Source organism: Indicator indicator, chromosome 1, assembly GCF_027791375.1.
Source record: "Indicator indicator isolate 239-I01 chromosome 1, UM_Iind_1.1, whole genome shotgun sequence".
Classification (NCBI taxonomy): Eukaryota; Metazoa; Chordata; class Aves; order Piciformes; family Indicatoridae; genus Indicator; species Indicator indicator.
Window position 1 is genome coordinate 128,991,867 of NC_072010.1, and position 227,893 is coordinate 129,219,759.

At 45.6% G+C, this 227,893-nt stretch overlaps 3 protein-coding genes across 3 annotated transcripts; all 3 read left to right on the forward strand.

Annotated features, from left to right (window-relative positions):
- The first annotated feature begins 4,696 nt into the window (after positions 1–4,696).
- EIF1AX (eukaryotic translation initiation factor 1A X-linked) lies at positions 4,697–14,823 on the forward strand. Its single transcript, XM_054399837.1, has 7 exons — positions 4,697–4,740; positions 6,360–6,443; positions 8,875–8,978; positions 10,524–10,574; positions 11,814–11,895; positions 11,987–12,078; positions 13,495–14,823. The coding sequence occupies exons 1-7, from the start codon at positions 4,725–4,727 to the stop codon at positions 13,498–13,500; spliced, it is 435 nt and encodes a 144-aa protein (XP_054255812.1). The 5' UTR covers positions 4,697–4,724; the 3' UTR covers positions 13,501–14,823.
- A 16,005-nt stretch (positions 14,824–30,828) lies between these two features.
- Positions 30,829–108,082, forward strand: MAP7D2 (MAP7 domain containing 2). Its single transcript, XM_054396425.1, has 16 exons — positions 30,829–30,863; positions 68,165–68,307; positions 69,839–70,002; positions 79,522–79,636; positions 82,821–82,931; positions 84,286–84,408; positions 87,366–87,514; positions 88,575–88,702; positions 98,152–98,384; positions 98,766–98,892; positions 99,838–100,042; positions 101,091–101,195; positions 103,579–103,632; positions 104,277–104,355; positions 105,803–105,989; positions 107,833–108,082. The coding sequence occupies exons 1-16, from the start codon at positions 30,829–30,831 to the stop codon at positions 108,080–108,082; spliced, it is 2,208 nt and encodes a 735-aa protein (XP_054252400.1).
- A 21,812-nt stretch (positions 108,083–129,894) lies between these two features.
- BCLAF3 (BCLAF1 and THRAP3 family member 3) lies at positions 129,895–154,811 on the forward strand. Its single transcript, XM_054389206.1, has 11 exons — positions 129,895–129,935; positions 131,935–132,513; positions 132,860–133,519; positions 136,294–136,472; positions 138,050–138,164; positions 138,968–139,031; positions 141,270–141,388; positions 144,620–144,734; positions 148,361–148,456; positions 151,261–151,416; positions 154,782–154,811. Exons 1-11 carry the CDS (start codon positions 129,895–129,897, stop codon positions 154,809–154,811), a joined length of 2,154 nt encoding a protein of 717 aa, XP_054245181.1.
- Positions 154,812–227,893: the final 73,082 nt, after the last annotated feature.

The window sequence follows — 227,893 nt, forward strand, 5'->3', positions numbered from 1 at the left end:
AATCTCTGGACTCAGGAATCACTGCTAAATACTTTCTGATGGATGACATTTCTGTATTGTTTATTATTATAATCCATTGTTAATATTTTTCCTCTCTGTTCTGTGACTCTTGTTTAAGCTGCAAAGGATTTTGTTCAGTGAATGTTGGCATTATAAAAGAAAGGCACCACTGAAGATAAAGCAAAACATTTTGGCCACTGATAAGCAGAAGCCTGCAAAAGAGTAGGTTCAAACTGCATTCCGTGTGGCTGGAGAACTGATGGATCTAACCTTCTGTCAGGTGTTTATTGATCATTTACATTGACATCCAAAGCAAGATGAGAATCATCCAGACCTGTCAGGAGTTAGGAAAGATTCCTCATTATTTTTCTGGCAAATTCTGTTGTCCCAATCAGGTAAGACAAAGCTTTTCAGAGGGAGTTTCCTCACTTTGTACCCAGATGGAAGCAAGTTTTAATGAGGATGTGTAAGATTCATTTTAAATACAACCTGGTAATTCTCTTGACCTCTCAGCATCTGAAGTAATTAAAGGTGCATTTTGATGGCTAGTCTTGAAAGATTAAACTGCCCACATCAGAAGGTGCACTGGAATGTGTCTGAATTCAGTGAGTGTCCCACTCCACGAAAATGCTATCCTACATCAACTCATTCCACGTATGAAAATGGCTGTTGGGAATTCCAGCTTTAATAAGTATGGATCTGTGTGAGCAGCTCTATGTGAACCATTCAATTCAGGAACTGAAAGGTGCAATTCTGGGTTTTGTGTGGAAGGTATTTTTCTTGATTATTTAGGGCTATTCAGTTCCTTTTATGGTGAGGAATTTTCTCCTCAGAGGTTTGTTTGAAGGGAGAGTCATCTTCACGATGCCACAGATGTGCTCTAAATGACTGGGAGCTTGTTCCTTCTGCCACAAGTTTTTCCAGGTTCCTTAGGAAAGCTTCCTTAGGCTTCCAGAGCATCCCACTGTTAGTGCCCTTAAGAATCTGTTACATATTCAGCCCAGCATATAATTGTTAAGGAATTGGATTTATGAACATATCAGTCTCAGAAATATGAACACACAGCCCTTCCAAGGAGCATCTTTCCCTTCCAGAAAATGCATTTTCAGGTCTGTGAGCAACTGTGGGGCAGGCTGGTCAAGATCTAGAGACCACACCTCATGGACAGGTTCAATGTCTTAATCCACAGATTGCCATCTCTAGTCAAGAAGTAAGATGTGGAGGTGATGCTGTTGAAATAAAGGGAATGCAGGACTTGCTAGGGTGTCAACAAGAACATTGCAGTTCAGGAAGGGATCTCTCCTGTGTTCTCAGTATGTCTGGCAATGAACAGACCAAAAGGAAGCGTGAAGCTGCTTCACTGCTGGCAATGTTCACAGCAAAATGAATACAGAAGTACTTGGAGTAAGTTTTATTTTAGCCATAGATTGTGGCCATCAAGCTCAAGGGTCATTAGCCAAAGAGTGAAGCAAAGTTAACTCCTACCTTTTGTGTGTCTACATTCTGCAGTCAGCTGTTTGGACTTCACAGCTGCTGCTCCATGGCAGCACAGGATGGACCTTTGAAATGCTTCTAAAGCAGAGCAGTTCAGCATTGTTGAAGTCTAGATACCCACTCTGAAGTTCCTTCCCAGCCCAAGGTCTGAGAGGCCTCTCTCTCTGCAAGGAGGTGTATTTCACAGGCTAGACCTTGGGTTTCTGTATCTTACCTCTTCTTCCAGATCCATGTTCACAACTTCCATGTTTATTCTCATGGGGTTTCAGCTGCAGCTGCAGTTAGAAGCTATAAAGAAATCCATGTAAAGCTGCTTTGAATGCCAGCAGCTTGCTAGGAGGATGTGAGCAGATCTGAGACTGTGCATTGGCTGCTGGACTGCTGCCTGGGCTGCAAAGCTTTGCAAGTGACTCTAGGATGCAGAGTCACAGAGGACAGAGAACTGCAGACACAAGTGAAGTTTCTGTATGAAGGCAGTGGTTTAATATTTTGTAGCATGGAACCACCACTTCCTGTGCTTGAGGGCATGAGAGAACAGAGGGAGAGCATGGTTGCAATACTCAAATTTAATGCCATCTCTACCCAGTAAGGCCAAAATTCTTTCCCCCTACTCACTATAACATTGACTTAAACTCATAAGAAGTTTTTCCAAGAGAAATTTAAACTTTTTTTTTTTTTCCCTCCCTAAAGGGTCAAGGCATAAGAAAATAGATTTCCATGTCTGGGATTCTTTGTGTGTGTGTGTGTTTTGCTTTTGTAAATGTGGTGTACCAACTAAAGCTGTGCTTTTCTGTTCTTGGAAGGGAAGGATTCAAAGTATTGCTGGTCCTTAGCAAGCAGCCATGGTTTAACAGCTGAATTTTCACCTATGGAAACGATGTAAATGATTTAGCTTTACCTTGATACTCTTGACTTAATCAAAGGGAAGGTGTACTTAAGAGGGATGTAATTATTTTGCAACATAGTTGGGGGAGGGGTGGGAGGGAGGGGGTGAAGCCTACATAAAAAAGTTTTTAAAAAATGACAGAAAAAAAATCACAGATAAAATATTTTTCTACAGTTCTCTACAATCTTACTTTATACTAGTTTTTTCTCAGCATGGCATGTAAGTGAGTCTGAGGTACTGTTGCAGGCAATCAGTGGCATTGTACCTTGTTGCAGACCATTACAAATAGCATCTGTTAGATGCTGGGCACTGCTGTCATAGAACTGAAAATGCTAGTAATAAAAAATAAATAAATAAAAAATAAATTGTACTGAATACTTTCAAATGATTGTTTTATTCAGAGCCTGAGCTAGGAAACTGTGTTCCAATCATGCTGTTAATGTGTAATGAGAACTGTTCCAGCTGTAACTAGGAACAGGTGTCTGGGAAGATGTCATTGCTTGTACTCCTGTCTAATGGGCAGGTTTTGTAGTCTTCAAAAGAAATTGAGATTTCTACTATGAATAAACTTTCAAACATCTTAAAGCATGGGGGTTTTCTGGTTAATAGTTTGTTCTGGCCAGTTCTGAAAGGGTGGTGTTTGGTCTTCAGGAACGCTCAGCTGCACTTGCAGCTGTACCAAGGAGCATTTCCCACCAGCAGCAAGTGTTTGGCAGTTATAATGGCACCAGAGGAGAGGGTATTTAGGTCACTACTAGTAAGGTAACTGAAGAGCTGAAGGAGAAACACTTGGGTTCAGTAGATGTTCCAGACTCAGTCTATGGCACAGCAAGACCAAACTGTGGGAACATTTTATTTTTAGACCCTGTGAAGACTCCCATTGACTGTGAAGTGCATCTCAGCAGCCTCTCTTACTACCTAACACTTGCAATTACTGCATTTCCCATTCTGAATGTGGCAAACAAGAGGCACTGTGGAGAATAAATGAACCTTTACACAGCTGGAAAATTAGATGCCTAAGTCTTCCATGAACAACATGGACCATGTTTCAGCAGCTCACACAACTTAGAAGCTTAGAAAAGGAATTCTTTTGAGCCTTGAATCCTGGCAGCAAGGGAAGATTTAAAAAGTGCAACGTCTACATAAAGTTACAGCAATGGTGACAGAGAATACACGAAGAATGCACCCAGAGGTATTGCTCAGTGCCTAAAGAAAGCTGCAAGACGACATGAGGGAGGTTTGGTAGCGAACACAACACAGCACAACAGAAAGCAAGGGGGAGGGGAGAGGGCAGCGTCAGCCCCATCTACCCGCACAAGGTTTTATCCTGCCTGGCAGGAAACATTTTAAAAGGAATTGTCGAGTAAAGTCGAGCAACCACATCCAGTGGAAGGTGTCCCTGCGCAGGGCCAGGGGGCTTTGGAACTTGATCTTTAAGGTCCCTTCCAACACAAACCATTCTATGAATCTATGGTGTGTGAGCCCTGATAAGCTCCGGAAAGGCAAAATGGGAGTCGATATAACACGGGCTCTACCTTGCTTTACCTGAGGCAAGGTACATGCATACCCCATGCGTACCCTCCCGCCTGTGTTTACCACCAGCGTTTGAAACGTTTCTCCTCCCCGAGAGGTGCGAGGTTTCCCCCAGGTTCGTTTGTCGCCCGCTTCCCGCTCCGCCGTGCAAAGGTGCGAGACCTTTTCCTTTAAATCCACCACATAAAGTCCTCGCGGTCCCCAGGAACGACCGATACCGGGCCCCATGCCTAGCGCGGGGCATGGCCGGCGGCAGCCGTCGGGGTGCAGCGCGGCTTCGGCCAGCCCCGGTCCTTGGCTGCCACGGACGTCCGCGGTGGGGCTTCCGCGGCTCGCCTGGGTGAGAGCGAACTGCCACACGGGTGCGCTGCTCGGGCCCGACGCGGCCCGCCCGCACCGCGCAGCTCCCGTGTCCACCCGGCCCCGCTTCCCGGAACCTCTGATTGGCCGCCGCTGCCCACCCGACGAGGAGCCCTGTCCAATCGCGCGGAGCCCGCTGATGGCGGCGCCCAACCTCGCTACGCCGCCGCGAGTGGGCGGGCAGTCAGGAGGGGACGAGACGCGTGCGCGGAGTCCGCGCTGCAGGGCGGCCGCGAGCCCGCCCGCACGCCAGGGGGCGCTGTGATCGCATCGGCGCCCCCGGCCGAATCGCACGAGTCCGCCGCAGCCCCGGCCCCAGCCCCGGCCCCGGCCCCTGCCCCGCCGCCGATCCCGCCCGCAGCCGTCGACCGCCTCCGCCTCGCGAGAGCCGCACGAAGCCCCAACCGCCGCCCCTCGCCCGTAGCCTGTCCGCGGCGCAGCGCCCGGCGCCATGCCCAAGAATAAAGGTGAGCCGCCCTGCCCTGGGCCTTTCGGGGCGGCCCCGACCCTTCGCCGTAGCGATGAGGCTGGGCCCGGGCGCGGCCGCGCTGGGGAGGCCCGGCGAGGCCCCCGCCCGCCGCTCCTTCTCACGTGGAAGCCGCCGAGGCCTGGTGGCCGCAGGCGGGGCAGGGAGGGGAGAGGGCGGAGAAGCCCTCCCGGCCACCCTTCCGTGCCGGTGGGGCCGCCCAGACCACCGTGTGCGCCGTGCGGGTTCAGCCTCCCCGGTGTCGGCCTGCCTCGGGTGCGGGTCCTGGCCTGGTCTCGCTCGTACGCGGCCCAGCGCCGTGTCGGAGCGCTCTGGCGCCCGTCCAGCCGTCAGGAGCAGGCCCCGGCGGGGCTAAGGCTGTCAGGAGCGGCCCTGCCGCCCACCCTCCGGCCGGGTCGCCGTGGAAGCGGCCGGTCGTGTGTTTCCTCCGTGCACTCTGGGCCCTGCTGCTTCTCCCCTTGTCCCCAGCCCCACTGCTTAAAGAAAAACAAGAACAAGTGAGAGGAAGGGGAAGGGAACTGCAGCCTTTGAACAGGTGGAGAAGGGGAAGCATGGGCTGCGTTCTGCATGCCCCTGCAGAGCATCTAATCCTTTCGCCACGTGTGTGCCTTTTGAGAAAGGCATTTTCACCTGGAGCGTAAGGTTTAGCACTGCAGTAAGCCCTGGGGTCATTCTGCACTGTGATGGTTACCTGCATCAGGTCATCCCACCACTGTGGGTGAGGTGTTTGGTAGCGTTGGCCCCAGCAGCTGAAAATGGTGATCTTGTGAAATCCTTGTTGAAGGCTACTGTCACTTCCAAGCATCTAAGACACTTAGAGTGGAGACTCAAGTCTCTCAGTTACTGCTTAGTAAAAATTTAGAGCCAAAAATGTTACCGAGATCTGGATCTGGGGTGCATTGAAAGGAATGTGTCCAGCAGATTGAGGGAGGTTTTACTGCCCCTCTATTGTGCCCTGGTGAGACCTCACCTGGAATATTGCATCCAGTTCTGGGCTCCCCAGTTCAAGGGGGACAGGGATCTACTGGAGAGAGTCCAAGGGAGGGCTCCAAGGATGCTGAAGGGACTGGAGACTGCCTGGTGAGGAGAGGCTGAGAGACCTGGGGCTGGTTAGTCTGGAGAAGACTGAGAGGGGATTTAATAAATGTTTATAAATATCTGAGGGCTGGGGGTCAGGAGAGAGGGGACAGGCTCTGCTCACTTGCACCCTGTGATAGGACAAGGGGTAATGGATATAAACTCCAGCACAGGAGGTTCCACCTCAACATGAGGAGGAACTTCTTCTGTGAGGGTCTCAGAGCCCTGGGACAGGCTGCCCAGAGAGGTTGTGGAGTCTCCTTCTCTGGAGACTTTCAAGACCCGTCTGGATGCATTCCTGTGTGACTTGTGATGGATTCTATGGTCCTGCTCGAGCAGGGGGGTTGCACTTGATGATCTTCATAGGTCCCTTCCAACCCCTAACATCCTGTGTGATCCTGTGGATAGGATACTCAAAACTGCCTCGGGAGAACAAGCACAGAAGTGCCCAGAAGTCTGATAATTTCAGTGTGTTTGTAGATAGTAACACATGCTGTTGTTCCCCCTCTCCTCTTAATTTAGGTAAAGGAGGTAAAAACAGACGACGAGGTAAGAACGAGAATGAATCAGAAAAAAGAGAACTGGTGTTCAAGGAAGATGGGCAAGGTGAGTTGTTAACTGTGGTATGGCAGTGCCATCATCTGCAATCAGCTACTGGAACTGATGTTGATACACAAAGTGCCAGGAGAGCTGAGAAATACAAAGCTGCTGTGGAACAGAGAGAGATGTTCTTACTGGGGGTGTTTGTGAATTGTAAGTGACATACTGAGTGTAGGAGGCAGACATTAGGAAAAGGGGAATTTTAAATAGCTTCACCACCTAAGAATGAAGCTTGCCTCTCCTTGACCTTTGTGGTGTTGCTGTGTGTAATACACCATGGATAGAAACACTGCCTTGAGCGGCTGTGTCTGAAGGTCTGCAAGCAGTAGCTTAGTTCATGTAGTTCAGGCTTGCCAGTAGTTGCTTGTCTCACAGGCTTGCTTCCTGTTTTATAGCAACTGGAACATTTCTTGGATCCTCAGGGAGCTCTCTCAAGTCACTAACCTGACAGAATTTTACGTTTCACTGAGCTTCCACTGAAGGTTTGGATGAATTGACTCCTGGGTTGGAAACAGAGAATCACAGAATGTGAGGGGTGGAAGGGACCCTGAAAGATCATCCAGTGCAACCCTCTGCCAGAGCAGCATCACCTGGAGTAGGTCACACAGGAATGATGTCCAATTAGTAAAACAGGAGCAATGGATAAAGGCCTTCCTTGGGTGTTGTCAAGTAAGCCACAAGGGTGTTCAGCTGGAGAGGGATGACTAGGGGTTCCCTCTGCCCTGTCATTTGGTGACAGTGAGGTCACCTTCCTTCATGTGTCACACTCCCATGTGGTTGCTCCCATTTACACAAGTACTTGCCTAGGGAGCAGGTAATTGGTTGGCTTGTCAGAAATACAGGAAAAGTCCTGCCGTAAATCAAGGCAGAGGAAGTGACCACTGAACTCAGAACTCATTTCTTAAGTTCTTTGTGATATTCTTTGATGGTTGTAAGCCAAAAAAGTTGACTTTTTGATGCACTCATAAAATGTAAAATCCTTTTCAACTCCCAAGCAAAATCTACTTAATGAAATGCTATTTTCAGTTAGGAATAGTCTCATGGGACTTGTTGGGCCCTGTGTTAAGGGAGGCACCAAGCTGGTTGAATATTAAAATCACAGCAGTAATGCAGAGCAGCACACAAAGATTTGCTGTGCCTTCATAGAACTTTAGCCATGTCACTCCAGGTAGTCCACAGCCCTACCTCAGACACACAGGACCAGTTCTAGTGCACTGTGGAACTGGTATTTATGCTTCTGTCTCCCTAGGCTCTGAATGAAGCTTCTAGCAGCAGCCCTTTTTTGGACACCTAAACTGCTTGTTGCTAAGGATTGGGGTTGTTTAGCCTGGAAAAGAGAAGGCTCCAGGGAGACCTAAGAGCAACCCTCCTGTACCTGAGGGGGCCTACAAGAAGGCTGCAGAGGGACTGTTTGCAAAGGCCTGCAGGGGCAGGATGTGTGGCAATGGCTTGAAATTAGAGGAGATTTAGACTGGATGTCAGGAACGAGTTCTGCATCATGAAGGTGCTGAAACACTGCAACAGGTTGCCCAGGGAAGTAATTGAGGCCCCATCCCTGGAGATCTTCAAGGTCAGGCTCAACAAGGCCCTAAGCAACCTGCTCTAGTGGAGGCTGTCCCTGCTGACTGCAGGGGGGTTGGACTGGATGACCTTTGGAGGTCCCTTCCAACCCAAACCATTCTGTGATTCTAACTTGAGCTAGGGCAAGACTTTGGAATATTGAAATGCAGCTCTGACTGAGAAATTGGGATTTTTTTTTCAATGGCAAGTGTGGGCAGTCAGATAATGTTGTGATGATAATCCTTTCTTACAAATTTTATGCTTTTGAGTTAAATGGTGGCACATTGGTGCTGCAAACGTTTATGAAGTACTTCAGCAGTGATTCCTGGAGCTTGGTGAGGGAAGGAGATTAAATACAAGGTGAGAGACTGAGGATGGGTGTTGTGAAGCTGCTCTCCAGTTTTCAGCTGAAGCCTGATGCTTGCCTTTCAGGCAGTTTCTGAGAACACCAGAACATGCTCTTTCAAGAACATTATTTTTTCACAGAGCCTCTGCAGAAAGGGTTCTGAGTATCAGGAGGTTATCCAGGATGTGCAATTTTCTCCTTTTCCTTCACTGACAGCATGAGATTTTTGTCAGCACAGGTGCTGTGAAGCCTTCCTAAACTTTCAAACTCTGCATGTGAGTCGATAGCTCTGTATGAAGTGCCTCAGAGGGAACAAAAGCATGGAGAAAGCAGGAGTAAGCACTGTTTGAAAATGTTAACATCAACAAGGATAGGAAAACTGATACATTCAGCAGCCCAGGTGGTGGATCAAAGCTCTTCTCAGCTGTTCCTGCTTGATAAAATGTTACAGCACAGTGGCAAAAGTCGTTGGTTGTTTCAGGAAGCTGTATTTGCTCAGAAGTTTTTGCTGCATGTTCCTGTCTCTTGCAGAATATGCCCAGGTGATCAAGATGTTAGGCAATGGAAGACTGGAGGCATTATGTTTTGATGGTGTGAAGAGATTATGTCATATTAGAGGAAAACTAAGGAAAAAGGTAATTCTGAAGCATCTCAACAGAGGAGATACGTGGTAATAAAAATAGCTGTGTGTAGCTTGTTATAAAAGTTAGTATTTCTACTATACTTTGTATCTTAAGCTTCTTTTTTCCACAGTAAATTAGTTTGTTCTGTTTGTGTTGCCAGCACACAAAAAAATAGGCAATCTTTTGGCTTTTGAGTGAAGTTTGTAGCCTTTGGGGGTGTATATATGTCAGGAAAGAATTTTCTTGTGAAATACAGATTTTGCATATTCTAGAAACTTAAATTATATGAAGGATTAAAAAAGGGAAATGGGAAATTTAATGACTATTTGGAAAATCATTGAGATTTGATCAGTACTTAGCTTAGCAGAACTTCTATTAAGATGAAAATTGGCACCCAGCATAGGAAAACAAAAGCATTAGAGGGTTGTCCAAAGCCATCTTTTTTGTGTGCTGTTTCTCAAACCCAGTAAGAATCAGGATTTCATGCTCTACTTAGTCTGATCTAGGGAGGAACAGAGTAGCTTCCACTTGCTCACTAAGTGACTTACCTGTGAACACTTCAGTTCAGATCCCATCAGGCATTTCAGATGCCATCATTTCCTTGTCCACTTCATCAGTTCCCAAATTGCTTCTGTGCAAACCTGATGTCCAAAGGTTTTTGTACCTTCAGAGAAGCCAGGTGTACACATCTACATTCTTAACTTCACCATCTCTGGATGCTGTCCCCTCTTGCCTTAGTCAGGTGTTACAGCTTTCTGTCCTCTGCTGATGGATGGAGCACAGGAGGTCCTCTCAGATAGTCTGCTCCAATAAAACCAGGCTTTTGCTGTGCTCTTTCTGGATTGTTCCACCTGTGTGTGACTGCAGGTATCCTGCTGTCAGTGTGAGCCCTCCTAGCCTCCTGCAATGCACTGCTATAAACTGCTGCAGGTAGTGGAGAATGTGCACAGATTTATGCAGGGTGGTGCAGCATTCATTTCTTGCTACAGAAAACATCACTTAGCTATTCCTTATGAGTGCAAGAAAGGGAATCCCAACTGAAACACCTTTCATCTCCTAGCTGGTGTGGGGTAGAACTACCTTGGGCAGTTATATGAGCATATCCTGCTTTGCAGGCTTCTGGCTTTAGTTTGGCTTATCAGCAGAGTTACTAGAAACAGCTCTTTATGGTTTTTTGTGCACTACACTCTACTTGGCCATCACCACCTCCATCATGTTTTTCTTCCATGTTTTAGCCATGTGGAGCTCAGTCACAGAGTGGTGGCTAAATGCATTCTTTCTTCAGAAGTTATGACTTTCATAGCCACCTCACTGGCTAGAAGCTCTTCAAAGAAGTTTGATTTGCCTTAGTAGTAGCTTTACAACTCATGAAATAATCTAATTGTGAGGATTTGTGACCTTGGTTTTGTTGTGAAAACAATTTAGCAGTTAAGAAAGTGAAAATGCTGACCCTAGTGAAATGTTTCATGTCGCAGTAAACCTAAATGTGGTGCCTGACACCTGTGTTACACAGCAAAGGTTTAATACCTGCCCTAAGACATCTGTTTTCTCCTCCAGGTTTGGATAAATACATCTGATATTATATTGGTTGGCTTGAGAGACTACCAGGTAAAAATTCAGTGTCATTTGCCAGTGAAGAATCTCTTACAAACAGCTTTATTTAATGTTAAATTGCAGCAGTCACTGTGAGGAAATCCCTATCTAACTTATTTGTATTTAGTTATGCTGCAGCATGAATTTTAGTTTCCTTATATGACAGAAAAATTGTCATGATGACACATCCTGGTGCAGCTTGTTCCTTTAAATTGCACTCTAGGACTTTGTGAGTGAAGGTGCTCATTGGCATCTCACCTGACTTGGTTTTTCCCAGGTGTAGCTGCTTGATGCTTGGCTCCTGTGAGAGAAGAGACATTGAGCTAAACACCAACAATTTTACTGTAAGAATTAGAATTTTGGTAATCACAGTTTTGCAACTTTGGTGTTTAGGCTTTTATCTTAAGAAACCAATTGCTCAGTGATTAGTTTCTACTTAAGTTTAAGGAAAAATAATGGAGTAGCATTATATTACCTCATTTAAAGGTTAGTGGAAAACAGGTTTCAAATTTTCATTAGGTCAATGCTTTTTTCTTCAATGTTCTGCCATCAGTTGTTTGAAGATCCTGCTCTGGCAGGGGGGTTGGACTCGAAGATCTCCAGAAGTCCCTTCCAACCCCTAACATCCTGTAAGCCTGTGATTTATACTCAAAGACAGATTATGCTTCTGAAACACACATTGGATTTGTAAAACATTTCAGATGTTGTCATTTACTGTACATATTAAACTACTTCAAAGTAGGGAGTTTTAACACATTGTGACTGACCACCCAGCACCTCGTGGTGTGTTCTCTGAAGAAAGGTTAATTTCCAAGGCATGAAAGCAAACTTCTCAGATTAATTATGGACAGAGTTATTTCCCAGAAGAAATGAGCATTTTTTTTTACTTCACATTTAAAGGAACTGGAAGAGAAGGAGGAACAAGATACTCTTCTATAAATAGAACCATGGCATGGTCTGGGTTGGAAGAGACCTCCAAAGGTCATCTAGTCCAACCCCCCTGCAGTGAGCAGGTACATCCTCCACTAGATCAGGTTCACAGGATCCCAGGATGTTAGGGCTTGGAAGGGACCTCAGGAGATCGAGTCCAACCCTCCTGCCAGAGCAGGTTGCCCAGAGCCCTGTTGAGCCTGACCTTGAATATCTCCAGGGATGGGGCCTCAACTACCATAATGTAGGTGTTAGAAATTTACCAAGGTTAATAGGGTTTTATATTCATGAATGACTAATAAATTGTAATAAATTCTTATTCAGGATAACAAGGCTGATGTTATTCTAAAGTACAATGCAGATGAAGCCAGAAGTCTGAAAGCATATGGGGAGCTTCCAGAACATGGTAAGCATCTTCTCACTTCAAATCACAGGTTCACATTAGAGAAAAATATTCACTCCAGCTTGACTCTTAACTTCTCTGAATTCCTTTGTAGCTAAAATCAATGAAACTGACACATTTGGACCTGGAGATGATGATGAAATCCAGTTTGATGATATTGGAGATGATGATGAAGATATTGATGATGTAAGTAGTAAACATACAGTTTTGTATCTTTTGCTTGGATCATATTGGCAGTAAGCTGTTTCCTGTTGGTTTAGAGCAAGTAAAATAATCCACTGATGTTCAGAACACTTCACCTTCTCAGGGGCTGCTTCAGAAAGTGGTGTGGACGTGTGCATGCCAGCTTTCACTTCTCTATTCATAGAATCATTAAGGTTGGAAAAGACCTTTAAGACCCAAGTCAGTGACTGCATATGTGGATGTAGCTGATTACGTCCATCCTGAAGGAACTGAATATATCCCCCAGTTCCACTCTGAGGTGTAAGCTCCTTACAACAAGCTTGTGGTGGAAAGCAAAGCAGATGATAAAGGAAGCTTTAGCAGACTTGTAGGATTTCCATGCTTCCAACTGCACAGTAGACCAGAAAGAGCTCTCAGGAAGCAGGCACAAGGACTGGATTGGTGTATCAGCTCCTGTGCCAGGCAGGGCAGGTGTGACCAGCTCAGTTGAGCCAGGAGGAGCCATAAACTGCTGATGCAGACTGCTTTGGACACCAACGGCTGCAGCAGGTCACGGGTTAGGAGGTGTTTTGGCAAGGTGCACGAACACCTTTGACTCCTCTGTAGTTCAACCAATTTCACTATCTAATAATAACTGCAGAAACAACTGAGAGACCTGTACTTTTCAAACCACAAAATCTCCCTTTTTGTTTACATAAAGCCCATTAAAGGATGCACCTAAGCAGTTGCCAAAGTTAACCTTAATCCTCAATTTACGGAGGATTAAGGTTACAATTAGTTGTCACAATTAGTTGTTACTGCTTATCACCAAGCCTAGTAACTGACCCTGCACACTCTTAAGTTATAGTAGTAAAACTGTTGTAATTCAGAACTAGATAGGAAATTGCAGGAGTAGAATCTGCTGTGAAATGTTGTTAAGGTGGTGCACTTTATTTTGCAGTTGTGAGATGAAAGTGTACAGGGTCAGGTGGCTCAGAGGATGAGCAGTGACTTCCTGAGCCAGTGAGTTAGCTTAATTGGATAGACTGTTCTAAGGATATTACTGTATTTTAATTCTTCATCTTTTTACTTCTCTCCCTCTGAGTTGGTAAAAGGCCATTCTCTTTAAATGCTTACCTGATTTTGACTTTTTTTTGAGGTCTCAATGTATGATGGATTGGATCAAATATATGATGCATTAGATCAAATACTTTAGATAGACCAGAGCCTCACCACCCTCCTACTGAAGAACTTCTTCCTAAGATCCAGTCTAACCCAAGTTACCCTCAGCTTCAAACCATTCCCTCTTGTCCTACTGCTAGACACCCTCATGAGAAGTCCCTCTTTAGCCTTCCTGTAAAAACACCTTAAAGACAGCATTGATGAACAACTGCCTGTGAATTAAATGCATGGTGTGTGGGTTTTTTTGTTGTTTTTCAGATCTAATTTGGAGCAGAAGTTTACATTCCAACTTTTTTCCCTCCAAGGATTGTCCTACAGTGATATTTGGATTATTTTTTTGGGTGAAGTCCCTTTCTTTTAAGAAGACTGAAAATTCTGGGTAAAGAGTGTAGTTTGTTACATCGAAAAGGATTTATTTTCAATGTTTGTTTTAAAGTATTTATATTTCTTTAGAAATGGATAATGCTGGATTATCACAAAGGTTCAATGAAATGCCACCAATATTTTGTCCTCTTCAGCAATTAGAGCTTTTTCCCCCCTTCTGGATGTGAGATACAGTGACATGGGCTGTAAAAGACTGCATTTCCCCCTCCTCTGCTTTCATCACTACAATTCCAGTTCCAACTTGTATTTTGAAATAAAAATGGTTTACCCCTGTAACTATCATGAATTTTGATTACATACAAAGAATCCAGTTAGTATTAAATCATACTATGCAGTGTCTGTCCTTTATACCCCTTTTGCCTTGATGTTAACTTGAAACAGATTTTGATAATGTAAAAGGAAGGCAGAAATCTGCATTTAAATCCATGGTGCATGATCAGTCTGCTTTTCACCTCTGGTAGCACACTGCTATTTTTATACTGATTTTGATAATTAAAAACCACTTGTTAGGGCCAAGATGGAAATTTACCACAGTGGAGGGGCTAGGGGAGAGAAGGTCAAAAAAGTAAGCAGCATCTCAACCCTGCAGTTGTTGAAAACTGTCTGGTAGCTCTTCTGCGTCGTAAGCCAAGCATAGCCAAGCTGTAGTTGCAGAAGGTGAACACTGGGTGACCCCCAGCTTCCCAGGGATACAAAACAGTCACCAGTTGGGTTTGTACTGGAAACCACCTCCCAGCTGGTTTTCCCCCAAGTGGATATGGTAAACGTGTGGGCTTATTTTTACACTAGAGAAAATGTTATGTTCAGAGGAGAGTTTTTATTTGAATCCTATATTCCATGCATTGTAAAGGATACAAGGTTTCAAGCTTGTGTGAACTTTGGAATGACAGCAGCAACAAGAAAAGAAATTTGTGGCAAACGTAGGAAAAGAATCTTTACATCCAGAATAAGTCACTGGAAAGATTCTTTCCTACCTTCAGACTGGAGGAGTCAGTTAAGAAGCTCAATAAAGACTTAACATCATCATGCAATGATTGCTTTGTGGTAGCCTTAGTTTCTTTGTCTTCAATTATGTATTTAACAGCTTTGAAAGCAGGTTAATGGAATACTTCCTTTTGTGCCATAAAAATCTAATTCTTGACACATGTATTGGTTATGCAGTCTTTTTGGTATGATGTAAAGTGACTACCCCAATAGATAAAACCAGAATGGCTTTAAAAACAGAGTTGCCTCATTGCTTTATGTGACTTTTAAAGGAGGAGTCCTGGGCTGGATTTGAACTTGCAGTGCTCTTGCAAAGATGTCTTCTCTTTTCCCTTTCATTATAGCATGGATCTGGTATCTTATTCCAGGGATAAAATATTCTTAGTAATTCATTCTGCCAAATGTTTCATGGGTTTTAAATGTTTGCCGTAAAAACTTGCTAAATATTGGGAAGAGATACTACAAATAGAACCTTTTTACTCCACTGATCTTGGAGTATATGAATTTACTGTCTTTGTATGACTACACGGTTCAACTGTGAAGCAATGTGAACATCATGAGGTGTGTAAATGTTTTCCCAGCTCCTTGGTTTCCTCAACAGATTGTGAGCAGCTCTGAAAATGGTTTAATAGCTCTCAAACCTGATCCTGAGGTCCATGTGCAGAAAGGTGTCTCTTGTGTCACTTGTGCTCACAGGAACATCAATGATTCCACGGCAGTGAATGTTTACTGAAGATGCAGAGATGGAAATCGTGGTTGCCAAACCAGCCAGAAATGAAGTGCCCTGGCAGGGGGGAGGAGAAATGCAAATGAATGCAGTGCTCTTGTAAGGAATCTCACTTTACAGGTGTTCTCCAGTATAACAGAGGCTGCAGCTATGGGACAAAGATGAAAAAGATGAAACTTGTTCCTGGAAGAATAGGTTATGGTTTGTCCAGTTGATATCATAGAATAGTTTGGGTTGGAACAGACCTTAAAGATCCAGTTCCAACCCCCTGCCCATCATGGGCAGGGACACCTTCCACTAGACCAGGTTGCTCAAGGCCTCATCCAACCTGGCCTTCAACATCTCCAGGGAGGAGGCATCCACAACCTCACTGGGCAGCATATTCCAGTGTCTCACCACCCTTGTACTGACGAATTTCTTCCTAAGATCCAGTCTAAACCTATTCTCCCTCAGCTTTAAACCAGACCCCCTTGTCCTATTGCTAGACACCCTTGTGAAAAGTCCCTTTCCAGTCTTCCTGTAGGATCTCTTCAGGTATTGGAAGGCAGCTCTAAGATTCCCCTGGGGTCTTCTCCAGGCTGAACACCCCCAGCTCCCTCATCCTGTCCTCATAGCAGAGCTGCTCCAGCCCTTGGATCATCTTTGTGGCCCTCCTCTGGACTCACTCCAACAGCTCTGTGCCCTTATGATGGGACAACAGAACTGGACACAGTATCTGAGGTGGGGTCTCAGCAGAGCAGAGTCAAGGAGCAGAATTCCCTCTCTTGTCCTGCTGGCCACACTTCTCTCAATGCATCCCAGCACACAGCTGCCTGCTGGGCTGCAGGAGGGCACTGCTGGCTCCTGGGGAGCTGCTCAGCACCCAACACCCCCAAGGCTCTTTCTTCAGAGCTACTCTCAACCCAAAGAAGCTGGATAATGCTTTGACAACAGAAGGCCAGAGAAAGGCTAATTACTAGTTTATGTTCTTACTGTTTCAGACACAACAGAAGGAGCAACAGAATCTAGATTCAGTTTAATGTGGCAGAGGACCAAGTCAGATAAGTTGGAAAGGTGAATGGGTGCCAGGGCAAGGGAAAGAAGGATGGGGAGCAGAAGGGTGACTCGAATGCCCTTCCTTAGCTGAAGTCTCTTGCTGTAGTTCTAACTACATAAAGTAGGTTGAAGAGAGGTGTTGGCTTAGTTATGCAACTCACCAAGGTGTTTCCAATCTGCTCTCTTCAAACAGGCTAGGTGACAATCTTCTACCACCACTCATTACACCACACAAGGTAATGGATTATTTTAATAATAGAGCTTTATTAATAAGGTGTTGTGACAACCTGAGACCTGCTGCAAGATGATAAAAATGTTGGTTGGAAAGGGACCTCTGAAGGTTGTCTTTTAACTAGGCCAGCTCAGCACTAGATTATGTCAGCCTCGGGTTTGCCTGGGTTTTGAAAAGTGACACAGATTCCTCCACCTCTGGACAACCTGTTCTAGTGCTCAGCTACCTTCTTGTTGATTTTATTTCCTGACGCCCAGTCTGAACCCCAAGCTGTAAGCTGTGGTAATTGCTGTTAGACAGCTGGCAGTAGAAAGAAGAGTTTGGCTGTGTCACTTTTGTACGAATCCTTCAAAGAGTTGTAGGCTGTTGCATCACTTCTCAGCTTCCTTTTCACCAGACTAAGTGCAGCTCCTTCAGCCTCTCCTCAACAGCCTTCTTATCAGCCCTCCACTGAACTCTCCACTTCTGCCATGTCTCTCTTGACCAGGGGTACCCAGCACTAAAGCCTACTTCAGGTACCAGGTATTTCACCAGTACCAAGCAACTGATCAGTAAATTTTCCCTTGGTGTGGCTGGCCCCACTTCTGATGTAGCTCCTTTCAGAAGAGCCTGCTGCAGGTTCATGTTCAACCCAGTGTGTGCTGCAACCCACAGGACTGTCCCCTAACCAGCCACTCCCCAGCCTGTGCCTGCACATGGGGTTATTCCACCTGTCCCAGGTGCAGAACTTCAGACTTCTTACAAGGATCATGAAGTCTCTGTCCAGTCCTTAAGTTTTTCAGGGTCCTGCTGGTTTGAAAGAGCAGCCACATCCCCTGACTTAGTGTTACCTGCAGATCTCTGCTGAGTGCAAGCTCTGCATTGCAGATTTGAGCAACCTGCTCTAGTGGAAGGTGTCCCTGCCCATGGCAGGGGTGTTGGAACCAGATGATCTTTAAGGTCCCTTCTAACCTAAACCCTTCTATGAATGAAGGTACTGAATATGGGTGCCAATATTGACCCCTGAGTCCTTTGCTGATTACCAGCCAAACACTGAGCTATTGGCTGTTACTTTTACAGCCAGTTTGCAGTTCATCTAAAATTCTGTTGTTTCCAGAAGGGAAGGGGCTGGGGAAGGTGGTGTTAAAACCCCTCTTCAAATCAAGGTCTGTTACAGCCATCACTCGGCCCTTGCCCACAGAGCCACTCACTTTATCATAGCAGGCAATCAGGTAGGTCAAAAGTGGTTTGCCTTCCTGGGTTGACTGCTGATTGTGTGCTCCCTGATCTATCCACTGACTGAGGTGAAACTGACTGGCATACAGTTTTCCAACTCCTCCTTATTACCTTTTTTTAGGATGAAGATTGATAGTGACCTCAGATTCAAGCCCATCAGGTCTTCCACTAGCTTGGAGTGACTCCCATCTAGCTCAATGGATCTGAATCCATCCAGTTTCTCTAATCTGTGAAGACAAAGGCAGAAAACAGGCACTGAGTTCATCAGCTGCTTTATTGGCAGCTGTTGTCTCTGGGGTCCTCCATCAGCAGAAACCCATTTCCCTTCAGCTTGCTTTTCCAATTAACCTTCTTACAGAATCCACCTCATGCCAGTCAGTGCCTCCTAAGCAGTTTCAGCTCCAGCTGTGCTTTGGCCTTCCTGATTTTGACAGTAAGTACCTAACACTGTTTTTTTAACTACACAGGAGACTGCCCTTGTGACTCTTGCACTCTTTTGCTGCAGCAGGTCAAGACTCTTGAGAGAACATGGAAAAGTTGCTGTAAGTGCAGAAGCAATTGTCTGCTAATAGGAAAACATGGAAAAGATGTATGAAATCACAACCCAGTTAAAAGGGATTAATACAAATGCCAATAAAAATGGAATGGAATTATTCTAATCTTTAAAGGAAAGATGCAACTACAGTGAAGATCAACAGAGATCTTCCTAGAGGAAGGTTTAAGGTTGGGCTCCCACTGGGAAAGGTTCTTGGAATAAGAGCATACACTGAATAGTTTCTGGAGTATGATCAAGGCTAATTTGAATTCTAAGAGCTTAAATTTAAAAGTAGGGAACAAAGCTGGGAAAGGCTCCTTTAATCTGCATGATGAAAATGTAGTGAGAAAGAAATATCAGAGAAATAAAGTTGCGAATACTGATAGGAGCACTTGCTGGCTAATAAAGAGTGGGAAAGGCCTGGCTGAAAATTAGCCTCTTTTGGTGGCCAGTATGAAGCTACTCCATTGGTAGAACAAAAGAGAGGATTCAGAAGAACTGAGCCAGAAGGTGTGGTAAAGACACCTGTGGAGAATTAGCAGGTGTGGCTGGAATATCAGGATGGAAGCATCATTTAGGAAAGACAGAAGAGAAAAATGAAGGTGGCATAGCATTATGCATGGATGACTTCAGAGAAAGAATGTAAAACATGAATCGTGTTTGAATTAAAATCATATAAAGAGGAAAAATACTGTACTGGAGTATCAGAGAGCTTGCAGCACCCAAGAGAGCCCAGAGGTAGGATTTAGACTTCTGTAGGTCTCTGTCATGTCATTTGGAAAAGAAGTACTTCCAGTATCTCTATAAACATGGAAAAGTTTAAGTCCCCAGGCTGGAAGACCTACCTACTCCTAAATGTGCTACCAGAGCACCGCACTGCAGTAACAAGGGATGCAAGAAGGCTATGAGATCTTTTGTCAGGTGGCCTGCAAGAAACATACAGAGTATCTAAATGTTTTTTAATCACAAGTAAGTAATTTCCTTTCCATTATTATGCTGCCCTGGTGAGACCCACACCTAGAACACTGTGTCCAGTTTAGGGCTCCACAGTTCAAGAGAGACACGGATCTGATGGGGAGAGTCCAACAGAGAGCCACGAGGATAACTGGGGAACTGGAACATCTCTGCTATGAAGAAAGACTGAGAGCCCCGGGGCTGTTCAGTCTGGAGAACAGAAGGTTGAGAGAAGACCTTATCAACATCTTTAAATGTTTGAGGGGTGGGTGTCAGGATGAAGGCACCAGGCTCTTTTCGGTGGTGCCCAATGATAGGACAAGAGACAATGGGTGCAAGCTGGAACAGAGAAGGTTCCATGTGGACACAAGCAAAAACATTTTCCCTGTGAGGGTGCCAGAGCCCTGGAACAGGCTGTCCAGAGAGGTTGTGGAGTCTCCTTTCTCTGGAGACTTTCCAAACCCACCTGGATGCGTTCCTGTGTGATCTGCCCTGTGTGATCCTGCTCTGGCAGGGAGGTTAGATGCATTCATCACTGGAGGTCCCTTCCAACCCCTAACATTCTGTGATCCTGTGATTTGACATGAAAAGAAATTCTGAAATGGCAGAATTCTCTGGATTTAGCCTTCTTAATTTTTTTCCAACTAGTTGGGTTAGATGCATTGGGTTGTATCCTCAAACTGAGTTTAAAGGCAGAGTAAATAAATTCATAATAATTATCATGTATTAGACACAAACTTTGAGCATTCTGAGAAGCAGTACAAATAAACTAATTTTTTAAAAGGGGATTACAAAATACATACTAGACATAATTACACCTGATTTGCAAGGGCCAAGACTGGATTGTTCATGAGAAAAGACACAAAATTACTGCAACAACAACAACATTATGCATTTGGTACCTTCCTTTACATTATTTCCAGAGTCTGCCATGCCTGTTTTTATTAACCCAGTTGCAATTACCAAATCTTTTGATTTTTATGGTTTGGTCTCTCATGATTTGGCTAAAGAGGTTTGTAAACATTTATAAACTGCATTGGCTGTGTTTGCTTAATGGTAACTTCTACAGAGTTCAGTTCCAGGGGAACCAGAGTGTCCCATGAATCTCTGGATTGGCAGGGACACAGAAAACAGATCCTTGTGACATCACAGTGATCTTTACCCTGGAAATGAAGCCAAGTGAATGTTTGATTACCAGTTGATGTTTACTCAAGCTTTGAAATGTGTGACAACTAATTACATCTCTCTGAGAGGTCTGTAGAGCTGTTATTCTGTCTTTTTAGCATTTATAGTTGTTAAGATTTCTCTGGAATATTGTGTCCAGTTCTGGACCCCTCAGGTCAAGAAGGACCTTAGGGAACTGCCTGAGAGAGTCCACCACAGAGCCACAAAGATGCTGAAGACAGTGGGACATCTCCCTGGGAGACCAGGCTGAGGGAGCTGAGGCTCTAGAGCTTGGAGCAGAGGAGCCTGAGGGGTGGCCTCATTCCTGGTGATAAAGATGTGCAGGGAAGTGTGGGGAGGACAGAGCCAGGCTCTGCTCAGGGATGGCCAAGGACAGCACAAGGGCCAGCTGGAACAGAGGAGGTTCCATGGGAACAGAAGGAAAAACTTTTCCCCTGTGAGGGTGGCAGAGCCCTGGAGCAGGCTGCCCAGAGAGGTTGTGGAGCCTGAGGCAGAGTCCTCTGTGCACATCCAGTACTACTCATGCAATTTCAAGACCACCTGGCTTCTTGGTCCTGTCTGGTCTTTATATTCCAGAGGTTTTGCATCTCCATGGTAATCATGGCTTCCCTTCAAGGTGATTTAATTTCTTATCCACAGGATGCTAGTTTAACCAAAAAAAAATCAAAAACTAATTCTCCACTGACTTCCTGCCATTTGATGCAGTATAATTACTATTCAATTATAACTAAACTTAATAGTTTAATGCTATTTTAGGCATTCAATCAGAGTAGAAATAGCTTAGGATTTGATATTCCATAACCTTGAGACTAGCTCATTATCAATCTGAGGTAGGTATGTTCCTGTCCATGGTTCTATCATATATGATTATAAGATAAACTCCCCTTGTATGAATTGATGTACTGCTGGGCAAGGAATGCTCCTCTTCCCTGCAAAGTACCCTGGTGCAGTTCACCAAAAATAATGCAAATAACTGGAAATCCTTCAGGCAAATACCAATCACTGCAGCAGGTGATGAAGAGAAATGGAGAAACATTTCTATGGCTGCAGGGCAGACATTCTTTCCTTCCTAAGCAAGACTTATCTTCTCCTGCCTCTCCCAGCAGATGCTAAGACTGTGTCATATCCTGTTAAAGCATGAAAAACTAACATAGCTTTTTGCCTTCTCTTTGTCTAATGCTGTAGCAAAGAACCTTTGCTACAGAAAACCCAGAATCAGAAGCAATCCAAAACTCATCGAAATTTAACTTGCCTGTATCCACCTGGCCACAAATCTGCAAAGCAATTAACAACCCAGCTCTTGAGATTCATGGCTCACAAGGTTTGGAATGTGGAAGAGAAAAGCAAGTATTGGGAGGTAAGGAATGCAGGCCCTACATAGAGGACAGCTGGAGAAATAATAGATGTCACCCTTTCAATGAAACACAGATGAAAATATATTGTTTAAATCAGGTGTGAAATAGGTTTGGGCTGCATTCCACTCCTGTTTATCCCATTACCATGCTCAGTACAGGAGGGTGTGTAGGCAGGGCTGTGTTTGTACATGACTTGAAATGCCAGTGCCATCAGTAAATAACAAAGGACAAAGTGATGAGAGAGCTCCTGTCTTTCTCTGGTTTCACTTATGTTTGTGAAGATTGACCCCTTTAGTGTTAAGCTGTTCCAAGTCAAATAGCTCCAGCTGAACTTGAAAAGACAACAAATGTGTGAGGCAGGTGAGAATATGCCTCTGGTTCAAGGCATTCTGGGAGAATAAAAAAAATATATATTGCATAGGATATTGGGGTATCAAATCACAGAATGTTAGAGGTTGGAAGGGACCTTGAAAAATCATCCAATCCAACCCCCCTTCTGGAGCAGGAGCACCTAGAGCAGGTCACCCAGGAACACATCTAGGTGGGTTTGGAATGTCTGCAGAGAAGGAGATTCTACAACCTCTCAGGCCAGCCTGTTCCAGGGCTCTGGCACCCTCACACGGAAAAAGTTTTTCCTTCTGTTCCCATGGCACCTCCTCTGCTCCAGCCTGCACCCATTGCCCCTTGTCCTATCACTGGACACCTCTGAGTAGAGCCTGGCTCTGTCCTCTTGACATGAGAGAGGAACACGATGACACAACCAACTCTGAGTGTGCAGACACTGGCTGTAGTCCCTGGGAACTGGGACAGCTGGGAAAGCCCCTTCAGCTGCTAACAGTCAAGAAAATCATCTTGTTCTGTGATGTATGGGCAAAATGAAATATTTCATAACTTCAGTTTTAAAAGTTGATTAAAAAATTCACTGAATCACAGAATGTTAGAGGCTGGAAGGGACCTCCAGAGATCATCCAGTCCAACCCTCCTGCCAAAGCAGGATCACCCAGGACAGTCTGCATAGGAATGCATCCATTTGGGTTTGGAAAGACTCCAGAGAAGGAGACTCCACAACCTCTCTGGGCAGCCTGTTCCAGGGCTCTGGCACCCTCACTGTAAAGAACTTTCTCCTCATGTTGAGGTGAAACGTTCTATGTTCAAGTTTGAACCTGTTGTTCCTTGTCTTACTACTGTGCACCACCCAAAAGAGCCTGGCCCCCTCCACTTGACACCAACCCCTCAGACATTGATCAGATCCCTCTCAGCCTTCTCTTCTTCAGACTAAACAGCCCCAGGGCTCTCAATCTCCCTTCATAGGGGAGATGCCAAGTCCCCTAAGCATCCTCAGAGTTCCTCTGTCTGTCAGAAAGGATACATGGACAACTCTCAAAGCACCACCTGACTCCCAGGTGTAAGTGCTTCACAGATTGTAAGCGCTACATCTGGTGCTGAAAGATCCACAGAGTATTCAAAGTCCTACCTGAGCAAGCATAGTTATGGTCATGTTTCTGACGTGCTGCTAGCTGCACACTGTATTAAATCCACTGTCCCCTGCTTTAAAACAACCTGCCAACCTCTACAATATAAAAGAATTAACAAACAACTACAGATCTGTTACCTTCTGTTAGCTCTTCTCTGTGTGCAAAATATGATAATAGTACTACTTCAACTTAGAAGGCTGTTCTAAAGTTAAATTTATTAATGCTTGAAGGAGCTATGGGAGTACCACAGGAAAGCCAGCATGGAAATTAATTAACCTGCCTTCAAGGCAGGGTTTGAAGAATGTACAGTGAATATGACATGAAAGATTCCACTTCAGATGATGAAAATGAAGAGAAGCATTGAAGAACTCTCCATTAATTAAACACATCCTTTGCACTGAACGAGGCAGTAGTCTTGTGGAAAAAAAACCCAACACTCTGCAAAGGTAATTTAAAAACTGACTCCTATTACACACTACATAGAATCCTGTATGGGAGGTTATTGTCTTTGGAGCTTTAATGTATCCAATATAGTTTCCTTCAGTTTTCTTTCAAAACTTTTTTTTCACTGCATGATTCCCAGCCTGAGTATTTAGGCTGTGAGCCAGCTATGAGAGGTAATTACAGTCATAGCAGACTACTTATTTCTCTATGTGTCATGCTCTGCTTACAGGCTTCATGACCAGGGGACAGCCAGCCAGCACTAGCAGGGTCACATTTGCTGGGGCAAACCTGCCTGTGGTCTTATCCATCTCTGTGAACCTAATGATGGACTCGTCTGGATGCTAGGAACAAGTTCTTTACCATGAGGATAGTGGAACACTGGAACAGGTTGCCCAGGGAGGTGGTTGGGGCCTCATCCCTCCAAATGAGGCTCCACAGGACTCTGGGCAACCTGATCTTGTTATGGATGTTCCTGCTGACTGCAGAAGGGGTTGGACTGGATGAACTTCAGAAGTCCCTTCAAACTCAGACCATTTTATGATTCTATCCTCCCTGCTGATATTCCCATATCCCATTCTCCAGCTTCTGACTAAGCTCCTCTATCTTTTAATATCCCTTCATGTGCCCTACATCCATTCCCTGCTTTCCTAATTCCCAGTCCTGGAAACTTATCCTTTCTGTTTGCTTTCCCTCAGCACTAAAACCATGTAACTTTCACTGAGACCAGCTGTTTTTTCCCTGGTGTTAGTCAGGCACCAAGAGGCTAAAGATTAATTAAGATTACAGGAGAGTCCTCCTGCTTTTGGTTTTGCTGCCAAAGAAGCCCCTGGAAATCAGGAGGTACAGCTAGAGGAGTACAAGTAGGATTTTTCTTCTGTAACAGGAGCAAAACAATACAAAATCATCTTCATATGGATGGAATAATTTTAACTGCAGCCTTTTGATAGAAGTTTAGCCTGAGAAACAGCTGGCACGAAAATGTTACCTTTTTCAATTTGGCAGAGTCCTGAACGACACAAAGTGTTTCACTGATAAGGCAACATTAGGAACGATTGTCACTAACAAAATTTGTCTGGGTGAACACAAGGACATCACGTGAATGTATAGATGGAAGACAAACTGTTGATCAGCAACCCAACAGAACAATTTGTACTTAATAAGAAATAGCAAATTCTTATTAAGAAGACACATCAGGAATACCAGAGGAGATGCTTTCCAAAAACAAACAAAACAAACAAACAAAATCAATGGGAAATACTTTCATTCTCTCCATCCTTATATTGACTACGGGCTTGTACTTTCAGATAAAGAATGTAACAGGAATGTAACTGTTAGTCAGAAAAGGACAAAACAAACAGACCAAGAATGAACACGGGGATTAAAGATGTCCTAAATTTCAATTGCTATAAACTGGCATTGAATATGAGGTATATAAGGTGTTTGGCACCAGTTCTGGTGACATTTTGAGCAGGGGAGCAGGAGATGTGCCAAGGCCACATGCCCAGAGGCCATACGCATTCCCCTAAGGGCTGCGGTGGCTCCACAGGGGAAGGAACAGCGAAAATGGGAAGGCAGGAGCAAAGCAAATATGCAAGCTGTCAAATTTACAGAAGTGTTTCAACTGCTAGCATATAAATAGGAGAATAAAAGATTGCATGTCTTTGTTTTTCCTCTTCTGAGGGCAAAGCGTTACTGCACAGCAAGGCCAGGCTGGCCTAAAGGGCCAAGGGCAGGCCCGCACCTCAGACAGGCCTTGGACAACCACCTGCAGTAGCCCCAAGAGGCGGGCAAGGCCTGTGCCTTTCTTCAGTGCCATCAACTCAGCCGAGGCCAAATGTGGCTGCCGACAGCACACACAGCCTCCTACATGGAAAAATCTGGAAACACCTGGAGAATACGGCAGGACCTCCTGACACCTGGAGGCCACGTTGTTTGGTTCTCCCGGGTTAATCCAATTAAACACTCCCGGTCGTCAAAGGCACAGGCTCGGCGACGGCCCCACTACCTCACCTGAGGGATGGCAGAGTACCACAGCACAAGACGACAGGCGGCCGATGAGGCGGATCGGGCGGGCCGCACCCAGTGGTGGCCCAGGCCTCCCCCGCCAGAGGCACCCCGCTGCCCTACGGCCGGGCCCAGCCCTCCCAAGCCCGCCTGGCACAGCGGCTGTCAGCCTGGGGCGAAGCTCTACTCGGTGACTACCAGCGGGACCACCCCGCCCTCAGCGCTGCCAGGCGGGGCAGCCGCAGCACCTGGCGGCGCGGGAGCCGCCCCGCCCTGCGCAGGCGGCACCGGCTGAGGAGCTACCGCCGAGAGGCATCGGACAGCCGTCGGCCGCCGTGCCCGGCCCTGTTCCCGCTCCTCCCCGCCTGCTGCGCTGTGTCAGGTGCCGCGGGGCGGGCAGTGCGCCTGTGCGGTGGCCGCTGGGCGCCGCGGAACGGAGTGGAGCCCCGGCGGCGGCAGGAGAAGGAGGACACGGCTGTGACCACCGTCCCAGGAAGATGGCGGAGCCGGGGGCTGCGCGCAGCTACCCGCGGGCGACAGGTATGTGGCCCCGCAAGGTGTCGGACAGCGGCTTGACCGCCTGCTCCCCTCAGCTGCCCCCAGCGCCGTCTCGTCCTCTCCCTGCCCTCAGGTCGGGTCTACCGCAGCCCCAGGGGGTGGCAGACGACGGTCGCTCCCCCGTCTGCCGGGCAGGTGTTGAGAGGGCGGCACCGGGAGGGTCCAGCCGCCATCTCGGGCCGGGCCGGGCCGGGGGCCGCCGCGGAGCGGGAGCGGCCCTGGTCCGCAGGGGGATGAGGCGCGGGGGCGGCCCTGGTCCGCAGGGGGATGAGGCTCCTTGTCCTCCGCGGGAGCCTCAGGGGTGCCGGCGCCTGGGGGAGCCGGAGGTTCGCAGCGCCTGGGGACACGCAGAACGAGCGGGTCTCGCCCGAGGTCCCCGGAGCGCCCTTGTCCCCGCCGTCTGGTGCCGCCTTTGTAGTGCGGGAGGTGTTTGCCATGAGCGGCTGTTGTGCGGCAGGTCGGGCTCGCCGGGCAGAAGCTGCGTGTGCCGCCGTGATTTCCCTGACCGCCGGCTGCGCTGCCGGGGAGGCTGGCTGCTTGGTTTTACCCCGCAGTGGAGAGCGGGGAGGGAACGATTTATAAACCTTATTTTCAGTGGTGCCTGGGCCTGCCTGTGCTGGTTGGCCAACCCGGGCAGCAAACTGGTTGAGCTGGTATCGAGTGTGAACGCCTCACTCCGAGCCCTTATATAGGCATGGTACCTATTAAGGTCCCTCCTCGTTGCTTGGTGAATACAACTTCTAATTTCCGAGAGCGAAGGGGTGTGTGAGATGTGGTAGCTGTTGCAGTGGATGTAGGTCTGTGTGGTGTGGTATTGGGTCCCCCAGCACCATGAGATGTTAGGTACAAGACTGGTTGGTGGTCATGCCCTTAGCTCTTGTAAAGGTGTTAGGCATGACCTCTGACTGGTTGGATGTATGACATGACTGGTGATTAAGGTGTTAGGCAGCTGCTCCTTACACTTTTCCCTTAATTATCTCACATGAACCTTTGCTTTGTGGATGGCAAACCATTTATACCTAGGGCATAAGAGGGAATTAATTTCCCTCTTGTCCTAAGCCACTGTAGTTTCTAAAAGCAGGTTTACAACTGCTTTGGGAGATAAGGAAGTATTATTATCCAAAATCTATGGGAGTAGGAAGATGAATCCAAATCTTTGACTTCTCTGAGGTAACACTGTGTGGGAAGCCAAGTAGGGAGCTGGGAACACCTGCGTTTGCTTTGCCTTGCCCAGCTCTCATGCTCAGCAGTCACAGCTCCTCCTGTAAGCTGTTTGCAGTTGAGCAGTCAGGCACTTCTGGGTCTTGGATCTCCATTTTTTTCATGCTTCATATGGAAGAGATGGGAGAGAAACGATGTTCAGGATTTATATTTGTAATTTTTTTGGTCTCCTCTCTCAAGCATAAGGAAATCTGCCCAATATTCTCTTGCACTCTTCCCAGATGTTTTCCTTCATGTGTTTTTCTAGCATACGCTTTCTAACTTGGGAGGCAAATGTTGGGGGGGGGGGGGAAGCTTTGCTCATTCTGTAGACCAGGACACCATCTATTTTTCACCCCTTGCAGGATTTGGAATCCGTAGAAAAGGCAGCATGTGGTATTATTAGAGATGGTATCAGATGGGTCATGTGTTGTCAAGCATGGACAGTCACAGACTGGTGTAATCACTTGTGGTCAAGTATCGACATTTGAACACTGATGACCAAGTTAGATTGGTTCCAGCCTAATCTGTTATTGCATTTGAATTGGCTGCTAGAAGGTAATGTGGTGTAAAAGATTGTCCTTGTGTCTGGTGTGTTTAACAGACAGTGATGTGGGTGGGGTTTGGATCAGTTGCAGCAGAGAATGAGACACTTTTTTTGTCTGGGAGCCAATTTAAACCAATTTTGTAGCAAGCACAACAGCTACTAATGCAGATTGTTAGCATGGATGTGGGCACGACACCCTCTTAAATTCACATGTGGGTCTTGGAGCCCTCATCTTGTTCATAGGGACAGGAACAATCTTAACTTCCATGTTCCAAAGTAAAATGCTCTTTCCTAACAGTGTTGCCCCCCAAGAGGGGCTGATGGCTGTAGCCATTATTCCCCCTTTGCAAACATTGTAGTTGTCTGGCAGCATCTGAGTCTTGATCTCTAGGGTTCTCCACTGCTAGGATGGCAGTGAAAGTGAAGCATCAGATTTAGTGTGTCCATCACTTCAGACTGCCTGCCCAGATCAAGCTGTAACAAGCAAGCCTGTGGTAAGGACAGTTATTTGCATCTCTTAACAGCTAGGGAAGAGGCAAAAAGGAGCAAAATCCTGTGGCACAGGAGATATTTGAGGAGCTCAAGTGCCAAAAATCTCAAGACACCAAAAATCCAAGGCATGGGAATAGGGATGCTGCAACCTGCTACAACCAAAATGTAGATGTTATTTACCACTACCGTCTGTAGGAAAAGTAACAACTAAATTACATTTGAAGGACAAGCTGCTCAGTATTGAATCTCCCTTCTTCCCTTTTGCTGCCCACTGACATTTGTTCAGCTGTTTTGAGAGACTGAAATACTGACAGGCTTTTAGAGCAAAAGGGATTATTTTTTTTTCTTCTTATAGTAAAAGTTTGTCAACCTTAAAAAGATTTAAGAAAAAAGTGTTGTAGCCAACTTAGACTGTATATCCCAAAGATGATAAAAGCCTCAAAGATGATTAAAGGAGTGGAAGATCTGCCTTATGAGGAGAGACTGAGGGAGCTGGGGCTCTAGCTTGGAGAGGAGGAGCCTGAGGAGTGACCTCATGCATGTTTATGAAGGTGTTCAGGGCAGTGTGGGGAGGATGGAGCCAGGCTCTGCTAAGGGATGTCCAATGACAGGACAAGGGGCAATGGGTGGAAGCTGAGGCATAGGAAGCTCCATGTGAACACAAGGAAGAATTTTTTCACTGTGAGGGTGATAGAACACTGGAACAGGCTGCCCAGTGGGGGTTGTGGAGTCTCCTTCTCTGGAGATATTCAAGACCCACCCGGATGTGTTCCTGTGTGACCTACTCCAGGTGCTCCTGCTCTAGCAGGGGGGTTGGACTGGATGAACTTTGAGGTCCCTTCTGGCCCCTAACATTCTGTGATTCTGTGAAAACCAGTTTCTGTGAAAGGAATTCATGGGTGCATTGCTTTAAAATACTGTGTGAGTTTTTCTCCATAGCAGTGCTTTTCCAACTGATTTCTTGTTTACTCAAATGATTTTAAGTATGCTTACATTCTTTTTTTATGGGTTTGGTACTATTTATTTTCTTTCATACCTCGTTGTTCAAGGTTATTTATCCCCAAGGTTAACTTACGTGCTGGTGGACAGCAGGTTCTCCATGGAAGAACAATGTGTCCTTGGGTCCAAGAGAGCCAATGGGATCCTGGGATGCATCAAGAAAGGTGAGTCCAGCAGGGCTAGGGAAGTTCTTCTGCCTCTCTACTCTGCCCTGCTGAGACCACACCTGCAATACTGCATCCAGTTTTGGGCTCCCCAGTTCAAGAAAGACAGAGATCTGCTGGAGAGAATCCAACAGAGAGCCAAAAGGATGCTTAGGGGACTTGAGCATCTCCCCTGGGAAGAGAGACTGAGAGCCCTGGGGCTGTTTAGTGTGGAGAAGAGAAGGCTGAGAGGGGATCTGATCAATGTCTATCAATAGCTGAGGGGTGGGGGTCAAGTGGAAGGGGCCAGGCTCTTTTGGGTGGTGTGCAGTAATAAGACAAGGAAAAACAGGTTCAAACTTGAACAGAGAAGATTTCAGCTCAACATGAGGAGAAACGTCTTTACAGTGAGGTTGACAGAGCCCTGGAACAGGCTGCCCAGGGGGGTTGTGGAGTCTCCTTCTCTGGAGCCTTTCCAAACCCACCTGGATGCATTCCTGTGCAGACTCCCCTGGGTGCTCCTGCTCTGGCAGAGGGTTGGACCTGATGATCTCTGGAGGTCCCTTCCAGCCTCTGATACACTGTGATACTGGGCTGCTTCTCATGTGATGATACCATTTGCAAATATTTCTTTTAGTTCAGAGCAATTGAATATGCTACATCCTCTCCAGGTTATTTTAAATGCTGTAACGATTACAGACTTTGCCTCTGTCCTTTCACCAAAAAAAAATAGTCAGAACGCTTTCCAATTAATTGTCATTAAGTTGCAGTGAAGAAAAAGTCTCTTGCCTTTGAATTCCAAGATTGCAGAAATAGAAGGTGTATCACTTGAAATACATGCTAGGAAAGTAAAACCTGATCTAGTTGAGGATGTCCCTGCTCACTGCAGGGGGGTTGGACTAGATGACCTTTAGAGGTCCCTTCCAACCTGGGTGATTCTATGATACTGCCTGTGTAGGTTCTCTGATGGGAATCAGTGCATATAAGAACATGGTTTCCCCAATATACTTGTGGGAAAAAAAAAAAAGTGACTTGAAATCTTGGCTAATCACAGAGATATTTTACAGCACAGCATTAGCCTAGACTGGGTTGAGATACCCTTCACTGTATTTGTCTGCGCAGTGATGGATGATGATGCACAGGGTTTTAAAGATAAGAGGTAAGTTTCACAAAGTGGAAATTTATCTAACAATTAAAATGGAAAAAAAACCCAAACCCTTCTATGATTTATTATTTAAAATAACATAACATTTGCCAGACTTCATGGCTGTCATTGAGCTCATTCAAACTTAGCTTTCTGTTCTTCATTTGTACCATGAAACTGTCAAAGCCCTAAAACCCTATTACTCTTTGGGGGTCTGAATGTTGTAAGGATCTTAAAGTACTTCTCCTTGCGGTCAAGTGGTAATCAAAACATTTCTCCTTTGGAGTGGTCTTGTGTGTTCTGTCTATGTACAGCTGTAATGCTTACACATTTCAAGCTTTCTGCAGATGTAATGAATTTAATATATTAAAATTCCTCTTGGTCACATCTGCAGTAGTTGCATTTTGTCCTAACTATTTAATACCTGTGTTGTCTGCCATACGAAGCCTTGTGAAGGATGTGCTTGTTTCTGTTCATTATTTGCATATCTCACTTTTCCTTACTGAATGCCAACTCAAACTGGAAATATTTTGCCCTAAATTCTGGGACATCAGTTTCTCTTTCATGCTTGAATATCTGGAGGGTTTTGCTACTGCTTCTATGTGTGTCAGTTTTCCTTTGATCAAGAAGAAGCTGATTGATTTTGTGGTGTGAAGGTGCTGCTGACAAATATCTTCCTCACTGAGATTGATAAAACATTTCTGTGATCTTTGCACAGGCTTAACTTTAGCAGGTAGGTTTCTCTTTGCTTTGCAGCTTCTGTTCAGGGAGAATGTCCAAAGTAATGATCACTAGAGGTAGTATCACACAGAATCACAGAATGTTAGGCGTTGGAAAGGACCTTAGATTGTTTAGTCCAACCTCCCTGTTGGAGCAGGAGCACCTAGAGCAGCTCACACAGGAACGCAGCCAGCTGGGTTTGGAATGTCTCCAGAGAAGGAGACTCCACAACCTTTCTGGGCATCCTGCTCCAGTGCTCTGCCACCCTCACAGGGAAAAGATTTCTCTTCCGTTCCCATGGTATCTCCTCTGCTCCAGCTGGCACCCAGTGCTCCTTGTGCTGTCCTTGGCCATCCCTGAGCAGAGCCTGGCTCTGTCCTCCTGACACTGCCCTGCACATCTTTATCAACCGCAGTGAGGGTACCCCTCAGGCTCCTCTGCTGCAAGTTCAAGAGCCTCAGCTCCAAAGTAGTGATGACTAGAAGAAGTATCCCCCATGATGTTCAGGCTTTGCACAGTTATGGTAGCTGTTTGCTTCCAAGTTATTTTGCTTTACGTTATTCTCAGTGTGCCAACAACTGTTTCTTCACTGTGGTTTCATGTTATTTTTCTTGGTATAAATAAAGGTACCAGTAGTAAACCAACCTCTTACTAGTATTTTGCTTATGTTAATTTAAATTCCTTTGCAATGTGCAGTTTTGTCTGTGCCAGTGTTACATGTATGTGCTTTCCTAGTTGTGATTTTTAATAAACAAAACAAACTGTAGAGTTTATCCTGAGGTATTTAGAAATTATACCTGAGGTTTCAATAGGATAAGAAAATAATGTCTTGGATAAAAATGGATGATAGTATGTTTCAGTTTGTGGATGCCACTGTAAATGCATCTCAAAAATAGTGAAAGAAAATAGTAGGATATCAGTAGTAGATCTGATTGGTTTGTCTGTTTTAGTGCCAGATGATGGAGGATGTATTGTGGTTTTATTTCAATGGAAATATGCCTTGCTTGTTTCAGTCCCTCTGAATTACCAAATTACTTGGCTCATGACAAGCAGCAAAGTGTTTATTCAAATAATTCTAGTTTGCAATTAACTTTGGTTGGAGGTGTGGTAGAATACTGAGATTCTTAATGTAGCTTTGATTAAAAAAAAAAAAAGGAAGGGCAAGATACACATTTGACTAAGGTGCAGCATGCCTGGATTTGTTGTCTGCTGCAGGAGTGCTGAAGGGGCTCTTCTCCTTCCCCTGCTGCTTTTTCACTTCAGCAGTAAATCAAGTGATAAGTGAAAGAGTACTCCAGAACGAGTAAACTTGGTTATGGAGTTGGAATACAATTCCAATACACAATTATATTTTAAGAAAAAATAAATCTAATTCTGAAAAAACTCCAGATTTATGAAATAAAATGGGTTTGTAATGGGTTTTTGTTTCGTTGGTTGGTTTTGGTTGGTTGGGTTTTTTTCTATGCTCCGAAGTAGGCTGAATGGCAGTTTGCACCAAAAGGGCTTTTCCTTTTCACTCCAGAGAACCACAGAATGTTAGGGCTTGGAAGGTACCTTTGAAAGATCATCAGGTCCAACCCTGCCAGAGCCCAAGCACCCAGGGCAGGTCACACAGGAACACATCCAGGTGGGTTTGGAATGTCTCCAGAGAAAGATTCCACAGCCTCTCTGGGCAGCCTGTTCCAGGCCTCTGCCACCCTCACAGGGAAAAAGTTTTTTCCTTATATTCCCATGGAACCTCCTCTATTCCAAACTGCACCCAGTGCCTCTTGTGCTGTCCTTGGACATCCCAGAGCAGAGCCTGGCTCTGTCTTCCCCACACTGCCCTGCACATCTTTATCCCCAGCAGTGAGGGCACTCCTCAGGCTCCTCTGCTGGAAGCTCAAGAGCCCCAACTCCTTCAGCCTTTCCTCAGCAGGGAGATGTTCCACTCCCTCCAGCCTCTTTGTGGCTCTGCACTGGATTCTCACAAGCAGTTCCCTGAGGTCTTTCTGGACCTGAGGGGCCAGAACTGGACACAGTATTCCAAATGTGGCCTCATCAGGGCAGAGTAGAGGGGCAGGAGAATCTCTCCCAATATAGTAACCACAGCCCTTCTAATCTGCTCCAGGATGCTCTTGGCCTTCTTGGCCACAAGGGCACATTGCTGCCTCCTGGTCATCCTTCTGTCCACCAGGAGCACCAAGGTCCAAAACAGGACAATACTGCAATGGTTATCCATACGTCATTCCTGTGAGTTTTACATATTTTAAGTGAAGTGTTTTAATTTCCCTTCCCTCAGGAGGGTGGTGTCATCTAATGGGAAGTGCTTTTCTTCTCTTGCTGGTCATTTTCACTCTCTCCATAGTTCTGAATGGGGCACCTGTGTGTGTGTAGAGACCCACCTTGTGTCAAGGGAGGGAGACCTCAGAGAGAGGACTGGAAAACTGCAGTTGTGGCTGTTAACATATTGGTGAAGAGTAAGCCAATTATAGCTTCCAAAATAAATGATCTTTTCCCCAATATGCTTAATGGTCTGTTAATAGATGTTAGTATTTCCATTGTATTTCTTGGGTTTAATAGCATGAAGTGCTGTGGTTGTAAGTAAACATGGGCATTATCAACACTCAGAGGAAGTGATTTAATAGTGCAGTGAAATAAATCCTTTGGCATAAATAGGGTTTGGATGAGGTTCTGGACAAGGATGCTGGATTGCAGGGTCATGATCCACAATGTGTTTCACGGCTCTGTGAGGCCAAGTTATGGCACTGAATGAAAATGTTTCAGTGGTGCACAGGGAAGAGGTTGTTTGGAGAAAGTATGCAGAAAGGTTGGATTTTTGTAGCCTTATCAAGTTGTGGAACTGAAAGAAAATCCAAAGAAGAAAATAACTGCACAGATGGAAGCATTTTGGATTTAAATTGAAGGAGAATAGATTTAGATTGAATCTTAGGAAGAAATTCCTCACTACGAGGGTGGCAAGGCTCTGGAATGGATTGTCCAGAAAAGTTGTGGATGCCTCCTCCCTGGAGATATTCAAGGCCAGGTTGGATGGGACCTTGAGCAACCTGGTCTAGTGTAGAGGTGTCCCTGCCCATGGTAGGGAGGTTGGAGTAGATGATCTCTAGGGTCTCTTCCAGCATAGGCCATTCTGTGATTCTATGATTTGCATGCATGGGAAGGGTGGCCTAACTTTCATAATACTTGCTATTTTCTAAGGGCATTTTTGCAGTGTTTTCCTTTTTTGGATTTAGCTTTTTTCCCTTTTTTTTTTTTTTTTTTAATCTCTGATCTTACACCATAATCACTCTCTTTATCCACTCTGCCTTTAAATCTCTTACTACCAAAGGGTGTCTTAAAAAGAACAGGAGGGCAGCCATTCTTGGATTCTTAATGTGCATTTTATGTGATAAAGTTGTTCAAAATGATGTGACAGTGGAACTGGAAGTCATATTACACAGTACAAGCACATCCACTTTCAAATCCAATTCTTGTCATGATTGGTTCGTTTGTAATGCTGAAGACAAACGGAAGACTGTGAAAGAAGCCTTCATGATACCAAGGTTCCTTGTAATGAATGCTCCCTAAAGCATAGTGACAAGCTTGCAGGCCCTGTAGCAACTCAAAAGGTGTTTAAAATAGCACAGTAATGCTCTTGGAAGACTGCTGAATTCTCTGTTGATGTAAAAACTCTGCAAGCCATAGATCTGCCGATAACGGTAGCCCCGTGCTGTTGATAAACTGACATCCTGCTAGGTTAACTCTTGAATGTTTATGTTGGCATTTTATTTTTCTCTCCAATGGTGTTTTCCCTTTTTTTCATCCACTCACCCTCACCTAAAAGATCCTAAGAATGTCCACTTAAGTCAAGAGCAACAGGATCTCCTTCAGTGCTGTGTCTTCCCTGGTGACTAGAGGTGGCATTGAGGGTAGAGTGTAAAATGACAGCAGACGTGCACTATGCTTCCTAGTGTCCCACAAAGTACAGCTCCAGGAGCTAGAGATGTATCCAGAAGACCTGGTTGTATTTTTCCATGTATCCATATTCCCATACTCTAGCCTGCTTCTTGCTCCAACTTCAGGATTGCTCTCAATGTAGTAATTCATTCTGCTCTGTCTGGCTTTGGGAGCAGAGGGAGAGAAAAACATGATGCTAAGGAGGAGGGGAGGTCCATCAGATGGGCTCTGGTAGAAATTGACCTCTCACCAGCTTACCTGCCTCTTGCAGTGGGAGCCCAAAGGGCTGAAGTAGCTCTTATTTTTTTATTGTGGTAGCTGCAGGGGAGGCAAGCAAACCTGGAACAGGAAAAAGGTGCAAGGAAGAGAAAATGCATTCCATGATATTTAGCTTCTGCTTCAGGCATTACTATTTAGAAACAGAATCATCATATCAAAGAGCTCTTTGAAAATCAAAGGTAACAAAACCCCAAACAGGCTAAGGAATGTTTTCCTGTTCTTCACAGCAGCTCTCAGTTAACACCTGTTGCAGTATGATACACTTCCTTAACTTACAGACCCAGAGAAGTAGAGGGGCAGAAGTCCTCAAGGTTTTCTGATGGCTGTTTTGCACTGGAATCAATCCAGATGTCCCCTGGTGATGTACATACTGAGAAACTTGGCTCAAAACTCTTATGGTATCAGGTAGTGCTTGAAAGATGTAATTTTCTTATTCTGATCTTCAGTCTCAATGGCTGAGGATTGCTGGAGCTGATTCTGGGAAGCAGCATTTCAGTCTAGTCATATTGTACATTCCTTCATAAAACTGGACAGCTGAAAACTTCCAAGATAGTTATTTCATATTCCTGTGATAGTTTTCTGTTCAGCAGCTAAAAGCTAGCTTGAATTCCAACTAGATTTGAATGCAGTCAGCCTTCCCTTTTTGTTTCCAGCCACATAATCCAGACCACTACTTCATACCTTGCCAGAATCAACCTAATCTGTTCTTCTTCATCTCATTCAGTTCAAAGGTGGTTTCAGCATTGTCTGGCAGATGCTAACTACTCTCTAGAGGGAACAGCGAAATATTTATTTGTAGGTAGAGCTTTGAGTAACAACCATTCAGTATACAGGTCTGGGGTCTTTGGGAATTTAGTTTGATGTGGTTTACACACACTTGTAAGGGCTGATGGTGGCAGGTTTGTAGAGAGAAAACAGCTAACACTGCTTTGATAAGGTGGTCTAGGATTTTGCTCCTGATTCTGAATTTACCCAAGCATGTAACATTGAGGTACTCTACCTCTAAGTCTTCAGCTGTTCCATCTGGCACAAAAATGTCTTCGTCTTCTGGTGTAGTTGACTTTATCCTTTTTGGTCAGAACTGTTCAGTGAATCAGTAAAAAGACACCAAAAGCAAAGACAAAATGCTAGTGTCTTACAGTTAGCTGATATTCTTGCCTGTACACAGAAGCAACACCAAAATCTTGTTTGGGTGCAAATGCCATTTGTGTTCTCATGTAAGAAGTGTGGATGCTGAATCTTCTCTTTCTTTGTTGGTGTTGGTAGCATTAATCCTTCTCAGTGAGGGAGGGCATGTGGGTATAATTGGCTTGGATGGTATACCTGTAATTTGCTTCAGCCTGTTGTCTGCTATCCCTGGAAAATCCATTCTTCTTGCTGCTGTCAAGTTAAGGATAGTGGGAGCCCCTCTTTGTGAGTGCAAAGACCTGCTCTTCCTTTTTGCTGACTTTCTTCTTACAGACACAGGAAGGGGTTTGGCTTTTGCTGCAGCTGACTCCTCTTCCCTCCCAAAATACTGACTGGCTTCTTAAGACATCTCAATCTACTTATCCCTCTCCTCTTCACTTGCTGTGGGTAGGCAGGTTTGTCAAGTCCTGACTCTGTTTTGATTTGTATCCACGTGTGAAACAAAATTCAGGCAGAGTGCAGCATCTCTTTGCCAGTGCTGACTTTCAGCAGAGCTACTTTCTGTTGCCACTGTCAAACAAAAGCCTTTTCTTGTACAGGTGTGTCCTGACCTTTGATCTGACCACAGTTAGTCTGTATCTAATCAGTCCTGTTTAAGGAGCCTTCTGCTAAGAGTGCTTCATCTGATGAATGCACCTTTCCAGTGAGGCAAGGCTTGGGCCCAGATAAACTTTTATTAGCCCAACCAGTTAAGGTCCAAACAAGCAAACTTTCTTGCCCATTGATCTGGAAAAAAAGAGAAACTGACTATTGGTTCATGGCATGTGGAAGTGGGGAGAGGAGAAAAGTGGATGGAGAAGCCTTGAGGATCACTTGGCTGGCAGCAGTGAGCCCTTTGCTTTTGCAGAGGCACAGACTGCTGTGACCCAGCCTTTTATATTGGGCTGTGATCTTTTGCTTTGCTATGGGTGTGCTACAGTGTGGCAGCTGCACCTTAGAGTGCTTCTGTTCAACTCAAGGAAGGTTCTAGATAAGCACCAGTCAGGAAGGAGAGAACAGGAGTTCAACTGTCTGAATACTTTGTAAGGTATTGCAGTATGATTCCTGGGTTTACAGAGGGGATGCTGCTCTTACATTTCAAGAAATAATTGACTAGATGAATTGAAGACAAACCTCCTGGGGTACAGAACAAAGTGTGGAATAAGCAACTGTGGTGTTCTAGTATTACCATTGATGGGTTTGGGATTTTTGTGCTCATGTCAGAAACTGCCACAGTTCTTCACTTCCTCTAATGTAGCAACTGTGATTAGTAAATAAACGTGTAAAGGTGAAATTCCAGATTGGCAAAGAAAATGAAAGCTGGTATTAAAAAACCAAAAATTCTTCAGAAAAATCAGCCTTTTGGGTATTTCTTTCCTATCAGCATGTTTGATCCAGGGTGCACACACTTAGATCTGATTTAAAAGCAAGTAAGCCAAGAGAATATCACTGATTTGGAGCATTGCTGCATCCAGTTTGCAGATAAATTGGAGATAAATGACACTACTGGTTAGCTTCCATGAAAAACACAGCACAGTCTCCTCTTTCCTTCCTTTGAGTGCATCTTTTGTCAAGGAAGTGAAAATGTCATCCCTAACGCTGTTAGCAGGTGTTGGCTTTTCTGTTCTGAGCCTGGTGGGATTTATGGCACTGCACTGCAATAACATCAGGAGCTAGACAGCAGGCAAGCATCTTACTGTGGGGCTTTCTGCAAGGGCTCTGCACATGGGGACTTTGCTGGTGTGGAGAGCACCTGGAGGAAGTGTAGAGGAACAGGACCTGGGAGACAGAAGGATGACCAGGAGCTAGCAATGTGCCTTTGTGGCCAACACTAGAGGCATTCTGGGATGGGTTAGGAGTGTGGTTAAGAGAGGTTCTCTTCCCTCTCTACTCTGCCCTGGTGAGGCCACATCTAGGATATTGTGTCCAGTTCTGAATCCACCAGTTCAAGAACCACCTCAGGGAACTGCTTGAGAGAGTCCAGTCCAGTACAGCACAGAGCCACACAGATGCTGCAGGCAGTGGAACATCTCACTGTGAGGCCAGGCTGAGGGAGCTGGGGCTTGGAGCCTGGGGCAGAGGAGCCTGAGGGCTGCCCTCATTCCTATTGATAAAGATGTGCAGGGCAGTGTGGGGAGGACAGAGCCAGGCTCTGCTCAGGGCTGGCCAAGGACAGCACAGGGAGCACTGGGTGCCAGCTGGAGCAGAGGAGGTGCCATGGAAACAGAAGGGAAAACTCTTTCCATGTGAGGGTGTCAGAGCCCTGGAAGAGGCTGACCAGAGAGGTTGTGGAGTCTCCTTCTCTGGAGACATTCCAAACCCACCTTTGTTCTCTAGGTGCTCCTGTTCTGGCAGGGGGATTGGACTGGATGATCTTTTGAGGTTCCTTCCAACTTCTAACATTCTGTAACTCTGTGACAGGCTTCTAAGGTTTCTGTAGTAGAAGGGCATTTAACAATGTCAAGTCTATTGTGTCAGTAAAGCACTAGCAGCTTGGCTGTGGTTTTTTTATAAGATTTTAATGGAGTATTTTAGGGTTAACAGGGAGTAGAAGAGATCTTGCTGCCACCTACAGCATCACCAAATGTCAGATCTATTCCTAGCACAGATGTGTGCTGTCCTTCAGTGTTGCAGGATTTAAGATAGTTATGGATATGCAGTAGTTATCTGGAAACTCCTCACCTTTCTCTCGCTTAGCTGAGCTGCACTCCTCATCAGGAGCCAAAACTGGAACCCACTCTGAGACTTACATGCACAAGGGTAAATTTGTTTCTGCAGCTTTGAAGGCAAAGGGAATATCTAAGGCCATGCAGAACTGCTTGGGTTCACATTTAAGAGTTTTCAATCTCATTATAAAACTGTTGTTGCTATTTAGGCTTGGTTTATTTCACTGGATGAAAATTACAAGGCAGCATAAATAAAGGAAGGAAAGTTAATGTCCTCTTTGGAGTGTTGTGTAAAATATTCTTTGAATATAGTCTGTATTGTCATCTCCTACACAGTGTGCCTGCTAAGTGTAAAGAAGTAGCAGCTCCTTTAACACTTTGCTTGTAGCACAAGGGTATGTGCTTTTAAAAATGGTTGGCAGAGCAGCAAACTGCAGAGAGGAGGAGGTTTGTTTTTGTGCACAGCACACAGACATGTAGGAGGTGGATAATTTAATCCAGGGTGAGATACTGAGAAAGGTAGAGATTTCCTTGCTACTTTCACATCTCATGATTTAAAATACAGCTAGTTGAAAAGTCTGTAGTAGTGCTGTTTGGTTGAGAGTGGTAGACAAATGTGTGAGGAGGGAAAGTGTGCCAAAACATTTAGAATGCTGTCCTCATACAGCTGTGGAGGCAGAGGGTATGCTACAGAGAGGTGCAAGTGGAAACAGAACACTGCAGGAAGAGTTGAAAGTAGCAATCATGGAACTACTGTTTGTTCTAAGAGTGGAAGTCTTAAATGATATGGGGACAGGCTGAGAGAGTTGGGGCTGTTCAGCCTGGAGAAGGGAGGGAGGGGTTCCAGGGAGCCCTTAGAGCAGCCTTCCAGTACCTGAAGGAGGCCTACAAGAAAGCTGGGAAGGGACTTTTTATAAGGGCTTGTAGTGATGGGATGAGAGGGAATGGAGTGAATCTGGAGATCAGGAAGAAATTCTTTAGAGGGCGGTGAGACACTGCAACAGGTTGCCCAGGGAGGTCATGGATGCCCCTCCTTGGAGGTGTTGAAGCCAGGTTGGAAGACGCCTTGAGCAACCTGGGCTAGTGGAAGGTGTCCCTGTCCATGGCAGGGGTGTTGGAACCAGGGGATCTTTAAGATTCCTTCCAACCCAAAGTATTTGATGTATCTGTGACCAATGCAAGCCACAGCTGAAGTAGCATGCACAGTGTGGACAACTTTGGTATCAATAATAAGGAAGTAATCAATCCACTCTTCATTTTTCTGTAGAAGCTTATAGGTTTTCCTGAAAACAAACAAAATGTCTGCTTCAGATATACAGGGGCCGGTTCTGACACATTGTTCAGTGTTTTTTTTTGTGCAGCTGCCTGTTATCTGAAGAAGAGTATCAGTGAAGGGAAGAGGTAGGAAGCTCATACTGATGTTTTATTGTGGAGAACAACCAAGACAAGACTGCAGTTATTTATGTAACCCCTAACAATCGATTGGTATTGTTTTCCTTAAGCCTTCTCATGATGCATTGATTTAGTTTTTCCTTCCAGCTTGAGTACCCTACTGTAAAAAATCATTAGTTGAAGCCACTAACTCATGACATTTGCTCTGTTGTTTCCCTTTCTGCTTAGCTGACTAAATGAGGTTTGAGTTTTGCAAAGAAGATATCATTTGCTAATCAGTGCCCGTGACTTGATTCCCTAGAAGGATGTAGGGCTTTGCAAATTCCTTGAATTGAAAATTCAAACAAAAAGTAGGTGGATGTGCTGGTTTGGTTCATAGAGGTATTGACTAACAGAGAATGGAGCTTAGCATTTTAGTGGCAAAGCTCTGAAAAGTTGTGGAGGAATAAACAAGAAGTGAATCTGTTCAGCATGCTTCTCGCGACAGGATTAAGAATTTATCATAGAATGGTTTGGGTTGGAAGGGACCTCTAAAGGTCATCCAGTCCAACCTCCCTGCAGTCAGTAGCGATGTCCTCTACTAGATCAGGCTGCTCATAGCCTTGTCCAGCCTGACCTTGAAGATCTCCAGGGATGAGGTCTCAACTACCTCCCTGGGCAACCTGTTGCAGTGTTCCACCACCCTCATGGTGCAGAACTATCATCCAATCTAAGTGTTCCTAGCATCCAATCTAAGTCTCCTCTTCTGTAATTTCAAACCAGAGGATGGTGGAACATTGCAACAGGTTGTCCAGGGAGGTAGTTGAGACCCCATCCCTGGAGATAATCAGGGTGAGGCTTGACAGGGCTCTGGGCAAACTAATCTAGTGGAGGATGTCCCTGTTGACTGCAGAGGGGGTTGGAGATCCCTTCCAACCCAAACCATTCTGTGATTCTATGATTTTCTCCAGCTATTTCTGCCATTCATAGTAAGTTACTCATCAAAACATCTCATTGCTAAGGTTTTGTTTACAGAAGGATTTTGAATTCCAGACACCTGGGTAAAATTTTAACCCATGCTTAACAAAGAATGGCATGCATTAAAGAATAAACAGGATCCACATATTCTTCTTCTGTGAAGAAACAGAGAGCAATTCATCGATTTTTTTTTAGTTTATTTTCCCCCCCTCATAGTCCTATTATTTATTTATTTATCAATGTGGAAACAGAAGGGTTTTGCATATTGATTTTTATCTTTACTCAGATCTCTACTTTCATAAAAGAGTTTTTTTAGAGGAGCATCCTGCTGCTGATAGATGATTGTGGAGAAAATCGATGTATGAGGCTGTGTACCGGAACAGCTGTTAGATGTGTTGGCTTAAAAATCCTTCCTGCATGTAAGCAAGAAGGAAAATGCAGTTTGGTAGGCTTATTCATAGATAGGTTTTGGTTGGGAGGGACCTTAAAGGTCATATACATCAATCCTCCCTACCATGGGCAGGGACACCTTCCACCAGTCCAGGTTGTTTAAGGCCTCATCCAGTCTGGCCTTGAACACCTCCAGGGAGAGGCATTCACAACGCCCATGGGAAACCTTTTCCTATGTCTCACCACCCTCACTCTAAAGAATTTCTTCCTGATCTCCAGTCCAAATCTGCCCTTCTCAACCTTCAATCCATTCCCTCTCATTTTATCCCTCCCAGCCGAAAAAGTCCCTTCCTGGCTTTCTTGTAGACCCCTCCAGCTACTGGAAGGCTGCTCTAAGGTCTCCCTGGAGCTTTGTCTTCTCCATGCTGAACAGCCCCAACTCTCTCAGCCTGTCCCCATAGGGCAATTTCTCCAGCTCTCTGATCATCTTCATGGCCTCCTCTGGAACTGCTCCAGGAGCTCCATGTCCCTCTTCTGCTGGGGGCACCAGAACTGGACAGAGTACTCCAGGTGGAGTCTCATGAAAAGCAGAGTAGAGGGGCAGAATCACCTCCCTTGTTTTGCAGGTCACTTCTTTTCATGCACATTCATTCTTAGTTGTTATTATTTTTCACCCCCTAGTAACAGATTTCAGTTTTGCAGGTTTTGTGCATCTACATATATTTTAAAAAAAAGTCTTTGGAGGTGTCCTGTATTTACTTGTACATTGCATAGAATCCTTTTACATGTGGTCACAGGAAGCAAACAGCATAACATCCCTTTAGGGATTTAATGTTGTGGTGGGGAAGAAGGATGATGAGATTATACTAACCATGGAGTATTTTATGTTAGCATTACTACACTGCTGCTGTTTCCTAGTGACCTTTTCCAAGCATTGTTCTGGCTCTGCTTCCATTAAACTATGAGAACACTGAGCTCTCCTCAGATTTATTATATTTTTCATCTCTGGGGTTAACAGTGCCTGAGTACAGTCTAGTTCACACTGCTCTGAGCATTCAGCTTGAGCAAGTGATGATCCTGAAAGGATATAGTAGAAAGCTGATACAATTTGCCTGATTTTGTTGAAAGTAGGCTCTTTTCCTGGGAACCAGTACCTGCTAATGAGCATTTACACAGGATGCACCTGCAGATTTGTGTTATGTCAAGAACTGGCTTCTCTTCATCTATTTTAGGCATTCTGCTTCAGGAATGTTTCAGTTTTGATGAAATAGGTTTTGAGGCTGTTTCATCTCTTGAGCAGCCCAAGGAGATAATTAGAATATTAAGCACCTTATATTTTAGTTCCTTTGCTAGGATACTGTAGCTGGTGTTTCTCTTGTTCTTATCAGAGCATTGCTATTTTGTCCTTTCATTTCCTCAAGGTCTGTTCCCTTGACAGTGACTGAGTGCTGCCTTCGTTCAGGAACCAAAGGCTGATGATGCAGGATATAGCCATATATAATGGAACTGAAAAATATGAGCTTTAGATAGTCTAATCTGTTAGAAACCCTGAGTTTAGTGTGTTCTTTTAAAAGCCTTTGATCCGTGGCTGGGAATTCATCATTAAATATCTCTTCTCTGAAGGTTTCAGTCTTCTGCTGCCTGATGTTCTGTTGTAATCAATAAAAATGTAGAGTTTTGGGATTTGTTTCTTTTCTCTTTTGTTTTCCTGTCACGTATTTAACTCAAAGCTGCCTGCATTGCTGTTGCATCTGCAGTGTCATTTTTCATCTGTTAGTAAACAGGCAAATGAAGACAGATTATATTTCTGAAAGTGTCTGGAGAAACCATGCCCTGTATGCACCTTACTGCCTCTTTGGCAGGAGAGTACAAAAATTGCTTTGCTGTGCACTGTGAGGTGCTCTGCAGGAATTTGTCTGACATCTGTCTGTACTGATTTTTGTGGGCTCCCTTTAACTAAAGTGGAATAGGGACTTCTAAGTTCCTCCCTTGGGAGGAGGTGACAAGTCTGAGGCACCATGGAATCAGTTGAGATCATGACTTGAGATTCATATAATAGTTTAGATCCAAAGGGATCTTAAAGATCACTTAGTTCTAACCCCTCTGCCATGGGCAGGGACACTTTCTACCAGCCCAGGCTGCTCAAAGCCTCATCCAACCTGGCCTTGAACACCTCCAGGGAGGGGACATCCACAACCCTCCTGGGCAACCTGTTCCAATGTCTCACCACCTTCACTCTAAAGAATTTCTTCCTAATCTCCAGTCTCAATCTGCCCTCCTCAAGCTTCAGTCCATTCCCTCTCATCCTGTCACCACAAGCCCTTGTCAGAAGTCCCTTCCTGGCTTTTTGTAGCCTTCTTCAGGTACTGGAAGGCTGCTCTAAGGTCTCCCTGGAGCCCATGCTGAATAGCCCCAACTCTCTCAGCCTGTCCCCACAGAGGAGGTTCTCCAGCCTTCTGATCATCTTTGGGGCCCTCCTCTGGACCCACTCCAGCAGCTTCATGTCTCTCTTATGCTGGGAGCACCAGACCTGGAGGCGGTACTGCAGGTGGGGTCTCATGAGAGCAGAGGGGCAGAATCCCCTCCCTCATCCTGCCTAATGTAGGCAAGGGAAAGCAGCCTGAGCTGTTTGGTTTGTATGATCTGGTGATGCCCAAGTGGGAGCAGAGAGCTTCCATAGGAACGGAAGGAAAAAGCTTTTCCCTGTGAGGCTGCCAGAGCCTTGGAAAGGCTGCCCAGAGAGGTTGTGGAGTCTCCTTCTCTGCAGACATTCCAAACCTGCCTGGATGTGTTCCTGTGTGACCTGCTCTAGGTGCTCCTGCTCTGGCAGAGGGGTTGGACTGGGTGATGTTTCAAGGTGCCTTCCAAACCCCTAGCATATTCTGTGACATCTCAGCTTCAGGAAGCCTTTGCATAAGCAGAGCAGTGCAGGTAATGCTTTACATCTCATTGCATCCCTTCTCTTGCACCCTACTTCTATGAGAAGCTGTGGAGTTTGCCTTACTAATGCTCCAAAATCCTGCCTGGATAATATCTACCTCTTTTCTTTCTGCCTAATTTCCCAAGTAGATGTAGTATTTAATCTTTGGACAGTTTTTTTGCCATGACTGCATCATTTAATTGTTAATGCCTTATTACTATTATAACTATAATCCCCGTGGGACAGGGACTGCCTTTTGTTTCATGCTTCTGATTCTCTCTGCAACAATGTGAGAGATTTTGTGCATTTTTTTTTTCTGGAATAGAAAATAATATGCTTAAAACCCTTAAAGCATGGTGAAACAGCAGAGTAAAGGAGGATATTAGAAATAAAAGGACAAGAGTATAAAATCTCCAAAGGAGAATGTGGAAGAGGCATAATTCTGTAAAGTTAAATAGTAATTATTACAAGACAAATATAATTGAGATGCAAACTGGTCAAAGCATAAAAAGCACAGTGAACATCCCCCTCCTTTTCTCATAAACCCTGCTAGACTTTATGGTAGGCTGCTAAGTGGTCCATGTGTTAAAGAAACAGTCAAGAAAACAGAAGGCTGCATCACTGAAGCTTAATTATTTACATCAGTGTTCTGATGGAGGACCTTCAGGGGTCTTTCTTGTCCAAGTCTCTCTTATGCCTTCATGCAGCCCAGAAGGCAAATTGTGTTCTGGGCTGCATCAAGAGTAGTGAGGCCAGTAGGGCAAGAGAAGGGGATTCTGCCCCTTTACTCTGCTCTGGGGAGACCTCACCATAAATACTGTGTCCAGTTCTGGTGTCCCCAGCATAAGAAGGACACAGAGCTGTTGGAGTGAGTCCAGAGAAGGGCCACAAAGATGATCCAAGGGCTGGAGCAGCTCTGCTATGAGGATAGGCTGAGGGAGCTGGGGGTGTTTAACTTGGAGAAGACTATGGAGAGATGACTCTTGCAGCTGATGATTCTTGTGAAAATTATTTGCTATTGTGTCCAGTCAGAATCTCCCCAGGAGTAACTTGTACCCATTTGCCCTCAACTTTTCCATGGGAATCTGCAGAAAGGGAGCTTCCAATCTTCTCTGTAGCCACCCTTTAAATACTGGAACATGGTGATAAGGTCTCCCTTAAGCCTTCTTTTCTCAAGGCTGTACCAACTCATAAATATTATGTATAATTTTATTTTTAGAGAACAACTTTATTGGCTGTATTAGAATTATTGATGATAATTTCAGATGTAAAAATCTCAACTCCCTTTGGAATTTGGCATTATGTGGGAAGATTTCCCGTTTAGAAATGCCTTCAGCCATTATTTGCACTGTGAAGTCCCAAACCTGTTTGAAATGTAGCTTTCTGCAGCAAGGAAAATTATGTCAAGCCTACTGTCTGCTCTAAAATCTACAGGTCTGCTGTGTAGTTTGTGCTTATCTCCTAGTACACGTTATTCATAAATACATAACCATTGTGTAGACATGCAGAGATTTGAAATTCTCTCTTTAAAACTAGGAGTCATTTGGAGAATTAAAATTTAATCATACAGAGGCTGTTTTCTTTATTCAATGTTTTCTGGTTTCATCAGATAGAAATGCAATCCTCCATAGCAAAATAATTTCTTCTGCTGGTTTGTGTTCAAAGGGACTTCTTAAGTTGTCCTTTTTAAAATCAGAGAGGGGTTTAATCAAGAGAAGAATTTTAATTGCTTCCTTCCAGAAGTTGTTTGATTTTTTTGAAGATGATGATGTTGTTCTTATTAATAGTCTATCTCAAAGCATCTCCAGTAATGCTGTTTCTAGAAGAGACATTGTCTCATCCTTCTGAGCAGGCAAATATGGAACTTGGGCTCTAGATGTGACCTTGTTACATGCAGCAGTGTGAACACAAAAATCTCTGCTCCCGAAGCCAAGTCCTCTGACACCTCTCCTTGCTGTGGAAGGCTGTTCTGGCTGTGGTGGTCAAATAAGGCAAACAGTGTTTCAGATGGGATTCATATATCACAGAATCACAGTGTTAGGGGTTGGAAGGGGTGATCATCCAGTCCAACCCACCTGCCAGAGCAGGAGCACCTAGAGCAGGTCACACAGGAACACAGCCAGGTGGGTTTGGAAAGGCTCCAGAGAAGGAGACTCCACAACCTCTCTGGGCAGCCTGCTCCAGGGCTCTGGCACCCTCACAGGGAAAAGTTTTCTGTCCTATTCCCATGGAACCTCCTCTGCTCCAACTAGCACCCAGTGCCCCTTGTTCTGTCCTTGGACATCCCTGAGCAGAGCCTGGCTCTGTCATGCCAACACTGCCCTGTTCATCTTTATCAATAGGAATGAGGTCACCCCTCAGGCTCCTCTGCTCCAAGCCCCAGCTCCTTCAGCCCAGCCTCACAGGGAGATGTTCCACTGCCTGCAGCAGCTTTGTAGCTCTATGCTGGACACTCTCAAGCAGTTCTTTGAGGCCCTTCTTGACCTGAGGGGCCCAGAACTGGACACAGTATTCCAGATGTGGCCTCACCAGGGCAAGATGTATGGAAATTAGCTTCTAATTCTTCTGTCAGTTAGATGGATTGGAAGACAGTCTAAAAAGCTGACATCCCTGACTACAGTTCTTGATGGCTTTGTGAATACATGTTCAGACAAGACGAGTGGGAGATCCCTTCCCTGCCTTGCCACATCCCAGACAATAGCACTTGGCACCCTCCTTGTGGTCTATCCTGTTTGTCTCCCTATGCAGCCCTGAGAAAGCCTTCTGCCTGGCCCTGCTTTCCTGAGCATGACTATTTTATGCCTGTTTTGACTAACCTTAAGCTAGAGCTATACAGTCTGCTCTGTCTGTTCTAGGTCTGTCTTATCTCATGATGTTGCAGATTTTGTGGTTGGTCTGTGTGATTGTGTTTGGGTTTTGTTTTGTTGGAGTTTGTTGTTGTTGGGGGTTTTGTTTGTTTGTTTTGTTTTTAAACCTACCAAAGAATTGCTGTTAACAACACAGTTAAAGGTACAGCAATATCCAAGACCTGAAGATTTGACCCTTAAGAAGGGGCACAACACTCTGAAGCCCTCCAGGGCTCTGGGATGTGTAGAGTAAAGGAGTTTTCGCTGTATTGCTCTAAAAGATTGACTGGCTTGGTAAAGTATTTTGAACTAAAGCTCGAGTGATTGCAGAGGACAAAAGCTAGAATTTAAGAGCATGGAGTTAAACCTTCATAATACCTTATCTTGGTCTTCTCACATACACTGTTTGCTGATGTTTTTCTTACTAATAGCTTTTTTTGCCTCTGGAGATGATCAGAGTGATGCTCTTTCCTCTCTAGGTTCCACATGCCAGAATATTTTTTGTGTGTGCAGATAATGGAGAATGCTGCTGTATGCTTGATTATCATCACAGAAGGCCTTAGGTTGGAAGGGACTTTAGAGATTATCTACTCCAACCTCCTCACCATGGGCAGGGACACCTCTCAACTGGACTTAGCTTCTCAAGGCCTCATCCAACCTGCCATTAAACACCTCTAAGGAGGGGGCCCACAACCTCCCTGGGCAACCTGTTCCAGTGTCTCACCACCCTAAGTCCAAAGAATTTCTTCCTAAGATCCAGTCTAACCCTGTTCTCTCTCAGCTTCAAACCATTCCCCCTTGTCCTGTCTTTAGACACCCTCAGGGAAAGTCCCTCTGCAGCCTTCTTGTAGGATCCCTTCAGGTATTGCAAGGGCAGCTCTAAGGTCCCCACAGAGTCTTCTCCAGGCTGCACACCGCCAGCTCCCTCAGCCTGTCCTCACAGCAGAGGTGCTCCAACCCTTGGATCATCTTTGTGTTCCTCCTTTGGACTTGCTCCAAAAGCTCTGTATTCTTCTTCTGATGGGGACACCAGAACTGGAGGCAATATTGGAGGTGGGGTCTCCCAAGAACAGAGTAAAGAGGCAGAATCCCCTCTCCTGCCCTGCTGCCCACACTCCTCTGGCTGCAGCCCGGCACACAGCTGCCTGCTGGGCTGCAGGAGGGCACTGCTGGCTCTTCAGCAGCTTCTCGTAAATCAACACCCCCAAGGCTCTTTCTTCAGGGCTGTGCTCAACCCACTCTGCACCCAGTCTGGATTTGTGCCTGGGGTTGGCCTGACCCAGATGCAGGACCTTGCACCCAATGTTCTCAGCCATCACTGGCGTTATCTTTGCAAATAAGATAAACATGTAAAAGAACATGAATCTCAGTTGCCCTGTGTAAAAAAAACCCTTCCCTCTTTTCTTGTGGAGTCATCTGGGCCTTTGATTTTGGTTTACCCAGTAGTGCTCTTAACCAAGAGTGTACACTGAGATGAGTAAAGCTGCTCCAGATAGTTTGAAAGGAGCTAATTGTATGCTCAGGTGTAGTGTTGGATTTACAATGAATTCAAGCATTAAACAACATCTTAAATCAAGCCTGTTGGGTTGTGTGGCTTAAGTGTGAAATTTCCTAATTTAGGCAGGTCCACACCTTCCTCTCAGCTTTCCAGAGCTGTGCTGTCACCTTCCTCCCATGTGTCAGACATAGCTGCCTGCTTCATCTGTAATCTGCCCAACCCCTGTATGAGATTTGCTGGTTAGGGCCTGGGCGAGGCAATGGTGCGGAAGTGCTGCAGGGCTGAGTGTGCTGCTTGCTCAGGGTGTCCTCCTTCCAAACGCTCCTTCACCTCCTTCACTTTCCTCCCACTGCCCCTCTGCTCTGCCTTGCCAAGCCAGTGTACAGCTTTTGCAGGTTAGGCAGTGGAGGTGAGTGATTTGCTGTGCCTGTGTGAAATAGAAGCCCCAGAAGAGACTTTTGGGCTGAGGTTTGAGCTGTTGTGGTTAGCTGTGCTCTGTGATTCCTGGGTTATGTCTGCCCATGTGTGCATACAATTTAGTAACTCTTTTCCCAAGACCAAATATTTCTACTTAAGGCTGTTTTGGTACAGTGAGTAGGTTGAAAATTTTCCTTATGAGCCTTAAAGTAATCGGAATAAACCTTAGTATTTTCAAATACTATGCTTGAGTGTGTGACAGACTTGCTGGGGGAGTAATCTACTTTAGATATCCACAGAACGCTCTTCACCTTTGGTATCATAGAGGGTTTAGATTGATAGACCTTGTCCTTAGTGACTGGGATGTCTTTCTGTTCTGTACTTCTGGGGTGCTAAGCAGACTTGCAGTGTGCATGTGTACTGATAATATGCTATATTGAATAGGAGAATTCATAGAATCTCAGAATGTTAACGGTTGGAAGGGACCTTGAAACATCATCCAGTCCAACCCCCCTGCCAGAGCAGGAGCATCTAGGGCAGGTCACACAGGAACACAGCCAGGAGGGTTTGGAATGTCTCCAGAGAAGGAGACTCCACAACCTTTCTCAGCAGCCTGCTCCAGGGATGTGTCACCCTCACAGGGAAAAAGTTTTTCCTTCTGTTCCTGTGGCACCTCCTCTGCTCCAGCTTGCACCCAGTGCCCCTTGTCCTATCATTGGACATTCCTGAGCAGAGCCTGGCTCCATCCTCCTGACAGTTCCCTGCACATCTTTATCACCAGGAATGAGGGCACCCCTCAGGCTCCTCTGCTCCCAGCTGAAGAGTCCCAGCTCTGTCAGCCTGGCCTCGTAAGTACAATTCACAGGGTCGTTCTTAATGTGAGCATTGCTGCAGCCATGTAGAGCTGTCACAGGCAGCAAGCCAGTCCTCTGTGACTTCCTTCCAGGTGGCCATTAGTGGATTTCTCCACCTGCACAGAGCCTTCCTGAGTGTGGGAGGTGTCTTGGTATGATACTGTCTTAATTTCTTTTAAACAAATTGACTCCCCAGGAAAAGCTGTTCTGAGAAGGAGCTTCATTTGTCATTTACAAACGAATTTTACAACAGCTTGAATGCCTTGTGTCGAGCTGCTTGTTCCTGAATTAGTAATTGAAGAATTAGAGGACATTTTGTAGTGGTTTTGGTCTTATTTTTAAGTTGCATAATTCGATCGACCTCGTAATAAACGTTAATTATCAAATGTAAGGTAAGTCCCTCTTGCCCAAATCAGTATCTTAACACCTTGAGAAACAAATAGGTGTGACCCACACTTCCTCAAGCCTGTTGACTGAAGCATGTGTAGAAAACTCTGGAAGTCTCTTCCATTTGCAACAAATTGGGTATTTTTGCACAGAAATTGGATTCTGAGCACCAGAAGGCAGTTATCAGAAATATCATCTTGCTCAGCTGTTGTAAACTGGCTCAGTTCCTCCCCTTGACTTGGATCCTCTTGAAATAAAAGCCAGAGAGTTTCTTTGCACCTCACTGTGGTTCTACCCAGATATCTAGCTGTGCTGATTAGCACTGCTTCAGTGTGCATGGTTTTGATTGCCTTACCCCCTAGGAATTCAGTGCTCCAAGGATGTTGGATGGTTATTTTTGTTACTGATTTTTGGAGCTGCTGTAGTGTAGGAGCAGTAGCATCCAAGTGATTCCTCTGCTACAATTATGTATAATAGATGAGAGCCTGGCACTGCTCAGTGCAAAAGGGAATTTTCTCAGGAACTGGCTACTTGGTGCTGTCAAAATATTCCTTAGCAAAGAGGGGGGTTTCTTTTTAAAAGACTGTGTACAGGCTCCTGGCAAATTAACTACACTAAGGTAATCACACAGAATCACAGAATGTTAAGGGTTGGAAGGCAGCTCAAAAGCTCATCCAATCCAACCCCCTCCTGCCAGAGCAGGAGCACCTAGAGCAGGGCACACAGGAACACAGCCAGGTGGGTTTGGAATGTCTGCAGAGAAGGAGACTCCACAACCTCTCTGGGCAGCCTGCTCCAGGGCTCTGGCATGCAACAAAAGTTTTCCCTTCTGTTCCTATGGCACCTCCTCTGCTCCAGCTTGCACCCAGTGCCCCTTGGCCTATTATCGGATATCCCTGAGCAGAGCCTGGCTCCATCCTCTTGGCACTCACCCTTTACATCTTTATAAACATGAATGAGGTCACCCCTCAGGCTCCTCTGCTCCAAGATAAGGAGCCTCAGCTCCCTCAGCCTGTCCTCAGATGTTTCACTGCCTTCAGCATCTTTGTGACTCTGTGCTGCACTCTCTCAGGCAGTTCCCTGAGATCCTTCTTGACCTGAGGGGCCCAGAACTGGACACAATATTCCAGATGTGGCCTCACCAGAGCAGAGTAGAGGGAGAGGAGAACCTCTCTTGACCTATTAACCACAGCCTTTGTAATCCAGCCTAGGATGCCCTTGGCCTTCTTGGTCCCAAGGGCACATTGTTGGCTCATGGGCATCCTGTTGTCCGCCAGCACTCCCAGTTCCTTTTTCCTTACGCTGCTCTCCAACAGGTCAGCCCCCAACCTATCCTGGTCCATGGGGTTGTTCTTTCTCAGGTGCAAGAGTACACTTGGCCTTGTTGGATTTCATTCAGTTTCTCCCCACCCAGCTCTCCAGGTGTGAGTTTTACATAGAGATAATCAGGGGTGTTCTTTTGTGTCAAAACAATGCCTGTGGGACTACTAAGTTTATGAAGCCTTCTGTGGGTTTTTTGTTTATTGTTCTTAGTTTTGGTTTGGTCTCTTTTATAAAGAGGGAGCAGATGTACAAAGTTGTCTGTGTTCCTTCTTATTGCTTTCAGTGGTGTGGTGCTTTTAATTGTGAAGCTTTTAATTGGCTTGTAACTTGGGCTCTGCCATGTGTGTGTAGCTGCTTTTGATCACTGAACCAGTAATAAGCTTCCTAAATTGTTCTGCTTGCTCGATTCTCACAGCTGACAAGAAGAGCTTGCAATGCCTGCAGCCTGCCCACAAGGACTCCGAAGCCATTCCCCTCTCCTGCTCCCACTTATTTAGCAGTGAAAAGTTTTTTGGTTTTCTTTTTTTACTTGACTTTTTTTTTTTTTTTACATCTTTACAAAGCTTTTTTACTCAAGCCTGTTGCCCTCACTTTCTGGGCATTGCATTGAAGTGGCTGTGCTACCAAAGTCTTGCTGGTCATATCAAAAAGAATTTGGGGTTATGTCTGTGTAGGGTGACAAGATGTCATTTAAAAGGTGGCAAATAAGTCTTTAAAGCAGAGAGATTTTTCTAAGGACTCAAAAATGGGAGCTTTATAGAATTAAATGTCTTTGCAGACAAGGTTAATGAAAGGAAAAGGAAGAAATGTTTCTTAAAGGAGGTTCAGAGAAGGTCAAGCCAAAACAGCTCTAGCCAAGGATGAGAAAGTGAGTTGATTTTGCAGTATTTTGTAGTTGTAAGCCTACTGATTTGTTATTGTTCAAGTATTTCTGAGTTTGGGTCATTTATACTAGAAATTGTTAGCAGTCGTTTTTCTGGTGAAAGAAATACGCTGGGGAAACACCTCAGGAAAACATACAGATTGGAATTGCTGACTGTGTAAGTAGAAACAAAGCTGGGAATTGCTCTGTCAGTGGAGGTGATGAGCAAAACTGGGAGGATCCAACTGAGGATGAGGTCATAGTCCTTATGCAGCCCCGAAGGCAAATCCTGTCCTGGGCTGCATCAAGGGTATGGCCAGCCGGGCAGGAGAGGGGATTATGCCCATTTACTCTGCTCTGCTGAGACCTCACCTAGAATACTGCACCCAGTTCTGGTGTCCCCATCATAAGAAGGACCTAGAACTGTTGGAGCAAGTCCACGTGCAGTATTGCACCACCCTCATGCTAAAGACCTTCTTCCTAACACCCAATGTACATCTTCTTTTCTCTCATTTCAACCCATTGTCCCCCGTCCTGTCAGTGCAGGCCTTTGTAAACAGTCCCTCTGCAGCCTTCTGGTAGCTCCCTTCAGGTACTGGAAGGCTGCTATTAGGTAGCCTCAGAGCCTTCTCTTCTCCAATTTCTCTCAGCCTGTCCTCGTAGCAGAGGTGTTCCAGCCCCTTGATCGTTTTCCTGACCCTCCTCTGGACCCATTCCATCAGGTCCATGTCCTTGCTGTGTTGAGGGCCCAAGAGGTGGACCCAGTGCTCCAGGTGAGGTCTCACCAGAGCATACATGCATACATAAAATCCTTTTCTAATCTTACTGTCTACTCTTAATCCCATAAATCAATCTGTAATGTCTGACACAAAATAAATGGAAGAGCTAATCCTGTCTTTGACTTTTCATATAATGGACACCACTTACAACTGAACTCTGCCATCGGGGTCCAATTAGATATTTTTGCCTAGAAGGACAATATTTACAGAGCACCAATTCACTGACTGGTAGAAGTCAGCTTTGTATAAATCTCAGTAATGAACCTATTAATTTTTTTTCATAGGGTTAAAAGATGGAAGGTGCTTAGGAAAAGGTTGCATCCACTTCCAGTGAGAGGAAGGAAGTTCACTAGCTGGAGAAAGAAAATGAATGGCCTATATACATCAACTTTATATTTCGGAGAGGAGGGAAACAGCTATGATCTCTTCAAAGAGTGGTTAGAAATGTTGTCTTTGAGATGATGACTACTTAATTAGTTGTCAAAAACATCCTTGAGAGCTCCCTCTTCAACACAGAGAAAAGAATCACTGTGGCTTCAGTCTGCTGCAGTAACTGTTGGAAGCCAAATTCTTAGAAAGCTCTACTTTTTTTTTTTAACCCCCCCTCCCCTTGTAGAATGTTTTCTGCAAATAGCTTTTAGCACTAGCTGTGGTGTTCCAGCTGAAAAGAATCATCAGTTTATTTCCCTGTTGTTTTTCTCAGCTGTGCTATACAGAATATTGTTTCCCATCTGGCTGGATCTCCATGGTATTAATGATTAGAGTTCTTTGCAAAACAAACCTGTTTCATCTTCATTTTGAGTATTTCCTATTTTCAAACTGAAACATTTGAACTTTCCTCCTGGGTGTGCCTTTATCAGCTTCAGAATTGGCTGTAGTTGTGTTGCATGGATGTATGGCATCTTGGTTTTGGTTTTGTTTTTCAATAGGTGAACCTTCTTTAACTGAGCTCTGGTAGTCATCACCTTGGATTTTCTGAGCTTCAGGCTTTGATAGGCAGGGAGCCCTGTATTTTATTTGGTCTGCCTTGATGGATTACGTAGGGTGGAAGTGATCAAAAATGATCAGGGGGTTGGAGCACCTCTGCTACAAGGACAGGCTGAGGGAGCTGGGGGTGTTCAGCCTGGACAGGAGAATGCTCCAAGGATACCTAAGAGCAGCCTTCCAGTACCTGAAAGGGACTACAGGAAGGCTGCAGAGGGACTGTTTGCAAAGGCCTGCAGTGATAGGATGAGAAGCAGTGGTTTGAAATGAGAGCAGAGCAGATTTGGTTTGGATGTTAGGAACAAGTTCTGCACCATGAGGGTGGTGAACACTGCACCAGGTTGCCCAGGGGGGTAGTTGAGGTCCCACCCCTGGAGATTTTCAAAGTCAGGCTGGCCAAGGCTCTGAGCAACCTGATCTAGTGGGGGATTTTCTTGCTGACTGCAGGGGGTTTGGACTAGATGTCCTCTAGAGGTCACTTTTAACCCAACCCATCCTGTGATTTTAGGAAGTCTGCCCTTCAAGTATATGTTTGAGATGCCCTTCCTGTTAAGACTTACTTTATAAGGTGGCAAAATAAAAATGCTTCCATTTCAGCCCTCAAAACCTTGTGAGTCTCAATGGCACCCCAGCCTGTAGTCTGGGAAACTATTAATGAACATTGCATCCTGGAACTTCAGAAGAGCAAGAGGGGTTAATACAGGTCAGGGATCTCTGGGGTGTGGAAACCAAAATGCTGCTGTGTAGGTATCTGATGTTTTCTTTCTTCTGATCACTTCTCACTCCTTCTGGAGGAGTGGCTGCTGGTTTGGGATGTGCATTGCAGAGCACAACAGCTATCCCTTCTCTTAGGTTAAGTTTTCTGCAAATAAATTTTTATCAAACTCACAACTGTGGGACACCAGAAAAGGAGGAGAGGGAAGAACAATGACCAAGAGCAAACTGAAGAGTAAATTTTGAACAGAAAATATCTCCTGACCCATCTACAGGCTGATTGTAGACTTAAGAAGTCTAAGCACATAATAGGAGAAATTCAAGCTAACTGGCCTTCATCTTCCAAACTGTACAATTACATTGTATTGTAAGTAGATAATTTAATTGCAAAATCATCATTCAAGTGTTTCCAAAATCAATTAGAACAAAGTATTGCCTGCCAAGCATATGTGACCTTCAATTTCTAGCCTTCCACCATGCCTTTATTTCTCTACCGAAGAGCTTTCTTTTTATTCAAGTGCACACATCCATACCATGTGTCCCTGGGTTATGTCATACAACTAAAAAAAGGGGAAAAAATAAAAAGACTGGCTGTGTGATTAGATTGGGTGCATTCCATGTGGCATCTCCCACGAGGGAAGATTGTGAGTGTGAATTCAGCAATCATTGACAACCTCAGGACAATTCTGCTACTGTTCACTCGTGCCAAAAATTATCTTTGTTTCCTTTAGAGCTTCTTGTGTTCCATGCAAACATCTCTGTGCTCCTTTCTTATCCTTTTTTTTTTTTTAGCTGAACAGCGCTGTTTTGTTCAGCTGCAAGTACTCAGAGTTTCTCACCCTGCTTTTTACACATAACCACTGCAAATTATCCTCCCATTAAGGTTAATCAGTTTGTCCTGGCAGTTTGATGTCACGAGACTGGACGAAGCTGCTTTTAAAGTCCTCATTTTATATGTGGTCCCTGCTTTTCTTGAAGCCTCTCAGTTTAAATGTTGGGTAATTAATTAGGTTCAGTACAGCATAACATCACATCACAGAATTGTCAGAGTTAGAAGGGACCTCAAGGATCATCCAGTTCCAACCCCCCCTTCATGGGCAGGGACACCTCACACTAGATCAGGTTGCTCACAGCCACATCCAGCCTGGCCTTAGAAACCTCAAGGGATGAGGCTTCCACCACCTCCCTGGGCAACCTCTTCCAGTGTCTCACCACCCTCATGAGGAAGAATTTCTTCCTAACATCCAATCAGAATCTACTAATTTCTAGTTTTGCTCCATTCCCCCCAGTCCTATCACTCCCTGACACCCTAAAAAGTCCCTCCCCAGCTTTCTTGTAGCCCCCTTCAGATACTGGAAGGCCACAATAAATTCTCCTTGGCACCTTCTCTTCTCCAGACTGCACAACCCCAACTCTCTCAGTCTGTCTCCATAGCAGAGCAGCTCCAGCGCTCTGCTCATCCTCGTGGCCCTTCTCTGGACACCTTCCAGCACCTCCAGAACCTTCTTGTAATAGAGGCTGCAGAACTGGACACAGTGCTCCAAGTGGGGTCTCACCAGAGTGGAGCAGAGGGGGAGAATCATCTCCCTCGACCTGCTTGGCTACGCTTATATGGTTGTTTCCTAAAACATTTCCAGTATTTTTTTGGATAATTTATGTCTTCTCTGAGTTGCCTTTATATGAAATACTCAGAAAATAATGTGCAGAAGAGGTATTGATTTTCTTTTCTTTCCCTCTGAACTATTAGGTTATTAAAAAACATACAAATTTCTGTATTTTTAGCAACTTCTATAATTTTGATATTTTTTTTTCTTAAGATGTTGTGTTTTGGGTTTTTTTTTCCATCCTGTTGTGAGTAGCTGAGGCCTTGAAGAAAAAACCCTTAATGATGTAGGAACTATCTTACATTCAGTATGCTGCATGCAAGTGAGTAAGGACTTTGATATGGATTTTAAGTGTCTGGCTCCAGTTTCTTAAAGAAGTGAAGCATAAAGGGTCACACTCTTCTGTCCATCCTTTCTTCTGTCCATCCTTTCTTCTGTCCATCCTTTCTTCTGTCCATCCTTTCTTCTGTCCATCCTTTCTTCTGTCCATCCTTTCTTCTGTCCATCCTTTCTTCTGTCCATCCTTTCTTCTGTCCATCCTTTCTTCTGTCCATCCTTTCTTCTGTCCATCCTTTCTTCTGTCCATCCTTTCTTCTGTCCATCCTTTCTTCTGTCCATCCTTTCTTCTGTCCATCCTTTCTTCTGTCCATCCTTTCTTCTGTCCATCCTTTCTTCTGTCCATCCTTTCTTCTGTCCATCCTTTCTTCTGTCCATCCTTTCTTCTGTCCATCACTCAGCTTCAATTAAATTTCACAGAAGTTACAGGCTAAAGGATGCTGTATTGCTGCAAGGATGGTAAAAACAGGTGATGTCCCAGTCTTGAGGAGAAGGACTTGGGGGGTTGAGTTGACGAAAAGCTCAATATGAGCCAGCAATGGTCCCTGGCAGCCCAGCAGGCAGCTGTGTGCTGAGCTGCATCCAGAGCAGGGAGAGCAGCAGCACAGGGAGGGGATTCTGCCCCTCTGCTCTGCTCAGACCCCACCTGGAGCACTGTCTCCAGTTCTGGGGCCCCTAGCATAAGAGGGCCATGGAGCTGCCCAGAAGAGGCCATGAAGATGATGAGAGGGCTGGAGAACCTTCCCGAGAGGCTGAGAGAGTTGGGGATGTTCAGTCTGGAGAAGTGGCTCCAGGGAGCCCTGGCAGCTGCCTTTCAATACCTGAAGGGATCTCCAGGAAGGTTGCAGAGGGACTTTTCATAAGGGTGTCTAGCAATAGGACAAGAGGGAATGGTTTGAAGCTGAGGGAAAAGATCAGGGTAAGACTGGAGGCTGCCCAGGGAGGTTGTGGATGCCTTTTCCCTGGAGGTGTTCAAGGCCAGGTTGGATGAGGCCTTGAGCAGCTGAGTCTAGTTGAGAGGTGTCCCTGCTCGTGGGGGGCTGGAGCTAGATCATCTCTAAGGTCCCTTCCAACCTAAACCATCCTATGAATCCTTGACTCTCTGTTACCACTTTTAGTCAGGGCTCCAGAAGAATGCTATCTGGCTGTAACTGCTTTAGAAGCAAGCTGTGGTTCTGGCATCTCACCCTTTTTTATATGGATACTTTGACATGGAAATTAATTAAGAATTTGATTACAGGACTTCTTTTTCTCTGCCAGTTGGCCCATTTGCAGTTGCTGTATTGTGGAGGCTCATGGCCATCTGCTTTGCCTTCCAGCCCTGCAGGCAGAGACCAGAGAAGATAGGTTGTACAGAGACTGCCAGGGCTCCTTCCAAAATTCTGTCTTGTGACCCCACATTACCTGAAACTGGAGATTGGCAGCTACTGTGTCTCAGTGCTGTGAAAGTTCCCTTTTGGACTGAAGGAGCTCTGGCAGCAAAATAAAGGCCTTGAGCAGTATACTTTGGTGCCTTCAGCTGGGCAGCTCAACACACGCTCCAGGCTACTGCCTCGCTGGCAAAATCAGCCCAACTTTCCTTTTTGCTGAGAAGCAGAACTGTAATGAGGGGTCCTGGCTGCAGGCATGATGGGCTGTAGGGATGTCTGGCTTGCACAGGGAGGCAGCATGACTGCCTGCTGCCCAAGAGTGTTACTTGGGTCATAAGGCCAATGACACTGAAGCATAAAGACAGGAGCTCTGCCTCATACACCACCGTTTCTGAGTGCTCACATAGAATCATACAACTGTCAGGGTTGGAAGGGACCTCAAGGATCATCCAGTTCCAACCCCCCTGCCATGGGCAAGGACATCTCACACTAGATGAGGTTGCTCAGAGCCACATCCAGCCTGGCCTTAAAAACTTCCAGGCATGAGGCTTTTACCACCTCCCTGGGTGACCTGTTTCAGTGTCTCACCACCCTCATGAGGAAGAATTTCTTCCTATCATCCAATCTGAATCTACCCATTTCTAGTTTTGTTCCATTCCCCCCAATCCTATCACTACCTGACATCCTAAAACATCTCTGAGGTAGGATTTCTGTTTTCTATAGATAATCATCTTTGCAAATACTGGCTCCTGCACCCCTTGGTTTTAAGTTGCAGCGTAGGATGTTGCTGTGAAGGTTTGAGGAAGTGTTCCTCACTGTCAGCAGAGAAAGAAAAATCACAGTGAAAGGAGAGGAGCTGTGCTCATCAGCTGCAGGTCTTCTCCTTGTCCACCTGAGGGCTGTGCAAGACTGCAGTGGTTGTAAAGGCTTTCACTAAAGCTTTTCCTGCTTGAATTCACAGATTGCATTGGAGTGGAAGGGACCCTCAAAGGTCATCTTGTCCAAGCCCTGTGCAGTCAGCAGGGACACCTCCAACTAGAGCAGGCTGCCCAAGGACACAGCCAGCCTGATCTTGAATGCCTCCAAGGACAGGGCCTCAACCACCTCCCTGGGCAGCCTGTTCCAGTATTTCACCACTCTCATTGTAAAGAACTTCTTCCTTATGTCCAGCCTCAATCTGCCCTGCTCCAGTTTCAAACCATTGCCCCTTGTCCTGTCACTCTAAGCCCTTCTAAACAGTCCCTCCCCAGCCTTCCTGTAGGTCCCCCACAGATACAGAAATATAGCTCTAAGGTCTCTGTGGAGCCTTCTCTTCTCCAGGCTGAACAACCTCAATTCTTTCATTGTCTCTTCATAGCAGAGGTACTCCAGCCCCCTGATCATCTCTGTGGCCCCTCTCTGGACCCGCTCTATCAGGTCTGTCTTGTGTTGGTGGCCCCAGAGCTGGACACAGTACTGGTACCTGGAAAAGCAATTCTGTGCTCTCCTTTAACTTCTGGTTTCTTCATGCACTTCAGCTACCATTCCAAAGTGCAACACAGCAGTGAAATCTGTAAAACCATCAAAGCAAAGGATCATTCTTCAGTGCCATACACCAGCAAAGCCAATTACCTTCAGTAAGGAAGTGGGGTTTGATGTGCTGTTGAGGATTACTGGCTAGCTGAAGGTGGGAGAAGGAGATACTTGTAGTTTCCATCTCATTTCCTGACGCTAAGAGCCCTTGGATCATCTTTGTGGCCTCCTCTGGACTCACTCCAGCAGTTCTATGTCCTTCTTATGATGGGGGCACCAGAGGGAGAGTGCCTTTTCCTACAGGAAGTGTCATCCAGGTACAGTCACAGTTTTATACCTTCTCCCCTGTGCCACCCCAGAGTGTAGTCAACAACTGGAAACTTGAACATTTCTTCATTCAGTAGGACCTGGAGGGAAGCAGTGGCAGGTGGAGAAGTCTGTACTCTGTTGTCTCAAGGGAGGAAAAGCAGATTTTAGGGAGCAAAACCTTGGGTTTCTAGATTGAGATTATATTATTTGAAATAACAGTATTTGCTGGCAGAAGAAAGAGCTTAAGTGCAGTGATATCCCAGGCAGGGCTGGGTTGCTGCTACATAGGCCAGTTCACCACGTCCTTGGCAAGGCCACCCACTGACCAAACTGCCTCCAAACTGGGAAATTCCTCAACCCAGCAATGTCAGTGTAGCTGACTTACTGTGGCAAAGGTCTGATAATGTTGGCTGGCGTCATGTGGAATGGGCCAAGGTCTGAATGTGTAGAACGTGGTCATGCAGGATGGCCAAAGGTGTAGGTATGTAGAGCTGGTCTTGCATCTCCAGGAGGCTTGCCTTCTGTGTTGAGATGCCTACTACCAAGGGCTTTGATATCTCTTACACACAAACACATTCAAGAGGTACAGGGATCTGCTGGAGAGAGTCCAATGGAGAGCCACAACGATGCTTAGGGGATTAGCATCTCCCCTGTGAAGAGAGACTGAGAGCCCTGGGGCTGTTTAGTGTGGAGAAGAGAAGGCTGAGAAGGGATCTCCTCAATGTCTATCAATAGCTGAGGGGTGGGGGTCAAGAGGAGGGGGCCAGGCTCTTTTGGGTGGTGCACAGTGATAGGATAAGGAACAATGGAGACAAACTTGAACAGAGAAGGTTTCAGCTCAACATGAGGAGAAACTTCTTTACAGTGAGGATGACAGAGCCCTGGGACAGGCTGCCCAGAGGGGTTGTGGAGTCTCCTTCTCTGGAGCCTTTCCAAACCCACCTGGATGCATTCCTGTGCAGCCTGCCCCAGGTGGTCCTACTTTGGCAGGGGGCTGGGATGGGACCTGATGATCTCTGGAGCTACCTTTCAACCTCTAATGTTCTGTGATTCTATGACTGCAAAACCAAATGCCATGAGATGTTAAAGAGGACAGAAAAAAACCCAGAGGCCCTAGCTGCTGAGAGTTACTCAGGTGCAAATTTCAGGAGAGGAGATGCCCAAGCAGCCTGTTTGTTCTTCTGAAGTTTACTCTCAGCTTACAGTAACCTGGTCGTGCTAGAATAATTGTTTTCTCAACCAGAAAGAGGATATGGATTTCAAAAGCCAAACCTTGCCTTGTGTCTCATCAGGACAGGACATCATTCTTCTCTGTCCTGAGCAACCACAGAGGCTTATGCAAGTGGTATGTGGAACAGAGTGTATGTAGACATGTTCTGGCACTGTTTCATCACTCTGAATGGGTTTACCTTGCCCTTCAAAAAGGGTTGGGGCACTGATTATCACATCAACTTTTGCTCCTTTGAATATTTATTTCCAAGTAAACTTAAAGTCTTGAAGGAGTCCTTTAGCATTAGCTGGTAAATTACTGCTGCAGGACTGCTGCTGGCATTTGAACTTGTTTTAAGTTCTAGCATTTTTCTTTAGAGATGCTTGTCGTAACAAAGTCCTTGAGGAGCAGCTGACTTTCTTCAGTTGAAAGATTAGGCACAATCTCAAGGAATCCTGGGGTAGATTAGGAGGGCTGTGGTTAGGAGGTTGAGAGAGGTTTTCCCTCTCTAATCTGCCCTGGTGAGGCCACATCTGGAATATTGTGTCCAGTTCTGGGCCCCTCAGTCAAGAAGGACCTCAGGGAACTGCTTGAGGGAGTCCAGTACAGAGCCACAAAGCTGCTGAAGGCAGTGGAACATCTCCCTGTGAGGCCAAGCTGAGGCTTGGAGCTTGGAGCAGAGGAGCCTGAGGGCTGCCCTCATTGCTGGGGAGAAAGATGTGTAGGGTGAGTGCCCAGAGGCTGGAGCCAGGCTCTGCTCAGTGATGCCCAATGCCAGCACAAGGGGCAGTGGTGGAAGTTGAGGCATAGGAAGTTCCATGGAAACACAAGGAGGGGTTGTTTGTTTTTTTTTTCCCTGTGAGGGTGTCAGAGTTCTGGAACAGGCTGCCCAGAGAGGTTGTGAAGTCTCCCTCTCTAGAGATATTCCAAACCCACCTGGATGTGTTCCTGTGTGACCTGGTATAGGTGCTCCTGCTCTGGCAGGAGGGTTGGACTGGATGATGTTTCAAGGTCCCTTCCAACCCCTAACATTCTGTGATTCTTTGAGCCCAATGATTAGATGAAAGCCTTTGACAGTGGGGATGTTCTGGAAGAGGGTTTTTGGGGTGGACGGGGAGATGGAGCAGAAGGAGCAGTCATGTGTGTGCATGTGTCATTACAGGGAAATCTTTGAGGCTGTTGGTAGTTGGAGACTTTCCTGATTTTCCTTGCTCTTCTGCAAGTCTGGAAATAAAGGGTTATTAGGGAATTTTCTAGCAGTGTCTCTGCAGTCATTACTCTGGCAGAAAGCACAACCAGCCTGTGTTTACATCCTGACTCTTAACCGTGTGCTGTGCTTCTCAGAGGGATCAGAGGCTGTAAATATGCAGAAGGCTGAGGATCAAGCTGAGTGTGCAGGCCGTTAACCTGAACTCACTTAGCACAGTGAAAGGTTTTTGCTGAGGGCTTTTCTTTTTCATTCAAACCTTGCTCTGCCCTCTGCTGGCAGCTGGAGATGTGAAATCACAGAATCGTTCAGTTTGGAAAAGAGGCTTGGAATCATCAAGTCCATCCATTAACCCTACTCTAACAGGTTCACCACTAAACCATATCCCCAAGCACCACATCTAAACAACCTTTAAACACATCCAGGGATGTGCAGCCTGTTCCAATCCCTGACCACTCTTGCAGGGAAAACTTTTTCCTAGTGTTCAGCCTAAACCTCTCCTGCTGCAGCTTGAGATTGTTCCCTCTTGTTCTGTCACTAATTCCCTGTCAGAAGAGACCAGCAGCAGCCTCTCCACAACCTCCTTTCAGGTAGCTGTAGACAGCAATGAGGTCTGCCCTCAGCCTCCTCTTTTCCAAACTAACCATCCCCAGCTCCTTCAGTCTCTCTCCATCAGATTTCTTCTCCAGGCCCTTCCCAGCTTCCTTGCCCTCCTCTGCACTGCCTCCAGCACCTCCACATCTCTCTTGGATTGAGGTGCCCCAAACTGGACACAATACTTGAGGTGTGGCCTCCCCAGAGCTGAGTGCCAGGGCACAATCCCCTCCCTGCTCCTGCTGGACACAGCATTGCTGATCCCAGCCAGGATGCCTTTGGCTTTCTTGGCCACCTGGGCACACTGCTGGATCACTGCTGGTAGAGCTGCTTGTGCCAGCTTGCTGTTTGCTGTTTGCAGTTTGCTTTACCAAACAGAGTTTGAAATCCTGTCATTAATCAAATTTCTCACCACAGGTAACTGCTGTGCCCATTATGATTACAAGGCATATTATATGAACATGTGTAGTAAATAAGCTGCTTTGGCCTTAAAAAAATAATCCTTTGCTACAGTATTTGAAGCAGGCAATAGTTATTTTGTCCTTCAATGCTATATTTACTTTCTGAAGGCAAGCAAATTTCTGACTTCTGGCAGGTGTGCTGATTCATGAAGTCAAGCACTTGAGTTAAGAACTGGTAGTGGTGAGGATGCCTGTGCTGCTTTTATGCTACCCTAGCTGCATATGCACTTGATACCTGTACATGTCAGACTGTATACCAGTTTCCTCCACACAGCTTTTATCCTAGTGATGTGCTGTATTTTTGCTTTCTGGTGTGATGGCATACAGAAGGACCTGGACAAGCTGGACAGGTGGGTGCAGGTGAACCCCGTGAGGTTCAAGACCAAGTGTGCAGGGTCCTGCACCTGGGAAGGAACAATCCTCACTATTGATACAGGCTGGGAGATGAGATGATAGAGAGCAGCCCTGTGGAGAAGGACTTCTCTGGTGAGAAGCTGGACATGAGCCAACACTGTGCACTTGCAGCACAGAAGGCCAATGACAGTCTGGGCTGCATCAAAGGCAGTGTGGCCAGCAGGTCAAGAGAGGTGATTCTGCCACTTTAGTCTGGTGAGATCTCATCTGGAGTACTGCATCCAACTCTGGAGCCCTCAACACAGGCAGGACTTGGACCTGATGGAGCTGGTCCCGAGAAGGGCCATAAAGATGATCAGAGGGCTGGCACAACTCTGCTACGAGGACAGGCTGAGGGAGCTGGGGGTGTTCAGCCTGGAGAAGAGAAGGCTCCAGGGAGACCTAAGAGCAGCCTGCCAGTACCTGAAGGGGGCTACAAGAAGGCTGTAGAGGGACTGTTTGCAATGGGCCTGCAGGGGCAGGATGAGGGACAATAGTTTGAAATGAGAGGAGATTTAGATTGGATGTTAGGAACAAGTTCTTTATCACGAGGGTGGTGGAACACTGCAACAGGTTGCCTAGGGAGGTAGCTGAGCCCTCATCCCTGCAGATCTTCAATGTCAGGCTGGCCAAGGCTCTGAGCAACCTGCTCTAGTGGACAATGTCCCTGCTGACTGCAGGGGGTTGGACTAGATGACCTTTGGAGGTTCTTTCCAACCCAAACCATTTTATGATTTCCCATGATTTTAAATTGTTTTAGAGTTTCTTACACAAATTATTTTAAGTCATAATACTTGTAAAATGAAGGTTTTTCCTTTTTTTTTTTTTTTCTTTTTTTTCATATCTGTGGTGGACTAGATAACCTTTATAGGTCCCTTCCAACCTAACCCATTCAGTGATTTTATGATATAACCCAGTTTCAGGGTTTTTTTTCCAAGAAAGACCTCAGATTGTACTTTGTTCTGCTTTCCAGTTTCAGAAAGAAATGAAGCAAGAAGCACTAATCAACTTTAAACTTGGTTCACCTCTTGATAAGGTTCCTCCTGTGTGCTGATAACAAAAGAATTATACAAACTGCTTCAATTCTGATACATCCTCATTTAAGTATCTGGCATTACAGCCTTGATCTTCTTTTAATGTTACCCACGTGGAGTTGAGGCATCCAAACTCTTGAGCAAGCCAACCTGAAACTGCATGTCAAGTTTGGATAGCTGTGGCAGTTGTGAGCATGGCTGGAGCTTTTGGAGCTGCTTCTGCCACTTGCATTTGTGAAGCAAGGCAGAGATAAGTCTGCTGCAATTTTATTGACAAGCATGATTTTGGCAGTGGGTTTCATAGCTGCTGAATGTGGGAGTGTGATGAGAAACATTGCAGGATTTTGTGGTGACAAACCCATGGATGTGGACTGTCTTGCTGTTCCTCTTCCCATCCTTCCAGCTTATGCTTATCCCGATTTCCGTACACCAAGTTCCACCTCATCCCATGCTGCAGAAGACCTTAACTCCTGCATCAACTTGCTTCTTTCTCTTTCTCCTGCCTCTGCTTGCTGCCAAGCTCAGTCTTCTCTCTTGGGGCTCTTGATTTAACTTCCTCTGCTGCTTTTAGCCTGTTCCGTGCTGTTTTGACTTCCAGATCACTGAAAAACTTTCCAGTGGAGCTGCGATTTAACCATGCTGACTACAGGATTTCCCTTCAAGGAAGTTGCAAATCTTTGTCCTGGTTGCTTTACTGTCCTCTTCTGTCCTCACTGCTTGTCAAATCTGACCAAAAAATGGCAGTAAAGTGAACAGTGAAGAGGGACTAGTATGGAAGTAGAGTGAGTCTTGGGTAATAGGTATTCTGTGAATTTCTGTATTTGACCCACAAATTCTACTTGTAATTAGCCCACTGGAAGCTATAATCACAGTTTTCCAAGAGGCCTGGCTGCCACTGGGAAGTTGCTGTCTCTGTGCAGAGGAGGATTAGAGATGGTGTTTGAAGGTGCTGCTTGGGGAAAAAGCAAGGTGTTATTTTAATGGGGGACAGCTGAGACCTGCCTTTGTCACCAGTCACAAGGTGAGAGTGGTTCTCAGCCTTCCTACAGAGCTCTGCATATTGCAGAATGCAAAAATCTTTGCTCCCACAGACAGGCTGCTCTCGGAGAGGAGCCTGCAAGTGTGACTTTGCAGGAAAAGAGTGGAGGTTACAGTCAAAGTTTGCCTGATAAAATGAACAGCTGCAGTTCTTAGAGCAAGAGGGAAGGAGGGTCAGTTGCAATTCAGTAACTCAGCAGGGAGCAAAGGATGTGAAGTGTGCTGTGCGACAGGTATCTGTTTGCACTGCAGACCCCAGGAGATCCTGAAAACAAAGAGAGAAAGCAGGGCACTGGAGGCCCTCTCAGCTGCTGTGAAAGACACCATTCTCTAACCTCTAACTGGTCTGTCCAGTCACTAGCCGGTGAGCTTACCCTGAATATTGCAGAAGGTCCATCTAAGGTCCACCTAGCTGCCTGTTCCAGGGCAAGCAGACAGGAGACCCTGAGGCACCTCATGTGTCATGCTCTTCCTGCTTGCATGCCTTCTTAAACTGAGCTTTTTGGTGGTTCCTGCTGTGCAAAGAACTGGAGTGTCTGGATTCAGGTACAAAACATCCTCAGGCAACCTCTCCTCCCAGACAAATAACCTCCTTTCAGATGCCAGCTTGAGGAGGAAACAAAGTGTTTCCTACCTGGAAAAGAGGGTAGGAGGGCTGCTGCCTCCTTAGCCTTGCCTAGTGCTAATTGCTGGGTGTTGAAAGGAGCTGGTGCAGGAGATTTTCCTGTAGGCAAGGGAGCTGTGGGGCTGTCTTAAGCCATAAATACAAAGGCTGGAACTCCACAGAGCATTAGACTGAGAGCTGCATACTGCTTTTACTCCTGAACTACCTTTATTTTCTACTTTTTAGCTAAAAAAGTTAAAATGAGGTTATTAACCAAGACGAATACTTGTTAATTGCATCTTTATGGGTGTTCTCCCAAGAAGGTTTGAAGTTTTAAACCAAGCGCTAAGAGGATGCTTGCTTGCTCTGAGAAGAAGAGTCGGGCACTTAGGCTGAGGAACTGTGCTTGGAGTTCAGCAATAGGTAGGAGGCTGTGCTGAAGATGTATCCAAATTCCAGCTTGTTAAGCTGCCCAAACAGAAGTGCAAAATGGATTTTGTTGCTGGAGTTGTCAAAGTCAGCAGATGTGATTTATTTTTGAGATTTTTTTCAGATGCTACTTTAGTTTTCCTAACACTGTTGTTTTGTTTTTTTTTCTTCTTCTCCCTCTGACTTCAGCCATTGATGGATTTCTGAAAACTGATGAAAGGCAAAGACTGGCAAAGGAGAGAAGAGAAGAAAGGGAGAAATATCTTGGTAAGATAGCAGAAAATGTATGTATTTTATGTATGTATACATTTTAATAGGCTTAAGCTACTAATATGATTTTTTTCTGCTCTGAATTTTAAATGCGGTTCTGTCCCTAATCTTTATTGCTTGGATTATGACTTAATAATTATTAAAAAAAAGTCAATTAATGTTTTCTTTGAATTCCATTTAAGTGTTTAATACCATATAGTTAAAAGTTGACTTTCTCCTTTGATTTATGACTTTGTTTCACTTTCTTCTTTCATTTTGAATACAGGTTTATATCCAAGATACTGACTGATGAGGATTTTGGGTTGTTAAGGGTGGTATAGAGCAGAGGTTTCTCCATGGGGTCCCCAGTTCAAGAGGGACAGGGATCTACCTGAGAGAGCCCAATGGAGGGCTACAAGGATGATGAAGGGACTGGAGCACTGCCTTGTAAGGAAAGGCTGAGAGTCCTGGGGCTGTTTGGAGAAGAGAAGACTGAGAGAGAATTTAATAAATGTTTATAAGTATCTGAGGGCTGGGAGTCAGGAAGGAAGGGACAGGGACAGGGGACAGCCTCTGCTCACTTGTGCCCTGTGATAGGACTAGGGGCAATGGATGTAAACTACAGCACTCCAGGAAGTTCCACCTTAACACAAAGAAGAACTTCTTTACTGTAAGGATGCCAGAACCCTGGAACAGGCTCCCCAGAGAGATTGTGGAATCTTCTCTGGAGACTTTCAGGCCCTGCCTGGATGTGTTCCTGTGTGACCTGCTCTAGTTGCTCCTGCTCTGGCAGGGGGGTTGGGCTGGATGATCTTTCAAGGTCCATTCTAACCCCTAACATTCTGTGATCCTGTGATTAATTAATTTCCTGAATAGCATAAGCATTGATTTCAGAGATTTTAAACTAGTTGGTTTTAATCTTATAATACCTTCAGGGAAACATTGAGGATATTCAATGTATGTATAAATACATGTCTAAAAAAAATATACATACATGTGTATATATGTATACAAATATATACACACACATATATATAAGGGAGATCTATACACACTGAATTTCATATATATGTGAAATTATTCAACATGCTTTTGGATTTCATGGTTGGCCTTCTGGGCTGCCAGTGACCATTGCTGGCTGATGTTGAGTTTTTCATCAGCTGACATGCCCAAGTCTTCCTCTTCCACACTGCTCTCCAGCCACTCCTCACCCAGCCTCTATGTGTGCTTGGGATTGCCCTGACCCAGGTGTGGGACCTTGCACTTGGCCTTGTTGAACTTCATGAGGTTGGCTTGGGCTCACCTCTCCAGCCTGCCCAAGTTCCTCTGGATGGATCTCTCCTGTCCAGCATGTCAATCAGACCACACAGCTTGGGTCATCTGCAGACTTGCTGAGGGTGCCTCAATCCTACTGTCCATGTTGCTGACAAAGATGTTAAATAGCACTTGTCCCAATACTGACTCTATTGTGTCACGTTATCAAATAACTTTAAAACAGGTGAAAAATTGCCTGAGGTGAAATGTACTTTTTTTTTTTTCTCTGCCCAAGCTGCAAGGGAACAGCAGATACTGGAGAAGGAGAGAAGAGCAAAGCTTCAATATGAAAAGCAAATGGAGGAGCGATGGAGAAGGCTGGAGGAACAGAGGCAGAGAGAGGAGCAGAAGAGAGCAGCTGTTGAAGAAAAACGGAGACAAAAGCTTAAAGAGGAGGAGGTAAGGTCCACTCTGAGATGCATGGGAGAGGAAGTCTGCATGGTAGCATCAAACATAGCTGAATATGGACATGCAATAGATGCTGATTTCTCTTTTTTGGCTCAGAGACATGTGGCTGTTACTATTGGGGCTGCAACCACAGCTATACAGACTCTACTACTACTTGTACATGGAAAACATTGTCCAGAGGGTTTTTTTTGTCTCTTGGTTTTTTTTTTGTCTGTTCTCTCAGAATAGTCATCTTCTTGTGCTCACATACCTGGGACTCTCTGAGATGATAAAGCATCAGCTTTACAGAAAGCAGCTCTTAAAGATGAGTTTTCCCATAAATTGGCAAGAGTTTTGTTATTGTTTTGTTTACTGTCATAAAACCACAGAAAGGTGGATGGAAGGCACCTCGAAAGATCATCCAGTCCAACCCCCCTGCCAGAGCAGGAGCACCTAGAGCAGGTCACACAGAAATGCATGCAGGCAGGTTTGGAATGTCTCCAGAGAAGGAGACTCCACAACCTCTCTGGGCAGCCTACTCCAGGGCTCCGGCACCCTCACAGGGAAAAAGTTTTCCCTTCTGTTCCCATGGCACCTCCTCTGCTCCAGCTTGCACCCAGTGCCCCTTGTGCTGTCCTTGGACATCCCTGAGCAAAGCCTGGCTCTGTCCTCCCCACACTGCCCTGCACATCTTTATCCCCAGCAATGAGTTCACTCCTCAGGCTCCTCTGCTCCCAGCTGCCTCAGCCTGGCCTCACAGGGAGATGTTCCATTGTGTTCAGCATCTTAGTGGCTCTGTGCTGGACTCTCTCAGGCAGTTCCCTGAGGTTTTTCTTGACCTGAGAGGGGCCCAGAACTGGACACATTATTCCAGATGTGGCCTCAGCAGGGCAGAGGGGCAGAAGAATCTCTTTTGACCTACTGTCCACAGCCCTTCTAATCCACCCCAGGATGCCCTTGGCTGCCTTGGGCACAAGAGCCCATTGCTGGCTCAGGGGCATCCTTCTGCCCACCAAGACCCCTAACTCCCTTTTCCCCTGTGCTGCTCTCCGACAGGTCAGTCCCCAACCTGTCCTGGTCTGTGTGGTTGTTCTTTCCCAGATGCCAGACTTTACCTTTGTCCTTGTTGGATTTCATTTCATTTTTCCCCACCCAGCTCTCCAGCCTGTCCAGGTCTGGCTGAATGGCAGCACAGCCTTCAGGTGTGTCAGCCACCCCTCCCAGTTTGGTGTCATCAGCAAACTTGCTGGCAGTGTCCCCATCTAAGTCAATATGAATGTATTGAATAATCCATGGAAACTGAACTAATGCTTATGAATTTGATTTTCCTCAGTGACATAAAATCAGAAGTGAAGAATCTAAGCTGGTTTAAAACTCTAGGACAGAAGAGGTTCTTTTTTTGATCTTGTGAGTCTGATTTCTGATGCAGATTTCTGAGTGCTCTGTGTGTGTCTTTCTCTGCATGACATTCTGTAGAAGACAGTACCACTGCTACTGCAACTGATAAAGAATTAATGATGTTGGAAAAATGGGGCAGTGGTTTAAAAAAGAAAAATAATAAAAGTAGTTTCCCTACTTCCTAGATAAAAAGGCTCTGGAAATCTGCAGTTCTGCTTTTCAACTGTAACATTCTGATTGTGGCTTCTGCAGGACAGCTGATAATTAATTTTACAATCTTTCATCATGTGTTCTGTTTCAAATTTTGCTAAGAAAGATGACAAAAACAGACACAAAGGGTAGGAGATCTTCCTCCATCATTGACCTGACCTCCTTCTTCCCCAGTATTTCCTGCTGTGATCATCTTTTGTAGCTAAGGAAAGTTGACTCCCTTTATGTGGATTGTAATGGAAAGCAGCAAGTACAAAAACTTTCTAAATCCTACACTCAAAATTTGTACCAAAGAAGGGGGCAGTGAGCAGGAGAGGTGTGGGCAGAGTGAGCAACTCCCTGCTTTTGCTGCCTGCATGGTTTTGCAGCACTGGAGAAATAAGAGCAGGGTGGTCAGACATAAGAGAGGCTGTGCTAGGTCAGAGCCGAAGGTCTATCCAGTGGGGATCCCATCTCTTGAAAGAGCCTCCTGCACTTGCCCAGAGATGGGTTAAGGAGAGACTGAGCACAGAGTCATGTTTCTCCTAAGTATCAGCAAGGCTGTTAGAGCTCCCCAGTACCCTGTACATGTGATGGGAAGCTTCTCCAGTGATGAGAGAAAGGTTTGCTGCCTCCCAAGTGTTTGGTCATAATATAAATACAACTCCTAGCTCTGCTCACTGAGCTGGGCCTTCAGGCTTAAACTGTCCCAAGACCTTTTGGGTGCTAAGGCAGGCCTAGGCCTGGTTCTTTTCCCTTTCCTATTTCCCTCCAGGCTGAGGATCCTGGCGGAAGGGTAAGTGGGTAGGAGGGCAGGAGTACAGGAGAAAGATGCTTGTTTGAGGGTGTTTAGAGCTGGTGGGAAGAAAAATTCAGGATCCAGGGAAGGAAGGGGGGAGTACATAACGGGATAATTTGTAGAACAGAGGAGGATGAGGGAAGAAGGAAATTGGGAAAAGGAGATGCTACCATCTCCTGCCTTCCCTTCAATTATTTTTCGTTCCCTCATTTCCCAAATTCCACTTGAACTCTACTAAAGGATCTGCCAACTCCCTCCCCCCAGCTTTTTGGTGAGCTCCTCAAACCTTGTGTGTGTAGCAGCAGCAGAGGTCTGAGTAAGGATGGTGGTGAAGTTGCAGCTCCCTGGGCATTGCAAGTTACTCACTGCTGGTGAGTCATGCTGGACATTTGAGACCTTCTTTACTGGAAGAGCTTTGAACCTGCATTTCCCACACTTGTGTTTGAAGCCAGGGCATGCCCTGTCCAGTATACTGCAGCAGGTCCTCAGTGGTTCTCTTTTGAATGGTGGCTTACACTGGGCAGGGACTAGAGCACCCATTATTTGGCACTTCAGATACATGAGCAGGTCAGGAGATTTTCTTCCTTGCTCTCTGCCTTAGGGGTTGTCCTTAAGTCTTTTTTTCCTTGCTTTTTAACACAGCAGAAGGCAGTGCGTATCTGTGATAGGAGCAGGTTGGATAGAGCTTTCTAGAACACATTGTTCTTGCATCTGTAAGAGTTTGAGAGAGAAGCGTGGCTCTTAAACTGAGGCTTGTTGGCTTCCCACAGCAGAGCAGCCTCTGCTTGGCTGTTTTGTATGCAAAGGACTTCTCAAAGAGGAGGTGGCTAAAGCTTAGTTTTGCTTGCTTCTTCTCCTGTACACTGCCAGGTGGTCAATGGTAGTTTTAAAGTCTGTGTTGACGGGAATGGAGGTGTTCTGGGTGAGTTTTCCTCAGAGAAGCTCCTTGCTGAGCACAGTGGAAATCTGTCCAGTTCCTCAGGAATCAAATAAACATGCCTGAGAATCATCCTGTCTTCATTCACTGAGTCTTTCTTATCTGTAGAGGTCTTCAGCAGCACTGCCTTTCCCTCCATGTTACTTTTAAAGCTGTCTTTTTCTCGCAGTAGAAGTCCCTGAGCCTTGAGGAAAGGAAGTGTGGTGGTGTACAACAGAATCATAGAATGGTTTGGGTAGGAAGGGACCTCCAAAGGTCATCCAGTCCAACCCCCCTGCAGTCACCAGGGACTCCTCCACTAGATTGCCTTGCTCAGAGCCCTGTTGAGCCTGACCTTGAATATCAACAGGGCCATATGGGGCCTCAGCTACCTCCCTGTGTAACCTGATGCGCAGGGTTCTACCACCCTCATGTTCTTCACATCCAGTCTAAATCTGCTCTGCTCTCATTTCAAACCATTGCCCCTTGTCTTATCACTGCAGGCCTTTGCAAACAGTCCCTCTGCAGCCTTCTTGTAGTCATCCTCAGATACTGGGAGGCTGCTCTTAGGTCTCTGGAGCCTTTTCTTCTCCAGGCTGAACAACCCCAGCTCCTTCAGCCTGTCCTTGTGGGAGGAGTGTTCCAAACCCTTGATCATCTTTGTGGCCCTTCTCTGGGCTCTGTCAGGTCATAGAATCATAGGTCCATGTCCTTCCTGTGTTGAGGGCTCCAGAGCTGGATGCAGTACTCCAGGTGAGGACTCAACCAGAGCAGAGGAAAGTGGCAGAATCACCTCTCTCAGCCTCTTGGCCACACTGCTTTTGATGCAGCCCAGGATGCCACTGGCCTTGTGGGCTGCAAGCTCCCACATTGCTTCTTAATGTGTTCTTCAAGCAAAAAATAACACAGCTCTTTTCTTGCTGTGTGGAAGAGCCAATCAAAGGATGAAGCCAGATGGTAATACCAGGAAGCAGTGAGCTTCTTACAGGGCTGGTGGATGTATAAAGTGAAGAGGAAGAGGATTTGTGGATTTGTTAAGCTGTTTATATTGTACCTGAGGGGGGCTACAGGAAGGCTGCAGAGGGACTGTTTGCCCAGGTCTGCAATGACAGGATGAGGGGCAATGGTTTGAAATTTGAGCAGAGCAGACTTAGATTGGATGTTAGGAACAAGTTCTGCACCATGCAGGTGCTAGAACACTGCAACAGGTTGCCCAGGGAGGCAGCTGAGCCTCCATGCCTGGAGATATTCAGGGCTGGACAAGGTTCTGAGCAACCTGCTCTAGTGGAGGATGTCCCTGCTGATTGCTGGTTTTGGGCTGGATGCCCTTTGGAGTTCCCTTCCAACCCAAACCATTTTATGATTTTCTATCATTTTAAATTGTTTTGAGAATTGCTTACACAAATTATTTTAAGCCATAATACTTGTAAAATGAAGGTTTCCTTTTTTTTTTTTTCATATGTGTGCCATTTTTTCCCACAGAAAAAAAACCAGAGTACTTCAGTCAAATTGTTTGTACTCTCACCACTGGATTTTGGGTTTGTTTTGATTATTTTTTGTTTGTTTGTTTGTCTGTTTGTTTAAAAAAATATTTATTTTCAGTCCAAGCAGTGCAAATCTTTGGTCTGTTGTTTAGTCTGAGGAAAACCTGGATGAGTAACTGGAAGGTAACATGTACATCTGGGATACAAGCAGTAGATGGCTCTGTTCTTATGGTTTTACTCAAGCTTGTACATCAGGGCTTTCTGTGGAAGCTCCCTGTGCAGGGTGTATTTATTTACAGCTGTTAAGAGTTCCCACATGAGGGTCACATGAATTGTTTCATGTGGTTTTAAGGAGGTGCTTTGTCTGTAACATAGACAGGAAGGTTCTGCACATTGTTGGAAGGGACCATCAAAGGTCATCTTCTCCAACTCCTCTGCAGTCAGCAGGAACATCTCCAACTAGATCAGGCTGCCCAGGGTCAGAACCAGTCTGATGTTGAATGTTTCCAGGGACAGGACCTCAGCCACCTCCCTGGGCAGCCTCTTCCAGTATTTCACCACTCTCATTGTGCAGAACTTCCTCCTGATGTCCAACCTCAATCTGCCCTGCTCCAGTTTCAAACCATTGCCCCTTGTCCTGTCACTCTAAGCCCTTCTAAACAGTCCCTCCCCAGCCTTCCTGTAGGGCCCCTTCAGATACAGAAATATAGCTCTAAGGTCTCTGTGGAGCCTTCCCTTCTCCAGACTGAACAGCCACAATTCCTTCAGCCTGTCTTCACAGCAGATGTTCTCCCACTCTCTGATCATCTTTGTGGCCTCCTCTGGACCTGCTCCATCAGGTCCATGTCTCTCTTGTGCTGGTGGCCCCAGATCTAGACACAGCACTGCAGGTGAGGTCTCACCAGAGCAGAGTGGCAGAATCCCCTCTCAACCTGCTGGCCATGCTGCTTTTGGTGCAGCCCAGGCTGCAACTGGCTTTCTGGGCTGCAAGTGCACACAGTCTGCTCATGTCTAGCTTCTCACCCACCAGCACCCCTAAGTCCTTTTCTGCAGGGCTGCTCTTAATTTCATCTTCCCCCAGCCTGTATTGATATCAAGGGTTGCCCTGACCTAGACACAGGACCTTGCACTTTGCCTTTATTGAACCTCCCAAGATTCTCCTCAGCCAACCTCTCCAGCCTGTCCAGGTCCCTCTGGATGGCACCCATCCTGTCCCTCAGTCTTGTCAACTGCACCACTCAGCCTGGTGCCATCAGCAAACTTGCTGTGGGTGCCCTCAGTCTTTCTGTCTATATCATTGATGAAGGTACTGAACAACAGTGGTCCCAGTACAGGACTTTGAGGGACACCACTTGTCATCCATTTCCATTTACACATCAAGCTATTGTCCACTACCCTTTGGATGTGATCATCCAACCAATTCCTTGTCTCCTGGATAGTCCACCCATCAAATCCGTATCTCTCCAGCTCAGAGAGAAAAGATAAAGGATTGCTTTGTCTTTGGTTTTCATCACAGTCCAAATTCTAAGTATGTGAGTTGCTCATGCTTCCATGTGTGCTACTCTTTTCTTTGACTTTTCAGTTTTGTTCTAACTTGAAAATGCTAAGTAACATTTTTCTTTGTGGGGGAAAAAAAAAACCTGCATATTGTTCTTTATCTAAGTTATATCTGCAGGGTTTCAGGAGGTTTCATAATTATTCTCTTTAGTGCTTTAATGAAAGGCTCTTTGCAAATGAAAATGAATGATCCTCTCCACATCATGTAATTGAAGATTTCAACCTCAGATTGTAGTTAGAATGAGCTTTCAAATATGGATGAAAATTAATTTAATGTCTTTAATCTTGCATTTTATCCTTAAACCAGTGCACTCATAGTAGGTGGTAGAAGTGTACTCTGTGGTTTGCAGACTAGAAAATATTGCTGCTCCTTGCTCCAAGCAGCATTAAAACAAAAAAATGCAGCAAACAAACATAAATCACCTGGATAATTGAGACCTAACTACTTTCATCTTAGCTTTTTCGATTGAAGTGTAACAATATTTCATTAGATCTGGAAAGAAAGATTCTGTCCAAGTGTGTGTTTTAACGAGAAAGAAATGGGAGGGTGATTTCCTCTTAGATAAAGTCCTAGAAAGGTGTATTGGATCAAATGCATAGTAGGAGGAAAGAATGAAAATAAATAAGCATGCTGCAGAGAACTGGTGGCAGAATAGAAGGTGAGGTTTGGAAAGACTTAAGTACGAGCAAAGGATTCCAAGAGAATTAAATTCATGTTGAGAGGTGGAAAGTTACAAGGAAGAAGTGTGAAGTTTGGATGCCAAGGCAGCACACACAAGTTTTAAATGTGAAAATTACATTTTCAAGTATTGAGGAAAAAGAATCCTGTAGCAAACTAAACCTGAGAGGAGTGACTTTGGATTCTAGAGACTGGAATATTGCTTTCTTTTCACACCCAAAGTACAGACAAGAAGTGAGAGAGGGTATTGAAAGCTGTGGGGCTTTTACATGCTGTTGCAGAAGAGGCTGTGCTTGAGCTTTGTGATGCTTCTTGCCTTTGCTCTAGCAGGGAGGAGGAGGAAAGAGGCAGGGCACACATTTGCTGCCTGGACACTGATGGCACTGACTAGACAGAAGGGAGACCAAAAGGGGGAGGGAGGGCTGGGAAGCAGCTGCCTGCTTTCAGTGGGCTTTGCATGACAGACCCTGAGCTAAAGACATAGAAGGGGAGACAAACCTGAAGTGAGAGCTAAACCACATGACCACAGGAAAGATCATCTTCCTGGGCATGGCAGTAGAAATTGTAACAGCAGGGTGGGTCCCCTGGCCAAAAGTAACAGGGACAGGAGAGCTGAGAATGGCAGAAAGGGTGTGTGAGAAGTAGCTTTTATCACTGTAGAGGGTAATAGAATGGAATTCTTTTTGCTATCAGTGATGGGTAACAAAATTAAGAGAACTTAAAGACACAAGGTAGTGGCTTGCTGCTGAAATTGGTGGATAATTGGTAGCAGGCTTGGATGAGGTGGGAAAACTGAGGTCAGAAATAAATTAATGGAAACCAAGGTAATAGGAGAGATTCTTCAAAGACATGGAAGGGACACAAGTACATTGCAGATGAGCAGGTGATGGTGAGAGTGCATTTGGCACTGTAGAAAGCCAGTGACCACAGACAGAGGTCCAGGAAGGTAACATGAAGGGTACAGATGTGTGCATTAAAGTTGCACCTGGAGGTGCCTGGTATTGGGGTCTGGTCTGCTAGAGGAGCCCCATCAGAAACAGCAGACTCAGTATCAGTGAAGGAGAGCACCTTGAGCAGAATCTGAATGTTGATGGTAAATATCTTAGGGAAGGGGATAGGAAACCTCAGCCAAATTCATGAGTCAGTGGCAGAAAGTCATGTGGCCAAGAGATGCAGGAGAGGTTTTTGCACAGTTGATCTGAGCTACCAGAAGATACTGGAGAACAGTAGGGGATTAATAGAAATAAAAGGGACTATGATGTAATCACAGAAGCCTTACAGGATCAAGAGTTTGGAGTGGATGGAGTAGGAGTTTCATACCAGACCAGAAGGACATAGCAAAGGTAGTACTTAATAGGATCAAAATGACAACTAGGATCAGAAGGCTAAAATCTGTTGTGGCAGGAGTTGGAAGCAGCCAAGAGAGGGTTCACCTTTCACAGGAGGATTTGGGCTGCAGAAATGTAAGGATGAAGAGGTTGCCAGATGTGAATGTCAGGAGGAAAGGAAGAGGATGGTAGGTGATGGGCTGGTGGCTGGAGAAGCTCCATGTTTTATCTGCTTGAAAGGAGGAAGAGGAAAAATTGCAGAGATCGTTGCCCGAATAAACCACTGAGAAACTAACAGAGGATGGAGGTGGAAAGAAAATTGAGTTGGAGGTCTCTGAATACGAAGAGGTGGTGGAGGAGAGGGTAATAAAGTGACCATACATAGCTGTAAATTGACGCAGGATTTGGGGAGGGAAAGAAATCTCCTCCTTGTTCTTCCCCATCTGAAAATCCTGACTCATCAAGCCATAGAGGAAGGTGGGTGTGGAGGGGGGAAAAAAAATCTCAGAACAGCATGATCTGGGCATGCACTAAAAAAAATACACAGGAGGGAAGGGAAAAAAAGAAATCCTAAGCTCTTAAATGCTTAGCCTGTAAAGAGCATAGTGGGAGAAAGGAGGGAGGGTTAGTGAAAATAAATAAATAAGTGGAGCATCCTGCAAAGTAACCTACTTTGGGGCTGAAGTGCTCATTTATCTGTGTGGCTAGGAGGAGCCACTGGCATTGCAGCAATTTAGCTGTGCTCAGAAAGGGATGGGGAGGGGAAAAAAAATCCTGAGGGCTGCCTAGACAAGAAAGAGTTAATGCTTGCCGAGCATTATTCTTACACAAATTAAGTCCAGAGCACAGCAGCAGCCTCACCAGCAGGAGCAGATGCTAGGCAGTGATGCAACCTGTGTTATTTACTTAGGCCTCTGTGGTGACCTCAGTGGCTTGCAGACAAAGGACACAGCTATCTGGGGGTAGGTAGCATGCAGATGCCTTCTTTACTCACTCTTTTTTCTCTTTTATTGCAAACAAGCTCTTGTAATCATCTTGCATGGAGCAACAGGGGAGTGGTGATTTGATTTATTTATTTAATTTTGAACATGGTTTCAGAAGAAAGGGGGGAAAAAAACCCAGAAAAACAACCAAAACAACTAATTCAGAGTTGGTTTCTGGTTTTGTCTCAATATCACCAGGAACGTTTAGAAGCCATGATGCGTCGGTCCCTTGAACGCAGCCAGCAGCTGGAGCAGAAGCAGAAGCGATGGTCGTGGGGAGGAGCACTGGCTGCAGGCTCAGGAGGGAGAGATGGTGAGTGAAACTGGCTGCCTGCATTGCAGATCTCCTGAGTGCAAAATGCATGAGGTTGTGGAGAGAGTGAGGATGATCCATTTTCTACTTAGGGTGGTACTGATGGGGCTACTGCTTAGGGTGTGAATCAGTGCTTTGTGATTGCTTGCCAGGCTTCCTCTCTTTAGTACTTTCTAAGCAGGAAGGTCACTCCTAACTTGAGGAACACAGATGGTGTTAATAGAGTAACCAGAATCTGTTTGGAGGATGCTAAAAGCTGAAACTAAAACTGATGCTATCTGTCTCTCTCTCCGTATTCTTTTTTCTCTGCCTTTTCATCCCACTCACACGGTTAGCAAACTGAATATTCACCAAGGGGCTGAGTGTTGTCTAAACCTCTCTAAAGATGATCTGCTTGTGTTTGGTACTTCTGAAAACCCGAGGGGAATTTCTAGATTGCTATGCAACATGTGCAGTTTAAAAGAGCTTGGTGGGTTTGGTTTTTGGGGTGGGTTTTTTTTTGCTTTTTTTGTTTGTTTGTTTGTTTTTTCCCCTCACATACTTTTTATTGCTGCTCTTTTTGATTCGGCTTCAGAAGAAATCCTTTGAATTATGTAATGAGTCATGTACTGCTTCTGTATTTCCAATAGCTGCATGTTTTCTGCTTTGAAATCAGCATTTAGTTAAATTTGTCAGGTTTCTCTAAACTGGTGTTATGGGGGAAAAAAGATTCGTGTTTGGGTGGTGATGAAAATGTGACAGTTGCTGTCTTTTAAATACGCTTCGTCTAAAAAGGAAAACTCTGTTTCACATCATGATTTTCATAGTATGCCATCAAAAAAAAAAAGCCAGGAAATTAAATAAATCTGATAATAAAAGAAGTATTTTATGCTTTTGAGAAGGAAGCCAGTTTGTCTTTGAGGCAGTTGATGCTTGATTCCAGCTCCCTCAATTTACTCAATAATTCCTTTCACCTCTTTTTTGCTCTGATTTCTCTGCCATGTAGGTGAATCAGAAAATACCCCACCCCCTGTTCTAGGTTTAGCTGCCAACACCCTTCCTCCAGACCCCGTGACCTCTACTGCTCCTGCTGATTCCTTCAATGGTATTTCAGAGAATCCACAGTCCCATCTTGTCTCATTTCTAACTGTTCTAATCACTGTAACCCATCCACTGAGCTCGTCCTTCCTAACCACTGTTGTGTTTTTTTTCCCCTTATTATTTCAGTCTAGTTCTCTACAGCATTACCCTTAGAGATGTGGACCAAATGTCTTTTTAATTTCCCTTTTAATTTTGCCATGCTGGAGCAGTGCATGCCTCTCATTCCAGCACACTTAGAGGCATTTCATGGTGTTTTTTTTTTCCTCACTAACTGTAGACTTTTCCCACTCAGATTTTCATCTCTGTTAATTCTGCTTGTGCTCTGTGTTTGTGTGTGTGTAAATATAATTGCACACATATTTGACAGATGTGTAAGGGATGTGCACAGGTGCAGGTGCTGTTGAAAAGAAGTTTCAGTGAGAGAAAATGTGTTATGGAGACCATGTTTCATCAAAACAGTCCTTTTTTTTTTTTTTCCCTATCACAATGCAGTATCTAAGTACAAGCAAATTCAGTATAAGCAGCCATGCTGTGTTTTCAGCCTCCTGAAGTGGCTTTTGGCCCAGCTGGTAACAAACTGGATTACCTGACTTTGTTTAGGCAACTCTGTTTTGTTTTCTTTTATATTGTTTATATTTAAAAATTTTATTTCTTTTTCTTTATATTGTTTATACTTTTGTTTGGGTTTTCTTGTTGCTTGTTTGTTTGTTTCTGGGTTTTTTTTGTTTTAAGTTATTCTTCCCACAAAAGGACTGTGAAATAAAATAAAATTCCATACAGTATTTCTGATTTTGATTGGAAAATATACTTGGCATTTTGAAAACTCTACCTGTGCTCTTAAGAACTAAGTTCTTTCTCTTTCCCCAAAGGAGGAGCTAGGCTTGGATATTGCTCCTGCAGAATACACATTAGATGTTGCCCTGCCCATGGTCTCACAGAATTGTTATTGGATTTTTTTTGTACTGATTGCTGCTCATCTACGAAGAGATTTGGGTGTGCAGCTGATGTTCTGCAGGATCCCAGCATTATACTTGCTTGTATTTAAAAAGCAAATACAGAGAATCCTGCTGTAGCAGATGGAGGGAGATCTTGAAGACCCCACTGAGGCAGCATTTCAATGGATGTTATAGGGAATGTAGTAACTTAAGGGCTGCAGAATTAAGGGCAACTGTATTTGCCTAGCTGAAAATACTTTGGTTTTGAATGAAATAAAATGTAAAGGTGCAAAGCATCTATGATTTTAGCTTCAGCAGGCCATGCAGTGATCATTATATACTGGTACACTGTAGTGATATTTGTCATTTAATCCTTGAATAACATTTTTCTGTCATTTAATCCTTGAACAATGTTTTCCTATCATTTAATACTTGAAAAACATTTTTCTGCCATTTAATACTTGAACATTTTTTTTCTGCTATTTAATACTTGAAGAATATTTTTTCTGTCATAGAATAAATGGCAAGTCAGGTGTTGTGCTCAAACAGATTTTGTCAAACAGTAGTACAGGAGAAAAGTGAAAGCACCTGGGGTAGGACGAAAAAAAAAGCTTGCTGCCTTTTTCTTTCTTTCTTTCTTTCTTTTTTATAGTTACCCTCAAGCAAAAAAAAAAAAAAAAAGATAAAGCCAAATGGCTGGTGCCAGGTTAATCACTGAAAGAGTGAGTTCTCGTAATGTGAACTCATAAATATTTGTTATTTCATTTTTCATATTAGTATACTAACCAGACTGAAGATAGGGGGAAAAGGGAACAGAGATGAGGAGTTCAGTGTTACGTGTGCAGTTTGTTTTCTTTAGGTAACTTTCTGCTTGTGCTGTTATTGAATATCTTGTGTCAGAATGGCTTCAGCTCATTCAGACCTGATAGATAATGATTTGCCTGTGGCTGTATCAAAGACAGGCTGCTGTAAAACTGGAATTCAGTAAAATTCACCAGCAGAAAAGTTGCACCACAAAACACATCTCGGAAAACGCTGGCCCTCGGCATTGCCTTGTTCAGCGCTAGGACGAGTGGCAAGGGCTAACAAGTACAAATGCAAGGTTAATTTGGGGAGTTAATCAAGGCTCTGATGTTGAATACAAATATCTTCAATACATCTCTCTGCAGCATGTGACAAACTTTCAGCCTCTACAATGAATCTGCCAAAGCAAATGGACTCGCCCATCAGTAAGCGCCTCTCCTCCTCCACAGCGGCTATAACACATTCCCCTGACAGAGGCAAGTGACTGTGCTGCTCTCCTACCAGCCTAAGCTCTCCTTCTGCTTAAAGCACTTCTTCTCCATGTAGCTGTGTGACTTCCTTCTGCCTGTTAGTCAAAAGAACTCAGCCGCATGAGGGGTTGTAAGTTAATGCAAGTCCCAAGACTCTGCTGCTGTGCTGGAGATCCCCACACAAATGCCATGGGGTTCTTATTACTGATTCTTTCTCAGGTTTTGAGCAAATTGGCAAACAGGGTTGGAAGTACATAGTGAGACTGCAGCACTTACCTAAAGCTGTGCAGCTTGTGATCATCTAGATAAATGATGAAAACCAGTTGAGCCAAACACATGGCTCTACCACAGACCTGGGCTGTACCATGGGCAGAAGTACGTCCGATGAGCCACCTGGGAGACTTCAATCTGAGAACCTTAGTTATAGAGCCCTTTAATTTGATTTGAAGCTCTGATCCATGAGAGGCTCAGCAAAAGATGATCTTCTTGGGAGATTAGTGGTTACTAAACATTGCAAGAGAGGACCAAAGGGTTTATTCCACAGTGAACTCTTTATGGATTTATTGATTTTTAGTTTGTTTTGGGTGTTCCTTTTTTCCTTCTTTTTTGAAACTCTAGTGAGAAAAAAGTTTCTTGACTGAAATAAGTAGCAGGGAAGGCTTGTTTGTAGACTGAAAAGAGAATGTAAATTAGCTTTCATTTCTGAATTAATGAAAACTCCTCAGCAGCTCTGAGATTATGATGGTAGATGGCTCTATGTATGTGTAATAGGAGCATCTATTAATAACTCTTATTTAGATGATGCCTACATTTATGGGGTTAGGAAGAAATGCAGATACACTCTATAAATAAGACTTACATAATATGGTGAGACAGCAGATGTTTAAATGCAGTCCCAGTATGGTTGGCACATTAGTGAGCAGCTGTGCCGATATAACCAAATGTTTCACCTTTTCTACTGAAGGCAAACCTTTTTGTTTGTTTGTTTGTTTTTTATGCTGAGTCATGAAAGCAACCCATTTTGCATTTGCCTCTGTTTAAGAGCAAAGCAGAACACAGTCCTAACTTTGCTGTATTTGGCACATGCCTCTGTTTAAGAGCAAGATGCAACAGAACCATAACCTTCCTATATTTATTGGACGTTAAAATGATGGAAAAACCAGAAACCTTATTTTCATTCCCTCTGAAAAATACCTTTAAATAGTTCAAATCTTAAAGACTTAAGTTTTGGGTATGTTTGTTTGTTTGTTTTAATTGTTTTAATTTAATCATTTCATCGTTTTCTTTCACTTCTTTTACTGTGACATTGTTTTGTTTCTTGGCATTTTAAATTTGATTTCATTTGCCTCCCATCCTTCAGCTCACCGCATGCATCTTAGTCCCATGGAAAACTTTCTTGTTTCTCGGCTGCTGACTCCCACACAGTCATCTCTAGCCAGAAGCAGAAGTACATTAATGCTTTCTGAGCAGTACAATAATCCAGGTAAAAAAAAATGTGAATTACTCACAGCTGGTTTGGGTTGGATTTGAACAGATGCTGAAACAAATGCCAATTTACATTACATTATAAGTAAGAATGAAGTTGTTCACAATTGAAGTGTGATTAGAAGCTTGGAAAAATATGTGACCTTGTCTGTCTTATTCTTGGTGACTTTAAGAAGAACATAGTTTATAAACAAAACAACAAAAAAAACCCCAACAAACCAAACAAAATTCCAAACCAACCAAACAAAAACTGGAATTAACAACATTACTAAAACCTAACCCAATGGAAAATGGGATATATTCATGTAAGAAACCATACTGTGCCCTGGTGAAGGCATCTGGAATGTCATGTCCAGTTCTGGACCCCTCAGTTAAAGAAGGATCTCAGAGAACTGGTTGAGAGAGCCACAAAGATGATAGAGTGGAACAGCTCCCTTATGAGGAAAGGTTGAGGGGGTTGGGTCCCTTTAGCTTGGAGCAGAGGAGCCTGAGAGGTGACCTCATTCATGCTTACAAAGATGTGCAGGGCAGTGTCAGGAGGACAGAGCCAGGCTTTGCTCAGGGATGTCCAAGGACAGGACAAGGGGCACTGGGTGCCAGCTGGAGCAGAGGAGGTGCCATGGGAACAGAAGGGAAACCTTTTTCCCTGGAGCAGGCTGCCCAGAGAGGTTGTGGAGTCTCTTTCTCTGGAGACATTCCAAAGCCACCTGGATGTGTTCCTGTGTGACCTGTCCTGGGTGCTCCTGCTCTGGCAGGGGGGTTGGACTGGATGATCTTTTGAGGTCCCTTCCAACCCCTAACATTCTGTGCCTCTGTGATTTATTTTTTATACCACTGTGTGACACCTCTGAGAGGCTTTATTTGATCTATTAATGTCATCCCTTTTCATATCCAGGCAGTACGTAGAACAGAAATCCCAGTGCACCATTCAATCCTTAATTATTTCAGTAGGGTTGCAGTTCTTTGCTGTTAAATTACTTTTTCCTTCCCCTGTAGATGTATTTTTATGTATGCATATATCTGTGTGTACAGCTGTAAAATGATAGGAAAAAAATAGACAGTGAAAGGACAAGAGAAAATGGCCTCAAGTTGCAGCAGGGGAGCTTTAGATTGGGTATTAGGAAAAATTTCTTTCCTCAAAGAGTGGTCAGGCATTGGAACAGGCTGCCCAGGGAGGTGGTGAACACCATCCCTGGAGGTGTTCAGAAAACATGTGGACGTGGCACTTTGGAACATGGTTTGCTGAGCATGGTGGTGTTGGGTTGATGGTTGGACATGCTGATCTTAGAGGTCTTTTCCAGCCCTGATGATTCTGTGATTCTCTGTCAGTTGCACAAATTACAGATCCTCTGCTCATTTCCTTGGAAGGCAATCAGGCCTTAGCATACAGAAGGCATCAGCCCTCAGAGTGGCCATAGATGCTTTTGGCAGGAGTTGCCAGGAAGAGGGTTGAGAGACATCTCTCATTTGTCATCCACTTTGGACACATATTATTTATCTTTTTTTCAACCTTGAAGTAAAAATACATCAGTGACATCTGCTCCATCCTCCCCACCATGCCCAGGGACACCTCTCAACTAGACTGGGCTGCTCAAGGCCTCATCCAACCTGGCCTTGGACACCCCCAGGGAGGAGGCAGCCACAGCCTCCCTGGGCAGCCTGTGCCAGAGTCTCACCAGCCTCCTACTGAAGATCTTTCTCAGCTTCAAACCATTCCCCCATGCCCTGTCTCTAGACACCCTGAGGAAAAGTCCCTCTGCAGCCTTCCTGCAGGATCCCTTCAGCTATTGGAAGGCAGCTCTAAGGTCCCCCTGGAGCCTTCTCTTCTTCAGACTGAACACCCCCAGTTCCCTCAGCCTGTCCTCATAGCAGAGGTGCTCCAGCCCTTGGATCATCTTTGTGGCCCTCCTCAGGACTCAGTCCAGTGCCCTTACGCTGGGGACACCAGAACTGGACACAGTATTCAAGGCTGGGGTCTCACAAAAGCAGAGTAAAGGGTCCCATGGGTACAATTAATATCTGTCTTATTAATAATGCATATCCTCTGTTGGTCTCTATGTACGTGAAAGCTCCATCTTTGAAGGCAATATGAACAAAAGCAGGAGGAAAACATCCCATTTCTAAAAACCTCTTTTCATATTGCAGATACCGAAGTACCCAGAGAGAGTTGTCCTGTGTGCTGTCATGCATGTGCAACTGAAATATCTACAGCAGTAGTTAGTTTAGGTTTGGGGCTATGTGTTTGGTTTGAGTTTTTTTTAAGTATTATTTTGAAAGCCAGTTAAGGAATTTAGGAGTCTTTGCCATGTTTAGGCTTTAAAAAAGAAATCCCTAAGCTCCTGTCACCTTTCCTGGTTTGCAGCATTTATTCCAAAGTCACCCAACTAGTGACAGGAAAAGAAAGCTGGGAAGGGACATTTTACAAGGGCTTGTGATAGGAAGAGAGGGAATGAGTTGAGGCTTCAGGAGGGCAGATTTAGGCTGGAGATTAGGAAGAAATTCTTTCCAGTGAAGGTGGGGAGACACTGGAACAGGTTGCACAGGGAGGTTGTGGATGCCTCCTCCCTGGAGGTGTTGAAGGCCAGGTTGGATGAGGTCTTGAGCAACCTGGGCTGGTGGAAGGTGTCCCTGTCCATGGCAGGGGATTTTGAACTGATTGGTCTTCAAGGTCCCTCCCAACCTAAACCATTCTATGAATCTATGAATTGTTTTGTTTGAGCAGTATTTTGGAGAGAATCAAAGAGAGAAATAATGTAGAGAATTAAAAAATAGAAAATACCTGTAAAACTCTGCTTTTTGTTGAAGCATGTTTAGTAAACACTTGCCCATGCTGAATGTTTGATGATGTGATCATGATGTGATCCCTTTGAACATGATAACATACAAGTGTGCTGTTTTCTCCCCTCCTTCACTTCCTCTCTGCTCCCTTTTTGCTCTTGTACTATAACTCTTCAGTATTCCATATCTGTCCTCGTGTAGCCCCAGCTAGTCCTCTTAAATCTCCCTACAAGCCTTCCCCCACCCGAAGCACCGAGAGGAAGAAGGCCACTTCCCCCCCCACTGCCGAGGCCATGAAAGGGGCAGCTGCAGGTGAAGCTTCTCAGGTGGGTTTGCAGTGGTTTTGATTTCACTTCTGGACAAACTGATGTGGCTGCTGGTTCTCTCTCCCCTTTACATGCTTAAAAATGAAGTGCTACCCCTGCTGTAAGAAACAGTCATAAGAAAGTAAGCCTTGCATGCTTCTGGTGCTCTTGTCTGGCAGCACTTTACTATCTTCCTCTGCCTGAGGATCAGTGTAGGGTGTTGGGATTTGGAGCAGCAGCACCTTTCTCTTCAGGGAGCTAAGATTTCTGGCACTGAAGTATGGACTTGCCTGTAACTTCTGAGAATGGGGATGACAAATAGCATTTCTCTACTGAGTATGACTATGCAGCCTTGCTGGTTAATGAGCAAGCTTCACATATTTCAGAAGCTAGCCTAATGTGTTGACAGTGCCTTCGGGTTATACCAATTGTTCACCTGCTCCTGTGGGCATTTTTTATGCTCTCTGCTTAGAAAATGCATTACTGATCCACTGTAGTTCCCAGAAAAGCAAAGGCAAGTCCATCACCTTCACTGAGTCTACACAATATCAGGCCCATTTTAACAGGTCTATGCTAGGGCTGTAAAATTCACCTGAGGTCCTGTGTCTTGTAGTAGTTGCTAGTAGGAGAATTCATGCTGGCTAAATCAGATGCAAGTGAGAGGACTCAGACCTAGGAGCTGGAGTTATGTGGTGTCTGTCTTTGGTGTGATTCAGTGTTACATCCAGCAGCTTTTCTGGGTGCACTGCTCATCAGCTCTTAAGAGGTATTGCAGGAGCAGGGAGATGATTTTGAGAACCCCACCCAGTGTCACCACCCCTGCCAAGCACAGCTGGAGAGGCTGTGGTGTGGTGTTGCTTATCTGGACTTTGTATGTCCACACAAGCCATCAGTGGCAGGGGGGAGGTATGTCTATGTAGAATGAGAAAACTGCTGCAGCTCAGTTGTGAGCTGGTGCTAAAAAGCTTTAATCCTCCGTGTGTGTTACACCCATCTGTTTGTATCTTGTTAATGAAACAATCAAATACATTTTGGATGTGTTGGCCCTAAGGAAGGAAGCTAAACTGATCTGTGCTCCTAGACTGAGAAGGTGAAGAAAGAGAAGAGAGCCTCAACACCTGCTTCATCATCTGGTGTGGGATCTCCTCTGAGAAGGTCTGATTCTCCTGCTGCCATCTCCAGAAGATCTGCATCACCTGCAACACCTAAGTAAGCTTTTCTTGTTACTGGTCTGATATGCTGTGAGCTGCTTGTTACCTATAAAGGAGACAGGTTCTTGAGGAACTTCCTATTGAAGTGCTGTATAAAATCTGATTAATTGTAGTTATGCATACACAGGTATACAGAGGGAGAGAGAAATGGAGATCAACAGATAGTATATATGTAGGGTGAACACCCCCCCTATGGGGACAGGGAAAGAGTTGGGGCTGTTCAGCCTGGAGAAGAGAAGGCTCCAGGGAGACCTTAGAGCAGCCTTCCAGTACTTGAAGGAGGCTACAAGAAAGCCAGGAAGGGACTTTTGACAAGGGCTTGCAGTGACACAATGAGAGGAAATGGATTGAAGCTTGAGGAGGGCACATTGAGACTGGAGATTAGGAAGAAATTCTTTCCAGTGAGGGTGGGGAGACACTGGAACAAGGCTGCCTAGTTTGATTGTGGATGCCCCCTCTCTGGAGGTGTTCAAGGCCAGGCTGGATGAGGCCTTGAGCAACCTGGGCTGGTGGAAGGTGTCCCTACCCATGGCAGTGGAGTTGGAATTTGATGCTCTTTGGGGTCCCTTCCAACCTAAACCATTCCATGAATGTAGTTACAAGAAGTTAATGATAATCAGCTCTTTTCCATTAGGGTTTTGAACAGCTCATTGGTTTGTAACCCTCCAAAATGTACAGAGAAAGGTTTGAGCTGTAGAAGTGTAGGTTATTCTGTAAGTTACTGATATTCCCTATTCCAAAGGCACCATTCAGTTCACTCAGGCAGCAGAAAAGTCATTCCAAGAGATGTATTTAGTTAAGCAAAACGATTGGTGGGAAATGAACTGCTGAGGGGAAAGCACTTCTTGATGGGCAGATACTGAATAGGTTGATACAGCTCACCTGGGGAAAAAAAGAGAGAAAAGAGGAAAAGCTTTGGTGAAACAAGCAGATGTTGAGTGCTTCATGGGGAAAAATGTATGCAAGTCAATTCCTAGCACTAATTTCTATGAGGATGATTAAGGGACTTGAACATCTCTCCTATGAAGAAAGACTGAGGACTGTTCAATCTTCAGAAGAAAATGCTGAGAGTGGATCTTGTCAATGTCTATCAATATCTGAGGGCTGGGTGTCAGGATGCAGGTGCCAGGCTCTTCTTGGTGGTGTCCTGTGATAGGACAAGGAACAAGAGGTACAAGCTGGAACCCAGGAGGTTCCACCTCAACACCAGGAGACACTGCTGTGTGGTGAGGGTGCTAGAGCCATGGAACAGGCTGCCCAGAGGGGTTGTGGAGTCTTCTTTGGAGACTTGCAAAACCCACCTGGATGTGTTCCTCTGTGACCTGCCCTAGGTGACTCTGCTCTGGCAGGGGGGATTGGACTTGATGATCTCTGGAGGTCCTTTCCAACCCCTAGTACACTAATGACTGTATAAAAGCTTAGGCCAGGATGGGGACTTCTTTACCCAGAGGAGCAATTTAGGAGAACTTCTCTATAGTAAAATGTTTTCATGCCTGTGAGAAACAAGAACTGCTGCTCATAGAGAAGCAGCAGATGCTGTAGGGAAGAATTAAGAAGCCTCCTGGTGAGTAGTTTTTCTAGTGGTGGGTTGCTTTGGTTTGGGTTTTTATCACTCTCTCTTCCTCAAGGGAATCTGATTCTGACCACTGCTAGAAATGTATTACTGAGCATTTAATCTGAACATGGCCCAGTTAGAACACTCTCCTTGACCTTATGAGAGAATACACTAAATAGAGTGTAAATCCTTCTTTATTACTGGTCACAGAAAGACAGCTCTGCTGTAGCACTCCAAGCTTCCCTTCAGAAATTGAAAATAAAAAAGGTCTCCTGATGAGGACATTATATTATGATATAAAGAGACTCATTTCTTCATACCACTCAAATGCCAGTGAACAATTTGGTTGGTCAGTGGATCTAAATTTAGGCAGTCAGGCTTTCAGCACCTTCCTTTAGATGCTGCCACTGTTGCTCTGGTGAGACCTCACTTGGAGCACTGCATCCAGCTCTGGAGCCCTCAACACAGGCAGGACATGGACCTGGTGGAGTGTGGGTCCAGAGGAAAGTCATAAAGATGATCAGAGGGCTGGAGCACATTTCCTATGAGGACAGGCTGAGGCAGCTGGGGTTGTTCAGTCTAGAAAAGAGAAGGCTCCAGGGAGACCTAAGAGCAGCCTTCCAATACCTGAAGGGGGCTACAAGAAGGCTGCAGAGGAACTGTTTGCAAAGGCCTGCAGGGACAGGACGAAGGGCAGTGGTTTGAAATGAGAGAAGAGGAGATTAGGCTGGATGTGAGGAACAAGTTCTGCACTAGGAAGCTGCTGGAACATTGCAAGAGGTTGCCCAGGGAGGTGGCTGAGGCCCCAGGCAAGGAGATATTCAAGGTGAGGCTGGACAAGGCTGTGAGCAACCTGATCTAGTTGGGGATGTCCCTGCTGACTGCAGGGGTTTGGGCTAGATGACCTTTGGAGGTCCCTTTCAACCCAAACCATTCTCTGGCCAGTGATTTAAATAATGTATTCATTTTTCTTCTTAAAAGCATGGCACTTGACACTCAAGTTTCCCTTGCTATTGTTCTAGTTGCTAGTTCTTCACATTCCTCATCTTGATGTGTTGAATGATAGTTGCTTGTCATCTTTGTATGCTATTTCATTATTTATTAATTAGAAAGCTCCTTTTATCATGATAAAGTAACTCAAACAGGGTCAAACAAAACAATAAAACTTCAACCTAAAAAGAGAGTGGTTGGCAGAATAGATTTGTGGTAATTGCATAAATAAAATACAGTGCGTGAAGGTGCGAATTTTACTGTTCAGCCCAAAACATCATGTCCAAAGCAAAATGAGTGAACGAATATGGACTCATAAACAAGAAAAGGGGCAAAAATGTGTATTGAGCAATAACTAAAAGCAAGGTGTAAGAATCAAAGAATGGCTTAGGTTGGAAGGGAACTCAGAGCTTATCTACTCCAACCTCCCCACCATGCCCAGGGACACCTCTCAACTAGACTCAGCTGCTCAAAGCCTCATCCAGCTTGGCCTTGAACACCCCCAGGCAGGAGGCATCCACAGCCTCCCTGGACAGCCTGTGCCAGAGTCTCACCACCCTCACACTGAAGAACTTCTTCCTCAGCTCCACTCTGACCCTGGTCTGTCTCAGCTTCAAACCGTTCTCCCTTGTCCTGTCTCTAGACATCCTTATTGAAAGTCCCTCTGCAGCCTTCATGTAGGATCTCTTCAGCTACTGGCAGGCAGCTCCAAGGTCCCACTGGAGCCTTCTCTTCTGCAGGCTGCACACCCCCAGCTCCCTCAGGCCATGCTCATAGCATAAGTGCTCCAGCCCTTGGATCATCTTTGTGGCCTCCTCTGGACTCACTCCAACAGCTCTGTGTCCTTCTTTAAAACCTGAAATACAACAAAAATGTCAAACAAGAAAGAAACCCAGAAACTGTTACTTTGAATCCAGTGTTGATCAGTTGACAGAGATGAAAGTTTATTGGATTGGAGGTGGGCTAATTGAAAAATGATTTTTGATTTTGACAATTGCTAGTGGATAATGATTGTGTAAAGTGCTCCTGTTCTTCAGATCTTTCAGAAGATCAATAGTATCTGGGGTTTGGGTAAGTTTTGGTGCTTCATCTGCAGAGATCTATACATTAATTGGTTTATTCTTGCAGTGTCCCTCAGGGAATAGCTAAGTGTCATATCTTCTAGATCAGCAAAGCAATAAAGCCTGTGTCCTTCACCTGTCTTTGGGTAAATAGTGCCTTTGAAATCAATGGGACCTGATTGAATCAAGGAAGCAGGATTTAGTTTGAAGTGTCTTCAGATAAGCCTTAGCATAAGCCAGTGAGTAAAAAATGGAAAGCTCTGACAGGCCCCTGTGGTAATTATTTTGCCCAAGCATTACCTCATATGAGAAGGAGAAGGAAAAAGGGACTGCAGCCCTGCAGGTGGGTGATGGTTCCTGGTTCATTTTCGTTTCCCACTCCATGTCACTGTCCTTTGTTCACAATTTCACTAAAAACCTGCAACTTGGTGGTTCTTTTGGGCAGCACCCCACAAGCCATTAGGACACAGTGACATCAGGAATGCCCATGCTCAAGCAAATCCTAGAATGCTAATGAAACTGGAACCCAGAGTAATACAAAAAAGCCTAAACTTGTAAAGGTTTGGTTTAAATGTCCTGTTAGAAAGGTGTCTGCATGTGGTGGGTTGCTCACAAAAGTACCTTCTGTGCCCTGCAATGACCTAGTTTGGGATTTTATTTGATGTGTGCTACATTTTGATCTTTGCCTTGGAAAGATTAGAAAAAAAATGGGTACAATATTGGATCAAATCTGGTTTTGAGGGCAAGCTAGAGAATGAGCCATTGAAGAGTTTGTGAACCTCTGTAATGATGCAGCTAGCAAAATAGCTCCTCTGCAAACCTGTGAGGAGCTGCTGCTATTTTGAGAAATAGAAGAGCAAAATGAATCTCTCTCTAGCTAGCAAAGATCAAAACCAAAAGAAAACTGCTGCTGAGAAAGTATCACAGACAGAGCAAAAATGTCAGAGCCCATGAATAGCTTTTGATGACAGCAGTCTCAGAAAGCAGGCTTGAGAAACATGCAAGTCCTTGGTATGGTTTCAGCAGAGCTTTTGTGGAATTAATAGGGAAATAAGGGAAAAAAATAAGGCAGCTCTGGCATGGCTGCAGGTTTCTGGTTTGCAGTCAGCCTCCTGAGGTGCTGAAACCATGACCTGTCACATACCTGCCTGGCTTTTCAGGAGACCATACTGTGCTCTGCCTTGCTGTTTAGGGACAAAGTTGAGTGTGACCTCTGATTCATGTGCTACATGTACTTTATTTTCTCTGCTTAGCAAAAGTAAGCTCAGAAACCCTCTTGTACCCTTCCTGAGGTGCTCTTCTGCAGTATGTGCTTTCCCTCTTTTAAATGAGAGCCATTGTGCATCCTCAGCCCTGATAAGGGGTCATGCTGAGAATGGTTTCTTACAAGCTGCTGCTCCATGTTGACACAGGATGGATAGGTGAGAAAATGCAGACCTCCTGGAGGGAGGAAGATGCATCCTGTACTTCTGTGTTGCCCTGTAAAACCCAGTGACTGAGATAAGGGAGTTTTCAGACACCTAGCATGCTACCACTGCTTGCATTTTGGAGTCTCTGGTTCTCATCAGGCTTACATTCTCACTAGAGTTTCATTGCATCCCTTTCCTTTCCTCCCAAGGCAAAAACCCAAGCATACCCTTGTGGAAGTGTTTTATGTTTTCTTTTAATAATCCTTTTTCTGTCTCCATAACCAAGTTTGGCCCTTTCTGGTGAAAAGTAGCATCATTTAAATACTATTATCATAGAATTATAGAATTGTCAGGGCTGGAAGGGACCTCAAGACTCATCTAATTCCAATCCACCTGCCATGGGCAGGGGCACCTCACACTAGATCAGGCTGCTCACAGCCACATCCAGCCTGGCCTTAAAAAGGCTTCCACCACCTCCCTGGGAAACCTGTTCCAGTATCTCACCACCATCATGAAGAACATCTTCCTCTATCCACTTCTAGTTTTGCTCCATTCCCCCAGTCCTATCACTACCCAACACCCTAAAAAGTCCTTCCCCAGCTTTCCTGTAGCCCCCTTCAGATACTGGAAGGCCACAAGAAGGTCTCCTCAGAGCCTTCTCTTCTCCAGACTGAACAACTCCAGCTCTCTCAGTCTGTCTCCATAGGAGAGGAGCTCCAGCCCTCTGCTCCTCCTTGTGGCCCTTCTCTGGACACCTTCCAGCACCTCCAGATCCTTCCTGGAACAGAGGCTCCAGAACTGTTCACAGAGCTCCAGGTGTGGTCTCAGCAGAGTGGAGCAGAGGGGCAGAATCCCCTCCCTGGCCCTGCTGGCCACACTTCTCTTGCTGCAGCCCAGGCTCTGCTTGGCTCTCTGGGCTGCCAGTGCTCACAGCTGGCTCCTGCTGAGCTTCTCCTCCACCAGCAGCCCCAAATCCTTTCCTTCAGGAGGAGTGTTTTCCCAGTAACAGTTCTGCCTGCATGTAGCAGTGTTAAGGATGCTAAGCTGACAAGATATTTTAAAAATGCAAGGGCAAACCCAGTGTTTATTTCATACTTACTGCCAGGTATACAATAAATTATTGTTACTTCTGATGGGCTTTGCCAGCTTTTCACTCCATGGACTGCAGTGGTGTCATCCGAGCTGTAGTCCCTTTTTTCTCTGCTCCTTCCCCTTTTAATGGCTTTAAAAGAAGCTAAGCCATACTTGTTTCTTTTTCTTCCGGCCAAAGGGCTGTAAGGAAAAGCTGTCACTAGGTCTAGAAGTTCCAAGCTGCATTACTTCAGTAAGCACTCAGCACAAGTTTCTAGTCCAAGTGGTAAGTCCTGCAGCCAGTCTTCTCTGATTTGTGTGCAGTGCAAGCCATATCACTCTCAGGACTAGACTCCTTCCTACCAACCTCTTCAATGGGATTCTCATCTCTTTGTTAAAGAACCATTACTTCTGTGCCAGCAGTGAAAGTGATTCAGCCTTGGTTATGTGACTCTTTTACTGCTTTTGTCACAAAAAGTTCAATAAAAGGTGTTGCAAGGAACGTGTGGTGAAATGGAAATGTAAACCAAAGGCAGCAAAGAAGGGGGACTGTGCTTTGAAGAAGTGTCTGCATTAGCAAGAGGCATCCTCTGTGTTGCAGAGAGGCATAAGAAGAAAAGGTGGTTTGCTTTTTTTTGTGTGTGTTCTATTTTTATGAGATGTAGTTGGAAATGACTGTCATGGTGAGACACATAAAAGACACACTTGTGGAGATGGGGCCTTGAAATCTCTGTCTTCAGGAGGGCCTGGGAATCCATTCACACCCTAAAGAGAAAACTGAAGAGTATGGTGCCTCCCAGTAGATGAAGGGATCCTGCAGGAAGGCTGCAGAGGGACTTTTCCTCAGGGTGTCTAGAGACAGGACAAGGGGGAATGGTTTGATGCTGAGGGAGACCAGGGTTAGAGTGGAGCTGAGGAAGAAGTTGTTGAGTGTGAGGGTGGTGAGAGTCTGGCACAGGCTGCCCAGGGAGGCTGTGGCTGCCTCCTGCCTGGGGGTGTTGAAGGCCAGGCTGGATGAGACCTTGAGCAGCTGAGTCTAGCTGAGAGGTGTCCCAGCCCATGGCAGGGAGGTTGGAAGAGATGAGCTCTGAGTTCCCTTCCAACCTGAGCCATTCTATGATTGGAAATCAGATTTAGCCAGCACCAACCAGTCTCCTTGGCTTCTTCCATTGCTGTTTTTTCACAAGAGCTGGGAACAAACTTGCCTGTCCACATCTTCCAAAGCCTGTTTTTGTCAGGGACCAGCAGGAGTAGGCTGCCCTGCAGGTCAGGGTGAGCCAGGAGCTGTGGGTGGCAGCAGGGCAGGCAAGGACAGAGGCCTCACCCACAGAATCCTATCCCACAGCAGACCACAGAAGTGACCAAGGCAGTTGTGGTGATTGTGATCAAGGTTAGCCAATGCCTTACTGAGGCAGGTCCAAGGACAAGCCAGGATATCAGATCAGGATCAGAAGGTTAGGAGGCCAGGAGCAGACTTACCTACAGCTTAGTTAAAGTGAGAACTTGAGTATGCAAGGAGCTCCTGAGCCTGCAGGCAGAGGCTACCTGAGCTAAACTTCAAATTTAATTAGGTGCTGCCAAGGGCTTTTGGAGTCTGTGATGGTTCTTCAGTGGGAGTAAGGAAGTGCAGATGGTGCAATACTCTGCAGTCTTTTCCTCCCCACATGCTGGAGAGCTCTGAATGAGCTCCCTGCATTCTGGTGACAACCTCTTTGAAATGTAACATAATAAGGTGGAAGAGAATCCTTTCTTCTCCTGACCTCATGCATTTAGGGAGGGGAGGAGGAAGTTGAAAGACATTTAATTTTTGTCTGTTCTGTAGTCCAGATGTTGTCCTGGCTGTAATAGACTCTGGCCTCACAGTGCTGTGGTTAAATCTACCCAAAAGTTGCCACTCCAGTCCATTAATTTTCAGTTGTTGTCCATGTTTGCTAGGATGACTGTATAGTCCAAACCCCCCCATACAGTGTATGAGACTATAGAAAGTGATAGGAGGAAAATACATTTCTATCATAACTGCATATCACAGAATGGTTTGGGTTGGAAGGGACCTCCAAATGGTATCTAGTCCAACCCCCCTGCAGTCAGCAGGGACAGCCTTAAACAGAGCAGGTTGCTCACAGCCTTGTCCAGCCTCACCTTGAATATCTCCACAGATGGGGCCTCAGCTACCTCCCTGGGCAACCTGGTGCAGTGTTGCAGCAGCCTCCTGGTGCAGAACTTGTTCCTCACATCCAATCTAAGTCTGCTCTGCTCTCATTTCAAACCATTGCCTCTCATCCTATCCCTGCAGGCTTTTGCAAACAGTCCCTCTGCAGCCTTCTTGTAGCCCCCTTCAGGCTGCTCTTAGGTCTCCCTGGAGCCTTCTCTTCTCCAGGCTGAGGACCCCCAGCTCCCTCAGCTTGTCCCCACAAGGAAGGATAAAACCAGACATGTAACTTCCACTTTCATGTAGGATTTTTATTTGTAATGAGGCTCACACAGATGATTGTTTTAAGATTGTCATCTCTTCCATGCCACTCAGTCACACAGCCCAACCTTTCTCAATGTTACAAGCATTTAATGCTAGTTACTGCTGTTACATACATAATGAATGGTATTGGGGGGTAGTTTTATGTTTCCTAGTAATCTGTTCTCTTTAATGTGCACCTATTTTCAGTGTAGATCAAGTACCTTTACCCTTCTGCTTTCCCAGAACTCACTCCAAGGTTATCATTTCACCTAAAGGAGCAATTAGCTACATTGCTGCTGTGCATTTGCCATCACCACAACTGCAGCTGTGTAATAGGTTGCAGGGGTTGAGTTTTGAGCCTTGAATCTATGGTGTTGGTACTGATTAAAACACTGCCTGAAACCTTTTCCCTGTGAGGGTGGCAGAGCCCTCGAGCTGCCCAGAGAGGTTGTGGAGTCTTCTCTGGAGACCTTCCAAACCCACCTGGCTGTGTTCCTGTGTGACCTGCTCTAGGTGCTACTGCTCTGGCAGGGGGGTTGGACTGGATGATCTCTGGAGGTTCCTTCCAACCCCTAACATTTTGTGATTCTGCAATAAAACTGTTATGAAATGGCCACTGCTAAAGTAACTGCTTTAGGTAGTCCAGGAGTTCCTATCTGCAGCTTGCAACCTGAGCAGTGGGACTGGTCTTTTTAAATGTGATTTTTCTGTAGTCATTTGCACTTGCATGCCAGTTCCCTGCTTTTCAGGTTCTGATGTCTTGCATCCAGGTGGTATCTATGCAGTATTGTGCAAATCAGCCAAGGCAAGAAAGAGAAACAAAATATGTGAAGATTCCAAGCTGTATAATGTGACCTCTTTTGATATTTTCTTTCTTTTCTGTTCTTATGATTTCCTCCTCTTCATCAGGACAGTTGCAAAAACGTATCCTCAGTCTCCTAAAAATGCCAAACAATATCCAGCTTCTCCTGTGAAGCATCGTGCCACTTCTCATCTCAACCAGGAGACTCCTAAAAAGAAAGCAGACAAGGAGAAAGAAAATGTCAGCCATCAGAAATCCCCAGGGGCACGCAGCGAGGAGGCAAGCCAGGTGGCTCCTGAGAAGCAGCTGTCCTCTGCAGGGAAGGCTGAAAGCAGTGAAGGTGAGCCTTACTGTAAGAGTTCATGGGGCCCTGAGCTATGAACAGTGTTGACCTGCTCTTCCTCACCTCTGCTAAGTGTTGCTTAGAGGGTAGGAGGGCTCTGCAGAGGGACCTAGCCAAGCTGGAGAGATGGGCAGAGTCCAAGAGCATGAGATTTAACAACTCTAAGTGCTGGGTTCTACACATTGGCCACAACAACCTCATGAGTGGCTGGAGTCTGTCCTATAGTCTGTCTGCTGAAAAAGCTGAGATATGCTGTTGAAAAACAAAAGATGTCATCCCAGTCTGAACTGGGCCCATTTCAGCTTCTGTGGGAGTGTGAAAGTGCTGGGCACTCTCTTTGTTTCCTGCCTAACTTTCCAAACCTTGGTCACCTTCTAGGGAAGATGACAGCAGGAACCACTGATGCAGAAGAAGCTTCCAAGATCCTAGCTGAAAAGAGACGCCAGGCTCGCCTGCAGAAGGAACAGGAAGAAAGGGAGAGGCAGGAGAGAGAAGAACGGGAAAGGTATCTCAGTTGATTTGTGGAAGTCCTTACCTGCTAACTGAACCTGTATCACTGAAGGTACTTGAAGTTAGGAGTCTTAGAATCAAGGTGACAACTTACATGTAAGTGTTAATTTCTTTCATTTTGGCCCAGGTGGCCAAGAAGGCCAACAACATCCTGGCCTGGATCAAAACCAGTGTGGCCAGCAGGAGCAGAGCAGTGATGGTGCTCCTGTACTAGGCACTGGTGAGGCCACAGCTTGGGCATTGGGTTCAGTTCTGGTGCCACAGCGCAGGAAAGACGTTGAGGTGCTGGAGAGTGTCCAGAGAAGAACAGTGAGGCTGGGGAGGGGTCTGGAGGCATCATACGAGGAGCAGCTGAGGGAGCTGGGGGTGTTTAGTGTGGAGAAGTCTGAGGGGAGATCTTATTGCTCTCTACAGCTCCCTGAAAGGAGGTTGGAGTGAGGCTGGGGCTGGTCTCTTCTCACAAGTAACCGGTGATAGGATGAGAGGCAATGAGTTGAAGTTGTGGCAGGGGAGGTTTAGGTTAGACTTGAGGAAAAAACTCCTTTGGTGACAGAGTGGTGAGGGGCTGGAACAGGCTGCCCAGGGAGGTGGTGGAGTCATCATGCCTGGAGGTGTTGAAGAAGCTGTAGCTGTGTTGCTTCAGGACATGGTTTAGTGGTCACAGCAGTTGCTCATACCTGTGTTTTTTTCAATAGAAATTGTAATTGTAATTTCTCTGTAATATCTTAGACAGTAAACTGAAGTTTGGAAGAAAAGTTTGATAGCAACCTGAATTCTGGGCATGTGCTCAGCCTCTTGGCTGTATCTTGGAGAATTGTGCATGAAAATATGCAGTGATGCACCTATGATGAGATACTGCTGAGTGTGTGCCATGTACTCAATAGGGTTCATACTGAACAGGATGCAGACTGTTAAAACACTGTTGATGGCTTTTCTGCAGGCTTGAAAGAGAAGAACAGAAAAGAAAGGCAGAAGAAGAAAGGCTTCGTGTAGAGGAAGAGGCTCGTAAGAAGGAGGAAGAAAGAAAACGTGAAGAGGAAGCTGCTAGGAAAAAGGCAGAAGAGGAAGCCAGGAGAAGAGCTGAGGAAGAACAAATGCTAAAGGAAAAGCAAGAAAAAGAGCTCCAGGCCAAACTTGAAAAGCAGGTAACATCCCCAACTCAAATGGGAACCCACCAAAACCCCACCAGCAGTTAAAGGTTGGGGTTTTTGTACAGTTCTGATGGCAAACTTAAATCTTCATGGGTAAAAAGCTTTACAAAAATCACAAAGAACTTTTTCTGAACTAAAATATGTGGATTTTTTTTTCCTATAAAATATATTATGAATATTCTGCTCAGTCTGTACTTAGTATAGTGGTGGTGTTGTGTTCTCTTTAATAAACCTTATGGTAATGTGTGGATACCAAATCCTAGGCAATAATTACCCTTCTGTAGGCAAAGGGAAAGTGAAGGGTATGGAATGACTTCCAAACATGTATAGATCCAGATGCACACCCCCTGACCTGTTGTAGCCAATAGAAAGGGATCTCTGGAGCCAAGGATGTGTTTCCAGACATGTAGGGATCCAGATGCACACCCCCTGACCTGTTGTAGCCAATAGAAAGGGATCTCTGGAGCCAAGGATGTGTTTCCAGACATGTAGGGATCCAGATGCACACCCCCTGACCTGTTGTAGCCAATAGAAAGGGATCTCTGGAGCCAAGGATGTGTTTCCAAACATGTAGAGATCCAGATGCACAGCCTCTGACCTGTTGTAGCCAATAGAAAGGGATCTCTGGAGCCAAGGATGCCTTTCCAGAAGTGATGTTGGGATAGGATGAGGGGCAATGGATTGAAGCTGGAACAGGGGAGATACAGATTGGATATTAGGTAGGAATTATTTCCAGTGAGGGTGGTGAGACACTGGAACAGGTTGTCCAGGGAGGCTGTACATGTCTCCTCCTTGGAGGTGTTCAAGGCCAGGCTGGGTGAGGCCTTAAGCAACCTGGGCTAGTGGAAGGTGTCCCTGCCTATGGTGGGAGGGTTGGAACGGGATGATCTTGAAGGTCCCTGCCAACTCAAACCATTCTCTGATTCCATATACATATGTATGTGTATACATAAGTAATACATATAAATAAATACTTCATAGTATCTGGTAATTTACCTGAAATGAATAATTGATCCTATTATATTTGACACATTTCAATTAGAGGGAAGAAGCAGAAATCAAAGCCCGTGAGGCAGCTGAACAACTTCGCCTGGAAAGGGAGCAAATCATGCAGCAAATCGAGCAAGAAAGGCTGGAGCGCAAGAAGGTAGGTATTGGTGTCTCCAGCTCCTCATGGTTTCATGGCTGGTCACATACATAACCCAGGAAGTATCCTAGGAGTAGCTCAAAATAATCATCGTGAGGGATTACAGATGGATATTTAGGCCTAATTTAGGAGTTGCTGCTCTCACGCTAGAGGAATGTGGACATCAAAATTTGTGCTGAGGGGTGGAATTGCCTGAGGCAAACAAACAGCTTCCTACTGCATCCTAAGCAAACACAGAATTAGCCTCTACTCATAAAGTTAAACTCCTGAGACAAACATCAACTGCTGTCCGGCCCAGGACATCACAGGCTAGTAAGGAACACAACCTGCCCAACCCAGGACATCATAGTCTATTGAGGAACATGCTGGAGGGGGTCCAGAGGAGGGCCATGAAGATAATCAGGGATCTTAGCTCCCCTGTGGGGACAGGCTGAGAGAGTTGGGGCTATTCAGCCTGGAGAAGAGAAGGCTTTGGGGAAACCTTAGAGCAGCCTTCCAGTACCTGAAGGGGCCTACAAGAAAGCCAGGAAGAGACTTTTTACAAGGGCTGGGATTAATAGAATGAGAGGCAATGGATTGAAGCTTGAGGAGGGAAGATTTGGACTGGGGATTAGGAAGAAAGTCTCTACAGTGAGGGTGGTGAGACACTGGCACAGGTTGCCCAGGGAGGCTGTGGATGCTCCCTCCCTGGAGGTGTTGAAGGCCAGATTGGATGAGGTCTTGAGCAATCTGGACTGGTGGGAGGTGTCTCTGCCCATGGCAGGGGGTTGAAACTAGATGATGTTGAAGGTCCCTTCAAACCTAAACCATTCTATGAATCTATGAACATGAGTGACTTTAAGATCTGCTCAGCAAAAGCTCCATGTCCTTAATTAAGGAAGTCAAAGTGATTACCATACAAGTTTTCTCCCACCTGGCTTGTCTCTGGCTGCATTATGCAAAGGCAGCAGGGCTGTCTGGCCACTATTGCACAAGGAAATGGCTGGAGCTGCATGAATTAGCTTTCTCCACAGCTCTGTGGCAGGAAAGACAGAGCAGCTGCAGAACTTCTGTCTGGTTCTAAAAGGTTCTCTTGCCATATTTATGATTCCAACATCTTATTTTTAACTGTTTACCACAGAGCTGGAGGCATGTTGCAGTTGCAGATTAGAATGGCAAACCAAAGTGTCTTAAAATCCAAATTAGTTTCACAGCAGCGCAAGGAGACCAGATTTCTTGGGAGAAGTTTTTTAATGAACAAAGGGGAAAAAATAATTTTAGAGCAATGCCTGAACCCTTTCCTTCAAGAACAACTTCAGGTACTTCATTTTCATAGATTTATAGAATGGTTCAGATTGGAATGGACTTTGAAGATCATCTAGTTCCAACCACCCTGCCATGGGCTGGGACACCTTCCACTAGGACCACTAGGACTCATGGTCTTATCCAACCTGGCTTTGAACACCTCCAGGGCTGGGGCATCCACAGCCTTCCCGGGCAACCTATTCCAGTGTCTCCCCACCCTCACTGGAAAGAATTTCTTCCTAATCTCCAGTCTAAATCTGCCCTCCTCAAGCTTCAATCCATTCCCTCTCATCCTATCACTCCCAGCCCTTGTCAAAAGTCCATTCCCAGCTTTCTTGTAGCCCCCTTCAGGTATTGGAAGGTTGCTCTAAGGTCTCCCCAGAGCCTGCTTTTCTCCAAGCTGAACAGCCCCAACTCTCTCAGCCTGTCTCCACAGGGGAGATTCTTCACCTCTCTGATATCTTTGTGGCCCTCCTTTGGACTTGCTCCATCAGCTCCAGGTCCCTCTTGTGCTGGGGGCACCAGAACTGGATGCAGTACTGCAGGTGGGGTCTCAGCAGAGCAGAGGGGCAGAATCTCCTCTCTGTCCTACTGCTCTCACTTTGGATGCAGCCCAGCACACAGCTGCCTTCTGGGCTGCCAGTGAGCACTTTGGTTCATGGGGAGTTTTTTATCACCTGACAACTCCTCCATTTCAAAAAGGAAAAAGAGGTTTTTACACGTTTTTAAAGGGATTATTGTGAAGTAGTAGGAAAAGCAACAAGATGAAAATAATACCTCTTGGTTTAAAATAAATACCTTGTTCCAGAGCTGAGCACAGCTCATAACTGCAAACAGCTGGTATTGAAGTGTTTGTCTCTAAATCATATCTAGGGGGACGGTGGTGTTCTGTGGGCTGTGATACATGACAGCCAGCTCTCAGGTGTTTCCTACCATTGGTTTTCTTTACTTTTCTTCTTTATTGTCCTTTTTCCAAGGTAGGCAGAGATGACATCTTCACACTAGAGAAGTTTTTCCTCCTTTTTTCTTCCTTTTTCAGTCCCTTCCTGTTTAAATATTCCATCTGCCTTCTCATCCTCCAATTTGTTTTGATTTCTAGAGAATAGAAGAAATAATGAAGAGAACAAGGAGGAGTGAAACACCAGAAATGAAGGTATGAACCAGTGTGTGGTGGGCAAGGCTCTTTTGGTTTAGTATCCATATGTGAAAATTAAACTTTAGAGTAGTTCCCTGTTAGGTGGGATACTTAGATGCATCTCAGATTTGGATGTAGAGTGTATCTGGAACTGAGAATGACTGCTGCTGTGTCACAGTTCCTGCTGTGCCACTGCTACAGACAGAGTTTTATGCAGCTGTTAGAGACTTGCCTCCCTAAGTATCTAGCAAGGAGGTAAGAGCCCACTCCTGGATGCTGGAGCTGTAGTGTTGCTGCTGTGATGTATCTTCTGCTTTGTATCAGGCACTGAATCAGTTACTGAGCTCTCCATGTTAACACAGGATGAGAACAAGGCAATCGTGTCCAGCTAGGAAGTGGCAAGAGTCAAGTTGTCACTTCTGCTTGTAGTTTCCTACTAAGGAAAGTGTTTTTTCAGTTCCCCTCAGGGAATGGTTTCTTTTCAAAGTGAAATAAGTAAGTCATTGTATGCCTAAATATACAGGAAAACAAAATCTTGTCTTGCTGTTGATGACCTTTGACCACTCCATGACCCTGGGCAGTCCTGCAAGTTTGAAGTCCAACTGGTTCCATGAAGGTTACAGTTCTTTGTCTAATGCAGTTGACTCATTACTTGATTACAGAAGGAAGAACCAAAACTGGAGGTACCACCGACTTTGAATGTGGAAAAGCAACCAAAGGCCCTTGTTCTCAACCAGCCAGGTAAAAATTGCCATGGGGAAGCTGGGGTTGTTCAGCCTGGAGAAGAGAAGGCTCTGGGGAGACCTAAGAGCAGCCTTCCAGTACCTGAAGGGGCTACAAGAAGGCTGCAGAGGGACTGTTTGCAAAGGCCTGCAGGGACAGGACAAGGGACAATGGTTTGAAACTAAGAGAAGAGCAGATTGAGATTGGATGTGAGGAACAAGTTGTGCACCATGAGGGTGGTGGAACACTGCAACAGGTTGCCCAGGGAGGTGGTTGGGGCCCCATCCCTGGAGATGCTCAGGGTGAGGCTCTAGTGGAGGATGTCGCTGCTGACTGCAGAGGGGTTGGACTGGATGACCTTCAGAGGTCCTTCCATCCCAAACCATTCTATGGGTCTATGTTTCTCTGACCTGTTTTCACAGGTTAGTTCTCTTCAGAGTTTTTTAATCTGAGGGAGAGTACTGGATGCTATCACACATTTTTTTGCTTTCATCTCAAAAAGCAGAGCCAGAAATGTTAGAAACCAGAGACTTGGCTTTGTTGTGCCACATAAGCAGAAGTTTCTCCTCCACTTGAGTACCTGACATAGCATTTCTGGCAATGAGAAGCCCCAATCTGACAGTGGGGTTGGTTGCTGCAATCCTGCCTTTGAATTTTGCAGGTAGATCATTTTTGCACACAAGCAAGCTTGTAAGTTTTTTTCTGGCATTGATTTAAATCTTACATTTCCCTCATTTTTACAGGAAAAAGTGTTAGTTAAAGACTCACTAAATCAAAAAAACATAGCTGCCATTTAGGTATGTTTTGGTTACTTCCCCAGGCTAAGGGTTTTATCTTTTATGTAGTACTAAAATATTTCTGCATGAGCTGATGGAGGCCAGAGGGGCAGGAGGGAAACTCTGAGGGCAGGAGCTGCTGACTACAAACCTGGAGCAGCTTGTAGAGGGGGTGGACTCTCTTCCTGCCCCCTGTTGCTGACTGTGCTGTATTTCCAAACAGCATTGCCCAGCTCTGCTGTGGGAGAGGAGAGCAGATGGGGTGGGATTGTGGATGTGTCCTGGGCTGGATGCACTCCAGCAGCAGGACAGTCTCCCAGTGCCTTGGGTGTTTCTGTCCTAGTCCTGGGCTCTCAGGAATCTGTGGCAGAGCCCAGCCCAGGGAGATGGGGTGCAGGGTGGGATTGGGAAGGTCGGAGCAGATGATCCTTGAGGTCCCTTCCAACCTGGTATTCTATGATTCTCTTCCTGTTTTTTCAGATTTCAAAGATGCAGCATAAAGAGCAATTTTAGAGTGGAAAAGAGAGTTGACAGTACAGTCTGATGAGTCAAAGATAAAGCTCAGTCTTACTGCATTGTCAGTCTTCCTTTCTTCTTCCTGACCTATTACTTAAGAGCATTTGTGATTTTTTGGAAATCACAAATGTAAAGAAGTTGCTGCTGTGGTAATTTCTAACCTTCTTTTACAGAGATCAATGGATTGGCAAGCTGCCTGAAAAATAAAAGCTTAGAAAGTGCTGCCTCTGTGTTCCCTTCCCAAGATGTAGTTGCTAATGGACTAAAATCAGTACCAGGACTTATTCAGCTAGAAGCTGTTGATGGGAAATGTAGCAGCATGGAAGATTCAGCAGATGAGGTTCAGTCCATGGATGTGAGGTAAGGACCACATCTACCAATAGGAAGTGTGGAATTCATATTGGAGACACCAAGTTTTTCTGTCTCATTTTAACATGTGTCAAGACTGCACAGCTATGATGCACAAAGCTTCTGTCCCTCCACCCCAACAGAACAAAGAGAAGAATTCATAACTTGGAGTACTTAACTGGAGCCAATACACAGAAATTGGTAAATAACTGAGTGTGGATTCAGTACTGTTGGATTTTTATGGGAGAACTTGCAGGAAACAGGGAAGTTGGTAATTTAAGGCTGCTATGAGAAAGCTATCTCTGGATTGTAAACATGGAATTTTCACACACTGCTGCTTTAATCAGCAAGACCACTTCACCTCTCATATTGATTCAGTATTTCCAGCAAATCTACATCAATCCCTGAGGAATGCCCTGTTGGGACAGACCAGAAGCCCTTCTAGTGCCATTATTTGGTCTCAGAGAGTACCAGTAAGAAAAAACTAGTTAGGGGAGACACCTGAGACCACCACTGTGTGCAGTCCAAGACAACACAGAAGTGTTCATGAGGGATGCTGAAGGGCAGGACTTTGCCTTGCCCTTTGAAACAGCCACTGATGGACCTGCTGCCCAGAGGTTTATCCAACTCCATCTTCAACCTGCTGCTGCTGTTTGCAGCAAGGTCCACAGTGCAGCCTCATTAGGTAAATGACATTATTTGATGGGTGATTAGTTTCTTGCTAGGCTCATTGGTCATCCCCCAGGTTTTGTGTTGCAGGACTTGATGCACAGTAGTTTTGTTCTCAACTTCCTTGCCATTCCTTTGTAGTTTTGGAAATCCTTCTGAAATCCTTCCTGTGCCTTCTCCTCTGCAAACTGGAAAAGCCTTGCTCAGCTTGGCAAAGTGTCAGCTGGTAGCAGCATTTCCTAAACTTAATTCCAGGATTTTTTAATATCCAAAGTATAGCATAAGGTTGTAAGAAAGAATTTTTTTTTTTTTTTTCAATTGTGAATAGTGAAATACTTTGGGTAAATGTTTTCAAGGTCAGGACAATTAATTTGCAAGACACAATAAATATTTCAGGACTTTCTCAGTTCCAGAAGGACCCAAGGGAACTGCTTGAGAGAGTCAAGTGCAGAGCCACAAAGCTGCTGCAGGCAGTGGAACATCTCCCTGCTGAGGACAGGCTGAGGGAGTTGGGGCTTGGAGCTTGGAGCAGAGGAGCCTGAAGGGTGACTTCATTCATGCTTACAAAGATGTGCAGGGCAGTGTGGGGAGGACAGAGCCAGGCTCTGCTCAGGGATGTCCAAGGACAGCACAAGGGGCACTGGGTGCCAGCTGGAGGAGAGGAGGTGCCACAGGAACAGGAGGGAAACTTTTTCCCCTGTGAGGGTGCCAGAGCCCTGGAGCAGGCTGGCCAGAGAGGTTGTGGAGTCTCCTTCTCTGGAGACATTCCAAAGCCACCTGGATGTGTTCCTGTGTGTCCTGCTCTAGGTGCTCCTGCTCTGTCAGGGATGTTGGACTGGATGAGCTTTTGAGGTCTTTTCCAACCCCTACCATTCTATGATTGTGTGATTTAAGCAAGGGGGTGGTGGAGGGACTATTGAGTTGGCAATAAACTTTCAGATATTTGTTTTTAGGAGATGAGTGCTCACATCACACAGCTACCACAAACCTGTATCTTTAGAGGGTATAAATTAGGTGTGACCTCTCTGTTTGGATTAGGAAAGGCACTAGGGACTCTAGGGAAAGGTTTGCTGCAGTTGGCCTTCAGAGAAGTAGTGGTTTATGGACAGTGAGAAAATTGGCTGTGCTAAATGAGAAGTGACACAGCTCTTATTCTGCATCTTCCTTTTGTTTCTCTTTTGTACAGCCCAGTTTCAAAAGAAGAACTTATCTCCATCCCTGAATATTCACCCATGAATGAACTCATGCCTGGGGTTTCTTTGGACCAGAACGGGACCAGTAATGCCAAGGCTCTTGAAGATCTCTTGGATTTCACAGGCCAAGCTACCTACTCCAAGATGTCCAGCGATACCATTAGCCTAGATGACTGTAACAAAAACCTGATTGAGGGATTTAACAGTCCAGGACAGGAAAATACACTCAATTCTATCTGTTGACAGCCTGGCTTTCCAGCAGAACAGACAAAGGTACAGTCTTGTGAGAAACATCTTAGATACGAGAAACTGCTGTGATTGCTTACCAGCTTCCCAGAAAAATAGAACAGCTGTGGAGGGAGGGAGGAAGGAGAAAGCTGGTCTCACAGATCTGGAAATTCAGCAAAACCTTTCATATTTGCAGCTCTTTGTAAATAGGCAGCATATGCAAACTGAGCATATCCTAGCAACAGAAGGCATCTGCTAAATGGAAACGTTTCCTTCATGCATTCAGAGTAAAATGAGAACAGGAGGGGTGGGTTGGTTGGTTTTAGGTTGTTTTGTTTCATTTTTCTTGAAGTGCTTCCTTTCCTCTACGTCCTTGGAGCATCATTGCATGAAGAAAACAGTTAAAAGCAGAGCCAGCATAGCAAAGTGGTCCTTACTGTTGCTGCTTACTCTCATCTGCTGCTCTAAGTAACTTGCAGCATGATGTAGAATCACTGACCCTGGAAAGCCTGCAGAGGTAAGAAGCCATAGTAGGCTTCAGTGACGGTGTCACAGGGCCACCACAGGTGTTTTGGGAAAGAATGTATTCTGAGTTAGAAAACTGAAATCATTTCACTCAGAGCTGCCTCACTATTCTTCTCTCTTTGAATTGCCAGAGGTAGCAGTTTGTGGAGGAGATACATCCCTGTCATGGTGCTGGCAGGAAAATAGGAGCTTGTCACTTGGCAGGGCGGGGGGAAGCTTCTGCAGGCTTCGAATATTGGAGTTCAAATAATCAGAGCTGAATAAAACTTTGTCTTCCCAGGGAATATTTCTGCTTTTGGCAGAAACCAACGATGCAGAGCCTTGATGGTTTCAGGGAAGGCTGAATGTGGCGTTAGGATTTGAGCTTTAGCTGCTCATCAAGCACTTACTTCTCCTTTTAATTTAAGTTCATCTCAACACTTCACTGTGATGTTTGGGTTTGTTTTGTTGTGTGTTTTTTTTTTTTCTTTCAACCTGTGCATTTGACTTGGAAATAATTCTTATTTCAGCTTTATTATGCATCCACTTAGACACCTTTTTTTTTTTTCTTGTAAATAGGATAAAAATGAGATTTGCCCACAGTGCATTGAAACAAAATGATAATGCTGTACTTTAAGACTTTTAATACGGAGTTATTGGCAACTTTTGTGCAGGTGTAGAATTCAAAGCTGCAGCTGGAGAGGTTTGAAAAACTGCTGGAATCAAAAGAGCCTTTTTGGTGCTGGTGGAGCATGGTTATGTTGACACTTTTAGTCTCTAGTGGCACTGGTTAATATTAGTCTGGGAGTGACTATCAAGTATGTGTTTAAAAAGATGCTTGTGGAACACCTGTGAACAAGGTAGGCCAACTGCCTAGTGTAATCTCTTCAAATACATTATATATATATATATATAAAAAAAATAAAAATAGCTGTAGTAGATCCAAGTGAGTGGCTGGGGGGGTGAGGTTAACACCTTAATCTTTGAAGATGCAGACACTTGATTAATACCAGCAGGCTTTCTATCACATGGGAGAAGTATTTTGTCTTTCTTAGAGGCTCAACAAACCAAGATTGTCAGCAACAAAACAAATAAGCAAAAATACAAAGGCTGAGACCCCTTTGGGGAACACTGCTAAGACCCTTAAGGTTCTGCAGGCATCTGGATGGAAGAATTCACATCAAGATGTGTCATGTCTTGATGTCATTAACTTTGGTGGTGAACTACAATCATGTGCTGCTTTGAGGACACTTTTGTCCAGGTTCTTTTAAGAATAAATTATAACTCAAACTGTCTGTGGACACTAACACAAAAGAGGTGGGAAAACTGGGGAGTGTGTGTGTGTGGTTTCTTTACTTTGTTTTTTTTTCCATGTGTAAGGGCGTTCACAGCATAACGTGAGCTCAGTTGGAGCCCCCTTCTTGTGCTTTTTGAAGCCAGCAATGGGCAAGTAACCAATGACATTGTGTGATGTAGAAGAAATCAGACCTACACCAATCCAGCTCTGTTAGTGCTCCTCAGAGAAATCCTTCCTTTCGACTGTGCAGTAAGCTGTAGCATGGTGCTGTGTCTTCCAAATTAGTCTCCTTCATCTTTTTTTCTTAAATAATAAACCAAGGCAGGTGGTTTTGCTGTGATCTGTTGTGTTGGACAAATGTCACATTATATTTTATTATGGTGCCATTGTATAACCTGTAGATTTCTGTATTTGCATGACCTGTATAGCATGTATAAAGGTGAAATACATTTTCATTTATGACTCCAACTTGTTTCTTAGCATTATTTGACTCCCAGCAAAACAGGATTAAAAAAAAACATCAGAGACCCCCTACCTGGAGTACTGCATCCAGTTCTTGTGTCCCCAGCACATGGATTTACCAAGGGAAAATCCTGCTTGCCTAATCTGATGGCGTTCTGTGATGTCATAACTGAATGGGAAGATGCAGGGAGAGCAGTGGATGTAGTCTACCTTGACCTTAGTAAGGCTTTTGACACTGTCTCCCATAGCATCCCTGTGAGTAAGTTCAGGAAGTGTGGGATAGAAGAGCAGACAGTGAGATGGACTGGGGACTGGTTACAAAATAGAGTCCAAAGAGTTGAGGTCAATGGTGCCAAGTCCAGCTGGAGAGCTAACTAGTGGAGTCCCCCAGGGATCAGTGCTGGGTGTGGTCCTGTTCAACATCTTCATCAATGACATTGATGTGGGGAGACAGACAGAGTCTGCTCAGCAAGTTTGATGATGATACCAAACTGGGAGGCTTGGCTGAGACACCTGAAGGCTTGTGAGGCCATTCAGTGAGACTTGGACAGACAGAACTGGGCAGAGAGGAACCTAATGAGGTTCAACAAGGATGAGTGCAGAGTCCTGCAGCTGGGAAGGAAGAACAAACTGCAGCAGGACAGGTTGGGAGGGGATCTGCTGGAGAGCAGCCCCAGGGAGAAGGAGCTGGGAGTGCTGGTGGACAACAAGTTGTGCAAGGGACAGCAATGTGCCCTGGGGGCCAAGAAGGCCAAGGGGGTCCTGGGGGGCATTCAGAGGAGTGTGGCCAGAAGGTCCAGGGAGGTTTCCTGCCCCTCTACTCTGCCCTGCTGAGACCTCACCTGGAATATTGCATCCAGTTCTGGGCTCCCCAGGTCAGGAGGGACAGGGATCTGCTGGAGAGAGTCCAAGGGAGGGCTCAAGGATGCTGAAGGGACTGGAGACTGCCTGGGGAGGAGAGGCTGAGAGACCTGGGGCTGGTTAGTCTGGAGAGGAGAAGACTGAGTGGGGATTTAATAGATGTCTATCAATAGCTGAGGGCTGGGGGTCAAGAGGGAGGGGACAGCCTCTGCTCCACTGCACCCTGTGATAGGACAAGGGGCAATGGATGGAAACTGCAGCACAGGAGGTTCCACCTCAACATGAGGAGGAACTTCTTCACTGTGAGGGTCCCAGAGCACTGGAACAGGCTGCCCAGAGAGGTTGTGGAGTCTCCTTCTTTGGAGACTTTCCAGCCCTGTCTGGATGCATTCCTATGCAACCTATGCTGAATTCTATGGTCCTGCCCTGGCAGGGGGTTGGACTCAATGACCTCCAGAGGTCCCTTCCAACCCCTAACATCCTGTGAGCCTGTGAACTAAACCAGGCTGCCCAGGGACACATCCAATCTGATCTTGAATGTCTCCAGGGATGAGGCCTAAACCACATCCCTGGGCAGCCTGTTTCAGTATTTCACCACTCTCATTGTAAAGAACTTCTTTCTGATGTCCAACCTAAATCTGCCCTGCTCCAGTTTCAAACCATTTCCTCTGGTCCTATCACTCCAAGCCCTTCTAAATGGTCCCCCCACAGCCTTCCTGTAGATTCCCTTCAGATATTGAAATGTAGCTCTAAGGTCTGCCCTCTCTAAGGGCTGCAAGTACACACTTAGGCACTTACTTGTTGCCTCATCCACCAGCACCCCCAAGTCCTTTTCTGCAGGGCTGCTTTCACTTTCATCATCCCCTGGCCTGGATTGATATCTAGGATTGCCCTGACCTAGGTGCAGGACCTTGCACTTTGCCGTATTGGACCTCATGAGATTGTCCTCAGCCAACCTCTCCAGCCAACAATGTCCTATTAAAGTGGATATTTAAATATCTGATCTCTCCTCAGACTTCTCACCCTGCTGCTCCCCTGCAGTTTCTCCTTCTGTCACTGTTCCAAGATCTACCTCTTGCACTTGCAAAGAAATGCAGCCACTCTGCACTTCTGCCTTCCTCCCCAGATTCATCGGCTGTGGCCTCTTGGGTGAGAAGCTTTGTTCAAAGCCTTAAAGTCCTCTTACTTTGTTTATGTCCCCACATGGGTGTTAGTTCACACACTGAGATCGTTCTCACTGGTAACTTGCCAAAACCTTACCAAGTTTACACAGGCCCAGTGGCAACAGCACCCTTCCACATGTTCCAACAGGAGAGTCCTGATAACCTCATAAATAAAACATAGAAGCATTGTTACATCATAGCAGCCCAGCCTCACTGAAGGTTCTCTTTAAAGACTAATTTGGTGATGCTATCAGAGCCCAGTCATGCACTCAGTCATCCTCTCCCATTCCTTTGGGTTTTAATTAAGCAATTACTTTACTGCTTTCCTTACATTTCAAAGCTAAATAATGTAGGCCTTACTTATTTCCTCAGCTCCAGAGGAAATGGTAGGGGTTGGAGGGGACCGTGAAAGATCATCCAGTTCAACCCTATTCCAGAACAGGTCACACAGGAACACATCCAGGCAGGTTTGGAATGTTTCCAGAAAAGGAGACTGCACAACCTCTCTGGGAAGCCTGTTCCTTGGCTCTGGTACCCTCACAGGATAAAAGGTTTCCCTTCTGTTCCTGTGGCACCTCCTCTGCTCCAGCTGGCACCCAGTGCCCCTTGTTCTGTCATTGGTCATCCCTGAGCAGAGCCACTTATTACCACCTATAGGTTCTGTCTGCAGACACCAAAAGGAGTTGTGGATGACAACCAAGCTATCCCACTCCTTACAAAGAACTTTTAGTTGATCCTTTCCACCTCACTGGAGAACAGGCATGCAACAGCAGCTACTGTGATAGTGAGCTGGGCAGCACAGGAAAGCATTCCCCAGCACAGCTCAGCCTCCTCTGCTCTACCTGCTTCTGGGCCTGACCTTCCTGAGATCAAGGAAAGCTTTATTTCCACTTTAGAAAACAAAACGACCAACTCAACATAAAGAGTTTGGCACAGTTCAGTGTCAATAGTAATGTCTTCTGTGGAAAGGAAAATGCTTCCTTGAAAGAAGAGATAGACAGGAGCTGGCTGCTACCACGGGCTAGTTTCTGCCTGTGAATTCTTGGTGACTTCCATTAATCATTTCCAAGTATTCAGCATGCAAAGTGCAGCCATGCTCTTTGCAAAGGGAATGTTTACTAAGTGAAACATTAAAGGAGCATGGAAGCTGTTCTTCTATTCTAATGATACTTAATGAGGAAAAAAAACCCCAAACAACAACAATCAAACACAAAACAACAAAACCCACCATGGAAATAGATTAAAATAATTAGTCTTAATAGGCAGTAATTGCCAAGTGTTGTGCAACAGAATGGCCTTCACAATTTAGAGATGGAGAATAATGATGCTGTGGCACTACTAACAGACACTGCTTTGAATATTAATTTAATTTGTGGAGTGTGTTTAAGGCCTTTTTTGTTTTCTTAGGCTACACAGCCCCAACCATTGAAACCCTTGTGTATTTACAAGGTAGTATCCATCCTGCTGTCCCTCAGGATAAATGTTTATGGGATCAAGGTGAATGCAAGTAGGTAAGTTAACAGTGAGGTTTAATAGTTTGGCTTATGCACTGTAGAAGTTTATTAGACACACACAGAGGTGGGTTGTCTGTACTTAGTGCTTTGGAGCAGTTTTTGCTTCAAGTGAGGTTTTAAATTGCAGGGCAGTGCTAGCTCCACTCTACAGAGCAAGCAGACAAACTGTGAAGTAGGGAATAAACCACATCTTTTTTTCTGTTAATTTGACTTTTCCAACCTTGAGAATGAAGCTGTAGCTGCCTACACAGTGATATTCCTGCATATTGTTAAGAGAGCTGCCACACTGGTACTGCACATGACCTGGGAGGCTGGCTCAGGTTTCTTTGGGACAGTGCAGACTCACGGCATCTGCCCACTTGAGTCTCAGTTTCTCAAGCTGAAGCTTCCTCTGCCCAGTTCTCACCCTGAGCTCCTATTAGCAAAAATGTCCACATGGCAAAGAGGAAGTAAGCATTTAGTGCAGCTTGCCACTGGATTTCTATGCTGTATAGTTCATTAAACCTTTTGCAGTCACAGAATCACAGAATATATCTGGTTGGAAGAGACCTCCAAGCTCATCCAGTCCAACCTTCAACCCAGCACTGAAGGGTCAACACTAAACCATGTCCCTAAGTGTCAGGCCCACAAGCTGCTTAAAAACCTCAAGGGATGGTGACTCCAGCACTGCCCAGGGCAGACCATTCCAATGTTTGAGAGCCCTTCCAGTGAAGAAATATTTCCTAACACCCAGCCTGATCCTCCCCTGGTGCAGCTTGAAACCATTTCCTCTGGTCCTGTTGCTTGACACCAAGAAGACGCTGGCCTCTCCTCCCTTCAGGTAGTGGTAGAGAGAGTCCCTTTTAACTGGGAAGACACTACTACTACATTTAGACATAATCTTATCCTTCTATATGCTTTTTAGAAGAGAACTTTAAAGTGTTTTGGTGAGCATAGGAAATTATTTTGTACTACAGCCTTGTGGGGCTCCTCATGTTTGAGCCAGCCTAGAAAGAACCAAGCAGGATTGTGTGGACAAAGACAGCAACCAGATTTATAGCTGTGAGAAAGGATCCAGGGCAACTCTGTTCAGGTTGAGAAGATGGAAACCTGAAGACAACACTCTGCTAAAAAAATCAGTCCTATAAATGGAGTGCAAGATGTCAGCATCTGAAGGGTAGCCACAGTTGCCAGCCTGCACTGATATTTGCAACATAAGGAAACCCCTTTGAAGTACATCTAATGAAGAGGCCAAGAGTAAGCCACTCTTCCTCTCCACTCTTTATACAGGGGATATAAAAATCTAACTTCACCTTGTCAGGTCAGATTGACTCTGAGCTGGATCAGAAACGTCAAGGCTGTACCACAGAAAGCTGATTGGCCTTGGCTGTGGGGGTTGGTTTGTTTGTTTGTTTGTTTTGGGGGGGGAAACGACTTTAAAAAGTGTTGACAAGCTACGTTGGTTTTGGCAAACTTTCCATCAGATCAGCTATCACCTGCCCATGCCATTGTAAGGCTGCACTATCAGGTATCACACATGTTCCTGCATCTACTGTGAAAATCCAGCACCACTTCTGTGCTTGGGCTAAAACAAAAAGTGTTTATCTGAGCTTGATCTGGATCAAATTTATATTAATGAGTTCATCTGGCCATGCACCAAACAATTCTTGACCAACAACAGCCTCGGATGTCAAATGCCACATGTAGCATCAGTGTCTCTTTTTTATGTGGTTTTGCATGATCTTTAAATCTATTTCCTAGGGTTTTTTCACCACAAAAAGATACTTTTGAAAGGAATTCACTATGTGTCCGTGCGTGCTGCTGCTGTTTACAGCTCCCTGAAGGAAAAACTCCCTCAGCCCAAGGCCAAACCTGTTAGGCCTGCTGGGTATCGTGACTGACAATCCCCGGCGTGCATCCCAGCGGCCTAGGAAGAGTAACGTTCACATCGCTGGCTTGAATCCTATCTCCCAGGCAAGGAGAGCGCTGCAGTGCCGCGGCACACGCTCAGACGGGCATTCCAGGAACCTGACAGGAGCCTTGGCGAAAGACACCGAAGCTTTCCTTAGAGGCGTCTCAAGCCTGGCAGCATCGGCTGAAGCAGCCCGTGACGAGCAAGCCACGGCCGCCTTACCTGGCAGTCCAGCCGGCAGCACCGGGGCTGCGCCTCCCCGCTCGTAGTGCGGCCTCGCCACAGCACTGCAGTCGGTGTAACTGCAGAGTCCGACCCCTCCGGCCTCAGAGAGGCCTCTGACCTCCTGCCCGCGACTGGCGAGAGGGCTAGGACCGCGGCCGAGGTGTCTCCCCGGTAAACCCCGGCGCTTCGGGCCTGCCTTGGTCCTGTGCAGAAGCCGACAGCCGATCCCCGGTCCCGAGAAGGGCCCAAGGGAAGTGCCATGGGAGGAGGCTGCTCTTCACAGGGCTTTCTAGCTGAGGGTCTCAGAGCTCTCAGTAAACCCCAGGAGGTGCCACAGCACCCCATCCGCGCTGCCGCAGTCGGGAACGAGTAGCCGACATGGAGGCCCCAGCGCCTGCCCTTTACAGCGCCCAGGCCGAGCAGGCGACATGTCGCCTCCGGGGCGATTCGCACCGGGCCGGGAGGCCACCGAGCAGCCCTGAGGAGCGGGAGGGGGAGGTACTGCCACCGCCCAGCCCCGCCCGCTCCTCCTCTTCCGGGGCGCCCGTCCTCCGCCCGCCCTTTCTCTCCGTCGCGCCCGTAGGGAGCAGCTGCGGCCGGCGCGGCCCGTCGAGACCCGCCCCGCCTCCCCGTCGGGCACCTGCTCCAGGCGGAGCGCCGGCGGCCGGAGGAGCGGGCGGAGGAGGAGGAGGAGGAGGCGGCGGCGGCGGCGCGGCTCCTGCGGCCATCCCAGCAGAGGATCCGGCAGCAGCCCCGCTGGCGGTGAGTGCAGGGGACTGCGGCAGCCCCATGGCCTCGATGGGGCCTGGTGAGGCCCGGCGCGGAGCGGGGGGATGGCCGAGCGAGGGTCTGGCTGGTGGGTGAGGCGGAGCCGGGGCCGGAGCCGGGTGTTCGGTGGCGGCGGTCATTGTCCTGTCAGCGCCGCCTGCGCGCCCTGGCGCCGGACGGGCCCAGTCCCCGTCTTGACGGACGGGAAGGAGCAGGCTGGGCCGAGCCCTGGGGGTTCCGCCGGGCCGAGGTGCATGAGCTCCACCGCCCCTACGGTGCGTCCACTGGAGGGTCTGCCGCTCCGTGCAGCCCGGGGAGGCGGTGAGGACGGTTGGGAGGTGCCGCCTTCTGTTCCCCGGCTGAGCGGGGAGGTGTTTTGTCCGGCGGCAGCGGGTGCCGTGGGGACGGAAGGTCAGAGAGGATTTTGCTGGCCTCGTCTTGGATCTGCCGATGCTTGGCTAACGTGGAGCAGCGGCGTCCGTGACCCGCCGCTCCTCACGTGTGTCCCTGCCGGTGTGCGTGTAGAGGAATGGCTGTGCACGGCTGCGGGGCGGCTTGCGGCACGGTGCGTGGAGCCCGAGGCATGGGGCAGGGGCGACGAGAGACCGCGGGGCTGTCAGTGCCGTGCCCCCGTGTCCTGGTGGCTGCAGAAGAGCCGCGTTGCTGTGAACCTGCTGGGCGAGCAGCACGGCAGAGCTGAGGCTGCTGCTCGCTGCTCCTCGGAGGTGGACAGGGTATCAATACCTGTTCCGAGTAATTTATGTGTTGTCACGCACAGATTTGCACCAGGTAGTGCGTTTGTGATGGCTTAAAGCACTACAGGTTTTAAAGCATAGCAGTCATAGCTTAATTTTTAGCCTGTCTGTGGCTTAGCTTATTTTCAGGATTGAGTGAAACCAAAGGAGGTGAATTGGTACCGATTTTACCAGATCTGTGGGGTTTGATACTTTTTTGGTTGGTTTAGTAGGGGCCTTCCAGTATCTTAAGGGGACTACAAGAAGGCTGGTGAGGGACTTTCTAGGGTGTCAGGGAGTGATAGGACTGGAGCACAATGGACCAGAACTAGAAGTGGGTAATTCAGACGGGGTGTTAGGAAGAAAATCTTCCTCATGAGGGTGGTGAGACACTGGCACAGGTTGCCCAGGGAGGTGGTGGAAGCCTCATTTCTAGAGGTTTTTAAGGCCAGGTTGGATGTGGCTGTGAGCAACCTGCTGTAGTGTGAGGTGTCCCTGCCCATGGCAGGGGGTTGGAGCTGGATGATCTTCCAACCCTAGCAATTCTATGATTCTGTGGCTCATACACATCTGAGGGAGCAGTAATATCTCAGGAGGAAGCAGTGATAGCCATCTTCTCGCTTGGCTCAACTCCATCCTGAACAACACCTAATTTTTATTGCAGTTCTTAAATGCCTCAAGTCAGGTGTAAATACACTGTTGGTTCCTGAATTGCAAGGGTTTGAAACAAAGGCGACTCAAATTGCTGGGAGATTTTAATTACCTGCTTACCTTGTGTGTTTCTGGGCCTCAAGGAAAAGTGAATCTTCTGTGAAAGTTTTGTTGGGTGTGGATGGCTGGAGGAAGAGCATGGAAGAGGATGCCAGGAAGTGAGGGAAAGAAACATGCAAAAGGTATTGGAAGGATCTCTGGTGATGGAAGCCACGTTGTGTTAGGATGTGAGATGCAGGGCTGGGTAGAGAAGAGCAGAGAATGTGGATGACTAAATCTTTCCCCTTGTTTTCATCTTTCCAGTAGTCTGAAGAACTACTCAGAAGCCATGAGGATTTTTTTTTTAATGTTAGTGTTGGTGAAGTGAGCTGAGATTAATTAACTTCCTTCAGAGGCACGCCCTGTTTTCCTGATAAACAGCTGTCTGCCTTAATGAGTGTCCATGCACTCCTCCACATCTGCCTTCAGCAAAATAACTGGTATTTCTGCCACCACTTTTGTAAGAGTGCTCCAGCCCAGTCTCCATCTGCCTGCCCTGCCATGAGACAGGCTTGATTTCGGTGCAGCCTTGCCTTGTGGGTGTTCACCTGTCAGGAGGTAATGCAGGCAGGGTTGGTGTCGCAGCAAGCTGCCGAGCAGTGTGCTTGCATGCACTTAGGTTTGCTTCTCCTCTCAGGTAGCAGCAGGCACTTGCTGTCTGCAGGGAAGGGAGGCAACGTGCTCTGGGAGTCTTCCAGCAAGGTCTTATTTCTCCAGTGTGGCTGGGGAAAGGCAGCCTGAGCTTCCTGTCCTCCTGGGACAGTGCTGCTGTGTGGCATTGCTGGTTTTGAATCAAGAAGGGGTTTCTTTTGGTTTTTCTGGTGGCTTTGGGACTTAAGGTGAGAAACCAAAGATCTCCATCACAGTTTGTATGTCTTCATAGGATCAAAGGATGTTAGGGGTTAGAAGAGGCCCTTGAAGATAAAGTCCAATCCCCCTGCCAGAGCAGGACCACAGAATCTAGCACAGGTCACACAGGAACACATTCAGATGGGTCTTGAAAGTCTCCAGAGAAGGAGACTCCACAACCTCTCTGGGCAGCCTGTTCCAGGGCTCTGTGACGCTTTTACAGTGAAGAAGTTATTCATTATATTGAGGTGGAACCTCCTGTATTGTAGTTTATATCCATTGCCCCTTGTCCTGTCCCAGGGTGCAACTGAGCAGAGCCTGTCCCCTCCCTCTTGACCCCCAGCCCTCAGATATTTATAAACATTTATTAAATCCCCTCTCAGTCTTCTCCTCTCCAGACTAACCGCATCCAGGTCTCAGCCGTTCCTCAGTAGGCAGTGCTCCCGTGCCTTCAGCATCCTTGTAGCCCTCCCTTGGACTCTCTCCAGCAGATCCCTGTCCCTCTTGAACCTGGGGAGCCCAAAATTGGATGCAATATTCCAGGTGAGGTCTCACCAGGGCAGAGTAGAGGGGCAGGAAACCTCCCTGGCTCTGCTGGACACACTCCTCTTGATGCACCCCAAGAAGAGTGTGGGAGAACCTTCAGTAGGCAGGAAGCTGTGATATGGTTTGTCTCTGGGAGTATGACAAGGAGCCTTTAGAAACTGGTAGGCAGATGTGACTGGGGATGGTGCTGTGACATTTTAAAATCTCTGCAATAATAAAGGCCTCAAATTCCATGCCTTATAGAAATGGCTCAGCAATATGTTTATGGGCTGTGCTTTCTTTGTGTTAAAAGAAAGCAATAATATCTATTTGAGAGCCAAATACCAAATGTGTTGTGTGATACAGATTTATCCTACTCAGCCTTTCCAAGCTGGCATTGTAATGTGTTTTTCTGCAAAGGTGAGGTATTGCCTGCTAATTAGTGTCATTAAATGGGTTGATTTCTAAATGAGAGCACACTGAGCTTAAGTGACATGCTCAGTGCATCTCCTTGGTTATTTTTATTCTTTTGCTCAAACACATAGGGGCAGGGGAATGCTTTTGATGTATCTCAAGGAATTTCTTTGGTGGTCCATTAAGAAAGAGTGTAGGCTGTAGTTAGGCTTGTGCTTTTGATAGTAGGGCTTCATCCAGCTGGGAATGTAAAAAGGAAGAGTCATTTTTATACCTGTAGCTATCTCTGCTGTAGAGGAAGAGGAGGACAGTGATGCCTGCATGCTGCCCCTGCACTGGGTGGTTACCTTGGTAAGCATGAGGCCTAGTTGTCTGTTAACAATTCTCGCAATTGGGATGCAACCTGTGTAAAGCCAGTGTTCCCCAGCTTGAGCCAAACAAAAAGGATAAAGCTGTGAGGGAGGAAAAAAGTTCTCTAAGGCCACAGTGGCTGCAGTTTTGAGAGGCCCGGGGGGTTCTTCTTGTGCTGGGGATGCTCTGTCTGACAGCAGGTTGGAGCTCACTGTGTCCTTGGGTTGTGACACATTCAGCAGGAGTGCAGGCTGACAGGATCAGAGGATGTTAGAGGTTGGAAAGGACATCCAGAGATCATCCAGTCCACCCCCCCTGCCAGAGCAGGACCATAGAATCCAGCACAGATCACACAGGAACATATCTAGATGGGTCTTGAAAGGCTCCAGAGAAGGAGACTCCACAACCTCTCTGGGCAGCCTGTTCCAGTGCTCTGGGACCCTCATACTGAAGAAGTTCCTCCTCATGTTGAGGTGGAACCTCCTGTGCTGGAGTTTATATCCATTACCCCTTGTCCTATCACAGGGTGCAGCTGAGCAGAGTCTATCCCCTCCTTCTTGACCCCCAGCCCTCAGGTATTTAAAAATATTGATGAAATCCCCTCTCAGTCTTCTCTTCTCCAGACTAAAAAGCCCCAGGGCTGTAAGCCTTTCCTCATCAGGCAGTGCTCCAATGATAACACCTGCTGTCCCTGGCTGCTCTGCCACAGCTATCTGAGGAGATGGTGTGGACCAGATCAGGAAATTTCTGAAATATAGCATGGCAAGAAAAAGGAAAATCTGCAGGGAGGAATAGCCCTGTTGCCTCCCTGCTGGTGCTGAGGATCAGGCTGGGAGGCTACAGTGGCCTGGGGGTGGTTCCACCAGACCTGCTACAAAATATTTTAGAGATTTGAAAGGTGCTCTTGGAGTGAGAGAAGGCCAGATGAAAGCTTCTGTAATTAAAAAGAGCACTCACTCAATGTTGAAGAGCCATGAGAGAACTGAGGATGGACATTTGAATCTTGATCATTTGCACTGATCTTTTGCCTAAAAGAGGGCAGTGGTTTGGAGAACTCCCAGCTGAGTTTCATCTGCTGCAGCCAGAGTTTGTGGTGTGGATTTAAACAGTTGCTCTAGCTCATGTTTTTCAAAACTGTTGCATATGTTCTGCCTTGAGGCCATGTGCCTGGAGTTGAGACTTACCCCCATGGGGTGGCAGAGCTGTAACTAAGATACAGGCACCTCTGTGGTGCTGAGGCAGAGATGCTGGAGCCTGGGGCAGGGTTGTGCTCCACACTTTATGACATAGTTCCTCTGGCCTCTGCTTGGATTGAGGGTAGTGGATGAAGGTGCCATTTGGAAGCTGTGGTTTTTGAGGTAGAAGATGTTTAATAGAAACATCAGGGTAAAATGGGTGTATGTGGGCCCTAGAACAGCACTGTTCCTCTGCCAGTCTGGGAAGCATTGGGTAAAGGAGGTGCAAAGTCTCCTTGCAGGTTCTGAAACATGCAGGCTGGTTTGCTGTTTCTCTGTTCTTATGCTATTTGCTGGGCATTTGCTGTGGGAGGCAGTAAGAGCTGCCTGGAAGCTGAATGGACAAGAACATGCCAGGTTCATCTCTTGCTTGGACAGTGGCTGGAGTAGGAACCTCATGGGACAGCCACATGGGACAGCCTTTGAATCAGCTGTTATAATTTACCTCCAAGAAAAGTTACTAGTTCAGTGCTTTTTGTTTAAGGACAGGGTAAATGGCTTTCTCAGTTGCAGTCTTTGGGGCTATGTTTTGGTTGATTTTTTTTTTATTTTTTTTTTTCCCCCCAGTCTGGATTGCAGCAGAGCTTGTAACTGATTGTGTTCCTGTCAAATACTTGGCAGTCTTGGTGCTGAGACTCTCAATTCCTGGTTTTTCTTTCTCGACAGCCACTGTGGCAGGAAGCTGCTCATGTTCACATGGAAGAATTTTTTCCCTGTGAGGGTGACAGAACCCTGGAACAGGCTGCCCAGGGGGACTGTGGAGCCTCCCTCTCTGGAGATATTTAAAACCTGCCTGGCTGTGTTCCTGTGTGACCTGCTCTAGGTGCTCCTGCTCTGGCAGGGTGGTTGGACTGGATGAGCTTTGGAGGTCTCTTCCAGCCCCTGACACTCCGTGATTGTGTGACTTGCCTTGGTGCATCACTCACAGCTTGCCATTGATCCCCACCTACACGGCAGTCAATGAAAAGCTTGCAACTGCTTCTTTCCTGTTTGGGCAGAGAGGGAGTTGTGGGCTGGCTGGCTTTTCCTGCAAGGGTCTCAGTGTCTTCCTGTCTGCTGCATGACACAGCCTGTGAAAGACTTGCTTGTCCCTCCTTCCAATGGATTTGGGAGGCAGTGGCAATGGTGGTTGGGCAATCCCTTAGCAAGGAGTGAGGATTGACATCTCCTTTCACTACAGGTGAAATGACAATGGGAGAAGAGCTCCTTGATGGTGAGCACTACTGCTGTGGGCCTACTGGTTGTCTGTCTTGCAGATTTTTTTCCATGATCTGTTGTAGATGATGGGAATCATAGAATGGTTTGGGTTGGAAGGGATCTCCAAAGGTCATCTAGTCCAGCCCCCCTGAAGTCAGCAGGAACATCCTCAACTAGATCAGGTTGCCCAGAGCCCTGTTAAGCCTCACTTTGAATATCTCCAAGGATGGGGCCTTGCCTACCTCCCCAGGCAACCTGTTCCGGTGTTCCACATGTTTCATGGTGCAGAACTTGTTCCTCACATCCAATCTACATCTGCTCTTCTCTCATTTCAATCCATTGCCCCTTGTTCTATCCCTGCAAGCCTTTAGAAACAGTCCCTCTGCAGTCTTCTTGTAGCCCCCTTCGGGTACTGGAAAGCTGTTCTTAGGTCTCCCCAGAGCCTTCTCTTCTCCAGGCTGAACAATCCCAGCTCCCTCAGCCTGTCCTTGTAGCAGAGGTGTTCCAGCCCCTTGGTCATTTTTGTGTCCCTCCTCTGGACCTGCTCTATCACACATGTGAAGCAGTTCAGTATCTATAGGAGAGGTAACTGCTTCTACTCAGTCCATGCTCTATCTGCAAGGTTTTAGCTGTTTGGGATTGCTGGTGTGGGGCTCTTTGCATTAGGTAGAGCTCCAATTCTCCTCCATTCAGGGGATAATTTGGAATTGCTTGTATACCAATCTGAAGAAAATCATGGAGATTGAAGACTGTTCTGCTCATGAGAGCAAGTTGTTAAAAATGTATAAACTTTGTGTGTTCAAGTTTCCACATTCCATGCAGTTTCTGGTAATTTTCAAGTTACTTCTCTCAAGATAGGCTTTTCAGGTTTGTACAAGATAGATACTACAAAAGTTTTGTATTTGTCAGCTGATTTCTCAAGGGTGAAATCAAAGGAGAGCTGGCAGAAGGCTTGAGGCCATCTTTCCTGATTTGAATTCCAAAAGTCAAGGAAAAGAAAATAGAAGCTGTGGTTCCCATTAATGTTTAAAAACTGTCTAAGCACTGTGACTGATAACTCCTCCAATGAGTCACTTATTGTTGTAACATGTCAAACACAAGCAGCACTATGAACCTCTTGTTTTCAGTGACAGCATTCCAGGAGTACTTCACAAAATTCAGAATCCAGAGCATCGCAGGTCCCAGCACATCTGCTCTGACCTTTCAGAAGCACCTGTATGGCTGATTCTGGGAGGGTAGGGCTTTTTTCTCTTGAGTCAAGTAATTCTACAGTAGACAGGCTTGCTACCTGGTACCATCCTACTGCTTTTGGTGTGGAAGCGTATTGCTGGTCTAGGTGACATGTGTCTCAGTTGATGACAAACTCCCCAAGAGCCAGCAATGGTCCCTGGAAGCCCAGCAGGCAGCTGTGTGCTGAGCTGCATCCAGAGCAGGGAGAGCAGCAGCACAGGGAGGGGATTCTGCCCCTCTGCTCTGCTCTGCTCAGACCCCACCTGCAGCACTGCCTCCAGTTCTGGGGCCCCCAGCAGAAGAGGGACCTGGAGCTGCTGGAGGAGGCCACAAAGGTGAACCTCCTCTGTGGGGACAGGCTGAGAGAGTTGGGGCTGTTCAGCATGGAGAAGAGAAGGCCCCAGGGAGACCTTAGAGCAGTCTTCCAGTACCTGAAGGGAGCTACAAGAAAGCCAGGAAGGGACTTTTGATCAAGGGCTTGTAGTGATAGGATGAAAGGAAAGGGATTGAAGCTTGAGGAGGGCAGATTGAGACTGGAGATTAGGAAGAAATTCTTTCCAAGGAAGGTGGTGAGACACTGGAACAGGTTGCCCAGGGAGGCTGTGGATGCCTCGTCCCTAGAGGCCAGGTTGGATGAGGTCTTGAGCAACCTGGGCTTGGTGGAAGGTGTCCCTGCCCATGGCAGGAGGGCTGGAAGTAGATGGTGTTTAAGGTCCCTTCCAACCTAACCATTCTAAGGTCTATGAGATAATTTAAAGCTGGACTTAGTAGCATGGTGACAAACTGTAGGTTGTGATGGTGATGTTACAGTGGGAGCCTTGTTTGGGGTCGGCTGTCTGCTGCCTTTGTCTGCAGCCTATTGCACCTTCCCCTCGCTGTGAGGAAATCCTATTGGGTCATGTTTTAGGAGGCACATTGAAACAAAGGAACACTTTCTTTCCACTAAACAAAAAGGAGTGTCTTCAGTGGAGATTACAGTAGTCCTCTTTATCCTGTGGCAAGATCTAGGACATGCTGTCACAGTCCTTCTCACGCCTTTGGTACAGTGTCTCAAAAGAATTAGGAATCTCTCGTTATGGATATTGAGTATCTAGCTTGATGGGTTTGTGATGAGAGATCCTGGCAGATCAGACTCTGTAGGGTTGTTGGTTGTTGGGTAGGGTTTAATGGTACTTTTGTCTCTCTGGTGTTTCCACACTTGCTTGAAAATGAAAGATGAGGTTCAGAACTGAAGGGAAGATTGAAAACAAGGATTTGAAAGGCGTATAAAACACTAACACTTTTTGAAATGTACAAGAGGAGAGGGTGGTGGTGAATCTCTGAAGCTTGCAGGACATGCAGCTCTTTTTGAAAGCTAGGGTGTGGGTGTGTGTTTGTTTCTGAGCTCCTGTTCGGATTAGTAAGGTGTGGTTTTATGGGTGAGAAATAGGAAAGTATTTTAGTCACAGTATTATTTTTCTTTGAAAAAAAATTTTAATATGAGTGGTAGTACTGGAGCATCAGATTTACAGATTCACAGATTACATTGGGTTGGAAGGGACCCTCAAAGGTCATCTCGTCCAACCCCCTGCAGCCAGCAGTGACACCTTCAACTAGATCAGGCTGCTCAGGGGCACATCCAGTGTGATGTTAATGTCTCCAGGGCTGGGGCCTCAACCATGTCCCTGGGCAGCCTGTTCCAGTATTTCACCACTCTCATGGTAAAGAACTTCTTCCTGATGTCCAGTTTAAATTTGCCCTGCTCCAGTTTCAAACCATTGCCCCTTGTCCTATCACTCCAAGCCCTTCTAAGCAGTCCCTCCCCAGCCTTCCTGTAGGTCCCCTTCAGTTATCGAAATGTAGCTCCAAAGTCTTTCTGGAGCCTTCTGTACCTCCAGGCTAGTAAGATCTTCGGGCCTGAACATAATACTTGCTATGCAGACCTCAGGAATATGCCTTTTGATCTAAGAGGCAATGCTGACTTCGTATTTGAAACTTCAGGGAACAAATATGTTCTTGTCTTTGGGGTTTTTTCTTCACTGTCCCTTACAGTACTTCTTACAACTTCATGTGTTGTCACATGGAAAGATTTGCTGCAGAGCAAGGGCTGAGCAGTACACTTGAGATATTTTAAACAAATTAACGGAATCACAGAATGATAGGGATTGGAAGAGATCTCAAAGATCATCCAGTCCAACCCCTCTGCCAGAGCAGGAGCACCTGGGATAGGTCACACAGGAACACATCCAGGAGGGTTTGGAATGTCTCCAGAGAAGGAGACTCCTCAACCTCTCTGGGCAGCCTACTCCAGGGCTCTGACACCCTCACAGGGAAAACTTTTTCCTTCTGTTCCCATGGCACCTCCTCTGCTCCAGCTGGCACCCAGTGCCCCTTGTGCTGTCCTTGGCCAGCCCTGAGCAGAGCCTGGCTCTGTCCTCCCCACACTGCCCTGCACATCTTTCTCCCCAGCACTGAGGGCAGCCCTCAGGCTCCTCTGCTCCAAGCCCCAGCTGCCTCAGCCTGGCCTCACAGGGAGATCTTCCACTGCCTGCAGCAGCTTGGGGGCTTTGTGCTGGGCTCTCTCAAGCAGTTCCCTGAGGTCCTTCTTGACCTGAGGGGCCCAGAACTGACAAAATATTGCAGATGTGGTCTCACCAGGGCAGAGTAGAGGGAGAGGAGAACCTCTCTGGACCTGTTAACCATAGCTCTTCTAATCCACCTAAGTTCAGGAGGGCTTTTTTTCCAAACCCAAGGTATTGCCACAGCTTGGAAATAACTGCCCAGTTGTTTTGGTGCATCCTAATGAGTGGGAAGTGAATGCTTCCACATTCACTGAAATGTAGTTGCTGGCTTGTCTAGTGTACACCTATGGCAGCAGGCATCAGAAATGTGCTCTGTGTTCTTCTGTAAGACACTTCTGATATAGCCATGAACTAATCATACAAAAAAAAAAAAATCAGATATAGCAACGGTTTGGTTTGTTGTTTTGGGTTTTTTTTGACCATTTACTGTCATTGGGTGTACACCTACTTCTGCAGGTTTCTTAGGTACCTTAAGTCTTGCTGCTTTTTTTCCTCATTCAGTTTTGGATTGTCAGGAAAAAAGCTTCATAAATCCATAGAATGGTTTAGTTGGAAGGGACCTTAAAGATCATCTAGCTCCAACCCCCCTCTGCATGGGTAGGGACACCTTCCACTAGACCAAGTTGCTCAAGGCCTCATCCAGCTTGGCCTTAACAATTCCAGGGATTTAGTTAATGGAATGATTTGAGCAGAAGGAGTGTCAAAAAGGCAAAGCTTTACCAGTCTAGACTAGTTCTCTGCCTTCAAATATCTGTGAGCAAATGCATACAGAAAATCCCAGAGCATGTGTGGTGACACTGGGCTGGGTGTATTCTGCCAGTTTCAAGTGACTGGTTGTTCATTAATTTCAGAGCTGTTGATGGATTTTCTATCTATTAATATTTCTGGCCTTTATAGCATCTGGTGGTTAGGAGTAGCTTTAGGCATGGGTATGTGGTCAAAATTCCAACCAGTTACCTGGTGATCATTTCACTCTGGTTTAATCCTCCTGTTTGCTCCATAAAATAAGTAATCATGTTATTCAACAGTCACATTAATGGTGAATTTATATCTCATTTTTATCACTTATTTCCCAAGTTTTGAACATCTTTTTTGCAAAAACAAATCAGAACAAGGAGGGTAGATTCCACTGCTATTTTTCTCACTCTTCAGTAGCTTTTGTGAGGAGGGATGCCCAGAGGTGCTCCCAGGATCCTGGAGCAGTGCTTTCTGTCACGGTGCATCCACTGTGTATTTAAATATGTGTGTCTAGGTAGTAGGTTATTACCAAATTAAGTCTAAAAAATGACAAGTGACCTTTTGTACACAGTTTTATCTGGATGAAGTGTGTGATGATGCAGCAGTTAAAGACCTGATGGAGCAGTTAAAACTTACAGTAGGTCTGTAACCATGGAAAAATATCAGAATATGTTACAAATCTAAAGTTATATTTTGAACTTGAAGCAAAAAAACTTTTTCTTTGTAAACTTATTTTTAAAGCTGGTTGTCTCCCCTCTGTATCATCTGTGGCATTCAATTTATACTAACAATGACATAATTTTCTTAGTTTCTGCAGCTTGCTTGTGATGTTATTAACATTTTTGAAACAGAGTGAATAGATGGCATTACAAAATGGAGATAAAAATGGAGCAATGGTCAAATATTGAAATCTATTTACAGAAAACAAGCTATGTGCCAGGTCCTGCCCTTGGGTCATAAGAATCCCAAGCAATGCTCCAGGCTTGGGGCAGTGTGGCTGGAAAGCTGTGTGGCAGAAAGGGACCTGGGGGTGCTAATGGCCAAGCAGCTGAAGAGGAGCCAGCAGTGTGCCCAGGTGGCCAAGAAAGCCAAAGGCATCCTGGCTGGGATCAGCAATGCTGTGTCCAGCAGGAGCAGGGAGGGGATTGTCCCCTGGCACTCAGCTCTGGGGAGGCCACACCTGGAGTATTGTGTCCAGTTTTGGGCACCTCAATCCAAGAGAGATGTGGAGGTGTTGGAGGCAGTGCAGAGGAGGGCAAGGAAGCTGGGAAGGGCCTGGAGAAGAAATCTGATGGAGAGAGACTGAAGGAGCTGGGGATGGTTAGTTTGGAAAGAGGAGGCTGAGGGCAGACCTCATTGCTGTCTACAACTACCTGAAAGGAGGTTGTGGAGAGGCTGCTGCTGGTCTCTTCTGACAGGGAATTAGTGACAGAACAAGAGGGAATGGCCTCAAGCTGTGACTGGGTAGGTTTAGACTGGATATTAGGAAACACTTTTTAACAGAGTGGTTGGGCACTGGAATGGGCTGCCCAGGGAGGTGGCTGAGTCACCAACCCTGGATGTGTTTAAAGGTCATTTGCATGTGGTGCTTGGGGATGTGGTTTAGGGCTGAACCTTGTAGGGTAGGGTTCTCAGTTGGACTTGGTGATCCTGTGGGTCTTCCAACCTGAATGTTTCTGTGTGATTCTGAGATCAGCAGTTAGGAAGAGAAGGTTATCAGGAGTATGGATTTACTAAGGGGAAATTTTGCTGGACTAATGTGATAGCCTTCTATGAAGGCTTGACCCACTGGGTAGATGGAGAGCAGTCGGTATCATCTGTCTTGACTTCAGCAAGGCTTTTGTTATTGTTTCCCATAACATTCTCATAGGTAAACTCAATAAAAGTGGGCTAGATGATTAGACTGTGAGGTGGATTGATGGTGGTCCTTAGGGATCAGTACTGGGTCCAGTTTTGTTCAGTATCTTCTTCAATGACCTGGGTGAGCGGATTGAGTGGACCCTCAGTAAGTTTGTGGATGATACCAAACTGGTTGGGGTAGCTGACACCTGTCAAGCTGTGCTGCCATCCAACGAGAGTTGCATAGAGAAGAGAAGGCTGAGATGGGATCTGATCAATGTCTATAAATATCTGAGGGGTGGATGTCAGTGCCCAGTGATAGGAGAAGGAACAAGAGATAGAAGCTAGAACACAGGAGACTGCACCTCAACATGAGGAGACACTTTAGGGTGAGGGTGCCAGAGCCCTGGAACAGGCTGCCCAGAGAGGTCATGGAGTCTCCTTCTCTGGAGACATTCCAAACCTACTTGGATTTGTTCCTGTGTGGCTTGCCCTAGGTGATCCTGCTCTGGCAGGGGCTTGAACTGGATGATCTCTGGAGGTACCTTCCAAGCTCTGTGAAAAGAGTTACTTGCCTCACCCCAAATTTGAAGGATCTAACACTACATTTGTTGAAATCAACTACCCCTGTTGCAATTTGCAGTGAGATTCTGTTATCAGAGAAATAAACTGTATCGTTTTTACAGCTTCAAGAAACTCCTGCTAACACGTAAGAAAAGATGACAAGATCTAGATCAAGATCACCACGATGGAAACCAAGGTAAATATTTATCTATAACCTGTGTTCAGAAATGTAGATCTCTGTAAAACTTCATAATTAGGACTTAAAGCTTGCATTAAAAAAAAAAATTGCACCCTGAGCTACAATTTGTAAAGCGTGTTTTGTCGTGGTTTTGTTTTTCAAACTGAACATCTCCAATTTTTTCCCAGTTCAGAATTTTTAACTTTTTTTCTTTTGTTAAAGCTGGAGATGTTTAAGTTTTGCTGTCTGCTAAGAACATTGTTCAGCTTGCATGGGACTTGGAACTACCATCCCTGGAAGTTTTTAAGGCCAGGCTAGATGGGGCTCTGGGTAACCTGTTATAGTAGAAAGTGTCCCTGCCCATGGCAGGGAGGTTGGAACTTAGATGATCCTTGAGGTCCTTTCCAACCCTAACAATTTTATGATTCTACCTTGAGTACAAAATCCAAGCAGCAAACTAGCTAAGGTTAATTTTATTCAAGCACCACTTGGTGCACGTAATGTCTATAACTCACTCCTGTTTTGCCTCTTGGTGCAGAGGGAGGGTCAGATAGACTGGTAAAAAAAGAACATGATGCCCACAACAAAACCAACTTCTTAAATCAGATCTCCAGGCTTTCTGACCTTCTGGGACTGATCTGCAAATTGATCTTCAGCATGGTTAGAAACACTTAGCAGTATGAAGTGAAATGAGAACATTCCTTTTTGGACGCTAGCCTAGTAGCATGTGTCATAGGTGTATGTCTCCAGGATAACATCCAGGTGACTTCATGCTCTTAGTTACCTGCCTCATTTTTACGACTTGCAATGACAGTTTGGAATGACCTTGGAAATAGAATGGGGTTGATCTGGTTTGGAGAGTTCTGTTGCCATGCAAAGAAAACAGTGATTTTTTTTTTTAAATTTATTTTTATTAGTGTTTGTGGTTGGTATTTTTTCCCCCTCTAGTTTCTCATATGCTTTTTTCCTTCCCCTTTTTGTCCCTCCAACTTTTTATGTTTTTTTCCTTCCCCTCTAATTTTTATATGCTTTTTCCCCTTCCCTATATTTCCCTTCAATTTTTATGTGCTTTTTTCCTTCCCCTTTTTTTCCCTCCAATTTATTACATGATTTTTTCTTCCCCTCTGATTTTTTATATGCTTTTTCCTTTCCCTTTTTATCCCTCCATTTTTCATATGCTTTTTTCTTCCTCTTTTTTCTCTCTAATTTTTTTATATGCTTTTTTCTTCCCCCTTTTTTCCTCCCAATTTTTTCTTCCCCTTTTTCCCTCCAATTTTTAACATGCTTTTCTCCCCCCATTTTTCCCCCACCAATTTTTACATGCTTTTTTCCTTCCCATGCAATTTTTATGTGCTTTTTTCCTTTCCTATATTTCCCTCCAATTTTTTATACACTTTTTTCCTTCCCCTCCAATTTTTTATATGCTTTCCTTCCCCTTATCGTCCCTCCGATTTTTACATGCTCTCTTCCTTCTGCTCCAATTTTTTATATGCTTTTTTCCTCTCCCTTTTTTCTCCACCAATTTTTCATATGCTTTTTTCCTTCCCATCCAATTTTTACGTGCTTTTTTCCTCCAATTTTTTTATAAGCTTTTTTCCTTCCCATCTAATTTTGTTTTTTTCTTTCTCCTTTTTTTCCTTCCAATTTTTTATACGCTTTTCTCCTTTCCCTTTTCCCCCTTGGCACTAAAAAAGGGAATGCTTCGAGTGTGAAAATGTGTATAACAGTTGTTTCAGTGTAGTGGAAACTTCTTATATACAAAATCTATAGTTTTAAAGGGGAAAAAAAATAAGCAGAGAGAAAAATGATTGACTTGCTACTATTTTGAATGGGTGGTTTTGCTATGAAAACTTCCACAGAGTAAACTCTAGCCAGGCAAATGACACTTTGAATATCTTGGGTGTGGGGTTTTTCTTTTACCAGTTGATTTTAATTTGAGTACTAAACTGACTTTCTCGTGAAGAGGTTGATTGAGTTTTATGAAGCTACTGATTGTGAATTTTGTTTTTTGCCTTAGATCCTTATCTCCAGCATTTAGGAGTCCAGAGCACCATAGGCAAAGGCATGCTCATAGTAATTATGACTGTGAATATAAAAGCTTTCGAAAGGACCCAAAGAAGCCAATGCCTTGGAGAGCTGAAGAGGAAACGTACGGACAAAGCAACTCCAGGTTTGCACCTCATGGAAATAACCACCATAGAATGTATGAACGCAGATCACCTTCCCCAAACCTGAAGAGGATTCCCATGGAAGATTCCTACAGTCATAAGCCCTACAGAACACGTTCATCAGAAAGAGCTGAGAGCAACAGGAGATGCCAGTTACCACCAAAATACTCAGAAATGCTGTATAAAGAGCACGAGCGTCCGTTCTACCCGCACAAAACGGAAGACAGATACACCTTTGAGCACTACAAAGTCACTGGGAATGAAAAAGGGATGAAACCTTTTCACAGACCCTTAGAGGCTTCCTGTAAACTTGAAAGAAAATGGCATGAAGGTGACTTGAGGCACCAGAGGTTACCCCAAGAGAAGTATGGTCAGTCACCCAGAAGAGTTTCTGATGAATTTACGGCAAGGAGCTCTTTACAGAAGAGGTATAGGAATAAAATAATTAAACCCTGGGTATTGTGGTGTAAAAGCCTCAAGTGAAAGTCTGTTTTCCATTATAGTTGAAGATATCCACCTTGAAACACGTTGGCCACTTTGTAGTTTAATTATGGGCGACTGGTAGTAGTGAAGTATTTGTCTTTTAAGTAAATCCTATTGATGGCTAGAGTATGAAAGGATTTTTATTTCCCTCTTAAGAGCCCCTGCACATCTGTACCTTGGCCTGAGGGAGTATGGGTTAACTGGCCACGCATTCTGCTGTCCAACATTCTGCACATATAAGTTCTCACTTTCTTCTCTAGTGCAAGTGTAAATTGCTTTATGTCAACACAGGTATCCTGAAGATCACGATTACAGAGAGTATGGGCACACGTCTAAAAGGGCTCAAGAAATGGAGAGGTATGACGGTGGAGAAGTAGCAAGGAATTCCAAGTGGAAGCAAGAACGTTCTTTTCCACCCTACCAAGAAAAGGAGGAGCAAAGAAATCTGGGTGCCCAGTCCCACCGGCCGGCCGAAAGGGAGTACTCGGAGGGCTCTGTCCCAAAGATAGCCTATGAGTACAGTCACAAACGGCGCAGGCACCTGGAGGGGGAAAAGCCTTTTTCAGATGAGAGAGCTCTGAAGTATGTGAAGCAGGAAGAGCAGAAATATGGTTCTAAGGGTGCCCGGAACAGCAAAGAGTTAGATTACTTAAGTGGTGGAAGAGCGAGGCGGACTGAAGGGCGTGTTGAAGCACCTGATAAATATGCTTCAAAGAAGGGCTGCAATGCTTGTGTTAACTCCTCCAAACTGGATGTTGATCTGAGAGCTTTTAAAAACAAACCCAAGGAAAGAGTAAGGAAGGAAGGGGAAATCAGGAAGAAAGTAGATTCCTCTGATAGCCAGCGTGACCCAAGTCATACCGTTTCAGATGTGAAAGTGACAGATGTCAACTGTAGGAGGGAACGGCTCACAATCAAAGTGGATATGAAGAAAATGGTGACCAAGTACAGGTATTGGTCTCCTCTCACCTCTTCTTCTTTCTTTCTGTCTTTCTTCCTATCTCTTTGTGAATACTGGAGAAAAGCACAGTTTCTTTGAGAGGTATAACCAGGGCAAACCAAGATTATATAGTTTTAATTTTCTTTGGTGTCAAATGTTAGTTTGGCCAGACCGGAAATTTACAGCCTACATCTATCAAAAAAACCCCACAAAACAAAACAAAACAAAAACAAAAAAAAAAAAAAAAAAAAAAAAAAAAAAAAAAAACCAAAAAAAAAAACCCACAAAAAAAACACCAACAAAATCCCCAAACAGCAAAAAACCCCCAAACAAACAAAAAACCAAATAAACAAACAAAAAACTTCCCAAAAAACCCAACCAAAACCAACCCCTCCAAAAAAATAAATCAAGCAAACAACCTCCCCCCCAAAAAAACCAAAACCCAAACTCACCCCAAATAAGCAAGCACCATCCACTCCTCCAAACAACAAAAACCTCGAAGAAAAAAAGTAACAAAAAGTGGGGGGAAAAGCCACACAACCAACCAGGAAACCCCACAAAAAAACAAAAACCCACCCAAAAACCAGCTAAATAACAAAATCCAAAAAGCCAAACATCAAAATAACCAAACCCACAAACCCAAAACAAAACAACTAAAAAAACCCAAACCAAGTGACATCAAAAACCCTAAAAAAATCCCTTAGAATGTGTGGTTGCCTTTGGTATTCTCACTGCTGGCAGACTTAGGGAAAATAAAAGTGATAATATTATGAAAAACCAGAGAGTAGTAGAGAGTAAGCAGCTTAGTTTGTGTAGATTTCTGCAGGCTTTTCTGTCTTGTTGCCTTGCTGTTGCAGACAAGAATGTCCTCTAATGGCAGTAATCCTTCTGGAAGTGATTAGCTTCCCTTCCATAAGTGATCAGCTTTCATCTTAGAGGTGTTTTGCCTCTTGTCCCAAATAAAACATCACTATCAATTTTCTTCCCTTTCCAATATTTCAGAAACATGTGATACAAATGGAGAGTTACAAAGACAAGTTAATATCTGCAAATTAAGGGGGTAGTATTAAAGAGTGGGGAAAGGGAAGCGGAGTAATGACCCTCCTCAGGCTAGCACAAGCATTAAGCTTCCTGAGTGATAATTAAAATACAATAATTATTGCTGGATTTTATTGCAAGGTCCCAGGATGATTCCTGCATCTGGTAGCCTCTTGCTGCTGTTCTTGCAAGTCCTGCCCACAAGGCATGGTGATTATTTACAGACTGAAGACACTACTGCATTGTTTGCAGCTAATTTCCTTCATGGGAGGCTTCTTTCCACAGCCAAAAGTGTTAAATATATATTTTTCTTTTAAGATGAAAACCCTAATTTTATAGAAGCTGATGAGCAGGAATATTCATGTTGCTTGCTATAGGTATTTGGCAAACACCTGCCCTGGAATAAACTTAGCTGTGAGCACTTTTTCTCTAAGCATGGGGTGCAGGTAGATAATTCAGATCATCTACAGCTGAGATTGTTTGGATTTTCTTTTGGCATGTATTTATTTCCACTTGACTGGGGACAAATAGATGACTCCTGGCACCTGCTAGAGGCTATTATCTGAGGAGAATTTTTGTATGAAATTCTTGTCTTGTTTTCTTCAAATCCAGAACATACAGCAAACAGTCCTTATCCTGAAAGCCTTTCCATGGGCCAAGCCCTCAAATCTTTCCACATGACAAGGATTTTCCTTGCAACAAGAACAGCAGGATTTAGAAAGTGTTAAGCTTCCTTGTCAAAATAATTCTTAAGCAGTAGTGCAACCATTTGGGGCATAAATTTGCTTAGAATTGAGTAAAGTTTGACTTAAGAGATGCTCAACATGTTCTGAAGTTCACACGTTGCCACCTGAAAGCTGTTTCTCGAGTGATGATTCAGTTCCCAAAGCTGCCATGAGATTTTTACAGCTCTGAAGTGTTCTTGACAATTGTTAGCTCCTTATAAACAAAGACACACAGACAACAAAAATGATCAGGGAGGTGGAGCACCTCTGCTACCAGGACAAACTGAGGGAGCTGGGGGTGTTCAGCCTGGAGAAGAGAAGGCTCCAGGGAGACCTGAAGCCTTCCACTACCTGAAGCGGCTACAAGAAGGCTGCAGAGGGACTGCAGTGATAGAACGAGGAGCAATGGTTGGAAATGAGGGAAGAGCAGATTTAGATTGGATGTGGGGAGCAAGTTCTGCACCATGAGGGTGGTGGAGCACTGCAGCAGGTTGCCCAGGGAGGTGGGTGAGGCCCCATCCTTGGAGATCTTCAAGGTGAGGCTGGACAAGGCTGTGAGCTACCTGCTCTAGTGGAGGATGTCCCTGCTGACTGCAGGGGGGTTGGCCTGGATGACCTTTGGAGGTCACTCCCAACCCAAACCATTCTGTGGTTCTGTAACTGCCTTTCAGAATTACACTGCAGAAGTGCATCAGCATTTTCATTTCCCTGTTTTATTTATCTAGATTATCAAACTGTTAAAATTCACTAATTAAACTATGACGTGCATCACTGAAACAGTTTCCTGAGACTGTACTCCTATCTCTTTGTATTTTATTGTTAACCTTTTCTTCCTTATGTTTTTTTTATTTAAAAAAATAACCAACACAACACGAAGGGGGGGAAAAAGCTATTTCGATTTCCTCACATTTATTCCTAGAAATGAATTTTTCTAATTTTACTGTTCTGTTCTACTCATATATGTGAAGCTTTCAGCTCCAGTGAGTTCTTCTAAAGTGAATGCTTGCAAATTTTTATTCTAGGACTGCCTCTAGTCACACCACAGAGAGACAGATGTCACATGATCTGGTTGCTGTTGGCAGGAAAAAGGAAAATTTTCATCCGGTATTTGAGCACATGGAGTCTGTAACCCAAAATGTTGAAAATGACCCATCAAGAGAATTTACTCAGGAAATAATCACAATTATCCATCAAGTGAAAGGTGGCTGTAATGTTTGGAGTTTTATACCGTATGTCTTTCTGTATTTATCGTTATTAAACCCAAAGCTCTAATGGATTGGATTTGCTGTCAAGTGAAAGCTCAGGGGTTTGCCTTTGACTTTATTTGGATTTGGGCCAGTGCCAACTGCATGAGGTTCAACAAAGTAAAGTGCAAGGTCCTGCATCTGGGTTGAGCCAACCCCAGGCACAGATCCAGGCTGGGTGCTGAGTAGGTTGAGAGTAGCTCTGAAGAGAGAGACTTGGGGGTGTTGATTGCTGAGAAGCTGCCCAGGTGCCAGCAGTGCCCTAATGCAGGTCACAAAGGAATTCCCGGTGCTGGGAATTACTCTGTCAGTGGAGGTGATGAGCAAAATTGGGAGGTTCCCAAGATGAAGTCATAGTTCTTAAGCAGCCCAGAGGACAAATTGTATCCTAGGATGCATCAAGGGGAGTGTGGCCAGAAGGGCAAGGGAGAGGATTCTGCCCCTTTACTCTGCTCAGACCCCACCCTGAATACTGCATCTAGTTCTGATGTCCCCAGCATAAGAAAGGCACAGAACTGTTGGAGTGAGTCCAGAGTAGGCCACAAAGATGTTCCAAGGGCTGGAGCACCTCTGCCATGAGAACAGGCTGAGGGAGCTGGGGTTGATCAGCCTAGAGAAGAGAAGGCTTGAGGGGGACCTTAGAGCTGCCTTTCAATACCTGAAGGGATCCTACAGGAAGGCTGCAGAGGAACTTTTCATGAGGGTGTATAGCAGTAGGACACAGGGGGAATGTTTTGAGGCTGAGGGAGAGGAGGTTTAACCTGTATCTCAGGAAGAAATTCTTCAGTGTGAGGGTGGTGAGACTCTGAAATAGGCTGCCCAGGGAGGTTGTGGCTGCCTCCTCCCTGGGGTTGTTCAAAGCCAGGTTGGATGAAGCCTTGAGCAGCTGAGTCTAGCTGAGAGGTGTCCCTGCCCATGGTGGGGAGGTTGGAGGAGATTATCTCTGAGTTCCCTTCCAACCTAAGCCGTTGTGTGATTTATTCTGTCTTGCTTAAGGTAAATGTAGGTTGAAGTTCTAAAGTAGTTGGGTGAAGAATGATTGCAAGAAATCTTAGTCCATGAAAGAGGCATTATTTTGGAGTGTTAAGGTCAAAAGGGTTTTCTGCTCAAAAGAGTGCTTAAGACTCTCCTGCTTGTTCAGCAACAAGACAAGGCAAAAGGAGCTTTGCTGTAGTCACAACTTCATAGCTCCATACAGTTCCTTTTAGCTTTTCAGAGCAGTGTTTGGACTGTTGCATCACGTTCAGTGCTGAACTTGATTTCTAGCTCCCAGTCATTTGAGTGCCACCATGGCAAAGCTGACAAATAGTTAACTTTCTGTTGAGCTTAATCTTGCTCAATAAGAAGGCTGTTGAAGTTGGCTGCCCTAATCTTTCAGTTGTGAATGTTAAACTGCAAGGGAAATAGTTTGAAATTGAATCTCAGAAGCTACCTTGGTGTGTCCTTAAGAGTCAGTGTTTTAAAACCTGTAATTTCCCACTGGGTGTTTCAGCTCCTACAAATAACCATTCTTGTATTTGATGTCTCTCCACAGCAAATTATTTTACCTCTTCTCACATAACTCTCCACGAAAGGTTCTCCAAAATTCAGGATAAACCAACTGCAAATCTGAATGAAGTTAAAGTATGTTCGGATCCAGAAATTCACAGGTAATTGGTGCTTGCTTTGCCTCACTATATTTGCATGAAGGTAGTTCACAGGCTCACAGGATGTTAGGGGTTGGAAGGGACCTCCAGAGATCAAGTCCAACCTCCTTGCCACAGCAGGACCATAGAATCCAGCACAGGTCACACAGGAACACATCCAGATGGGTCTTGAAAGTCTCCAGAGAAGGAGACTCCACAGCCTCTCTGGGCAGCCTGTTCCACTGCTCTGTGACCCTCACAGTGAAGAAGTTCCTCCTCATGTTGAGGTGGAACCTCCTGTGATGGAGTTTATATCCATTGCCCCTTGTCCTATCACAAGGTGCAAAGGAGCAGAGCCTGTCCCATCCCTCTTGACCCCCAGCCCTCAGATATTTATAAACATTTATTAAATCTCCTCTCAGTCTTCTCCTCTCCAGACTAAGCACCCCCTAGGGCTCTCAGCCTCTCCTCATCAGGCAGTGCTCCAGTCCCTTCAGCATCCTTGTAGCCCTCCCTTGGACTCTCTCCAGCAGATCCCTGTCCCTCCTGACCTGGGGAGCCCAGAACTGGATGCAATATTCCAGGTGGGGCCTCACCAGGGCAGAGTAGAGGGGCAGGAAACCTCCCTGGATGTGCTGGCCACACTCCTCTGAATGCCCCCCAGGATCCTGTTGGCCCTCTTGGTTAATCTTCAGCAGACTCTACACCATATGAAGTGTTTTTTTCACCCAGTCCAAAGTATCAGTAAAGGATTGAGTAGTTGGTCAGTGGGGCTTTTGTTGTTTATGTAGTAGTCTCTGGTTTTATGTAGTACTTTTCTGTTCCAGGAGGATTGACATGTCTCTAGCAGAGCTTCAGAACAAACGAACTGTGCCATCTGAATCTCCCCAGGTATCTTTAATTACTTCAACTTTTTTAGACAAACAGTGAGTTGGAATGACACAGTTGTGAACAATATGTTCCCCTTGCTCGTGGTGTGTAATTTATCTGTGCTTTGAGAACCATGAGTAATTCTGATTATTTGGAAGGAAACTCACTTGAGCATATTTGCAGAAACCATGGTGGTGCAAATGTGCTGTGTTGACACAGAATGAGTCCAGAGGAAGGCCACAAAATGATCCAAGGGTTGGAGCTCCTCTGCTGAGGGAGCTGGGGGTGTTCAGCCTGGAGAAGACTCCAGGGGCACCTCAGAGCTGCCTTTCAATACCTGAAGGGATCCTCCAGGAAGGCTGCAGAGGGACTTTTCATGAGGGTGTGTAGCAATAGGACAAGAGGGAATGGTTTGAAGCTGAGGGAGAGGAGGTTTAACCTGCATCTCAGGAAGTTGTTCTTCAGTGTGAGGGTGGTGAGACTCTGGCACAGGCTGCCCAGGGAGGCTGTGGCTGCCTCCTCCCTGGGGGTGTCCAAGGCCACTTTGGATGAGGCCTTGAGCAGCTGAGTCTGGTTGAGAGGTGTCCCTGCCCATGGTGGGTAGGTTAGAATAGATTATCTGAGTTCCCTTCCAACCTGAGCCATTCTATGATTTTATGACTAAAATGCAGATGTGTCCTCCAGGGTAGCTGTGGTAATTCCTCTTGCTTGAACTCCTGTCTGGTTTTAAGTAGTGCAAATACAAAGTGGCTAGCATGTGGCTCTTAATTTCCCTCTGAGACTACAAAAAGCATTTATGGTCCTTCTGCCCTCATGTTAGAATGGCTCAACATCCACAGAATTGTTGAGGATGCTGTTTTATTCCATGCTTTCATTCAGAGACATGAAATTTTGTATTTTCCCCTTTCAAGCCACGATTGTTTTGATTTAGTTACAGGATTTGTTCTTATAGTACAGGTAGGCAGAGATTCAGCTTATCTAAGAGTAGTACAACTTCTTCAGAGATACTGGAATTTGTGACTGTTTTTGTCCTGGCAACCCCATGCAGAATTCTAGCATGCAGGTGGTGAAAGAAAGGTTAATTTGGAACTATTTTCTGTTATTGTTTTGGAAGTTTGAGTTGAGCTGTGTCCTATGTGCAGGTAGTTGTACTACATTGACAAGATTATATATCACATGCAGCTCCTGAAGGACAGAATCATGTCAGTGTTTAGTCCATAGATTCATAGAATGGTTTAGGTTGGATGGGACCCCAAAGATCATCCAGTTCCCACCCCCTGCCATGGGCAGGGACACCTCCCACCAGCCCAGCTTGCTCAAGGCCTCATCCAGCCTGGCCTTGAGCACCTCCAGGGAGAGAACACCATAACCTCCCTGGGCAACCTGTGCCAGTGTCTCACCACCTCACTGGAAAGAATTTCTTCCTAATCTCCAGTCTCAATCTGCCCTCCTCTAGCTTCAATCCACTCCCTCTCACTGTCACTACAAGCCCTTGTAGAAAGTCCTTTCCCAGCTTTCTTGTAGGCCCTCTTCATGTAATGGAAGCTGCTCTAAGGTCTCCCTCAGAGCCTGCTTTTCTCCATGCTGAGGAGCCCCAACTCTCTCAGCCTGTCTCCACAGGGGAGGTTCTCCAGCCCTCTGAGCATCTTTGTGGTCTCCTCTGGATGTGCTCCAGCAGCTCCATGTCCCTCTTGTGCTGGGGGCCCCAGAACTGGAGGCAGTGCTGCAGGTGGGGTGTGAGCAGAGCAGAGGGGCAGAATCCCCTCCCTGTGCTGCTGCTCTCCCTGCTCTGGATGCAGCTCAGCACACAGCTGCCTGCTGGGCTGCCAGGGACCATTGCTGGCTCCTGGGGAGTTTGTCACCAGCTGACACCCCCAAGGCTCCTCCACACTGCTCTTGAGCTACTCCTCACCCAGCCTGCATTTGTGCTTGGCATTGCCCTGAGCCATGTGTAGGACCTTGCACTTAGCCTAGCCTTCAGGAGGCTGGCTTGGGCCCACCTCTACAGCCTGTCCAAGTCCTTCTGGTTGCATCACTTCCCTCCAAACTTGCTGTGGGTGCCTCAGTCCTACTGCCCATGTCACTAACTAAGCTGTTAGACAGCACTGGTCCCAGTACCAACCCCTGAGGGTCACCGCTTGCCACTGGCCTCCATTTGGACATGGAGCTGTTGACCACAACTCTCTGATTGCAGCCATCCAGCCAATTCCTTTCCCATCTTGATGCCTAACTTGCCTTGAACTCTTCCTCTTGACCTAGACCATTATGAGAGCATTAGAAGATCCAAATGATCTACGGCATGACATAGAAAGGAGAAGGAAAGAGAGGTTGAAGAAGGAAGATGACAGAGTGTTCCGTGTGGACGATGGAGCTCCAAGGTGATTAGCAAATAACAGTGCTGGTGGCCAGAGCCTGTAGTTCTTATTCATTGGTTTGACTCCTCTACAGTTACAGGCATGGTTTTTTACGATTCTTTTCTATAGCTTTTAGGTTTGAGTTGGCCTGAAATTCAACTGCTGTTCATTGCAAACTGCTCTGTAACGGAGTTTTGAGCTGCCATGGGAAAAAGGAAAAAAGCTCAACCTGTAGCACTGAATGGGAAGAGTGGAGCAAATTAAGGAAGCTGAACTATTTTCAAACTCCTTGATGTGCCGTTAACATTCTCTTGGTATATTGTAGTATCATAAAAGATTTCTAGGATGAATACAAGGTTGGGTTGTCCTGGTTGTTTCATGTCCTGTGTAAAGTCAGCAAACAATTAGATTTTTTTTTTTCTGATTCTTGGAGAACTTCATGAGGAAAAATTAGATCTTTTTGGAGTAGTTTTTTTTACTGCTAAATTCCTCCAACAGGTCTGTTACAGCTTTTTGTTCCAGTGCTGTTTGCTAACCTCAGTCATCCTGTTTCACTTTTGATGTTGTGAGGTTGGTTGATTACAGAGAAGTCTCTTAACTTATAAGAATTTCTAGATGGTAATGAAATGTCTACACTGGGGTCATAATTTGGACATAGCTCTTAAGATGCTGTTGTTTGTTCACTTTGAATGCAGCATGGAATGGCAAAGAGTCACAGTGTACCCTGGCCATGTGCTTGGGAAAACTCTGGACCTGCAGGAGAAATTTATTGTACTGGAGATTCTTGAAAGGAAGTTCAGTTCCCAAGCTGGGAGGGTGGGGAAGAAGGAGACTGTTACATATCACTGCACTTTGGTCACAACAACTCCAAACAGCGTTCCAGGCTTGGGACAGAGTGGCTGGAAAGCAGCCTGGTAGAAAAGGATCTGGGGGTGGTGCTGGATGGCTGAACATGAGCCAGCAGTGTGCCCAGGTGGCCAAGAAAGCCAACAGCAACCTGGCCTGGATCAAAACCAGTGTGGCCAGCAGGAGCAGGGCAGTGATGTACTCAGCACTGGTGAGGCCACAGCTTGAGCACTGGGTTCAGGTCTGGGTGCCACAGGATAGGAAAGACATTGAGGGGGTGGAGAGTGTCCAGAGAAGAGCAATGAGGCTGGGGAGGGGTCTGGAGGCATCATACGAGGAGCAGCTGAGGGAGCTGGGGGTGTTTAGTGTGGAGAAGAGAAGGCTGAGGGGAGAGCTCATTGCTCTCTCCAGCTCCCTGAGAGGAGGTTGGAGTGAGGCTGGGGTTGGTCTCTTCTCCCAAGAAACAAGTGAGTGGCCATAAGCTGCACCAGGGGAGGTTTAGGCTGGACATTAGGAAAAAAAAAAATCACTGCAAGGGTTATCAGGCATTGGAAGAAGCTGTCCAGGGAGATGGTGGAGTCCTCTCCCAAGTAACCAGTGACAGGATGAGAGGGAATGAGTTGAAGTTGTGCCAGGGGAGGGTTAGGTTGGACACTAGGAAAAATTTCTTTGGTGAGAGAGTGGGGAGGAGTTGGAACAGGCTGCCCAGGGAGGTTGCATAGTCACCACCCCTGGAGGTGTTCAAGAAGCTGTAGCTGTGATGCTTCAGGATCTGGTTTAGTGGCCATGGTAGTTGAGTTAGGGTTGAACTTGATGATCTCAAAGGTCTTTTCAACCTTACTGACTCTGATACAGCCTTTTGTGTGCCTGGGGCTATGTCTTCAGTGTGTATTTGGCCTCACATCTGCCCAGGCTTTTTTTTCTGCTGTTTCCAGTAGCTGTCCAAGTGGGAGGCTCAGGTTTCTCAGTAGCTTTTCCTAGCTCACATGGGATACTGGCCATGTCCATCACAGGATGTCAGGGGTTGGAAAGGACCCTAATAGATCACTGAGTCCAACCCCCCTGCCAGAGCATCAACTAGTCCAGTGTGGCTCTGGTTTTGTATTAGTAATTTTTTTATGCAGCTGTGAAAACTGTTTCTGTATGTACAGTGATCTTTGAGTTTTCAATTCTAATAGTTGCTTTTTGAAGTATCTGTTCTGTTTGTAAGTTTATGGTAACATCTGCATTAGCAATCTGCTCGGTAAAAAAAGCAAGCAAAAGCCTAAAGCCAGGGCATCTGGCTTGCTGAGGATGGAGCAGCATGGGGGGAAAGGGACCTGGGGGTCCTGGTGGATAGAAGGATGCCCACAAGCCAGCAATGTGCCCTTTGTGACCAAGAAGGCCAGTGGTATCTGGGGGTGGATTAGAAGGGCTGTGGTTAGGAGATCAAGAGAGGTTCTCCTACTCCTCTATTCTGCCCTGTTGAACCTGTATCTGGAATATTGTGTCCAGTTCTGGGCCCCTCAGTTCAAGAAGGACATCAGGGAACTGCTTGAGAGAATCCAGTGCAGAGCCCCCAAGCTGCTGCAGGCAGTGGAAGATCTCCCTGTGAGGCCAGGCTGAGGGAGCTGGGGCTTGGAGCAGAGGAGCCTGAGGGCTGCCCTCAGTGCTGGGGAGAAAGATGTGCAGGGCAGTGTGGGGAGGACAGAGCCAGGCTCTGCTCAGGGATGTCCAAGGACAGGACAAGGGGCACTGGGTGCCAGCTGGAGCAGAGGAGATTCCATGGGAATATAAGGAAAAGCCTTTTTCTTGGGAGGGTGCCAGAGCCCTGGGGCAGGCTGCTGCCCAGAGAGGTTGTGGAGTCTCCTCCTCTGGAGACATTCCAAAGCCACCTGGATGTGTTCCTGTACAGCTTACTCTGGGTGCTCCTACTCTAGCAGGGGGTTGGACTGGATGATCTGTCCAAGTCCCTTCCAACCCTTAAGATTCTGTCATTCTGTGACCTAGCCAGCATCTGGCTAGAATCGTTCCAGACGTGGGATGTTCTGCTCAGCTTCAGAGGAGGTGCAGTGTAGAAGTGTAGAAGTGGCGCTGCAGGACGCGTTTCAGCCAGCTGAGGGCAGCAGTGAGCCGGCCTGGCCGGGTGAGGCGGGGCAGGGCAGGGCAGCCTGGTTAGCACAGCAGGGGAGGCAGAACGCTGCTCTGCATTTGCCATGGCGCAGCACAGCACAACTCACTGTATTGTTCTCTGCAACTGACTCTTCAGTTTACTCAGAGGCTTATTGATCTGTGAAATATCCTAGAGAAACATTACTTCAAACCACTCACTTCATACTTCAAAAGTGATACAGCTGCTACATTAAGGTAATTTCAAATACCAGGTTTTAACTGTTCATCCTCTTTCTCTCTCTCACATGTACACATCAGGAACCAGCAAAGCTGCAGTCTCTCAAAATTGCACAACTCCCAACTTGATGGCTTCCAAAAGCATATGAGGTTCATGAAGCCACCTTTTAGGAAATTTATTGGGAGACCACATCTGGTAAGCTTAAATGTAGAATTTTAGTAGCTTTTGCCTTTGTTGTTCTTATGTTTGCTTGGGTTTTTTTCCCTGCATTGTCCATACTCATGTAAATTTGGTAATCTGTGATATCTTGCTCTTTTAAATTCCAAATTGTGCTTTATTATCTTCAGACTGTACTCAAGAATAAAACTCATCATTTCACAATTCAGCTGAAGGCTACTTCCTCAGAGATTGTTTTGAAGCATAAATGAATAAAGGTGTACTGAAACCATTTTTATGACCAAATACTGACAGAACAAAAATAATCCCTTTGCTTTTGCACACCTGTGCAAGACTCTATAACAACTTTGCTACTGTTTGTTTTGAATTTTTTTTTACACTTAGTGGAACTAAATTTTAGGTTCATAATGACTTAGTAAAAGTGATTAGGGGTTTTAAAACCATTTTGCTTGGAAAAAGCCTTCAAGATTAAGTCCAACATATTAACCCTACTCTACCAGCTCCATTAACCCTATTCTACCAAATCCTCCACTGAGCCATATCCCCAAGCACCTCATCTACACATGTTTTTGAAGATGTACAGGGATGAGGACTCCACCATCTCCCTGGACAGCCTCTTCTAATGCCTGATAACCCTTGCAGTGAATTTTTTTTTCCTAATGTCCAGCCTAAATCTCCCCTGGTGCAACTTGTGGGCACTCACTTGTTTCTTGGGAGAAGAGACCAACCCCCACCTTGCTCCAATCTCTTTTCAAGTAGTTGCAGAAAGCAAGAAGGTCTCTCCTCAGCCTCCTACAGACTAAACAAAAAACCCCACTCCTAGCATTATAACACAAGAATAAAGAAATGAATGTATTGGATAAATGTTTGCACATTTTTTGTCTGTTAGTAAAATCTCCTTGTGGCTCTTACAATTGTTGCTTGAGGAGCTGTGTGTATTGGCACTGGTAAAAGATGGGTGCTTGAAAACTGAAAGCCTGATGAGTAAATCAAGATCTGAGGTAAGGATGTTGCTCATATTAAAATGTCCTTACAGTAAACTCCCAGAATCATGGAATGTTAGGGGCTGGAAGAGGGGCCTTGAAAGCTCATCCAGTCCAAACCCCTGCCAGCGCAGGAGCACCTAGAGCAGGTCACACAGGAACACATCCAGGTGGCTTTGGAATATTTCCAGAGAGGGAGACTCCACAACCCCCCTGGGCAGCCTGCTCCAGTGTTCTGTCACCCTCATAGGGGAAAAAAAAATTCCTTCTGTTTCAATGGAACTTCCTATGCCTCAACTTCCACCCTTGCTCCTTGTGCTGGCATTGGGCATCACCCAGCAGAGCCTGGCTCCAGCCTCTGGGCACTCACCCTGCACATCTTTATCGACATTGATGAGGTCACCCCCTCAGGTTCCTCTGCTCCAAGCTAAAGGGACCCAAACTACTAAAAAGTGATAGTAACGCCACATTTGCTCTCCTGTTAAGTGACCAATATTAGTAATTTGAGTTAAAAATTAACATGAAAACAAGCATTGACTGTGGTGACCTACTTTTGGTAACCCCCACGGTTAACCACTATGAATTTTTCAGTGCAAGGTATGAGCAGCTTGCACAGCAGGTCAGTGCAGGTCACAGCAGGGCAGTATTTGTTGTGTTAATGTTCAGTAATTGGAGGCTGCGCTTTAACTTCAGAAGAACTTCTGCCTTGTAGGGGCAAATGTCTGTCTAGCCTTGACTGCAAGAAATGTCCAACTAGCCTTGTACCAAACTGACCAAAAGAAGGCAACTGAAGAGTTGGAAGATCAGAACAAGAATCTATCTGTACTTTCCTATTTTTATTTCCCTTTAAACTCTCTGGTTTAACAAAGTCCTGCAGAGCAGATTGCTGTGTCTTTGCATTAACTACTTCTATTGGTTTTGCTTCCATAATCATGGTCAGGGCAATCTCAAGCACAAATCCAGGCTGGGTGAGGAGTGGCTCAAGAGCAGCCTAGAGTAGAAGGCCTTGGGGGTGTCAGCTGATGGCAAACTCCCCAGGAGCCAGCAATGGTCCCTGGCAGCCCAGCAGGCAGCTGTGTGCTGAGCTGCATCCAGAGCAGGGAGAGCAGCAGCACAGGGAGGGGATTCTGCCCCTCTGCTCTGCTCTGCTCACACCCCACCTGCAGCACTGCCTCCAGTTCTGGGGCCCACAGCACAAGAGGGGCATGGAGCTGCTGGAGAGGGTCCAGAGGAGGCCACAGAGATGATCAGAGGATAGAGAACCTCCCCTGTGGGGACAGGCTGAGATGAGGTGCTCCTGATCATCTTTGCAGCTCTCCTCTGGACCTGCTCCATCAGGTGCATGTCCTTGCTGTGTTGAGGGCTGCAGAGATGGATGCAGTACTCCAGGTGAGGTCTCACCAGAGCAGAGTGAAGTGGCTGAATCACCTCTCTCCGTCTGTGGCCATGCCGCTTTTGATGCAGCCCAGGCTGCCACTGGCCTGGGCTGCAAGAGCACACAGCTGGAAAATGGCCAAAACCCCCAGGTAGAAAGGAGAGTAGCTGGAGGAGTGCTCTATTTCAGGCAGCCATGGCTGTTGGACTGCAGCTGTTGAGTGTTGACACAATTTCAGTACTGCTTGTCTGTGCCACTTGCTTTTGAAATCCTGTGGCAGGCAACCTTCCAAATGCTCTCCTGTAAAACAGAGTTAAAGTAGAATCTTCTCCTCACCCATGTCCCTTGCTACACATTCAATGTGTGGCTGCTCCAGTGGTGTGTGTAGTCCCAGTGCATGATCTCCTCTAAAATATGAGGATCCCTGTGGTGACCAAATGCTATCCAGGGATGTCCATGCTACTCATCTTGTTGCCCTCTTTCCTAAGTGAAGGGGTGACTGCTAGAGCAACCTGTCTGCTCGTTTGCTGCAGGCAAATTGAGGCATCTGTTCTTGGAGGAGCAGGGAAGGAGAACCTTAACTGGATTGCTGCCTGCTTAGATCTCTCTAAGAGGAGGGTACTCAGTAAGGAACTGCTTGAGAGAGTCCAACACAGAGCCACAAAGATGCTGAAGGCAGTGGAACAGCTTCCTGCTGAAGACAGGCTGAGGGAGCTGGGGCTCTTTAGCTTGGAGCAGAGGAACCTGGGGGGTGCCCTGTTGATAAAGATGTGCAGGGCAGTGCAGGATGGAGCCAGGCTCTGCTAAGGGATGTCCAAGGACAGGACAAGGGGAATGGGTGCAAGCTGGAGCAGAGGAGGTGCCATGGGAACAGAAGGAAAAACCTTTTTTTCCGGTGAGGGTGGCAGAGCCTTGGAGCAGGCTGCCCGGAGAGGTTGTGGAGTCTTCTTCTCTGGAGAAATCCCAAAGCTACCTGGAAGCATTCCTGTGACCTGGTCTAGGTGCCCTCCTCTGGCAGGGGGGTTGGACTGGGTGATCCTTGGAGGTCCCTTCCAACCCCTGCCATTCCGTGATGCTGTGGATGGTTTGTATCATCTTTTGTTTCTGTGGGGCTCTGCCATCACTTCAGCCAGCTGGCCCTCTAGGTGCTGTGCTCTCATTATTCTGGTGCCTCCAAACTGTCATTGTGTCAAATGCTGCAATATTTGTTGGTGTAGGCTGGAAACTCTGTGTTGTCTTGACTAATTTGGCATCATGAAGCTAATCTCTGTCTGTTTTCCTCCTAGAACTCTTACTATTCATCCAGACCAGTTGATGCTTACCCTCACAGGCGCATCAGGGGGCATCTGGAAAATGCAGGACCCATCAGAAGATATTTAAAGGTACAGACCAGCTTTCATCAGATGTATGTTACATAAAATGGTGATTCAGTCTTGCCTGGTACCAGGAGACACATTTTAAAAGGTATTAAATGCCATGAAAACAGAGTCACCATAGACCACGTTTCCTTTGAAACAATGTGAGGGTGAGAGGGCTGACAGTGGACTGAGCAGGGCTTTCCAGTACTGCATTTGGTGGAAGGGACCCTCAAAGGTCATCTTGTCCAACCCCCCTGCAGGCAGCAGGGACATCTCCAACTAGATCAGGCTGCCCAGGGACACATCCAGTCTGATCTTGAATGTCTGCAGGGCTGGGGCCTCAACCACATCCCTGGGCAGCCTGTTCCAGTATTTCACCACTCTCATTGTAAAGAACTTCCTCCTGATGTCCAACCTAAATCTGCCCTGCTCCTTTCAAACCCTTGCCCCTCATCCTATCACTCCAAGCCTTTCTAAACAGTCCCTCCCCAGCCTTCCTGTAGATCCCCTTCAGACACTGAACAGCAGCTCTAAGGTCCCCCTAGAGTCTTGTGTTCTGTAGGCTGAACAACCTCAGCTCCCTCTGTGTATCCTTGTAGCAGAAGTTAAAGCTGAAACTAAGTTTTGATGGCTAAGTTAAGCAGCAGGCATTTCAGCTAAAAGTTTGAAAGTGTGTGTTTGTTGCTCCCCTGTTCCCTGACTAAACATAAGAGAACTGTTGGATTAAAAGCCTTTCAGGCTCTCTCATTTAGATGTCAATCTAAGTCAGGTAACTAAGCTAACATGAAAACAAAAAGCTAACTTGATTCTGCTGGAGGAGTTAAAAAAAAAATCATTTTCCAAGTTAAAATCACTGAATTATCAGAGTTGGGAAGGGACCTCAGGGATCAACCACTTCTAACCTCCTTGTCACGGGCAGGGACACTTCACACAGGTTGCTCAGAGCTACATCCAGCCTGGCCTTAAAAACCTCCAGGGATGAGGCTTCCACCACCTCCCTGGGCAACCTCTCCGAGTGTCTCACCACCCTCATGGGGAAGAATTTCTTCCTAACATTTAATATAAATCTCCCCTCCTCCAGCTTGAATCCATCCCCCCCAGTTCTGTCACTCCCTGACACCCTCAAAAGTCCCTCCCCATCTTTCTTGTAGCCCCCTTCAGATACTGGAAGGACACAAGAAGGTCTGCTCAAAACCTTCTCTTCTCCAAACTGAACAGCCCCAACTCTCTCAGTCTGTCCCCAGAGCAGAGCAGCTCCAGCCCTCTGCTCATCCTGGTGGCCCTTCTCTGGACACCTTCCAGCACCTCCAGATCTTTCCTGGAACAGAGGCTCCAGAACTGTTCACAGAGCTCCAGGTGTGGTCTCAGCAGAGTGGAGCAGAGGGGCAGAATCCCCTCCCTGGCCCTGCTGGCCACACTTCTCTTACTGCAGCCCAGGCTCTGCTTGGCTCTCTGGGCTGCAAGTGCTCACTGCTGGCTCCTGTTGAGCTTCTCATCCACCAGCACCCCCAAGTCCTTTTCTTCAGGGCTGCTCTCAAGTCAGTCCCTGCCCAGCCTGTATCAGTGCTTGGGGTTGCCCCAATCCAGATGTAGGAACAAGTTTAAAGTGTTGGTCTGATAGAAGTATTTTAACATGTAAAGACATCAAAGCATTAATGAGTCCCCTCTCTGTGCTGTCAGCCTGTAGGGGGTGGAGAGATCTTCAGCATTGGCTGCCATAGCATTGAGGTAATGTTGGGAGCTTTCATTCATGGATTCATAGAATGGTTTGGGTTGGAAGGGACCTTCAACATCATTTAGTTCCAACCTCCCTGCCATGGGCAGGGACGTTGGAACTAAATGACACGGGCAGGGACACCTTCCACTAGCCCAGGTTGCTCCAGGCCTCACCCAACCTGGCCTTGAACATCTCTAGGGAGGAGACATCCATGACCTCCCTGGGCAACCTGTTCCAGTGTCTCACCACCCTTCCTGGAAAGAATTTCTTCCTAATCTCCAGTCTAAATCTGCCCTTCTCAAGCTTAAAGCTGTTCCCTCTCATCCTACCACTACAAGCTCTGTAAGTTATTTTGTTGATGCTGGTTTACTTTCATGCAAGTTTGCAAACTCATTAATGTTGTACACTTTTTTTTCCCTCTGAGGAACGTAATTTCAGATATTTTAAACAGTAAGTACAACACAGCAGTTCTTTGAGCCACAGTATAGTGGTCTGAGGAATTTTAAATGGGAAATAAAGAGGCTCTGTGCTTGCAAATGCATCTTTGTGTTGTTCAGGACTGGAAGTCTTAGCTATGTTTTAACTGTAAATAAGAAGAGGGTCCAAATGAGGACCACAAAAATGATCAGGGGGTTGGAGCACCTCTGCAACAAGGACAGGCTGAGGGAGCTGGGGGTGTTGAGCCTGGAGAAGAGAAGGCTCTGGGGAGACCTTAGAGCTGCCTTCCAGTATCTGAAGGGGCTACAGGAAGGCTGCAGAGGAACTGTTTGCCTGAAAGGGCAGAACGAGGGGCCATGTCTTCAAACTAGAGAAGAGCAGATTTAGATTGGATATCAGGAAGCTCTTTACTATGAGGGTGGGAGGGTGGTGGAACACTGGAACAGGTTGCCCAGGGAGGTGCTTGAGGCCCCATCCCTGGAGGTACTCAAAGCGAGGCTGGACAAGGCCCTGGGCAATCTGATCTAGTTGGGGATGTCCCTGCTGAGTGCGGGGAGGTTGGACTGGATGACCTTTGGAGGTCCCTTACAGCCTGGACCATTTATGATTCTATGAACTCTTGGATTTTGGTGCCTTCATTTTGCACTTTTCTCTCTTTCCCCACCCTTTCCAGAGCAACTTCTCAGATGGCTGCTTGCAGCCCCATCCCCGCTCAGGCTTAGTGCAGAAGGGTTTATACATCCAGGCGAAGTACCAGCGCCTGCGTTCCGGTGCTGCCAGGGGATTCACCACCAACAGGTTCAGAGATGGGTTTCTGAGGAAAGAAAAGGTAAGTTGGCTGAATTGCTTCATCACTAATCCATTTGTAAAGGATGAATATTCATAGGATCCATTCAGATTTTGCAGTCCCCTTGGAATAAATGGGATGGGATTTTCTGGGATATTGGCTCTTTGTGCCTTTATGGGCAATCCAGATTCTGCACTCCTGTTCTTTCCTTGGTTGTTCTGTTGAAACTTGCTTTGGGTAATGGCAAATCATAGAATGTTAGGGATTGGAAGGGACCTCCAGAGATCATCCAGTCCAACCCCCCTGCCAGAGCAGGAGCACCCAGAGTAAGCTGCACAGGAGCACATCCAGGTGGCTTTGGAATGTCTCTAGAGAAGGAGACGACTCAACCTCTCTGGGCAGCAGCCTGCTCCAGGGCTCTGTCACCCTCACCAGGAAAAAGTTTTCCTTTCTGTTCCCATGGCACCTCCTCTGCTCCAGCTGGCACCCAGTGCCCCTTGTCCTGTCCTTGGACATCCCTGAGCAGAGCCTGGCTCTGTCCTCCCCACACTGCCCTGCATGTCTTTCTTCCCAGCACTGAGGGCAGCCCTCAGGCTCCTCTGCTCCCAGCTCCAAGCCCCAGCTCCCTCAGCCTGGCCTCACATGGAGATCTTCCACTGCCTGCAGCAGCTTGGGGGCTTTGTGCTGGGCTCTCTCAAGCAGTTCCCTGAGCTCCTTCTTGACCTGAGGGGCCCAGAACTGACAAAATATTGCAGATGTGGCCTCCCCAGGACAGAGTAGAGGGGCAGGAGAGCCTCTCTCCACCATCTAATCACAGCCCTTCTAATTCACCCCACCCTTGGCCTTCTTGGCCGTAAGGGCACATTGCTGGCTCTGGGACATCGTTCTGTCCCCCAGGACCCCCAGGTCCCTTTTCCCTACACTGCTCTCCAACAGGTCAGTCCCCAGCCTATTCAGGTACAGCTTCAGAGGGGGCCTCTGAGATTCTGCAGTTGCTATTGTTCTTCAGCATTCTCGCCTTGAGCTCAGCTGATTTCTCTTCCTATTGAGAGGAGGAGAAAGTGGCCCTCTGGGTAAAAATGTTATATCCTCCTAGGCCATGGCTTTAAATCAACATATTGATTGAAGCATATTAATAATTTCATATATTTTACTATGTGTATTTCCCCTCTTTATTACATTAGCTCAAATTAATCATCTGCTTTTAAAGTACACACTGGAGTGCTGTTCTGAGTCCTACACTATATAATTTTACATCCCACACTCTATGATGTCTGTGTAAAATGGTTTGATAAGCTCAACCTGAAATAATTCAGCCCATCTGGTTTATGATAGCTTTTGGTTGGCAGTGTGTACAGGGTGATGATAATCTCCAGCTGCAGAAGAAATTTTGAACCAGATAAAATGTTAGAGCTTTCCTGAGGATCAGTAGTTTAAGCCATTCTAAATCCTTTATTAGAATTGATCAAGTATGATCAAAGTAGTGTGGTGTTACTCCTGCCATTGGAGAATTGACTTAGTTGACCTGCACAGCCCCTTGCAGTTCTGGGTCCCTGTGTGAATTCTTGTTTGTTTTGCAAGTCTGTGTCCACCCAGCTACAAGGAAATATGCTTGCATAAGCACTTGGATTAGAGTTTGGTTCCTAGAGTTGTTTTAAAAAGCCTCCAGTTTACAGCCCAGTGCGGGGAGAAAAAGGCAAAACACACACACAAGAAAAAAACCAACCAAAAAAACCCAAACCCCAAACAACCACAGAAACACAAAAAAGCCCAGACCCAAATTGCCCCAAAATCAGAAGAAAACCCCACCACCACCATCAAAGAAACCCCACCAACAAACCCCAGCCACCCCCAAAAGAAAATCACCACCTCCACCCCAAAAGCAAATCACTACCCCCGCCTCCACCCCAAGGAAAAAGCACCACCCTTGCCCCCAACAGAAACCACCACCACCTCTAACATCCCAGAAGACAATCACCCCCCCCCAAAAAAATCACTATTGCCTCCAGCCCCCCAAAAGAAAATCATCACCATCACCTCCATCTCCCCCAAAAGAAAATCACCACCTTCACCCCAAATCACCCGCACTCAATAAAAAAGCACACAAGCAAACAAAAGCATACAAAAAAACCAAAGAAAAACCCCAAACACACAAACACAAAAATCAAACAAAAAATATTAAAAAAAACCAAAGCACAAACAGGAAAAAATACCCCAAAAAAAGTAAAAGCCAAGGGAAAAAAAAAAAAAACAAAAAAAAAAACAACACCCCAAACCCCACAACAACCAGCCAAAGAAAATGAAAGAAATCCAAATACTTGGGTGAGGTAAAAGGGTCCTTTTGTGAGCTTTTCCCCAGTAATTTCAGTCCTTTTCTGTTATGAGTATTGAGGTCCTTGTCTGGAACCTCTAAAACATGGTTAACACAATCTGGCTGCTGCAGATAACCATTTGAATTAGAGAAGCATAAGAAGAGCTGAATATTGATTTGTAGGCCCTGATGAACCTGAGTAGCATGAGGCTAAAGTCAAATAAATCCTGAAGAGTCATTATGACAGAGCCACTTTCATAACAGCATACTGATTGCTGCTTGGCTAATACCTAAACCCCAGAAACCTTCCTCAGATTCTAGCTTTTCTTGTATTTTTCCTCTTGTAATGATTAACTTGACCTTGAGGTTTGGCTTAAACTGAGCTGAATATCTTTATTTCACCTTTTTGAAACAATTATGCATCTGCACACTTTAAGGGAGTGTCTTTACAGCTCTGCTGTTTAAACCAAATAATCCAGTACTTAGGGAAGTTGGGAGGCTTTTTCCCACTGGAACAACTGACAGATCGAGTGAGATGGTTCTGCCACTCTGCTCTGAGACCTCACCTGGAGTACTGCATCCAGCTGTGGAGCCCCCAGCACAGGAAGGACATGGACCTGATGGAGCAGGTCCAGAGGAGGGCCACGAAAATGATCAGGGGGTTAGAGCACCTCTGTTATAAGGACAGGCTGGGGGTGTTCAGCCTGGAGAAGAGAAGGCTCCAGGGAGACCTAAGAGCAGCCTGCCAGTACATGAAAGGGGCTACAAGAAGACTGCAGAGGGACTGTTTGCAAAGGCCTGCAGGGACAGGACGAGGGACAATGGTTCAAAATGAGAAAAGATTTAGATTAGACATTAGGAACAAGTTCTGCACTATGAGGGTGGTGGAACACTGCAGCAGGTTGCCCAAGGAGGTAGTTGGGGTCCCATCCCTGGAGATCTTCAAGGTCAGGCTGCACAGGGCTGTGAGTAACCTGATCTAGTTGAGGATGCCTCTGCTGACTGCAGAGGGGGTTGGCCTACTGGCCTTTGGAGGTCTCTTCCAACCCAGATCATTCTGTGACAATAACAATTGTTTTTTTTTTCCTCTCTACAGGGAAACTTAAATATTGCCACAGAAACCTGAACTAAGCTGTCACCCTCAAGTGGAACCAGATAACACAGCAAAGGGAACATCCGTTCAGTTTTTTGGACAACTTTTATCAAGACTTTAAAATAGGAGAGAAAGGAACTAACCCTGTAGCTTTCTGGATTAAAAATAACTTTATTTTTCAGTAGTGGAATGCTGCAGGCCTTTTTTACAGTTTTAATACTTCCTTTTTTTGAAGTACAGAATTCAACTGCAACCTTGTAGTATGTACCTGTAGTTCCTTTTCCATCCAAGTCTCAAGCAAAGAAGTCCTTGAAGGGAGCCCTATTTATTGAACGTTTTTCCCCCCCAGGCATGATGTTACAGAAGGAACCTTTAGTGGTTATGCTCAGAGGTTTATATGTTGAAAGCTTATTGCTTAGGTAATAAAGTTTAAAAAAAAAAAAGGAAAAGAAAAAAAAAAAGTGCCTGAATTGTTTGGTAATAGCACATTAGCTCAGGATTTTCCAAGTAATGACCTTTTAGGTTGTGCAATAGGTTTTACACCTCTGTTTGTTCAGTCATTGTCCATGAACCAGTCTTTGGAAGAATAGTATTAATAACAATAATATCCTTGGGATTCTGATCTGTGTGTGTAGATATATATTTGTAAATTGTTCAACTGTTGAGATAACTTTCAGTATTTTGATTTCCCCCTCCCCCCCCCAATGAATGGTGCCAGGCAGGTATGTGATGTACTGTAGCAGTAGCTTTTAACTGCACTGAAAGCATGCTTGGGGTTTGGTAGAGGATTAGTCTGTATTCAAAATGATTATCTCATGAGATTTCTTTTTTCTGCTGTATGATGTTCTTGACCAAGCCACATATTTTCTAATCTTTTTCATCATAAAATGACTTGGTGCTTTCCTGGATTCTGAAATTGGAGCCTGAAGTATTTAATTACAACAACAACAGAAAAAAAACCCAATAAAGGTAAGTGTTCATAAACTTCTGACAAAGCTGTTCATAACTGAAACTGCTTTAAATGCAGAGAGTTTGTAATGTCCTTCCAATTCCCAGTAATTCCCTGAGGCTTCCTGTACTGCCATGCAGCCAGCAGGACAAGAGGAGGGATTCTGCCCCTTGACTCTGCTCTGCTGACACCCCACCTTCACTACTATGGCCAGTTCTGGTATCCCCAGCATAAGAAAGACAGAGAGCTGTTGGAGTGAGTCCAGAGGAGGGTCACAGAGATGATCCAAGAACTGCAGCACCTCTGCTGTGAGGATAGGCTGAGGGAGCTGGGGGTGTTCAGCCTGGAGAAGACTCCAGGGGGACCATGGAGCTGCCTTCCAGTAGCTGAAGGGATCCTACAAGAAGGCTGCAGTGGGACTTCTCATGTCTAGAGACAGGACAAGGGGGAGTAGTTTGAAGCTGAGGCAGAGCAGGGTTAGATCTTAGGAAGTTCTTCAGTAGGAGGGTGGCGAGTCTCTGGAATAGGAAGCCCAGGGATGCTGTGGATGCCTCCTCACTGGGGGTGTTCAAGGCAGGGTTGGGGGCAGGGGGGTTGGAGTAGATGATCTCTAGAGTCCCTTCCAACCTAAACCATTCTATGGTTGTCATGCTATGTGCAAAACTCAAACAGCCAGACAAGTTTTGTAAGCAGCTATAAAAAATATTGTGCTTGCCTTTGCCTTACTGTACTGGAAACATGATAGGGTTGTGTCTGTGTTACAGATTTGTTCAGACTTTTTATTGCGGGGACATCAAAGATAGCAAGTAGTTTTCAGAGATGTTCTTACTTAAGAAAACGTTAAGTTGTTCACCATAGCCTGGAAAAGTGAAGGCTCTGGGGAGACTTTAGAGCAGCCTTCCAGTACTTGAAGGGGACCTAAAAGAAGGCTGCAGAGGGACTCTTTGCAAAGGCCTGCAGTGATAGAACGAGGGGCAATGGTTTGAAAAGAGAGGAGATTTAGATTGGATGTTAGGAACAAGCTGTGCACCGTGCTGCAACACTGCAGCACGCTGCCCAAGGAGGTAAGTGAGGCCCCATCCCTGGAGATCCTCAGGGTCAGGCTGGACAAGGTTCTGAGCAGGCTGATGTAGTTGAGGATGTCCCTGCTGACCGCAGAGGGGTTTGGACTAGATGACCTTTGGAGCTCACTTCCAACCCAAACCATTCTATGATTTCCATGATGTCCAAGACAGCATTAGTCATGTAGAATGCAGCCCAGTCTCTGGGGATAAATGGTCAGAATTTTCATCCTGGGCAGTGGTGTGTTCAGAGAAAAGGGGGTCAGAAAGCTTCAGGATGTGTTTTCTTCATGCCTGCTTTTGTAACATTTTTTCCATGATGCCTTCAGTACAGAGACTCTGAAAGAGCCTCAAAAAGACTAGAACAGTGCCACTTAAAAACATTTCTTCACTGAGGGGCACACTAGCCAGTGTTCATAAGCAGTAAGCAGCACTGTGCCCCATCCATTGATGCTGAGTTCATTCAACAGTAATGCCAGGTGGTTTGTTTCTAAGCCCCAAGTTTTCAGTTTAAATAGCAATCAGTAAGGATCCTGCTAGTTTTTAGTAACTTAGACATACACACAAAATGGGAAGATGAAGGAAAAAAAATTCCCTGATCAGATAGAGACAGATACCTTTCTGCTGATAAGAAAACTTACTTACTACTGCTGTCAGTGATAAATCTGGCAGTCATCCTGTGTAGGAAATGAAAATAAGGAAAAAAAAAAAAAAGACTTTTTAGTCTAGAGAAGACTGAGATGGGATTTAATAAATTTTATAAATATCTGAGGGCTGGGTGTCAAGAGGGAGGGGGGGCAGGCTCTGTCCATTGTACCCTGGGATAGGACAAGGGGCAATGGATGGAAGCTGCAGCACAGGAGGTTCCCCCTCAACATGAGGAGGAACTTCTTCACTGTGAGGGTCCCAGAGCCCTGGAACAAGCTGCCCAGAGAGGCTGCGGAGTGTTCTTCTCTGGAGCCTTTCCAGCCCTGTCTGGATGTGTTCCTGTGTGACCTGTGCTGCATTCTCTGGTCCTGCTCTGGCAGGGGCTTGGACTGGAAGATCTCCAGAGGTCCCTTCCAACTCCTAACATCCTGTGAGCCTGTGAATTGAAACAGCCATTTAAGGGAATCAACCCAGAGTAAATATGGAGTAGCTGCAGTTGAGCAGCAGCCTGCTGGCAGGGGAATGTTGCATGTAGCCTGCAGATGAGGGCAGGTTTGCCCTCAAGCCAGCAAAATATTCACAGTGCTCCCTGCATGTGCTAAAGCAGTGTAAAACATGCAAGAAGTGACACCACATATGACACAGGGCACACTACTTAAGCTTTCTTGTTGTCTTCAACAGGTTACTACTGTTTTCTGTAAGCTTCTTGCAGTGTTCTTACCAAAGCCTGGAAGAGAACTCATGGAACAAATGGGCAAAGTGGATACATGAAGAAACTTCCGAGACAGCAGTTTTGCTGCCACTGTTTGGAAGTAGTGCTGAAGGAGTTGGACTTCAGTTAATGCTGCTTTAACCAGGTTCAAAAGTGGGACTGAATTCTGATTTTTGTGCTTTCCTATTTTACCTGTGCATGATGGAGATATCTCTTAATTAGTTCTGTACTTCAGCAGTTTAGCTTTGTTCTTTATTTCCACAACTGTGAGCAACATACTACAAATGGGGTTTTTTGGGCCTGTTTACTGACTATGATTATTTTATTTTTATTCCCTCTCTTCTTGTCCACCCTTGGTCCTAAGATGAATGTCAGACAATGAAATGTAGTCACTGTTTCAGTAACTCTAGTTTATAATTGATACTGTTTGCTCAAATCACATTTTTCTTGCCAATAACTTCACTAATTTGGGATTCTGTCATGATAACACTTTTGTAAAGTTCATAATGAAACTGAATTCTGTGACTGGGTTACATGCTAGAGGCATCTACTGTGATGTTATCTGCTGCAAGACATTACCAGGATTCCACTTTGTGAGTTACAGAAACTTGTGTATACACAAACACACACAAACCAGCTTAGTTCTTTTAGCAGAGAAAACTTCTGTTGTGCTGGAATGTTATGTTTGGTTGAGAGCAATGGATGAAGTTACTGCTTGGCTTGTGAAGGCACAAAAAAAGAAAGTGTAAGCAGGAGGAAGATCACTTTACTTGAATAACTTGGTGCCTTTTTCCCCGTGTGACTGCTTTGTAGAAAACACCTGTACAAAGACTTCAGTAACATCCTGCTTATTGCTTTATTTCTAATGGGAGCACAGACAGTTAAAATAAAAATAGTAAAATATAAAGTTTAAAACCACCTTGAAAGGTGTGTAAACCTCAGAAGGAAACCTGTCCTCTTGTATTAGTGAAGTCTGTCACTGCACTTGCATTGGAAGGGCAGTGATAAAAATGTGATTGTTTAAGAGCCTTTCTAGCATTCTGGTTTATACTTTGACAATAGAAATGTGAATTGCTTTTCTTCTCTGGCTGTTAACTGCTCCTGTCATACCAAAAGGCAGTGGGTTTAATAGGACTGCACTCTTCTTAAGTGTTTGAAATAACAAGTTGTTGTGGTGTTAGCATTTATATTGCTGATCTACTTGACCTCTACACAGACTGGTTAGAATCCTGATTTTCAACTCTTGAGTTCACAAGGTTAACAAAATTCTTGGGCTAGTAAGAAGCAACACACTGCAAGGCTTCTACAAGGCTGCCTTAACTCTTACTTATGTGTTTAAAATCACCTTACCTGATGGATTTAGATGGTCTGGAGATCTGGACACAAATGTCTCAAGCTCAGGTAGCTGATAGCAGAGGATGGGAATAAATTCAGCTGATCACCAGTTGCGTTAATGATTTACCTGCTGCCTTCTCTCCCAAGGCCTGGGAGTGAAATGCTGAATTTTCTTTATATGAAATTAGCTGCTTTAAAAAAAAAAAAAAAGAAAGGGGAAAAAAAGGGGGGGGGGGGGAAAGATGTGGCATTAAAAAAAGGCAGAGCTCTCAAACTTGCTTGTTCTGCATCAGAAGGTCACATTCTGCAATGTCTTGGAAATGGAGAGCAAGAGTTGCTTGAAGATGATTAAAGATTATAGCCAAGAGAGACTTGATTCCTTAGTACTCACCTCAGACTGCAAACAGAGGGAGTTCTTTACCTTCCTGCTTTCTGAAGGGATCTTTTCCCATGCTGTGTAGAAATCTGCCTCTTGCCTTTAAGCATCTGAACAGCCATCTGCAAGTTCTCTGTGGGAGACTTCAAACCTGCTTCCTAATAAATCTGGAACAAGAAAGGATGTTTCTGCATGTAACTCTGGCCCTTGACAGACTTCATTCCTTTGCTGCAGGATTTGAAGATGAGAGGTTCTTCACACTCCTTATGAAGGGAAAAAGAAAAACCAAACCAAAAAGCCATTTCAAGATCTTCAAAAGCCTGCTTGTGACACTTGACTCCATGACAAACCCTCTGGATAGTGATGAACATTTCAGTGTGTTCTGAACAGTTTCAGACTTGGTGAGCATAAATTTTCAGTGTTAGGGTACCAGAGGAAAACTATTGCTGTAGCACCTTCCCTTCCTTCTGTGCATGATGGAGTTTGTTGTTCAGGGGGGGAGGGGTTTCAGCAGGGATTTAGCCACGTGTTTGAATGGCTCTCTGCTGCCTGCCACTTGAGTACAGTTTTCTTCTGTTCATTCTTTTCATGGCTCTGAATTTTGTCTAAGCAATCTCACATTATCTTTTTAATATTTCATTTTCTGTAAATAATGTAGTAGGTTGCTTTTATTTTGTGACTGGCTTATGTCTTTATTCTTGAGGGAAGAGACAGGGTGGAAACTGTTGTTAAAGAATAAGCTTCATGGAATAAAAAAAAAAAAAGCCTCATTGTTTTAAGAATAGCAGTAATTTGGTTCCCCCCCAGTTGAATGAGGATGTGGACTAATGCCCACTATTAAGGGATATATTATTCATGTTGACCTTATTTATACTGTAGCTTCCAGAAGGACCACCTAATTGTGTGGATGTGGACATGTATGTACACATGCAAACCATATTAGAAACCTTCCATGTAGATATTTCTCTAAGTGTGGCTAAGAAATGACATTTTGAAACTACTGAAGCTGGAACTAAAATGCAAATGCAGTTTGAAGTCTGTAGTTACTGGAGTCCACAAGGGTGCTTTTGACAATGTTGTTATCCCAGTTCTAAAAGCCTCCTTCTCTGAGTATACATTAAGATGTAGGTATGTTTATATGTATGTTTAACATAGTTTATATAAAATCAATGTGAATTGGGTTTTTACAGACAATAAATGTTTTAACAAAATTTGTACTTTAATTCACTGATTGGATTCAGTAGTGATTAATATTTGGTGTCATTTTGAGAGTATTTTACTTGATCTGTGACTTTTTCCTTACAACTCTTGCTTCATTTATAGGCACCAGTACAGTTCAGGGGCTGCCCTGCTGGAAAGCAGCTCCATGGAGAAAGCTCTTGGGAGTCCTAGTGGACAGCAAGTTCTGCATGGGTCAGCAATGTGCCCTTGTGGCCAAGAAAGCCAATGGGATCCTGGGTTCCATCAAGAAAATTGTGGCCAGCAGGGCTGCAGAGGATCTTCTCCCTCTCTGTTCTACCCTGCTGAGACCACACCTGCAATACTCTGTCCAGTTTTAAGCTCCCCAGCTCAAGAGAGACAGAGACCTGCTGGAGAGAGTCCAACAGAGAGCCAGGAGGATGCTTAGGGGACTTGAGCATCTCCCTGTGAAGAGAGACTGAGAGCCCTGGGGCTGTTTAGTCTGGAGAAGAGAAGACTGAGAGGTCTTCTCTATCAATATGTGAGGGGTGGGTGTCAAGTGGAAGGGGCCAACCATTTTTTGGTGGTGTACAGTAATAAGGAACAATGGATACCAACTTGAACAGAGAAGGTTTCACCTCAACATAAGGAGAAACTTCTTTACAGTGAGGGTGACAGAGCCCTGGAACAAGCTGCCCAGAGAGGTTGTGGAGTCTCCTTCTCTGGTGACTTTCCAAACCCACCTGGATGCATTCCTGTGCAGACTATCCTAGATGCTCCTCCTTTGGCCAGGGGGTTGGACTAGATCTCTGGAGCTACCTTCCAACGTCTAAGGTACTGTGATTTATAGCTTTTCTTACCTTATTGAATCCACCTTTTTGGCTAAAAGAAGCTCCCTTTTCAAAGATAAGGATCTCCCCTCACTGAAAGCAGAAAAGCTATGATGTTTGGGGAAAAAAAAAACAGAACAGAACACCTTTGAAAGCCACTCTGCCCATCTCTTCAAAGCCCTAAGCATCTCTACCAAATTCTGATTCCTGCCCCTCTAAAGGGGGCAGACTGGGGGAAGGCAGACTCTTGCTTGGTTAATTTCACCATAATTTTCATTCAATAGTGTGAATGTTTAAGAATTCCCTTCATACAGTGTCATTGGTCTGAGGCAAGAACCACAGAATGTCAGGGGTTGGAAGGGACCTCCAGAGATCATCAGGTCCAACCTCCCCTGCCAGAGCAGGAGCACCTAGGGCAGGTCACACAGGAACTCATCCAGGTTGGCTTTGAAAGTCTCCAGAGGAGAATGACCATCTTAGTTTAATATTGAGATCCCCTGGGAGAGTGTAGGGAGAATGAGGTGAAGCTAAGACCTGCAGTGTGTAATTAAACCATGAGGGTGGTGAGACACTGGAACAGATTGCTGAGGGAGGTGGTAGAAGCCTCATCCCTGGAAGTTTTTAAGGCCAGGCTGGATGTTGCTCTGGGCAACCTGCTCTAGTGTGAGGTGTCCCTGCCCATGGCAAGGGGGTTTGGAACTAGGCAATCCTTGAGGTCCCTTCCAACCCTGACAATTCTATGATTCTAAAGAAAGAGTTAACTTGCCTATTATTCATTTAAACTTGCCCAATCCAAACCTCTCTTTATCTTCACTGTATGCAAATGATTTGGATTTTGAATTGGTAGTTTTCCTTGAGGTGGAAGTGACCTCCAGTGGCCATCTACTCCAACCCCTCTGCAGTCAGCAGGGACATTCTCCACTAGATCAGGTTGCTCAAGAGCCTTGTCCAGCCTCACTGTGAATAGCTCCAGGGATGGGACCTGAACCACCTCCCCATACAACCTGTTCCAGTGTTTCTCTCTCCTCATGGTAAAGAACTTGTTCCTAACATCCAATCTCAGTCTGCTCTCCTCTCATTTTTCCCTTCAAGGGAGGGGGTATTCACAACTTCCCTGGGCAATCTTTTGCAATACCTCACCACATTTTCCATCACAGTAACTAAACTTTTGCAAAAAGATTAAAACTAGAGAAGACAAACTGTATTAGTCCTGATCTTCCATTGCTGCTGCAGTATGTAAATAACTGACTTAACCATTTCTATGAAAAGTTGCTTCTAAAGTTTTCTTTTTCAAAAAAAAAAAAAACAAACATCAGTAAATCAAACCTTAGGAATTCTCAATCCTTAATCCTCTCATTGGTTAACCTCTAATTTTATCTCAAACAGTTCATCACTCTCACAATATCACAAAATGTGGATTTTCATAGCTGAGAAGCCAGATGGAAAGTCTCTTACACATTTTTTACCTCCACCCCCCACTCCCCCTTTTTTTTTTTTAAATTTTCCAAATAAACTCTCATGTGCAGGGAGAAGTACAAAAATCTCATCCCTTATCTTAATGGCAGTTTTCTGTCTTCATGCCCAGTGAGGAGTTAATTTGGGTATGAAGGAGGCTTTGCCTTTTTTTTTTTCCTCAACGTTTAATAAACGTTGAAGGTGCTGTAAAAGATGTCGCCTCCACTTTTTATCTCTTTATGCCATCTTATACCGTCTTTAATCTGCTCTTCTGCTCTGCTACTAGCAGAGGTTTTTTTCCTAATCGTCTTTGCTTGGGAGAAGCCTTGCCCGTGAAGAAGGCTCCCCCAGCCTCATTAGGTGGCTTTCTGTTCAGGAATGCTACTGATCTTCGCCAGCTGCTCCATTCAATTGTAAATGCGTTTCACCTTTCCCCGCCATACCTGAAAAGAACAGCGAGCTGCTGCTCTGCGACTCCGCTCCCCTTTCCGAAACGCCGCCACCGAAGTCAATCTTCATCTGATCTTTTTGTCTGTCTTCCTTTCCTGTCTCCCTTCCCGGTCTCCAGAGCCAAGCCTGCAGGGAATTAGGGCAGAATGTGGCCGTTCCCTCCGGGGCGGCCCGCTCTGCCAACGACCCCCGCCCCGCTCCCCTCACGGTCAGGGCTGGGGCGAGACGCGGCGCGACGAGGAGGCCGGATGCGCCCGAGCCGTGGCGTTTCCCTAGCCTCCTGGAGACAGCCCCCGGGGCAGGACGGCCGCAGCCTGCAGCACGGCACGGCACGGCTGAAGGGGTGGGAGTGGGAGGTCGTGCGCGGGATCCCAAGGTAGCTGCATGGAATCTGATGCATCCGCCTGTCCCGCCGAGGGGGAGCGGCCACCCAGAGCCCGAAACGTCCTCTCGCATCCCCCAGCAAGGAAATAAGGCGAGTCCCCTCCCCTGCCCGAGCCCCCGGCGCCTCCACCCGTGCTCTGCTGACAGTTCTTAGCCTGTGAGGGAGGAAGTCACTTCCTCGCCCTCAGCGCCCCTCTCCCCTGCCCCCACTGGGAACCGTGGCTCCTCTTCCTTCCTCCCCGCCCTCCATCCCCCGCCGCTGCCGTCGCCGCGGCTGCTCCCGGCGGCCCGAGGCGGCGCAGCGGCTCTGGCGCAGTCTCGCGACACTTCCCGCAGCGCCTGAGCCGAGCCGAGCCGCGCTGTGCCGAGCCGCGCTGTGCCGAGCCGCTCGGTCGAGCGAGGGGGACCCAACCGCTCCTCGCACCCTCGCCCCGCCACACGCACCGTCCGGCGGGAGATAGACGCCCAGCCCTGCGGCTCCGCGGCAAGCGCCTCTGGGTGCCCGGGCTTGGCCGCGCTTTTTCTCCTGGGCTGCTCCGGGCGGCAGTAGGGACCTAGGTGACTGGCAGGAGCTGAAGACTTCTCTCGACTAATTTCTGGAATTTTGGGGGGTTGTAGGTTTTTTTTTTTTGTTTGTTTGGGTTTGTTTGTTGTTTTGGGGATTTTTTTGGTAATACATACAAATACATCCGCTGAGGGAAGGTGAGGTGCTGCTAGCAGGACGCGGAATGCAGCCCGGCTGCAGCGGGTGCTGAGAGCGGCGACGGCCGGAGGAGGGAGCGGCTCTGTCAGCAGCCTCTTCTTTCCGTGGCGTCGGCGGCTCGGGGCTGTCTCTCGCCCTCTTCGCCGTGGCCAGCTGCTTCAAACTTTCAGCCTGTTTCCGCCGCCAGGCAAAGCCCAGCTCGACATAAATGGGTGAGTTGAAGCCGCCGGATCCGAGTTGGTGGTGCTGTGGGCCCGAGAGGGGCTCCCGCCCCGCGGGTGGGGTGCGTACAGCCGCGACGGAGGGCCGAGGGGCGGCTGGAAGGGAGCTGGCCGCCACCAGCCTCCGCTCCTCCGCCTTTTGATTTTTAACTTCTCCTCCCCTCCCCCGTTTGAATCAATAATTGTTTTCATGTGACAGGCGATGGGGTCGGGGTTTGCGGCGGCGAGGCGAGGGCCGGGCCCCACCTCGGGTCACCACGGTGGGTGATCCCGAACGTGGCTGACAGGGCTACAAGCCCAACCGTGCACCGGTTGGCCGGCCTCGCTACCTTCCCGCCGGGCGCAGCCGCCCCTGGGCAGCCTAGGGTGTGGTGGCGGCGGCGGTCCGGGCGGAGAGAGAGAGAGAGAGGAGGGTGTGGATACCTCCGCTCCGGCCGCGCAGGTCGCGCTCCTTCGGCAGTGGAGCTGCCGTCGGGGAGAGCTGAGTTGAGGGCGTGGGGCGGCTTGCGGGAAGCTGCCGTACGGCCCTGCCGCCAGGGGGCGGCTGTGGGGACCTTTGCGCGGGGGTCTTCGGAGGCGTTGCGCGGGGGGCGGCTGCTGCCCGTGAGGTGGCTCCCGCGGACTTGGGGAAAAGACTGCGCCTGGTTGCCCGACCCGGGTTGGGCAGCACCCGCTACCTGTGCGGCGAGGGAGGTGTGGGCAGCGGGAGGCCGGGGGGGGATGAATTGACCCCATTATGTGGGGTGAGGTGGCGAGGCGACAGCGGCGGTGCCAGGCGCGGGCTGGCTGAGCGATGCGCCTCGGGGCGTCGCTGCCCAGCGGTCCCCCTGTGCCCAGCAAAGTGCCCGGCGGAAAATGACGGATTGGAAGGAACAAAAGAAACCAGTAGCTGTTGGTAGGGGAGCCCTCCGGGTATACCCACCGACCTGGGTCTGAAAGCAGCAGAGGACGTTGCTCCGAAATAGCAGCGTTGAGATGTCCTCAAGCTCCCCTGGCTGTCTGCTCTTCTCACGGTAGCGGAAATGCTCTTGGACTGTGGGGGAACCTGAGAGCAGTATCACTAAACCGACTAAATATAATGCTTTACGTGGGCAGACATTTTACACATTTTTACCTCTTGTAGTACAGTGACGCTGGGAATATAGTAGGAAAAAAATTGTCTCTTTGTTCTTGGAGAAAGAGTAGTTTGTGGGGTACTCTCAGAGCAAAGCAGAGCTGCTGTATCTTGCAAGATTTAATGGTAGGTTTTTGCTATTGACTTTCAGTTAGTCCTCGGGTTCAGGCTGAAATGTATTCATCACTATGCAAGCTCATTCAGCTGAATTGATCTGGATGAACTCTGGTGCTGCTGATAGTAGGCCAGCATCCCAGACCGCCACGTTTAATTGGGTGCATTGTAGAAGACTCTGTTAGGGTTGATTTGTCTGCAAGCAAACACAGCTCTCAACTTCTGTCTTCTGTAGCAACAGATAAAATTTTAGAGCCCTGGAAGAGGCTGCCCAGGGAGGTTGTGGAGTCTCTTTCACTGGAGACGTTCCAGACCTACCTGAATGCCTTCCTGTGTGACCTACTCTAGGTGCTCCTGCTCTGGCAGGGGGATTGGACTGGATGATCTTTTGAGGTCCCTTCCAATCCCTAACATTTTGTGATTCTGTGATAATGCTGTAATGAGTTGTAGGGTTTATAACTGTTGAATGAAGCAAAATCTGCCTTCAGTAGGACATGTCACAGGCAATAAATTTTTTGAGACTGTTTTGGTTTTCTTAGGCTCTCTTGGTGCATTTATTTCTTATTAACTTCATACTGCAATGCAATAAGGCTTCTCTGATTTCTGCTTAGTATGTAGTCCAAATATTAGCCTTTTTTTTTTTAACCTTCACAGTGTTAAAGGTTAAGGAAAGCAAGGACTAGTGAAGTAACTTGAATTGGTGGAGCTCTAGGAAGGGTTTTGAATACTGTAACTTAGCAGTGTAAGCCATCTTTTTTTTTTCCTTTTTACCCACCCTTCCCTGCCTTGGGCTGGCCTCAGTTGTACACATCAGGCTTCTTTAAAGCTTGTTTGGGTAATGAATTTACCAAATCACTGTGATTCAGTCAAACTTTTCTTTGCAAAATGGAAGTGGAGGGAAAGTAAACAGGGTTTCACTTCTGTTCATAGCTTTGAGTGGTGAATGATTCCTGTAGTTAAAAAACAAGCAGAAAAATTGCAAAGGGAAGATATGAGTAGCATGAAAGCAAAATATTTCTAAGGAGATATCAAATAAAAACCATTATCAGCATTGTTGGCATTTTGGAAAGTTACTTAGTGCAGAAAAGCTGAATTCTTTGTGTGCTACACCATTAAGATGCCTAATATTTTATTTTTTAATTACTTGTATGCCTTCCATTTTAACCATTTTTATTTTCTGTATGGTACAGTGTGGTGGTGTTAGGTCATAGGCTGGACTATATGATTTCAGCAGTCTATTCCAGCCTCAACAATTCTGTGATTCTGTGATTGTTATTAGTCCATCCCTGTGCATGTTGCACCTGTGTATATATTGAAGTTCAGTGTATGGCTCCAAGGCTTTTTTACAGCATGTGTCCCTCAAACCTCATAAGAAACACAGCTTTCTTGATGTATTATGAGCTCTTCTGTGATGTTATAGGTAGAGTATCTTGAGGTGAATTAATTTAGACTTGGAATGGACTTGACAGCAGAGTTGAGTGAAATGATGGTGGTAGTTCTCTGCGTGTAAAAAGAGGGGCAAGGCGAAGACTTTAAAGATAATTGTAGACACAGTGGAACAAGTTTGGTTCCCCTCCTTAAATGTCTGCAAAATGAAGAAGTGGTGTTTTGTAGGGGTGCATGTGTGTGTGGGTTGACTGTTGTTGCTTTCAGGTTGATTTTGTTTCGTGCTGTGTTTTTTTAAAGTCTACTTAGCGTTGCATCTGCTTAGAGAACTCCCCAATCTTGTTTGCAAGAGCTTTGCGTGCTCCCACATCAGAATGCCCACCTGAACCTGGAGATCCAGAAAACAAAATAAAAAAGAAGGTGTGATAGGTACTGGTTTCAAATACTGCTTGGCAGATGTAGAAAATGCAAGAGTGCAAGTCTGAGTCTGGAGAGCAATCTTTTAACTGCCTTCATCACAAGATAACTGATGTTATGCACTTCCCTGTGGCAGCTGAGACACACCTTCCAGCTTCTGCAGTAGAGGAAGGAGCATCCTTTCTTCCCGTTATGCAGTCTTTGCTCAGTTTCAAAGCACAGTTTAGTGCATTAAAAGAGGAATGGCTCCTGTATAATAATACCACTATGAAGCTAAGCAGCTGAAGCTTTTTCATAGTGCTTGTGAATACCAGGTTATAAATAACCACTTCAATCATCAACATTTTTTTTTTCATCTTAATATTTTTCAAGCTATTGTTAAACCTTTGCCGTTTGGAAAGGGAAAAAGAGGACGTGTTGCTGTTAATGGGAAATCACACTCTGCTGATTTGGATCCAGAGACAGTCTTGTGCCCTTTGAACCAGTTAGGTTGCTAATGCTGCCAGACAGCTGTTACTGTTTTACAGTAGTGGTTGAGAAAGATGCTTTGCTGTGAAGTATCACAGCTAGTTTGTACACACCAAAGGAACACCACACCAACAAGTAATGCAATTAAGAAAATAAAAATAGGATCTATGTGTGAGTCCAGTTGTTCTCTGCTGCTTGCAGTCCTTTTTGTGGTTGCAGACCCTTTTTCAGAACACTGGAGCAGGCTGCCCAGAGAGGTTGTGGAGTCTCCCTCTCTGGAGATATTCCAAAGCCACCTGGATGCATTCCTGTGTAATCTGCTCTAGGTGATCCTGCTCTGGCAGGGGGGTTGGACTGGATGGTCTCTGGATGTCCCTTTCAACCCCTAACTATGCGATTCTGTGATTTTCCCCCTTTCTTAATTATTTTTTCTTTCTTTTTTTTTTTTTTTAACTCTTTCCAAATTCTCTATCCTCTGCACTCAACTTCTATCTTGCTTCCTTCCTAAACCCATACCTTTTTATCTTTTTTCCTCCCCTCTACTTCTCATTACGTGTTTCAGGCATGCAACTTCCTCTTTCTCCCTCTCTCCTATCGAAGCATCAACAGAGGGAGCACTCTGAGAACATTTCCTGCGTGTGAGGCCACGCTGTCCTCCAGCAAGCAAGAGCTACACTTGCATGAAAGCTTTTGCTTCACCCTGTGGTGTGACTTGGAGAGTGCTCCCTGCAACGGGAGGCACGGTGACTTCAACTGGTTAGCAGCTCTATGCTCTTGTCTAATCCAAAGCATTTTCGAGGCCTGAGCTTAGCAGAAGCTATATAAATTGCATACTAAAGGTGGTAGGTGTGTTTGTGGTCCTCAGCTGCTCTGGGAGGAATTTTGAGTTCTCCCTCCAAGATGGTTTGGAGCCTTTCAGCAAAATAGCTGTAAGGCATTTTTAAACAGGGTTAGCATGTGTCATCCTTGGCATACTGGAAAACATAAGCAATTCCAGCTGAGTAAGGTAAAAATCATAGGGGTTTGCATGGGGTTTGGTTGGTTGGTTTTTTCACTCTGTTTTTTTAAAATAATAGAACCAGCTGTAGCATGTCCAGAGAAGAGCAGCAAGGCTGGGGAGGGGTTTGGAGGGTGTCATATGAGGAACAGCTGAGGCAGCTGGGGTGGTTTGGTCTGGAGAAGGCTGAGGGGAGATCTTACTGCCCTCTACAGCTCCCTGAAAGGAATTTGGAATGAGGCCAGGGTTGGTCTCTTCTCCCATGTAACCAGCGACAGGACGAGAGGCAATGAGTTGAAGCTGTGCTGGGGTAGGTTTACAATGGACATTAGGAGAAAGTTCTTGATTGAGAGAGTGGTGAGGGGTTGGAACAGGCTGCCCAGGGAGGTGGTGGAGTCACCATGCCTGGAGGTGTTCAAGAAGCTGTAGCTGTGGTGCTTCAGGATACAGTTTAGTGGTCATGGCAGTTGGATTAGGGTTGGACTCTATGGTCTTAGAGGTCTTTTCCAGCCTTAGTGATTCTGATTCTATGATTCTAAAGAAACTTTGCATAGGTTATGTTGTGTAAAAATCCTCCCCAACATGTAAAGTCTTTATTCTCCTCCTCACATGGGTTGTTACTACTTTTAATTCTTTTGTTGTCATTAGTAGGTTTTTTTTCTCACAGGAATGCAGTTGCATTGGATCCGTACAGGATCAGATTTCCATTTGTTCCCAGCCTGTGAATGTCTTCACGAACTGAGTTCAAATAGAGTTTCATCCACTGTGTGAAAATACTTTCAGTAACCTGTATAAAAATTCATACAAAAATAGCTGACTCAACACTTTTTACCCCCCCAAGAAATCAAGAGATAATGACATATTTCTGTCATAATAGATTGTCAGAGATGCCTTCCAAAAGGAGCAAAACAGGGTTCTGAAATCAAAAAATACAAAATACATAAATATGTGTAGATGTGGAAGTTTCTGATTGTGCAGTCTTTGTATGTTGGTGTCTCTTGCCCCTTTTAAGTAGCTCTTTTTTTTTGTCAATGTCTCCACTATAGTTTGGTGTTTTTTTTTTTTTTTAGTATTAACTGTTAGTTTTAGATCACAAAGTGTGATGAAGAGGAGAATACTTAAATAGATGATTTCTATAAACAGCAAAATTCTTGCTCCTTTTTGTACTAAACAAAGGTTCATAGGTAGAAAATTGTGGCAGAGCTGCTAGTAAAGGTATTTTTTCTGCTTGAGTTTAAGAAGGTTTATGTGATAAACCACATTCTTAAGAAGCAGTTTGATTACTGCTGAGTGGATGCATATTTTTGTTTAAATTCCTACTAATGCAATATTTGCAATTTATCTGCAGTGTTACTCAGGTTGCTTCTTTTGTAATTGCTATTCACTGGATGTTAGAGGTTGTTTTTTTTTTTTTTGACTGTACTGCTGGTAATCATTCTACCAGCAGTGCATCAGAATTCATCTAGCAGATCAGCGTTGACCTTACAGATAATACATTGAATTCTGCCTCACTTCAAGGAGAAGGGACACGTGTTAGGAGGAGAAAAAGGAGAGCTTGGTAGTGTGGAATGAGCAGCTGAAATTTCAGGTCTGAAATGTTAGAGGTCACTGAAGTGCTGTAAGCAGAAGGTCACTGAAGTGCGGTAAGCAGGTTAGCCCTGATGGGATCAAAGGAGAGAAAACAGCCCCAGAAATGCTCTCTGTTGTTCTGCTCTGAAACTGCTTTTATAGAGCAATCTCAGAAAAAAAACAATGATGGATTATGTATAGTTCCTGTCTGTGGTGTGTTTTTAAGATCACAGAAGGCAAAATCCTGGTTCAGGGAGTGCATCTTTTTTGTGGATGCAAAAGGAGGAAGTAACTGTAGAGCATACCTGCATTCTGTACACTGAGGAATGATGAAAGAATGCATTAGGGGGAGGGGAACGAGAGAGGAGGTATCAAGATTAAGTAATTCAGATAATGTAAAAGTAATTGCTGACAGTTTGCTTCACACAGGGAGCAAAGAGGGTAAAAGCTTTGAGTCCCTGTGTGTGAGAGAATATGCAATGCTGCTGTCCAGTAGTCATGGATTGTATTAGCAAATGGAGTTAACTCTCTTCCCCTCTTATTTTTTAGTTTTGATAATTGGGAAGCATCAGTAGAGAGCAAGTCTTGAGAATGCAGTGGTAATGTCCACTTCAAAGCTCCATGGTGAGATGGCTGTTGTGGTGCTCACCTATGCTTTGTTCCTAACTTAACCCTGCTGTAGAGGAGGGAGCATCCTGGACAGTGAGCAGTGGAGGGGGTAAGGATGTTTGCTCTCATTCCTGTAGCAGTTTGTATTCCACCGGGGGTGTCACTGAGGATTTCTGCTTCTGTTTTAGGATGCAGAGTTGCCTACAGTTGTGGATCCTAAGTGGTCTGTGCTGAAACAGTTTTCTTTAGCAACAAGGATCATGTGGTACAGAACACTCAACAGTTACGTGACAAAAATATCCCAGAGTTCTAAATAATCTGTAGTGTCGGTGTAAGGAGGTGGCTTTTGAACTCTGCCTGGGGATTTCTTTAGAATTATCACATCTGGTTGGAAGAGACCTCCAAGCTCACCCAGTCCAGCTCTCAACCCAGCACTGCAGGGTCAACACTAAACCATGTCCCTGAGCACCAGCTCCACACACTGCTTGAACACCTCCAGGGATGGTGACTCCAGCACTGCCCTGGGCAGAACAATCCAATGCTTGAGAACCCTCTCTGTGAAGAAATATTTCCTCACATCCAGCCTGAACCTGCCCTGGTGCAGCTTGGAACCATTTCCTCTGCTCCTGTCTCTTGCCACCAAGGAGCAGAGGCTGCCCCCTCCTCACTCCAACCTCCCTTCAGGGAGCTGTAGAGAGCAATGAGGTCTCCCTCAGCCTCCTCTTCCCCAGACTGAGCACCCCCAGCTCCCTCAGCCCCTCCTCATAGCCCAGGGTCTCCAGGCCCTTCCCCAGCCTCCAGCTGCAGGCCCCAATTAGGCAGCTCCAGGCCTAATTGGCAGCATTGCTAAGGCTGACACCAGGCCTCGCTCCCCTGCCAAAGAGATAAGAGCCTGGGCATCCTTCCTGGGAGGAGAAAGGAAGATAACTGATTTTGCAGCCAGTTTTATAGGGGTGCAGGACTCATTGGTATGAAAGACATCTTCTGGTCCCCCTCCTGGACACTTTGGCCCCCTGGGAGGTCTGCACTTTGTGGTTCTTAAAGGCACCTAGCCTCAAACTGCCACAGAAGGTCTTAATACAACAGGAAAAAAAGTACCTTCTATGACTTTATTTTTTTTTTCCTTCTTGCTTGACTGAGTGCTGCTGAAGGCTTGAACTGGGTGTCCTGTGTGATGAGAAGAAACATGCCTCTGAACAGCCAATTAATGTGTGCAAGGAAGATCAGCTCTTTCTGTTGCAAGAAACTGTTTCAGCTGGGAGAGAAATCTTTAATGCTGTTGCTGCTGTCATCTTCTGTTGGAACTGATTTTTAATGTTCATCTGCCCAGACAGCTGTTCTTTCTTCCTCTGTCCAATGATCTCTTCTAAAATGGGAAAGATCTTTATTTTCATTGAGACTTTATGTTGAAGTCCTTTGTAATTGCTGACCATTTAAAATTCATCAAATATCTTTCTTTAGCTGCATTTAAAAACAGTTGAAATGCACTTGTCAGTGTTACCACTGAGGTCAGCTTGAATGGTCTTTGTTCGCAGGCTCACAGGATGTTAGGGGTTGGAAGGGACTTCCAAAGGTCATCGAGTCCAACCTCCCTGCCAGAGCAGGACCATGGAATCCAGCACAGGTCACACAGGAACACATCCAGACAGGGCTGGAAAGGCTCCAGAGAAGGAGACTCCACAACCTCTCTGGGCAGCCTGTTCCAGTGCTCTGGGACCCTCACACTGAAGAAGTTCTTCCTCATGTTGAGGTGGAACCTCCTGTGCTGGAGTTTATATCCATTGCCTCTTGTCCTATGACAGGGTGCAAGTGAGCAGAGCCTGTCCCCTCCCTCTTAACACCCAGGCCTCAGATATTTATAAACATTGATTAAATCCCCTCTCAGTCTTCTCCACACTAAACAGCTCCAGGTCTCTCAGCCTCTCCTCATGCTGCCTTTCAGAATTGCTTTCTTTGATTTGTGTTAAGCTTACTCCTTCTTTACAACAGAACAGTTTTGGGGTGTGAAGCACCTGTAAATTATGCTTTGGAGTAGCTGACATCTCAATTAGCTGACTGTGGTTTGTGGAAGATTGAAATAAGATGCCATCTAGTTCATGATGAACTGTAGTTCATCAAGTCTGACAGTTCAAAGTTGTCTGCACTGGTTGCAGAGTCATGAGAGATCTGTTAATAACTGTTCCTCTGCAAGGGTTAACAGGCAAAATCCTGAGCCTAAGAAGCCTCATCCCTGGAGGTGTTTAAGGCCAGGCTGGATGTGGCTGTGAGCAACCTGCTGTAGTGTGAGGTGTCCCTGCCCACAGCAGGGGGGTTGGAACTGGCTGATCCTTGAGGTCCCTCCCAACCCTGACAATTCTGTGATTCTATAAGTTCCATCAAATCATGAGGAGGAACGTTAATTGAAGAGTGATGGAGCACTGGACTGGGCTGCCCAGACAGGTGGTGGAATCTCCATCTCTGGAGACATTCAAAATCTGCCTGGATGTGTTCCTGTGTGACCTTATTTAGGTGAAGGGGATTGGCAAGGGGGTTATTGTAGACGATCTCCAGAGGTCCCTTCCCACCCCTAACATTCTGTGGCTCTGTGATATATTTGATTGTTTACAGTCATGCAGAAAATAGTCTTGTCCCTGTGTGTTTCTTGTTGCTTCACCTCATTCTGTCAGAAAGCAGGTGCTCCTCTTCCTGTTGCTTACAGAAGTGCCTGTATGCTTCTTCCCCCTTGTAAATTGTGTTTTGTTGGTGGTTTATTCTGTTTGTTTTGTGGTTTTGTTTGTTTCTTTGTTTCAAAGGAATTATATCATTGTTTCTCACCTGTTTCTCAGGAAAGATACTCTTTAGTCTGGTCAAATACCTGATGCTCTGTCGTCTTTTCTTCTCATGCAAACTTCCTTCAAATTCATCTTTCTTTCATCTGTCTTTCAGGTGCACTACTTCTCTTTCCTGGAAATTCTTCTGTATACTTCATTTACGCAGTGTTCAGACTCTCTGTATTGAGGTGTAATGGCATACAGAATTCTGAAGACAGTCTGGTGTGGAATACAGCAAAACTAAGGGTGGTCCTTTATGAATTTCACTGCAGAATTAGGGACAGCCATGTGCCCTTGTGGCCAATGGTATCCTTGGATGCATTAAAGAGGACTGTGTCCAGCAGATTGAGGGAGGTTCTCCTCCCCCTCTGCTCTGCTGTGCCCTGGTGAGACCTCACCTGGAATATTGCATCCAGTTCTGGGCTCCCCAGTTCAGGAGGGACAGGGATCTACTGGAGAGAGTCCAAGGGAGGGCTCCAAGGATGCTGAAGGAACTGGAGACTGCCTGGTGAGGAGAGGCTGAGAGACCTGGGGCTGTTTAGTCTGGAGAAGACTGAGAGGGGATTTAATCAATGTTTATAAATATCTGAGGGCTGGGGGTCAAGAGGGAGGGGACAGGGACAGGCTCTGCTCACTTGCACCCTGTCACAGGACAAGAGGCAGTGGATGGAAACTCCAGCACAGGAGGTTCCACCTCAACATGAGGAGGAACTTCTTCAGTGTGAGGGTCCCAGAGCACTGGAGCAGGCTGCCCAGAGAGGTTGTGGAGTCTCCTTCCCTGGAGCCTTTCCAGCCCCATCAGGATGCGTTCCTGTGTGACCTGTGCTGGATTCTGTGGTCCTGCTCTGGCAGGGGGTTGGACTCAATGACCTTTGAGGGTCCCTTCCAACCCCTAATATCCTGTGAAAGAGGAAAACCTTCAGCTGTTTTCTCCTAGATCAGGAAAGAAAGGGACCAAGCCTTTTAGAAACTATTGCTTTAGCCCACTGAGCTTTTTCAGAATGGGAATCGGTACCCTGGAAGGTAAATGCTGAGCTGTGTGTTGCATGTTGTGTTTTGCTGGCCACCTTTTTTGCTGTTTTCTAGTGGAAAAGTGGTGCCTTTGGTCTGTGGGATAAAACAGGATGGTGGAAGTCAGCAAAGCCAAATGCTGAAGTTCCAGTGTTTTTTTTTTTTTTTTTTTAATTTGAAGAACTTACAGGCAGGATGTTGCTATTTTAAGTAGAATTTCAGTTCCTGTCTGTTCAAGTCTGTCAGTGTCTCAGGAACCAAAATGAAGGAGCTGATGTAAATGCAGCCTTACAAGGCAGAGATGTTAAGTGCAAGAAATGCTCTTTGCCTCTCCAGACACTCTGAAAAGTAGGATTAGTTTTTCCTTGCAATTTCCTTAGCTCCAAGAGCTTGTGTCAGGGGAAACCAGAAGATTTTCCAAATGGATGAAGAATGAGGCAGTAGATGATGGAGGTAGAAGAGGGTAAACTAGAGCTTTCTGCTTAGCCATGGAAGAAGTGGTCAAGTGGCAGTGTTCTTCGTGTCCTCACTAGTTCTCTTGGTTGTATGGTTTTGACTTGCATGCTGCCCTCCTGGACAAAAGGAAAGATTCTGTGCCAGCATCTGAGGATGTGCTTCCTTGTCCAGATGCTTCTCTCTGTTCCAGACAGTACCAGTGTTGGTAACTGGGGGAGGATGGGAGGAGGTTGTCAAAAGAGTGATTACTTACAAAACAGTAGGCTTCCTTGTCTCTGTGTTTACTTGGGTTCCACACAGCTCCATCCTGCTGCTTCCTCCCCTTTCCTCCTCTCAAAGTGCTGAGTGTTGTTTGTGCTTTCATTCTGTGCACAGCTCTGCTGAGTGTTCACATTCAGCCAGCATGGAGTGGCTCAAATTCCCTATTGGAGTATCCCATTGCAAGCTGTTCCTCCTAGCAATGGAACTTAATGACAAGCTTTCAGCTGTACTTGTTGGGCTTGCATCAGTGTTTGCTTTCAGGATTGTTCTTCTAAGGAGCAGCTCTGTGTAGCATCTCCTTTTTGGAGGTTGAGCCTAGTCAGAAGCATTAAAGAAGATCTCTTGAAAGTAGGAGTGAGTGTTTCTTCAGGTAGAGGAGACTTTTGGAGTTCTTTAGCCTACTACCAGAGATATCTTCTTAGAAGAGCTGTGTCTTCTGCTTTGTTTTTTAGAAGGCTTTGCCTTGTTCAAAATCCGGAGAATTTCTCCAAGATAAAATGAAAATAAAGATGTTAATGGAAGTGCCTCCTTGCTCAGGCCTGATTGACAGATGGGATTTTGAAAATCACCATGAAAGCAAGACAGAGAAACTAATCACAGAATGCCAGGGGCCAGAATGGACTTTGAAAGATCACCCAGTCCAAGCCCCCTGCCAGATCAGGAACATCTAGAGCAGGTCACACAGGAACACATCCAGATGGGTCTTGAAAATCTCCAGAGAGGGAGACTGCACAACGCCCCTGGGCAGCCTGTTCCAGTGTTCTGTCACCCTCCCAAGGAAAACATTTTTCCCTCATGTTTCCATGGAACTTCCTATGTCTCAACTTCCACCATTGCCCCTTGTGCTGTCATTGGGCATCACCCAGCAGAGCCTCTTGGCACTCACCCTGCACATCTTTTATCAACAGGAATGAGGTCAGCCCTCAGGCTCCTCTTCTTCAAGCTAAAGGGCCCCAGCTCCCTCAGTCTGTCCTCATAAGGAAGATGTTCCACTCCTCTAATCACCTCTGTGCTGGACTCTCTCAAGCAGATCCCTGAGGTTCTTCTTGAACTGAGGGGCCCAGAACTGGACACAATACTCTGCATGCAGCCCTTCACTTGCCTTATACATTATGAAACTACTGAGGAGTTCCATAATGAGTTTGATTTTCCTCTGAACACAAAGTTTAGTAAGGTCAAATGTGTCAATTGTGCTTGGATTTATGTAAAAGAACATTAGATTTTTGGAAAAAAAAAAGACAAAGCTGGTTACTTCTCTTCTACATTAGATCTAGGTTCTCACTTGTACAGAACATCTCTTTGTGACAGTTTATAATGCATCAGTTTGAACACAGCACTGGATTGTAGCCTTAACATTTGACAGGTGGAATCAACAAAAGCTGCTGCCAGGGTGACTATTTTGCAGCTTCTCTTGCACAGAAGATTCTACAAAACTGAGGGAAAGACATGGCTTGGAAATTGTCCTAAGAGCCCACGTTTGGTATTGCACAGAGAAATGCTGTAAGACAGTACAAAGTTTTTGGCTGCACCAAGCTATTGCTGCCAGTAATCTCCTCTTGTAGAAATTGCCAATTCCAGCATCAGGAATACCCCAACAGGCTGTATCTGCACACCACTTTGCAGTCTCCTTACTTAATATAAACCCATGTTTCTCAGTACCTCAAGCAAATGTGGCTGAGATGAGGAGGAGTGTGCCGCATTCTCCCCATCCTCCTCCTGTGCAACAAGGTTGCTCCTTTTGGCAAAGATGGGTGGTGATAGTAACAACTTAGGCATCTCTAGTGAAATTCTCCTAGCTCATCTGAGATCATACTCAGAATAGCACCCATGCTTCTGGTCTGCTTTTAATAATACCAGGTGCATGTTACTGATCTGGAGGCTCTGAAGTTTTAACAATTTAGTGCTATGTAGTGCACAATATGAAGATTGTGAAGTGTGCTCTTGCAGCCCAGAAGGCCAGTGGCAGCCTGGGCTGCATCAAAAGCAGTGTGGACAGCAGGATGAGAGAGGTGATTCTGCCACTCAGCTCTGCTCTGGTGAGACCTCACCTGGAGTACTGTGTCCAGCTCTGGAGCCCCCAGCACAGGAAGGACATGGACCTGGTGGAGCAGGTCCAGAGGAGGGTCACAGAAATAATCAGGGGCCTGGAGCACCTCTGCTTTAAGGACAGGCTGAGGGAGCTGGGGTTGTTCAGCCTGGAGAAGAGAAGGCTCTGGGGAGACCTTAGAGCAGCCTGCCAGGACCTGAAGGGGGCTACAAGGAGACTGCAGAGGGACTGTTTGCAAAGGCCTGCAGGGACAGGATGAGGGACAATGGTTTGAAACTAGAGGAGTTTTAGATTGGATGTTAGGAACAAGTTTTGCATCATGAGGGTGGTGGAACACTGCAGCAGGTTGCCCAGGGAGGTAGCTGAGGCCCCATCCCCGGAGATCTTCAAGGTGAGGCTGGACAAGGCTCTGAGCAAGGTGACCTAGTGGAGGATGTCCCTGCTGACTGCAGGGGGATTGGACTGGATGACTATGGAGGTCCCTTCCAACCCAAACCATTCTATGATTTAATTGTTTTTTTTATGTGTACATTGAGAGGCAGCACATGGCACTGGGCATTTCTTGGGTGTTTTTTGGTTGTGGTGGGGTTTTCTGTTGTTGTTTTGTTTTTTGTTAGAGTGATGTCTATTCAGTGGCTCCTTCATCTAGTATTATAAAGTGTAATGGCATCGAGACAGTTGAGTCTTTACAAACTACACATTCTTTTGTTCTCTTGTAGAGAGAAGAACTCCATCTGAGCTTTTTCTCCTTCCCAGATGCTGACAAGCATGTAGTCATAATCATCACAGAGAAGCTATAGCCCGATGTCTGCTATAGCTGTGGTGGCTGTGGATAGAAGTAGTTTTGGAGCTCCAGATGGGTGTTCAGTGGTTACACCAGTGCCTTCCCTTTCCTTTGGTGCTGAGCCATCTGTAGTAAATCCTGGCAGACCTTACATGAATCTAATTCTTCCTCTTCCCTCACTAGAGCATCCCACATGTCATTGGCCTGCCAGCTGAGCAGTGTTCCTAGAGTCCAGAAATCAAGAGGCCTTGTAGATCATATCTGGTCTTCAGGCTTTCTGGTGCTCTAGGTCTGTGTTAGGAAACCAGCACTGTGGAATTCAGTGTAGTTTTGGGGGGATTGGTTTGGTTTTTTTGTTTGTTTTGGTCTGGGTTTGTTTGTTTTGCTTGGGGTTTTTTGTGTGTTTGGGTGAGGTTTTTTGCTTGTTGTTTTTTTGTGGGGGGTTTTTTGTGTCTTTTTGGGGGGGTTGTTTTGTTTTTGTAATTTTTTTTGGTTGGTTTGGTTTTTGCATTTGAATTCAGAATGTAAGTTGTGCTTGTTATTTGGTTTATTGAAAGGTACTGATCTTTTCCCTCCTAGTGACCCCTAATATTTTGCTGAAAGATTTAATGCAATCTGTTCTATAGCAAAAAATAAAATAAAAAAAAATTTAGGAAGTATGTCCATAAGCACTAAAAATGTGCTGTAGTCACCAGCTTGTACCTGGGTTCTCAAACAGCAGCACATTTGAAGTAAAGTCTTGTCTGTCAAGTTGTGAGGCAGGTGGAACTTGGTGGCTAGGTTAACCTATTATAAAATGTAGTTGAAGTGAAAATGTTAATAACCAGTTATTTGCTATCTGCTGACTCTTTGTACCTGTACGTAAGATAAAAGTGGTGTTACAAAAGGGCAGACATTCCATCTCAATTAGTAGATGTTGATAATTGATCAGTTTACTGTAGGTAGTAAAAAACATGAAGCTTGCTGCCATCACTGAGTCCTTCCTGTGTGACATAAGAGCAGCATTCCTGTTCATGCTCTCAGTCTTTTTTACTTCTGAGCAGTTAGCTTTATGCAAATGAGAAGCTCAGCTGCCCTCTCTTCTGAGGAGATGTAATGTGAACTCGAAATTAAAGCTTTAGTGTAGAATACTTGAAGGTAGTTTGTCTAGTTTCAGTTCTGGTTTTCTGGTCAATCGGTACAAGATGTGTATTTATCATTCACATGAAGCTGAGTGACTAACATAAGTGTGGACATAAACTTACCTAGAGAAACTTTTAACTCTTCCACTGCCATTTCTAACTAGCTTGAAGGTCTGCATTTGCATGTGGAGCCATATACTGCTGCAGAAGATGGTGCTGCCGTATGGATGCTGTTACTTGGGTGGAACAGTGCCAGAGACATTAATAACATTTCCATTGTGCCCACACACTTCAGATGTCACCAGAAGCTGATTTAATAACACAGTTTTTGTTGCACACTAACAAATCTCTGTTTCTTTTCTTGATTAATTGGAAAGACACAGCACAGTAATTGCAAGCAGCATAAACTGAAACATTTCTGTCTTCAGATATTGGTGGCATTACTAAAGAAATGGTTGTTCTGAGAGCAGCATAGGTCAGTTGTAAGACACAAGGTTTTACTTTTGATGTAAAATGTGACAAGGAAACAAATCCATAGGAAAACAGTTTGTAATTAGCAACAAAATCATTCCAAGTATATATGTGATACTAACTTTAGGGAATGAAAGGTGGGAATAATTAAAATTTTAAATGTAGCTGAGAGGTGACATTTCATTTCCAGCCATATCTTGGACTGCATCAGAAGGAGTGTGGCCAGCAGGATGAGGGAGGTGATTCTCCCCCTCTGCTCTCGTGAGACCCCACCTGGGGTCCAGTTCTGATGCTTCCAGCATGAGGGTAGTGGAGTGGGTCCAGAGGAGGGCCACCAAGATGCTCAGAGGGCTTGCAGAACCTCCTCTGTGGGGACAGGCTAAGAGAGTTGGGGCTGTTCAGCCTGGAGAGGAGAAGGCTCCAGGGAGACCTTAGAGCAGCCTTCCAGTACTTGAAGGGGCTACAAGAAGGCTGGGAAGAGACCTTTTACAAGGGCTGGGAGTGATAGGATGAGAGGAGATGGATTGAAACTTGAGGAGGGCAGATTTAGAGTGGAAATTAGATAGAAAATGTTTCCAGTGAGAGTGCTGAGACACTGGCACAGGTTGCCAAGGGGGATTGTGGGTGCTCCCTCCCTGCAGGTGTTCAAGGCCAGGTTGGTTGAGGCCTTGAGCAAGCTGGGCTGGTGGAAGGTGTCCCTGCCCATGCAGGGGGTGTTGGAACTAGATGATCTTTAAGGTTCCTTTCAACCCAATCTATGAATTCCCAGTTCATTGCATTAATATTTCAATTTTTGTGTTTTAAACCCAAAGCACTAAGCATTAAATTCAAAACATCTCTTTGTTTCTGACATTGCAGTAATGAGTTGTACTGTGCTAGCCTCCAACAGGGTTGTTAATAACTAGCTTTGATTCCATTTCATGAGTCCTTATGTTACAGTTTGGATTGATGATAATCCAGGGCTGAGAATAGCTGATTGTGCTAGCATGGGAATGAACAGGCCCCTTCTAGATCAAAATAAATAGCTTTTTATATTTGATTTCATTTTTAACATGAAGAATGCCTTCTTCCAACAGAAAGACTCTTAATAGGTTGCAAGCTGGGGCAGGTTTGACTTTCAGGCCTCATGGGGTATGGCATTTTGAAGAAAAATATACCAAAAGGAGAAGCCAGACTTCTCTATCCCAACTTTACCTTTTTATTTTGCTTTTGGCTTAAAAGGGGTTTGGGTTTTGGCTGTTAGTGTAACAAGCTGTTTACCTTGGCAGAGCTGAGCCTAAGGCCAGCCTTAGTTGGTTAAGATAAAATTAGTTTGAGCTCACTGTCCACAGAATGTTTTCTCACATCATGAGTTACTGTGCAAACAGGGACACTGTTGTAGTCTAGCTCCTGAGGAGAAATCTAGCACAATGCTTCAAGAACGAGGAATGTTTGTACTCAAGTAATGCGAAGCTTTATTCTTTGCATATCTGGTTCAGTGTTGTCTCCAGGATCCAGCTTTCCAGGAAGACAAAATTTCACCTCAAAAGAAACAAACAAAACAAACAAAAAACCCCACACAAGAGAAATTTGCCTAGCAGAGTGAATTTTTCAGAGCACAGTTTGAGAAGGCCTGGACTGTGTCCAGAGAAGGGCCACAAGGGTGAGCAGAGGGCTGGAGCTCTCCTCCTGTGAGGACAGACTGAGAGAGTTGGGGTTGTGCAGTCTGGAGAGGAGAAGGCTCTGAGGAGAGCTTCTTGTGGCCTTCCAGTGTCTGAAGAGGGCTACAGGAAAGCTGGGGAGGGACTTTTGAGGGTGTGAGGGAGTGATAGGACTGGGGGGGATGGAGCAAAACTAGAAATGGGGAGATTTAGATCAGATGTTAGGAAGAAATTCTTCCCCATGAGGGTGGTGAGAGACTGGCAGAGGTTGCCCAGGGAGGTGGTGGAAGCCTCATCCCTGGAGGTTTTTGCAGCCAGGCTGGATGTGGCTGTGAGCAACCTGCTGTGGTGTGAGGTGTCCCTGCCCATGGCAGGGGGGTTGGAACTAGATGATCCTTGAGGTCCCTTCCAACCCTAACAATTCTGTGATTCTAAGGTAATCTGGTTTAGAAAATGAGATTGATTTAACAACTGCAACTGCATGGGCCTATAAATTAAGAAACACTTGTAAGCTGTTGTAGGCTCTGCAATCTTCAGTAGTGTGATAAATGGGAATTCTTTGGGATGTCAGAAATGCCTTCCTGTCAGTTTGTCATGATCTGCACATTTATGAGGTGTGCTCTTACTTCTCTCTCCAAACTGTGCTCTTGGTTTTGTTTGAAAAGTTTATAAACATCTTGATTGTGTGGTCCCTTCTTGGTGACTCCGCTGGCTCTGACAGCTTACACACACTTACGTTACTGTAATCAAATTCTCTGAGAGGAGACAGCTCTTAAAAATATTTAGATGTGGTTTTTAATAAGTGGAAACCTTTATAGACAAACTAGAGCCTGTAAAGGGTATTTTTTTTTCTTTAATCAAACATCCAGTAAAACAAAAGTGGTTGAACAGTTGCAGCTGTGTGTATATGAATGAGTTCAAGGCAAAACCTCCGGGGAGATAATTCCAGTGCCTCCAGCCTACCCAAGCAGCTGTAGAGTCAGCTCAACAGCCCAGCCCTACTTTTTGGTCTCTCCTATTAAGAGAGAACATAATTAATAAGAAAACTGAACAGCCACGAATCCTGTCCGTTTTGCAGCTTTCTTAGGGGAAAACTGCAAATAAAGCAACAGGTTCTAGAACTCTTTTGCAGCATGGGACTTAGAGAGTGGGAGAGTTGTTGACCTTTCTTTGGTAAGTCTTGCTGCAGTCTGAATCATAGAATTGTCAGGGTTGGAAGGGACCTCAAGGATCATCCAGTTCCAACCCCCTTGCCATGGGCAGCGACACCTCACACTACAGCAGGTTGCTCACAGCCACATCCAGCCTGGCTGCAAAACCCTCCAGGGATGAGGCTTCCACCACCTCCCTGGGCAACCTGTGCCAGTGTCTTACCACCCTCATGGGGAAGAATTTCTTCCCAACATCTAATCTGAATTTACCCATTTCTAGTTTTGCTCTGTTTCCCCTAGTCTTATCACTCCCTGACACCCTCAAAAGTCCCTCCCCAGCTTTCTTGTAGCCACCTTTAGATACTGGAAGGTCACAATAAGGTCTCCTTGGAGCCTTCTCTTCTCCAGACTGAACAACCCCAACTCTCTCAGGCTGTCATCATAGCAAAGAAGCTCCAGCCCTTTGCTCATCCTCATGGCCCTTCTCTGGACACCTTCCAGCACCTCCAGATCTTTCCTGTAATAGAGGCTCCAGAACTGGATGCAGTACTCCAGGTGTGGTCTCAGCAGAGTGGAGTAGAGGGGGAGAATCTCCTCCCTTGCCCTGCTGGCTGTGTTGAAGAGTGTTTGAAGAGTCAGTAGTTGGAGCCAGCTCGAATCCCTTTTCCATTGCCATCTCTCTCTAACCACCTCCTAGTGGCTTACAGAGAACTCAGAGCATACCAGTGAGTAATTGTGTCTGCAGCAAAGTGAGGCTAGGATTTAAAAGCTTGCTAAGTAGGGAGGAGAAATTATGGATAAGCTTTGAGTCCTGACTGCGAGTGCATTCTAATAGGCTGCTTAAAAATAAAGGATACAGGGCCTTGCTCTCAAAAGATCTTCCTTGGGGTTCAACCATGTTGGAAACACCCTGGTGAATAGTCATGGGGTTTACCTTTTCTGAGGTTCTCAGAGACAAAAGTTTTAATTGGTGCAAGACTTTAAGTAGTGTGTGGACCTTGGTGCTGCTGCAGTCTCTCCAAAGACTGCTAATCCAGTGGTCTTTGGAGAGCTATCATGTAAATGCAGCTTCTGAACCAATTTGACCTCAAGTGTGTACATATCATATCAAGGACATTTTTAAGGGCTTTAGTTCATATTTTAAAAATATGCCTCCTTTTTTAAATTTTCTTTTCTTTTCTTTTTTTCTTTAACTGGAGTTTGTTACAGTTCCACAGACTGTGTAGCATTTGGCCCAGAAGAGGTCCAGAGACTCCACCAAAAATGATGTGGAATGGCTCAGTAGCTGTGCTGCAGGGCAACTAGGTGGGTTTACAGCTGGCTGGATGGTTGAGTTTTAAGGTTAGGCTTTCCAGATCTTCTCCAAGTCCCTGAGGCTTCAAGAGCCCAACCCTCCCAAGTTGCCTGGATGAAGAGCAGATAAGGTCTGTGCCTCTTGGAATGAGATGAGAGAAAATATCAGAACGGCAGATCTGAAAGCCTGAACTTGATAACTTGTGACATCAAGAGGAAAACTCCTGCTTCACCTCAAGATCTGCAATTACAGAACAGATTCAGTGCTTTTGTAGGTGAGGAGGATCTTGGTGCTCCATCCTGTGAAGCACTCAAGCTGGCTAAATCTGAGCCATGCAGGAACAGCAGGAGAAAGTTGTAATTCCCTGATGTTGGGGGTGGAGACTCCCATCTGCTGACCTGGGCTATCATGCAGGGAGGCTTGCTGCTTGCCAGGATCTGGAATGTTGGGGAAAGACTGCCAAGGCTTCTCTGGCCCTCTGACTACTACCCCCCTGCTGCTTTTCCATGTAGGATTCAATGGCATTGCCAGGAGTGGTCTAGAAAGTGTCACTTGTGACTATATGGCTCTGGGGGGATGGTTGAATGCATGGAGTTCAGCTGTGGGACAGATGATGAAACACCTGAGACTTTGTGGGTTGGGGTTAGAGGGCAGAGCAATGTGCAAGCAAACCAAACCAAGGAATTAATTATCTACTCCCATCAGCAGGAGGATGGTTAGCAGGGCTTCACCAAATAAAACAACGGCTTAGGAAGACAAATGTTGTAACTCCAAATGTAGCCACTTCCCCCTCTTTCCCTGGGGTGAGTTTACACCACATAAGAGTTTGGAAATTTACCTCAAGAAGTATTTTTTTTACCACACTACACAAAGTTTGGAAGTATAATGGAATTCTTATTTACAACAGTAGATTAAATACAACAGTGCACTAAATACAAAAGGAAAGGTATAAACATGTACAAAAGGTAATAAACATATACAAAAATTTATTTACATATAAAACCAGACAATAGCTCCGCTAAACCCCCTCCTCAATAGCTTTACCTGCCCATGCTGCCTTGCCTCCCCTCACTGGATAGCCTAAACAGGAGAAAAATAAAGGCAAAGGCCAGAAAAGTAGCAAAAGAGTGGAAAAACGGGAGAAGAGAGAACACTGTTCAAAATGACACAGAAATTTGCAGAACCAATGAAATGGATAAATTTGGCTTTTATATTCTGTTTAGCCCCTTGGAAGGAAAAAAAAATGTCCATCCCACAGAACTTGAATTCTGTAGAAAAACTTGTTTAGAATTAGGAAACTAGTCCCTTAACCTGTAACATTCCCCCAGCTTTTACTGCTGAGCACAACATCTTATCATCTGGAATATCCTTTTGGTCCCTTGGAGCCAGCTGTCCTGCCTGTGTTCACATCCCAGGTTCTCATGCACCCCCAGCCTGCTTGCAGTCAGGGCAGCTGGAGAAACAGAAAAGGCCTTGAAGCTGTGTAAGCACCTTTCAGCAGCACCTAAACCTTCTGGGTGTTAACAACACTGTTTGGGTCACAAACTGAAAAACACAGCAATATGTGAGCTGCTGTGAAGAAAATTTCCTCTGTCCCAGCTGAAACCACTACAGACATGAAAGGCTCCGTGCAGCTGCAGCCAGGGGGGGCTGATCTCTTCTCCCAGGCAGTGGCAGAAGGAGAGGACAGAGTCTTAAGGTGCACCAGGGGAGGGATGGATGTTAGGAAGAAATTCTTCACAGGAGGAGAGACTGGCCATTGGTATGGGCTGCCAGGGAAGGTGGTGGAGTCACCCTCCTTGGGAGTGTTTAAAAAAAGACTGGATTAGGCACTCAGTGCCATGGGTTAGTTGATCAGATGGTGCTGGGTGATAGATTGGACTTGATGATCTCGAAGGTCTTTTCCAGCCTGGTTAATTCTGTGATTCCGTGGTAGGTACATGAGCAGCAAGAGGAAGGCTAGGAAAAGGTGCTGAATGGCAATGAGGGCCTAGTCACAGAGGTACTTAATGCCTTAATCACCTCAGTCTGTGATGGTAATAGTGGCTTTCAGCAATCCCAGGCCCCTGAAGCAGTGTGGGAGGGGACAACGAGACCAGCTGATGTGAATTGTGACAGGAAAGGTTCCAGCAGACCGCAGAGAGAAAACTTTTTTCTCTCAGTCAAGCAGGGGAGCAGGTTCTCCTGTGTGCCTTATTTGGAGGTTTTCAAGAAGGTGTGGACAAAGCCCTGAGCAACCTCATTTGAGCTTAGAGCTTGTCCTGCTTTGAAGAGGAAGCTGAACTAGAGACCTGTGCCCCCTCCTGCTCGGTTTTTTTCAGTTAAGTTTCAGTGTCACATTTCTGGAGGTCTCTTTGCGTGTCAGCTCATACTGTGTGGTGCCACCCTCTTGCTCTTCATTCTATAGTTCAGCAGGCTTCTTGGGAACTGCTTTCAAAATGCTTTTGGTGCTTCACAGGAGAAGCAATACCTGAATATTATCAGCTGTAGCCTCGTGTCTGGTGTGTGTCTGAAAGTCAGAACACTCTTTTAGCTGTGACTTTCAGGTTGTGGGGGAGGGAGGTGTTCAGCATTGTGACTGTGTGACATTTTGAAGGTGGGAAGGGATAACTTTTGTTCTCTGCTGCTTTAATTCAACTCATTTTGCAACGCTTCTTTAAGCAGCACCTCTTTGCTGTCTTGGGTGTCATGGTTAACTCTGCAAGCTGTGTGGCATGTTTGCAGGCTGGATCTTGCAGGCTTTGTGCAGCAGTTGTTTGTGCTTGTCACTAGTTCTCATTTTGCTGTCTGTATGGTAAAAGTGTAAAATGTTTAGTGGAACATACTGGGGCATGGGTTTCCACTGAAGAAAAAAGAAGTAAGACATTATACATATGGCTATCCTTGATGTTGCCAGTCTGGCTCCTCCTAGTAGATCACGGGATGGTAGAGGTTGGAAGGGATTTCTGGAGATGATCCAGTCCAAGCCCTCCTGCCAGAGCAGGACCACAGAATCCAGCACAGGTCGCACAGGATCACATCCAGATGGGTCTTGAAAGTATCCAATGGAGAATCCACAAACCCTTCTGGGCAGCCTGTTCCAGTGCTCTGGGACCCTCACAGTGAAGAAGTGCCTCCTCATGTTGAGGTGGAACCTCCTGTGCTGGAGTTCCCATCCATTGCCCCTTGTCCTATCACAGGGTGCACGAGAGCAGAGGCTCTTCCCTCCCTCTTGACCTCCAGCCCTTCAGATATTGATAAACATTTATTAAATGCTCTCTTGGTTGGAGCACAGTAATAAGACAAGGAGCAATGGATGCAAACTTGAACAGAGAAGGTTTCACCTCAATATGAGGAAAAACTTCTTGACAGTGAGGGTGACAGAGCCCTGGAAGAGACTGCCCAGAGACGTTGTGGAGTCTCCTTCTCTGGAGACTTTCCAAAGCCACCTGGATGCATTCCTGTGCAGACTCCCCTGGGTGCTTCTGCTCTGGCAGGGGGGTTGGACTGGATGATCTCTGGAGGGCCCTTCCAACCTCTGATGTGCTGTGATAATGGGGACTCTCTTCCAACCAGATATATTAATCATAGAATCATAGAATATTCTGTGTTTCTTACCCATAATGGACATTCCTCTGTAGTTCTTTGTTCTTTGAGCCTTCTGGTAGTAGTTATCCCCAAAATGTTCCCATTACATGTTGCCTATTTGATGTTCTCTATTAGTGAAGCTGAATGTGTTACTTTCACTGAGGATATGCAGTTGGGCTGGTGTCTTTTTATTCTTTTCAAAGGCCTGGAAACTTAAACGTGGTCACTAATTGTGCATTTTTGTGTTTCTTTTTGTAGTGGAGGCGATAGTGGAGTTTGACTACAAAGCTCAACATGATGATGAGCTGACGATCGCTGTCGGTGACATCATCACCAATATCAAGAAAGATGATGGAGGCTGGTGGGAAGGACAGCTCAAAGGCAGAAGAGGTTTGTTCCCTGACAACTTTGTAAGAGTGAGTACAAAGTGGAACTGTTCTTGTGTTGTGTGTACATGTTTTGTATACTCTGCTATTCAGGCTAAATATCAACCTTTGTATCTTAACATTTCAAACCCATACTATGCTGTGATGCGATATTGTTTGGAGGCTGTCTTCAAAAAAAAAACCCAAAAGAGATTACTTTCTTTGCAAGGACAGTGTAGGTTGGATATCTGAAAAGAAATGGAGCTACCCCCTTACATTTCTGTGCTGCTCAGTGCTTCTGTTTGACTGCATGACCTAGGAACCTACCCCTACAATTCTCTGCTGCTCAGTAGTGATATTTCACTGTGTTACCTGGGAGCCTACTGCTACATTTCTTTGCTGCTCAGTGGTTCTGTTTGACTGTGTGACCTAGGAGCCTACCTCTACATGTCTCTGCTGGTCAGTGATTCCATTTCAGTGTGTGACCTAGGAACCTACCCCTACGTTTCTCTGCTGCTCAGTGAGATACTTGACTGTGTGACCTAGGAACCTACCCCTACAATTCTCTGCTGGTCAGTGGTTCTGTTTTGACTGTGTAACCTAAAAACAAAGTGGTTATTCTTGTACAATTTCTGTGTCATGGCATCTGCAATATTTTCTCAACTTTGTCACTGCTGCTCCTTCTCCAGAGTACTTGGTTTTGTAGTAGCTTTTTCTGAATACTTATTCCTGGCTAAACTAGTGGAGAATAATAATAATAATAAAACTTAAATAAATAAATAATTACTTTGTATTTCCTGTAATGTACTAAATAACTGACAGTGGTTTAAGGAAAGCCATTCAAAGTTTCGGAAGTATTTTATCTTTTTTTTTTTTTTTTTTTTTTTTACTGGCCATCTATGTGTGCCTACATATTTCTTCACATTTGAGACTAGCTGTTAGTACCTCTGGGCCTCCTTGATTTGTCATTGAAGACCCTGGCTGTTAGTTTCTATAAACCTCCATAAACTTGGCTCTCTGCTATGGAAAAGAGAGCAAGAACTACAATAAATCACATAAACAGGTTTTATGTTAATCTGTTGCTACAGCTTTAGAGGATCTCTGGGAGTTTCTCTTTTCTTCCTCCTTCAGACTGCGTGAGCCTGTTGTGTGTTCAGACATGCACATAATGAAGTAATTTAATTTTACTTCAGTAATGCTGTATGGGTCAAGGTAATTTGGGGAAATGGATTGGTGGCAAATTTATGGAGCCTGAGCCTGACCAGGGAGCAGGTCATGGGAGCCTCAGGTGTTCCTGTGGGAACAAATATGCATCTATAATCCTTGTTTTTTGTCATTGCTGAGAAGAAAGAACAGCTCTGTGTCAGGCAGTAATGGTTAAGAGGCAGTAACAGCTTCAAGGGAAAGGGAGAAGAGAAGGGAAATGGCTGCTCTGATTCTTCTTAACCTCTGAAAATCCACACTTTGGGAGAATGGGAAAAAACTATTTTGGGACACATTATGTATTGATAATATTTTTCTGCTTGAACTCTGATAAACTGGGGAGTTCTGTGGGACAAAAGCAGATTTCCTCTATGGTTTCTCCTGGCTGATATTTGAAAGCTGCTGCTGGTTTTAGGAGGTGTTGGATTTATTGTTCTTAATAAAGGTAACCTATGAATTGGTTATGAAAATAGGATAAACTGAATACAAAGGTTTGCAAATTCTCCTCCTCTTTAAGGCCTCTTCTTTGCCAAATGACTTCAAACTGTGGCATCATGTCATACAATGGAAAAAGAAGCAGCTTTTTCCCAACAGAAAATTGGACAACAAGTAGAAATGCTTTGAAATGTATGTTCTCATAAAGTATCTCTAACTGCTCTTTGCCCCTGTTTTGTATTTGTGTTCTCATAGACCATCTCTAACTGCTCTTTGCCCCTGCCCCCTTTTGAACAAAGAATAATTTGACGTTGTTTTCTAACAAATACAAAAATTATTCTTCCTCACTCTCATCTTGAACAAGTCAAATATGTTTCTTATAGTTGAGTAGCCCCTCTCTAATTCAGCTCATGTGGAGTGGAAGATACAACTTCCTAAAAGTGTAGTTTGTGGATATCTTGAGTGAAAACCTTTGTTTTTTCTTTTTTTTTTTTTTTTTTTTTTTTTTTTGTCCTGTGTAAATCTCTTTGTGTTTGGAGAGCTATAGACAAACATAAGAGCAATCCCATTAGAAAACTTGCTGAGTGTGATCATTCTGCCCACTAAGATTATCAGTAATTGTAAACTTTCTCTTTCAGTGTTGCCATTTTTATTTTAACAAATACTGGCAGAGTGGAGGTCGCTGGCAGTGAGTTAATGCCTCATTGCTAATCAGCAAGGGTCAGCAAGGTGATTGAGAAGCAGGTAAAAAATGATGAGTGGTGGGGATTAATTCAACTCCAAATTCCTATTACTTATCAGAATTGGTTGTCAGAGAAGTTACTTGAGAAAGTTATTCAGAGGTAAAAATCACTAATGAAATTCTTGAGGTACTTTGCATTCTACCTTCAAGTGGAGGGAATAATTTCTTATGGAAAATAATTTTCTTCCTACCTGTGATTTGATTTTTCTGTTGAATAAATTCTTTGCAACATTCTAAAGAAACTGTTGGGGTTTGCAAAAATTGAATGTTTGGGCAATGTGCACTTGGAGCCCAGAAGGCAGCTGTGTGCTAGGCTGCATCAAAAGAGCTAAGCAGCAAGATGAGGGAGGGGATTCTGCCTTTCTGCTCTGGTGAGACCCCACCTGGAGCACTGAAAATGCAGTTCTGCTGCCCCCAGCATAAGAGGGACATGGAGCTGCTGGATTGGGTCGAGTGGAGGGCCACAAAGATGATCAGAGGGCTGGAGAACCTCTGCTGTGGGGACAGGCTGAGAAAATTGGGGCTGTTCAGCCTGGAAAAGAGAAGGCTCCAGGGAAACCTTAGAGCAGCCTTCCAGTACCTGAAGGGGGCTGCAAGAAAGCTGGGAAAGGACTTTTGACAAGGACTTGTAGTGACAGTGAGACGGAATGGGTAGAAGCCCAAGGGGGGCAGATTTAGACTGGAGATTAGGAAGAAATTCTTTCCAGGGAGGGTGGTGAGACCCTGGAACAGGTTGCTCAGGGAGGTTGTGGATGCCTCTTCCCTGGAGGTGTTCAAGGCCAGGTTGGATGAGGCTTCTATTAGTGGAAGGTGTCCCTGCCCATGGCAGGGGTGCTGGAACAAGATGATCTTCAAGGTCCCTTCCAACCTATCCCATTCTATGAATCTGAGAATTGAAAACACTGAATTAACACAGTAGAGAGGCCTGAGTGGTCTCTGTTGGCATTTCTGCATAGATTCTGGAAGTGCAGTTTAGAGAGAAAAAAGTCTGGGGGAAAAGATGCAGAAATCAAAAAAGGAAAAAAAAATAGGGAAATGCAGTGTATTGGAATGTTTATGAAAATACATCAATAATATAAAGTGTGATCAAAGAAAATATAAAAGGTAATTTTCAAGGGAGTGTGAATGTTGAAAAGACTTGGAGCTGCCTGTAGCAACAGTGATTTTTAAATTTCCTGGAATGAATGCAATTTAGGAGACCAGTGAAGAGGAGTTGTCTGAAGGCAGATTTGAGAAAGGAGGAGGAAAGGGGAGGCAGCAAAGATAGCCATGTAGTACATATGCAGTTACATTTTCAGGGGACTTTCACTGTCAAGCTGTATCAGAGGTCCTTCCTGTACTTGAATCTGATATCCTTTTCTTCTATACAGTCATGAAATCCCACAGATTCAACCCCTTCTTAGGCTCTGCAGTTCAATATTCAAGGTGTAAGAGAAAAAGTATTTGAAATTTTATTTACTCTTTTTGTTTTCACTGCCTGTCTGCATCTGTGGTTACTTGGAATGTATTGTGGGAGAAGTTTGTCTAAATCTTTCGCTTCCTCTTGAAGCTCAAATTTACCTCTGTCAGCCTTTGTAGATAGCTACTTTTGCTAGAGATACTGGTGCTGAATTTACTGTAAGAAATGTGTGAACCAGGTATTTCTGGTTGTCTTTTTCTGTTTTATTTTAATATTTCAGGTAGAGAAACAGGAACAGGAATAGAGAATGAGGTGCTGTGCCTGGTTGTCTGTTTTACTCCTTAATTACATAGCTGAAAAAAAGAAGAGGAAACAGGTGTGATTGTAGTGTTGTATACATACGTTTATGTCTATGTGTAACTTGAAAACTTCAACTAGAACTCCAAAAGCCTTACTTTTTTAACCGGAAAATAAAGTAAATGTGGATGATGTGTTTGATTTTTTTTTTTTTTCTGGTCTCATTTTAATCAATTCCTTCTCTAACCATGGTCTAGAGTGTAAAATTGTGTGTATAAGTATGACAGCATCTGCCAGATTTTGCTGATAGCTGATGAAGAAGTAGAAGGCAGGAAACTGTGGTGCAGAGACAGTTTTAAGTTACAAAGCCACTTCTAAGTGGGATTTTGGGTAGTGTTATACTGGTAAACTGAATTTGCTGCCTGTGACAGCCTCAGAGCTTGTCTGTACTCAGGGGACTTGCCAATATTGCTAGCGGAATTGGGGAGCTAAATTTACTTTAAAATTACCTAGAATCATAGAATGGCTTGAGTGGAAGGGAGCTCCAAAGGTCATCCAGTCCAACCCCCTGCAGTTGGCAGGTACATCTTCCACTAGAGCAGGTTGCTCAGCTCTTGTCCAGCCTGACCTTGAAGATCTCCAGGGAGGAGGACTCAACCATCTCCCTGGGCAGCCTGTTGCAGTGTTCTACCACCCTCACAGTAAGGAACTTGTTTCTCACATCCAATTTAAATCTGCTCTGCTGTATTTCAAACCATTGCACTTCATCCTGTCCCTGCAGGCCTTTGCACACAGTCCTTCTGCAGCCTTCTTGTAGTCCCCTTCAGGTACTGGAAGGTTGCTCTTAGGTCTTCCCAGAGCCTACTCTTCCCCAGGCTGAACACCCCCAGCTCCCTCAGCCTGTCCTTGTAACAGAGGTGTTCCAGCTCCCTGATCACTTTCTGGCCTTCCTCTGGACCTGCTCCATCAGGTGCATGTCCTTCCTGTGTTGAGGGCTCCAGAGATGGATGCAGTGCTCCAGGGGAGGTCTCACCAGAGCAGAGTCAAGTAGCAGAATCACCTCTCTCAAACGGCTGGCCATGCTGGTTTTGATGCAGCCCAGGCTGCCATTGGCCTTCTGGGCTGCAAGAGCACACTGTTGGCTCATGTAGAAGAGGTGCAGTGGTAGTTGTTGTTGAAACTGTGGTGTGTAAGTTGTAGTTTAGAATCAATGAAACGAAACAGGGGATTTGTGTAACTGTGCTGCTGTTTTAGGTCAGAACAGCAACCTGGATTTCCTGTTAACACAAGCTGAATATAGTCTTTAAATGGTACAGATTAGTTGTAGGATGTCAGGAGTGTTCATGCTGAGTCATAGGTACACAGTGGTGATCCTTATCTGTTGCTTGTAATTTAATTCTCTCTTTTTGTTTTCATCTTCACAACCAGCCAGAGGTTGCAGGGGATGGTGAGTGAAATGCAGCTCCTTGCTGGGAGCCTTCTGCTTGTCACACACCCTACATACCCTACCCATCCCTGTTAGTGCTTTCCTGAAAGCTTTGAGAAGACCAGGCCTGTGCACAAGCAGGGGCCCTTTACAGCTGTAATTTGTGTCACCAGGGGCAAAAGAGAGCCTTCCCCATGTCCCGGAACGCTTTGGCTCCTGCAGTACTTTCTGCTTCCCCAGCCCTCCAGTTACTGCTGGGTACCACTCTGTTGGCCTTCCCTTCTGCTTTGCCACAGGGCTCTGATAGTGCTGTGCCCACCTTTGCTTTGGAGCTTTAGGGACATGGCTTAGTGTTGACCCTTCAGTGCTGGGTTGAAGATTGGACTGGATGATCTTGAAGGTCTCTTCCAATTGAATGTATTCTGTAAGTTTAGACTGTTTAGAAGGGCTTGGAGTGATAGCACAAGAGGCAACAGTTTGAAACTGGAGCAGGGGAGATTTAGTTTAGGTGTAAGAAATTCTTTACAGTGTTTGGCTAAATACTGGAACAGGCTACCCAGGGCTGTGAACGTCCCTGGAAACATTCAAGATCAGGCAGTGTGATGTAGTTGGAAGTGCCCCTGCTGACTGCAGGGGGATTGGACAAGATGACTTTTGGAGGTCCCTTCCAACTCAGTGTGATCTGTGACTCTGTATTGCAGTCACTGCTCCCCTGACTGCCCTGGACCCTATTACTTGAGTGGTATCTGGGCCAGCTTTGCCTAAGTATCCAGATCTGAGAGTTCTGGAATCTGCCAAGGCACTGAGGCTATTGCAGACTAGGGAGGGCAGTGTTATTTTGCCTGTACCTGAAAAGAAAACTTGCTTTATGGCTCAATGAATTATTTGTTTGGTTTGGGGTTGTTTTTCGTTTGGGTGGTGTTTGTTAATATTCATGGCAGGAATTTGCAATTTAAGTAGTGATTTTTTTTTTTTTGTTAGACATCTCTTTTTTTTTTTTTTTTTTAGGAAGTGTTTTGGATTATGGGTTTAGTGGTGGGCTTGGAAGTGCTGAGGTGGACTTGATGATCCTAAAGGTCTTTTCTAACCTAAATTATTGTGTGATTCTCTCCTAACTGTAATTTCATCTTGAGAAATGAAAGCCAGGAGGAGTAGTTTCTCATATGAAGTTCTGGGTATGGCCAGAAACTTGTTATCTTTCAAGTAGGTTTCATCATGTGAAAATGTTGTCTCTGAGCTTTGGCTTCTGCCAACAGTAATCAAGATTTTGTGGGGAGAAGCATCACTGATGTATTATTTATTAGTGCTGCTGGTACTACTCTTAAAATGGTGTGAGCAAAACTAGTCAGAGTCTTTCTCCCTCTCTCAGCTCATCTCCCCCACAAAGACAGAGCTCCACCAAGATGATCTTGTGCCAGTCAGTAGTCTCTGCTTGGCAGTGGTCACTTTTCTCAGGGAACTGAGCACAGAGCAGCAGCAGCACTCGGGGCCATCCTGGATGCCCAAGGCATTCACAACTCTTGGATTACAAATAATGTCACACCTCAACCTGTTTGTCTGGCTTCAGAGGAGATGGGTGAGCTCCCAGTGAGGCACCTGGAAGTGATGTGAGATTCCCTGGCAGCAGCAGAGGCTCTTCCCCGGTCTGTGTTGCAGGCAACTGGTGACATTCTCAGCTGGATGGGAAGGGTGCTGTGCTCACTGCAGTCAGCAGAATGGATCCTGTATGTTTTGTCATGGGGGCAAGTGTGGTGTTGGCTGTCCTGTGGTGATCAGTTTTGATGGCAGGCTTCGAGTGAGGGATTGCTTGGAGGGGTGTGGGAGTGTGGAATCTGAGGAAAGAAGGGTTGCTGTTTGGGGCTGTCAGCTCTTGAATGTTTTGTGGGCAACAGCAGGTGAACACTTTATGAACTATACAGAGGTAAAAGGGGTTTTGAGGAGGAGATTGAAAGAGGGGCTGAATGTACTGTCTAGTAGTTAGGGTTTCAAAGATAAAACTTCTTTGTAACTCAAAGCAGCTTCAACTTCTTCAGAACTTACTTATTTATTATTAACTGGAGTTATGTGTTGCACAGAAAGTCAGTATGGGTTTGGCAGTAGCCTCTTAAAGCAGTTTCCATAAGGGTTTATAGGATTGGCAGGATTTGATGGCTAATGATGTTTCTCCATCCTGATCCTAGAAGGTTGGGAGCCAAAGCAAAGAAGTCCTGACCTTATACTTTCTCTTCCCTGAAGTTTGTGTTTGATTATTTGTTTGTTTGGTGGGTTTGGTTTGGGTTTTCTGGTTGTTGTTGGGTTTTTGTGTGTTTGTTATTTGTTGTTATTCTTGTTCTCCCCCACCAGAAACTTTATGGTTTTGTATTTTGGTCTTGTTCTCACACTTGTTCTGGCAATTGTTTCACTGTTGGGGCATGCTGCTGTGATAAATTCATCTCTGTAGGTAAAAACCTGTAGAGGTGCTTAGGAGCATTTACACATAATGTCTTGCAAAGCATACTTTACAGTTCTGGATTTGCACAGTACAGCTGTGTGTCTGATTTTTTTTGTTTGTTTGTTTGTTTGTTTTTCCCCAACAGGACTAAAAAAACCTCATTGGAATTCTTAAAAACAATAATATAAAGATAATAGAAAGCACAAACTCCTAGAAACTGGATTGCAGTTCAGTCCCACTGTGGTTTGAAGCTAGCTTGAGAATAATACATGATGATAATTCCACCTTTCTTGCAATGTAATTACATAGTCCTGAGATGGATTCCCTCAGCTTTAGGAAACATTATCTGATTTTGGTATTTTTAATGTTTGTTTGCAAAAAAAAAAAAATAAATAAGAGAAACAGTATTTTGGATGCCTGTAGTATGACTACAACATTTAATCATAATTGTGAAGGGTTGTGGCTTGCATTCAAGCTTATTCTGCCAACTGTTCCATTTATGCTAAGAGAATGATCCAACCTGTATTCCGACTACATCTACTGACTGGCTTTCATTTTGTATTACTTAAATGTTAATTAATATTAACAGTAAATAAGGATGAAGATACGAGCAAGAGGGAGAAACGTGGGAAAAAGAAAACTGTCAGAAATTGCAAGGCTAAGTGTTCTAACTGGTGGTGCTGTCATGATTTAGTGATTCTATTTACTTCTGAATATTCTGAAGATGGTTGAGGGGCTGGAACACCTCTGCTATGAGGGCAGGCTGAGGGAGCTGGGGTTGTTCAGCCTGGAGAAGAGAAGGCTCCAGGCAGACCTAAGAGCAGCCTGCCAGGACCTGAAGGGGGCTACAAGAAGGCTGCAGAGGGACTGTTTGCAAAGGCCTGCAGTGATAGGGTGAGGGGCAATGGTTTGAAATGAGAGAAGAGGAGATTCAGATTGGATTTTAGGCACAACTTTTGCATCACAGAGGTGGTAGAACACTGCAACAGGTTGCCCAGGGAGGTAGCTGAGGCCCCATCCCTGGAGATCTTCAAGGTCAGGCTGGACCAGAGCTGAGCAAACTGATGTAGTGGAAGATGTCTCTGCTGACTGCAAGGGGTTTTGGACTGGATGAGCTTTGGAGATCCCTTCCAACCCAAACTGTTCTATGATCTTTAGAGAAAGTGCTAATGGCTTCTGCTTTTATTTTCATATTTTTTTTCTTTGGTGTTTGTTTTGTTTTTTAATGATAGAGTATTGAGAAAAATACACCACAAGTAACTGAAGACTGCACAAGGTGTTGAGTGTATCTATTTGCTGCTTCACAAAACCTTTGCTGCATGATGCACCCTGTGAAAGATTAATTTGGTACTTGTTCTACCAGAGAGCTGGCATTCACATTCCCAGAGGCTGTAGGCTGGTATTACCAAAAGCCCTGATTCCAAACACCCTTCCAACAGAAACTGTCTCTGAAACTGCTTTCGTAACTCTGAGGCTTGCTCATGGTTCTGAGTTACTGCCCTTGCTTTGGCTGATTCATCATAACCAGCTTAGCTAAACCTTGGTTTCCCTTTTAAACATGCTTAAGTGAGTTTAGGTAGTCTTACGTATTTGCTAGTATTTGCTTATTAATTGATAGCACAAAGCAAATGAAACTCCTCTTCATCCTTTTGGCTGGAAATAGTGGTCTTCCTACTTGGAGGCAAGAGCATGGTGTTATCCAGCTTTCCTTTTGCCTCTTTAGATTCATAGAATGGTTTAGGTTGAAGAGGACTTTAGAGATCATCTAGTTCCAACCCCCTGCCAAGGGCAGGGACACCTTCCACCAGCCCAGGTTGCTCAAGACCTTGTCCAACCTGGCCTTGAACACCTCCAGGTAGGAGGCATCCACAGCCTCCCTGGACAACCTGTTCCAGTGTCTCACCACCCTCTCTGGAAAGAATTTCTTCCTAATCTCCAGTCTCAATCTGCCCTCCTCAAGCTTCAATCCATTCCCTCTCATCCTATCACTACAAGCCCTTGTCAAAAGTCCCTTCCTGGCTTTCTTGTAGCCACTTCAGGTACTGGCAGGCTGCTCTAAGGTGTCCCCAGCACTTTCTTTTCTCCTGGCTGAACAGCCCCAACTTCCTCAGCCTGTCCTTGTGCCCCTGATCATCTTTGTGGTCCTCTTCTGGACCTGCTCCCTCCATCCTTCCTGTGTTGAGGGCTCCAGAGCTGGATGCAGTATTCCAGGTGAGGTCTCAGCAGAGCAGAGCAGAGTGGCAGAATCAATTCTCTTGACCTGCTGGCCATGCTTTTTTTTTTGATGCGGCCCAGGCTGTCATTGGCCTTCCAGACTGCGAGTGAACCCTGTTGACTCCTGTCCAGCTTCTCCCACCAGCACCCCCCAGTGCTTTTCTTCAGGGCTGCTCTCAATCTCATCACCCCCCAGCCTGGATTGGTATCGAGGTTGCCACGACCTAAGTGCAGCATCTTGCGCTTTGCTGTATTGACCCTCATGAGATTCTCCTCAGCCTCCCTTTTGAAAGCTCCTTAACTGAACAGCTGAAGGCAGATCCTTTACAAACTGTTGTACAGAAATAAATTCCTTATAGAAGCAGTTCACAGGAGGTGCTAGAATGACTAGGAGGATACAATAACTTCCATGTACCAGTTCTTGCCGGACTGAGCACCGCTTTTCAGAGTCTTTAACTGCCCTGTATAGAACAACTGTTCTGTGTAGAAAACTTCCCAGTTTCTCTTTTGTCAACCCAGATGTTTTTAGTGGGTCAGTGTAACTTCTGCAGCCTCTCAGACAATGTGAAAGTTTTGCAGAGCATGTAGATGAGCAGTCTGGTAGATGTCAGAGGAATAATTTGAGTGGAGGAGGAGGAATGTCTCATTAAACAGTAAACTAAAACCTCTTTTTCAAAATAGAATCCCTTTCAAAATGCTTTGATCAATACATCAGTGTGCGTGTAGGAGAGGTGTGCATAGTATGTAGAAATAGATGCTAGGGAAAACAACAGAACAAAAAAGTTGTGCTATCAGCACTGATTTCTAAAGGGACTTTTATTTTACAGAAGTGAGAGGGGAAAAAAAGAAAGCGAAATTTAGTCATTAATTAAATCTTTTTTTTCCCGCTCCACTTAGCAGCTGTATAATGTTTATCTTTTATTTCTGAAACAGTTTTTACAAGAAGTAGAGTGTGTGTTACTCATCTTTCTGAACCTTGGTGACACTTGCAGTGATGCTTTGGGATAATGACCCCATTTTTTATTTTTCGTGTGCTGGGATTTTCACTTTTTCATTGTTTCCTTGGGGATTATCCAGGTGTTCAGAAAAGGGTAATTTCTGTTTGGTCTCTTTACAGTGAGTATAATCTCCTTCCCAGTACTTTGATTTTTAAGGTTCATGTGTTTCCATTAGTAACTTTTTTTTCCATTCCTCCACCCAGCAGTTTCTCTATGAGTTTTATTTTCTCATGCAGCTGAAACTGGGTGTACAAGTTAAAGGCTTGAAGAACTCCTTTGGGGTTGAAGAACTCCTTCAGGGCTTCCTTACTCAAGCCTGAAGTTGCTTGTAACATGTTAGTAACCTGCCTCTCCAGTCTCTGTACCATGTCCTTATGCTGTCAGATTGGAGCTCCATGACACTGAGCTCTGTAAAGAGTGAGAGAAAATGTTTATGGCTGTGTTCAAAAGTGGATTTTATTTGAAGACTGGTTGTATGAGTGGAGGCTTTCTCAGCCACGCCTTTGAGCCTGGGTACTAAAAGGATCTTCTCAGCTTCTGCTATTCAAGAATGTGTGAGGCAACAGGCAGGGAGATGGGACTTGAATTCTAACCACCACCAACACCATTTGCTAATGAGTACTGCCACCTGTACCTTTTCCTACTGATGTTCTCAGACATTCATAAAGGGAAAACAAGCCTCTCTACAAGGAGAGGCTAAGTTACTCTCTCTTACTAGATCCTGTGAAGACAGATTGAGAGAGTTGGGGTTGTTCAGTCTGGAGAAGAGAAGGCTCCAAGGAGACCTTATTGTGACCTTCCAGTATATGAAGATGGCCTACAGGAAAGCTGGTGAGGGACTTTTGGGGTGTCAAGTAATGATAGGAGTGGGGGGAAGTGGAGCAAAACTAGAAATGGGCAGATTCAGATTGGATGTTAGGAAGAAATTCTTCCCCATGAAGGTGGTGAGAGACTGGCACAGGTTGTCCAGGGAGGTGGTGGAAGCCTCATCCCTGGAGGTTTTTAAAGCCAAACTGGATGTGGCTGTGAGCAACCTGCTGTGGTGTGAGGTGTTCCTGGCCATGGCAGGGGGGTTGGAACTGGCTGAGCCTTGAGGTCCCTTCCAACCCTGACGATTCTATGATTGTGGTGTTAGTAAAATTGCCTAGGATCCCAGACTTGGTGTCCTCTCATGAGATCAGGCAACAAGCACCAAAATATAAATACTGGCTATGGGTAATTATTTTTAGTTAAGGCAAATTAATATTAGCTGCTTGAAGAAAAAAAAGAAGAGAAGCTCACATCATTGGAGCATGATACATAGTAGCAGGTGGAGACCTGGACTTTGAATAGCATTATTAGTTCTGTGCAGCCATTACGCTCATACCAGCATTTTAGAGAATAGAATCATTGGGTTAGGAGGGACCTCCAAAGGTCATCTAGTCCAGCCTCCTCAGTGGAAAGTAGTAAGCTGACTCAGAGTGATTAATTGCAAGTGATTTTCTAGGTGTGCAAAGAAGAACAAAAAACATCAGTGGTAGCTGCCTGGAAAAGGTCGTTTACAATGAGAGTGGTGAAATACTGCAACAGCTTGCCCAGAGTTGTGGTTCATCCCTGGAGACATTCAAGGTCAAACTTGACGGGGCCCTGAGCAGCCTGATATAGTTGGAGATGCCCCTGCTCACTGCAGGGGTGTTGGTCAAGTGACCTTCAGGGGTCTCTTCCAGCCTGGTGCATTCTGTGATTTGGTGGCACCAAGAGAGCTCTTTGGGTTTTGTGATGTTAAGTGGCCACTTAAAATATTTTTCCTTATCCTGTGACCATGTGTGCCTTTCAGTGAGGACTTATACCATGGTGTAAATATTAGCTGCTGCAACAATAAATAGCATAAGATAATACAAAATCGAATTGCTCTCTGTAAACATCCTGGCTGGGCAGCATCACTAGAGGTAGGAGCTTGCATGCCTTTTGCTCTGCCTATACTGTTATTCTTTTATGGTTGTGAGGGTGTTGGCATAACAGATTGCCAGAGAGCTTCTGCTATGAAGCAGCTGTACAGTGAAGATTTGCTTCAGGGCTGTCCAGTGAAACCCTGTACAGCAGGCAAAAAGGCTGTACCAGTAAAAGCTTGATCAGTCAAACCAGTTTAGCTAGTTTGATTAAGTCAGTGGTAGGGGCTTCTGCCAGGGCATTACAAATCACACCTGCCAGTTTTTCTGCTCCAGTTGATAGTGGTGTAGGAAATTCCACTTTGGTGGTTGCTAGCATATACAGCATTTGGTTGCAATGTATTCTTCTCCTTTTTATTTCCTTTACCCTTTTGTATTTTTTTATTTCCCTTCTCTCCAAGGGATTTGCAGCTTAAGCTCTTGGTTCAATGTAGCTGCTTCTGGTTACAGTTATTAGCCACCTGCCTCTCTACTTCTCTTAGAAGACACAAGACAAGTTTAAGGTTTTAATTCTGTGAGTGGAAGAAACAGAGGGTAGAATCATAGAATGGTTTGGGTTGGAAGGGAGCTCCAGAGGTAGCCCAGTCCAACCCCCCTGAAGTCAGGAGGGACATCCTCCACTAGATCAGGCTGCTCAGAGCCTTGTCCAGTCTCACCTTGAAGATCTCCAGGGATAGGACCTCAACTACCTGGGCAACCTGTTGCAGTGTTCTACCGCCCTCACGGTGCAGAACTTGTTCCTCACATGCAATCTGAATCTGCTCTGCTCTCATTTCAAACCATTGCCCCTTGTCCCTTGTAAACAATCCCTCTCCAGCCATAGTTTGTATCCAGATTTTATTCTGTAGTGGAAGGGCTGGAATAATAGCAGATGTGTAAGTTGTGCAAGGTCCTAGAACAGCATTTAAGATCCAAATAACATAAACCAGCAGCATTAATTCCATTTTTGTATTCAACTGTTAGCAGATGAGACAACTGGAAAGCAGTGGTTGAACAGTTTTAGTGCTTTTGAAGTGAAAGGGATACCTATAGGGTATCAGAAAAGGTTCTTTGAGATGCCTTCTTTAAGCTGACTCCACTAGGCAAACCATCACAGGAAATGTAGCCAGGGCACCAAGTGGCATCTTCAGAAAGGTTTATGAAGCATTTCCGTGCTCTGCAGAAACCTGAGCTGTGCCAGCACACAGCTGAAGTCGTGTTCAGGGGGGTGTGGCCTTGCACATTGTGTGCAGAGAGAAGAGCTCTGCAGCTTGCACTGTTAGGCTGCTTTCATGCAACCAGCAATCATGGTGTGACTAAGCAAAGTTTGAGGAAGCACTAAGTTTGGTCAGGAAAGAAGCAGAATACAGGCTGCCCAGAGAGGTTGTGGAGTCTCCTTCTCTGGAGACTTTCAAAACCTGCCTGGATGTGTTCCTGTGTGGCCTGCCCTAGGTGCTTCAGCTGGCAGGGGGCTTGGACTGGATGATCTTTTGAAGTCCCTTCCAACCCCTAATATTCTGTGATTCTGTGACTCCTATACACATTCTGTCTGCTTTCATTCTTTTCATTCTGTGAAAAGACATAGCAGGAATGGGCACAGCATGTCACAGGCTCACAGGATGTTAGGGGTTGGAAGGGACCTCCAAAGATCATTGAGTCCAACCCCCCTGCCAGAGCAGGAGCAGAGAATCCAGCACAGTTCACACAGGAACACATCCAGACAGTGCTGGAAAGGCTCCAGAGAAGGAGACTCCACAACCTCTCTGGGCAGCCTGTTCCAGGGCTCTGGGACCCTCACAGTGAAGAAGTTCCTCCTCATGTTGAGGTGGAACCTCCTGTGCTGGAGTTTCTATCCATTGCCCCTTGTCCTATCCCAGGGTGCAACTGAGCAGAGCCTGTCCCCTCCCTCTTGACCCCCAGCCCTCAGATATTTATAAACATTGATTAAATCCCCTCTCAGTCTTCTCCAGTCTAACCAGCCCCAGGTCTCTCAGCCCCTCCTCATCAGGCAGTGCTGTAGTCCCTTCATCATCCTGGTAGCTCTCCATTGTCTATATCCTACCTACCACCACAGTTGCGATGCTGTCCCTTCAGGAATGCTGCCTTGGACACGCAGATGCAGGCAAACAGTGGCTAAGACTGGCGAGATCCAAGCTGTGTCCATTTAATACTAAAGTTCAGAACTGTTAATTTCTGCTTAGGATGTAATGAATCACTTCAATATTGAAAATTGTTCCTGTCTTTCTGTAATTTTACCTCTACAACATTTAGTGATAATGCTTAATATCTGGTTACAGTAAAACAGATCTAAGCATTCAAGAAAGACTTTATCTCTGAATTTTAGAGTCAAAGTCTTTCTTGAGTGCTTACACACCAGCATTCTGGCACCAGCATTTAACCAATCAAGTTGATGCTGGTTGGTGATCCTCTGAATATAGGAAGTTGCTACATAAAGCTTTGTGTTTTGCAGTGCAGATGGAAAACAGCAGTTCGTGCTTTGTGAACCTGAGCTGCTTCCACAGTGTAAATTCGAGCATGATCTGATGCAAGGAGAAATAGAATCACAGAATCACTAAGTCTGGAAAAGACTTTTAAGATCACTGAATCAAACCATAACCCAGCTACCATGACCACTAAACCATGCCTGAAGCACCACAGCTACAGCTTCTTTAACACCTCCAGGGATGGTGACTCCACCACCTGGAACAGGGCAGCCTGTTCCAACCTCTCACCACTCTGTCACCAAAGAAGTTTTTCCTAATGTCCAACTTAACCCTCCCTGGCACAACTTCAACTCATTGCCTCTTGTCCTGTCACTGCTTACTTGGGAGAAGAGACCAACCCCAGCCTCACTCCAGCCTCCTCTCAGGGAGCTGTGGAGAGCAATAAGATCTCCTCTCAGCCTTCTCTTCTCCACACTAAACACCCCCAGCTCACTCAGCCTGTCCTCATATGATGCCCTCCAAACCCCTCCCCAGCCTCCTTGCTCTTCTCTGGACACCCTCCAGCCCCTCAGTGTCTTTCCTAAATAAAATCTAGTTGTCTGCTTTCAGAGGAGCATGCCACAAGCAAAGCCAGTTAATGACAATGTGTTTGTGATTTAAATTTCAGATTCTTTTATTTTGAGTAAAACGTGAAGCCGTCTTGTTTGTATGAACAGAGTGTCCCTACAAAGATCCCAGAAGTGGTGTTATCAGAGGATTTACTCTGTTAGCTTTGTGGAGGTTGTGGTGGAACTACAGCTTTTGGTAAAGAAGAAAATGCTGCTGAATGTGGAAATGATTTTACCATTTAAAGTGGAGTTGCAACAGCTGGAGTGACCAACAGCTAGTCAGGGAGTGACCTGTTGAGTTCTGCTACAATTCAAAAAGAGTGCTGCCATCAGTTTGCTGCCTTCTTGCATACCTTCTAATGAGCTGTGGAAGGAAATGTGACTGCCTTTTTTTTTTTTTTTTTTTTTTTGAGAAGTAGCTGACAAAAGCAGCAAGGGTGAGGTAAAGGCTGCAGCAGCTGGTTGCAGAACCCATTTCTACAGCACTTTCATAGCCATTCTGCTGAAATGGGAAGAGTAACGACTACTGGAGTTTACTGTCACTAGTAACTTAACCCAGAAGGCTTTTTACAACCCAGGGAATGCACCACAATGCAATGAGTGCTGGTAATGGCAGGTGGTAAGATTCATCAGAAAGTGCTACAATCCTCACTTTGGATGAGCAGCTTCTTTTCTGTAGGAACTCTTAGAAGCTACTTTTTGTCAAGAGCAAAGCTTTGCTCTTTTCTGTGCTCCTCCATTTCTTGTAAGGAAAAACAGTTTCTGTCTGCTCATCTGGGATACCCAGCTGACTCACAAGAGCATGAAACTTCACTGTGTTTGTTCAAATATGATAACCTCTCATATGAAACACCAGTACAGGTTAGGGGTTGCCCTGCTGGAAAGCAGCTCCATGGAGGAAGACCTCGGAGTGCTGGTGGGCAGCAAGTTCTGCATGGGACAGCAAAGTGCCCTGGTGGCCAAGAGAGCCAATGGGATGCTGGGGTGCACGAAGAAAAGTGTGGCCAGCAGGGCTGGGGAGGTTCTTCACCCCCTCTACTCTGCCCTGGTGAGACCACACCTGGAATCCTTCATCCAGTTTGGGGCTCCCCAGGTCAAGAGAGACAGAGACCTGCTGGAGAAAGTCCAGCGGAGAGCCAGGAGGATGCTGAGGGGACTTGAGCATCTCCCTGTGAAGAGAGACTGAGAGCCCTGGGGCTGTTTAGTGTGGAGAAGAGAAGGTGAGAGGGATCTGATCAATGTCTATCAATAGCTGAGGGGTGGGTGTCAAGTGGAGGGGGCCAGGCTCTTTTGGGTGATGCACAGTGATAAGCCAAGGAACAGTGGGTTCAAACTAGAACATAGAAGATTTCAGCTCAACATGAGGAGAAACTTCTTTCCAATGAGGGTGCCAGATCCCTGGAACAGGCTACCCAGAGGGGTTGTGGAGTCTCCTTCTCTGGAGCCTTTCCAAACCCACCTGGATGCATTCCTGTGCAGACTCCCCTGGGTGCTCCTGCTCTGGCAGAGGGGTTGGACTGGATGACCTCTGGAGGTCCCTTCCAACCTCTGGCATTCTGTTATTCTGTGATTTTTCTCCACAGCGTATTTCTACTTTAGCTAAGCAATGCCCTTTCTTCGGTACATGACATAGCTCACAAAGAAAATTATCTACTTACTTTTTAAAAACAGAATTAATCTGCAATAGATGAATTGAAGTTGCTAAAGCCCAAGGCAGAAGTTTAATTAGTTACTGGCATAGCTTCTACTGCAGCTGTTATGCAGGAGGTACCTCAGGGAATGTTTGTCTCAATGGATTTAGTGTCTTCTGCTGCATGGATTTATCTTACCAATGTTAAAGAAATGAGAGGGAGTGTTAGGGAAACCTTTTTTCATTAATTCCAGAGATTATATTGGAATTTTAAAGCATGTAACTGTGGTTTATAATTGCCATTGTTACTATTTTTTCTTTTTTTACACTTTTTAGAAAGGGCTTTTTACAAAGGCTTGTAGTGACAGGATGAGAGGGAATGGATTGAACCTTGAGGAGGGCAGATTTAGAGTGGAAATTAGATAGAAAATGTTTCCAGTGAGGGTCTTGAGATGCTGGCACAGGTTGCCCAGGGAGGCTGTGGGTGCTTCCTCCCTGGAGGTGTTCAAGGCCAGGTTTGGATGAGGCCTTGAGTGACCTGGGCTGGTGGAAGGTGTCCCTACCCATGGCAGGGGATTGGAGCTGGATGATCCTTGGGATCCCTTCCAACCTAACCCAATGTATGAATCTTTGCAGAGACATGAGGCATTTATTGCAGCATTTGAACAAAATCCTTCTCATGTAGTGGAGCAACTGTTTGTTTAGGAAAGATGCTGAGTTGCTGGAGCATGTCCAGAGAAGGGCAACAAGGCTGGTGAGAGGCCTTGAGCACAAGCCCTGTGAGGAGAGGCTGAGGGAGCTGGGACTGTTTAGCCTGGAGAAGAGGAGGCTCAGGGGAGACCTCATTGCTGTCTACAACTACCTGAAGGGAGGTTGTAGCCAGGAGGGGTTTGGTCTCTTCTCCCAGGCAGCCAGCACCAGAACAAGAGGACACAGTCTCAAGCTGTGCAAGGGGAGGTTTAGGCTGGAGGTGAGGAGAAAGTTCTTCACAGAGAGAGTGGTTGGCCATTGCAATGTGCTGCCCAGGGAGGTGGTGGAGTCACCATCCCTGGAGGTGTTCAAGAGGGGATTGGACGTGGCACTTGGTGCCATGGTTTAGATAGTCATGAGGTGTAGGGTGACAGGTTGGACTCGATGATCTTTGAGGTCTCTTCCAGCCTTCTTGATTCTATGATTCTGTGATTCTAAGTATCTGTGGCTGTATCAGCAGGAGCATAGCACAAGTACAAAGAGGAATCTGGGTTTGTGTTATTTGTAACAGAGTGAATCTGAGATTTGTAGTTATTCTGAAAATGGTATGAAATGTGTCTCCACTGTGGAGTGGCAGGAGTTCCCCTTGCACTTTCCTGGGTCTGAATGTTTAAGGCCTTCGAGGACAATTGTGAATTTGCTCCAGAAGCAGGTGTAGTGATCTCAGTCACAGTGCAGTTCCTGAACACCCTGGTAGGTGCAGGCCACAGGGAGCAAGTCTGCCTGTCTGGGAGCCCCTTCACAGGGCTCCTTCTTCTGCAGAGCCAGAGCTCACATTCTGCATCTTCACTGAAAGGGTTCTCCAACATTGGAATGGTCTGCCCAGGGCAGTGCTGGAGTCACCATCCCTGGAGCTGTTCAAGCAGCTGAAGGAGTCAGAGTTGTCTGTTTGTATTTTTAGCACAGCAGTCCTTCTGCTCATGCTTAAACTGAGGTTACTCTTCGGAGAAGGGGGAAGAGACATGGATGAGTCATTCTCCTTCATTCCTTTGCAGCACTGCAGAAAGTTTCTTGTTGCTGGTGGCAAAGGTGAGATTAAAGGTGAGTGATAGGAGGCAGCTGGAGAGTCTTTCAGAACAGATTTGAGTGCTTAGGTTTGCCATCAATGAAATCTTTACCACATCTGCTGGTGAAAGTCACCATTTTTAGAGCACTGGAGGGCTAGGAAGGAATGGTTCGGTTGGAAATGAAGTACTAAGGAAGGTAGGATCTCTCTTTGGTCTGGGAAATTGTTGGAGGAGTGTTTCCAGGGCTAGAAAAATATTGTTTAATATCATGGCTACAAACCAGAGGCTCTAGAGAGGAGCAAGCCTGTATTTTCTCAAGCCATGTGAATGTGGCACAATCACATCAGGTAGTGAAAGTCTCAACAGCCCTGTGACCTCAGCCTCTGCTCTGGCAGAAGCCAGGAGATTGTTTATCAATCACTGGTTTTCTCTAAATACAAACCAAACAAATTGCAGAGATTTCAACATGTAGGTAACTAAAAGATGGTAAAATTCCAGAAAATAAAATTAGAATCATGGTATGGCTCAGATTGGAAGGGACCTTAGAGATCATCTACTCCAACCTCTCAAGTAGACCTCATCCACCCTGGCTATGAACACCCCCAGCAATGTGCCCGTATGGCCAAGAAGGCCAATGGCATCCTTGGCTGAATTAGAAGGGCTGTGGTTAGGTCAAGAGAGGTTCTCCTTCCCCTCTACTCTGCCTTGGTGAGGCCACATCCCTGTATTGTGTCTACTTCTGGGCCCCTCAGGTCAGGAAGGACCTGGGGAAACTGCTTGTGAGAGTCCAGTGCAGAGCCACAAAGCTGCTGAAGGGAGTGGAGCATCTTCCTTAGGAGGAGAGACTGAGGGAGCTGGGGCTTGGAGCTTAGAGAGGAGGAGCCTGAGGGTGACCTCATTGCTGGGGAGAAAGATGTGCAGGGCAGTGTGGGGAGGACAGAGCCAGGCTCTGCTCAGGGCTGGCCAAGGACAGCACAAGGGGCACTGGGTGCCAGCTGGAGCAGAGGAGGTACCACGGGAACAGAAGGGAAAACTTTTCCAGTGTGAGCATGTCAGAGCCCTGGAACAGGCTGCCCAGAGAGGTTGTGGAGTCTCCTTCTCTGCAGACATTGAAAACCTGCTTGGATGCGTTCCAGTGTGTCCTGCTCTAGGTGCTCCTGCTCTGGCAGGAGTGTTGGACTGGATGACCTTTCGAGGTCCCTTCCAACCCCTAGCACTCTGTGATTCTCCTGAATGGAAAGATTAACCAATTGTAACTACTGTATTCTGTAGTTCCAAGGTAAATCTTTTGTCTGGAGTAAAATCCTGCTCTCCACTCAATGCTACAATTCCTATTTAATTCAGTGGAAACAAGACTTCACCCTTAAATATGAGTAGATCTGCTCTAAATGTGAGTAGGTTGGTGATTAAACAGCACTTAAAACCAGAACAAAGCCTCTTGTCAAAGTAGATAATATGTGTGCATGTTATTTTTGACTTACACTGAGTCCCAGAATAGATCCAGAGCTCTTGGTATTACAGCTCTCTGGTCTTTCAGTATAATAGAAAAAGCATTCAGCTAATGCTGACTTGTGGAGTTGTTGTACCCAGAGATGTCAGAAGAGCAGTACAGATGCTTCAAAGTCAGACAGAGTACAGAACTTAAACACTAAAATAACAAACCACTGGCTTTGGTTGGCTTGCTTTCTCTGGACAGGTTCCTGTGTAACCCAAACAACAACAATAACAAAATTCAAACAAGCCCAAACACAGAACCCCCCCCACCCTCAACCAACTGCAAAAAAAACAAACAAACAAACCAAAAAAGCTACCAAAAACATCCTCCAGCAAAAACTTCCTCCTTTGTTTAGCATATAATTATTCCTGGCAGATCCTGACTCATTTATTCTCATGATTTATATTTCTGATTAAATAGTTCCTTCCCTTCCTGTTCTTTTACTATTCCTTCCCCTCTGTTGTATTTTTAGAGAGCAATCATATATATTTTCAACTTAATCAAACAGGCTAGGCTCTTTTGATTTCCCTTTCCAAGCATCCTCTCCCTTCCACTGATCCTCCCAGCCCTCTGCTTTCCCTCCAGAAGGGTGATTAGTCCTTTCTTTGCTGCAGAACTGCATGCAGAGCTTCAGGTAAGGCCAGCTTAGCTAGGACCTGTTATTTCTTTAGCCTTTAATTTACATGGCAACAGGCTGTTTTTCAACAAGGCTTTTGCCTGACTCCAGCTCTTTATCTTGTTTCACTTGCTCTCCTTCCCTTCCTCCTGGCTGTTTATACTCCTAGGCTTCAGCCCATTCCTGATATTCCTTTGTCAGGTATGACTGCCCCTACCTCACTCCTACTTCTAGGGCTTCTTAAGCTTGGAATCTTTTCTTTGCAGCCAGCCAGGCCTTCTTTTTCCCCAGCTCTGTTTCCTTCTGTTCTCCCTCTTCTTTCACCTTCACTCTTCCCCTTGTCAGTGCCTTGTCTTTGCTCTGCAGCACCCTTGCTCTGCCCCTTGCTTCCTTCCCCAGTAAGGTTTTGATCCAGGCCCAAGTGCAGGACCTGGCACTTGGCCTTCCTGAAGCACATCCCACTGACCTCAGCCCATTGATACAATCTGAGTCTCTCTGTAGAGCCTCCCTACCCTCAAGCAGATGAACCCTCCCCCCTAACTTGGTGTCATCTGCAAATTTACTGATGGTGCACTCTAACTCCTTATCAAGATCATTGATAAAGATCTTAAACAGAAGTGGTCCTAATCCTGAGCCCTGAGGAACACCACTTGTGGCCACTTAACTCCACTGAGCATCACTCCTTGGGCCTGGCCATCCAGCTAGTGGGATTTTATTTCTGGAAGAGAAAAGAATCATGGAACAGCAAAATGTATTTCCTTAGATGCCACAAAATAAATCATCTCCTGAGGCAACAAATAGATAGAGCCTTGACTGAAATACTTAATAGGTGCTAAATGCTTGGCAGAGATGGTACTGAGCCACCCTTACAAGATTTGTACCCTGCCAGAGCCCACTAAATAGATTGAGAAGCACAGAAGTATTATGAGTGAGGTAATTGCATTACCAATATCCTGCTTCAATTTACTCCTTGACACAAACAGCTCAAAAGAGTGATGAAAGCTAAAACTGGGAAATTTTTCTGTGCTTTGGAAGTTCTCCTGTATTATGAAACAGAACATTTTTAATTTCAAATAAATGTATCAATATGAAAGGTAAACAAACAAAAAGAGACACGTTTGTTCAGGCAGATAAAATCTTTCCACTTTTGGCATGGAAAAGTGAAACCTTTTCTGTTTCTCATTGGCATGGTGCCTAATGTAGGGATTCACCTATTTGGGCATCACAGAGAGTGCTATAGAAAGGAGTCTCAGGGATCACTCTAAGCCTTTTCCTGGAAGACCTTCCCCTTTGGGAAATGAAGTTTAGTTTTATTTTCTTTTCCACCCCAGCTGACATGCTGTGTGACCTGACTGTAGCCAGGTCCTAAACTCTGTCTTCATTCACACTGACTTACACAAATTCACAGACTGCATTGGGTTGGAAGGGGCACTCAAAGGTCATCTTGTCCAACCCCCCTGCAGGCAGTAGGGACACCTCCAACTAGATCAGGCTGTCCAGGGACACATCCAGTCTGATCTTGAATGTCTCCAGGGCTGGGGCCTCAAGCACACCCCTGGGCAGCCTGTTCCAGTATTTCACCACTCTCATTGTGCAGAACTTCCTCCTGATGTCCAACCTCAATCTGCCCTGCTCCAGTTTCAAACCACTGCCCCTCACCCTATCACTCCAAGCCCTTCTAAACAGTCCCTGCTCAGTCTTCCTGTAGGTCCCCTGCAGATACTGAAATGTAACTCTAAGGTCTCCCTGGAGCCTTTTCTTCTCTAGGCTGGACAGCCCCAACTTCTCAGCCTGTCCCTATAGGGGAGGGTCTCCAGCCCTCTGATCATCTTTGTGGCCCTCCTCTGGAGCTGCTCCAGCAGGTCCATGTCCTTCTTGTGTTGGGGGCCCCAGAGCTGGAAATGCTGACATGGTGTCAACAGATCAAGCCAGCATTGCTTCTGCTGAATCCTCCGTTTGCACTTGGAGCTCCCAATGTCTGTGTAAGCCTCTGCATCTTTATTAGAACTAAATGTTGCAAACTATTTGAGTTGAAGAGGTGGGGACTGACTTTTTGGTGGTGGTGATAGTAGGCTGTCTTTTCCCTTGAGATGGTGAGTAGGTCTGAATCAACATAATGAAGTGCTTCAGGGTTGTTTCACAATCTGTGGTTGCTCTTTCACTGCACATGAAAATAGATATTGTTGTTGATTCCAGGAGTCTGGGAATGCATCTGTCATCTCCTACACTGTTTTCTTTCCTTTTTAGGTCTGCGACATGAGATACTAAACCCCCCCATGTTTCTTTAGGCCTTCTTCAGTGGCAATTTCACCATTTACCACCAGGCCTTTTTCAGTTTCCATCTTTGCCATTTAATACAGGGCATGGCAAATCCTCCATGGAGCGCTCAAGATAGGGAATAGAGAATCTGAATCACGCAGAATGTTAGGAGTTGGAAGGGACTTCCGAATATCATCCAGTCCAACCCCCCTGCCAGAGCAGCAGCACCCAGGGCAGCTCACACAGGAACACTGCCAGGGAGCTTTGGAATGTCTCCAGAGAAGGAGACTCTACAACTTCTCTGGGCAGCCTGCTCCTGGGCTCTGACACCCTCACACTGGAAAAGTTTTCCCTTCTGTTCCCATGACACCTCCTCTGCTCCATCTTGCACCAAGTGCCCATTGTCCTGTCCTTAGACATCCCTGAGCAGAGTCTGGCTCTGTCCTCCTGACATAGCCCTGCACATCTTTGTAAGCATGAATGAGGTCACCTCTCAGTCTTCTCCAAGCTCCAGAGCCCCAGCTCCCTCAGCCTTTAGAACAGGAGGTACCCTCTCTGTATCCCAGCTAAAAACTGAGGTGTTACTTAATGAAGCATCTTGGTAAACAAGGGAGACTGAAAACAAAAATCCTTTGCATCCTTATGCAACGTTCATCTGGATACCTTACCCAGGCTTAAGGAAAAGAGTTTTATAATTGAAAAAAATTGAAATTGTCTGCTTACTTAAGATTTGTTACTCTGAAGTAATTTGCCTATCTTTGAGACAGCATGGAAAGGAGCCATGATTCACCCTTTAGACATAAAGAATTCAGGAGGAGGCCTACCTGAAGCAGCCTGCTGTTAGCTGCAAAGGGCTGAGAAGTGATGGAGCTGAGCAGGATCTGTCAAAGCTGTGATGAGTTAATAGTGAACAACAGAAGTCATCAAATGCCTTTTTTGTGAGTGTGTGTGTGTTGATTGACCTTTTAAATTATTTGATATTTCTTCTGGGGTTATTTTTAAATGAGCTATCCTTAAAAATATGGTGCCAGAATCTTACTTCACTGTGTTTCATACCACCATCATCCTTTCTTAGTTTTGACACTCCCTTCTCCCTTCCTTTATATGTATTTTTATCTTTTTAATATATTTTTATATTTTTATATGTTTTTAATATGTTTTTATATTTTTATGTATTTCTATATACTTCTATATATGTCAATATATTTTAATATACATTTTTATATATATTTATTTACATATCTATATATTTTTGCATATATTTATATATTAATACAGTGATATTTTAATGTGTTACATATATATTGTATATGTGTAACTATCTTGTGTATGTATATTTTTTTTTCTATGTGCATATATAAAAATACATATATACACATATATTTCTATATTGGGGATCTGATCACTGTCTATAAACACGTGAGGGGTGGTTGTCCAGAGGAAGGTGCCAGGCTCTTTTTGGTGGTGCCCAGTGATAGGACAAGGAACAGCAGGTACCAGCTGGAGCCCAGGAGGTTCTACCTCAGCACAAGGAGACAATCCTGTATGGTGAAGGTGGTGGAGCCCATGAGCAGGCTGCCCAGAGAGATTTTAGAGTCTACCTCTCTGGAGACATTCCAAACCCGCTTGGATGCATTCCTGTGTGACCTAGTGTAGGTGATCCTGCTCTGGCAGGGGGGTTGGACTTGATGATCTTTCCAGTCCCTTCCAACCCCTAATATTCTGTGATTTTATTGTTTTAAGGCACTTGTCAGATTGGAAAGAGCTGTCAGGATTATGAAGCAGAAACACTGAGATGTCCTCAGGGTCAGAGATTATTCAGAGCAAACTACTTTGGGGGGGTAGCTGGTTCTCTGCATGGTGCTGTTTACAACCTGCAGAATTAAAACTCAGTTAGTAACCATGGCAGCTACCAATGATCCTGGTGTCTGGCAGCCTTTCACCAATTCAGCACATTTTTTAAGCTGCAGGATTGGGTTCCTGGGTCTGTGTTAGCAGTTTGATTGTCCCCACGGCTCTGTTCCCAGTACTGCTTAGAGTGTGTTTCCTAGTGGATTTGGAAAGTTTTCCTGTGTGGAGCCTGAATCTTCGTACCTAGCAATAAAAGTTAAAAAACCCCACCCAAAAACTGCTGAGTGGACAAAGCCTAGCCTGAAACTTCTTGCATAACTGATTGGGGGTTACTGACAGCCAGCAGAAGGATCTTTGCATTGTTGCTTCCCCCATAGTAAAATATGGAGACTCATACTTCACAGACATAGCTAAATCTGGATCTAGAGGAACTCATTTAGTGCCTCATGAAGAGAGGGTAAGACTCTCTCCTTTTTCCTACCCCATGTATGTGTGAAAAGTTTTGGCATGTTGGAATAAGAACTTCCTCTGCAGATTTTGAATGGAAGCTTAAAAGATCCCAAGAGTGTTTTCCAACCTGAATGATTCTGTGATATTCTCCACTAGCTCAGGGACCCCACTCTGAGGCTCTCTTCCAACCCAATGCAATCTGTCAATCTGTGAATACTGCAAACAGGTTTGAATAAAAAGAGAATTGGAAGTAGGAGCAGGAATTCTGTATTGTTGAAAACTGATCTGCTGTAGTTTTCATTGCTGATCAGTGAAACTGTCAGACAGTGTTGGGAAGTACAGGAGTACCTGAGAGAAGAATAAATACTGTGCCATATGATAAGGAGGGAGAAGGGAGAGGCTGATATACTGGGTTCAATTACCTCTGTCTCCAGCCTTTGTTTTCCAAATGGTAAATGACTTCCTCTTCAATTATTAATGGGGCTAATGTTAAGGGGTGCTTGGTTCTGTGTAAGGATTTGTGTTCCTATGTAAATAAATGGAGACCACCTCATGCCCCTTGACCTGTGTGTGTTTAATAAATGCTTAAGAACTCAGGAAGCATGGATTTGGCCAGTACTTGGCCAGTCCAGCCACTGTTATACGCAAGCTTCTTTTTTAATCTTATTTTTTATGTATTTTTCCAGATACTGCATGTTTATTTGAGTTGAATTGCTACAGTGAACATGTGATAAAGCTTATCTAGCTGAGGAACTGAGTCATCTTTAAGTATTAACAGTAAATGCCCTTGTGGTCAAGAAGGCCAATGGCATCCTAGGCTGGATTAGAAGGGCTGTGCTTAGTAGGAGAGAGGTTCTCCTGCCCCTCTGCTCTGCCCTGGGGAGGCCACATCTGGAATATTGTGTCTGGTTCTGGGCCCCTCAGTTCAAGAAGGACGTCAGGGAACTGCTTGAAACAATCCAGCACAGAGCCCCAGAGATGCAGAAGGCAGTGGAAGATCTCCCTGTGAGGCCAGGCTGAGGGAGCTGGGCCTTGGAGCTTGGAGCAGAGGAGCCTGAGGGCTGCCCTCAGTGCTGGGGAGAAAGATGTGCAGGGCAGTGTGGGGAGGACAGAGCCAGGCTCTGCTCAGGGCTGGCCAAGGACAGCACAAGGGGCACTGGGTGCCAGCTGGAGCAGAGGAGGTGCCAGGGCAAGAGAAGGGAAAGCTTTTTCAGTGTGAGGGTGGCAAGGCCCTGAACAGGCTTCCCAGAGAGGTTGTGGAGACTCCTTCTCTGGAGACATTGAAAACCTGCTTGGATGAGTTCCCAAGTGACCTGCCCTAGGTGCTCCTGCTCTGGCAGGAGGGTTGGACTGAGTATCTTTTGAGGTCTCTTCCACCTCCTAACATTCTGTGATTCTGTCTGTGTCTTTTAAGGATTTTATGTGCTTTCAAATTTTAGTTTAGGAGCTTTTTGTAGCTGGTAGAATTACAGGCCTTAGCAAATTGGCCGGTAATTACCAAATATGTTTGATCATACCAATTACTTCTCTCTCCCCTTTTCAGATGAAGGCTCTTGCTTCAGCACTTGAGCAGTTCAATGGGCTCACGTGATTCTTCTCGCTGCTCACACCCTGTTCAGTACTCCAGAAAAAAAAAATGAAGTCCAAAGCAAACAAATTCTTTCCTCGTGCCTTGTAGCCTGTGCCATCTGTAGTGATTGCTTATGTGGTAGGGAATGAAAGATGTGTTGAAAATACCTTGCTCTGAAAATGCCTGTAACTACTTCAGATTCAACCAACTAGTCACTGACTGTGCAAAGGAACGGAACACTGACTGTAGAGGAACAGAAGACACATGGAAAGTGGCCAGCAGCAAGATGTAGAATCAGCCAGCTCTCTTTAAGGGGCTGAAGGCCAAATGGAGATACTCCTATAGGCACATCGGAGTTTCATCTCCTTAAGTGTGTACTGCCTACAGCAGGCCTAAGTTTGTCAGCAAAAGTCTACTTAGAAAGAATTTCATTAGGTGAACAGAGAGGTCTTCCTTCCACAAACAGCATATGCAACTGTTTCCTCTTGGTTGCTGTTTAAATGTAGAAACGAAAAATTACGGAAGAGTGCTTGAAGGCAGCGTCCACAGCAGTTTGCGGCTGCTGAAGTTGTCTTGCTTCTGCTTGTTGAGTCAGTCTGCAGGATCAGTCAGTGGTGCTCAGCAAGGCTCAGAGGAGACAGTCCTGGAGTTCCAATAAATCACAGAACCCTAGAATGGTTTGGGTTGGAAGGGACCTGCAAAGGTCATCCAGTCCAAACCCCCTGTCAGCAGGGACATCCTCCACTAGATCAGGCTGCTCGGAGCCTTGTCCAGCCTCACCTTGAATATCTGCAGGGATGGGGCCTCAACTACCTCTCTGATTATATAGTACTATTCTCCTAGCCCCTTCAAGTACTGGAAGGCTGCTCTTAGGTCTCCTCAGAGCCTTCTCTTCTCCAGGCTGAACAACTCCAGCTCTCTCAGCCTGTCCTCATAGGGGAGGTGCTCCAGCCCTCTGATCATGTTCATGGCCCTCCTTTGGACCTGCTCCGTCAGGTCCATGTCCTTGATGTGTTGAGGGCTCCAGAGCTGGATGTAGTACTTAAGGTGAGGTCTCACCAGAGCAGAGGAAAGTGGCAGAATCATCTCTCTCAACCTGCTGGCCATGTTTTTTTTTTTTTTGATGCAGCCCAGGCTGCCATTTGCCTTCTGGACTGCAAGTGCACATTGTCTGCTCCTGTCCAGCTTCTCACCCACCAGCACCCCCAAGTCTTTTTCTGCAGGGCTGCTCTCAATGTCATCATCTCCCAGCCTGGATCGATACCAAAGGTTGCCCAGACCTAGGTTCAGGACCTTGCACTTTGCCATATTGAACCTCATGAGTTTCCTCTCATCTAACCTCTCCAGCCTGTCCAGGTCCCTCTGGATGTCACCTATCCTTCAGACTTACCAGTCTCTGTCCAAGGCCATCATCCTTGATGGTCCCCATGTACATGCTGTATGGCTTTCATCCTTTCAACTCTCATCTTCAAGCTTTTCTTTCCCTTCAGCAGCACTATTTAATTAGTACTTTTATTGCACCTCTGCCTGGAGATTTACCAGCAGTGAGCCTCACGCATACTGGAACCTCATTTTTACTTAGATAGTCTTGACCCTAATATGTGCTTCACTTTTTTAAAGGCAAGCTAATGAGCCTCTGTGGCTCTGATACCCATGAAAGCTAGTTTCAAGTTTCATGCTGGCTGAACAAACACTAGATTGAGAAACTGCAAAAAGCAGTTTCAGTATGATGCATTACTTCAAAGGTAACATGCCAGTCTCCCTTGCAAACATTGAGTAACTATGGGATTGAGTAATTTGAGGTGAAGATTGTGATCACCAGATCTGCCATCTGAGGTGCTAGGCTGCACCTCTCCTGCAAATACCAAAGGCACAGCAAACTCTCTCAGGCAGTTGTAGCACTCATCACACCTTGTATGACTCTTGAGCAACACTCTTCAGTGTTCTGGACCAGTGCTGAGTGTGGTTATTCCTTCTGTGTGCATTCTTTCTCTCTCTTTCCTCTTGGAGAAGGCCAGGAAGTTCATTCTGCTTGCATGGAGTGACCCATCTGTTTCCATTTGCCTGCTTGTTTCTCTTCCACAGCTGCAGAAGAACAGACTGAACATGTAAAGAGCCTAGAGGTTCTACCATGAAAAGCTTTGTCCTGAGACCTCCACTCTGCTAAGAGAAAATAGTCTGAAATGTGAAGGACAGCAGTTGCATTTCTCTGTGCCTGCCAGGGAGTTCTTGAGACCTGTTGTAAGGTGTGGGTCAGTTTGCCCAGCCCTTAAGACTGTCAATGAGACTATCTTTCTGAATATCAGGCCTTTAGGATTAAGTCTTAATACCTCCAAAGAAATGTGACCTACTTTTTATAAAGGATTTTCTATGGTTCTGGGACATCTTGGAATGGGAATTATTCAAAATCTTGCTCTGAGGGTAGATTTAGACTGGAGATTAGGAAGAAATTCTTTCCAGTGAGGGTGGTGAGACATTGGAACAGGTTGCTCAGGGAGATTGTGGATGCTCCCTCCCTGGAAGGCCAGGCTGGATGAAGCCTTGAGTATCCTATTCTGGTAGGAGGTGTCCCTGCCCATGACAGGGGGGTTGGAACTAGATGCTCTTGAAGGTCCCTTCCAACCTAAACCATTCGATGAATCTTGTCAGGTTTTGAGTTTTATTTTTCTTCGAAACAGGATCTTTTCAATCCTTGCAGTACATTTTTTGCATACCAGGCATCCTGGGAGGACAGTCACTACTGGGAACTGAGATTGTCAGCAAGATGCTGAAACTCAGAAAGCTATAGTAGACTAAAAAAAGAATCCACAAGGGGTATCTCCCCATTCCAACCTCCTGTGAATTAACCTGCACCTCCTGTGATGTTTGTAGGAAGCAAGGTCAGATTAAGAAGGAAAATAATTAAATAACAGATTGTTTTTCTTGATAGCTGCAAGGGTTGTGAGACTTGAGGAACATGCTGAGGAACTGCCTCTGCCATCAGTTCCATCTTGAAATTGTCAGTGCTTAGCACCAGGAGGACCTGGAGTCAGTGCATTTTCTCGTGCGGCGGTGGCAAGCGATGGCAGCAGTATTTATGAAGAGACCTCTAGCCCCAAACAGTCAAGCTGCAGAAGGGTGTTAAATGCTAATCTCTGATTTACAAGCCTGGCAGCAGACACTGTTCACATGGGGTGTGATTGGAATAATGGTGTGTCTACCCCTGATCTCATTAACCCTGACTTAAGCCAGGATCTAATTTCATTAATGCCTGCCAGCTTTCAGACAACCAGTTGGCAAACAAACAACCCCCTGAAAAATCCTGTCACTATCTTTCAGATAAATACTTCCATGGTCCTGTTTTTCTTCTTGGAAAAAGTCTCCTCTGGGTCTGAGCAGACTCTTAAAATCCTGATGGATGTTCAAGAATCTAAGGTTTAGTTTTACATGCAGGGGAATTACACAACGCTTGCCCCTATCTGCATAGATTCAGGGGGCTTCTCTGGATAAGCTTTGTAGATGCAGAGGGTTGAGTAATTGGCTTGATTTTAATGGAGCAACATGTATTTGAAGACAGGTCTGTCAGAGAACAATGGCAAGCAAACTCATTTGGCTAGATATTTTTTTTTATGGCGCATTTCTTCATTCTGTGATGTGGAATTGTCTGATTGAAGGCTTCTATAGAGTATTTCAGTCTGCTCTGGTAAGACGTCACCCAGAGTACTGTGTCCAGCTCTGAAACCCTCAGCACAGGAAGGACATGGACCTGATGGAGCAGGTCCAGAGGAGGGCCATGAAAATGATCAGAGGGCTGGAGCACCTCTGCTATGAGGACAGACTGAGGGGGCTGGGGGTCTTCAGCCTGGAGAATGCTCTGAGGAGACCTAATAGTGACCTCGCAGTACCTGAAGGGGGCTACAAGAAGGCACCAAGGACCAAGGGCAATGGTTTGAAATGAGAGAAGGGCAGATTTAGATTGGATGTTAGGAACAAGTTCTGCACCATGAGGGTGCTGGAACAGTACAACAGGTTGCTTAGGGGAGACAGTTGAGACCCCATCCCTGGAGATGTTTGTTCATGGTCAGGCTGGACAAGGCTCTGAGCAACCTGATCTAGTGGAGGATGTCCCTGCTCAGTGCATGGGGGTTGGACTGGATGACTTTTGGAGGTCCCTTCCAACCCAAACCATTCTGTGACTTCATGATTTGGTATAGTTTTTCTTGCCAATTGGAAGGGGCAATGGCTCTCTGGACCAATTAGGGGGGTTTTCTATGTGGCTGAAATGTAAATTTTGATATTCTATGCACCTACATTTCCTGGATTTTGTCTGTTTTGTGTAGCATAGTGACTTCCATTCAGGTTTTTTTTTCATTATCTTCTGTTTGTTTAGTTTCCTTTTTTCTGTACCACAAATGACTGGAAGAAGATAAATGCTTTCATTCTTCAGATGATTTTAAACAGAGAATGCAAGACACAGGACAAGTCAGTTAGTGTTCTCATTAGAAAATCCTGCTGTGGAGGATCATCTGGTGTGTGACAGGGTTTTGCATAAAGGATTTGTGCTGCTTTGTTTTCCTCCAAACCTGTCTGTGTCATAGTGATTAGATTATCTGGTTATCTAACACATTTCAATTTGTTCTGCTGTTTGGTTTGGTTTGATTTTTTTTTTTCTGTAGTGGCCATCTATTTCAAATGGTGTGGTTGTGAGAAGGAACAGAAAGACAACCCTGGAAATTTAGGGATTCAAGCAGTTTCTTGTGTGTCTTATCAGCTCTGCTTTGTGTGGTAGTACACACAGGGCTCTTTATACTGCAGCAGAAATATTTCTACTGTGTGAAATACTCATTTATCACCCTCTAAAACTGTGGTCTGCTTTTTAATGTGGCCAGATGCCTGTGTGGGGAAACTATTAACAGGATAAATTCTGGCATATCCTACTCTGCTTGAAGCCATGAGGAGCAACATTGCACTTCCAAGCAAAGTAATAATCATAGAATTAGAGTGATTTGGGTTGGAAGGGACCTCCACAGGTCAGCTAGTCCAAGTCCCCTGCAGTCAGCAGGGACATCCTCCACTAGACCTGGTTGCTCACAGCCTTGTCCAGCCTCACCTTGAGTATCTCCAGGGATGGGGCCTCAGCTACCTCTCTGGGCAACCTGTTGCAGTGTTGCAGCAGCCTCATGGTACAGAACTTGTTCCTTACATCCAATCTAAATCTGCTCTTCTCGTAGTTTCAAACCGTTGTCCCTCATCCTGTCCCTGCAGGCCTTTGCAAACAGTCCCTCTGCAGCCTTCTTGTAGCCTTCTTCAGGTCCTGGCAGGCTGCTCTTAGGTCTCCCCAGAGCCTTCTCTTCTGCAGGCTAAATACCCCCAGCTCCCTCAGCCTGCCCTTGCAGTAGAACTGTTCCAGTCCCCTGATCCTTTTCCTGGTCTTCCTCTGGTCTAGCTGCATCAAGTCCATGTCCTTCCTGTGCTGAGAGCTGGCCACAGTTCTCCAGGTGAGGTCTCACCAGAGCAGAGCACAGTGGCAGAATCACCTCTCTGGATCTGCTGGCCACGCTGCTTTGGATGCAGCTTAGGATGTGATTTGCATTATGAAGCCTTTGTAGGAAAAAACTTAATTCTATTAAAAAGTGAAATTGTTTGAATCATTCCATTCTGTGGAAGGTGAGCTGAGGTGTAGCTAGCTGAGAATCACCTTTTGTGTCCTGGCCTGCCCCATCCAGTACCTTGCCTCAGGACTCAGAAATGGAAGGAAGAGCATCCAGGTGTTTCTAAGCACCTGCACAGATGCTTGTCTATGTGTGTTCATGTACTGAGACCTTTGTGCAGCTAAACATGTACAGAATGTGCTGTGCTGTTGCCAAACACAGGTGGAAGGAAGGAGATCCAACTGATGGAAATCTGGCTGGCCAGAAGTTGTCTTGAAGAGCATGGAGGAGGAGGGCACCAATTGAAGAGAGAGAGAGAAGGAGGGAGGGCACCAGTTAAAAGAGGCATATTCCCCATTGCAGTCGTAGAATCAACCAGGTTGGAAGAGACCTCCAAGACCATCCAGTCCAACCTATCACCCAGCCCTATCCAATCAACCAGACCATGGCACTGAGTGCCTCATCCAGGATTTTCTTGAACATCTCCCGGGATGACAACCCCACCACCTCCCTGGACAGCACATTGCAATGGCCAATCTCTCTTTCTGGGAAGAATTTCTTCCTAACATCCAGCGTAAACCTCCCCTGGCACAGCTTGAGACTGTGTCCCCTTGTTCACCTGCTGGTTGCCTGGGAGAAGAGACCAACCCCCACCTGGCTACAACCTCCCTTCAGGTAGTTGTAGACAGCAATGAGGTCTCCCCTGAGCCTCCTCTTCTCCAGGCTGAACACCCCCAGCTCCCTCAGCCTCCCTCAGTCCCTGCTGCAGCAGTGCCCCTTGCCTTGAACCTCACTATTCACATACCCTGCTAAATATGGAAAGCAGAACAAATTCTTAGCCTCAGATTAAAAATGAGGAGGAGGAAGGAGTGTGTGCTCTAGGGGTTCACTGGCAGGTACTAAGAGACAACTTGATGGCAGTGTGAAATACAGAGGTCACTTAACCTGCTGCAGCCATACAACCTCTGTAAGGTTTCAGAAATGCAGAGTCCATGTCAGCTCTGCATCTTCTCTGCCTGAATGTTTAGGGTCATTGGATCACCACTTCCCAAGTGCCTCATACATGGGTGGTAGGACTGCATGTCCCTCTTCTGGTGACAACTTCTGGTTTCCTCACCTCTCTAATAAGTTTATAACAAGCTTCTGCTTTTGTACTTCTCACCTATGTGGGGAATTTGCACATAAAGATCCACAAATGGAGTTGATGCCTTGCCAAGGCTTCCTTAAAGGTGTCAGGGCACTGACAAAATGCTGATGCACCTGGCCCATGCTGATCCTTCCTGCTTCTTCCTACAATCTGCTGCTGCACCTAGATTGTAGCATCTCAGAGAGGTACTGGCATGTTTTCTGTTACCATGACCTGGGATCAGAGGTGCTGTTAGAGTACCTGCTAGACAGGTAACAAAGCTGTAGTGAAAGAGGAAGAATGCGGAGACTCTTTAGAAGAGGAGCTTCAGTTTGATGAAGCATACTGGGTGTTGGTGTCTAGGAGAGGAAGAGAGGAATTCATCTGGGGCAGAGCATGGCCTCCTTACAGCTGTGGTAGCAAGGGCATCATAGCACGGGCATCTTGGCTGGACTGGGGTAAACAGGAAATGTTACACGAAATGGGGAAGAGAAGGCTCTGGGGAGACCTTAGAGCAGCCTGCCAGTGCCTGCAGGGGCTTAAAGAAATCTGAGAAGGGACTTTTAACAAGGGCTTGTAGTGACAGGATGAGAGGGAATGGATTGAGGCTTGAGGAGGGCAGATTGAGACTGGAGATGAGGAAGAAATTCTTTCGAGTGAGGGTGGTGAGACTCTGGCACAGGTTGACCAGGAAGGCTGTGGATGTCCCCTCCCTGCAGGTGTTCAAGGCCAGGCTGGATGAGGCCTTGGGCAAGCTGGGCTGGTGGAAGGTGTCCCTGCCCATGCAGGGGGGTGTTGGAACTAGATGATTTTCAAGGTCCTTTCCAACCTAAACCATTCTATGAATCTGTGAATCTTTTTGCTGTAATCTAACAAGGGGGGTGAGGCACATCAGAGCCCTGGTTCTGTATCCTGCTGCTGTTACTGCTGGAACAGTCACTCTATTCAGCATGTGCAACTGGGTGAACAAATACAGCTTTTCTCTATCAAGCTGTAAATCAGATAGATGTCATGTGAGCCTCAGAAATAGACTTGATTTTTGAAGGCTAGATACAGAAACCAAAGAACCCTTTGAGAGAGGCTTAGGAGGCTGTGGTTTACAAATAACCTCAGAACTAGGCAGCACTAAGCACAAAATAGGAGGCTTATGAACTGTAACCCTTTTTTTTTTTTTGTTTCAAAAGTTGTGTCACATGCCTACCAGGCAGTTGGGAAAATGTTTACTCTAAACTTGGAAGAAGCTGATAGTGAAAGAGGAGAGAGCATGTGGAATGCTGCTGGAGTGGAAGAAGAGCATAACTTTAGTCATGAGCTCAGAGGATGTGTGCAATGGCAGTGTGGGATCTATAGAGCTCTTAGAAGCTGGAGGGAACTGCTGGAGAAAGCAAACTCTTCAAGCTCCCTTTCCCACTCCAATTGCTGACTGAGCCACTGATATCAGTATAGGCTGGGGACTGACCTGTTGGAAAGCAGTGAGGGTGCAAAGGCCCTGGGGGTCCTAGTGCATAGAAGGTTGACCATGAGCCAGCAATGTGCTCTTGTGACCAAGAAGGCCAAGGGCATCCTGGGGTGGATTAGAAGGGCTGTGGTGAATAGGTCAAGAGAGGTTCTCCTTCTCCTCTACTCTGCCCTGGTGAGGCCACATCTGGAATATTGTGTCCAGGTCTGGGCTCCTCAGGGAACTGCTTGAAAGAGTCCAGCACAGAGCCACAAAGCTGCTACAGGGAGTGGAACATCTTCCTCATGAGGAGAGACTGAGGGAGCTGGGGCTGTTTAGCTTGAAGAGGAGGAGCCTGAGGGTGACCTCATTCATCTTGATAAAGATGTGCAAGGTGAGTGCCAAGAGGATGGAGCCAAATGCACCTTGTGCTTGGTGGTGCCAAATGCCAGCGCAAGGGGCAATGGTGGAAGTTGAGGCAGAAAAAAGTTCCATGGAAACATGAGGACAAATGTTTTCCTTGTGAGGGTGACAGGACACTGGAGCAGGCTGCCCAGGGGGGCTGTGGAGTCTCCCTCTCTGGAGATATATTCCGGACCTGCCTGGCTGTGTTCCTGTGTGACGTGTCCTAGGTGCTCCTGCTCTGGCGGGAGGCTTGGACTGGATGAGCTTTTGAGGTCCCTTCCAACCCCTAACATTCTGTGATGCTGTGAGATGTCTGCTGTCATGTCCTGCTGATGAAAAGATCTCAGTCTTAATCATCGTGCTTGAAGGTCACATGTTCTGCCTCTGTGTTCTGGAGGTGGTGTTGCCCTAGAAAGGAGAAGCCAAACATTAGTCAGTCTCAAGTGATGCAGAAGCCAGGAAAATGAAGTCAGGTGATTTCTTTGTTGTATCTGAAAGCTTCTCATTTTTCTTTTCATGGGGTTTTCAGGCTAGTGCTGTAAAAGCCTACTGGATTTTAATGCTGCCACCATCTTTCTGGTTGAAGATACTTCTCACATTGATGCTAACTCAGCTGCAGGAAAGGTTTGCTCCAGTTTTGCTGCTGGACATATTCACAGAGTCACAGGTGGCACTGGGTTGGAAAGGACCCTCAGAGGTCATCTTGTCCAACCCCTCTGCAGGCAGCAGGGACACCTTCAGTTAGGTCAGGTTGCCCAAGGACACATCCAGTCTGATCTTGAATGTCTTCAGGGCTGGGGCCTCAAGCACATCCCTGGGCAGCCTGTTCCAGTCTCTCACCACTCTCATTGTGCAGAACTTCCTCCTGATGTCCAACCTAAATCTGCCCTGCTCCAATTTCAAACCATTGCCCCTTATCCTATCACTCCAAGCCCTTCTAAACAGTCCCTGCCCAACCTTCCTGTAGGTACCTTTCAGATATTGAAATGTAGCTCTAAGGTCTCCCTGGAGCCTTTTCCTCTCCAGGCTGAACATCCCCAATTCTTTCAGCCTGTCTTCACAGGAGAGGTGCTCCAGCCCTCTGATCATCTTGGTGGCCTTCTGTTGTTTATTTCATAGTAGAACTATCGGAGTCTTGACAATATCAGTGTTGCATTTTTATCCAAGCACATTTAGAATTATTCATTGACTCTTAGCTCATTTTACTGAAAATGTCACAGAAGGACTGAATATTGCATTGAGGTCCTCTGCAGCAGAGTTCTGTTTTGAAATTTTAATATAAATGGGTAACTGAATGTATTGTTTGAAGTTGCAGACATTGTTAGCAAGAAATCACAGCAAAAATTGCCTCTTGAAATGTAAAATATATGTTTTGAGAAAAGAGATTAAAGGAAAGGCTCTGGGGAGACCTTAGAGCAACCTTCCAGTGCCTGAAAGGGACCTACAGGAAACCTGGGAAGGGACTTCTCCCAACAACTTGTAGTGATAGGCTGAGAGGGAACAGCTTTAAGCTTGAGTAGAGCAGATTTAGACTGGAGATTAAGAAGAAATTCTTTCCAGTGAGGGTGGTGAGACACTGGAACAGGTTGCCCAGGGGAAGTGTGCAAGGCCGGGTTGGATGAAGCCTCCTCTAGTGGAAGGTGTCCCTGCCCATGGCAGGGGAGTTGGAACTGGATGATCTTCAAGGTCCCTTCCAATCCAAACCATTCTGTTAATCTATGAGTTTGTCACCTAGCTACAAACTAAATTTAAATCTCCAATAGAACAAGCTTTGGATGGACTCATTTATTACATATTTACACTTTTTAAGGCTGTGGAACTAAACCCCTTGTGGGATAATGTCTGTATTAATCGAGTCCACTTCTTTAGAAGGTTATATAACAGGTTTCTTCTAAAGGCATGCAATGTTCTTAAATTACCCTGGGGTTCACTTTTGTTCAAGAACTGTGTGAAATATTTCTTCTTTTAATAATAGGAGCACCAATCACACAGCCAGAGTCACCTTTCATACACATATTTATTCACATTTTTTGTTTTACTTCTGATTGTTACTGTGCTGAGTTAGATTTTAGGTACTTTTTTTACCTGTGTGATGGCACTAGGGCACTAGATAAAAGATTCATTGTCCCCTCAGGCAGCACTTTATGAAAATTTTATCTCTGATAATGGAATATTGATATACAGTAAATGACTTGAGGAGATGCAGAAGACTGAATTAAAGATTGTGTAGCTAGCAGTTCAGTTTGGAAATACCAATTTGAGTGGGGAAATAAAAGGTTACAAAAATGATTGTGAAATTGAGATTTGAAGTGCATCTTATAGACAATGATTTGGAAATTCTTGGTTTTGCTTGATGCTATTCTCAAATAACTTCAGAAACTTCAAACAGAAATTTGCTTTCTATGGTGTAGTGCTTATGTCTGATATTCTGAAAACCTAAGTAAGATCTACAGGATTCTGGACAGGCTGAGAGTTGGGTTAAGGCAAACCTCATGAAGTTCAATAAGGGTCCTGCAGCTGAGGAGGAATAACAGCAGGCTCCAGTACAGGCTAGAGGCTGCCCTGCTGGAAAGCAGCTCCATGGAGAAAGACCTTGGAGTGCTGATGGGCAGCAAGTTCTGTGTGGGACAGCAAAGTGCCCTGGTGGCCAAGAGAGCCAATGGGATCCTGGGGGGCAGCAAGAAAAGTGTGGCCAGCAGGGCTGGGGAGATTCTCCTGCCCCTCTGCTCTGCCCTGCTGAGACCACACCTGGAATCCTGTGTCCAGTTTGGGGCTCCCCAGGTCAAGAGAGACAGAGACCTGCTGGAGAGAATCCAAGGGAAAGCCATG

Bases quoted from the DNA above. Each gene is read 5' to 3' on its own strand.
- EIF1AX (XM_054399837.1), top strand. The intron at 8,979-10,523 runs GTAATTCTGAAG...TTTCTCCTCCAG, and splicing joins GAGGAAAACTAAGGAAAAAG to GTTTGGATAAATACATCTGA. The intron at 10,575-11,813 runs GTAAAAATTCAG...ATTCTTATTCAG, and splicing joins TTGGCTTGAGAGACTACCAG to GATAACAAGGCTGATGTTAT.
- MAP7D2 (XM_054396425.1), top strand. From the start codon at position 30,829: ATGGATGATGATGCACAGGGTTTTAAAGATAAGAG. The intron at 87,515-88,574 runs GTGGGTTTGCAG...CTGTGCTCCTAG, and splicing joins CTGCAGGTGAAGCTTCTCAG to ACTGAGAAGGTGAAGAAAGA. The intron at 98,385-98,765 runs GTGAGCCTTACT...GTCACCTTCTAG, and splicing joins GAAGGCTGAAAGCAGTGAAG to GGAAGATGACAGCAGGAACC.
- BCLAF3 (XM_054389206.1), top strand. From the start codon at position 129,895: ATGACAAGATCTAGATCAAGATCACCACGATGGAAACCAAG. The intron at 138,165-138,967 runs GTAATTGGTGCT...TTTCTGTTCCAG, and splicing joins TCGGATCCAGAAATTCACAG to GAGGATTGACATGTCTCTAG. The intron at 144,735-148,360 runs GTAAGCTTAAAT...TTTTCCTCCTAG, and splicing joins TTATTGGGAGACCACATCTG to AACTCTTACTATTCATCCAG.